We start from the raw sequence: 288,358 nt of genomic DNA on the forward strand, positions 1-288,358 counted from the left end.
TGAAGCCCAAGCCTCTAGTTCATCATGAACTATTAGTACATGCTGAATTAACTAGTCATATTACCTATTCTGATTTCAGTAGAAATATCTAGTTACTTGATTTTTTTCAACTCTTCGGGTAGAGTTTCTGTTCTTAGCTACTTGGTGTAGGGCAAGGTCAAAGAAGGAAATACTTGAGACTCTTTGAAGGTTGGAGAGTGGGACCTAGAACTTAAAAGAACATAGCCAGGACTGGAATCTAAGAGAAGACGGTAGAGAATAATGCTTTTTATTCTTAAAAACTATGGCTTTGGGCCTTGACATGAATACTATACAGTCCTTATAATGGGGGAATGCACTGCTATCTTCAAGCTTCCTAGGTGGGAATTTTGTGTTGCTCCGATTAAAACAAGAAATAGGTGGGTTTTGTTTCAGAGCAGGGTCAAAGTACTAGTCAACCAAATGGCCTTCAGAGTTGAGATTCAGTGAATGGGAACCTATTTACCACACGGGCACTTCTGATACCCTGTGTCAGCAGGCCACAACCTGGTTAGTGTCATGACTTTTTGAAAAGGAAGCAAAATGGGGACAACACAGAGTCCTTCCTTCACAGCTATATGCCCGACTGGCACATGCCCCCCACCCCCAAAACCCAAACCATGACTATTCTTTCACTTTCATCCATTTGACCAAAATCACAACAGGGTATCTGTGAAACAATATGGTGGAAGCAACTTCCTCTAAGATCATTGGTCTCCACCTGAACCACAAGCAAGGTGTCAACTGCCTTGCTTACATTCCACATCCAAGCAGAATAGGAGTCACCCACCCAACCATTTAGTTACTCAGAAGATCTCTTCATCCTTTTGATCCTGCAAGGGTCAGTGAGTCCCAAGAGGAGTCACATCTACAGCAGAATCCCTGTCCCCTCTCGTTGAAATTAAAACATCTTCCCAGGGTTCCAAATCTCATGTCTTCTCTTGTTTGCTCACATCCCGAGATTTTAGGGAAAGGCAGTAATGGCCAATCTGATGGAAAACTTATTTAAAGACCTGTGTTCCTATTTCTTCTGCCCAGATTTCTTATCTGTTCTTCATACTAAGAGTTTCAGACATTGTCCCCAGAAGGATCGTATGCCAGCCAGACTGAAAAATGGGAAGCTACTACAGATTTTCCATGATATTTCCATTTCTATGAAATTTCCATTGTCCTGGAGCTACATATAGTGACAGAACATGGAAAACAGAGACTTAGGAATGAAGAAGCAGAATTGTTAGGAATCTTAGCATAGGTTTCTAGGTCAGGAAACAAATGAGTCAGAAAAGGAACTTGCCTCTAAATTCCTCCTAGAGGAATTCTAGGTACAGGCTAAGCTAGCTTCTTTAACCAAAAATAAATATTTCAGGAGTGAATATTAAATGGTACTTTGTTCTTTTAGTACTTGGTTCTAAGAGAAACTAGCCAATTTATAGGCCTAGTTATGCAACATCAAGGTCTGTATTATCTAGCTCATATACTTGATCTGTATTATCTAGCTCATATATTTAGAATGCTTGCTACTACTCAGGCCATCGACAAAAGTTTATCCTGGAGGAATAGGCAGAAACCATGGTTAAGCTGCTTGGTTTAATTGTTTTAGCACTTGAAAAAGAAATGTACAGTAGTTTGAACACTCAGTCTTTACTAACCTCCACGGAGGTCAAAGATTTCATTCATACGTACAAAATTAGTTTACAAATTTTTTGGCAATTTCATCTTAGTAACCCGTTTTATCCTATTGCCATTGTCCCAACCATTGAAAAAGTTTACAATAATTTACATAGAAATATTTTCAAAGTGCTTAAGAATAGTGATTGTTCTCTGGGATATTTACAGATGGCCTATACAGTGTCTGTACAGATGGTGTACACCTATAGCACAAGGGTCATTGCTGGACTATGGCTTTCTAGGGAAAGTGCATATTTGGCCAGATGTGGCAATACTGTCTAGAAACTCAAGGTTAGATACTTGGTAACCATATCCAAAGCTGAAGTAGAATGTGGACAGGAATATTTACAAAAGTAATATAAAAATGGTCAAGTATACAAGCTTGATCCACGTAAAGACATCTTGATGTTCTTCCAGAATGGAGGAAGAAAGACTTCAGGTGCTGGCTCGGTTACCATTTCGAAGTGGAGGGTTATTGGTTTTAGACCTCAGAGGTCAAGACTCGTCTCTGAAGTCAAGCTAGGTCATCATCTGTGCTTACAACTGATATCTGTGGAAGAGAAAAAGTACAGGATGAGCTTGGTGACCATTCATTGGTAATGATAACTCCAGTCTCCCAAATGGACCTTGCTTTTGAGTTGGTCAACCAAAGACCAAAGAGACATGGAAGGGAAGTCAGATCTAAAGCAGTACTGAGTTGTGTCACTGAGGCATTTTCACTTGAATTCAATGGTATCTACTTGGGGGAGAGAGAAAATCGTGGAGCTGATGCTGCCATTCCACTGAATGATCTTAAATCCTGGGGAAAAGACACATGCAGGCCATGAATTTTTCAGACTGTTCCCTAAATGAAGGCCAAATACTCTAGTCGGGTTTCAACTGAAGAACAAGGGACTAACTCTCCTGCCGAAAGGAGGCGAGCTACAGTAGGCAGGATAGGCCACTTTCAAGCGTTTGGTAATGATGGCTAACGGAATCTTGCTCAATACACTGACTTGAAGCCAACTCCCCTGTATAGGAGGATATGCAAACTTTTAAGTGTCCAGGAGAAAGCTGACTTGACAGTCCAAGTAGGAGCCACTTGGTTCATCCTATTATTCACACATAGTTTCTATAACCAAAAATATCTCCAACAGTATAGTGATGACCTTAGGTTGACTTACTTGTCATTCTGCGACAGATGCTTATCTACTGGCTGACAATTCATCCCAACAGGCTAGACTGTCTAATCTCCAGAGGTAGTAGATTTATTTGGTGACTCTGTGATCCTAATGGCTCCTCCTAGCCCAAGAAGCCGTAGCTTGAATTAGCAGTCTCCTTTCCAGAAAGTCCTACTGCAAGCCAGAGTGTATCAAGACCCGAAGCTGACTTACTGCTGGGTACGTGTGTCCAACAGAAGCACTGTGTCTCCCAATGTCTATTGACAGGTCCTCTTCAGTAGTCTTCAAGTACACAGGATTGTCAAAGTTCATGCTTTTCATGTTCTTGTGCTGCCAATTTCGCCACATCAAGTAGCCACCTACTGCTGCCATTGCCAAGAGCACTGAGAAAAAGTGAGAAGGTGACTAAGCAAGGGTCTAGTCTCAAAACATACAAAATGAGGTCATGGTCAGGAATCCATGAGACTTGACATCAATAAATATTTCATGTTGTAGGAAGCCAGCATAACTAGGTGTTAAACTATAAATGGGCCAGAAGCTTAAAACAAGTTCAGACCTGTGGTCAAGTATTATTCTGTGGCCTGGTGCTAAGCTCAACAAAGTCCATTTGGACGAGTGTAGATAGAGTCCTGGGCCCCAGTGCAGGACAACTGAATGAAAATTTCAGAAGTTTCTGGAGAGCTTTTCAAATTGCCCCCACCCTCTCCCCCACCCCCAGCATATTAGTGAAGCTTGGACTCCAGTCTTCCAGGACAAAGTGGCCATTATAGCACAAGGCCTTAGAATTCCCATGCCCAGTAACTGCTCTAGAGGTTCTGTCCCCTGAGTTTGAGGATTCTTTCCTATTTTTAATTTACCCTCTGCAAGTCCTATAACTCCTCAAGAAAGCATTGAAGCATTTGCGTGTCTCTGTATGAAGCATTCTACACCGTTCTAAGGGGAAGAAAAGAGTGCTCTTTACCTAAAGGAATGTACTGAGTCAGACTGATCGCCCTGACCTAGAGTGTAGTCGGCACCTTTCATGTAATATGTGAGAGTTTATCACTGCCCCTCACAGTGCCAAGGATGCCACCAAAGAGCAAGGTCTGGACTCAACTCTGTGCCAGGCTAGGGAGGGAGAGAGCATAATCAGGGTCACGGACTCTGTGACCGTGGGAGCAGTGTCTCTAGATAGATTCGAAATGCCTATCTGCTGGGCATCTCACAAGTCTATCCAGATATGTGGGGAGGTACTTACAGAGAGGAAGGATGGCCCAGGCAGCAGAAGTGCCTCTCGGGGGGACAGTGGCCTCAGATACCGCTGTGGTCACATTGATCCCTACAGGAGAATGAAAGAAATCTATGTAGACGGATATGAATTCAGACTTAGAAACGGACCCATCCGGACAAGCACCTCCTGCCCCTGGCACCCATGACTGCGGATCAGTGCCTACTGCTTTGCCCACCAGGCACAGCCAGTCCAGAAGGATTGGAGAGTCACATGCTTGAACAGCTGTTTCTAGTAGAAACCTTCGTTAAGTCGGGTCAGATGAAGAATGTCAGACTTTCGGACTTTGGAGCTGAGGTTAGGTTACTAGCTAGGGGCAGAGCTAGTGGTTACAGGGCTGCATGAATTACTGAAGCAATAAATACAAAAAGTGTGGCTGTTAGTTGAGATTCACAGTGTGCAGTACTGGGCCTAGTACTTCCAGGAACTAGTCCACTAGTTGGTGAAATTTCTGTTGTGTGGATACCTTCTGTCTCACTGTTAAGTCACAGGAGTTGCAGAACATGAATTATAGAGACTGAGAACCTGGTTAAGGCCAAGGCTCCAAGGCGGCTAGCTGTTTCATCCAGAGAAACCACTCGACAGGTTATGTCAACCCCACGGCAAATAGACAGATCACTGCTGAGCTAAGTTGCGTGGTCAGAGCCGAAAAGAAGTCTTCACGCAAAACCAGAGACACACGAGATGTGGGACCGAACAGTGAGCATGTGGAATCTGACAATTCAAACAGGTGCACAGCGATGCCTACCCCTCCTGGCACCGTCCTGGAAGTTACCAGAAATGCTCTTGACAATTGAGTATCAGACAAATTAGTCTTACTGTCAGATGGTCTTAGCAATTACCTTCTCAGTAAACCGAGCTCATCCCTGCAGGGATGCTGCATTAAGCTAATAAAAACCTCACAGAGGAGCTCCTTGCCCACAACAGGGGTGTTTAATTGGCCACTCAATCAAAAGCTAAGAACGGAAGATGAAAATCAAGGTGGGTTTAAGTGTGAGTTTAGGATGGTGTCGCCCACGAGGGCCATAAGGTTTCCTGTACCCGTGGCTTCTCTCGCTCTGGAGGAGAACATTAAGACTTCAATGATCTGCAAGTTGGCCAGCTCAGGGCTGTTGCGGGACTAACCGGGATGCATCAGGCTGGTCCCGTTCACACCGTGGTCCCCTACCAACTCCCCAGTGCTGCAGTGAGTGAGAGGTAGTTGGGAGGGAATGATGCCAACAGCCCGGCTGGCAGTGACGGCAGGTGTGCTCTCAAGTCTATTCCAAGCATCGGTGAAAGCAGAATTCTTAACATCTGGGCTATTTTTTTTTTTTTTTTTTTATTCGTTAGTGCCTTACTCTCCTGCCCGTCGTTAGGCCCTGCTTGTGGCTGAAAAGTAAAAAGCCTTACTGTGGCACTCCCGGCCGTTCTCCTCCAGACTGTATCCGTTGGGACAGGAACAGGTGTACTTCGGAGAGTGATCGTTAATCTGTGGGGCAGGCAGGCACAGGTATTCACAGCCTCCGTTGGGCATGTCTTCTTCACACCAGTTTTTACCTGTTTGGAGATAAAAGTCCTTTAAAAGAGGGATTCTGGTGCCTACTGTACATAAATCCCTCTTCCAGAGGCCGGAGACACGAGTCTTTGTCCCCAGGGAGATGATGCTTGTCTCCTCTGTCCAACCTTCAAGTTCAGTACAATGAAGAAATACAGGAACAGGCAACATGCCCTCCGGATACCGCAGATCCAGAGAAATTTCTGGAAAGCGGCATCGGGATTATGCCTGGAACAGGGGTGTGGTGAGGAGGCAGGAGGCACCCATTAAGGACCCACAGCTTAGAGTGAAGACTCAGGGGAAGGAGAAGAGCATGTCCTCCTCGGTCTTCGCTTGGCCTTGCAGAACCCAGCCAAAGGGAGGCTGACGGGTTTCCTTTAGAAAGAACCAGTCAGGTAGTTCGAGCAGGAGCTGGTGTGACCAGATAGATGGGTTTGGGGATCTACACAGATGTGTCATCAGCGGGAGGTAGGGAAAGCTTGTGGCATCAAAGCTCCTTGGGAGGATAGTGCAAGAGTCTGCGTACAAGGGAATGAAGTCCAGGAGGTATGGAAGAGCCTGGAATAAAAGATTGCCTGCCGGGGATGGGGAGAGCTGAAGTTCTGAAAGCTCTTTCACTGGGAAGTCAGAAATGCAAACAAAACACCATGTTTGATGTGTTTGAGGTAGGGGACTGGACGGGAGAGTCCTGTTGAAGGGCAGGATGACATATTAAGGAGCTCCTGGTAGCCCGGCAGGTACTAGGCCGTGCTGCTGTCCCTACAGCGGCCTTATGGACGGAGGCTGTGCTTGTCCCCATTACCTGACGGCTGCACGAGTTCGTGATACACAATGATGTCTTGGGCATCATTAAGGTTGTTGACCAGAGTGGCCAGCTCTGACCCAGTGAATTTATTGGCACCGTAGACTGCTTCATTTTCTCCATCTATCCAGTAGACACGATCCTAAAACAGAACCCCCAGATTAGCGGGATTAACACAAGTCCGGATCTAAGGTCATCCTTACTGTCTGGCAATGTAATGGCGCAAACTTATTGCACATCAGTCTGGGAAGTTGGATGTCACTTGGAGATGCAAGTTCAGGCTTCTTCGAGTGAGCATCGACTTTATCCCATGTCTGAAGTGGAAGCAGTTTCTCGGGTCACGTTCCTCTGCCCATCCCTCCTTGTCCCACACCTGTCCTGTCCTGTTCTCCCCTGAGGCACCCTAGTAACCCAGAGGTAGATGCTTGGAGCTGACGCACACATCTCACCTCAAATATGGTCAGCGCGAGAGGGTGAGCTAGGAACTCCAGAGACTTGAGGACAATCCTGCGATCTTGGCCATTTAAGTCCACACTGGACAACATGTGCAACTTGGAGTCAAGCCAGTAGAGACGACTCTTTATAAGGTCTGTGGAGGAAAGGAATGGTCAGCGCACGGGACACCATCACCGCCCTGGCTTCCACTGAACATACCCAGGGAATCCAATATTCTATTCTCATGGTTCCTTCTCCAGCATGGGTTCCTAAAGCGGTGCGGGAAGTGGTTCCACAAACCTTGTGAGGCAGCATGCGGGGTCTGGACCCACACTTCTTCTAGGGGATTAAAGGAGCACCTGAGATTCTCCAAGGAGCTGACTTAAGAAATGGTGCTCACGTTAGAGAAGTGTTAAGAGAGGTGAGTGTGCTGTTCTTCCCGATGGATGAGAGTTCTTAAGACCCAAGACCTGTTGAATTTATGTCCCGTATTAGGCCCAAGTGGACAGAAAAGCTAGTAATGATAGAGCGTCTAATTTGTGAAAGCCCGAGCATTCGATCTGCACTGCTCAGGTCCTCTCATTCCAAATTCCTGCTATCGAGGAACCCCGGGAGCTGTCACCGGCTGTAGTCCAGAGTAGACTATGGAGGGAAGCAAAAGCGTGGAGACCGTGGGCCAAGGTGGTGGCCACCTTGGTGGTGGCCAAGGAAGGAAGGACAGACTTACCGAGTGTAATTCCATTAGGCCACTGGATGTCCACTGTCACCAGGGGCCGCCTATCAAATCCATTCATTCCTGCTTTTTCTATTTTAGCTGGTTCTCCCCAGTCTGACCAGTACACAAAGCTAGGAAGAATTAAATGAGAAAGAAGCCTCAGTGGTTTAGAAGGAATAAATTTGTAGTTTGAGATACATATTTATTTATTTATTTATTTTTTATAAATTTTATTTATTTGACATACAGAGACCACAAATAGGCAGAGAGGCAGGCAGAGAGAGAGAGAGAGGAGGAAGCAGGCTCCCTGCTGAGCAGAGAGCCCGATGTGGGACTCGATCCCAGAACCCTGAGATCATGACCCGAGCTGAAGGCAGAGGCTTAACCCACTGAGCCACCCAGGTGCCCTGAGATACATATTTAAACGACGACAGGAAAGCTCTGGAGACCGACAGTAACAGGTAACGGTCTAAATTATATTCCAGATAAACAAAAGGTAACACGAAGAATCCACAAGCTCATTATGAACACTATTAATCTATGGAAGTGTGAGAATTATATTTCAGCCTCAAGTCACAGGTTATATATTTCCTTTCTAAAAGGCAAATTCTTTCAGAGGACTGAAAGTTGACTATATGTTAAGCCTTATCGAGGGGCTTGGCTGACTGTTCTCGCGAGGATTCTGGGGGTCAGGTGTCATTGCTAGAGCCTCCGTCAACTTCCTAAGCTGCTTTTCTATAGCCTTTAGCACCCACATAGGGGAGCCTCTTGGTGAAATGTTGCTAGAGAGATCCATTTACTTCAACTGGACTTTCAGACGACTTGGACATTTAGATGAAAGCGTTGAGGTAATAGAGCTACTAAAATCCTCACAACGCGTGCTAGTCCTTAGGTTTGGCAAAGCATTTGGACAAACATTAAAAATCACTTGCAGAGAAGCTAGTGGCCATAAGGGTTCAGACACCGCTTCTGCGTGTATGTCAAGTCAGACGTGTTTCCTTAATGTCAGTCAGTGCTCATCCTGCCGGGGGTCTGGAAGAGAGTGGACTTACTTGACCGTGACAGCGCTGACATATTGAACTGGGTAATTCTTTGTTGTGGGGAGCTGTAAGTCTTGGGGTTTCAGTACTATTTCAGCCAGGAGGAACAGCAACCGAAAGGCTATAAAAAACAGACTACACACCCAGACAGTGGGTCTAGAGCAAGGGAGGCGGGCTCCCGCAAGTCCGAGTTAAACAGGAACTTCCTCTTGGTTCCATCCAGGGTAGCTACTGAAATAGTCTTAGAAGCCACATCAGTCCAGTAGATGGTTTTGTACACCCAATCAACAGCGATGGCTGCAGGATTATAGACATTGTCGATCATTTTAACATGTCTGCCAACCTTGTCATCAATGGAGGCACTGAAACAGAACAGGTCACAGGACATTTAAGAGTTCGACACCATTGGAGCCTGGAGAATGGACTTGCTGTTTACAAAATGGTCAACAACTTTGTGCAGAAGAAACTCGAGTCACACCATAGCTCACCCCTCACACCATTTAATGATGCTTCTTACTGATACTAAATAACAGTGTTCATTATTGAGTTGCTGGGAGGTACTCGATAAGCAGGACTGACACATTGCTAAGTGAGATGTCCTTTCTTATGCTCCTACAGCCACGGACACCTTGTACTCCATACACCATTGTTAGTCTCTAATGAGGAACTGAGAGTAAGTTAATAGTTGAGGAATCAATCAGTGTCCAGATTTAAGAGTCCCAGCTAATTAGATGCTAGCGTGGAGCTAGAAATTCCTCCAAGCCTTCACAAAGACCAAGGCTTAGGCTGAGACGCTAAGCAGAGAACTGAAGTTACCTGAAGATGGCCTTCTGACTTAGATCAGCCCAGAACAGTTTCTGAGCAGCAATGTCTGCATCAAGCGCTACAGTGTTTCTTAGCTGTTCCACTAGTTGGATATATTCCTTCCTCTCCAAGCCAATCTTCCGGATGTCTCTTCGATTCGTAAAGATCAGACTTGGCTCTTTGCCTGCAAGACAGGAGTCAGGTTTGTTTAGTGTCACTGTAAGAAGGCAAGGTCCTTCTAAGTCAGGAGGAAGCACTTAAAAAGGAAAGGCACGGCCCAACACCTGAGGAGATGGCTAGCTGCAGTGTGAGATGGCTAGCCCGGGGCACTGTAAGCACCTCCCACTGTTCAAGAAGGCAGTCCTGGGGTCACAGCACTCAAAAGTAGGGTGGCTGATCAGCCGGGAACAGTCTCTGAGCAGCTGTTGCCTAAGTTTCTTCCTGGGATTGCATTCAAGTTTTGGAAGCAGGAAGCAAGTGAACCTGGTAGACATTCATGGTATCATACGCAAAAGAAACTGACCAAGGCAGGTGTCTCGGGAAATGCTTTTTTTGTGATACTGCACTGGGAGGTAAGTAGCACTGATCTCAAGAACAGACAGTCCCAGACTTGGGATGATTCGATTTAGGATTTTTCAACTTTATGATGGTACAAAAGCAGTTTGCGTTCGTAAGAAGCACACTTTGAATTCAGAGTTGGGATCTTTGCTCAGGCCAGGGATACGTGCTACCATCCTCTCTTGTGATCTTCTCTCATGATGCTGGGCGGTAGCAGAGAGCCGAAACTCCCTGCAGCCCCCACGATCACGGAGACGTGAGTCCCGATGCGCTGACACGCATCGGTACCCATACAGCCGTTCCGCTTCTCCCTTTCAGTGTGGTACTCGGTAAGTGACATGAGACATTCCATACTTCCTGGGCTTTGTGTTAGATGACATTGCCCAGCTAGAAGCTGATGTAAGAGTTCTGAGTGTATTGACTAAACCGTGGTATTTGGTAGGTTGGGTATATTGAATACATTTTTGACTTGGGATATTTTCAACTTACCATGGGTTTATTGGGTTCTGACCCCATCCGAAGTCAGGGGGAGCTGTACTATTTTAATTCTGTAATTGAGCTGACTCTTGGGGTCAGTGACCGTATGCTTCGTAAGTGCTTACTCCTAAAGGGACCAGAGCAACACCAGTCCAAGTCCACTTACCTACTGCCTTGCACACACCAGTGGCAAGGTCCATCTGATAGCCCCGACTACATTCACACTTGTAACCGCCTTTTAAGTTGATGCAAATCTGGCTGCAGATTCCCGGGTTTTGGCATTCATCAATATCTAGGAGGGAAATTAGGATTAGTCTTTTGTGCCTAGATGACCTACAGCAAGATACCGTCTTTTCCAGGCTTCTCCCCCAACGCCCCCCACCCAGGGCTGAGGCTCCCTTCCGGACTCACCTCCGCAGATTTTCTTATCTATCAGTTCAAACCCAGCAGCGCAATCACATTCGTAGCCTATCACGAGGTCTTTGCAGATGTGAGAACAGCCGCCATTATTAACCAAGCATTCGTTTACATCTGGGAGAAAAAGGGACCAGAGTTACCCCGTACCATATTTTAAATCGATTTTTGCCCCTGTTAACATTTAAACTCTGGGCTTTTTGCAATAACTTATCTAGATAGTCCGGTCAAACCCGTGACTTTCCTAAGGTCTAACAATTTGCTTTTAAGATACGCATCTGGGAGTGTTTGAGGGGGAGAGTAAACCCGGTCTGCTTGGCAGGTTACCAGCTGGCTGAGTCGTAGGAGTCCAGTGTCCTACAGCTGATCAGTTATCTTTAAGGAGGTGACGCTACGAAGGGAGCTTGTGACTGCTTCAACTTTGAAGGCATAACAGCGCCACTCTGAAGCCCAACCACGGAACTCGGTTCCTTAGAAGGGGTGTGCCAGGCCCTGCGCGAGGTCCGCACGGCATTAGCTAGGGGCGATGCGGTGAACCTTCCCCGCTGGGTGCCCAGGCAAGCCCTCCACTTACGACATTCTTTCAGGGGTTCGTCACTCCAGTCCCTGCAGTCCTGCTCCTGGTTACATACTTGACTGATATCTATGCACTCCCCACTTCTGCACTTGAACTTGCCGGGGCCCAAGCACTGATTGACTACAACGAGAAACACAGAAGCGAAGAGTCCGTTGGTGGGGCTGCCCCAGCAGTCCTCTGACTCCCCCCCGCCCCCCTGCCCCAGGAGGAGCCCCTCACCGTTTTTGCAGTTGACCTCGTCCGAGCCGTCTACGCAGTCCCGGATGCCGTTGCACTGCCGGCTGCCGTGGATGCAGCTCCCGTCCTCGCACTCGAACTGGTCCGGGCGGCAGGTGCGCGAAGCTGCGGTGGGTGCGGGGGGGGGGGGAGGAAGCAGGAGGGTCAGCCGCACGGTCCCGGCGGACCCCCCGCAGCAGGCACGGAGCGGACCGCTGAGAAGACTACTTACGACAGTTGACCTCGTCACTGCCGTCTTTGCAGTCGGGGTCCCCGTCGCAGCGCCACTTCTTGTGGATGCACTCGCCGGAGCCGCACTGGGTCTCGCTGGCCGGGCACTTGGCGTGCATCACGGGCTGGCGGCCGCACTGCTCCAGCGACTCGTCGGACTGGTCGGAGCAGTCGGCGTCGTCGTCGCACAGCCAGCTGCGGGGGATGCAGGCCGAGGTGCCGCACCGGAACTCGTGCGCGCCGCACGTCGGGGGCGCGCACGCCTGCTCGTCGCTGCCGTCGCTGCAGTCGTCCTGGCCGTTGCAGACGAAATTCCTGGAGATGCAGCGGCCGCTGGAGCAGGTGAACTCGTCGGGGCTGCACGTGATGTTGCCTGCAGCGCGGAGAGGGCAGAGCCCGCTGAGCGCGCGGGACTGGTCCCGGCTTCCCGAGCCTCGCCGCACGGCGCAGTGCGCGGGGTCTCATCACGCCCCCTGGCCGGCCCTCCCAGCTTCACTTAAAAGCTAAGGTGGCATCCGAGTTCCTGGGGTACTCGCGTGCAGTCTCGGTATGCACAAGATGCAGGGGCTCTCAAGTAAGAAGGGGAAGAAAGGACCAAGAGAACAGCTGAAGGCTTAGAAGTTCATTTGAAGTGAGAACCACAACAGATTCCTAAAGGGATAGCGATTGGCCATGGCAATGGCAAAGACCGAGCGACCTCTAAATGGACAGACAGCTCGTCCGTCCAGGTTATCCGCTGAGAACACCACGTATGGGGCATGCAGGCAAGTGTGGACTCATTAGAAGCATTAGGATACGATTAACGCACACCAGCCATTGTGTTCTGCTACCATACGTGGTTCCTTCTCTGTTGGTCCCTCAAACCAGGATCAGGAATAACAGATCTTAAATATTTTCAAGTGTTAGAAAGTCACTGCTTGGGCTGGAATCTATCTCTGTCCTCACCGCCCAATCCGCTAAATGATGATAAACCAGGCCGACTAGCCAGTTTGTACTTGGACTCAAATTCCTGCCGAATGAATCAAGGTCACAATTTGCTGGTAATTCGGGGAGAGACCACGACTCTCTTGGGAAGCAAAGTCTAGTTTTAGGAGGGAGATACTTGGCAGCTCTGGGGCTTACCAATACATGAAGCTCAATTCTGGGATTGAACCGAAACTCATTGGACTAGGTGCAGTGGTACTGACGTCGGAAGTCGACTTCTCCACACGAGACTGGTGTTTGGAGTACAAGCATGGTCAGCTCACTAGTACTCTGCGGCCGTGGGAGGCCTGTGCTTGTCAGCCCTGGGAGCTGTCGCTCTGGGAGCCCTATAAAAGGGCGGTAGCTTGAAAGAGTGCTCACAGCAATGTTTGTTCAACCCAGATAATTCCCAGGGCCTTGCCTGGAACGCACGGCACTTTATTACACATTTCCCAGGAACAGAAACATGAAAGCCTGTGAAACAGAGCTCGTATTTACAGGCAGGAACTATAAGAAGAGACAAATCAAGGACCATCGGCTGGGCAGGGTTTTCTCTGGGTCTCCGCTGGCAAGATGAGAGCTAACGCTTCTGGGCCAGGTAAACCTTTGGAAAGGCTCAAAGAGAATCTAGCTTGGAGGCAAGCCCAAGTTCCTCGTAGGCTACTCAGGTCATGTATTCCAAGAAGCAGACCCACTTGAGACCTCGGCGTGAGCTTGTGGCCCTAGTCCCCTTCCGGCTGTGCTGAGCCCACGTGAGGAAGGCCCGGGTCCCCCTGTCCTAATAGACACAGACGCCACACCGCTGTGGCTTCACTGACCTATTCTGGGTGGCAGTGCCCTGAACGACTTACCGTCTCCCGTCTATCTGCCTAGGAGGAACACCAGAGCAAGCAGTGGCCAGTCACCGGGGGACTCCTGCCAGAGTTTTAGGGCAGTAACGAAGGCCAAGCAGCTGAGCGCACAGCGAAGTCACTGAAAAGCGAGTCACCGGAACCGCATCTTCACACTCGAGGGAGCGTCTCCCCCTGCCCACCCTTCTCTTTGAGCAAAAGGGTCTCGGGGATAAGCCACTCGACAGCAGTCTTCTTACCACAGTTCTCTTCATCTTCGCCACTGTCACAATCATTTTCACCATCACACCGCCAGGACACGGGGACACACTGAGTGGACCGGGCGCCACAGCTGATTTCATTTATGCGGCATGTTCTCATATCTGTTGATGATATACAGTCTCAAAAGAGCCTCCCCCACGCCTCCGTGCCACACAGCTGGTCCCGCGCTGCCTGCCCGGGCTCACACCTGTCCCTCGGTGGCCTGGCGAAGGGGTGAGATGCGACCTACTAGTGGAAGCCACGCCAGCCGGTGTCGCCCGGTGGGACCCCGGAGAGCCTCAACCGCGTTCCTCCTCAAGGTTCCGTGGCGTGCTCAGCTCTGGCTTCCGTTTTATTTGGCACAGTTAGGTTTATTGGCCGGCCTGCTCCTTGACCTTTTTTTGTTTGTTTGTGATCTGTCAGATACCACATAAGGTCACCTAATGGCCACTTCCCAAAAGGCTAGATGACCTAACACCTGGGGAGCCTCCTGACTGGATTCCTTTAAAGGTTCTTCATGACCTACAGGAGCTTTGCCAAAACAGGGACCTCCTCCTAGTTCCTGACCTCACTGGGTCACCCTCAGCTAAAACTCAGGGCCGTGTTTCTGGGCAACCACGCTTTCCTGGAGGGGATCTGACCTGCCGTGACCAATGTTCTTATCGCTCCCCTGACTCCTTTGCCTCGAAAACTGAAATTGATGCATTTATCTTCTTTTCTGCTCCACTGAGTTTTGTCACCCTTATTCCATACCTAAACCTGGTTCCCAGGAGATGGGCACTTTTCGTGTTTCAACAGCTTTCGACTGCTTCGAAATGAATTCCAAGACTTTCTTCACCATGACATTCAAAGGATCCTAATTTACCTGTCCCAAATCCTCATCCCCTGTGATGTCACAGACCTTTTCCTGGCTATCTGCCTAAGAACACAGATACACAGTGTCATACCTATGACATTTTTCTTATTTAAGAATAAGCTGTAAGCTTTACCCTACTTTGATAACCTGAGGTAAGAGGTTTGTTAAAAAATCACGATGTCACCCTATTTCTAGCCACCTTACCCCTTCAGTAATGGACTATATATATATATATGTCTCTGTGTGTGTGTGTATAAACATATATGTGTGCATACATATGTGTGTACATATATATGTACATATATACACATGCATATATGTATGTGTATGATGTACAGCTTATGTTATATATAGCATATAATGTTATATGTTATATGTGTATGTACAACATATATGTTATAACATATATGTAATATATAACGCACATATGTTAATATAACATATACTGTTATATGTTATATATAACATAAGCTATACATCTAAAAGCTTATCCTGGGCCCAAAGTGGGGAACCTCCTACCTCAACTTAGCTTCCAGGACCAGAGTACCATCTGCTTGGAGTCATGATTACCAAATATTTGAAATCTATGCACCTAGTCAAGGAGTTCTTAATCAAATCGGCTGGCTTCGGTCTTCAACATTCAATAGCAAAGCTACCCAAGAGAATGTCAGTCTTGTTAGACTAGGGACAATATCCTTTAATAGACACTCGTCAACTTGTTAATGACTTGACTGACCTGGGAGTCCACTGGCCCACACATCAAGGCAGGCCAAGGGAAATTACAACCAAGTTTTGGATGAAATAAGACTTAGAGCTACAAAACACGAAACAGCCTGGGAGAGTTATGGTCCAAAGCAAATCACTCACGGCACTGTTCTGGGTTTTCATCAGAGCCGTCTTCACAGTCGGGATCCCCGTCACACTGCCACCGGCTGGGGACACACTGGCCATTGTTGCACACAAAGTCTGACTCGGCACACGTCTTCTTCACTATAAAAGTTGATCGGCGGGGTTAAAGTCATAGGCACCCAAGGGCTGATATTCCCGCTGGGGGTGAAACTGCCTGTTGACACCTTTTACTCCAACAACAGAATGGAGCCTGCTAGTGCTAAACTGCCAATATCCAGGCAAACACTAGAAAAATCTTTTTTTTTTTTTTTTTTTTTTGGTTTTTGTGTTTTTCTCCAGAGGAGCAAGATGGTCATTTGAGAGAGTTGGGGGATATGGAAGTCATGGTAAGACAGGGGTTGCTCCTTACCTTACAACCCAGGGAGAATGTTTAAGCCCGGGTATAAACGATGTCACATTTAGAATCCAAGAGTTGGACTAACATCAGCTAAAAGTCACAGAAGATGCTGTGGGGGCTGCCAGCGTCCCCCCATGAGGGCTAGAGTGACAAATCACCTGAGAAAGGTATCCATTGTGCTACTAATTCCAACAAGGGCAGGCCTTTTCTCCTGTGATTCTGGTGACCATGCAACTTGTCCAAAAATGGGACAATCAGCAGAGTGGGGACACTGAGAAGTATGCCAGGAAGACAGGCATAAATCTGGACTCTCCTAAACCAACTGGGTGGCTTGGTCACTTGCCCACCAAGTAGTCAGAGACGGCAGGGAGGGTCTCCGTAAGCAGCCACATAGGGTGTTCTAGGCTTCTCCTTCCCAAGGTGCATTCTTCCTTGCTCACGTGCCTAAATTTCCAGTTTTCACTCTTCTTCCCTAATGAATATTCTATAATGGTAAATCAGCTAAAAGCTGACAGTTCGCTAAGAACTAGAAAGGGATTGCTTCAAGTCTGGGGTCTGAGCTAGGGACAGCTTGCAGAGGGAAACCCCCCTCTCCCTCGCCTCAGACACAGCGCAACAAGGAAATAGAGTGATTATAGCCCATTCTGACAACTCGAAAGACGTGGTGACAAATCCTGATGATCCAAAAGGGATACTTCTTCCCCATGAAATGTGTAGCCAAGGAAACAAGAAAGGCCACCTTAGCTCTTAGATTCACACCTGTTTCTAAAAATCACGGAAACGCTCAAACCCCAGTATTAATGGTGAAAGCGACATCTAGACTCGCACACCCCTGAGCCTGTAGGAAGGTGCGGGAGCATCTGCGGAGCTAGTTTGCGGCAGTTCAGCCTGTGGTGGTCCTTGGAAGAGGATGGGGGGAGTCATTGTAAAGAGACCACGTGGTTTGAGGATGTATAAGATGTTACAGGAGTAGGCAAGACGGCTGTCCTACCAAGTGCTAATGCTAATGATAAACAGGGATAGAAACTTGCCAGAGATCCTCCCTCTCTGTTCTGAACACAGACTGGAAGGTTCAAGAAAGGCTGTTTGAATTGGGCCTTAAGAGATGGATAGAAACGTAGGTGTGTCACAGGGGAAGAGGTCTACCAGTTACCGGCTCAGAGGGTCTACGTTACTCATTAATCCGGTGAGCCTCTCGCTTCTAACAGATTTGAGTTGGGCAGGGGGGTGCTGATGGGAACACATGACTTGTGGATTCCAAGCGGCAGTTGACTAAAAATGCTGGTTGACATGCCTGAAAGAAACAGCTCTACTGAAACTATAGCCCAGTTCAATATCGAGACAGCGGACAGGAAAAATACTAAGCGGTTTTATATGCGTTTTAAGCAACTGGGCCCCCTTTTCCCTTCCAGGGAGGAACATCTCAAAATAAACATGCAGAGCTTCCCTGAGCAACGTTCCCTCTCTCCTTCTCTACCTGCATACCCAGGAGGCAGAGACCGGTGCTGGCCAACGACATATTTAATTTTTCCCATTTCATGGGATTTCGAGTACATCTATTTATCCTCTTACCTCTTCCAAACCCTCCTGTCATGTGTGTAGAAGTTATTTATGTGGAGACTATTTTAGGAAGAGCCAGCGGTGATCCCTAAGATGACCCAGGTTAGCTGCTACTAAGGTAGTCAGTGGCCAAAGCAGGCTTCTGAAACATGAGAATAATTACTCTCTAAGAACAATGGGTTTTCCCATGTTGTTGCTCCGCATGAGACAAGTGCCATGATGCCTTAGTGCCGCCATATTTGTAATGACGCATGAAGAAGCAGGGGAGGACACAACGAGATGGCACCTGAAGCTCCCTGCATTACCTTCTATTTTTCTTCTGTATTTCTAGTTTATAGAGTGGACATCTTTATATAACGTCCTTTAGAAGGCAAATGACCATGTTGTCACCGACATCCATACAGTCTTGTTTCAGGATTTTTACACCATAGAACCAAAGGATAAAAAATCACCTTCAGCATGTGTTCAAGGTAACCTAAAGGCCATGTTGACATGTAGCTGTCAGCTGTTGTGGCTCAACGTGAGGCATGTCTCACCATGATCTATGATCAGTGTGGGTATGTGCGTACCAGTGGGCATGAGGGTCTACTCCAGTTCTCTTGGGGAAACATTGTCTTCCGCCCTGCCTAAAAGCTTTAGAATTAGCATCTGTTGTAGGCAGAGGCTTTTTAAAAATCCTTATCTGATCTGTGATCTGCCCTGGCCTGGAGTTTCTATGTCAGGAGTTTAGGAACCTGCTGAAACCCAAGGGGATTTCTTACTATTCATGACTTAAAAAGTCTCTGCCTACAATAGATGCTTTCTTTTGGCGGGGGGTGGGGGGGAGTCAGGGCTATTTGAGAATTATAAAAATAGAAAGTCTGTTCTAAGTAAGCTTCTGTCTCTACTTCTCGTCGTCCTATCCCTATCCTAGCTTCCCATACTGAACGTCTGCCTGACCTACGATAAACCAGGTCCTGCCATTTCCAAGGACCTGCGCTCGATCGTCAACATTCCGTGCTCAGGCTGGTAGTCCCGTGTCAAACACTGAACCAGACTGCTCTAGACCAGGATGTATAGACTCTTGGGACCCTGGGGTTCATGGCAGTTCTTACGAACGGCCCCTTATTTTCAGAATCGCGATCCATTTGAGAAGCTAAGATAAGAGCATCACGTTCCGTGACGTGCGCGCACCCTCGTGAGGTGGCCCAGGACAGTCGGGCTCCTTACTCACCACAGTTCTTTTCATCACTGCCGTCAGCGCAGTCTTCGTCTCCGTCGCATTTCCACAGCAACGTAATACAGCGGCCGTTTGTGCACTGGAATTGGGAGGGTTCACATTTGGCTTTTCTTCCTAAAATCAAGAGGGAGCACTTAGCTAAGCTGGGATGCAAGCGTGGAAAGTTAGAGATGCAAGTTACCCAAAACCCGTGGATACGGTCCCTCTTGGAGGGACCGCTGCAGACTCAGCAGGGTAGAACATTCTAGTCACCAGGGCTGGGCAGGCACAGGGGCAGTGATGGACGGTTATTGAGTTCTTAGTGGGGCAAACGCCATCTGGAGAAGACTAGATTTCCCAGCCTCTCTTGGAATCAGGCATGAGGCTAAGGTCTGGCTAGTGGAATATAAGTAGGAATGGTAAGATAGACCTTCTGGGAAATATTGTCAAAGGGATGGGGGCCCATTTTCCTTCCTTCCTTTCTGACTCCTGAAAACTGCACGTGGTGGCTGGAGTAGTGATTCTGGGCCAATGGAGCCAGACCAAGAGAGAAGGAACCTCAATGGCCCAGAGGCCGTGGGGAGTTGGGTGGGACTCCCCTACCCGGGGTGTCATTTCCTCATTGGTTGAACTCACGAGTGTAGCTCGAATACAGCCAAATCTGAATCCTTTCATAGCATTTCTTGGCCACATTCTATACCATTCATGGATAATGTTCCCATTACAGGCAAACTGAGGGAGATTTACAAGAGGCCACAAGGAGGGGGCAGAACAGAGGTAAAATGCTTGGCTCCTTGTCTTCAAATTTGAGGTCTAATTAGAAAAAGATATGCTTACAAAACGCCTTGGGGATAAAAATCAAGAAGGGACAGTTGAGAGGTCAAGGGAGGTCCTTCTTAGCGACGGAAGGGAACGAAAGCACGGGAGAGCCCCAGACCGGATTCTGTTCCTCCAACTCTCTGCGTTCCTGTGCTCGACGTGTGGATGTTTCATTCACAGGGTGGCATGAATGAATCCTTGTAAGCGGAGCATGTAGTTTTGTTTTTTGTCCTTGCCTGTCACGGGACAGCTACCGTTCGGGTGTTTCCCATCCAGACGTGGGCCCGTCTGGAGGGGGTGATTTCTTTGAGCGACAAGGCAAGGGTCTAGCTGCTTCACAGACATAGACTGCAACTATTCGGGTGCCCCAGAGCTCCTGCAGATGACAGAGGGAGTCCTTCCCAGCAGAAAGCCTTCCGACTTCCTGCCGTCTCCCGGCATCAGCAGCTGGTTTAAGAAAAGACGCGCCGGTGACAAGCACGGGCTGGAACTCTTGTGCTGGGCACACAACACTCCCGTTGGCCTCCCGACTGTCAGCTACTCCCGGCTCTCTGGGGGCAGCCTGTGCTTTGTGGCTAACTCCCAGGGAGATGAGAATGCCGTCCAAGTCAGGGTTGCCATACGGGGGTGGTGGTATTCTCGGGAACGCAGTGTTTTCGTAAACCGTGTGCGCCACTCTGCTCCTAGGAGTCCAGTGAAGCTGGGACCCAGATAGAAAGTAGTAGATTTCGGTGGCATTTCTTACCTCTGTTTCATACCATCTGTTCGTTCCACAAGTATCTTACTGGGATTAAGATATTAGGGATTGAGGAGGGTAGAGGTTGGCAGGAAATGTCAGCGGCTGGCTTTAATCCTGTTCAACTGAATAGGAGAAGCGGCTACCTCTCCCCACCCATCACTGTAATCCCAAGAGCTTGTCCGTGTTCTCTGTGCTGGCGCGAGCTGCACAGGGCCCCGGCTTCAGTTCTCTGTCCCCCGACCTTTGAGGGCTGTGCTAAGAACCTACTTAGAGCACTTCATGTAAAAGGAAGCAAGTGTGCGACTTGTCGTCGGACAACATCAATGGAAATCTAGTTGGAGAGAACAGTCAGGCTGCGGTTAGGAGGCTCCGGATTTTTTTTTTTTTTTACTGTGTTAGGTTAGTCACCATCATCAGTACATCATCAGTTTTTGATGCAGGGCTCCATGATTCGTTGTCTGCGTGTAACACCCAGGGCTCCATGCAACCCGTGCCCTCCTTAATACACATCACCGGGCTCACCCCTCCCCCACCTCCCTCCCCTCTGAAACCCTCAGTTTGTTTCCCGGAGTCCATAGTCTCTCATGGTTCATTTCCGCTTCTGATTTCCCCCAATTCACTTTTTCCTTCCTTCTCCTAATGTCCTCTGTGCTATTCCTTATGCTCCACATATAAGTGAAACCATATAATACTGGACTCTCTCTGCTTGACTTACTTCACTCAGCATCATCTCCTCTAAGCCCATCCACGTTGACTCAAAAGTTGGGTATTCCTCCTTTCTGATGGAGGCCTAATAGTCCATCGTGTATATGGACCACATCTTCCTTATCCACTCATCTGTTGAAGGGCATCGCTACTCTCTTCCACGGTTTGGCAACTGTGGCCATTGCTGCCATGATCATTGGGGTGCACGTGGCCCTTCTTTTCACTACATCTTTGGCCCTGAATTATTTTTAAAGGTTTTCAGTACCAAAGTTTGCTCAGTGAAAAAGAGACAAAAATTCAGACACTGATATCAACACACTCAAAAAGGTAGGCACAGGGGCACCTGGGTGGCTCTGTGAGTTAAGCCTCTGCCTTCAGCTCAGGTCATGATCTCAGAGTGCTGGGATCAAGCCCTGCACTGGGCTCTCTGCTCAGCAGGGAGCCTGCTTCCTCCTCTCTCTCTGCCTGCCTCTCTGCCTACCTGTGATCTCTGTCTGTCAAATAAATAAATAAAATCTTAAAAAAAAAAAAAAGGTAGGCATATAATCAGGCTTCAACAGGGGTGTAAAACTAGGTGTCAAATGATGGTTTTCCCCTTCAGGGTTAGGCACTGAAGATCTTAAAATTGACTTCAGAAGCTACAGATATTCCTAGACACTCAAGCCAGCCTGCGATCAAATACAGGCACCCAGGTAAAATAAGGCTGGCGTTCAGCTCACCAGCATCTCCAAGAGGGTCTCTGAACCTAGTTGTAGCAAACTAATTGTGTGCAATAATAAATGATATTAAAATCCCAGAAGCAGTGCTTCCAAGTCAATACTGAAGAGATTCAGGACAGAGAGACAAGCATGCTTTTGGTGTTTATTCCAATACGGTAAAACAAAAAGGAGTTTCATTTCTACCTTTGCATATCTGAGATACTGCCACTTTGGCCCGATTTTCCTAAACCTTCTGCCCAGTTATCTTAAAGCGGTGTTTTCGCCAGGACACACGCGGGGCTCTGCATTACCAGGGAGAACGGTGCGCGGGAGAAGGGAAGGATACTGCATGTTGCTTCTCCTTGACTAGATGAGCGGGGCGTGGGTCACAGGGGCTAAGTCTGGCCGGCTGCCTTTCTAAAGGACCCTCTCTTTAAAGAGAAGTGAGTAAAGATGATAGGCCTGACGGCTGTGCCTCAAGTTTCTTGTTATCTCAGTACTCTGTTATGACAGACTGCTCCTGGGCAGAAAGCGCTCCTGGTTCGGTTGAACTCCCCACCTTGCATAGTGGCCAGAGCCCCCCCACCCCCACCCCGCCCCCACCCCGCCCCGGTACTAGGACCTCAGCCAGACTGCAGGGCTGTTTGTCTTCTGTCCAAGGTTCAAGAAGATTCTCCCTCACACCTCGGGGGCTCACTGGGAATGCCGTTTCACAGAGCCTCCAGGAGGACCGACAGCACCCGACAAGTTAAGAAGCTTTGGGTTTCCAGAGCTTTGGGGGGGATTACAGGGTTGTGGACCCAAAGTCTATTTTCATCCCTGACAGTTAGGTCTCGGGTTCAGCATTCTCCTTTCATAAAGGGAACAGGCTGAGCTTGAAATCATCTCCGCCTGAGGTGCTTTTGTGGATTTTTTCCCCCCAAGACTTACTTATTTTAGAGAGAGAGCAGGAGTGGGGGGACAGGGGGAGAGGCCGGGGAGAGAGTTCTAAGCAGACTCTGCACTGAGCCTGAAGCCCGACGTGGGGCTTGATCTCATGACCCTGAGATCACGACCTGGGCCGAAACCAAGAGTGGGACGCTCAGCTGACTGGTCACCCAGACACCTGCCCCACCCCCGCCCCGGTGCTTTTAATTCTTAGACTAAACTAAAACCACCAATGCCTCAAAAAATGACCCTAGAAGTAGAAGCTCTAGGCAGCCTGTATCCCCAGACCTATCTGCTCAGAAAGGTGAACAGTTGGGGGACAAGGTGGTTTTTAGCAGGTTCCTCAAAGCCACAGGGTTTCACAGGAATGCTTTAGCACCAAAAGTATGGTTAAAGTTGGGGAGGAAAGGCTGTGACTGTGGGGAACCCTGTGTGTTTTGCCTGTTTCCACCAGGAAGGCTTTCTGTTCCACTACTAGGGTTTCGTGTAAGCATTTGGAAAGTGTTCTTTCTATTGCTTTGAGAAATCGAACTGTTGGCCTCCACCTGGGTTTTCTTTCAGCTCGAATACTTAGAACGAATATCCCTGCCCCTCTGGGTTGGTGGAGGGGTGGTTTGGAAGTCGCTGGCACCTCATCACCTATGTACGTCATCACAACTTTTGGCATTTGTAATGAATGAAGGCCCAGGAGTGTCAGAGGCTCACTTGCTAATTCTGTCCCTCGCACGGGGAGAATCCGATGCTGCAAACTTTTGACATCAAGGTGCCTTGTCCCAGGAGCCTTGCTTACCTAAGGAGTGAGTGCTGCTACCCAGCCATGTTGGCAGGTCACCGGCTCCAAGAAACTCGGGGGTTTACATGCATAGAGAAGTCAGCCTGCTGCTGTCTGACTGTCCCTGCAAGGGTTAACGGGGAAGAGCAACAGGGAAGCTTCAGTGGAGAACTACATAGACCTTCTAGTAAACACCCAGCCTTCAGCGTGGGCCACACATTTCCCTAGAGGGCTCCCCGCTGCCCAGACTACAGGGAGGTTCTGGGTATCAGGCGCAGACCTGAACTTGAACTTGCACCGAGAGGCTCCGGCTGCCGCAGGCCCAAGGAGTCGGACGGCTCTCCCTCTCCTTGCCGGAGCACAAGGCTGTTATCTAGAGGAATTTCTTCAGTCCACTTGGTTCGCCACTTCGGGGCCGCCAAGGGCATTTATTCTTAGTGAGGCTCACTACTGCTGCTGCTTTCATGCCAGTCTTTCTATTCATAGGCTAAAACTCATTTTAGGACAAGCAGACCTGCGAGTCAGCAGAGTGGTTTTCTCTCTGGAGAGGTTAGTGAGTTGATAGGGAGGAAGGAAGACGGCTCCTGCCGTCAGGCACGAAGGCTGTGCTCTGGCCCTCCCGTCAGCCTCTAAAGCACTTGGAAGAACCAGCTAGAAGCTGTTCAACCCTTGGAAGAACCAGCTAGAAGCTGTTCAACCCTTGGGGTCATCCTTCTGATTCACTGAAAGAAGTGAATCTTACTGTTCACGTGTCAGTTTCTCCACGGACATGGGTGAGATGATCTTAAGAACCCTGGGTAAACACGTTCTTAAAATTGTTGGCCAAACACGCCTCTAAGACTTCAATTCACACCTAAATTCTAACTTCTACGCGCTGAGCGCGACTCTTCCCCCTTTTATGTATCAGGAAAGAGGAGTATGGACAGGGGTAGCGCAGCTCTTGCCCCAGACCAGCCTGTGCAGAAAGCAAAATTGAACCCTGGGCAGTCCGGCTCCAGAAGCCTCGGCACGGAGCACGCACGCAGCCTAGAGCACCTCGAACTCAGGACAGCTTCCTGCTGGAATATTCTGTCGCTTTTGCTTTTGGTAATTTGGGTAGTAGAGTCTGTTTAAATCGATCCAGAATTAGGCAGTTTCATCTGCCAAGATGATACTATCCTAACACAGTCTTACTATTGAAAGACAAGGCTGTGTTCCCTCCCTGCCCCATTTTCATAAGGAAAAAAAAAAAAAAAGCCACTCGAGTGTCCTCAGCAGGGTTTTTCCTAGAAGGTCGCCAGGGCTTGGCTTTCTAGTCTAGGGAACATTGGTCAAGTAGGAGCATATTGGCAAGTTATTCGTTCCTGTGGGTCGTAGACGGCTAGTGCTGGGTCGGGGGCGCTCCTGTTCTCATTTGTACCTGAGTCCCCACAGGGCTTGTTAGAACCTGTGCTGGGCCCCTCCTCCCAGATTTTCAGGTTCAGCAGGAGCAGAGTGGGGCCCAAGCTTGCCTTTCTGTATTCCCAGATGGTACTGACCTCCGACCATACTTTGAAACCACTGCCCAAAGGTGAGGAGGCTACGATCCAGCCCACCATGGAAGTGACTGGGTCAATTTCAGGGTTGGAATATGTAGTTCTGGCGCCATAAGCCACATGCCCATCGCCACAATAGACATTATGGTGACAGTATGAGATGGAACGTCTGTACCCATTAGGTAGGTAAAATCTAGATGCCTTAACAGGTATGCATGGTGAAGAGGTTCTTCTAAAATCTGTCTTGTCTTTGCCAGAAGCCCCTATCCTTGAGGGTCTGTATCACTTCCTCTAAACCCTTGGTCCCATAGAGACCCTGGGTTCTTCTCCCCTGGCATTTTGCCACCAAGCCCTGGCCCTGTCCAGGCTCACATCCCTCACTTGACCTAAATGTCTTCTGTTCTTCTGCCTCCTGGCCGCCACATTCTCTATCCATATCAAGATGGCAATTCAAGCAACCTAGAACGGCTTGAAGGGCCAAGGATGGGATCACGTCTAGGCTTCTCAACGTCTGGCCCCAGGGCTGAGTCTAGTTCCCCACCGACTTCCCCCAACTTTTCCCAGTTGGTGCCCACCAGCTATCTGCTCAGAGTATACCCAGGGATCCCCAGGCCTGTGCGCTCACTCTTGCTTGGTCTTGTTTGCTCCTGTCCCTGCTGTGTACTTCTCCACTGGAGTGGGCACCCATGTCTCCCCTTGAGGGAGGCCCTCCAGTCCTTTCTTGACCCACCAGGTGTGGTCTGGCTTCTTCCCGCTGGTCACACAGTGGCCATGTCCAGAGATGCTTGCCCTATCTGCATGCTTCTGTTTCTACACATGGGGATCCCCCTAAGGAAGGGCCTAGAATTTATCTTTGTAGCTTGGGACTAGGTTCCTGATGTCTCAAGAGTCTTTGGGCACTCGTGAGTGTTCCTGGATGGCTCAGCGGATTTAGTAATTCAGTAATAAAGCTGGTTTGAATTTTAGACTGTTCCTGAAGCATTCTTTCCAGCTTTTCTGAACCTGAAGCGTGTGACCAGTTGTCTGACCAACTAGAATACTCTGGAAGACTCTGCTTTACAGAGTCCAGTTCTCTGTGCCCACGGGAGTGCACTATCCTTATGGCACTTGGTCGTTTAAAACCCGTGTGCTTTCCCATATCTCTCTGTCAGAGCAAGTGTGTGAGTGTGGGCATGCCAGCCTCATTTTTCTGTGAGGACCGAGCTTCTGGGACGCAGGGAACAGTAGTGGCAGCTAACTGGCGGTGTCATAAATTTGATATGTGGGAACTGGATTTCACTTGGGACATGCTTTCATGCTCTTTGGGAATGTTGGCCACAACCTGTTGCTGCTCAGATCCGATCACTTTCGTAAGGTCATCTGAGGAGATGGAATAGTATCTAGCTTTGTCGCATTAGAGTCTATGTTCTTGGTGACAACTGGGAAGCATCGTATTGTGTAACAGAGGTAGCAGGTGGGAACTCCGGCAACCTTCGACTGCTATCTTTGCTGCCTCTTCTGTGATTTTATGATTAAGGCTTCAGTGTTGGGTCTGCCCACTCCTCTCCAGAACTTCTACGCCAGGCTGTAGTTGGAGCACTGATTTCCTGATTTGACTTCCCCACTAGACCGAATGCCATGGAAGAAAGGACCAACTCCCTAGTCACTGTGCCCACACCCACCACCATGCCTGCTGGTGCTGAATGGCACAGGGTAGGTGCTCCGTAGATGGATGTCAAGTGTTTGAAGCCGAAGTATGAGGAATGTCGGCATCAACCTACCACCTATTTCATGAACCTACAGATCAGTTAATAACTCGGATCTTGGGAAGGCGTCTTTGGAAAAGGAGAGATTAGGGGCAGTCTACAAAATAGGAACTGTGTTAACTCAGGGTTTGGCGGGAAAAGAACTGAGATCTAACACGTGAAGTAGTTTGCAAATGTTGTCTATCAACTAAGGTTTTATCATCTCTCTTGCTTGGCAAATTGCAAGCCCCACCCCTCCAGTCCCCCAAACCACATCTATATACATAAAGGCTCCTAGCCAGTAGGGCCAACCCAGAACCCAAGTTGGTGGCAAGATCAACCACTCTGGCCGGTGGTCCCAACTTAAAGTTTCTGCCTCCGAAGTTACTTCTTAATGCAAGAGCGTGCATACCCTTCCCCTTCTCCACCGGCTCTGGAGCATTTCTAAAATTTAAAGTCATCAAAGGCTCTCCAAGCAAACATTAAGGACCCCCCCACCTTTTTTTTTTTTTTTTTTGCATAATCTCTGTCCTTAATATCATGGCACCTGGGAGGCATGCATGTTCTTGCTTAACTTAGAGCCCCTGAATAACCAGCAGGCCCAAGCTTTCCTAGGACACATCACACGAAGGAAGAAGTACGCTACCTTTACGGTATCACCTGCCATCTGCTTTAGTTCCTGCAGCATGGCTAGTGTGTCTAACCAGGTGGTATTAACCAGACTTAGAGTTTTTATTGCTAAGCCAACAGAAGAGCTTAGCAAAGAGACACAGATTCCAGCTGAAAAATGCAGAGTGAAATTATCAAGCAGGATTCTGATAGAGGTAAGTCACACTGAGCCTGAAAGCTAACAAGCTGTCAGTCCTCAAATCTGCTAGCTAAAAATTCTTTAGCTGGGCACAAAAAAATTGTCCCTGGTTGCTTCTGCTCAACAGGTACATCCCGCCCATCACCTGTACTTCCTTTGTCTTGGAAGTACTGTCCATGTTGTGCCCTAAGAATTCTTCTGAGGTGGACGTAGAGGAGAAGGGAACATAATAAGCAATTTTGAGTCTATCAATTAACCATCTGGAGAGCATCCCACCCTGAGAGGCTCTCCTAAGGCAGGTACATTTATCATAAACATCATTGCAGACCTTATCATAGCCCTTGGAGGCATTTGATTTCTCGTAGGATAGAATGGGAAGGTAGCTTTCCAAAGTAAATTTAACTGTGACTGAAGGTCAAAGAGGTAACTGCCTATCCTTGATCATCCGTCCTTCTACCAAAAAGGACAGCATCATTCACATTCTGTAAGAAATAGAGAACAGTCTAGGTATTTAACATGAGTTATCCGTACATGTATGCTGTGCTCCGAGTCTTTCGGCCTTTGGATGGAAACCCAACACCATATATCTGGGAGCTCCCTGTTCCCTTGATTATGGCCATGTTCTACTCTGGGAGTTCTTGTGAAGTCTCACCAGGTTGATAATTCTGGAATCGAAGGGGCTTGGAGCTACTTTTCATTGCTTCTAAAATGGTAGTTAAACTGCTCAAGTGAAATAGAATTTATGGTTATTCAACTTTATGAAAGGCAGAAACACTTAAATCAGGACCTCACTGCTTTGAAGCATGGAGACTGCCGTAATTAACCTTGCTAGAAATGCTAAGTGCTTCAGTATGCAATTGATCACGGCACAGTCACAACACTGGGCTGCCTGGCTGATCCTGGCCTTTATACACACACAAGGAATCTGGGGACACAAGCAGCAAAAGCCGAGAATCAAAACAACACAGGACGGACATTCTAGCTAAATGTCATGTGAAGGGAGCAACAGGCCCATTCACGGGAGGGAGGGAGGGGCTCAGACTTCAGGAAGCTGTCACTTGCCAGATGATCCTCCTTTAAAGAATCTTGCCTCCCAAGCTTGTTCTATGGTTGAATGAGGATTAGGATCACTGTCACAGTTTCCCTTGCTCCAAGGGGATGAGAGTTAAGTTTATTTTCTCTTCTCTCTGGGTTAAGCTAGCTAGTCCTACTAGCTTCATGAACCTTTCTCCACAGTCAGAGAAGTTTCTGTCTCCTCTTCTGCTCGTTGCTAGCCATTTTTGAACAGCCCTCCTAAAATCTTTGTTCTTCTAGGGTCTGGCTTTAATGAATATGTGGTACCCCACATCCTAATCTTAACTACCTTAGGCTGGAGGAAATGTACTAGAAATGTACTAGAATTCCCAAGGACTTGCAATCAGGAGTGCAACTCCACTCCTGAATTTCAACTTCTCTTGTTAGCCTGGTTGAAGTTTTCGGTCAGGATCTGAGAACATTCCTGCCCTGTCCTAGAGTATTTTAGACCAGTACCATGAGTGTATTTGGCGTGGGGTGGGGGGGTGGGGTGTTGAAGGTGGTTGAGAAGAAGGGATGTATACAAAACCAGGACCAAAAGGTCAACTCACACACCCTGGGGCTTTGAACTTCAGAGAGGAGTCAGTCTGGGTTGGCGTAAGATCAGTACCTCTTCAGCCAATCCCAGATTCTATCTGGTGGAAAAAACGATGTGCCCCCTTTCCTTTGAAAATGTATGTCTTGCGTGGGCTTTTGTTTTTCACTATTCATGGCATGTCACATATTTCACATGTGACACAGGGAGTCAAAGGGACCCTCACCTACCTCATACAAGGCCAACTAACTCCTTTCAGCAGTTTAGGGGCATTTGCAGCGTTCTACAGAATAACGTTAACCTCCAAGGGAAAGTTTTACATGTTACATTAAAAGAAAACATGCAGCAAAAAACCCTTTCCAGGAAGGTTGGTTATCAAGAGTTTCTGGTATACCTTAGTCTTTTGAAATGTCACGAAAAGTATAATACAAGTCATGGTACTATTCCGAGAAATCATTTAATAAGTTAGTATTGCTCATCCATTAATGATTAATGTTCCAGTCTGAAAATTCTTGTAGGCAGGCCTTCTCCAGGCCCTGAAGTTTGTTACCCGTCAGAGGCTGTCTCCACGACCCGCCTTTTTCTGGGAGTCCAGGTCGGGGAAAGCTTTTGGGAGGACAGTGCGAGGGAGCCTGTCTGGTGCTATGCGTTCCCTCACAGATCCCACTTCTTGGGCTGCTCTATGCTGAGTTCGCGGAGCCATGTGACCAACCCAAACGTGATCGGGCGGCCAGCCAATCGCAGAGGGCAGAAAAGCCCGTCCCAGCTTCACACGCTCGCTCGGGACAGTCCGAGCCAAAGGGCAGGGGGGGCACTGGGAGGCTTCGAACCCCCCAGGTATGGCCCGAGAGGGCTTGACCGCACACTTTCAAGTTGGCTCACTTCGGGAGCCACGTGACTGCAGGCAGGCGGGCCTCCTGAGCCGCGGGCGGTAGGAGCCAGGACTCTGGCATGGGTGCTCGGATCGGGGCAGCTTCTGTCCACTTCCCCGGAGCTGGCCAGCGGGGCCCGCCGCGTCCAGTCAAGATCACTTCAGGGGCGCGCCGGGACTCGGACCGAATTTGTGGAAGGGCTTCCTGTCCTCTGCCCAGGAAAGTTGTGCGGCTGCCACGGGGAGAGTGGCCGAGGACGGGGCTCCCGGGCCCAGTGCGGCAGACCCGGGGCCCTCGGCAGTAGTCCCCAGCGCCACACACCAGCTCTCTCGCGCTACTCCCTTTGATCTATTGTTTGGAATGAAGGCTAATTGCACAGTCACTAGATTAGGACTCAATTCCTCTCAAGGAAATCTCACCGGGAACGAAGATCAGCAAACTAACCTGATTAAGTCTTCCTTGCGCTCCCCCCCCGCCCCCCCGCCCCCCCGCCCAGCTACACTGGAGACCCGAGAGGTTTACAAACACGGCGCGAGGGGGGAGCGGGGAGAAGGGGTGAAACACCCAGCGGGGAGTCCTGGCTGAGACCGCGCTCGTCCTCTAACCCCTACTCCAGAGAGACCACCGGCGCCCGGGGAGTCGCAGTCCGGGTGCGCAGGCTGCGCACTTCAAGTGGCTCCCTGGAGCCTCCCGGCTGCCGCCCATCGAACGTGCGCCCGCTCACCGTCACCGGGGACTCGCTGCCGGGACCCGCACCCGGCGCCCCGCGTCCCCGGGGGCGCCCACCCTCGACCACCGAACACTCCCACCCTCCCTCAAGTGCCAGGAGCGTGCCCCGGGCTCCCGCGCCCCGCTCGGCCCGACCCGGCCCTCTGCCTCCTTCCGAACACTCCGCCTGGCAGAGCAGACAGAACCATTGTTCAGAGGCTCCGAAGCCCACATTCCCGAGCCCCGGCCAAGCGGGCTGAAAAACAGGGCAAAATTTAGCGGCTTTGGGGGACAGAGTGTAAGGGAATGAAGACTAGTTCAGGCGAGGCTTTAGGACACCCCAAATCCCGCTGTCCCCCAAGCCCGGCTCCCCGTGGCCGCGGCGCTGACAGTCAGCTCAGAGGCGCCACCAGGGTTGGGAGGGAAAGCAGGCGAGCAGAGCGGAGAGGCGCCTCCTAGGAGGGGGGTGGGCAAAAGGAGACCCGCGCCTCGGGGCCCCCTGGCGCCCCGGCGGGGTCCGGACAGCCGGCGGAGGGGCGCGTCCTCACTCACCCGCTCCGGTGGCGCGGCTTTCCCGGGGCGCCCAGCACAGCGCGAGCAGCAGCCAGAGCGCCCAGCGCGCGGACGTGCCCATGGTGCCCGCCTGGATGGTGCCGCCGCCGCCGCCGCCGCCGCTCGCTAGCTCCGCACAAGTTACCAGCCCTTCGCAAAGGAGGAAGGAGGTGGGGGCGGGGAGGGGGGGAGGGGGAGGAGGACAGGGAAGGAGTTAGAAAGGGGGAAAGGGAGCAGGGAAGAAGAGGGCACCCCCTCCCCTACAACTTGCACAATCTCCTCCCCACCAGCCAACCCACCCACCCACCCACCCACCTCCCCGGGCCGCAGCAGCCGTGCAAGCGGAGCCTGCCGGCAGAAAATAATGCAGGCGCTGCAGAGGAGGGGAGGGTAGGGGAAGAGAGGGGAAGGGGGGGGGAGGGAGAGGGGGTGGGGAGCCGAGAGCGGAGGAGAAGGCAGAAGAGAGCGGAGCCGGCCGCGGAGCACCCACACTGGCGGCTGCCGGGGCGCGGGGTGAGCGGCGAGGAGGGGGCAGGAGGGGGAGTGGTCAGCGACGGGAGGGGGGCGGTGGGGGGAGCGGCGGCCTCAGCCCTCCTTCCCCCCCACCAACAACGCGCTGCTCTCGGGAGCTCCGGGCAGCCAGGTGCCCGCGCGGAGCTGCGGGAGGGCGTGTGTGCGGGCGTGAGTGGCCGCGGCCGCCGCTGCCACCCGGGCTGCTCCTGGGGCCCGGCGGCTCCGCGCGTCCGCCCGGGGCTCACGGGGGCCCGGGGCGGCCGCTGGTTGGCTCGCGCGCCGCCCTCGCCTCCAATCCCCGGTGCCTGCCCTAATTTCCTGATCTCGGGAACCTGCCGCCGCAGCCGCCGTGCGCTGCCTACAGTCCCTACTGTACCCTCCCGGCCGAGGCGCGGCGGCAGCGGGGAGCGCTGATGCAACTCGCGCTGCTCTTGCCACCGCCCGCCCGCTAACGGGGCCGGCGGCCGGGGGGGACCCGCGGCTTCCCGAGCCTGCGAGGCTCTCCCTCTCTCCCTCTCTCCCTCCCTGCCACCCTCTCCGGCGCCCCCAAAGGCAGGCCGGTCCTGTGAGGCTGGTAGGTAGCGGCTTCCTCAGGCCTCCTAGCTCCACCTGAAAGTGATGGAGCGGACGGGCTCGACACCTTTGGGCTGCTCCGAGGTGGGGTTCGGGGTGCCTGTCTCAGTCGCACGCCGGGATGCCATTTTCGCTAAAAATTGAATGTGTTTTTCAATGAGAGAGAGAGTGAGTGAGTGAGTGAGTGAGTGAGTGTGTGTGTGTGTGTGGCTTGTTCTCTGGGATAGAACGGGACTGAAATAACCCAGGCTAGGAGGAGGGAGATTGCCAGCGCAGCCCTGCATTCACTCATCAACGATTAGAGTTAATTGCTAATTGCACAAAATGATAGTTTGAGGGCCTGTAATTAAAAGCTTAACCTTTTCTTGTTGGGGGGGAGGGGGAACCTAGGTTTATTCTTCTGGATACACTTTGTAACATTTAATTATAAGGCTTAAGAAAAAAAAAAGGAAGTAGGGCAAGATTCCGATTAAGGACTGATTCTTGTTTTGTGCACTGCAGGACCTGAGCCTGTAATTTGTTTTGTGTGTGTGTTTACTTTAGTTTTCTAGCACACTCTCTCCTGGCTGAGGTGCACTGTCTCGGGTGGTTTATTAAGCACTTAACGAGAGTTGGAGCGCACAAGGAGCCATTTCTCCATCTTAAATAAAGGGTTTACATATTTTCTTATTCTTTTCCTTTTTCTTTTTTTTTTTTTTTAAGTTATTTTCAGGTGGAAAATAACCCAAACTTTGCCAGATTCAATAGGACCATGTTCTAGAGGTGTTCTTTTGATGGGAATGTGGTGGGAACGGCTTATCTATATTCTCTTTGCCCTGGTGCTGCTAGGCTTCTGTCAAGGCTAGCCATCAGAGGGGATGTTTATGAGGAACTTACTGTATCCAGGAGATGGCAAGAAAAGGAAAATTGCAGAGGAGGAAAATTGCAGGATACATTTTAGTGGGGACAGGGGACATCAGGATGGCTAACTGATAAACATTAAGGGGCTTAACTCTGTGTCTGTGGAGGGTTACACTATCACTCATTCCCAACGCTGTTTTGCCCACTCCGTGATTGTACATTTAGTTCCAACTGCAGAGCCGTGCACATATTGCATGTGAAACTGAATTCGGATTTGTCTTACGCCGTTGGGTAGTGAAAATGCGTGTAGGTGTTGTTCTAACAGGCATTAAGGTGTGATGGTAAAACCTTTGGGGCACATTGCCTTCAATATTCTCAGGGTTCTGAAAGATCTGCAGATGAGGAAAGGTGGTAGAGAGGTGAGTGGAATCCATATGGAAAAGCACGTGGTTAATAAACAGTCCGTGTGGCTTGCGTTTAGTCTTTTTCTCAGAGATCAATGCATGGGTACTACAAGCTAAACCCTGATATGGTACAATAGACTTACAGTTGACGAACATGTATTTTGCTTTCTGCTCCTCCAAGGGGATATAAATAAACTGTCGGGGAACTTAGCTGAGGCTATGTGTTCAATCTGGTAGCTTTGTTGAACCAAACCATAACTTTTAGCTGGACCTCTCATTGGCTGTGTAACTTAGGAAAATCACTGTGCCTCTCTGTGCCTGCCTTCTGACCTGTAAGCCGAGAGCAAAACTAAGCCACATAAAGTCAGAGCTCTCTGTGGCCTCAAGGACCAGCTCTCTGCAAAGCAGTGATAGGAGAAAACAATTATAAGAAGAAATGAACTTAATACAGAAAATAACTGTGTAACCAAAACAAATTGATCATGAGAGGAGATGGGTGTGGTTGAACCAACTGGTCTCAGGACGGTGGACAGTGCTAGATTCAGACACCTTCAGGTAAACGCAGAGGCAAGCATTCACTCCCACAGTCCATCACATTTATTTTTTTGTGGAGGCAACAGGCTCCGGGCATCCCTGGGAGGTAGGCCTGTGCTTTGCAGTGGGCATAGGGAGATGCCAACTGGAGGAAGTTCAGGATCTGGTGGGGATAGCAGAGAAAGAGCACAGCCCAGGGATGCTCAAAGTTCTGTGAGATTATAGGGGAGGGTAGCTCATCTGGCTGGGGAACTAGAGTGCCAGAAAAGGCTTCCCAGGGCAGTTGACTCAGAGCTGAGTAGAGTCATCATTTTGACCAAGTCATGGTCACTTGGTAGGGTTGTACTTTCTGGCCCCACTATGGTCGAAATGCCCCACTGAAGGGCGAATTTGGGGCAAGTATTTGTGAGAAGTCACAGGGTGTCATTTACAGAGTGGGGCATTTCATTGCTTGAATGAGACCCTTGCTTTTTGTCTGCTGTCTAATGATAAGAATTGTGCAAGATACAACTGTCTCATGGACCCAGTGTGAATGACTTCATGAGTAATTCTGCTGCCTGCATGTATCTGGCAATAGTCATAAAGAGTAGAGGTCAGCAAACGGCCAGTGGCCTGTTTTTGGACGGCCTATGAGTATAAGAATGGTTTGTATGTTTTTTAAAAGATTGTACCAAAAAACCCACAACCACCCAAAAAGCAACAAATGAACTAAACAAAGAAGAAAAATATGCAACAAAGATCATATGTTGCTCACAAAGCCTAAAATATTTACTTCCTGGGTCTTCAGAGGAGAAACGTGAAGCCTTTTCACATAGAGTGAAAGCAAAATAAATCTGTGTTGCGTTCACCTCCTGGGATTTTGTTAGCTTAGCCTTACCTGGCATTAACCTGGCCGATGTGTTGGGTCAATGGGGAAGGAAGACTGGGGCGAGCAGAGGGAGCAGAGGCCAAAGAGTATTCCAGGAAAATGCAAGAGATGCAGAAATCTTCAAGGGTGAGTGTCAAGTGGACGAATGGTGGGGAAGAAGGCTAAGAAGTAGAAGTGGGACTGGCTTATGCGGAGACCTGTACGATGTCACGAGAACACTTTCCCTTCATCCTGTAGGCCGTGGTGAGGACTGGAGATGGCCTTTCCTTTACATTTTGAAATATTTATTAAGTCATGTGATTCACAAAGGAGTAATTATAAAATGCAGAGAAAAAGAAATTATAAAGATTTTATTTCTTTATTAGAGAGCACAAACAGGGAGTGTCAGGCAGAGAGAGAAGCAGGCTCTCTGCTGAGCAAGGAGCCTGATGTGGGGCTTGATCCCAGGACCCTGAGATCATGACCTGAGCTGAAGGCAGATGCTTATTAACCAACTGAGCCACCCAGGTGTCTCGAAAAAGAATTTTTATTTTTTATTTTTTTTTAAGGTTTTTATTTATTTATTTGAGAGAGAGATCACAAGCAGGCAGAGAGGCAGGTGGAGAGAGAGGGGAAGCAGGCTCCCCACTGAGCAGAGAGCCCCATGCGAGGCTGGACCCCAGGACCCTGAGATCATGACCTGAATCAAAGGCAGAGGCTTAACCCACTGAGCCACCCAGGTGCCCCCCGTTGAAAAAGAATTTTTAAAAGCATACTCTGAATACCCAGAGATATTGACATATTCTGTTTCTTTACTTTAAAAAAAAATGTATTTAATTTTATTCTCAGGGCACAGAATTGTATTGACATTACTATAATTGGTACAGTTATGTCTCTCTTTGCTAATTTACTTTTGTAAATAATATATATATATACATATATATATACATATATGTGTATATATATGCCCACTGCTGCCTCCAGGTAATATAATATTGGCAGTAACACCTAGCTAAGTCCTTCCCTGGGAACACATCTAGCTCTCTTCCCTGGAGGAAACCATGGTTGTGATGGGTTTTGATTGGAGCTCTGATAACCAGTGCATTCGAGAACATTCACTCTGGCAGTGGTATGAAGAATGATGGAGTTGGGAAACAGGTTGGTCTAGAGGAAGAACAATTAGGAGGCTCTGGTAGTGAGGGGACACGAAGAAACTGTTATTTGCACTCAGAAATGTTCATAGAATTCCTTTGTGAGATGTTTCTCCCTAGCCCTTTGGACATATCTCTTAGAATAGTGTTTTCGAGAAACCCGCATCATCCATAAGGCTTCCTGGCCGTGTTTGCGGAACGTGCAGGTTCTCAGCTCCTCTCTTGGAGGTCGTAACCCAGTGGGTATCATGTCTGTCCCAAGGGGCTGCGTATGTAATCTTCCTCCGGCTGATTCCCAGGATGAGCCATGACTAAGAAACTTTGATAGAGAATGCCTTCTTCGAGACAGTTTGAACAGCCAACTAGCTTTACTTTTCTCAAATATGCATTCGTGTATTTGTCCAATTTCTCGGGTGAGTGGGGTAGGGCGCACAAAAAAATGCACACGTGATGTTGGGTGTTGCTTTGCCTCAAGCCCCAATTGCCAGCCAGGAAGGGAAGCAGGAGTTATCATCCGGTCAGTTGCTAGTTTGAATTTCTGCTTACCCTATGGCGGTGCCACAGGAAAATGTGAAATGAACTTTCCCCTTTTGAAGGATTTTGTAACTTCTGAGGCCTCCACTGTATCCTTTTCTGTCTGTGTGACAGCCCCGTGAAGTGCGTGAAATTCACCCCACTCCAGACTTTGTGGGGAAGGCTTGATGGTCTAAACCGGCTATAGCTGGTCACAAACCTCAGCTTCCATGGGAATCGCCTGGAGGCCTTATTCAAACAAGGATGGCTGGGCCCCACCCTGTAGTGGCTGACTCAGCACGTCTGGGGTGGGTGGTGGAAATCTCTATTTACAAGTCCCCAGACCGTGCTGAAGCCGCTGGTCAGGGAACACACTTTGAGAACCACAGTTCTAAAGTCCCCAGCATAAGCTCCTTCAGCCTCTGTGATTGATTCGAGGGTCTCAACCCATCAGCCCCTGGCCTTGTCCTGGCCCCATGGGTGGGACACCTCAGCCACAAGCATATTAATTCAAATCTGTGCAGCTACAAGGACGCTCAGGACTTCTGCTTCATTAGAAAGGCACAATCTTGGAAGCAATATGTATGGACCTTGGACCAGAACTTGAATGGTGATTGTACCATGACCACAGAAGCCAGTTTGAAGGCCAGGGGACTCCTGGAGAAGAGGCTGAGAGATTCAGAGAGATGGCACCCAAACTTGACCTTCAGCCCAGTTGGAGGTCAGCTTCTCCTGCCAGCGCTGATTCTGTAGGACTTCTCACTTACCTGAGCCAGTAAATTCTCTTTGTTGCCTATGTCCGTTTGGACCAAGTTTTCTGTTCGTAACAAGTAACTGACTTAGAGAGGTGGCCTCTTGAGGGAGGTAGGGTGCGTCCTGTAAGTCATTAGGCAAAACTGCAGGTATGACCATCCGGTGGAAGTTACATGGCCGTCGCCTCCCTCCTGGAGGCCATTCACAAAAGGAATGCAGGTACCAGGAAGGCTGTTCTAACAGCTGCTTTCTTGTGAGTCATGGCCAAGTCAGCTCCCCACCCCTACCTCATCTGAAATCAAATGCTTGTTATGGACTCAGTACAAAGGAACCCCTACAGAGGGTTACATTCTAAGAAAACCGCCTAGAAATCCCAAGGCCAAGGCCGGTTTTTGCAGGTTTGCTTTTGAACAATTTCAGAAAGGGGGAAAAATGTGACCCAACACAGGAAAGTGTTTACAGCTGGAGTGAAACTCCAAAAGGGGTTGAGCATGAGGCCTGACCTGTGGTTCCTACTGGGAGTGATGCGGCCCTTGGGGAACATTTGGCAATGTCTGGAGAAGTTTTTCAGTTGTGCTGCCTGGGGCGTGGTGGGGGGAATGACCCAGGTCCTGCTGACTTACAGGGGGTAGAGCCCAGGGCTGCTGTAAAACAAACAGCTTACAGAACACAGGACAGCCCCTACAACAAAGAATCATCTGTCCGGTTCAAAATGTCAGTGGTATCACAGTGGAAACATCCTGAGCTAGACTGAGAGAGAAGTCAGGGGATTCTGTAATGTGTACTAGTACATGACGAGTAGGGTCAGGGGACATGATTTGGAACTTAGGTAGCCCAACAGAAAGATGTTCTCTCTCTGAACAAAGAAGGCACAAGCTGGGTCTCGCCCCGTAGAAAAACAGATGTGAATGCAGGCTCAGAGGGCGGTGGGGAGATGTACAGACCTGGAAAAAGGAGAGCAAACCGCAAGTGGTTTACATTTCAGTTGTAGTAGACCTCTGTTGGACGTCCACCGTCCAGTTGCACTGTGCGCTCGTGGGAATCCTATACTTTGCAAAGTGTTGGGTTTTGGTTTACCTGTTTTTTAGGAATGAAAAAAGGAATGAAAGAAGGAATGAAATTCTGGACCAGTTTCACTTTATTTTCCAGGAACTCGTGATCACTAATTCCTAAGAGTCTGCCCCCAATTTGGATCATTCTGATTCACTGTAACTGCAATTCACAGGAGGTTTTGGGATGCAGTACTACAGCATTTAAAACACTCTTACAGTAGGGGTTGCTAAGGAAGTGAGGGCTTTGTGGCACTACTGAGCCAACAGAATGGAAACGCTCGTTAGAATGTGAGAATTTTAATCTGTAAGTTGTGAGTAATGCAGCAGGGTCTGTAAGTATGTATCGTTTCATCACGATCATTTCATTTTTTAAGCTTTAAGTTTTGTGAAGGTGAGAGTTGGTGTAGCTTATGTTTTCTTGTTGTGGATCTGGTGTACGTTCATGTTAGACCCTTGAAAGGCTGAGTTTCTAAATGATGACGCTTCCTTCCAACCCTGATCTTGGGGGAGGTTTTGTCTTAGCATCTCTAAATTGTTTCAGAAACACACTCACGAGGAGTGGGAATGCCGATAACAACCATATCCGCAGCGTGGAGGGGGCAGTCCTTGTTCTCAAGCCTATTGTTAGGGTCCTATGGTGGGAAGGAACTGTGTCATTTGGAATTGTTGGAGGGTAGAGTGGCTGACGGTGGGAGGAGATACCAGAAGGTTCGCCCAGTGCAGTCGAGGAAGGTGTTTGTATATTGCTTGGATTTGTATCCTGTGAACAGTTAGTAAGCCATCAAAGGTTTCTGGTTGGGGTAGTGGGAGCAGATGTGTGTATTCAGAAATACGGTTCTCTGAGTAGATGATTATGTCCATACAGGATCCCAGGGCCCCTCTGTGATTGCTGAAAGCCTTTGTGCTTGGAATATGGAGAGGCAGCATAGGTGAATGGTTAAGAGAGAAAAGGTGCTGGAGCCAGTCTTCCTGGGTTCAAAGCCTGCCTCTATCACCGACTAGCTCTGAAGTTCCAGGCAAATTGTTTAACCTCTTCCTATGCCTCAGTGTTTTCACCTGAAACATAAGAATGATAAATGCACCCACTTCTTATGAGAATTCAGGGCATTCCTATGAGTAAAGCTCTTGGAGCAGTGCCTGGCAGAGAAAAAAGGCCAGGAATTGCCAGGTACTATTGTCAGAAGCCACCTTTGTTGTTGCTCTTGTCTTCAGCGCCCCCTGTAAAAGGCAGAGGGATTGCAGGGTGGGCGGAGGGTTGGAATGAAGGCAGGCCGTGGGCCTGCACGTGCAGATCCCCTGGAGAGCTTTCCAGAATATCCACACTGAAATTCTACTCTAGACCAATCTGATAACCAATTTGGACATGGGGCCCGGGCGTGAACTTCCGAGGTGACTCTCATTCTAATTGCGGGTCACTCGGTGTCCAGCGTGAAGCTCCGGCCTGGCCCAGGGTAGCAGAGAAGGCAGGCGGTGCAATCAGGTTGGAAGAGGCCTCCCCCTGGGGAGTCAGGGAAGTTGGGGTGGCCGCGGCAGAGGAAAGAGCAAATCCCCTGCTAGTGTTCCAGAATGGCCTTCCTGGCCTCTCTGCGCCTCCTGCTGCCGGCTGACATCTCTGATCCCAGCTCGATGTGTGAGCTGTAAGAGAGCCAAAGACCACGGGAGGTCAGCCGCTCCGCAGAGCCAGACGGTCAGGCACCCAGCTGACGTCCACCTATCAGTGATGGATTACGTATCGCCGTTCTCCAGCCTCTCTGAGTCAGTCGACCAACAAGGACCTGCTGTGGGGCCAGCCACTTGCCAGGGGACTGGAGGGCAGGGGCCAGATAGCGATGTGGCTGCTGTTGGGGGTGAGCTGTTACTGTTTTGTTTGCTTTTTCTCTGGGAGCCAAAATTCAGGCTTGTTAAGTGGTAATTGACAGTGCTTTCTTCTAAGGAAGTTTCTCCCGGATTTGCTGCCAATAGGAAGTGCATTATCCCTCAGAGCACTATAGCGTTCATTTATCGAGTGCCCACTCAATTATGAGGCATGACAGAGTTTGCCGTCTAAGAGAGGAAAGACCACTTAATGATTCCTGGAGTCAGAAGTCGGGAATGAATGGACAGACAGATCAAAAAGTTAAGGGGAGTCCATTGTCCTTGGAGAAGCACTTCCAACAGAAGCTGGGTCTTCCACTGCCATCTTAAAGGAACCCTTGAATAAATTGTGTGGGAGAGAAAGTGTGTTTTTTGAACATAAATGAATTGTGATTTCAGCTGATCTGATAGGATCACAAAGCACAGCTGCGGTTGTGCCCACCACCGTGGGACTAGAATTAGCACCTCCTAGAGATTAGAATTCTATTTTGAGATCTTAAGAACGGTTTGCCCTGATCCAGGAGACATGGAGCTCTCTCGGAAGGTGTGTTTATTACAGCAGATTTCTGGGCTGGATCTAATGATTTTTCTGGACGGACAATTCTTGCATGTGAAGGAGATACAAAGCTTCACCCTTTGGAGGGACTTTCTTCTAGAGATGGGGCGGGGGGACCTCTTGCTTACTGACCCAAATGGAAGGATGATTGATGGCTAATGACCCCAATCAGAGCTTGTTCGTAAATTGACTTGGATTTGCTTTGGGGAGAGGATAATGGAAGACCATTTGGAAGCACAGATCAGAGGTCTTTTAGAGGTAGAGATGGAGAGGGTGATAATCCAGGAATTGGGATAATGGGGTTTGGGAGAAGATTTGCCCTAGATCTAATGTTTACCTTTCACCTTCTTAACACGAACACCCCAATATCACCAACATCCTTCTCTGCAATCAAAATGTATTCCTTTCCTGCCATCAGAAGTAAGCACCTAGAAGGGTAAGAATTATGGTTTAAATACTTAGGAGGCCTGCCATGTTTATGCATTGAATTGGAATGACTATACAAACAGATCTTTTAATTCATTTCTTGTGGTTCTCTTGGGGAATTTCAGAGGCAACTTTCTGGGAAGAAGTGACTGTAGGGTGGGTGGAGGGTGGTTTAGTTTTGTCTCTTTGCATTTCTTCCTTGCTCTCTTGGCTTTGCCAAAGATGCCAAGAAAGAACAAAAAGCTGAGGGAGAGAGGGCTGGTTGGCATAAAGACTATTCAGAACATTCAAGAGAAAGTCTGCGAAGGTCACGGAAGATCTTCTCTCTCTTTTATAGCGTAGCCTGGCTAGAGGGGCAGTGTTGTAAGTATGAAACAGAAAAAACGAAGGCTCTGTCTTACATAGTGTGTGAAGAATGTCTTGACTTTGCACACACACTGCTTTTCTTCTGAGAAGGTTCAAAGCACTCTGCAAACATGACATCATTACTCCCCGGAGGAGACGGGGGACCCACGCTCGGGAGAATAATCCCCGTGTGGCAGTTTGGAGGAACTCACGCATAGATCAACTTTCAGGGTTAAAGCCAGTGTCCTCGGATTGTTTGAGTTAAAAATCTCACATACGGAGAGATGGGCATCGATGCTAAAGGTGGCAAGATGCCGTCACGTACCTGAGTCTCTTGATGAACTCTATGTCACAGGCTTTAAAAAGGCACACTGAACATTTTTATAGTTTCTCCTTCTTTTCTCCCAAATGGGCATTCTTAGAGTTGACGTTCATCTAGCACTTTTTTTTTTTTTTTTTTCTGGAGCCAGACAAAAGCGAAATGACAGAACAAAACAAGAGATACCAAGTAGGATCCGTGTTATCATTGGCTCCTCTTAGGCAAAACCCCTGAGTCGTAGACGGGGAGTCACTAAAAAGAGAAACAAAAACATCCCATTTCCCTGTGTTGTTTTGATTAGGGGCTTATGGCAGAGTACAGAAGAAATTCTCTTAATAACTTGAAAAAAGGAAAAAAACAGGAGTTATCATTTTTGGCAGGTAAAGTCCTATTTTCTGTCTTTGCCAGGGAATTTTAGTCACATCAATCCGGTTGCTTCTTTTCCCTTTTTTTTCACTCCGCCCGCCGGATCTGATCTGGGCCCTGCCTCCTGGCTCACTCTCTCCAGACATCTCAGTGGGTTCTGCCCATGGGAGAGAATACACAGACTATGAAGATAGATGGAACTCTGCCTTGTGGCTCTCTTAGCATTTCCTGAAATCAAGTCTGCTTCAGGGGAAGATCCGCCGGAGGAATTATTGGAAATATTATAACACGGATTATTTGGAAATTGAAGGAGAAAGCAGGAACTTTTGACCAATCAGGTCAATCCTCTTCCGGTTTCCTTGGACTCAGATGTGAAAAGGCTGTAATCCGCTGATTTCCACTCACAGGTCTGTTCCCTGTCACGTGGAGTTTCTGCTCCGGCAGAATCTTCGTTTTCTTAATCACTGAGGTGTCTCCGGAAGGCGGTGTTACTGGCCATTTAAACCCGTCTCGGCTGTAGATACCTGTCCTGCATCTAGACTTGGCACGCGTGTGTGTTGGGTTTACAACCCCAGCAGCGAGCCGACTGCGCCTTTTCATGTGGTTATCTGGGCTTTTGAAGGGCTCTTTGTGGTTTTCTCCCCAAATACTCCCTTGTTTAATTTAAAAAAAAAAAAAAAATCTTCTTGAGGGTATGTTGGGAGTCTGATTTATTTGCATTGGCTTGTGGCATTTATTTGTGATCGGATGGCCAAGTTCATCTTCTCGGCTTTCCCTGTTGGACGCATTACATTTGCTAAGAAATCACCAGAGTCTTTCCTTCCCAAGGCTAACCCCTTTAGGCGGGGGACACTTGGAGCCTCCTGCCCCCCACCTGTCTCCGTGAGCTCATCACCCCCTCTTCCGACTCAGAACCCGCTGCTGCAGTCACGCGTTATCTCACAGCTTATCGTTGACCTTGGTTGTTAGTATCACGTGGGAAGGGGCACATGAAATTATTGCCGTTATGTACATGTTGTTATGCCCGAAAAGGCTGAGGGTCATAAAACATTACTTTGTGGTCACCCTGTAGCTTGGCCTTCCTTCTGGTCTTCTTAAACTTTCAGGACTCTGTCCAGTCTCTTCAGCTGTATCGACATTCCTGTAATTTTGGGGGTCACAACCCTGGAGCCCACACAACTAGGAGTCTGCAACATGCACACATTTAAAGGGCCTTAAGTGGTTAATGAGGATAATCTGCACCCTGGGAATACTTCCTATGACCTCCTGAAATCCCCGCCGGGATCCAAACTCAGACCCAACATGTCTGAGGCCTTCATAAAGTTCTGGCCTTATGGAACACATAGCATGGGCCTCTCCTACACGTGACACTTTATACTGGAATCCCTGTGTAACTTGGCAGCGCAGAGTCTGGAACCGGACACAGACAGACCTGTATGGCACTGAAATGGCTTCATGGAAAGAAGTTAACAGTAGGCTTCCGCCGTGTGTCGTTGTAACCACTGAATGCGATCCGTGGTGCTCGCTCAGTGATCTAGATGACATGGACCATACGCCGTTCGTAAGGTCTGAGCTCTGCTGAGTGGGCACTGGGGGAGCACGTCTGTCCCCTGCCTGCAGCCTGGAGATGCTCCAGTTCATGGCCTGAGCACCTGCGTCCAGCACCTGGAAGCCCACAGCCATTCCCGCTCACGGAGCTGCCTGCGCTGACGGATCTGAGAACAGGAGAGACCTTCGGCCAGAACCCGGCCAGCCCTCCGGGAGTGCAGAGATGCCTCATGCAGAGAGATGGCGAGGTGCCCATGCTCCGTGCGGGAAAGGGAGAATGGCCCTCGCCAGAGCAATGTGGGATTTCGGAGCGGAGAGCTCTCCTGCTCTGGTGGGGAATAACACTAAAAAGTGGCCCTCTTAAAACTTTCTCTTCTTCCCCAGGCTCCATAGGACCTCTGAGTTCAGGAATGTGGCAGACAGTAAGCAGCCATGCTTGATAACTCCATGATAGCAGCCATGCTTGATAACTCCATGATAGCAGCCATGCTTGATAACTCCATGATAGCAGCCATGCTTGATAACTCCATGATAGCAGCCATGTTTGATAACTCCATGATAGCAGCCATGCTTGATAACTCCATGATAGCAGACATGCTTGATAACATGAGATTTGCAACCCCTTGATAAAACTTTAAATTACCTGGACACGGTCCACTGATAAGCAACTGAGTGAGTAACCGGTAGGAGATTGTGTCAGTGTGTGGGTGTGTGTGTGTGTGTATTTCTGGACGCTACTGGTGGTAAGATACACCCCAAATGTAAATAATGCCCCCTCTGCTTGTCTAGAGGATGACTGTTGCCTTGTTTAAGAAACAAAGGATACATTTTCCAAGGAGTGTTGTGGAAGGGACTTTTTTTGACCCTGGGATGGCTTTGCAACATTTTCCATTTTTATCTCTCTAATGTGATGTGATGAGGGCTGGCATTTGGATTCAGAAACTGGGGTTTGCATCTGGGCCCTGTGACTCCTGAGCGTGGCGTCCTTGAACCTCACTTAGTTTGGCTGGTGTAAGGAGAGAGTTTTCACCTTACTTATCTCCTACAGCCTTTCATCTGGCTCCAAAGAGAGAAGGCGCATGTGAGTGATGGTCACTGGTTTTCATGCAGGATCCAGTGAGACATTGGCTCTGACAGTGTTTTGATAGTCAGAACTTAAAGTTATAAGGGAAGGGGAGGGATGAGACCATCGGCATAAAGGCCTTAGTGACCCTCCTGGTAGGGGGAAAGGGAACCAAAATCTCAACACCCTCCCGTATTGTATGTCAGCCTTGTGGGTGGGCTGGGCGATCATACACCACTGACGTATAAAAAGGCCTCTATTAAAAGCACTAGGGGTACACAGATATACTGGAGCCTTGTTTCCAAAAGCAAGGGTTCTGGCCTTCAGTGAATGGCTTGAGTGGATGAATTCAGCAAGAGGGCGGTCGGGGTCCCGAGAAGCTTGTTGCATGGGGCTCCCTTGCCTGGGACAATACTGAGTAGGAGGCCCCCCCCGCTGCCCTCCTCCTGAAGATCCCCGTGGCCCAGACAGGAGTCTGCACTGTGTTTGATGAGAGAGGGGAGTGGTTCTCAACTCTCAGTTGCTGAATCTTGAAATGCCCCTTCCCTATCCTGCAGTAGAAATCATAGATTAGGGCGCCTGGGTGGCTCAGTGGGTTGGGCCACTGCCTTCGGCTCAGGTCATGATCTCGGGGTCCTGGGATCGAGTCCCGCATCGGGCTCTCTGCTCAGCAGGGAGCCTGCTTCCTCCTCTCTCTCTCTCTGCCTGCGTCTCTGCCTACTTGTGATCTCTCTCTGTCAAATAAATAAATGGAATCTTTAAAAAAAAAAAAAAAGAAATCATAGATTATATCATAGGTGTGCATATAACCCCAAAATATAATTGGAGTAACGTCCTAAGAGTAGCATAAAGGAAAAAGGAATCAAAAGCAATTTGTAATAAAGCCATATGACCCAACTGCAGCAGACACAATGTGGCAGTCCGATGTTGCACACGCACAATCTTCATGAGCATGTCTGCCGACCGTTACAGGAATCGTGAGTTGGAGACTCCCATCCCAAGGGGCATAGCTCTTAGTGATGTGATATTTGGGAATGATGCGCCACAATTAGTAATGTTCTAAACCAAATAAACAGTCTTCCTTGTACTGTACGTGATAGCTGCGTTCCTAGAAATTGCAGTGTTAAATTTAAAGATTTATCTATTTATTTATTTATTTATTTATTTATGTGACAGAGATCACAAGTGGGCAGAGAGGCAGAGAGAGAGAGAGGGGAAGCAGGCTCCCCGCTGAGCAGAGAGCCCTATGAGGGGCTCGATCCCAGGACCCTGAGATCATGACCTGAGCTGAAGGCAGAGGCTTTAACCCACTGAGCCACCCAGGTGCCCCAAAATTACAGTGTATTTTAAAACCACCCAGATACGTTGTGCTTTTATATAAAATAGAACCAGGATCTAGGCTCAGATCACTACAAACAGGGAAGAAGTCCTTGGTGCCTGGTGGAATATTTTTGGCTCTTGGGATCGTGTGAGCCATTTTTCTAGATGTCTAGTATGTGTCACCTGCGTTGCTTTGTCTAGAATTCCTGGTCCTTCCCACTAAAGGCCAGCAGCACACCTCCAGTCACTGTGTCAACCAAAACGTGCTCTTAGAGACCCAAACACCCTCTTAGAGGTAGGTTATCCGTGTTTGTGCAGATGGCATGATCTCTTTCTTCTTTATGGCTGAGTAATATTCCCGTGTGTGTGTGTGTGTGTGTGTGTGTGTGTATGTACCGCCTCTTCTTTATCCATTCATCTACTGATGGACACTGGGTTGTTTCCATAATCTGGCTGCTGGGACAATTGCCATATGACCATATGGCAATATGCCATATAAACATAAGTGTGTCCATATATATATTTTTTGAGTTAGTGTTTTTGTTTTACTTTGGGTAAATACTCAATAGCAAAGTTATTAGATCATATGCTATTTCTATTTTTATTTTTTTGAGGAATCACTAGGCTGTTTTCCCCAGTGGCCGCACCAATTTACATTCCTGCCAACAGTGCACAAATCTTCCTTTGTCTACCTGTCCTCTCCAAACTAGCTATTTCTTGCCTTTTTGGTTCTAACCATTCTGACAGATAGAAGGTGATACCTTGTTGTGGTTTTGATTTGCATTTCCCAGATGATGAGTGATGTTGAGCATCTTTTCACGTGTTTGTATGTCTTCTATATGTCATCTCTATGTCTTCTGTGGAAATGTGTCTCTTCAGATCCTCTGCCTGTTCTTAATCAGCTTATTTGTCTTTTGGTGTTGAGTTGCAGAAGTTCTTTTTACATTTTGCATACAAGCCCTTATCAGATACATCATTTGCAGATATCTTCTCCACTCAGTAGTGCCTTTCTGTTTTGTTGATGGTTCCCCTTGGTGTGCCAAAGCTTTTTATTTTGGTGCAGTCCCAATAGTTCATTTTGTTTTTCTTTCTCTTGCCTGAGGAGGCATACCTAGAAAAATGTTGGTAAGGCCGGTGTCAAGAAGATGACTGCCTTTGTTTTATTTTGGGAGTTTTATGGTCCCAAGTCCCACAGTTAGGTTTTTAATCCATTTTAAGGAATTTTTTTGGTATGGTATATAAAGTGGTTCAGATTCATTTTTTGCATGTAGCTGTCCGGTTTTCCCAGCACCGTTTGTTGAAGAGACTGTCTTTTCCTCATTGTCTCTTCTTGTCTCCTTTGTTGTAGATTAATTGACCCAATAATAGTGGCTTTACTTCTGGGCTCTTTATCCCGTTCCATTGATCTATGTGTCTGTTTTTGTGCCAGTACCATACTGTTTTGATACTAGAGCTTTGTAGTGTATCTTAAGATCTGGAATTATAGTAGTTCTAGGTTTGGTTATCTTACTGAAGATTGCTTTGGCTCTTTGGAGTTTTTTTTTTTTTTTTTAAGATTTTATTTATTTATTTACAGACAGAGATCACAAGTACAGAGAGGCAGGCAGAGGGTGGGGGAAGCAGGCTCCCCGCTGAGCAGAGAGCCCAATATGGGACTCGATCCTAGGACCCTGAGACCATGACCTGAGCTGAAGGCAGAGGCTTTAACCCACTGAGCCACCCAGGCACCCCTCTTTGGAGTCTTTTATGGTTCCTACAAATCTTAGTATTCTTTGTTTGAATACTTGTGTGAATTGTGTGAAAAACACTGTTGATATTTTGATAGGGGTTGCACCAAATCTGTAGGTTGCTTATAAGGGTTCCATTTTCTTCACATTCTCACCACCATTTAGATTTGCTGTGCTTCCCGACAAGCAGAATCTGATCAAGTGTATATTGGGACTTAGATCTGGGCTCAAAATCTGTTTCTGTCCTCTGGTAGACTCTGGACAAGTTACTAGTGGTCTCAGCCTCAACATGAAAATGGTGGTCTTCAACATGAAAGAAAGACCACCTTTGAAGGTTGGTGGTGAGGAGTTGTGAGGTGTAGGGTTTCAAACATATGGTGAGAATGTATTCCATTTCACTGTGTTGGTTAGGTAATACAGACATCCTTGAGGTCTTCTTTTTGTGGAGGAGGGCACTGGTCACCACAGAGGCTACATAGAACAGCTTTGTGACAAGGTGCAATTGTAGTCAGCAAAAAGAGATGGGAGTTTTTCTAGAAAGCATTTCAGGAGGAAAACGTGCAAGCTCTGGTTCGTATTGCATGAAATGTTTTAAACATGAAAGCAGGCATCTTTAGATCTGTCTAGCCCTGAACACGTCAGGGTGTTCTTTCTTCTTACTTCATACTGAGTCCCAGGGGACCTCTGAGTAACTGAGGCACTGACAGCCACACAGTAACCTTTATTCAGCTGGAGGTGGCCTTGAATGTACAGGTTTGTCACCTTTTATTGACTTATCCACAGCCAAGCCCTGTTAAGACCTGTTACTGCTCTGCGTGGGAGGGACCTGGAACAAAAATTCATCTAATTCTCCCTTACCCACACTCTTTTCCTACAAAGTGCATATTAATGCATGCTTACGGTGATAGAAAGCAGGCAGCCAGGCACTCTCCTGCGCACACGTTTTCCTGGGACAAACCATGGAGACGAGCTGTTGGAAGGTATTTAATGAAGACATTTTGCTAGCTCAGAACTTCTTAAAGGGATCCAGCTTTCTGACAGAAAGCAGCCCAGGATTCTTAGAGAAAATACTGAAGGTCGAAGAAATATCTTTCATTTCTTTTGTCAGCATTCTTTTTACCAAAGAAGATGTTGGCTTTTTCTTTTTTTTTTTTTACTGAAGAGTCCAAGGAAATTCTGATCATACGCTTCCCTCATTTCCTGGGCCCTGGCCAAGTTTGTGTTCCTTTGTAACATTATAGCGAAGTGCCTTTCTCACAGTTGTCCTGTTTTAGAAAGATTTCAAGACAATTTGGAAAATAAGGATGTGAAATATAATAAGGACTAAGGGGACAGAAAAATAGCCTTAAGTTAGGCTTAGAAAATATATGCCTGTGGAAGGGATATTTTTGCTCTGAGCTTCCCAGTGGCCAGGGCAAAGAGGAAAATGTCTTGTCATTCCGTGATTTTTAAAAATGAAGTTTCTGGGGTGCCTGGGTGACTCGGTTAAACTTCTGGCTCTTGATTTTGGCTCAGATCATGATCTCAGGGTCCTGGGATTGAGCCCCCCATGGGGCTCCCTGCTCAGCAGAGAGTCTACTTAAGATTCTCTCTCTCCCTCTGCCCCTCCCCCACCACTAGCGTGTGTGTGCACGTGTGCACGCGCACACGCATGCACATGTGCACACTGCCTCTCAAATTTCTTTTTAAGGCAATTTCTGTTGCCTGCTTAAAAAAAAGAAAATTCAGTTTCTTAGGAAGAGCTCCCTTGTCCCTTGTCCCTGGCTCTGGGAACAGAATTAAGTATTCTCGAAGGTACTCAAAAAGAGGCTATTCTGAGCTCTGATGATGAATTTCCTCAAATGCCCCACAGTGACTACCACTGAATTATATAGGACTGCTTTATTGAACATCCCTCATTGTTGGCATTTTGCCCGTGTTTAATTCTATAAAGGAAAAGAAAGAACCTCCAGGCAATTCTCCATCTGAACTTTCTGCACACTATTGAGCAGCAAAGAGTTGGAGGTCATCTCTCGTAAGTTCCTGGAATGTGATTCTTCTCTGCAGATGGTGGGTGCAGAGCTCAAGCCTTGAAACGGGTCAATAAGCTGAGGCAGAGATGATGATTCTCTACAGATAGAAAAAGGAAATCCAAAGCTACAGGGGCCAGAAGAGAAGGTTGAATGGTAGAGGTGCACGTGCATCAGAGAAGATCTAGAAAATTTGCGGGGATGGGGGAGAAAAAAATGAATAATGTTATTACTGTAAGATGACCGCTCTTGACACTTTCGTAAGTTTCCTTCCTTTTTCTTTTTTTCATCATGGGTCATGTTAGTAAAATCAGAATTTGCATGTAATTCTGTGTCACTTTTCGTTGAACTAAGTAGCACAGAATAAGCTATTATATTTTATATGATTGGGACATGTGTGGTGCTGTGATAAAATTCCCACCATGGTTTCAGACCTCCCATAAAAATGTGATATGTACCAACATGCCAGGAGTAAACAACGCTGCGGGAAAATTAGAAGAAGCTGTTTAAATGGACAGGGGATGAGTAGAGGGACCAGAGGGGTGGGTGGTGTGGGGAGGCATTCAGCAGAAACTGAGAATCAGCAGGAGATATGACTGTGAAATTATAAGCCCCCTAGAGGACTTAACAACCCCCGGAGGCCCCCCACCGAATGTGAGGTTGGGGGTCTGATTTCACGTGTATCTTAAGATGGGACACGTGCATCTCCTATAGTATTTAAAAAAGTATATAATCATGCCTTTTCATAAAAGGAGATAAAAATAGAACATTACATGGATCAAGTAACATGATAGTCTGGGGTAATAGTTGGCAAGTTTTTCCTCTTTTAAAGAAGCTTGTCAAGGTGTCCTTTTTTTCATGGTCAAGAGTTTTTCTTTCTGGTAGGGGGAAGGGGCGAAAAGTCATCTATTGATTACAGAGAAGAGTGTCTCCTCTGTCTCCACTACATCAAGGTCACATTCAAACTAGGCAAACATATATGCAGATACTTCCTGGTGATCTGCCACTCACCTTGTTCAAATCTGCATTTCTCCCTCCCAGAAATAAAACATTTCTGATGCCTGAACACGACCACCAATTTGCTAAAGTCCTGCCTTGAATGACCTCTAGGTTCTGACATTCACTCATCAACCTCGTGTAGATTTCTTATTGTATTTCTTATTTGAATTACCTTCTGTTCCAGGAAGGGATTTGTAAACACATTTTCTCAAATCGTGGTTAGTTTTGTGCAGGCCAGATGCTGTGATACAATTCCACCTTCTCCAGGGACTGAAGTGTGAGTGTCAAGCCAAGAGGCTAACCTTTTCTTCTTTTTATCATGTGTGGCTTACAGAAATCAGCCCCGCTGTGAATGATGGCTTTGTTCTCTGACAGCCTTAAAAAGTACAGGGAGGGAATCTGTCAGTAGATTGTCTCAGACAATCTCTTTTGTAGTAAAAGACTATTTCTTCTGAGGAGATTCAGCCAGATGTGACTTTAGCCATCTAAAATCTCCCGGTCGTAATAAATGCATGCAAGTATTTGAAAAGACACAATAAAATTAGAACCTTGGACTTGATTTAATTAAGCAGCTGGGATTAATGAGAGGCTGTAGTTCGCCTGCAGTTTTGAACCCTCCTCCATTACCAGTATTCAGTTAATGACAGGAAACAATCAATACATGTTTGGAATGGTTTCTTCTCTCCAACACTGAATAATTTTTAAGCTGTTAGTTTTACCAGTGGTTGTTAAAGTCTTAGAGGGAAAAGAAAACACACACCACCCAGCTTCTTTCATTTACCAAAAGGGAATAGATTTTTGTGCGTCTAGCAAAACAGGTAGGCTGTCACCAGGTGGCATGTTTACTGCCCATACTTCTGTTTCAGAAATGTAAATGCAGGGTAGGTCCTCCATCATAGAAAAGGCCAATTTCCTGACAAATTGGCCCAGGATATAGCTGTCAAGTGAATTCTGCTCTCTTACTGGCTTCTCAAGTGAGAGAAACGCGGCCATGCTGCATCCTAGGAATGAATTGAGAGTGGCCGTTGGGAGTTCAGATGGTCCCCGCTACTCTGTGAATGTCCGTGGATTTTATCCGTGGACGCTCAGTCTCTTCCGTTCTTCAGGACCACGAGTAGCTCTGTTCCTAGAAGGACTTCTCTGGGTCTTTCCCTGGATTCTACGAATGTCTGTCTGTATTCAGGGCTTGTAGAACGTCTTCATTCTTCCTTTAGTTTGGGTGCTTGTAAGCATCTCTATGGAACTGGGTTTCCGTGTCCGCGTACCACGGGGTTCGCTAGCCTCCCAGAGTCCTTGACCACGAATGTGTCTCCCCTTCCTCTTCCGTTCCTACAGAGCCCCACTGTCTCCCCATCCCCCCCCTAGTCCTACCCCCTCTCTTCTGTCCCCGTCGCCTTCCCTCCCTCTCATCTGGTTTTGAGGGGGATTCTCCTTTTTAGTTTGAGACATTAAAAAACATAGAAAAGCATAACAATTTATGTCTGCCACGCAAAATCTAAAATTAAGCTTTTAAGCTCCCAATTTTAGGGTTTTAAATTTTTTATGTTTTCCTATGTTCCGTAGCCAGCATATAGTATGTCATAAGTTTCCGATGTAGTGTTCGACGATTCGTTAGTTCCGCATCACCCAGTGCTCCTCACAACACGTTTGCATAAAACATTACGGATAGGAATGAAAGTACCTTTTGATGCTGGGTCCCCTAGTCTTCCCTGCGAGTCCTAGAGGTAGCCCTTATCATGTGGGGTGTCTTTCATTAGACCAAACACTCCCCCAGAGGCCCTTCTTGGTCTGCACGATGATGTCACCTGGGGCGTCACAGCAGGCTGTCCTCTTCGGGTCACTGGCTTATTACACGTCAGTTGGGGCCGCGCACTAGATAGGGCTCTGGGTATTCCAGCAGTAAATTTAACACATGTCCACTTTCCCCCAAATTGTGTGGGAAAACCAGCAGGTGGAATGGGCAGACTCATGAGGGAGAATCAGGTGTAGGAGACTGTAGGAGGGAGAATCAGGTGTAGGAGACTGTAGGAGGGAGAATCAGGTGTAGGAGACTGTAGCATTAGCAGCCCAGGAGCCGGTTCGGGAGCTCCGTCTCCCTAGCCTCCTATCTCTATCCCTGGCTAGATCCTTCGTAAAGCCTCCTAACTCCTTTCCATCCCCGGAACCTACTTCTTGTTCTCTTGGCTTCCTCTTGATTCAGATGTCCACCTTTCTAGCCCTGGATTCATGGCTATTTCCTGACCCACTGGTTGTGTAATGCTTTGGCTTTGATGGTCTTAAATGTACACTTGTCCCCAGGCTCTGCTTCACGGAGTTGAAGAAACCCAGCTCTGATTCAAGCTCCCCACCTAACCCACCACAGCGTGCTGGGAGGGAGCGAGGGGCTGGTAATCCACGAGGCTAAGATGTGGCGTTTCCCCTGGGTCTGCACAGCCTTGCCGCATGACTGCCAACTCGCCAGTCCCCAGGGGTAAGAGGGGACCCAGGAAGTAAGGCCCAGCTGTTCAGTAGCGTCAGCGACCCTGGGGCCTAGAGCCCGAGCTTCCCCATCACCAGGTACCTGCCGCGTATCAGTGCAGATCTCCGAGGGAGGGAGTGCTTGTTGAAATTGGCCCTGGTCCCAAGGTTCTCTTCTGGGTGTCCTCGTGGGGTTGAGCCTGGCACCCGCCACCTGTGCTTCCCAGAGCCGCTGGGGTGGTTGGCGGTGCCGTGGAGCCCGAGACTGATAAGGCTGGGCCGGTGCTGTGTGTACGCCGGGAGCTTGCCCACTAGCTTTGCCAGCTTCATGCTCGTCGTGCTCAGTTCAAAAGCTGCTTCACGAGCTGCTTGATGCTGTGCCGCTTCTAAGCCGCCTTCTTTCTGCTTTTTTCTATTAATTTTTTCCTTCTCATTTTGCCTTGACGTATGGGCCTGTTTGGCTTTCTCTCTCGTGCTGTATCCAGCTAACTGACCCACTCAGCTGGTGAATTGTAGCACTACATAACCTGGAGAATAGAAAATATTGATCAGCCTTGTATAAAGCCTGCCAGATTTTTCATCATCCCTCACTTTTATCAAATGCCAGGGAAATAATATGGTGGGTAATAGGCTCCCACTGGCCTCTGAGATTCAAAACTCATGCTGTAGATTGTGTTTGCATTGGGAAAAAATAATTTTCTACTTAGAATCTTTGAAAAGATAACCTTACTAAGGAACAACTCTGGCTTTGCATAGAGCATTCTTATGTTTTTTGATTCCGTATCTCCCCAGTGACTAAGCTTGTGGTTCATGAAGAAGAGTAATTCATCCACTTTCTTCTCTGTGCTGCCGTGGCATCTCTTTTTAGGGATAAATTATCATGTTCGAGGACCCTCTCTGTGGTCCCCTGTTCATGCCTTTTTCAGGGAAGCAAACCAAATACAATGAAACATCACATGATGCAAAATGAAACATTCCTCATCCTCCTAGAAAATAGAACTCGCTGAAGAATCCCAGCCCCGGCCAGACCTCTCGGCGAGCCTCTTCCTTGTACCGGAAAGATTTGAGGCTCCGGTGACACTGGGCATCTGGCTGGCTGGCTTCTTCGCTAGCTGGGGGACCAGAGACAAATCATCTGACCCCTTCGTTTTTGTATTTTATTTGTTTATCATGGTAGAGAGAGGAGACTCCTGCAAGTGGGGGCAGGCAGAGGGAGCGCGAGAGGATCTTAAGGCTGCTCCCCACGGAGCACGGAGCCCCATGTGCACTGGGAGGTCACGACCTGAGCCGAAACCAAGAGTTGGATGCCTCACCGCCTGCCTGTCTACTTGGCACCCCACATCTAACCCCTTTGAACCTTAGTTTGCTCGTGTGTAAAATGGGAGTAGATGAAACACGCATGTGTTTGGATGTTGTGACAAACAGAGGTAGTGTGTGACAGCTGCTAGGCACAGAGGTGGACAGAGAATCAGCACTCAGGTGTGGTGGACCCACGATTACTCTTCTTCCTCTGCCTCCTCTGCCTTCCCTTCCTCCTCCTCTAGCGAGTGGTTCAAACACAGCTCCGCCAGGGGGCTGCCTGGAGTTGACCTTGGATCCACCTGTTATTACGTGTCAGCTGGGATGAAACCTTCCCCTTTCGTGAGCTTGTTTCTGTGTCTGGTGATGATGATGATGGCGATGGTGTGACCCAAGTTCATCTCAAGTGGTTTTTTTTTTTTGTTTTTTTTTTTTACGATTTTATTTATTTATTTGTCACAGAGAGAGAAATCACAAGTAGACAGGCAGGCAGAGAGAGAGAGAGGAGGAAGCAGGCTCCTCACTGAGGAGAGAGCCCGAAGCGGGGCTCGATCCCAGGACCCTGAGATCATGACCTGAGCCGAAGGCAGACGCTTAACCCACTGAGCCACCCAGGCGCCCCCATTTCGAGTTTTTAACATGGAACATAGTGAATGTTCAATAATTGTTCGTTATTCTAACATGGTTAATAGTCTCTCAGTGATCAAAGTCGTAGATCCCTGCCGAATTTGAAGGGTGCTGGCAGAGTTGAGATGGGGCTGGGGTAAACTGTTTATGGAGTTGAGATGAGTGACTTTTCACAGAAGACCTATGGCCTTGATTTGTTCGTTGAAACGTAAGTCTCCAGTGATCTCCGGGGTCCCTTTAGCTCTCTCTGTTACAGCCCCTGCATCACCCCAACCACTAGGATGAGGACAGAGGAATGGGGATGCCTTGGGTTCCCTTCACAGAAGCAGCTGCTGAGGGCCTAGAAGGAGGGGGTCACTAGTCTTGCAAGGCAGCAAGTGGGGTCTGCTTTCCAGGCTTCTCCACATCCTGTCACCTCTCCCTCCACCATGTGAGTGTGACCCTGAGGGGGTCCTCCCTTGGGGTGTTGCCAGTCAGCCCACCCCTTTGCTGTTTCAGAGTTAGTGGGAGTCAACCGGCAAGCGTTTGAAAGCAGAGACAGGACCGGAGGTGGGTCCCGGGGAACAAGGTCAGCGCCAGAGTGTAGAGCAGAGAAGAAGTTCCCACAGACCAACAGCCTGTTTTATAGGATTTCCTGAGCTCATTTCCTGCTTAGGATATGATGTACAACTCGTTGTCTTCTCCCTCAACAAATGCAGACTCTCTAATCATTAATGGGCTCCCTATTTATCTGTTGTCTATCTGTCTAGAGATCTATTTATTTATTTGTATGTTTTTGAAAGATTTTATTTATTTGAGAGAGAGAGAACATGAGCAGGGCGTGGGGCAGAGGCAGAGGGAGAAGCAGACTCCCCACTGAGCAGGGAGCCTGATGCAGGACTCGATCCCAGGACCCTCAGCTCCCGGGACCATGACCTGAGCCGAAGGCAGATGCTTAACCCGCTGAGCTACCCGAGCACCCCTGTTACTGGCCTCTTAAGGTCGGCTTGTTTCTTGCGTGCGCTCGTTCGGCTGCACCCTATCTTATACACTAAGATCCCACTGTGTGTCCCGTGATAACTACATGCTCCTTCCCTCTGGCATGTTCAAGTCTCATGGCTTTCAGTGGAGCTCAAATCTGGCTGTCCCAGACCCCTGAGAAGGCTCCCTGTTCTGGAAGGTTGCCAGGCAAGCAGCAGCCGTCCTCGCCCTGTAAGGCCAGCTTTGCTTTCTACTGGGTCAGCCAGCGTGGCTCTGGCTGTCTCTCCGTGCAGCGTAGTGACTCAGACTGGACCCCTGTCCCCACCCAGCAGAGCTGGTGCCCGTTTTCTGAAGTGGTTTCACGGAGGGGGTGATGTAAGTCATTACCCCAAGTCATCAAAATAGCGATTAACTTTATATCCATGACATGAAGCCAGCTGTCTCCCTGGGGAAACGTGAAATTGGAAACCAGTGCCGCAGTGTGCTTGGTGCAGCCCGGAGCTTCCGTGATACAAAACTGAGTATTAAAAATACTGCAGGTAGGAGTACCATCAAGACGCCAGCAGGAGGGGCAAGGGACTGCCTCTCTTTTTTGGGGGGGAAGGGTCATGACAACAAAAAGAAATGTTAAGAAGGAAAGCAGGGGTGCCTGGGTGGCTCAGTGGGTTAAAGCCTCTGCCTTTGGCTCAGGTCATGATCCCAGGGTCCTGGGATCGAGTCCCGCATTGGGCTCTCTGCTCAGCAGGGTGCCTGCTTCCTCCTCTCTCTCTCTGCCTGCCTCTTTGCCTGCTTGTGATCCCTCTCTGTCAAATAAATAAATAAAATCTTTTATTTAAAAAGAAGAAGAAGAAGGAAAGCAAAAAGATAAGAGTGCCCAGGTCTGGGAGATCACCTTTATAAAAGAATGGCCACAGCAGCTTTCCTGTTATTTATCGGATTGAGGATTAGCTACACATATTTGACATATTAAGAAGCAGTTGCGGTTAAATTTCTCCCAGGAGGTTAATATCTTTGGCAACAGCGAGATAGAAAATTGGACTAATCTCATTATACATACTGACTGTATAGAGTTTTATTCCTTCAAAATTATATTTTTGAAGATTAAGTTATACTTTTCATAAAATAGAAGAGCTAATTTTATACACGAGCTATGGAAACTTTTTTTTTAAGAAGTATTTTGAGTATCTCCTTGCCCACTTATTTGATCGTTTAATGGTGAAGACCAAGGTTTTTCTTCAAAGTAAAAGCTCCTGTACTCAGTAAATATGGCAGCAGTCAGACTTGGATATTCTAAGCAAATGGGCATCCCACAAATACTACAACCAAACGCTTTGGCAAGAAATGCTTTCCCCCCCACGTTGTAAAATTATCATGTGTCCATAGATTGTTTGAAAAAATACAGAAAAGTATAAAAAAAGTGCTACTAATGTAATCTCATCGTGAGACTGTTAAGACCCTCTGTTAATTTGTGTACTTACTTTGTGGGGATTTTCTGTGTGCGAATGTGTTTTTCATATAATCACACATTTTCATATAATGTGATATGTATAATATACAATATATTAATATATATTATATATTAACATTAATTATATTATTATATAAAACATATATTATATATAATATAACATATATTATATATATATAGTTTTCACACATTTTCATATAATCACACATAATATATGCTCTTTTATTCTACCTTTATATCCATCCCATTAGTGGGGTCTTAGCTTTGAAGTTTTTCGTCAAAAAAGCTTTAACACAAATGTGCCTTGTACCTATTATTGGATACTATCAATAACTAATGTTGCCTTGAACATTTCAGTATATCAGCCTTTGATTCTCTGCCCATTTCTTTAGGATATGTTTTTAGAAAGGGAATTGATTTGTTTGGGCATCTGACATCTTGCCAAATTGTATTTTAGACAGATGATACTAATTTTCCACTCAAGGGTGTTCATCTACACTCTGACTTAACTATACCCTTAATGCCATTGAGTATTATTTTTTGATCCAATTTTTCTTAACTCTGGCTTCACTTTGGACTCAACACAGGAGGCTTAAACAAACAAACAAAACAGGCCTATGTCTGAAATCTACCCCAGATCAATTAAATCAGAATTTCTGAGGACTTGGGGGCCAAGGTATCTGTAACTTCAGAAGACCTTGGATGAGTCTAGTTGATGCAAGGAGTTCAGAACTTTGCTAATTGTGTCAGTGAAAAATATTTGACTTTGAAGCTCTTTGTTATCAAAGCCATTAAAACCTAAGCAGTACTTCCTTTCACTGAGGTGCTTTTCGAAGTGGTAAATTTCAATGGTCTTGCCTTTCCATCTTTATTCACGTTTTTATTTATTTTGGCATTTTTGATAGCAGGAATTGTCAGTGTGAGGGTTTTTGCTCTGTCTTAGTGATACATTTATTTCCCTATCTTATTTGTTGTTTGGTAGATAAAATATACTAAAGAAGACTCTAAGTAGCCTGATAAAAATATTTTAAAAACACTGTGAATAGTTTGGCCCATTGAGTTTGATGACGCTCCGGGCATTTCTGGGCTCTGCTTTTGGTTGTGTTAATGCGGGGAAACCTTTATGCTCACCCTGTGAGGATCCGCTGATGTGAAATATTCTGCTCTTTGCTGAACTAATTTCCCTTGTGTCAGAAATCAGAGAAGGGAATGTTTCCTTCTCACCTCTAGGGAACCTACCTCAAAGTCTGATAATCTCCTTAAAGTCTCTGATTTTTTTTTGTTTCTATCTTGGCCCTGGCCTCACTCTTTCCTCTTCTCTGAGAAGGAAATTTCCTTTCACACTTCCCAAATACTCATTTTCCCATAGACTTGCAGCCAAAAGGGCCTGTGTGACACAATTTTATCCAATTACATGTAAGCAAAACCTTGCCAGTGGCCTTGGGGAGGAGTTTCATTTTCTGAATGAAGGCACAGTGATAGTAGAAACCCTTTCCCTTACTGCTAGCCTGGAATTCTGATGTGATGCCTGGATTCTGGTGGCCATCTTGCAACCATGAGGTACCAGACCCTAAAAGAGTAGCAGAGACACAGGTTCTGCTATATTTGAGCTGGAACCCTATTCTAATTGAGTCAGTGTTAGATGGGTTTCCTCTTACTGTCTGCTGAAAGCATTCCTAGCTATTATTCCTTCCTAAATATTGGCGAAGCTCACTTTTAGCCGCTAACTGTAGCTTGCTGTTTCCTAGTTCATACATGTAAGAGGTGGATTATAAAGGTCAAGACCATTCCTAAATGAGATAAATACTTACTATCTTGTTACCTCCCTTTTATTCTCTTCTCCCTGGGTAATGGTGAGGTTTGGGTCGGTTCTTGGACTGAGAACTGGGGAAAGTCACCGCTTTGTTGTCTGTCTCTGATTATGTTTCTGCCTGCTCTGGGAGGTCAGCTGGCTTCAGGCTAAAACTATGTAGGCTAATTCAAATAGAAAGAAGGTGTGTGTGGGGGAGATTCTTCTCTATACTGACTTCTCCAAGCTTTTCCCTTTGATTTGGGGCCCAACAAAACACACGTGGTAGTTGTCTGCTTCCTGTTAGCTATTGTTTCTTGTGGATTCCTGTCTTCTGCTGTCCTGGCAGAGTGAGGAGGTTGACCTCTAAGGCCATATAGCAGTTCCTCTTGCTCTGACTATCCTCCGTGGCACTCCCATTCTGACACAGTTTCCCTCATCCTTAACGATTGAAACCGTTCTGGTAATGGATGTAATTTGAAGTTACATCTATTTATTCTGTTCTGCCAAGTGCCTTAATTGGTTTTGTTAGAGTGAGCTTGAAGCGCTGGGTATATAAAACAATTAAAATCTTTTGGCGTTTGGCATTAATCACGGAAGCACCATAAATTCTTGAGCGGCTGTGCGACGTTCGTGTTTACCAAACACAAGTAGACACGATGCATGTGCGTTCAGCTAGGGGGTGGCCGGGAAAATACAAGTGTGTTTGAGGTTAAAGAAAAATATATCAAATGTTCCATCATTGCTACAACAGCCAAGAGTTGAATTAAATGGGGGGAATAACGGTAAATCAAACCTCTTTCCTCTGTATAATCATTACAAACCTTACCTATTTCAAATCTTTGGCTAAGTGATTCTTTTAGACAGGTTTTGCATTGTTTTCTAGCTATTCACTGTATGCTTCTATTAAATGTGTGGGCATTTACAGACCTGGCCAGTATTTTGCCTCTACACTTAAGTCATCATAAATCTGTAAAAGTGTAACAACAACAACAACAACAAAAATAGGTATTTACAATCCTGGGCTTGAACTAAAATTCCAAAGCAAAGACACTGGTTTATTTGTAACCAAGAATCATCAAGTTGATCTTCTTTTTCAGATGTGACATTACTAGACCACGAAAGCAGCTGTGAAAAAGAGCTTTCTTGGGAGCCGGGTTCATATTACCCGCTCAGTGGAGCAACCTTTCACATAGCCTTGTCACTCTGGTCCTGACTGCATCTCACTAGAACAGACCGGTCATGGGAAGAGGCCAGCCCATGTAGAATGTTACTTCCTTCGCAGAGTAGCTAGGAAGAGGTTGCAGAGGAAAACCCAGGCAGGTCCTTTGCAGACTGACGCGTGAGATTCTGTAGTGACCTTTTCCAGAGAAGGCTCTTACTAATGAGAATCTTTACGTTTAATTTACTGATTCATGTCCAGCTTCCTTTGCAGCCAGATAACTAGGTGCCAACTGCTGTCTGACATCTTAATTTTAAATATACAGAAGGGACCTCCATGGTCTACCCTGTGTGCCGGGCTTACTGGTTTCATCTCTGTGTATTTCTAGGTGAGAGCTGGCTCTGCTCTCCTGGCAGGATGTGGGTGAAAGAGAATGTCCCTTTTTGATGCTTCATGTCTTTCTAGAGATGTTCTGACTCCGTATCATTCGGAGGTGGAACCAAAGAGATCAGCATTTATTCCAGAAATCAGCTGTCAAACCTTGAAATCCCCCAGGGTCAGGCTGGGAGTGGGGCGGGGGTGGTGGGCATGCTCAGTTGCAAAGGGGCTGCTGTATTCTTCCTGCCAACACAGTAGCCGCTAATAGGTCTTCATATTCTCAGGAAGTAGGCATGTAATGTTATCTAACATTTTTATAGAAGGAGAGGCAGGAGAATGAAATCTCCTCACTTTGGTGGTTCTCCTGGAGACCCAACTCTGTGTTCTCATCTGGGCTCTTGGTCTTTGCTCTGTTCTGGCTTGCCTTGGAGGAAACCAGCCAAAAGCCATCCCTGTGAGCTCTGCCCCTCTTTTCCTAGTTTCTCCTTGTTAATTGTCAACACAGACAACTGCTAGGGTGGGAAAACTCCATAAAATCCTCGCAGGCCTCAAGTGATGAAGCTAAGGACCAAAAAAAAAAAAAAAAAAAAAAAAAAAAAAAAGAAAGAAAAGAAAAATCCTACCATGGAAGCTAATTGTGTGTTTTTTTAAATTAATTGCTCCAATTAGTCCCTCTCTTTTCAGTTATGCTACCCTATAACAATGTCAGCTGGGATGCTTCTGGAAGTGGAACTCGCTGTAGTGGTCACGTACTCCTCAATTAAAACTCTAACTATGTACAATTAGCTCTCTTCATGCTTTCATGGTGAGCCCTCGGGAGTGTGACAGCAGCGTGGATACAGCCTGGCCGCCAGACTGTCACTAGAGTAAATGACATCAGTCCATTTCCAGTCCTCTCGTGTTGATGGCATACAGATGAGATAGAGGAAAGTCAGTCATCTAGGATAGTACAATGAATGACGGGTTAATTTTCAAAGACCTGGTCTGTCCCTCTTGCTTATTAAATTTATTGAAATCTCGACAACTAATAAAAAGCAGTGGATAAGGGGAAGGAAAATGGCTTTTAAAGATAAATACTTCAGAAGCCTCCTTTATATATTGTTGATGGGAATATTTGTGATTAGCAGATGTATGAGTCCATTAAAGCCAGGCTTCTTTGGCATCACAAATGGGAAGAAGGAGATGAGTCACATACGTGGGATTCGTAAAACTCAAATATTTAGCCTTTTCCTTCTGTAGCCTAAAGTTTTACTGTACAATACAGTTCGCTTATGCAGAAAGCCAGTGCACGGGGCACTTATTCTAGGACTATTTAATACTCAGAAAGAATTCTTTGTACCACAATCTTTCCTTGAAAGGGATTGTGAACTTCTAGAGAGCATGCGGGAAAATGCTGACGACATGGAAATACATAGCATGATGCTTGATCACAGAGCAAATTTCCACGCGAGCACGCCCAGGTCAAGAAGTACAAGAGTGACAGCAGCCCAGAAGTCCCCCTCCCGTCTCCTCCCGGTCCCTCCTTCCTTCCCCCAAAAATGCAACTTGGAATAAATCATTCCATTGACATTTGGCTTTCATTTTTATGTTTGAGAAGATAAACATGTTGATCTCGTTGGTCCTTCCAAAGCAACTTTTTTTCATTATTAACTCCAGCTGCCTTAATTTTTTTTTTTTTCCTTTCTGTTTGGTTTTCTGCAGTTTTACTAAGATTTCCCTACATGAAAATGTCTTCATTTATCCTACTTGGCATTCAGGGGACTTCTTGATCACGCAGTTGGTTGTTTCTCATCATTTTGGAGAATTCTCAGACACTACTACTTTTTTTTTCTTTTTTGAGAGTGCGTGTGAGTGGGTAGGTGGGGCAGAGGAAGAGGAAGGGAGAGACTCCTTTTTTTTCTTAAAGATTTTATTTATTTATTTGACAGAGAGAAATCACAAGTAGGCAGAGAGGCAGGCAGAGAGAGAGAGGAGGAAGCAGGCTCCCTGCTGAGCAGAGAGCCCAATGCGGGGCTTGATCCCAGGACCCTGGAATCATGACCTGAGCTGAAGGCAGCGGCTTAACCCACTGAGTCACTCACCCAGGTGCCCCGGGAGAGACTCTTATGGAGGCTTGTGCTCAGCATGGGGCCCCAGGTGGGGCTTGATTTCACGGCCCTGAGTTCATGACCTGAGCTAAAATCAAGAGCTGTACATTTAACTGACTGAGCCACCCAGGCACCCCAACTTCTGTTTTTCTACCCTCTTAACATCTTTAAAAAGTCTTTTTCAACTTTTGTCCCTGTGTGCTTTAATCTGAGTATTTTTTTTTCTTACCTTGCACATGAGTCCTAGTTCGTGAAGTCTCTTCAGCTCTCTACTGGTTATTCTAAACTGATCACTGAGCTCTTAATTTTGGTTATTTTATTTTTCAAGTCTCGAATTTCTACTTATTTTTTTTTTTAGGTTAGAATGGTAATTTTTTTAAATAGATGATTTTATTTATTTATTTGAGAGAGAGCACAAGTGAGTATGAGGGGCAGAGGGAGAAGCAGGCTCCCCAGTGAGCAGGAAACCTGATGTGGACCAGATACCAGGACACTGGGAGCATGACCTCAGGTGAAGCCAGACACTTAACCAACAGAGCCTCCCACATGCTCTTAGTTATTTTTCAGTCTGATATATCCTTTAAAAATAATTTCTCCTCTTTGCTGAATTCACAACTTCATCTTTGATTTTCTTGAAAGGGTAAGCAGTTTTGTTTTTATGTTTTTTCTGTTTCATTGCTGTTCATGACATACCAACTTGGATGAATGTCACAGAGATGTTGTAATGTTCCCCAGACAGTGGTATTTAGTGTGTTTTTGCTGTGGTGGTGACCACAGAGGCAACTAAGATCCTCTTTGCATTGGTTAAGAGTCTTTATAATTTTTACTATGAAAAATTCACAATACAGACTAAAGTACAAGGAAAAGTGTATGCACCTACAAGTGTCCATCACACAGTTTTCATAAATATCAACATTTAGCAACCACGGTTATCTGAAAGTGCATGCCTGAGAAGCTTTCTGTTTCTCGATCCGCTGTAGGTCTACTTCCGTTGTCTGTTTGTTCTGCTGAGTCTTGCTGTTATCTGGTCTTGCAATTATTCTGTTATGTTTTAGAAATTGTACTGAAAAATCATTTGTGGAAATAATTTGGTGTCTAGGATATTTTGTTCTGCAAGGAAGATTGATGCTTTCTTCTACTATGTGTCTGGCAGCTATGTGTCTGGAATCCCTTTAAGCCAGTTTAGAGATAAAGATGACTCACAGCTGAGCTGAAGTTACTGCAAGACCCAGCCTCCTTTGGTTCACCCCACTGAGGTTATCTAGACTCTCTTACCAAGTCCCAAACCAACATTTATTACTTTATACCCATGAGACTGCCGAAAGTGCTACATAGACTTTTGGCCGCCTCTTCCTGAATTGGATCTTTACTCTCCTGTACTGGTTCTCCAGCATAAATGATATGTGTGTACGAGTGTCTGTATACCTTAATTAAAGTCAGGAGGAGGACTGGTCTACCATCACTGGAAGCAAATCCTATTCTACCCATTTCTTAAACAGTCTTTCAGTCTTTTAATATTCATCATTTTAAAAGGGAAAAGTGGATTATAATATACAGTGATTACATATGATTTAATTGATTTCTGTATCTACCAGGAGGAATTTGTGGATCACTGTTTCTGCACACTGCTTGTTTACTGTCTGACCCAGCCCTTCTGCCTTTGCCCCTTTTTCTATCACAGCTACAGGCTCTCTCACTCTTTGGCTTCCAAGGAGGTGTGACCAAAAAGAGGCTCTGGTGAAAAATAGGGGGGCAAGAATAGTGAAGAGGAGTCAGGTCTTCTCACCTGTCTTTTTGCTTCTTTTGGTGTCTCTGACTATGGCTGTGCCTCCTACGTGGTTCTAGCTCCTCCTGGAAGCTCCTGGCTTCTGGGCTGTGGTACACAACTTCTCTCATTGTCTCCTGGACCCCAAAGAGAGTAGAGACTGCCTACTCTTGCTGACTTGTGCTTTGCTCTATTTGGCTTCTCAACCGTTCTAATCACTGCGTTTCCTCTAAATTCCCACCATGTTCATAATTCCCAGTATCTTTTAAAAAGCCACTACAGTTAGTGTATCTGCCTACAGAGTTTTGCTCCACTATGAAGTGCAGACTACGTAGTCCTTATTTTCAAGGAAGGTATAATTTTGACAAGGAACAAAAGACATCTCTAGGAGAAGCAATGACAGATGACCTTGTGCTATCTGTCAGCCTTCATGATTGACACGATAAGGCCAACTAACTCAGGGAAAGCAGAAACCCCTGGAATCCTCATGACCTTTTGGTCGAGGTTAAGTCAGACTCCCTGGGACGTGTGGTAGAATAGAATCGAAAACGCTGCAGGTGGCAGATGAGATCAAAGAACTGAAGTAAGAAATTCTGGAAAACAAAATCCTGTTCAAAATCTTCATGGGAAAGTGGCTTTTGAAATTAATTTCCACTCAAGCTCATGTCATCTATGAGAAACTCAGTGATTCTTGTCAGTATTTAAAAAAAAAAAAAACCTTTAAATGTTGAAAAACCTTTAAAACAGTGTGATGGGATGACATTTTTCCATCTCACTTTATCCATTTGGTCTTGCTGGTCCGTAAACTTGAGCTTCCCTGGAAATTACCCTGTCATTCCCTGCAAACAAGCTCTGACATTTCAGATGCTACCATTAGACAGCTGGTTAAAAGCTGAGCGGTGAGTGATAGGCAGAAAGCTTTTGAGCAAATACATGCATATTTTGCAGTGATGGTTCACAATGGACATATGATCAGATGTTCCAAGGGAGGCTGTCCCTGTCCTGGGTGGACGGAGGTATCTGAAATAAGGTAGGAAATAGAAGGAATGGTGCGAAACCAGTGTCTGGGAGGTGGGTTGTTATTCTGTTGCTGGTTTTACTCTTTTCCAGGCCACGCTGGAGCCCAGCACTGGGCATCACCAAGCCTCTCTGCTCAGTAGATGTCTTCCTAGAGTAGGAGAGGGGAGCATTCACCGTGGAGTTAGATCTGAGTTAGAAACCTCTCTTTGATTCTTGGCTAAAGAATTTAACTTGATGAGTTTTGCCTTGCACATCTATAAATTAGGAAGAATAATGCAATGTCTTAGGAGGCTGTTGGGATAAATCAGGCAAACCTGCTTAGCCAACTGTCTCACAGATGTAGCTGTTTCTTGCACACACATCTGTTAGCTGCCCTAGTATGTCTGAGCTGCTATGCCTGGCCAGGTTATGCAGTTTGCTGAAGGACAGAGTAGACACCTCTCTGCACTTCTGCGTCGGACCTTGTGCTCATCGGACAGACGAGAGAGAATCCCAGCCTTTTCTTTCTTGCCTTTTTTTTTTTTTTTTCCATTTTTCAATCGCCACTCCTCAAATTCTGGCACCTGGCCCACAGAATGTTTGCATTCGTCATACGTATTACCCACATGACACTCTTGGCTCTGCTCCAGAGGTGCAAGATGAAATAAGTGAATGGTCTATTTGCTTTCTAACTAAGCCTCATTTCCTTTCCTCTCTTACATCCTGGAGCCCTCATCCTGCCTACATGGCACAAAATGCACACGAAATAACAAGTCATTCCTTGCAAAGTACATCTTCTTTCCCCTTCAAGGTCTTATTAGCAACTGATAATCTTAAAAAATTCATCTCCTAAGAAGGTTCCTCATCAGGTTTTTCTTGGCCCCATTCTTTTTTTTTTTTTTCCCCCGAAGATTCTCTTCATTCATTTGACAGACAGAGATCACAAGTAGGCAGAGAGGCAGGCAGAGAGAGAGGAGGAAGCAGGCTCCCTGCCGAGCAAAGAACCCGATGTGGGGCTCGATCCCAGGACAGCGGGATCATGACCTGAGCCGAAGGCAGAGGCTTTAACTCACTGAGCCACCCAGGCGCCCCCTTGACCCCATTCTGTTGAGTGTCCTGGCCCTACATGGGTAAGCCATCTGCTAAACATCTTAGAAAAAAACAGCTCAGGGGACCCCCTGCAAGCTTCTAGCTCCCACTACTCAGCACAAATGTGAAAACTGGCCAGAAGTCACATTACTTCCTCTGAAAATAATAGTGTTTTGCAGTTTATGCTTCTCCTATCCTGCGGCCACAGTAATAATATGTTTGACCTGAGCTGCTTGCTGGTCACTTTTACTATTTCAGACATTTCATTAGCAACAGTCCTCCCTGGTCCCCCAAGATGCCCCAACTCCGAAACATCTAAAAATACCATCTTAACTCTATGTTTGGAGACAAAATAAAAGCTAGCATACACATTTTCTATTCCCGCCACCCTCCCCACCCTCCCCTCATCCCTGCCAAATCTTTCAACCATTTATACCAGAAAAGCTGAAATTCCGAAAGAAGCTCATCATGGTTTCTCAGAGGAATTCTCATCTCTTTGAATTTAAGAGCTTTAAAAATCTCCCCTAACTCAGGCATGAGGGACAATTAGACACTTTTTTCCCCTGCTTTCCTTAAATGAAAAAACAAAACACGCCAAATCATGGCCTGTGTTTTTAATTTTGTAAACCAATTTTCAGCTATTAGCAGCCTTGGAAACAAATGTAAATACTGAACTTCCGAGTGCCAAAACTTAACTGGGAATTTGAAAGTAGATAATGAAGACACCTGAGCAGTCAAAATAAATGAAATAGCACCCATGGATCACATTCAAACTTTTATTTTAAGCAAAAATTGATCAAGCAGTTCCTGGCAGATTGGAAGCAATGAACCCAAAGTGGAAACGTGCTTCTCCCCGTGGCACAGTCAGCTCGGCCACCGTGACAAAATGCCATGGACTGGTTGGCTTACACAACAGACGTTTGTTTCTCATGGTTCCGGAGCCTGGGAAGTCCAAGATCAAGGCTGGTTGACTTGGTTCCTGGCGTGCAGCCTCCTATCTTCTCGGTCCTCTGTGTGCGCGTGGGAGGGGTGAGAGAGGCAGGGAGAGAGAAAGCAGAGTGAGCACGAGCTCTCCAGCGTCTTGTCTTATAACAGCACTAATTCCATCCCAAGAGCCCCATCCTCCTGTCCGCATCGAAACCTCATGATCTATCTCCCAAAGGCCCCGCTTCCACATACCTGTCCATTGGTGGTTAGGATTTCAACATATGAATTGTGCAGGGACAATGTTCAGTCCATACACCCGCTACAGTTTAATACACCAGCAGCAGCCAGGCAAAGCATATAAGTTAATCCCTTTGATAGGGAGTGATTAAAAAAAGCAAACCTATTTCAGCATTTTAGTTTAAAAAGACCATAGTTCAGGAGCATGTCACTCTGCGGTCAGTGGCTCCTGGGGGCATCATGATTACTGATGTTCTTGGTAATGAGTCTGATTCATTAAGAAGGATGTAGGATCTTCAGTGTATTCTGTGTAAGAGAAAGCGTGTACAGTACTCTATTTTAGAATTATTTTTGTCAATGTATTTTAAATCTCGGTGTGTACACAGGTTGCAGTCAGTCACATGAAATACCACTTACATGCAGCGGCTTTTCACTGACGTATGATTGACATACGGAATTGTGTTCGTTTCAGGTACACAACGTAAATTCAATATTTATATATTATGAAATGACTATCATACGTCTAATGACCATCTGTCACCATAGCAAAGTTTTACATTATTACTGACGATCTTCCCTGTACTCTACCTTACGTCCCCATGGCATCTTTAGTTTTATGACTGGAAGAAGGTACGTCTCAATCCCCTTCACCTACTTTGTCCAGCCACCTCCCTTCTCATGACCATCAGTTCGTTCTCTGTACCCATGGGTCTGTTTCCATTTTGTTTTGTTTGTTCATTTGTTTTGCGCTTTAGATTCCACACATAAGTGCAATCATATGGTATCTGTCTTCCTGTATCTGACTTAACGTCAGTTAGCATACTACCCTCCAGGTCTTTCTATGTCGTCACAAATGGTTAAAAGTCCATTCTTTTTCATGGCTGAGTAGTATTCCAGTATATACGTACATCCCTTAGGTATCCATCCGTCTATTGATGGACACGTAGGTTACTTCCACATCAAGGCTGTTGTGAATAACGCTGCAGTGAACATGAGGGTGCATGTATTGTCACAAATCCGTGTCTTTGTTTTCTTTAGATAAATGCCTAGAAGTGCGATTGCTGGATCATAGTGCAATTGTATTTTTAACTGTTCCAAGGAAGCTCTATTCTGTTCTCCACAGGGGCTGCACCAGCTTACATTCCCATCAGCAGTGCACGACAACTCCCTTTTCTCCACATCCTCGCCAGTGTGTGGTATTTCTTGTCTTTTTGATACTAGCCATTCTGACCCATAGAGGTGACACCTCATTATGGTTTTGATTTTCATTTCCCTGATGATTGGCAATGTTGAGGATCTTTTCATGTGACTCTTGACCATCTGTGTGTCTTCTTTGGAAAAAAATGTCTATTAAGGTCCTCTGCTTAGCTTTTAATTGGATTTTTTTCTTCTTTATATTAAGTTGTCTGAGTTCTCTATTATTTTGGATGTTAACCTCTTATCAGGTCAGTCATTTACAAATATCTTTTCCCAATCACTAGGTTGCCTTTTCATTTCATTGATGGTTTCATTTACTATGCAAATGTTTTTTAGTTTGATGTAGTCCCATTCATTTGTATTTGCTTGTCCTTGCCTGAGGGGAGGGAGCCAAAAAAATATTGCCAAGACCTATGTCAAAGAGCATATCAATATATTTTCCTTTAGGAGTTTTATGATCTTAAGTCTTTTATGATCTTAAGTCTTTAATTCATTCTGAGTTTATTTTTATACATGGTCTAAGAAGGTGGTCCTGTTTTATTCTTTTGTATGTAGCTTTCCAATTGTCCCAATACCATTTGGTGAAGAGAGTGTCTTTTCCTCATTGTACATTCTTGCCTCCTAGGTCGTACATGAATTGACTGTAGGAGTATGAGTTTATCCCTGGTCTCTTTATTCTGTTCCATTGATCTATGTGCCTGTTTTTGTGCCAGTACCATACACTTTTGATTACCATAGCTTGGTGGTATAATTTGAAATCTGGGAGCATAGTACCTCCAGATTTGTTTCTCTTTCTCAAGATTGCTTTGGCTATTTCAGATTTTTTGTGGCTCTCTGCCAAGTTTAGGAATCTTTGTTCTAGGTCTGTAAAAAGTGTCATTGGTATTTTGATAGGGATGGAATGGTTTGTTCTCCAAAACCTGATCTCATATCTTAATAAATCCTTCTAAAAAGTATGTTTCAGGGTCAGGCAGTGGCATGCCATTTTTGAGGAACACTTTCTTTTAAACTGAATTATGCAAGAGCTAACAAAATTTAGTGTTGCTTTTTCAGTCATTGAAAACAATCCATCAGGCTCTCTTTCACACCAACCTTGTACCGTGGTTCAAAGAAATTTATCACAGTGCTTTCTTATCCAAGCATGTCTGTGCATGACAAGTCTTATTACCCTTTAATTTAAAGGTGCTAGTACAAATCAGGGGTTAAGTAGAAGAGAGGACTTCCCTCTAACCACAATTCTCTCACCCGGGCCAAGGAACAATGATTTCCCGATTTGTCTGCCCTTTGTCTTAGTGCTTTCTCTCCGGATAGCAGCCATTTCCTGGACTCGATCGCCAAAGTTCCCTTCTTACTGCCTGTCATACTTACCACGCAATCAACATTCATCGCCACAATGAGGCTAATCTGGCCAAAAGTCCAGGATACTCCAAGTCAGTTGGCCACAGTTCCTTGTATCAATCCCTACAGTACATCTCTTGGCCAATGGGAACATCATAATTTACATCCTTTGGCAAAGGCTCCCCATTGTCTGGACAATGTTTATGAAAACACAGGTAGCTTCTGACTCTCTAATTCTCTTTTTATATATGATTTCATTTTGAGAAACATTTGGCTGACACATCTCTTCGTTAGCCGTATTTAGAAGTTCCGACGTCTGGGCTCATCTTGCTGGCAGTGATACTGGATTGTCTTGGGAAGGTGATGCTGCGGATCTTGGTTGTGAGGCCTTCTGCTCTGATTTGAGAGTTAATGCCTAGATGTAATCTTACTCTCTTCCTGTTGAGGAGACTTCCCTGTAGCACTCCCCAATCAGCGTGCCTGAATAATACCGCATACCACACACTTTATCTCATATCCACATCTAACCTATTAGCCAATCCCAGTGGCTCCACCTGAAAAACGTATCCTCTACCCCCGTCACTCTAGCCCAGTTCTCTGCTCTTCTTCGCCTACACACTGCCATAGTTCCCTGCCGTGGTCTCCCTGATTCTAGTTTCATCGACTAGTCTCTTTGAACACAGCAGCCAGGGTGGTCCTTAGAACACAGACGTACTCGTATCGCCGTCCTGCTCAAATCTGCTTCCTCTGACAGAATGATATCCAAATGCTCACTCACTGGATACAAGGCCCTACCTGATATATGGGCCACCTTTTTGACCTTATCTTCTACCATTTCCCCCTTGCTCATTCTGCTTCACCTACACTGGCCTCTGTGTGCCGCTTCCAACACACCAAGCTTATCCCTGCCTCAGGGCTCTTGCACTTGCTGTACCCTCTGCTATGTGCATGTCTCAGTCCTATACCTGGTTCTGAGCTTTGTGCATATGTCCTCTCATTGGAGAAGCTCCATCTGACCATCTTATCTGAAATCAGAGCCTCTAAACTATATTACTAGTTTTCTCTCCTTGTCCTACCCGTGTATGTGAGCATTAGTTTTTGTCTGTCTCCCTCCCTGTTAAAATACAAGCCCACCAGGATTTGTTTATAGGAATATCCTAAGGTCCTACAATGATGCCTGGCACCTAGTATGCCCCAACTAAATACTCGTTGACTGAATGATTGACTGATTCCTTATCTTATTGGATCCTTACAACACTTAGGTGTTAGGTGCTGGTATTCTGATTTCGTAAATAGACTGCAAAGGCAAGCTTGGTATGTTGCTTAAAGAATGTGGTCACTGTGGAGCTCAGTTTTTGCATTTGATCCTTTCTGACTCCTGGTTCAGTGTTTATTGTATCATACTTTGAGCCCCATGTAGTGACGTGGAGCCCTGTGACAGTACCAGCAAGTGCTGGGCAGTGGCATTCCAGGACTTGCCATGAATGTTCATTGGCAGAGCAGAGTCGTTAGGTTACCAGTGGTTTGAGAGAGGATGATGACATTTCTCAAGGAGCTCAGCCATAGCCCATCCACACATCTACCAGTCAGCACCCTTCAGTCTCATTATGGAGATTATGGAGGCTAGTTTTATGTTTCTGTGACCATTCTATTCTGAATTAACAGGGAGGAAACTTGCTGATTCGTCTTTGTGTTCTAGTGGCTGTTACTGATTTCCTCACCCATCCTAGATGCATCACCAGGTCATAAAATGAACTAGAATGCATTGAGTCTGGGTCTCCAGCCAGAAGACAGATCAGAGTCATTCATTCAGGGGTCCAAGTCAAAAAGCCACTGGCAGGTCCAGTCCTAGATACAGAATGTTAGATGTTCTATTTTCAGCCACAGGGTATTTTTATCGCTGGATTACTGGCCTATCAGTTGAATGCCCAGCTAGTGTTAGACAAGGAGGGGCCCTGCAGATTAGCTAAGTGGCCCCCTTTTCCTCTTGATGATGCCACCTGGGCCAAGGCAAAGGCAAAGTCATGAGTCAAGATGACCCCAGCAGGTATGTGTCCCTTGAATACACTGCCTCAGTGATGGAAAGTCAAGAGGACACGCATGGCTGCTTGTGTCTGCCTCAGTGGGGTTGGGGTCTAAACGGACAACACTGACTGTCTTGTGGGTTGATGCCATTGGTTTTTGTTTATGTGTAAGTTAAATTCTGAAGACTTTAGCTTGTATTTTAATGTAGACAACGGTCAACATGAGTCTGTTAAACTCCAGGAAATGAGTCGTTATACATAAATGTGGTTTTAAAAAAGTAAGGATACAATGGGCTCAACATGAGTCAGCATAATGGGAGTATTGCTTAGGGGGAAATGTGATTCTGGAACTTGAAAACAGGAACCGAGCATGAGGTTCTTTTTTCCTGTATTCACCATTTTAACCATGTATTTTTCGAACATCTACTACATGCCCTGGAATGCGTTCTGTGCTGGCAACACACAGACACAACAGTGTGTTCTCAAAGGGGCTTAGGTTCTAGTGACCTCTCAGTGGGCCACAGCTAGTCTCTTGTGTTCCTGTGTCTTTGAGCTTTCAAGAATTCTGAAAGGAGAAATAAAAACTTGAGATAAATGAAAAAGAAATTGATGAGTTAGTCTGAAGGTGATTTAATTACCTGTTAGAGCAGAGATAAAGCATAGCCTTAGTTTGCCTCCTGTACATAGTGAGGAGGGTTTACAGTGAGAGAGATGATCTCTCTCACTGAAGATAGATGTGAAGACTTTCCCTTCTTGACATTAAAATAATGAAAATATGTGGATGTGTATTATGTATGTATGTTATGTGTGTGTACATATATTTCTTTGTGTCGCCCCCATTCGTATGTTGAAGACCCCCAGTATCTCAGAACATTACTATATTTAGGGATAGGACCTTTAAAAAGGTAATTGAGTTAAATGAGGTCATTGGGCTGGGCCCTAATCCAATATGATTGGTGTCATCGTTAAAAAGGGAAATTAGAGCACAGGCAGGCACGGAAGGGAGACCATGTGAGGGCCCAGGGAGAACAGACAAGCCAAAAAGAGGCCTCAGTAGAAATCTACCCCGTTGATATTTTGATTCTCTGTCAGCTTCCTAGCCACCAGGACGGTGAGGAAATGTGTTTCTATTGTTTCAACATTCCCTGTCCCCACCCCCACTCCCACGGTGCTTCGTGATGGCAGCCTTAGTGAAATACTAGATACGCATACATCATTAGAAGACCCCAGTCCGAAAGATGAGTTAAGAACTCAAAAGCTGCACGTATATGTCAGGACAAGTTTAGAAAGAAATACTCTCGGGCGCTGGGTCACGGGCTTGCTAAAGTTCAATGGTCAGAGTAGAAAGAATGCTGACTGGGTACTCGAGCTATGAGGATGCTAAGTGCTTTGTGTGTCTCTACTAGTGCTTTCTCTCAGTGAACATTCTCTAAGTTCCTGCTTCGTACCAGGCATTGACCCAGGTACAGGAAATGCAAGAATGTTGGGTACAAGAATCTGTCCTCAAGGAACTCGTTCTGGATGGCCATTGCTACAGTGCGAGAAGTCTTCAGACAAGACATGAACAGGGCATCTGACCTAGGAAGTTGCTAGTTCCAGCTCTGAATTCCCACAGCCACTGGACTATACATGGTCTTTTACTTACTATTGTAAAGTCATCTTTCTTGCCGGCCTTCTCCAGTCTCTTCGTGCTTTTGTTTACTTGGTTTTGGGGTTTTATTTTGTTTAGTTTTTTCCCTAAATGATTAAGTATTGGATATCAACACGGGCTTTGTAGTCGTTCATTTACGCTCCCAGGAAATCATTCAGAGAAGATGATGCAGTAAATCAAGCTTCGCGTTAACCCTGACCCTGGAGTGTTATCGTCTGTCTGACTCAATTCCACAAGAGAGAACCACCTCCTGTGACCTCTTCCCCCATATTTCAGGCCATAAATAGGGGCTGGGACCCTGCCAAGTTGGGTCACTATGGCTCAGAAGGGACTGTGAGTTCCTCACAGACATTACACAGCTACAAAATTACTATGCCACCCAAGGTGACTCATAAAAACGGCCCCTCTTAAAAAGAATTTTAGAAATGTCACCTCCAGACTATCACTGCATAATGCAGCTAAGCTCTCCTCTCAGCTGACTGCCCAGAAGAGTCCTCAGAGGAACAAATGGGAAATGTAGCATTTTGATCTACCCAGGACAAGTATTAGGATGCAGCAAGAGTAGGTCTTTTAGGGGATATTTTTAATCTAGGATAGGGATCAATTGCAAAGGATGTTTGATATCTACTTGTATTTATGGAGAAATAGACCAAGAGTGTGTGTGTGTGCACATGTGTGTCTGAGTGTGTAAGGAGAGAGAGAGAGAGAGAGAGACAAGGACTCTGATTGGCTGAGACCACAGGGTGGAGACACATCTGCTTTACTTAACGTCTGCTGATTGTAAATATCAATCACATCTGCAAAATTCCTTCCTAGCAATGTTTAGGCTAGTGTTTGACCAAACAACTGGGCACCATAACCAGCCAAGTCGACACATAAAATTTACCATTCTACTACTTTACACAGAAAGAGGTAATCTCAGTTTTTCATCATGTTATTGAATAAGAATATCAATGAAAGTAACTAGCTGTCACACACAAAAAAAGTCTCAAAACCTCATGTTTCTCTCTCTTTGGATGCTTTCAGACTTGGGGGTTAGAGCCATTGCTTGCCAAGGCAGGCGAGTCTGTCTTCGAATGACCCTTAAAGTTGACAAGTCTTTGCTTGACTTCATGGAGTCTCTGTGAAGTCTGTCTGTGTAACTCTCTTGCTTTAAGTGCTGTTCTCCCCTCTGGAACATCATGGAAGCAAGATGAAGACAAAGTTGCCTTAAATGTCTAAAATATGTTTCACGGGATAGTCATTTTGTGTGATGCTCAGCATGGGGGCGAGGGGCAGAGAAGTTTCCATGCTCAAATAAGTTTGGAAACGCTGCTTACAAGATTTTCCATGCCTCATATTAGAGGCTTCTGCAGCAAAGAAACAGCTAAGCTGAACTTTTACCTAGCATTTCCCAGACATCTGACTTTGGAAAATCCCCCTTTTCTTTTCACTGCCATCCTGTAGAATGTAAATTGAAAAGTACTGCCAGGGTCTCTGACACTATCAGTATTGGCCTTCTGTTTAGATGCTCTGTCCCCCTGGTCACTGTGCACCACAGTTGTATCAGTTGGCCATGTTGTAGAACATACCAGCCTGGTCCTTAGGGGGCTTAAAATAATAACCATTTGTTATTTCTCCAAAGTCTGCAGATCACTGGGTGACCTAGATGGTCTAGACCAGCGTTGTCTGGAATGGCTTGGCTTCCTTCCATGTGCCTCTCTTATCATGCCAGCAGACCAGCCTGGGATGTCCTCCTTGCAGTGGCAGAGACTGAGGGAAGAAGGGGAAACACTTTTCCAAGCCTTTGCTTACATCAAATTTGCTAAAATTCTGTTGGTCAAAGAGTGACACTTGGGTGATCTCAGAGTGGCAGGGTGCTACAGAGTCATAAGCAAAGGGCAAGGATTTGGGTGGCCATTAATGGAGGCCATTGGTTATAGTCATCGGGTACAATGGTCAAATGCAAATCTGAGAAATGGGGTCAAGATAGCTGGACCAGATCACTGGTAGCGGGGTGTAGGGAGTGCAGTGACATCATGATTTCTCAGAGTCTACCCCTCAGAGATGCTCTGAGTGGGGTTAGGTGCCCATAGTCTTAGATGATGAGCCAGGGTTGAAACCCCCCATCTAGACCCCTTTTTCAACAAAATCAGTTATGTCCTTACAATGATAAATTTCAGAAGAGATATAGAAAGAATTTTATTTTTTTAATACTTATTTATTAATTTTTAAAGATTTTATTTATTTATTTGACAGAGAGACACAACAAGAGAGGGAACACAAGCAGGGGGAGTAGGAGAGGGAGAAGCAGGCTTCCCACTGAGCAGGTGCCTGATATCGGACTCGATCCAGGACCCTGGGATCATGACCTGAGCTGAAGACAGATGCGTAATGACTGAGCCACCCGGGCACCCTGGGATAAAAAAGAATTTTGAGTTGAAGATGTTGGTTCTTCCCACTAAGCTTTCAGTCTCAGGCAAATAAGACTGATGTATGATTAGTTACAGGGCAGAAGGTCAGCGTTCAGTCCCACTGCTGCCATGACCCTTCCCTGGCCTTAGATCTGTGCTGGCTCTTGGATTCTTGCAATTAGATCATTTTCTTAAACTGTATCTGGTATATTTTATTCCATGTGTGCCACACCCTCAGTCATGGGGCAGCTGGGGGAAAGGGACCAAACCCAGGGTAGTGCAAATTTAGCCAGACTTAAAAGGGACTATAAATAGATGATTTTCTTCTGGAAGACCAAGGATGCCAGGGTGGTCAACAGGGAGTTACTGTTGTAAAGTGTTTGACATTTTGAAGACAAAACATATTTCCCCCAGAGATATTTACATACTGTTATGAATAGTAACATAGGGGTATCTCTGAAGTCATCATATCCATTTATTTGTGGGTATATATGTATTTATAATCTCAATCAAGAGATAGTGAATATACAGCTGATGTCTTGCTGAAGTTCGTAAAATAGTTACCGTTGGGAACTATGAGTCAGCTCAGGCTGCTATAACAAAGAACCCCAGACTGGCTTAAACCACACACATTTATTTTCTCACAGTTCTGGAGGCTGGAAGTCCTTGGCCAGTAGGGGTGGTTTCTGATAAGTTCCTTCTTTGTGGTTGCCGATGGCTGTCTTCTTGCTGTGTCCTCACATGGACTCTTCTGTGTGTGTACCGAGAAAGAGAGCGAGAAAAGCTCTGGTGACCCTTCCTCTTCTTGTAAGCACATCAGGCCAATCAGATCAGGACCCCACCATTACGACCTCATGTAACCTTATTTAATACATAAAGTTTCTTTTTTTTTTTTTTCAATGTTATGTTAGTCTCCATAAAGTACATCATTAGTTTTTGATGTAGTGCATACAGGTTCTATCTCCAAATGCAGTCTACATGGGGAGCTTAGGCTTCAACATATGAATTTGGGAGAAACACAGTTCAGTTTATAACAGGAACCACTGTGTGAGACTGTTGCTGAAAATGATAAAATGTCTTCATTCCTTAACTGCTGCCCTTTGAGATCTCTTTCCAGACATAATGGGGCCTCAGAAGCTTCCCTTGGTCCTATAGAGTGGGACCCTCTCAAAAGTTTTTTGGGGTGGCTCAGTGGGTTAAGCCTCTGCCTTTGGCTCGGGTCATGATCTCAGGGTCCTGGGATCAAGCCCTGCATCGGGCTCTCTGCTCCGCAGGGAGCCTGCTTCCCCCCATCTCTCTTCCTGCCCCTCTCTCCCTACTTGTGATCTCTGTCTAACGGATAAAATCTTAAAACAACAAAAAAAGTTTTTTGGACTATAGCCATCCTAGGTAACACCAAAGATCCCTTGGCCGCCCTACTTCATGTAGTCCAACTAGATTATATAAAGCAATGGGACCCCAAATATGTGGACTGTATACGTACTTTAAAATCAATTGACAAGCTTATGTATAGATTTTACATCGTAGAATATTGCAATATGAGTTTAAATAATCAATTTATTCTCACTTTGATCCGATGTTGCAAATTAAAAAAACAAAAATAATGAGTATACTGCTGTACAGACATATATTTTACATCTTTATCGGTAAGGACACAGGTGATAAGTACCTGAATTGCGATGCCTTCCTGTCCCATAGAGCTGTTAGAATGTTTTGGTCTCCGAATCCGCATACGTGCTCCACTAGAAGTTAAGAGGGTAAATGTTAATGACCCAGAGGTTAACAGCGAGGGTTCTAAAGCGAGAGTCCGTTTAACTACGGCCCATAAACCAAATTGTGTGTGATGCCCATTTTTGTAAATAAAGTTTTATTGGGACACAGCCATGCCTCTTTGTTGACTTAGCATCCATGGCTGCTTTCAGGCTCCAGTAGCACCGTGGAGTAGAAAATGGCTGATGAAGCCTAAAATATTTACCATCTGGCCCTTTCTGGGAAAAGGTTAGCTGACCCTCAATCTAAAGTAAAGATCGTTGAGTTCAGATTTCTAAATATGCAGTGTGACCTCAGGCGAATTTTCTAACCCCTCTGTGTAAGTTCCTGAGGCTCCTCATTGTAAAGTGAGGACAAGAATATTCCTGCCTCAGAGGGGTATTAAAGGCAATAAGTGAGCCTATAAATGTCTTAGCACTGGGTCTGGACTAAAGTAAACTCTCATACTCCAGTTGTTTACTGAGCAGTCCACAACCAACTCAATTCATAATGAAGATGCTAAACTAAGAGCAATTAATCATTAAAAAAGGAAAATTAACAGTAATTAAAAACCTGACCACCTCAGATCAATAGTGGGGAGGCTCCTCCCTAAAGATCCTTTCTAAAAATTTACAGGAATCCGGTTTCTATGTGGGGCCTGCCCAGTGGGAGCTTTTGAACATTGGCAAGCGTTGCTGGGCACGACGCCACGGTAGAAGGATATAGAATAAATCCTTAGTAAACTCTGGCGATACACTAAGTGTAGTTTACTAAGAACATTGAATAACCCTTAATGATTCACTTCATAATTTACCGGTAAATAGTCTGTAGCCATTCATAAAAATAGAAGTCAGTGGAACTAAATTGCGTTTGTGGTTCTGTTTGCGACCCTCCACATAGCTCATCCCTCACATCTGTCTCCCCCGACTCTCCCCGGACTGGATGCGCAGCCATCTGGTTCCTGGAGTAAATGAAACCAAGCCATGGAGCCCATCCCCGGCAATTCTGCCGATCTGACTTTCTCCCACGGCCACAGGATGTACCTTTTACCACGGTGGTAGCTGACTCTTCAAGAAGACTGTGTGGCGGTATGACGTGTGGTTGCATAGGAATAGATACCTTAGTCCCCCCCACCCCAGAGCATACACCCCTGTGATGAGCAGTAGGTAAGGAGGTAGCATCATATTTTGTTTAAAACATTCACCGTCTAAGAGCGTTGTGGAGGTTGCTATGTAGTGTCCCCTGGGGGCTTACGTGAGGTTTTGGCCATTCTTTCCACGGAGTGTGAGTTTTGCAGTTGTATAGGTAACGCCAAGAATAGTAGAGAGTAGAAAGTGGGAACAGAAAGTCTCTTATCGAGGGCGCCTGGGTGGCTCAGTGGGTTAAGCGGCTGCCTTCGGCTCAGGTCATGATCTCAGGGTCCTGGGATCGAGGCCCGCCTCGGGCTCTCTGCTCAGCAGGGAGCCTGCTTCCCCCCCTCTCTCTCTCTGCCTGCTTCTCTATCTACTTGTGATTTCTCTCTGTCAAATAAATAAATAAAATCTTTAAAAAAAAAAAAAAAAAAGAAAGTCTCTTATCGAATCCGTTGGTTGTGTGGATCCTTATTGCTGTCAGAAGTCTCTTCACAACTTTTCTGAATGAGGTAGAGATAATGATGAACTTGTGGGCAGGACTGGGAAAAAACCATTGAGAACGGTGACCGAGTGGCGTGGCAAGAGCCATTCACCACAGTAAACTCTAATTATAGGTTCTTTTTCAGATATTGAGTCGATGTAAAAAATTGCCATGGCAAGTTCCTGACGTCGCGCTCCACACTCAATATCCGGTCCTTTCTCCTCCTGCTTTGTTGGCAACCTCCCTGGTCCGCGAGAGCTTCAGCCGTGCCTCTTCTCTCCGTTCTTTCTCTCCTGCGTCTCTCTCTCCAAGTTCTGCCACTGCCTGGACGTCTCCCTCCTATGCTCCCCACCTTCCCCTGTGCTCGGATCATTTCTCATTTCCGTTCTCGAAGACTCCTTGCGAGTCCAGCGTAACTTGGGTCAAGCGACTCTGAGCTGTCCGTACCCCTCCTTTCTTCCCAGGTCAGGAATCACTAGATAACCAGTTATGGAAAACAAAGGACGGAAAGGAATATAGATGCGAATTTACAGTTCTTACTTTGTTTTTTAAAACAACCTGTTTCTTGATTATAGAATACGTGTCCATTTTAGGAAATCTAGCCAAAACAAAGAATACTGATAAAGGAAAAGATAATCACCGTCAATCCTACCACGCAGGGCCAACACCTCCTACTCCGCGGTGTTTCTTTGATGTCTTCATCGTAGTCTGTGTTTATGGAGTCCTTACTACGTGCTCGATACTGCGCTAAACATTTTGTGTATTTTATTTCATTTAATCTTCTCAACAGCTCTATGCAGCATGATTTACATTGTTTCCATGTTAAAGATGCGGAACTAGGGCCCAGAGAATGAAATTGCTTGACCAGGTAAATGAGGAAGAAAACAAGCTGATGGCAGCCCAGGATATTAATGGTGTGATATTAATGCTGTGATATTAGTGCTAATTAATAGCATGATAGTGATGCTATTCTGGTTACCGTTCTGCTTTGTTGATATTAGAGCTCATTATTTACATTGAATTGATTGAGGTGCTTGGGTCAGTCGGTTAAGCATCCAACTCTTTTTTTTTTTTTTTTAAGATTTTATTTATTTATTTGACAGAGATCACAGTTAGGCAGAGAGGCGGGGGTGGGGGGGAAGCAGGCTCCCCCCTGAGCAGAGAGTCCGATGCAGGGCTCGAACCCGGGACTTTGGGTTCATGACTGAGCCGAAGGCAGAGGCTTTAACCCACTAAGCCACCCAGGCTCCCCAAAGCATCCAGCTCTTGATTTTGACTTAGGTCATGATCTCGGGGTGGTGAGATCAAGCCCACCTCAGGCTCTGTACTGAGTGTGGAGCCTGCTTAAGCTCGTCTCTCTCCCTGCTTCTACCCCTCTCCTCTACCCTCCCCTGCTCACCTGTGCTCTCTTTCTCTTAAAAAAAAAAAAAAAAAAGAATATATGAGTGATCAAAGGATCGACTTGTAAAAACCTGGTGAGTTTTCTTTCAAAAAGTAATTAAATGTGTATTAATGATGGTTCAAAATACATACATTTTAATTTCTTAACCAAGTACCATTTTGCCTTCTATACAATGGGGTGAGGACTATTACCTGTACAAAGTGCAGTGAACTGAACTCCCTTCTTGTCATTTTCCTCATTTCTCACTGTTCTGAACCAACTGATGAGTTTATCAGGTGAGGAAAGGAAGAAAGGAGCTTATTTCCTGAACCCACAGAGGATTCACGTTCAACCTGTCCACTCACGCCTTCGGTCCCTCTGGCAGAGCGACCAGCACCATGGATACCAGACTCACGGCTTTCTCTCTCATTTCGCTCTCCTGGTATTTCCCCAGTGGTATTAACCATGAAACGGGCAGGAGTTGAAGTTCCCAGCCGACTTAGCGACATCTGACAGAATTATGATTTCCTTCATTGTAGAGGGTGGATTCAATGCATATGAAATTCGGCTGTTCTGTGGTATTTTATCAGTATAGAAGGTGCATTTTTCTTCTATCAGTGATTTATGTCCTCTGAAATAATACTGTACCAGAGTATAATTAGGAGTTCTACCTCATCTCCATCTAAAAATGTTTGTGTGGAAAATGTTATCTGAAGTCATTATACATGTGCAAATTTTATAAATCTGCTTTTCCTCATAATGGTGAGAGACTTACACATTTTAAAGGGCTGCACAGTCCTGATTCTTTAGATGTATTTATATTGTTTGTGAGCCCATCAAGTATCTATTTTCTAAATGAGCTTCAGGGGGCAGTGCTGCAGAATTCCTAAAAACTACTGTCATTTGATTCCTGGATTTCTTATGAAATGTCAGCACTACTGTCAGTTATTAAGAAAGCAGAATAAATAAGCATCCTAAAGGGTATTTTTGCACTACCTGATTTCAGGTGCTAATAACAAGGTTAATTTAGAACAGTAGTTGTGCTGTAACATATATGAGCTAGAAAGTAAGATGATTCATTTCAGCCTCTTCCTTTTACGGATGAGAAAACTGAGTTTATGGTTTGTCCAAAGTCAACAGCTGAAAGGGAAGCCCCCTGCCTGGGCATAGCCAAAGCTTCTACAATCTTAAAGTAGAAGATGTTTATTTATTCGCTGTTCCCCAAAGGTGTTGGATTCAGAAAACCCTGGAAGAATGAACACTGCCCAACATCCACAGTATTTACAGTGGAGTCGCCTCTCCTTTCCCACAACTTCCGCATCCAGGGGTATGCCCGACCATTCGGTGGTCACAATTTTGAATTGCTTTTAGACTTACAGAAAAATTGCAAGAATAGTACAGAGAATTTCTGTATGTCCCTGTCCTGGTATGCCTTATTATTAACATTTTGTATACTCTAACATAGTTATCATAACCAGGAAATTAACACTGGTATAGCGCCATGAACTAAAGACGCCACTTGAACTTCACTTGGAAATTTCCAACTCCCGTCCCTTCGCTGGGGCAGGAGCTGGAATCCGTATCGCATTTAGCTGCCCTTTCTCTCTGATCTCCGGTACTCTGCAACAGTTCCTCAGTCTTTCCTTGACTTTGGTAAGCTTGACGGCTGCAAAGAATACAGATTAATGTCGTTTACTCCACGCTGCTCCTTTCAGGCCTGTCTGGAATCTTATGACCAGACGGAAGTCACGCACCCCATCAAGAACAGCACAGAAATGGCTCCTCATCCTTCTCAGTGCATCAGGTCAAAGCACGTGTGATGTCAGTGTGTATTGTTGTTGGTGATGGTGGTACTGGCCAGCTGGTCAGGATGGCCACTGCACTTTTCCACTATAAAGTTACTATCCCAGTGACCAAGGAGGAACAATTTGAGCACCAAATAGATTAGGTTGATAGTAGATTATAACCCGGAAAATAATATCCATGAGTTAAGAATGACACGAATAATCAAACAGACACAGTCAAGTCTCATTATTCTCACTAGTTACATTCCATAAAAGCAGCCTCTGAACTTGAATTACCGAGCCATCGCTCTTATGGGAAATGTAGGTTTGGGTTCCTGCAAGCCTTGGGTCCAAACCTTTTTATCAGTTGATCCACACATAACCTGCTTTTATTTTAATTTCTGTTTAAAGACTCTCTTTAGTTTGTTGATTCATTAACACTGAGCTCACAGCCAACAGCGCCATCACTCCTGCCGGAATTGACACACACGTTTTCTCCGTAAGGCACATCGTACTCTCCCAGTTTAGGACATTGGACAGCATGTCAGCACTATGCTGGAGGGACATTTTAAACAGGGAAATCACCAACCAAAAGCACAAAAATGTGAAAAGTGGGGCACGAAATCGATAAAGCGAAGGACACCTGTTTACGGCAGGAGAGCTGACCGGAGGAGGCAGAGTGTCACCTTGCTGGACCTCAGCAGGGGAGCACGCCTTTCAGGTTTGTCCCGGCTCTGCCTCTGTCCACAAGGGACCAAGAAAGTGCTGTGAGTATAAATTGTAGCCTGAAGGTGAATTCTCAGATTCATAATCTGTGAATAACGAGGGTGGACCATGTGTGGAGGAGAAGTGACAGCTCTCGTTTGCAGTAGAACTCCAATAAGTGTGCTAAGAATGAAGGACAGAGAGAATCCCCACCCCCACAGGGAACCCCCACAGGGATCACTGTTGCAGATGGACCACCAGCGGATACTAGAACTGTAGGCAAAGCTAGAGGAAGAAAGGGATTTGCATAGTTTCAAAGGATTTCCCCCAAGACCTTAATTGACCATGGGGGAGCAGTGGGGTAGGGGAGGTAAATTTATATTCTTTCAAATTTAATATTGCATGACTTCTTGATTTTTCTAATATTACATAGCATTAGCAGATGTTGACTGCGAATGTATGTAAATGGGTGGTATGTTCTCACATTCTTGATAAGGGGATCTCCACATTTTTATTCTATTTTCACATCTGGATAATCGGCTAGTTTCAGTAAAAGCTGTTCATTTATGTAACTGGAGCAAAGTCAAGAAGACGTCCCTTCACGGGTAGCTCTGGGGGATGTAAGGTGGAAATCATCCCAGGGAGAGGCGAGCAATTACTCTTCAGGGTCCCCACTATGTCCTGTTTGGATAGACTAGAAATATCTATTTTACGCTATAGATGTGTGCACTTGTCTCTTGAACAGGCTGTTTGCTAAATACAGTGGCTGCCCCCTCCACTTTTCTATCTCCAGCGGCAAGCACAGGCTCTCACACACACACTGGGTGCTCAGTAAACATTAACTGGACATGGGATGGCAAGAGATGGGACATGGTGGGATCCAAGACGAAGACCTCAGGTCTGCAGGTCTGTGGGGCTTCCACCATCCATATTTTTTCACAGGTGAATTTTTGTCCTTGCCATATTTTCAGATGCTAATGTTTATCTCCTGCCTAGGGTGAAAACAAGTGTGACCCTTGTAGTAGTAAAAGGCATATAGAAATGGAGACCTTTGTAAGCCCATTTGGTTCATGGGAAGGTTTTTGTTTCACCTATCTTACGTATCTTACGTATCACGTATCTTAGTTCAGATGTGATCTTAGGAGTATTATTCATATACCCACCTTTGTCCTAATAAAGTAGTACTGTTGTCTCTAGAGGCAAAACATTAATGGCAGTATCAGGGATTTTGTGAAGCAGCTTCTCTGAAAAAGGTTTTATTCTGGAAAATTGTGTCGTGGTTGGTTCTGAGCACTTGGGTGGTTTCAGGTTGACTCAAATGCGTTAGTCAGGGTAGCTAACAAATGTAACAGCGCCCCAGTGCCAGAAACTTAACATAGTATACTTTTTCTTGCTCATTAACAGTGCAATGCAGTGTTCCTAGTTGGACAGTTGTGCCTCAGCCAGTGTTTCAAGGACTCCGGCTTCTTCTCTCTCATAGCTCTGCCCACGTCCAGGGCTTCAGAATCTGCTCCCCTCCGCTGCAGGGTTTGTGGCCCAGTCTAGGAGTGGTTTTCTCTCCTCCTCCCACATTGTCTTGGGAGTGAATCAATCATATTTCCACCCTTAAATGTGAGGCATGCTGGGAAATGTCTAACTTGTGTGCCCAGGGAAAAAAAGGAGCAATTGTTTGGTGAACAACCAGCTCGTCGGCCTCTCTAGCTCAGCCTGGCATCTCTCTCTCTCTCAACTCTCATGTCACTTGCCTTCCTTCTTCTTCTTCAGCTACTTAACACTTGGCTCATCGGACTCATTCATTCATTCTGAAACCCACTGGTACCGTAAGGGCCTTCTGCAACATGGCAGTTGATGGTTTTTAAAGAAAAATCAGAGGCAGGACCCACCCTGGAATTCAATCTAGTTCAGCACCATTTAGCGGTCAGAGTATTTGGAAGTCATGAAAAAAACATGAGTGTGATTACCTGTCTCACCAAGTGTAAGTACTTTCAGCTACTCAGTACCTGAATTTCGCCTCAAATATTTATTGGCTGTCCATTCATTTATTCCTATGTTATCTTTTTATAGTCTAACTGAGAACAAGAAGAAGCAGTTATTTAAGATTCAGGGGAAAATATAAAGGCAAAGAACTTTAAATTCTGTCTCTGAATTTGATTATCCTTGAAAATTTGGAAAAGATTGTTAGTCGGTCTTAAAGAATGACTTTTGAGTACCACTGGTCTTGTCTCCTATTATCTGCGGACATGGTATTCCTTTTTTATTAGTCTGTAAGCAGTTTGAATTTAGGGACCGCATGTAACATAAATTTTTTTCTACCCCTTAAACCCTTACCTTTATACACTCAACTGATCTCTTTTTTTAAGATTTCATATATATATATATATAAAATCTTTTTATATAATATTTTAAAGATTATACACACACACACACACACACACACACACACAAGAGAGTGCACATGCAAGTGGGGGAAGGAACAGAGGAGGGAGAGGGAGAAAGGGAACCCCCAGCTTGGCATAGAGTCTGATGACACCGAAGTCACACAGTTAGGAAGTAGTTTCTGATGATCAATTAGTATGTCTGGAAAAAAAGTTAATACCGTTCAATTCACCTGGTGTTTGTGGAGATCAAATGGAAGTCTGTATTTAACTCTTCTGTAAACTCTATACTATGCAAGTATAGGTTAGTTCTAAATCATATTCCTCAACTTTAAAAAACTCGTTATCATTATTTTCTTACTAAAGTGTCTTTTTAGACACTTTTTTTTAACCTAATTACCTCCTCCCACCATGACATTTTAATACTACAGGTATGCTGTGTAGCCATGAAGTCCAATAGGATTGAGGGGTTGCAGGCCACACCCACTGTGATATCCAAGAATTTTTTTGTCCCCTGAGAACCAATTTCATCTGTCTGGGGCAATATCCCCACCATTGGGAATGCAGATTTCAAATAATAAAGGAAGGAATTCTGAAAATAAGAAGTATTTTTTATGATGCTTTGATTACTTATTAAAATGAAAGTAGCTTAATATCACCTGTACATCGTTGCACATTTGGCATCATACTGAGACAGCAAGAGGAAACTCAAAAACAATACCGTTGATTTTAAATGCCTGTAGTCTAGATAAAGCGAACATGCCTCCAGCATTTTAAATGGACAGCGATGCTCATACAAATGAATGGAGATTTAGTAAAATCTGAAAATGCAAAAATAAAATCTGGCAGAGGACGAAGATAAGAGAAATTGAAGAGATGGAAGCTTTCTAGAACGGCCGCTAATTGAGTTTAAGCTCGCCATAAAAAGGAAACATAAGAAGAGGGTTCGTGAGGCAATAGGACGGAAGGAAAAGTGTGCTGGATAAGGAAGCTGAACGAAATCACATTCCCTTTTCTTTTTGTAGGCGACAGTTAATACAATACAATAGCTAGGTAGCTGCTTCTTTCTGATTTGTTTGGAAAGGAAAGATGATGCACAGCTAAGTCTGCAAGGGTAGGCCATGCTCACGTTGGGGAATGCAGGAAGCTTACAGCCTACAGGTCTCCCTAACATCTTCCTTTTCGTTCCCGCTCCTGGACGCGGACACTGGGAGGTAGGTGTGAACCTCACTTTACGGGTGCACAGCCCTCCCCAGATCACATAGCTGGTGTACATGTGCCCAGCTTGCAGGTCTCCATCTCCGGTCAGCTGTGCTGCCTACTCCTGCTGCCTGGGCCTCTCTGGTAACGTGGTGGACATGCTGTCGATCTTCAGTGAGCATTTTTCTACTGAAGAACGTACAGATAGATATCGTGTACTCTGAAGATGGATGAACGATGGAAAATAGAGCTGCCACTGTTATCTGCATTATAATTTTTATGGTTTTTTCCTGCTCATTTGTTGCCATGTGTCAGCAAGTGGAAACAAAATTCTGAATCTCTGCTTCCTTGTCTGCAAATGTGTTATTATGGTGCAAGATGAGCGCCAAATGTTGACTCCACGGTGTGAGTACCATCTGTGTGAGCTCTACGTAGTATATCTTGAATTTTTAGGGATGTGCGATAGGTCGTTGACCGCAGATCAGTAGAGGCTAAGGTGTTCACAGGCAGTGCTGGGCGTTACGCTGCCGAAAGGTGGAATTCAGTGCACTTGTTTTTGTATCCGTGGGCCTAGACGGACCATGGGACCTAGTTGGAGCTTAATACATGTTTATTGAAGCAAAAGAGCTATTGTTTCCCTCCTCTACGTGGGGTATCTGCCAAGTCCCTAACAATTCTCCCTTCTCTGGGAACCCAGAAGTGGCACTGGCTGTTTCTTTCCTGAATTCCTGCACACACCCACGCACCCCCAGCCCTGGTTCACCTGACCATGGCGGGCTAAATTTCCATCCTTGAGATTTGGAATTGAAACACTGTGGGACTGAGGGTCAGTGTCAGTGGCTACACCCAACGTATATAAATACAGGGGCTGCCGCAGAGCCGTCGTCCAGACGGGAGTCGGGAGAAAGCTAGACTTGCAAACTCAAAGACTGAAGCCACCCTACAGAGAAGAGCAGACAGAACATGGAGAGAAATTCTGGAAGGAGTTAGCCTGCCTATAACCTTGGTTGCGTTTCCCATTCAGTTCCTTGAGACACCCTTGTGCTATTCTAGTAAATCCCGTTTTTGTATTGAAGTTGGTTTGGGTCGGTTTCAATTATTCGTGGCTGAAAGTCTTCCGCTACTCTATCAAAGTTTCAGGTTTCTCATTTCATTTTCCTTGTGGAAAAACTGGAGAAGGAGGAGAAACCAAACTTAGTTTAAGAATTGTAAACTGACGGGCGCCTGGGTGGTTCAGTGGGTTGAGCCGCTGCCTTCGGCTCAGGTCATGATCTCAGGGTCCTGGAATCGAGTCCCGCATCGGGCTCTCTGCTCAGCAGGGAGCCTGCTTTCTCCCCTCTCTCTCTCTGCCTGCCTCTCTGCCTACTTGTGATCTCTCTCTGTCAAATAAATAAATAAAATCTTTTAATAAAAAAAAAAAAAGAATTGTAAACTCACGCCCGCCCAAAAAACTGTAAATGAAAATTATCACACATTGTATGTATTCAGAATAATCCGAGGGGCTTGGCAGAATCATGCTGGGGGCCTTTGTGCATCGTTGGTTTTGAAGTAGTGGGGGATTTTCCCTTCGGGGTGAAGCAAGAGCGCAGAGGGAGTAAAATCGTCGACACAAGTCGACGATAAACCAAATCATTCAAAAAAGATGCGTAAGGAATCCAGCCGTCCCTCCGCGCCGCCTCAGTTTCCACCCTCCTGTCCAGCCCACGGCCAAATCCTGTCTGTGGCGCCTCTGTCCACTCGGAGCGGTCATTCATTCATTCTCATGAGGTGTCCTGCAGTGACCTTCTCTAAGTGGACTGTGGGAAGCCACTCTTGCCACGCGTTTCTCTGCACTGGGACCAGGGTGGTCTTCTAGAAGTGCCCACTGTGTCACCTCTTCCAGGAAAGACTTGCGGAGGCTTTCTTTCACTCTGGCCCATAAATCCTGTCCGGCCCAGCCGCCGTCCCATGTCCAGTGTCATCTGCGCCCATCCTCTCCCCGTCCGTGCTTCTGGGTGACCTTCTTCTCATTCCCTCACCCCTCCAAGCTTCCTCTGCTGCTGGGCCTTTGCACATACCGTGTGTGTGCACACACACTGGAACCTTTACTGGAAGGTACTGGAACCTTCTACCTCTACTGGAACCTTCATTTCTGCCACTTTAGCCGGCTCTCCTTGGCTTCTCTGACTAGACCAGTTAATCCTAGCAGAGCACTGTACGCCCATCCTTTCTACCGCCTGGCCTAGGTACACAGTTTTCCTTTCCTTTTTCTCCGTATTTGGTTGCCTTTATACTCTTCGGGGCTGTAAGCTCCACAGGGACCGGAAACGTCTGCCTCAGACTGTTGTTTGACTCCCAGCCCCTAAGAGGATGATCAACAAATATTTAATGAATGAATAACTATGTGAAAAGGTGAATGAAAGAAAAAGCAAACAATCTACCTCCCCCCCAAAAAAAGCAGCCTCCATTTTCTTTTTTTTTTTTTAATAGTTTGCATTTTAAAGATTTTATGTATTTATTTGACAGAGAGAAATCACAAGTAGGCAGAGAGGCAGGCAGAGAGAGGGGAGAAAGCAGGCTCCCTGCTGAGCAGAGAGCCTGATGCGGGACTCAATCCCAGGACCCTGAGATCATGACCTGAGCCGAAGGCAGCGTCTTAACCCACTGAGCCACCCAGGTGCCCCAGCCTCCAATTTTCTTAATACTCCTTTTCAAAGATTGGTTTTATAATTCATTTGTTTGTAGCTTGCAGTTTTTCTTAGATACCAGGTTCATGAGGAATAATATTATTAATGATGCTAAAATCCCTTTACAAGTACGAGTCTGAGGTTATCAGTGGATAAAATATCCTAGGACTCCTAGGGCAGCCCACAGAGGCCTGTTTAACCCATAGTGTCTCTAAAACAGTTTTAAGTCCCCAAATCTAAGTGTCTTGTGTCCTGTGGGGACACGGGTAGGATGAAGGAGAGGGTTCCACTTACTAGTGAAGCAGACATACTCTGAGATGTGCTGACCAGTTGGTTGTTCTGGTGGTAAGCACGGGACAGGAATAGAGGGCAGCCTTGGGGACCATTCAAGGAAGTGAGTTGCTCGTTAGCCATTTGGTAGGACGAGCTAGGAGAGGTCCCCTTTCCTTTCCCTTTGCATATGTATCTTTGAAACTGCGTGGACTTAATCAGAAGACACAACCTACCCTGCTGGACAAAGACCTTTCGTTGCTCTAGAACACAGAAGTAGTCGTCCTTTGGCAGGGCACCTGGTGGCTTAGTCAGCAGAGCATGCGACTCTTGATCTCAGGGTTGTGAGTTCAAGCCCCATGTTGGGTGTAGAGCCCACTTAAAAAAGCGGGGGGGGGGGCACCTGGGTGGCTCAGTGGGTTCAGCCTCTGCCTTCAGCTTAGGTCATGTTCCCGGGGTCCTGGGATCGAGCTCCACATCGGGCTCTCTACTCAGCAGGGAGCCTGCTTCCCCCTCTCTCTCTGCCTGACTCTCTGCCTGCTTGTCATCTCTGTCTGTCAAATAAATAAATAAAATCTTAAAAAAAAAAAAAAAAGAAATGATTGTACTTTGGGCTGGAATTTCTGCATGAGCATTCTATCCTAAGAGGAAGAAAGGGAAAGGAGTTTCCAAAGGCAGAAAGATGGTTACAGAAGCCCTCAGAGAGCCAGAGAGTGAAGTCCGTTTGTGGAAGTGGTACTGGATATTGATGGCTGAAGAGGAAGGTCGATGGCGCTCAGGGAATGGGAAAGTGAGTACGGAATAAAAAGAAAACACAGCCTCCTGGTCCGAGAGTAAGGGACACAGACATTCTGCTACTGCAAGGACCTGGTTTTCTGACCAATATCCCCAGAGCTCACGGCTGCACAGAAGGGCGAGTTACTTCACGTAAATCTTTCTAGAGAATATCAGTTTTATTTTAGAAAGAATAGTTTGGCTGCAATGTTAAGAAAAACCTAAAATCCAGAAAATATGGAGTTATCTAAACAGCTACATGGTGCGAGCTGTTTTCATGAAATGAAATAGAGTACTCCGCAAAAGCTTTTTTTTGTTAAAATCCCATCAAAGAGGATTGCCTGAAATTAAACCCAGTGTTCTTTCCAAAGAGTTTTGCAAATACCATCCGTGCAGTAGGGAAGCACAGGAATTCTGATGAGAACACATTTTTCCAGGGCTCCTAACCCCCTTCTCTTTCACTCGCGAGGTGGCCTCTTATTCATGCTTGTCGGATGGAACCGGTGAACCAAATACTTGAAACCAATTTGCTGGTTTGAGAACAGGTTATTGATTGCCCCAGCGGGTGTATACTGGGAAAATTGCATTGTTTAACTCTCCATGTGGATGAGTCTCGTCTCATACTCCTTTAAGTCAGGCCGACTGAGTGAGGTACATGGATTCTTGTTGCTTCTTCAGAGGAGTTGAAAAAATGTCCAAGAGGTCTGACTGTTACCTTGAGTTAAAAAACTGCATGTGCTTTTTGGAAACTGTCTGCTCAGTTGAGGGAATTTTTTTTTTTTTTTCCAAGAATGTGCTTTATCTGTGAGGTGGACCTTGGGAGAGAAATTTTCCTTGTATGTTGCCCAGTACCAAGAAGACAATGGAGGTGATTGGCCAACAACCAAAATAAATAAATATATTTCCGGATCTTATTTAAAATGATCACTGCTTCAGCTCACGGTGATTTATTGTTTTCAGAACTGCAAAGCCCAGTCAATGCATATTATATGCGTCGTATTAGCATTTATTGATTATATGACCTAAATTTGTGTTCTTGAAATAGAAGGAAGCTTCCTCCGTCACTGATGGGAAGGAATGACGGAGAGGATATGGTGTTGAGCACGCACATACTTCCCGAATAATGTAGTGAATTGGTGTTATTTCACTCAATAATAAAAGCTCACTTGAATCGTCGATATTTAACTCTTTGGGTAAAGGTGAACAAAAACTCAAAGCCCGTCAGGTCAATATTTCTTCTGCGTATTGTTTAAGAATATGTATAAGGTAATGAAGCCACATGCTGCTGAATATTTCCTTTAAATCCTAGAAACATGGCTTCTCTCCCATTCCAAACCTTCCCCTTACACTCTTTGCCCAGATGCATTATCGGCTCAGGGGAGGTTCGCTTCAACAGGAGGTTAGCCATTTTGAACCAATCTGAGCAGCCTTTGTAGCGGGAGGAAATGATTTATTGTTCCCAATCACCATTAATAAGAAGACCGTTGTGAGCAAGTCTACGGATAAATCTACAGCCACAGGGGAGGATTTTAATTTGTGACAGGGAAAACTTCTCCCTGCTTAATGGGGAGAGACATCTCTGACCCTTACCTGAATGGGTTTATGGTGAGAGATAGGCCCTCTGGGTATTTATTGATGTGAAACCAGGAGCATTTCTGATACAGAGTTATGTTTTAGAAATAAAACTCCCAAGGTCCTCATTTGGGGTGGGCAGTTGGTGGAGAAAAAAATCAAGTTATATTTTGTATTTTCCTCAAACATCTGCATTTTTGGCTTCAGTTTTTTTTTTTTTTTTTTTTTAACTGACAAGTTATTTTTCCTTTAGGCCTCATGGTTGATATAGAAGACTGTCAAATGGACCAGACAGAGAACTAAAACCGAAGAAAGGATCTCAATGAAGGCATGCCACAGGGATGCGAACTGAAAGTTTCAGAAACGGGACAAGAGCCAAAGTGCACAGGGACAGGTAGCCGTGGGGGAAATACTGAATTCCCTGTGGTGGTTATTGGCACAGGAAACCCGTGAAGCACGTGGCCCCACGGTAAGGGTCTCGTGTTGTAATTGTTCAGAAAATACACAGCAGGTCCACCAGCCATACAATTAACATACAGACGTCGTTACATTTCTAAATCGTTGTACACTTTGATGATTAGCAGCTTGGGGTTCTGTCTGCTGTGTTTCCTGAGAAAAACCCCCAGAGACTCAGCGGTAACTAAGACCGAGGCAGTTCTCAAGGTGTGAGATTCATCTTCTTTTGGAATTAGGGTCACCTTGGGATTCAACCTCTAGTTGAGAGCAGGTCACGTGGAAGCAAAATTCTTCGGAGACCCAAGCGCAGGAAGTAAGTCTTTCCCTTTTTGCTCAAGGGATGGACCAAATTTAAAGGTGGTGATAAGAACACTGACAGAATGTTATTTTTTATTTATTTATTTATTTATTTTAAGATTTTATTTATTTATTTGACAGAGAGAGATCACAAGCAGGCAGAGAGGCAGGCAGAGAGAAAGGGGGAAGCAGGCTCCCTGCTGAGCAAAGAGCCTGCGGGGCTCGATCCCAGGACCCTGAGATCATGACCCGAACCAAGGGCAGAGGCTTAACCCACTGAGCCACAGAGGCCCCCCAGAATTTTTTTGTAAATATAAACCGCTTTTTCCGCTCTCAGTTCCTGTTGCCTCTGCCCCCTTCCCTCCCCAGCCCATCCCAGCCCCATTTAGGCATCATTTACTCCATCAGGGGGAAAAGGAGTTTTACCAAAAAAAAAAAAAAAAAAAAAATAGGGTGGAAAAGGGCTTTTAATTTTCAAAAGCCACGACCCTAAAAGCACTTGGCATAGTCATTATAAGATGGGCTGGAGCTAAGCTTCTAGCCTCTGGTAGGAGGTCCGGTAGGGAGGTGGGGAGAGGTGTCTGTCGAGCCAGCGGGCGGGGCAGGGGATCTCAGCTGTGGGTGGGGAGGTGAGCAGGAGGGAAGGAAGATAGTGGGGCAGAGGAAAAGTGGAGAAAGCCCTTGGACGCGGATAGCCTCTCTCTTCTTCTCTGGGAAGAGGCTTTGTGTCGAGCCCCTGGAGAAAGCAGTAGGTACATCACTTTCCTGTGGGGCTCAAGGAGACTGCCAGCCCCCAGAACAGAAATGGCTCAGTGGTGTCCAAGACACAGATAGTCCGAAGGAGTCTCTAGAACGTGAATGTGTCAGCCCAGCACGCAAGTCTTAGAATGAGTCCCTGGTGCTCACAAGAGCCACCGGCGTGATAACAAAGAACACACCACCTTCCGCTGGCCCCTGAAGCAAGGGCAGTCTTGGGAGACTGAGCCCTTAGCCTGTGGGTTCTGACTAACTCCAGATAGTGTCTGAAGCGCAAGGACTTGCAGGATACATAGGTGGTTCTAGAGACTTGGTTGGTGTGTTTGTGTGGATGAGGTTGGGGGGAGAACCCACATGTTTGGGGTCGGAAGTGTTTTGACTAAACCCAGTTCGGACCGCTTGACTTCTTCCCTGTTTTTTCCAAGGCATCATTCGAATTGCTTCTGTTCCCAGGCACCTTTCCAGACCTCTCCGTCCTTGGGTTCCCCCGGCACTTCCCACCTGGACCACAGCCAGAACCAGCTTCGGATCGCAGGTTGGGTTAGCGTCGGCTGCTGCGTGTGAACCCGGAAGGGCTCCGTCTCGTGTGCTCACAGCACCGACCGTGAGTGTAGCCTCCCAGGCCTGGTCCAGGTGTGTTGGCGCCTGGGACATCATGGGGCTTCAGTACACACTTGTCAAACTAAATGTAAAATTCTAAAACACAGAATTATAGAGACGTGAGACAGATCCTTGGAAGAATGTTGGATTGACACGACTTTGATCCTCTCACTGCTTTTCTATGTCACCCCAACACTTTGTTTTCAAACCTTCTCAAACAAGTAAAATAGCACAAGTCGCCACATAATGACTCCCTAGCTCATATGATAGACTCGATTATATTCATGTGTCTGTGTGTATTTAGGTATTTATGACATATTTCTTGATCTATCCATCTACCCATCCATCGGTTCCATATTATTTTTTCCTCACCGCCTTTCCAACACAACCAGTGTCTGAGAGACCTTCATCTTTGGAGTAGGATCTGACTTTGGCCCTTATTATGTTGCTTAACCTGACTCTGTTTCTGTCATGGGGGTGGACAGTGCAGCCTACTTCATAGGTGGTGGTGAGGAGTAAATGGGGTAATAAAGTGTGTTCAGTACATGGTAGCAGAAGCAGAAGCATTAAGAACAGTGTGAATGTATATTCCAGCCATCAGCACTGATCAGTAATGGTTGGCGCCTCTTGCATTCTTGCTTTCAGCCCCGGCTTTAGACCCAGAAAGAATTGAAGTTCACAGGAGACACCGACTCTCGGACTCTTCCTTGGATATAACCAAGAGGTCCCCGGATCTAAGAGGTGAGAGGGAATCTGGGCTTTGGTGTGAAAATGGTATTCTGAAACTGCAGAGTTTAAAGGCCAGAAGTTAAAACTGCAGGATTAAAGGAAACTGGCACCAGAGTAGAATCAGCAGTGATTTACTTACCCTAGGCGAGATGGGGGATGGGGTCCTTGATGCTCACCTAAAATTCTGAAGAACATTGGCTAAGAAGGAGGTGATTAAGGAGAGCGAGTCAGGGCTCTCGCATGGCCACTGAAACCTCTTCCGAGTCCTCTGGTGCAGGGATTTGCACATTTTCTGAGAGGCAGGTCCCCATGAGCACAGCCTTCCACTCTAAGGCTACAGACGATCCCCAAATCGCGGAACCAGCGTAGTTGCCCAAATCGTTTTGCTCCTGAAAGGGTCCTGCAAAGTTGTGGCCAGAGAGTGGAGGGTGGGGCGAGCTCCGCTGTAGCCTCAGACCAGCCAGCATCTGGGACAGGGGGAAGCTGGAGGAAGAAAATCTCGTCCTTTGTTTCCTGCCGTGCTCTTGCCATGGCCATCCCGTGCCCGGTCGTGGCCATATCCTTCCTACCCTGTGGTTTAGTCACCTTGAGTACAGAATGGTGTGACCGTGACAGCTTGGATAAAATCGGGGCCCGCTCGCAGAAATTGTTTTCTGCAGCACAGAGCTGCACGTTTGCTTTCGTGTGTGTCAGGAGAATTGTCCCGCGTGAACTGGAAAATGCCCGGTGTCGTCCTCCTCCTAAAGGGTGACAGCCTCTGTGACATTACGCAACAACCTATGGAACTCTTTTAAAAATACAGGTGCCTGCTTTCCCTCGATTTGTCCCCACCCCTGAGAGTCTGAGTCCGTGGGTCTTGGGGTCATCCACTGGGATCTACAGTTTAAAAAAATCTTTACAAAGTATTTTGCTTCACAGCCAGAGCTAAGAACCACCTCTGTGCGGTCCAGTCACAGAGCTCTCCTTCATAAAGACAGAGATGGGGATGCCTGGGTGGCTCAGTCAGTTGAGCCTCTGCCTTTGGCTCAGGTCATGATCCCGGCATTGTGGGATCAAGTCCCACATCAGGCTGCTTGCTCAGTGGGAAGCCTGCTTCTCCCTCTGCCTGTTCGCCTGCAGCTCCCCCTGCTTCTGCTCTCTCTTTCTGACAGATTTTTAAAAAAAATCTTTAAAACAGAAAAAAAGAGATGAAGCATGCCTTCTTTCGTGATGCAAAATCTGGGTTGACCCTCCCATTTTTGCTTTGTCTCCCACCATCTAGGAAAGCTAGCCGAAATGAAAAGATTAGGAAGACTTCCAAAGTAGAAAAGTTGGGCATAAAGGAGAGATACGGACAGCTTCTCCTTTTGAGGAGACTCTTAAGTGGCACAAAGAAGAACTAGGAGAAGTTATCACTCAGCTACCCTAGGGCAGGTAAAGGATATAACCCAAGCCAGAAGGCAGATTGAATCACTGTATTTTACTCTCCAACACCCAGACTTCACATTCTAATATCCCAAGCATCTGTTGGCCAGGTGCCATTTGGGATTTTTATTGTTCATTTTCTATGCAGAACAGATTTTGTTATTCCTGGTGGCATTACTGGACAGTGTCCCTTGGAGTTTCAGTCAGCAGACAATTTAAGGACTATTTGAAGAAAGAATCCAATCCTTGTTGTTGTCCAAAAACCTACATTGGCTGCTTAGATCAGAAAAGTTAAGAACATCAAACCTTCAGATCGAGTGTTACTTGGTCGGAAGAAAATTCTAGAAAAAAATAGTGGAGTGTTTTTTAAAGAAATACTGCATTCTTGATGCTCTTGATGGCACAGACACAAATAACATGTTGGAAATGGGAACAACAGGCCAATTTGGAGTTGAAAAGTGACCCAGAACAGTCAGATGTGAAGGAGACTGGGGTCTAACTGAATTGGTGGCATCTTTTCCTCTTCCTTAATGGCAGGTAATAGCAATGCATCTTAAAACCATTGGTGTCTTCTAGTCAGTGTAATGTGGTATCTGTGTTGGTCTGTATAAAGAATGCCGGAGAGAATTCTTCTCTCCGTCGCCTCCTGAAAAACGTACGTAAAACATAAAACTCCAGCGGGGGCCCAGGGAATCACAGATCGATGTGTGTCCAACTTCCCTAAAATAAGTTCTCTCCGAAAAGAGAAAGAACCAGCACCATGTATTTACACGACACTAACTCTCCTAAAGAAAGTAGTTGGTGTCACTAAGACCAACTGGGAGTTCTGGGAGAACTCTGTAGGCGTGTGAACCGGAGACTGATGGGCAGAGCCCGGTGTGCTGTCAACAAGTCTCTCCTGTTGGAGGTACCGTGGCTCTCCGGAGTAGACCCCGCAGGACCTGTAGCCCCCGGGTCCTCCCTGTCGTCCACGTGCTGCCCTTGTGGTCGCCCTCCTATCAACCTCCTTTGCTCTTCTCCAGACTAACCATCTCTTTCTTCAAAGATTTACCTGTTTTTTCATCTGTTTTCGAGGTGTCCCCATCCCCGAGCCTCTCCTCTGAAATACGCTTCGGTATGTCCACGTCCCTTCTCGGTGACATAGATCCCAGGTAGCCACTTCACGACTGAGGACAGATGGCTGCATCAGTGATGTGCGGCGCACACCACACCGTTGCCTTGTGTCAAGCTTGGGGCTGATCTCGGTCAAGCCTTTTCCACCAAGCCGCGTCTCCGCTGTGTGGTGCTGCTGCGCATGGTTCTGTGGCGTTTCTTCCTGCTCAAGTTCACGGTGTTAGAATTCGGCCCATTGTCAAGCACTTTGTCATCCGAAGGCATCCACGCTGCCGTATTCCTTCCAACTTCCTGCTGTCAGAAGGTAGAGTCTTGCCTTTCTGTGTCATTCTCCACGTTCTGATTCAAGACACGGCATAGGACAGTTTGCTGCGTGTCACCTCAGTTCAGTGTGACCCCGTTCACATTACGGGAGTCACTGCACATCCCAAACTGCCCCGCTCCTGCGTGATTACATCTTGGGAGACCTCAGCAAATGCCTATCGAAACTTCACGCGTTTCATGTCGAGTCTGTTTTCTTACTCAGTGCATCTAGATCTTGGACTGAAAAAAAAAAGAGGGGGAAGAAAACAGAGTTAAGTTCAATGTGACTTCTTAGTGAGTGCCCTTCTTTGGCTCCCATGGGGCCTTGGAAATGGGATGACTGACACAGACTAGGTCAGTGCTCAATGAATATTTGTTGATCTGAGCATGACTTTGTATTGTAAAACAAGCGGAAGAGCTTGCTCATGGCTCTTGCTGCGGAAAAAAAAAAAAAAAAAAAAAACCCATTTCTCTACACCTGTCCAGGACATCTGCTTAGGGAGGTCCCACCCCCAGCTTAGGTCCACGCCGGAGTATGAATCGACTATTTGCTCATCATGTAAATATTATTGCTGAAACGAAAACATGATTGAAGCCAGAAGTGTGAACCGAATGTAAGAAGTGCCAGCTCTTTAATGTAAGCAATTAATTAGGCATCATCTTTACGTCTGGTGATAGGTCCCAGGGTGTTAATCGAATCAAATATCACCAGCTGCTGAGACAACAGGCTCGTTCAGGAAGGATTCTTTGCACTGAAGGGGAGAGGGACGTGGCACCGAAATGACTTCCTGAGCCTTCAGGAGCTGAGGACCCCTCTGGGGGACTTGTGGGGCACGTGCGGACCCGGTCTTGAGTCAGCTGATGTAGAAAGGGCTAGACAGAGCTGGGCTCACCTCCTGGTTCTGCTTCCTTCCAGCCTCGGAAAAGCACAAGATGTACCTGAGTCTTCGTTTCTTCAACCGGTGGCATCTTTTCCTCTTCCTCAATGGCAGACCCCCCTACCTTATGGGGCTTTCGTGAAGGTAAGAGACCCTGCAGATGGCCCGCGGGGGCACTGCCCAGCCTGCAGGAAGGACTCAGCGAGGCAGTCGGGGTGGTAGCGATGGAGGCCGCGAGCAGTTGAATGGGTTCCAAGCCCCACGGTGCTGCCTACAGGTCTTCTTTGACCTTGGACATGCCCTTCCCATTCAGAGCTTGCTCTTCTGTCTCTGAAAAGGCAGGACTGGACCAGAAGGCGTGCCAGGGCGAAGTGCCCATCATTCCATGACGGGATAGGAATTGAGACACTTCGCTGGTAAGTGGGACGAGACAGGGGCAGACTCCCTGATAGGGGGGAGGGGTGCCTCACCACCAAGGGAGACGCTTCCCAGAGCGTTCACGTTCCTTATTCCGACCCCCCCCCGCCCCCTCCCGTCCCGCCTGCCGGGCTGTCCTCGCAGGTGGGGGCTCACCGCGGAGCCATCCGTGCGGTGTACGGACACGCTCGGCACCACGACAGGGGCACCTGAAGTCAATTTTGGGAGGGACGGAGGGCCTGTATTGAACGTCTGCGAAACTTGAAATGACACTTCTTTTTCCTTGTTTTTCTTGTGGCAATTTAGTACACGGTGGGTGAGGAGAGTTAGGAACACACAGAAGGTTCAAACTACCGCCATTAGCGTCCTATGGATGTCCTTCCAGTCACTTCCATATAAAACGAAAATGACTGAACATGGCCGTCCTAACTCAGAAGATCCTTTTCTCGGCGTTTCCCCCTTTCTTCCTCTCGGCCGTTTTAACTTTGGCCGATTTCTGTTAATAGCGATGCCTTGGTTGTTTAGCAGAGGCCCCTGAAGTAAGATGCTGGCCTCTCAGGCGTCCGTACACAAAGCAGTCAGGGAACAGGAAGAAGATTCTAGAATTTCCGATTTTTTTTTTTAAGATTTTATTTATTTATTTATTTGAGAGAGAGAGAGGAGCGAGAGCGAGCACAAGCAGACAGAGTGGTAGGCAGAGGCAGAGGGAGAAGCAGGCTCCCGGCTGAGCAAGGAGCCCGATGCGGGACTCGATCCCAGGACGCTGGGATCATGACCTGAGCCGAAGGCAGCCGCTTAACCAGCTGAGCCACCCAGGCGTCCCTCCGTTTATATTTTTACCTCTTTTTAAAATTGTGTGTGTGTGTGCGTGTGTGTGTTTATTTCATATCATGTAGAAATACGTCTGGAGGTTGACTCTCCCCAGCTGGGGTGGGGGTGCGGAGACACTGTTAGAGACTTAAAACGTTGTCACCTCCTGCCCTCCTTTTTTTTTTTTTTTAAAGATTTTATTTATTCATTTACCAGAGAGAGAGAGGGAGAACACAAGCAGGGAGAGAGGCAGGCAGAGGGAGAAGCAGACTCCCAGCAGGGAGCCTGACGTGGGACTCGGTCCTAGGATGCTGGGATCATGGCCTGAGTCGAAGGCAGCTGCTTCACTAACTGAGCCACCCCGGTGCCCCGACTTCCTGCCCTTCTACCTCAGGTACGGGCCTTCATGCCCAGGCTGGCAGCCTCGCGTGCGCCTGCTGGCTGCTTCCGTCTGTGATTTACGTTACAGTCCAGGCAGAAATCAGAGGAAAGAATGAGGAGCAAAGGGTTTTCTCCTAGTGACACTTTGCTTTTCATTCAGGAAAGGGCATTTTCCTGCTCACGGATCAAAACAAAGAAAGTTGGCAAGTGGAAAACTTCCAGGTTCTCAGCTTCTGTGCCAAAGGGTCAGGGACATAGGGAATTGGGAATTGTTGTGGGTCCAGATTATCTGTAGGGTCGACTGCAGTCCTCCCTCCAGGAAAACACATACATGTGTACACACACACACACACGTATACACATGCATGCGCACACACACACGTATACACATGCATGCGCGCGCACACACACGTACACACATGCATGCACACACACACACACAGCTTTGCCAGGTGATTTCAGGGGATGGCAGGAGACCTGCTCTGCAGTGTCAACCTGGGACCGAATGGATGCTCTGCTCAGCCCAAAGCCAGGGAGCATGAGCGAAGCAGCAGGAAAAGGAGCTGGAAAAGAGAAGACAAGGTGAACCTCTATGAACGGGAGCAGCAGACAGGGAAAGCAGAGTGGCTCTGGAGGTTATAAGCAGCAGGCAGGATAATAACAGTGAAAAAGAAATATAATGGCCAGGAGAAATACGAAGGAAAAAGCAGTCCTACAATGGGGAACAGGTAAACAGTCCTTTAGGTGTCTGAAGATTAAGACTGTGCACCCCCCCGCAGGACAGAAGTCAGCTCTGCAGTGCGGGTGGGGATGGCGGAGGTGGTGGTGGAGGAGGAGGCCGTTTAGTAGAAGTTGGGCCAAGTTCTAGTAACTTCTGTAGAAACACAAGACGTGCACTAGGACTTCAAAGGAGTTCTGCAGAAGGTTTGGTAACTTAGAGATTTGAAGTCTGATATCCAGGAATATCCATCAGGATCGGCTCCGTTCTGTAGAGCGCTGCCACGTGGCATTACGTTAGCTGTTGCAAATCATTCCTACTGCAGTTTACACGTTGGCAGGAACTGATCACAGTGTTCGCATGAGACGCGTTCCTGATAACCTACAACTAAGCAGCACCGTAGCTAGCGGTATCCCTGAAATGATTCTATAGGACCTATGACAGGACACATCACAGACCCAAAGTCCAGTTTCTTTGGACATTGTAAGTTGCAGGAGGCAAAAGTGTTTGAGAACAACACAGGTGTTTGAGCCACATGTAGTTCCTCTAAGAAACTTGGTACCAGGGGCACCTGGGTGGCTTAGTGGGTTAAAGCCTCTGTTTTCTATTCAGATCATGATCCTGGGGTCCTGGGATCGAGCCCCACATCAGGCTCTCTGCTCAGTGGGGAGCCTGCTTCCTGCCCCCCTCTCTGCCTGCCTCTCTGCCTACTTGTGATCTCAATCTCTCTGTCAAGTAAATAAATTTTAAAAATCCTTTAAAAGGAAAGAAAGAAAGAAAGAAACGATACCAGACAAGGGTATTACTCTAGAAAATAAGTTAAAAAAAAAAAAAAGAAAAGAAAAAGGAAATCATGAAGATGAAGAATTCACTGATTTTTCCCCCCCAGAGGAAGAAATACCTGATTTCTGAAAACAGCCTATATCCCGAACAGTTTCCTGGAAATGACACTGCTGGTTAAATTTTATAAAGCATTCCAAGTGTTGATCAGCAAGTTTTGATGCTTCCAAGTGCCCAAAGAGGTAAGCCATTTAAATGAGTTTAATATTTTTATCTGTATCTGACTTGGAGGCCCACCTAACGTAAACTTTTCTGTGTGTGCCACTGACTTGATGTCTCTCTCTCATTATAAGGACACGAGCCTTAGGGGGGTTAGGATCCCACACTTCTGACTTCATTTAAAGCCACATCTTAAATATGGTGAAGGTTAGGACTCCAGTATATGAATTTTTTTGGAGGGGGAGGCACCGCTTAGTCCACTACAATTCGTTTATATCTCTCCAGCTGCATGTTTCATAGCATCTCGTAACCCTAGCAGTCCCTATACTCATCATCATGTGACCCTACTTCTGCAAGGAAGGACGGTGGGGCTGCTTATGCAGTTTAAGAAGGCAGATGTGTGCTCGTGTTAGAAAAGGTACCATCTTCTGCAAAGCAGCAAGACAAATACCTCCATGGAAAATGGGCAAAGAAGGGAGATTGAAATTCACAGAAAGGAAAAAAAAAAAAAACAACCAAAAACCTAAAAACACAAAAACAAAAAGCTAACAGGAACATGAAAAGATACTCAAACTCATTGGCTGATGGAAAGATGCAAGTTAACCACATGGTATCCCTTTACATGTACTAGACTGGCAAAATCAGGATTCTGCCGAATGTTGGAGACACGGGGGCATGGGGGCCCTCACGCACTGCTGATGGGAGCGTAAAGTGGTCGAGAAATCCTGCAGGGGACTCTGGGGGTAACAGCAGCTTAGGTCCGTTATACTTCCTGACCCTGCAAGTCCACTCTTTCATGCCTATCAAGAAGGGATTTGCCCACAGTTCATAAGGGTCCTCTATGAGGAAGGTGACAAGGCGTGTCAGCTCGCCTGGGACAGCTGCAGTGCACAGCTGCCAGAGCTAATGGCATTGCTAATAGCGCCGTTTTCACTCTCAAAACTGTTCATCCTGGGTGTAAGGGTTGTGCTCCCAGCATACGTGTGGTGGTGCTGGGAGCAGGCCGGGAGGGTGTCCGAAGCAGTCTGCGGAGTGGAGAGGCCAGATGTGTTGGGTTCGTGGTCTTCCGCAGAGAGAAGCAAGAGAGTAGATGTACCCTTAGAAAAATATATGGGTCTTTAAAACACGGGCTGAATGAAAAAGAAACAGATGGAGGTTTCTAACTATAGTTGCACACCATTAGGATTGATGCCTATAAAACTATATGTTGTATAAGAACACAGTAGCGAAGGGGGTTGCATTAAGCACATTGAAATGGTTGCCTTGGGACAGATGAGGCAGAGCAGTGAAATAAAAAGGAAGAAAGAAAGAAAATGAGAAGGGTCCTCTTAGATGATGCTGAACCATTGAGAAGTGTGGTTAACTCAGGCCATAGTATCTGAAATCGAAAAGAAAGAATCCCATCAAGATAGAAAAAAGCAAAGAATTTTTAAGCATTCCAAAAAATTAAACTATAGCTTTCTTTTTTTAAGATTTTATTTATTTATTGGACAGAGAGAGATCACAAGTAGGCAGAAAGGCAGGCAGAGAGGGGTGGGGGGAAGCAGACTCCCTGCTGAGCAGAGCCTGATGCAGGGCTCGATCCTAGAACCCTGAGATCATGAGTTGAGCCGAAGGCAGAGGCTTAATCCACTGAGCCACCCAGGTGCCCCAAACTATAGCTTTCTTGAGAAATTGGTGTTTGTTTATTGGTTTGCTTCTTTAGACTCTTAGGCTCTAAAAGACCATTAAATCTGCTTAGTAAGTATCTTAAATAGGGGCCCCTGGGGAGCCCAGTCAGCTAAGCATCTGACCCTTGATCTCAGCTCAGGTCTTGATCTCAGGGTTGTGAGTTCAATCCCTGTGTTGGGCTCCATGCTGTGGTGAAGACTACTTAGGAAAAAAATTTAAGAAGTGTCTTAAATAAGAAAAAAAATTAACATGAGAATCACTGAGTAAAGAAGGCAGAATACAGAGTATATAGAACTAGAAAAGATAAAACAAAATCTGATGTGAAGTTATCTAAAATTCACACCAAAAGATCCTATAGATTTTCCAGAACTATTCCAAGTGCTAAGAAGCAGCCCAGTTGTTCCCCCATTCTGAGATCAGAGAGAAAATTCTCCCTTGGGCTCTCATAAGGAGGGCATTGTGTAATGAAACAGTAACCTAGAAAACTCATCGTTACAGAAAAACTCATTCCAAAGCCATGTTGAATACCTAAATGCTAATTTACTCTAACAGGGTTTGGGCTTCTTGGATTTCTGCCAGATAACTAGGTTTCAGTTCCGGGATACTTGAGGAAATGTTCCTGTGAATGCAGTAAACCTTTGTGGCCCACAGACATTTGGGCTTTTCTACTTGGTTATGAAACACAGGGCTATAAATTTCTGGTCATTATGGTATCTGCTAAAGAAAGGGGGAAAAAAAAAAAAGGAATGTGTTTTTCTTCCAGATTCCACAAGCGCCATTTTGCCTTTCTGCCCCTGAGAAGGGGGCAGGAGATGAAGAGAAAATGTTTTCCTCTATATCTTCCTGAAGCAACTTTCACAGCAATTAAATTTTTATTGACTAAAAACCAAACGTAGTAGTTACTATAGTGGCTACAGGAAGTTAAGTCTATTATGTGGAAACAGGTGCCACCAGCAGATTGAGGCCAGTGAGAAGCAGTGCGTCATGGAAGGGTTTAGGGGCAGGTGTCTGCAGAAAGAGTCCACTCGGAGAGGTGACCTCCCCATGGACCTTTAGGGTGTGTGGGAGAGAGTGTGTGGGTAGGGGAGCCCAAGAGACAAGCTGGTGTTTGGTGCACTGTGGGTTTGGAGCAAGTAGAGTTCATCAGATTCTTTGGGAGCGTGATTGAAATAACCCCTGAGCACTGTCCAGTTGTATTGGATTTTATTTTTATCAAGTGAACTCTGCTTATTAATTCAGTTTTTAAGAGCCCGAGAGAGGGAGGGATGGAAGGTTGATGCCAAAATAGCGGTAATTACTACCTTTCCTGTACCCTGTATGTGACTTGGGAACTCATCTTGTCAATACCTAGAGACTCTTTCTTAACCTCTGAATATAGGCCTGTAGGCTGGCTTGTGACTTGTGCCCACAGAATGTGCTGGAAGCCATGACGTGCCATTTCTAAGCATAGGTTCTCAAGAGGCTTTAAATACTTCTTTCTCTCACCTTCTCTGTCTGTCTGTCTGAACATTGCACAGCTACGATGGAAACACATCCAGGCCAACTTGTTCAATGATGAGAAACAAGGCCCGTTTACTCTTAGCGCTCGGGCTGATTGTCGGACTATGCTAGCCTTGTGTTAGATCAGCCGGCACGTGTGGCCCAAGCACCAGGGGAGCACAACGGCTGGAGGAAGTCCAGGAGAGAGCAGCTGAGCCTCTCCCAGGGCAGCAGAAGTGCCCTGCTACCCTAGATCTGTGAGCAAAACCCCATGCTAATTGTCTGAAGTCTTTGAGTTTGGACATGGTTGTTAGGCAGCAATAGCTAACTGATACAGGATGGTTCCCGCCAACCGTATTATAATTAATAGGAAAAAAACTTTTCCTATGGCCATAAATAAAAGAATACAAATGCAAATATTACAAAGAAAAACAATAACCACACCTTGACATTCTGGTATGTGTTTTAGGGTCTTCTAAACCAGTGAGCATGGACTCCCCTGAGAGCCTGAGTCGCTGTGAGGAAGTAGACAAACTGTAGTTCCTAGACTTGCAAAACGGAGCATCAGACCCTAGACAACTGGTTTTTAAAACACTCCCGCCTGGGATTCCCAGCATGACTGTGAGGAGACGGCCAGATGTCTGTCTTAGGAATAAAGTCTCTGAAATTTAAGCCCCATTTTCCCCATCTCCTTCTACTTTACATGACAGAGGGTTGTTTTTCTCTTCAAATATCTTTAATTACTCTTAAATTGCATTGCACCTGCTCCTGTGAATTCTCCAGCAGCTCCTTTCTTGGGGCAGTGTTTTCCACTCCGCTGGTTCATGTCTCATCGCCTCTCCTCAGGGAAAGGAAGCGGGGATGTGCACAGAAACATTTGTCACAAGCGAAGCTGGAAAACAGCAACTTTTAATTGGGTTCTACGGTGGTTTCTGTGGCCACTTCTGACCCCTGACATTTTCTTTTCTTTGAGTTTTGTCATCAGTTGTATTGTGAGCAGTTTGGTTGGGCTTCATGTTTGCAGCAGGAAGGAGAGGCACAGGGAGACTGGCCCCTCTCTCCTGTGAAGCCCCAGCATCTGTTACACGGTGGCTGAGTCTCATTATTGCTGCCGCTGCTGGGCTGCCAGGTCTTTCGAGAGCCGGCGGGAGGGCTCTGGGATTCACTAATGACTCCTGGAGAGGTGCCTGAGGAGGGTTACCATCCTGGGGAGGCCATTGTGAAAACGTGCCTGTCTGTGTCCTGCAGGAAATGAAAGAATCCTTTCCTTTCAGCACGGCTAAAGGAGGCAGTACCAGAAGTCTTAGGACCTCTGTACAAGAAAATTAGGTTTCAGTTTATAAAATACCTAGGAACTTTGGAGATCTTCACACTCTTTCTCCTTTTCAGAAATTAAAGAATTAGAGCAGTGTGGTATGATGATGTTTGAGATGGGGCTGGAGTGCTGGTTTCAACGTCTACTTGGGTTTCCTGGCTCTGCTGTGTGAACTGTATGCTTCGTGCCCTGTTACTTTAGTTCTCGGAGACTTCACTTCCTACCTATGAAGTGAGAGTGATATTAAATTTGTCATAAATATTAAATGTGTATAATGCCTAGCAAGCTTGGAGCATAAATGTAGTTGGTAAATGTAGTTCATTTGTGCTTCCTCTCTTCCCACGTCTCCTGAGTTTTAGCTTTTGGTCTCCTTGTTTTCTTGCTTGTGTGTGTGTGTGTGTGTATGTGTGTGTGTATGTATAAATATAAATATGTGTGTGTGTGTGTAAACTTTTTTTTCGAAAAAGGATGTGTTTTTGGAAAACAAGGCTTTGATACAAAAATCATGAAACTGTACTTTTTACCTAATAATCTCACTTATGTAAATGTGTACTGAGACAATGGACCCGATTTTTTGAAGTACAAAGGTATATAGTCATAAAGAGATCCTATTTTTGCTTCAAAAATATGTCCTTCCTGGTCATTTTCCTGTTTACCGTATTCTTAAAAAAGGCACCGTCTTCACACTCTTTTTTTTTTTTTTAAGTCATTTGTGCTATTCATTACTTATTCTCATTATTGTTTCATGCAGTCAGTAAATTCCTATCCCTTCCCCAAATCATTAAAAAAGAGACTAGAACTAATCCCCCATGGGCTCAACATGAATCACTTCCTTCTAAAAAAAGATTGTCAAATAGACCTATTTCTTTAGTCTAAGCAGCTAGTTTCCAGGTGAAGCAAAACTCTGGATTATAACCCATCTTACATGTTTATGCATCTACTGGGAAATATTTCATAATAATAAACTATGTCAGTTCCTCATAATATTTGGATTTAAATGGTCTAAAAGTACTAAGAAAACAGTCCAGGGGCGCCTGGGTGGCTCAGTGGATTGGGCTGCCGCCTTCGGCTCGGGTCATGATCTCAGTGTCCTGGGATCAAGCCCCGCATCAGGCTCTTTGCTCAGTGGGGAACCTACTCCTCTCTCTCTCTCTGCCTGACTCTCTGCCTACTTGTGATCTCTCTCTCTCTGTCAAATAAATAAATAAAATCTTAAAAAAAAAAAAACAGTCCAGAAAGCATTCAAAATAAAGAAAAGGGAATTCATCTTGACTAGTCACTTGCTGCTTGCTCATTCCAATGCTGGGGTTTTCTAAGAAATTGCTTTGATAAAAACAAACAACAAAAACCCCTGCCGGTAAGCATTTTAATTCCCCATTTCCTGAAAAGGAAATTCAGCTCCAGAATTTCAAAGGGCTTGCCTACAGACCAAGAATTTGAAAGAAGAGTTGCTGGACTTTAAAATCCATGTTCTTCCTTCTATTCCCACCTGCCTTCAAGGCAGTTGATTCTTACATTGGCTATACATTGTACTCATTTGGAAAGCTTAAAAAAAAAAAAAAGAAGAAGAAGAAGAAGACCCAACACAATACTGAAAAAAAAAAACCAAAACAAGATTGGAAGACTCATACTACCAAATTTCAAGACTCAAGTCATCAAGACTTTAGTAATCAAGACTGTGTTCATTGGTGAGACAGAAGACACACAGATCAGTGGAACAGAATAGAGAACCCAGAAAAGACCCAGACAAATACAGTCAACTGATCTTTGACAAAAGAGCAAAGGCAATGCCATGGAGAAAGCTTTTCAACAAGTCGTGCCAGAACAATCGGAGTCCTTACATAAAATAAAAATGTTAAAAATGAACCTAGTCCCGGACCTTACACTTCTAAAAAAATGAACTCAAAATGGATCATAGACCTGAATGTAATATACAAAACACTTAAACTGTTAGACTAAGACATAGGAGAAAAGCTATGTGACCTTGAGTTTGAGGATGAGTTTGTAAGTATATGAGACAAATCATGATTTATTAAAGAAAAATTGAGAATTCAGACATTGTTAAAATTAAAAACTTCTGTTGTCTAAACCCTGGAAAGAGAACCAAGGGACAAGCCACAGACTGGGAGAAAATATTTCCAAAACACATATCCAATAATCGAAAATATAAAAACAACTCCTAAAACTTAATAAGAAAACAATCAGATTTTTGAATGAGCAAAAGATCTGAACAGATGCTTCACCAAAATGCTTCAACAAAGAAGATATACAGATGGAAAATTGTGGCATGTAAAGAGATACTCAACAGCATTTGTCATTAGGGAATTACAAGTTAAAACAGTAATTGATCAAGTTTTAGAATATAGGTGAGGTTCGTTGGGGTGGAGGCTGGAGTCGATGACCAAGAAAGAATTCTTGAGACATCTTTGGTGCAAAATGGTGGTTTATTAAAGCACAGGGACAGGACCTGTGGGCAGAAAGAGCTGCTGCCCCAGGGTTGTGAGGGGTGGTAGGTTCTGTGTGATGAGGTTGGGGAGGTAAGGCAAGGGAGGTTTCAATAGAACTTTCATATGCTTAAGAGGACCTTTAAGATATTGGATACCAATGACCTTGCCATTGTCAAGGTCTTTTTTTCTCTTCTTAGCAAGGTATTGACATTAAGATAGGTGGGAGATTCCTAAAGAATGTCACATATGTCCCACCCAGGAGTGGGGGTGGGGGAAGGTTGCAGGGTGTCAGCTTTTGTCCTCAGCCAGCCTTCTGTTCCCTCATCAGTAATGAAATAACACTACATGTCTATTATCGTGGCTAAAATTTAAAAACTGGCATCAGTTAGCTAAAGCTATGGAGCAACAAAGTAGTCTCGCTCATTGCTGGTAGGAATGCCAAATAGTGTAGACACTTTGAAAGATACTTTGGTACTTTCTTACAAAGATAGGTGTAGTCTTACTATATCATTCAGTTATTGAACAGTTATTGAACTACTACATATTTACTGTTTTGGAAACTTATATTCATACAAAAAAAAAAACCCTACATAGGAATGTTTATAGCAACAATATTTATGATTTCCCAAACTAGAAGCAACCAAGAGGTCCTTCAATAGGTGTATAGATAAGTAAGCTCTGGTACACATCTATATAATGGGAGATATTAAGTTGTTAAGTGAAAGAACCCAGTAGGAAAAGGTTATGTATTTTATGACTCAGATTACATGATGTTCATGAAAAGGCAAAACTACAGAAATGTAGAAAGATCAGTGGTTTCCAGGGGCTCAGGGAAAGGGTTGATTAAGTGAAGCACAGAAAATTATTTAAGACAGTAGAACTATTCTGTATGATAACTATAATGGCAGATATATTATGCATTTGTCAAAACCTATAGAACTTTACAGGACAAAGAGAAAACTTGATGCAAATTTTTTTAAACATTTTATTTTATTCGACAGAGAGATCACAAGTAGGCAGAGAGGCAGGCGTGGGGGGGGGGCGGGAAGCAGGCTCCCTGCCATGCAGAGAGCCCCATGCAGGACTCGATCCCACAACCCTGAGATCATGACCTGAACTGTAGGCAGAGGCTCAACCCACTGAGCCACCCAGGTGCCCCAAACTTGACACAGATTTAAAAAGTTATTTAGTAGGTCAGGATCCCAGGATGAAATGCAGAATCGTGACAAAACAATGTAACTGTATTGCAAATGTATTGAACAACCTCACTGAAGGTATGGAGGAGAAAATGTACTGACCTAAGTAACCTTGGAAATGAGTGGGGTCTGTAAGACTAGAGGCAGAAAGAACTGTACATAAGCATGCTGTAGTTGATAAACTTGTTTCCCGTGAGGGTACAGGTTAATAATTATGATACCACTATGCATGCATACTGTAAGTCACAGTTAAGTAAATGTATAGACAATGGTGGGAGCCAAGTTTCTCACTGTTGGAGTGGGATGTTATAGAAAAGAAGAGAGGCTAGAAACATCCAAGTGATAATTGGATTAGAGTTGGAGATGTCAATATGGACTCATATTAGCATAATATAGATACAAATAGTTACATACAGAAGTGCTTACAGGTATGTGTCTATGCATAGGTTAGTATGCACACATATAATTTCCTTGTTCTGTTGACAGAAAGACCCTAGAAGCAATGTCACCCCTGTAGCAGTGAGCACACCTAGCACCCAGATCTTGGTTTCTAATATCCTTCTCCAACCGAAGGAACCAGAACTTGGATAAATGACTGATTCTAGGACTAGGGCAGGAAATACTTAAGATGAGCATGGAGCATCTTATGAGGCCCAGAAGTAAGAAGGTGCTCAAAAAAACACCACCACTACCAAAAAGAGACACAGGGCCAACTAAAAGAACTCCTAATAGCCAGAGCTGGAATGCTGAAACAGCACGAATAAATTAGTAGTAGATTGAAACTCAAAGTAGAAAATAAATGTATCTATATGATATAAATAATTGGAGGAAAATAGACACATTTTCTGTATCGAAGAATTCTAAAAATTTCATGTAGATCCTAAGCCCCAAGGAAATGGAATATAACCCTGCATTCCTTAAGTGTGGGTTGTGCAAGGTGACTTCCTTCGGAAGAGTCCAGTGAGATCAAAAGGAAAAAAGCCTAACATTGTCCTGGAGAAACCTGACAAACACTGTCTTAGCCAAATGATTAGGGTCAACTTCACTACTGTCAAGTCATGTTAACATATGTGTCCTTGATCTGACGTGATAAGAATGGCTTCCTCTTATGGTCTTCTTCCCAAAAGCACATAACCCCAGTCTGATCATGAAAAAACATCCGATCAATCCCAGCTGAGGGGCAGACTACAAAATATGTGGCCAGTACTCCCCAAAGCCATTAAGGTAATCAAAACCAAGGAAAGTCTATGAAACGCTTGCAGCCCAGAAGAGCCTCGGAAGACGGGGATCCTGGATACAGAAAGCAAATTAGGGGAACACTGAGGAAATATGAATGAAGTATGGATTTTCATTAATCAATATTAGCTCCTTAGGGCCGCCCCTGGTCTGCTTAGTCGGTTAGGCATCCGACTCTTGACTTTGGCTCAGGTCATGATCTCTGGGTCGTGGGATCGTGCCCTGGGGCCCGTTGTGTGCTCTACAGGTCTCTGCTGAAGAGTATCTCTTCCTCTGCCTCTCACCCCACTCATGTACACGATCTCGATCTCTCTCTCTCTCCCTCTCTCTTTCTCAAATAAATAAATCTTTAAGAAATATGAGCGTATTCATTGAAACAAATGTACCATACTCCTATAAGATGTTCATAATAGGGGGAAAGGGGTGTGGGGTATATGGGGAACGTCTATAGTCTCTCTGCAGTTTTTTCCATAAACCTCAAGAGCTTCTAAAATCAAACATTTATTTAAAAGTATTTGTAATGCCTGGTGCTACCCTCAGATTCTGATTTCCTCTGGGTTGTGGCCCAACCCCAAAGACCTTAGAGAGCCGCCTCGGTGATTCCCATGTGCCTCCTGCAAAGGACCCTAAAGGAAGGGCAGATGTTCCCTTTTCCTCTCTTGTCTAATTACAACCAATGCTCCGACCTTGTCCTTGGTTAAACAGCAGCGTGACCTAAAGGTTTTGGTGGTTTGACTGCAGCAGCTCTTTAAACGTACAGCCAGAGCTGCGGAATTTGGAAAGTGATATTTTTCATTAAATAAAAATTCTTCTCGGGGCGCCTGGGTGGCTCAGTGGGTTGGGCCTCTACCTTAGGCTCAGGTCATGATCCCAGGGGCCTGGGATCGAGTCCCGCATGGGGCTCTCTGCTCAGCAGGGAGCCTGCTTCTCCTCATCTCTCTGTCTCTCTGCCTATTTGTGATCTCTCTCTCTGTCAAATAAATAAATAAAATCTTTGGAAAAAAAAAAATTCTTCTCCAGGAGGCTTCAAGGACCGTAAACAGCCGAGGAAAGAATGAAGGGCAGACGTGCTCAGGGCCTCGTGTACATGGAAGTGAAACATCCCTGAGGTTTTCGGTGCAGCGGGTTTGGCGGTGCTGGGGTGGTAGGCGCATTCTCCAGGGTCTGCTTGAGACCCATGATGTAAAAGCACCACGAGGTGGGGAGGGCCGGTTCAAGGCTCAGGAGCGGTGAACTGCAGCCAGCCTTGTGTTTTTCTCTTGCAGGAAATCCGGCAGCAGAGGTTCCTGGGGGGATCCCATCAGATGCAGGAGCTCACCGGCTCCCCCAGTCAGGGACTTGATGCTCTTGGCCTTGGCGCTCTTGACCCCAGACCAGCCTCTGTGAAGAGACAGAGCCCGTTTTGCGACCTGTCCTCATACACAGACAATCGTGGTGCCTATTGGACATAGCGAGGCTGTATTTTCTAGACTTGCTCTGTTTGCTGAAAACCCGAAGAAGCCAGGAAATTGCTTCCTGTGCCTGAAGGTATGAGGAAGGGTAATTCCTCCCCCATCATTTTCTTTCTCAGAAGACAGAAATAGTCATTAGTCGAAATTTCTGCTTTTTTAAAAACCTGTAAATATTTATTTTTAATTTTTATAGTTGATTTTATTATTTATTATATTTTCTACATGACCATATTAATGTATATTAATGATATATCAGATAATGTAGACTATTATATATTAATATATAATTAATATTTAATCTTCTATAATACACTAATGATATAATTAATACATAATTAATTATATAAATAAGTATATATAATTATTTTAATAAGTAATTAATTTAAAACCTGTAAAATATTAAGCAACCAGAAAATATTTATTGTTCTTACACATAGTTCCTACACCGTGGTAGGCACTGAGGGGGGCATCTGTAAAGCTAAAAATTCATCATAGCCTTTTATTCTTTCATCTAAGTAATGTGTGAGTGTCTATCGAGTAACACACATCTGGGCACTAGAGATGAAAACTCAGATCGGCTTCCTTTCTTAGGTAGGGTGTAGTTCAAGAACTTATGGTCTAGGATGGGGTTCCCAGTTGGAGGTGATTTTCTCCCCAGGGGACACGGGACAGCTGGAGGACAGCTGGTCGGCACTGCTGGGATGGTTGGGAGGTGCTCCTGACATTGAAGGAGTAGAGACCAGGGATCCTAGGGAACATCTTCCAAAGCACAGGACAGCCTCCAACAACACAGAATTATAGGCCCCAGAATGTCCCTAGTGCCAAGGTTGACAGTCCATGCAAACCCAGTGGGCCCTTCCTTAAACTGGGAGCCCACTCTCCAGATGTCAGTTAACAAAGCAAACCGCAAAGCCACCTCCTGCCCTTTCTTGGCCAGGAGGGGCTGGAACAGGGCGGGACCCCAGCTGAAGAGAGAGGACATGTTACCACCTGCCACCCATGCAGGGTACAGTGGCGCTGGTCGGAGGACAGTCGGCGTTCTTCTTTTGGTTCCCAGAATGGTAACTAGGATATCCCAGGACAGAGGGCACGTCCAGTTAACTCAGGCTGCTCCACAGATGACCTGAGCCTTCTCCTTTTTATTAAGAGCAGCCGAGTCTCTACAGTCAGCTGCTGATACACAGGTGTCTCAGCAAATACAGCTGATCTTTGAACTGCAGGGGTCGGAACGGCGCAGGTTCACTTGCACGTGGGTGTTTTTCAACAACTACAGTTAAATACTGTGAATGTATTTTCTCTTCCTTTGGATTTTCTTAAGGGCATGCTCTTTTCTCTAGCTTTATTGTAAGAATGCAGTATATAAGATGTATGACATACAAAATGTGTGTTAATTGACTTTCTGTGATCACTAAGGCTCTGTTTACTAGTAAAGTTTTGGGAAACTCAGAAGTCGTTCAAGGACTTTTGACAGTGTGAAGCTCAGCCCTCCTAACGTCTGAGTTGGTCAAGGGTCGACTGTGATATTATTGAAAGTCAATGGCACTTTTAAAATTTAAACATTGCATTTGCTCCTCGGTTGAAACTACTATAAAACTTTTGTATTGTCTTATCATATGTATGACTTACAAGTTTAAATTTTTACAAGTGGCCTTGCAACCATGCTGCTCAATATAGCCCCTGGCCACATGTGGCTTTTTAAACTTAAATTAGTTGAGTTGAAAGAAAATTTAAAATGTATTGCACCACCACATCGATCACATGGAAAGTGCTCGCTAGCCGCACGTGCCTATTGGCTGCTGAACTGGACAGCGTGAACATGTTTTTTTCTTTTTTTTTTTTTTAAGATTTTATTTTATTTACTTATTTGACAGAAGGAAAGAGATCACAAGTAGGCAGAGCAGCAGGCAGAGAGAGGGGGAAGCAGGCTCTTCTAAGAGCTAAGCAGAGAGCCCGATGTAGGGCTCGATTCCAGGACCCTGAGACCATGACCTGGGCTGAAGGCAGAGGCTTTAACCCAGTGAGCCACCCAGGCGCCCCCAGCATGAACATATCTATCATCACAGAGAGTTCTATTGGACAACACTGCCTTACAAGCCATTTCTAAGGAGGCTTGCCAGCATGTGCGGTTATTGCTAGAACAGGCTTGTTTTCTAGCCGCTGAGACCCCAGGGCAAGCACTTTGCATCATGTCGTTATCATTGTCTGTTGGAAAGACCCGTTTTGCTGGGAGGGACCATCTTTTGTCAGACCTGCAGTTCTGTGAAGGGTTTAGGTCCTGGATGTTGTGTAATATATCAGATGATTGAAACTGATTTTCCAGGAGGTGTAACAGTGTAAAATTCGAGTAGCTAACCTCTATAAGGCATTTCTGATCTAAGTCAAGTGTGCATTGTTAAATATTAATTCCATTAAGGTATGTCAGCAGGGAATTAAGATATGTGACCCAAATAGATTTCTTTCTAGTAATTGAGTATGATAGAGAACTGGTGCTCCGTGGATCTTAACCGGGGAGAAGTCAGGAAGAAGGGAAGAGGGAGGAACAGAACGAGCGGGGAGCTCCTGCACAATGCGTGGGTTACTCCCACGGTGGGGCAGGCGGGTGGGTACGGAAGGGCTTGCCCATGTCTGTTTTGAAAATATTTCCCCCGTAAGTCTGCTGTACCCAGTCCAGGGGAGTATTGTTTAGAGATAGTGAAAGAAAATGATTAATGTGCCTCTTTTCCACTGTATTTGGGTGTGGGTAACCTTAAAGACATCTGGGCTCCTCCTCTAGGTAGAATTCCGTGCTCTTTGGGTGGGCCCAGATTTCACTGTTCCCTCTTTCAGAACACCCACTGGTCGTTTCCAGCAAACCCTCCCCCTAGGTCGCTTAGGATCAGCTGGTTTAGAACCACTGCCGCAGGTACTTCCTTCCAGTATCTGTGTCTGTCTCCAGCGAGCTTGCGCAGGCTATCACAACCCCTTCTTGGATGTATTTTCTTATCAGTGCCTGAAGTGATGATGTGGTCTGCTGCTGATCAAACAGGGGTCACATGTCCCTGGGACATGGTGGCCAGAGAGGACACCCAGGTAAGGAAACTGAGGAGCCCCATTTGTAGTTTGTGCTCAGGTTACAGGGTGTACTTTGAGGGGAAGGGGGGCCATGGGTGTCTGAGCAGGGCTAGAAGTCCTCTCTAAGAGGCCTTCATCAAGCCCTTGGGCAACTGTTTTGGTTGAGATTTCAGTCTGGCCCTGGAGTTTGGGTCGTGCTTGTTAAGATCAGAAGGCTGTTCCTAACTGGAGAGATGCCTAGCCATCCATCAGATGGAGAGCCCGCTCTGCTGGTGGATAGAACACTTCAACACCCTTATCCCAACCCTCGTTCAGTCTGGAAGTTCACACCATGTTGTCAAGGCATATTGGGCCTGAATGGACCTGTCTGTTTTTCACTTTTGTTTTTTCTGTTAATGTTTTTAACATAGCTCTAGTCCATTCCACATTCTCTTTATCCTTGGTTTCAGGTTTTTCCTTGGCAGAAATTCTGTTTTCCCTACGATATGTAAAATGCTGATCACTTGGGATCTTAAAAGCATAAGGTGGGACTCATATCATTGGGAAACTCTCCAGAATATAAAGTCCTTTCAGTGGCATGTTGCACAACATATGACATAAGCAAAAAATGTTCTAGCATCCCCAGCAAATGTCCAACCCTAGCTTCCCGCGCCTCTTCAGGGCAGCAGAATATGTTGGTTGTGAAGGTAAAAAAAAAAAAAAAAAAAAAAAGGTATGAAAACAAGGAGACTGGAACAGATTATAAATCAGTGGGTTTGATTCCGTCTCTGAGAAGACTTGGTGAATGTTTCTCCATGGGGTCTCCCAGGACTTGGGATGTCATGGGTGTGAAATGGCCTAAGATTCTGGAGACCTGTCTGGGTTTGTCTTTCCTAGGGAACCCAAAAAAGGAGAAGGAGAATCTTAAAGCCATGTTTAGTTTTGGCTTAAAAAATTCAGTAATCCCAAGGAAGCGAAGAAGGAAGATCCCAAGGGATCTTCCCAAGGGATTTTCCCAAGATCCCCAAGATCCCAAGGGATCTTCCCAAGGGAGCGAGGGAAGGTAAGGGGTCAGAGGGAGGAGGGGGGAGGGGAGGGAAGACTGACTCTAGAACGGCTTGCTGGGACTGCGTCATTCATTAGCAAATATAACTATCTGTCCTGCGCCGGACACTGTGGTAAGATGTGGCTACGTGACACAATAAAATATATATTTGGTCTTTGTCCCCAGTCCTGGCTGGCACAGAGCTCCTAAAATCCTTGCGATTTTAAGAGTATTAAGAATATCTTTTGTACACTAATGAGGTGACTGAACACAGGTCCTCAGATCGCTTCAGGACAGGGTGGTTGACAAGGAACCAATCATGGGAGAGGGCTAGACCAATCGGCCTGGCCTTCAACAGCCAGGGAGGAGAGAGGAGCCGGAGATTTAATTCAATCATCAGCGGCCAGTGATTCAGTAATGGTTTAGGCATGAAGCTTCCAGAATGCTCTGAAACAATGAGGCTAATGGAGCTTTCAGCTTGGTCAAGACGTTGATGTGCTGAGAGGGCGACACACTCAGCGGGTTAGAAGTTGTGGATATCACCCCCGATCCATCCCTCCGTACACTGCCCTGGGAACCTCTTCCATTTGGCTGTTGCTGAGTTGTAGCCTGTCTGTTGAAACTGTAACAGAGACTAGAGTGCTTTCATGAGTGGTTCTAGCGAGTTACTGAACCTGAGTGGGAGTCACAGGGGCCTCCAAGTCTGTGGTCAGTTGGACAGATGGTTAGGTTTCCTGGGGACCCCATTTGTGGCTGATGTCTAAAGTGGAGCCTCTTGTGGGACTGAGCCCTTAATTTGTGGGGTCTGTGCTAACATTTGAGTAGTGTCAGCACTGGATTGAATTATTGGATACCGGTTAGTGTCAGAGCATTGGAAAATTGATCGGTATTGGAGGGACGTAGCTGGGGATAAGATGGTGATCAAGAGCGGACATGTTTCTGTTCTGTAAACCTTACAAATACCTTAATGCATCTATTGGGTTATTTTGCGCTATGCTAAATTTCACCTACCTCCAGATCCTCTCACCCCAGTCTTTGGAGACTGACCATATGGACCACATCCATGGGCACCCTGCCCTTTGTCTCTGGTTGGACTTGACCAAATGGGGAGCCCTGGTGGGAATCTGAAGGAAGGGAGAGACCGAGGTCACTCAGGATACTTAACTCTCCTAACTTCCTCCTCGGGAAGATGTCTTGCGCTCTCTCCTGAGACAGAATCCTACTACTCCTTTCAGGACAGCCTTCTCTCTATGGCTTCCTCCTCCTTCCAGATTCTGTTAACCACTGCTCCTCTGTCTCCTTGTGCCAAGGGGGTGGGAACAGTGCTTTGGCTCCTAATCCTGGATTATCGCCCCCACAATTCCTTTTTTTTTTTTTTTAATAATACCCTGGTTATACCTTTGTAAAATTAAAAAGAAAAGTTATTTATACAGAATAAATAAACCTCATTTGAATGATTCTGGTAGGGACGAGCCATCTAATTGGGACCCTAACTAATACAAGCACTGTTCATTTAAATGCCAGACTTGTGGCCAAATATGTTGATTTTTGTTTTAACATCGTGGATGCTAAACCAGCCATTTAGTTGTGCTTAAGAAGGCCACCCTCATTAGCAGCGATACAATCACTTCACAGAATGCTTATCTTGGTACATCCTTTGGCCTGAGAGCATACGTTCAGTGAGGGAAAGGGAAGGGGAACTAGGCCATCAGTTCTGTTTAATAGCATTTGCAATTGCAATTTCAGTTGCCAGAATGTTCTTCTTACCCATTATGGGTCTGGCATTCGTGCTATATTCCAGGCTTGGGACATACAGCAATAGCCCAGGATTTATGCCAGCACAATACATTCTGATGAGAGGCTGATAAATGTTGTAGAAAGCGATTGTTATTAGCTGTTTTATTGGTGAAATAAAACAGGGTAGTAGCACTCAGAAGCTCAGTAATTGTGCCTAGGACATGTTTCCTTCCATGCCAAGCATTACGTTTATTACCGGTCTTTTCGTGTGAACCTCCCCCCCGCCTCCCCCAACAGCTCCTCTAGAATTTCTCAAAACCTGCTTTTTCCAAATGATGCGTGTCTGGTAAAAAGATTCCCGTTTATAAGTTTGCCTTTCATTGGAGTTACTTTGAGCCTCCTTTTGTCCTTACTTTGCTTTCCAAAGCTATGACTGAAATAAAAAGTTGGGATGGCCAGACCGGATGATGAGAGATGGCTTCAGCCTTGTGTAACAGTCCATCGATCTGTAGGTGAGAGGGAAAGCTTTTCTCCCCAGACGGTATATGATTACATTTCAGGAGAGCTGGCGGGAGGGGCTCTCTCTTATCCTTGAAAAAAACACTTTCACGGGATTTGCCCCCTAATGCTCTAGCTGAGGAAACCGAGACCCAGAGATACCAGGCGGGAGACCTACCTGAGAACACGGCTCCTGTTAGTGTATTGGGGCTGCTGGGACAGAGGGCCCCACACTGAGTGGCATCAATGACAGAAATGTATTGTCTCTGAGTTCTGGAGGCTAGAGTCCAAAATCCAGGTGTTGGCAGGATCGATTTCTTCTGAGGACAGGGAGGGACGAATCTGTTCCCAGTGTCCTCCTGGACTTGTCCATGGCTGTCTTCTCCCCACGTTCATTCGCATCATCTTCCCACTAGGTGTATCTGTGTCTGAATGTTCCCTTCTTACAAGTACACCGCCATATTGGATTAATCCTAATGACCTCATTTTAACTTGATTACCTCCCTAAAAACCCTATTTCCAAAGTGAAATCACATTCTAAGGTACCAGTGTTAGGACTCCAATGTGCGAATTTGGGGGGGGATTACAAGACAGCCCATCACAAGAGCTGCCCAAATACTGCCTAGAACCTTGGTCTTCCAATGCACTTGCTTATGTTTTTCCTTCCTGCACCATGTGCCTTTTAACATCCATACTCTCATCACTGCAGAGAAGATGTTCTTTTTCGTGGACATGGGGTACAGAGGTGGGTCAGAACCTCCAATTTCTCAGACATTTCAAATCAGTTTAGAAGAATATCCAGTCTAGGTAAGTTCAGGAGTAAGGATTCTTATTAACATAGCCTGAAAGTAAAATCAGCTTGGAGGTAAGCAACACATTTTTTATTATTATGTGGCCGGTAATGTTGAAACTTTTGAGTGAGAGATGAATTTCTCCCGGACTTGTCTCATAAGCTGCGGCTGATACTATCACACTGTGATGAGAAACGTGTTTGTCCAATTGTTTTCCTCTTGGATGTGGAGCTCTCTGTCCCCAGGGCAAAGACTTCCACGGAAGCAAGGGTCCTTCTAGATGTTCTGCGATGAGGCTTTGGCAGAACCAGTGCCCAAATCCTGCATTTTAGATTTAATTCTAAAAATCATTTTGTCAGTGTAGAGATGTTTAAAACATCTAAAGGTTATGAGGCGGCCACAATGGTGTGAGATATCTGAGGGAAATGTTTGCACATTTGTAGGAAGATATTTTTGTCATGTTATTCCAAGTGATCTTTTAGAGAAGGCATATCTAAATAAGATAAATTAAAAAAAAAAAAGGCTTAGAGTTGTTAGTTCATGTGCCATGTCACCAAGGTCAAGGTGGCTTGTTCACCAATGCATTAATGAGAATCGCTTTCATTAAAAGTTGGAACAGAAGACAAATAACAGAGAGTTGGACTTTTTGGTAAGGATCTCGTGCTCCCTGTTCTGGTGGAGCCCACCATGCTCATTTTGAAGGTGGAAAACCTGAGGATCAGAGAAAAAAACATCAAAACATCATCCACTCAAGTACGCTCTTTCCAAGACCAACGTGCCTCTTACCCGGGGCAGCAACTGGGGTGTAGACACAGTGGACTCAAGGGCCATCCCAACCACCCAGCACACTCACTGGCGGTCCACGTAGGTCTGGACGAAGCCAACTTAACTAAGTCACAGGAAATGCCTCTTGGCACTGAAAAGAGGTAGTGCCCCCCCAAATCTAGGATGTGCCCCCTGGATCCCTCTGCTTCTTAGCATTTCCCGAGGCATCACCAGCCGTTCAATGTGTGCCAAGGAAAAAACGTTCAGTGGTAAAACGAATTTGGAAGATGCCACACAGTCCATCTCTCTTTAGCTACTCATCGTGCAGGCTGCAATATTAAAGCCTCGCACCATGTCCTGCCATGACGAAGCCATCTGACTTTCTTTAATCAGGTGCTCGTCAAGTCATCTGAGCGTGGACCCATTTATTTCTGTAAAACCTGTAAGTGGCAGGCAACACATTTTGAGAAGTGCTGTCTAAAATCTGCATAAGTTGAAGAGAGATATGGAAGAACAATGTGTATACTGGAAAAGAAATGAGATCAAGTTCATAGATGGCTGAGCCCCAGCTCTGCAGAGATATCCCTATGGACACTTGTGTGACCGTCCTTAGAATCACTCACAAAAGATTCCTTGTGGCCACCAGCAGGGAGGGAACAGTATGCTGGGCTGGCCAGGCTTTTTGCTCATGAGGTTCTTTATTAATTGTGAGGGTGTTGATGACTCTGTGTGTGTGTGTATGTGTGTGTGTGTCCTGGATAATCAGATGGCTTCTGAAAGAAAAGAAGTATTGGGACAAGGTGAAAAGGCAGGAAGTGGCTTTGGCCTTCATCGTGGATTTGTGATGTGACATCTCTGCTCCTCCATGGGTGAGAGTGGGTGGTACTGCATAGCTCTGGATCCCTCTGCCATCAGGCGGCCCCTAAGGAACCAGGAGGTCTCCCTGGACACTTGGGACCGCAGCAGATGCTGTCTGAAGGTGGAGAGGGGGAGGAGGAGGTTGTCAGGCTGATGACATAATGTCTAAGTGTTTGGGTCACCTCGGGAGCTGAGTGTTGGGTGCAAAGGGCCATGTCACTGCTGAGGAAGATGCAAATGGACTGTCAGACTCCCAGCAGCAGCCTGAACAGCTTTGCATGAGGCTGTAGTCACAGGTTCCTTGAACAAAGACCTTCTGGTTTTATGACAGGAACCATCTTGAGCTAGCTGAAGAAAAAAAAGATACTTTGGGTAGATGTTTGAGCATGCAGTGGAATTTAAACAATGGGAACAGCCAAGTCTTAAGAAAGTTCAGAAGATGACAGTTCGAGGGATCTGTCTGTAAGTCTGTCTTTGTGAGTCTCCGCTCTTGTTTGGGGTAAGGGTCCACTCTCGTCCATTTAGATAGGACACATGTGTTTGTTCAGGAGAGAGTGGCAGTACCTTGATCTCAAGGAAAGCTGGACCTCTCTTCAGCCCCCCGGGATGAATTGTGACTGAACTGGTCACAGTAACCCAATTTCCCGTTGTCAGTAACTGGTCTCAGAGCGGCCATGTGACCCCGGATTAACGCAGAAGCTAGAAATAGAAGGAGGCGGAGTACAGATGCTAGGAAAGCTGTTGTCTTCCCAATAAAAAGGAATGACAGAGTCGTGGGACATGGCTCTTTCTTCCTTTGCTTTGCCCCTTCTCTGGCGTTCAGACGTGATGCCCGGTGACACAGCAGCCATGTTGGGACTGTGGCATGACAGGCACCTGTAGAAAGCTTTGTGCAAGTAACAGAAGGTGCACAGGAGAATGAGCAAGGTCCTTCTTTGGTTGAGTGGCCACCCCAACCCTGGACCAAACACCTCCTGACTTGTACTTATTTGAGAAGAATGAGACCCTGGTAGTTGAAATCACCCAAAATCATTTCTGGGTGAAAAGTTATGTAGTGTAAGAGTAGATGGCAGGAGCCAGCCCTGATGATGAGAGAGGGAGTGTCAGATCTTTAATGTGGAGGTATCCAGAAGTGTCTATGAAGGCCAGCTCGGAGCCTTGGGAGCTCACCAAACCGTCTCTGTGCCGGTACACACCTGTTCTGGGTAGAGTTAACTCTTTAATGAACTAATTGTACTAACTGTATGGATCCCTTATTAGCTGCTGGATATTTTTGTTTTTTTTCTGGTGCTGGGGATAGACTGGGGAAGACAGAGAAGATGCCGGCTCTCACTTCCCTACAGGGACTGGAGACAAGGAACAATAATAAATGAAGGGGATAATCGGAGATGGTGAGAAGTTCCGTATGCGACAGGAAGGGAGCGTTGTGATGGAGAGTTCTGGGAGGTGTGTAGGTGGCCTGAGATCGTGACAGTTGACATGAGCCTTGAGTTGCAGAAGGGAACCAGGTGCGAGAGATGAGGCCCAGGCCTCCCGGGAGGGACGGTGGCGCAGAGCCCCAGGCAGGGAGTCTTCTGCTAGAGACACAGAATGAATCATTAATGGGCGTCCATGGCAAGGGGCTGGGGGCGGGCGCCCGTGCTCATCTTGTGACCGTTCCGGCCACTTGGCTCATGGTGATGTAGCTCGAGGTGCTGAGCAGGCTTCCTGCCGCACAGGGGATGTTTCCTGTCCTCTCCTTCAGGCTGTGAGGGCCCTGGGAGTGGGACGGCTGGGGCGGGTAGTCACGGGGACAGACCCCGCTTCCCTTCGAGGATTGACCCGTCATGCTCAGCCACAGCACAGAGGCCCCCCAGGGTCCCGGCTTCCCTTGCAACGGTGTCAAGCCCATTCTGGAAAGATGAGCAGAGCCTCCTGCTGTCTCAGCGCCACGCCCCAGTCACCCGCGGGACTCACAGTCCCCACACGTGACCTGCTTTCCTGTGGCGGGGCCAATGCAGAGAGGCAGGAAGGCCGGCCGGGCGCGTGGCTGTGGCTCCCAGCCTGTCATGACTGGTCGTATCTGACATCATCTCAAGTGATAGTGATCAGTGAAGCGGTCACAAGAGGTCACAGGGCTAGAAACTCCCCAGAAGTCCTCCTGCCCTGCGTTCCCTCATGTACCTGGCGTTACCCAGAACAAAAGTGTTAGGCCCCACCCGACTTCCAGCTGGCTGCCTGCCGAAGCAGGTGCTCACCTAGTCCCAGCAGAGCATCCAGCTCTCTTGTCTCTAAGTCTTGAACTTGGGGCGGGGGGGTGGCACGGGGGGGTTGCAGTTAGAAGCACTGGCATTATATCCTATCCCTGGGCGGGGAGACTGCCTCTCGGGTCCTGTGTCATGAATGGGACCCTGGATGGGTGTTCACCATAGGAGAGCAAGCCGGCCTGGAAATACCCAAACTGCCCTTGTGAAAGCCTGGTTCACTTCTCCTGGATCTGGGACCAAACCAAACACAAAATTTCAAAATCGGGAGACACTCCGGTGATTAATACGCCTCCTCTTATAGATGGGGCGGGGAGGGAGGAATGAGCTGGCCAAGGTTTGTCCTCATGCTACAGAGCCACGCTCTTTGGGAGGCACATGGAGCTTTCTCGGATGTTGACCGCGTTCTGCTGTGACGTGCTGCCTTGACTTATGGAGCAAAGAAAAAAACTCACAGGTCACCGATGTGTATAAAGTTCTTTGTTGCTCCGTCCAGGTTGAATCACTGTTCCTCTGTGAGAGGCATTCACTGTTATCATTTCAGACAAGGGAAGTGAAAGACATGAATCCGTTTAGTAAGTGGCAAAACTGAACTCAAGCTCAGGCCTCCCGGTTTTTAACCGAGAGCATGCCCAAGTCCGTCTCCACTTTTGTCCTCTGGGGATTTAGGGGCAGAGCAGAAGTTAGCTGTAACTTAGGCAGGGTAGGATCCACAGCAGGTGTCCTCGGGTGCTAGGAGCAGTGCCCTCAGGTGCTAGAAGCAGGGTCCTTGGGTGCTAGGAGCCGTGTCCTTGGTTGCTAGGAGCAGGTGTCCTCGGGTACTAGGGCCTCTAGGGGAAAGGATTCTGATTTTTATCGAACACTCTTGCCTTGGCATGTGAATACTTCCCTCTTAGAGCCCCTGTATCTGAGGCAGAGTTCCCATAGAGCCTATCGTAACTGGGGCTGCCATCTACTTATTTTAATTGCCACCTCTGGGACACAATGGCACAGAAAAGTCCAGGCCATTAGAACCAACTGGCTCTGTCCAACTCCTGGCTCCAGCACGGACTCTGAGTGACCTGAGACCTCGATCTCTGAACCTTGTGCTGTCTTAGTGTTCTTATCTGTAAAATGGGGCTAGCTGTAGTACCTTCCTGGGACGGTGGCTGCAGACTAGAAGAGGTAAAGCTCTTAGAAGAGGAAGCAGTCAACAAATGTCAGCGGCTGCTTTGTTGGCTCTCCACGCAACGGAAGGAATCCAGTCACAGAAGTGAGTTTTCTCCGGCGGTGCAGAGAAGATCCGTTCACTGCTCCTGATGACGGGTAGGCATCCCAGAGGGAGGAGTATACACAGATAAACTCATGAGCAGTTCACAGCTTGACTCCGGAGACTGAGCTCTCGCAGACCCTCTACTACAAGGGCATATTCTTCTCTGTCACCGTCTCCCCTCCAACAGCAGAAGGCTTTGGCTGGCCCACCCGAGAGGCTACATCTTGCCTGCAAGTTATGCCTACAGAAAAAAGAGAAGTAAGAGCCTCTTATGTAACTTGAAGAGTACAAAAGATCCGGTGATAAAAGCCACTGCCCTGAACTTTTCCAAAGCACAGTAAATCTCTGCCTCCCGTCCTGTAGTCCATAGCAAGGCATCCTTCGTCCGGCTTTCGTAGACTAGGAAAAAAGTTAATGAACCCACTCCCATTAGGTTGTGTATTTTGTATTTGTGCTTAAAGGCTACAGAAAGGCTACGAATTCAGTGGGGTCTTGTTGTCTAAAATACACCCAACGTTTGCTTTATGGTTTCTTGGTGATATTCTGACTTTAACTTGATTGCTTCCTGAGAATGGGTGTAGTCCCTGGAGAAAGCGGATTCTCTCTCTCTCTCTCCTTCTTTCCCAGCCTCTACTTTTTTGTTTAGATCATCTCTCTCCTGACCTTTCAGCGGCTCAGCACTTTATTTTTTTCCTTCTTTTTTGCAGTGCACGAGCAAGGCTGGAAAACAGAGCCAAGACACAAACTGTGAAGCAACAGCTCAACCTCCGAGAGCGAGTGGGCTTCGCGCTATTTCTGGCCAGAGCAGATGTGGCCTCGGGGGGCTGTGGGGAACAGTATCCCTCAGGTAAAAATAAACTCGTACCATTAGGACCCAAAGGATGCCGATTCCTCATTCCCAAGCAGATCGTGAACTGGGAGCCCTGTGGGAAGACGACTGGTTTGGGAATCCGACAGGGTTCTGCCCTGGATTTCTTCCAGATTGCGCTACCAATCGGCCATCTGGTCTCGGTGAGTGCATATGACTTACACATACATTTTTTTTAAATCAACAACACAAAAAATAAGGCAAACGCGGTAACACAACTGAGTGCCGGCATGGAGTGCGTTCTAGGCAACAATCCTAACGTTTCGACCAGCAACCTGCAGAGTAGCGGAGGACTTGGCAGACAACTCCTGGATCCTGTTTCCCGGCCTCCCAGCCCAGAGACAAACAGTGCCCGAACCTTCCTGCTTTCTCTGGACACCCGCATCTTTAAGCCATGGGTGCTGCCATTCTGTTTTAAAACTTCAAAATTTTAGAACTTGAAAGTAAATGAAAACACTTTTTATGTTCTGCCACTTGCTGTTTTGTGTGTATGTGTTTTGTTTTTTTGAGGTTTTTTTTTTTTTTCCCATTGAGCTTAGATTTCAGCAACATTGCTCTGGTCCATTCGTTTTAACTGCTCTGTGACATCATGCTGCATGGACAGCCTGCCGTGTGCTTTGTCGATCCTCTTGTTGATGAACAATTCGGCTGCTTCTTATTTTGTACTACGATAAACAAGGCTTCAGTGAATGTTCTTATATATTTCCTATACTAATGTGCCAACGTTTCTCTTAGATGGCATTTTTTCAGACTGTTTTGTCTATACCCACCATGAAAGATATACCTTTCATGGTCGCCCAGCCCATGGGTTACACTGTGTGTGTGTGTGTGTGTGTGTACATATATGGGGAAGGTTCTCAAAATAGTGCCCATCTTTTCTATTCAGTTATGATCCAGTTTCGTGTGGCCTAAAAGAAAATGTATTGGTTACAGCGTACTGAAGGGATCCTCTGAGCCATCTCTGTGAGGCGTTGGGTAAACACTGTTCTGGGACACATGCAATCACTGGGTCATAGGTTATACCCAGTTTCAAATTGAGGCATTCTTTGTGAGTCTTCGTGAGGTCATGTTAAGCATGGACATGGATAGTTCCCTTTAGTTAGCATTCTAGCTAAGAAAGGAGGCTCTTAGGTCATTTCGCATGCCCTGTAGCTGGAAATGAAAGTCCTCTTTTGAGTTTCTGGGCTTTAATTTTTCATCTGTCACAAGATACCAAAACAAAAATACTAGACTCCAGTATTTTGCAGACTGCTTTCTCATCAGCCCTCGGGGTCCTGGGAAAGATTTCAGGGTCGACCACAAAGTGTGGAAGTTGGGGGTGGGGGGGGTAGGGCAGGGAAGGGGACAGAAGGAGGAGATGGAATCCTGGGCTTCCCCCCGCAGTTCCTTCCGAAGGATTCCATGGTAATATTTCTCCACTGTATTTCCATTACATTTATTTCGCCAAAGGACAAAAAAAAAAAAAGGTGTGCAGGTTGAAAATATTCTTAAACTATGGGTTTAGATGCTCTCCAAGGCTCTTTCCAGATCTAAACTTGAATGAAAATAATTTTGGAGGCTCGGGGCCATTTAAACTTGTAGCCAGAACCAAAGAATGTGGCAGTTGAGGGGTGAGGGCTCGGGCAAGCAGGGCTGGCCACCTGCGAGTCGGTCTGCCCCTCTGCCGCCGTGGGAGCTGACATGGACAGGGGGCTCTCGGTGAGGTCCGGACACTGTGCAGCTGGGGTGGCCACCGTGGGGACGGCCATGTCTGTCCTGTCCTATGGGCTCCTTCCACCTGAGGCTGCTCTAAAAAATTCTGTTTTCATCGTGCTTGTTTATTCTGTGAGTAAGGACTTAATGGACGTTTTTTCTGGGCATCATTTCTGCCCCCACAGACGGTTCCCCGTGTTCACAGCGAAGCCCGTTTGCTCAGCGGGGTACACTCACAGTTAAACCATTCTGTCCACAGAGATGAAATTTTATGATCAGTTTAATGAAACTGTTCAGCTCCTCTCCGGTTTATTTTTGCCTTCCCAAATATAATAAGGTCATAAAAAGAAGGAAAGAAAAAAAAATGGTAGTGAGCTGGTCGTAAAGTGACTTCGGGGTGGGCAGATGTTAATTTCTGCGGGACCGTGGATTCCTTCCGGAATAGGCTGGTTTTCTGTCTTGCTCCCGGCACCTCCCGGGCTGGATGCCTGCCTCCTCTCCGATGGCAGCCCTTGCCCTGCATTTGTCCTGCTCGCATTTCATCTTCCTTAATCACTGTTTTCATCACATCACTCCCAGGCTCAGAAACCCTCCAGGGATCTTCATTTCCCACCACGTGAAGTCCAAATGATGCTGCCTGTTTCCGAGGCTTCTCCTAATCTAGGCTTTCCTTACCTCTCCAGCTTTATTTCCTTTGCCAGATGTGGTTCGGGTTCCTGTGGCTTCGAGATAATGGAATTTTTGTACACCTCACCACCCATCCGTCCCCCCCATCACCCCAGATTTGAAATCTGCATCTTTTTTTTTTTTTTTTTAAGATTTTATTTATTTACTTGGAGAGTGAGAGAGAGCATGAGGCACGAGGGCCAGAGGAAGGAACAGGCTCCCTGTGCTGAGCAGAGAGCCTGATGTGGGGCTGGATCCCAGGACCCTGAGATCATGACCTGAGCTGAAGGCAGATCCTTGACCGACTGAGCCACCCAGGCGCCCCTGCATTGTTTTTCTTAAGGAAGTTCAGCCTAGTTGCCTTTAACACAACAAAGCAGCGAGGATTGCTTCCCTCGCCACAGGCTACGGTAGCGTGGCTGCAGGACTTTCTGGGGACAGCAGGGGAAAGGAAGCAATTTATGCCCCTCTGTCCCTCCGTATCCCAGGAGAAGATGAGGCACTGAAAGAGGTAACTCTGTTCACTAAAGTCCTTGCTGAAAAGCTCTGCCGGTTTGACAAGACAGGCAGAATGCACACAACTCCGAAGACAAATGTGGAAGATATTCAATTCCAAGACAGGATGGGCTGGTTCAAAGCCTTTGGAGAAAGGTCTGCCCTGGCTCAGGCCACAGTCAGCAGGTGACTGAGCCCCAGAAAAGATGCTTGGGGGCTGGTAGAGGAGAGTCCGGAGAAGGCTAACCTACCAGGGCAGGCTTAGCACATCCACAATTACAGTTACTTTTCAACTTCGTATTTAGTGCCTGTGTGTGTGTGTGTGTGTGTGGGGACGTTGTCCTTTTGTTTTTCTAGAACGATTTCCATAAGTCTTCATTCGTCCACTTAGCAGCTGTATGATTGGGGGCAAGTTTCTTTACGCAGAGAGTGGAAGCCATAACGGTACATCGCTCGTGGCGGCGTCGTGGGGACCGAGGGAGGGAACGCCCGGAAGAGCACGGCACGTGGTCCAAGACCAAGATATTAGCTATTATTACTATCACAGTTATCAGAAGTACAGGTCAGCGGCTCTTCGTCTGAGCAAAGCTGCCAGAATTCCACCTCCTCTCACAATACCCTCAGGTACGTGAGGTGAGTGAGCATTCACTTAGCGCTCAGAACCTGCCGTGCACTGAGGGGACTCGGAGGAGTCTGACATGTTGACCTTGCCCTTGGGTAGCCTGCCTTCTAGCAGGGAAGGCAAACCTGTGAGTAGATGATGTCAGGTTTTTATTTTTATCTGTTGATTTTTTTTGGAGATAGAGCATGCGTGCGAGGGGGAGGGACAGAGGGAGAGAGAATCTTAAAATCTTAAGCAGGCTCCACACCCAGCGCTGAACCTCATGAGGGGCTCGACTTCACAGCCCTGAGATGACCTGAGCCACAACCAGTGTCAGATGTTCAACTGCCAGAGCCACCCAAGTGCCCCACATTCTTCTAGTTGAAGGCTGGGCTGGCAGGACCAACCAGCTGGTCACCGCTAGCCACGTATAGCTCCTACGACTAAGTTGAGATGTGTTCTCTATGTAAAATACACATTGGATATTTAAGAAAACATAAAATATCTAATAATAGCCAGCATGGCATTGATTACCTGTTGAAATGATGACATTCTGGGTATACTGGGTTAAATACAGCATAATAATTGTTTTTTACTTGAGATGTGGTTGGCACATGATGTTGCATTTGTTTCAGGTACACGACATAGTGATTCAGCAAGTCTGTGTGTTACGCCGTGCTCACCCCACATGCAGCTTCTGTCCGTCCCTGTAGGACACACTCACAATACCACTGACTCTGTTCCCTGTGCTGCACCTTTATCCCTGTGACATATGCACTCTGTAACCAGAAGCCTGAGCCTCCCACTACCCTGCACCCATTCTGCCCATCCCCCTCCCACCCTGCCCTCTGGAAACCATCCATTTGTTCTATTTATGGGTCTGTTTCTGTTCTTCGTTCCCTTTTTTGTGGATTCCACATACAACTGAAATCATGGTATTTCTCTCTCTCTGGCTTATTTCACTTAGGATAATACCCTTTTGGACCATCCATATTATTGCTACACACACACACACACACACACACACTACATTTTCTTCAGCCGTTAATCAGCAGACACTTGGATTGCTTCCTTCTCTTGGCTATTGTAAATTATGCTGCGGTAAACATACATCCTTTCAATTCAGTGTTTTCTTTTTTTCTGGGTAAATACTCAGGAGTGGAATTATGGGATCATATGGTGCTTTTAAGTTTTGGAGGAATCTCCATATTGTTTTCCCCAGTGGCTGCACCAGTTTATATCCCCAACCACAGGGCACAAGTGTTCCTTTTTCTACCTGTCCTCACCAGCACTTGGTGTTTCCTGCCATTTTTAATTCTAGCCATTCTGACAGATAGAAGGTGATACCTTGTGGTTTTGATTTGCATTTCCCTGATGATGAGTGATATTGAGCATCTTTTCATGCCTCTGGTGATCATCTGTATGTCCTCTATGGAACCACGTCTCTTCATATCTTCTGTCCATTTTTAATCAGATTATTTGCTTTTTTTGGTGCTGAGTTGTATAAATTCTTATATTTTGGATATTAACCCTTACCAGATATATCATTTGCAAATAACTTCACCCTTTGAGTAGTTAGTCTTTCTGTTTTGTTAATGGTCTCCCTTACTCTACAAAAGCTTTTTATTTTGGTGTAGTCCCAATAGTTCATCTTTGTTTTTCTTTCTCTTGCCTGAGGAGACATATCTAGAAAAATGTTGCTAAGGCCAGTGTCAAAAAGATGACCACCTTTGTTTTCTTCTAGGAGGTTTATTGTCTTAAGTCTCACATTTAGGTCTTTAATACATTTTCAGGTTTGTGGGGTTTTTTTGTGTGGGTGTATAAGAAAGTGATCTAGTTTCATTTTTTGCATGTAGCTGTCCAGTTTTCCAAGCACCATTTATTGAAGAGACTGTCTTTTCCTCATTGTCTATTCTTTCCTCCTTTGTTGTAGATTAATTGACCCTATAATAGTGGGTCTATTTCTGGGCTCTTTATTCTGTTCCATTGATCTATGTGTCTATGTGTCTGTTTTTGTGCCAGTACCATACTGTATTGATACCAGAGCTTTGTAGTGTATCTTGAAACCTGGGATTGCGGTACCTCTAGATTTGTTCTTTTTAAGATTTGTTTGGCTATTTGGGGTCTTTTTTGTTCCATACAAATCTTAGTATTATTTGCTCTAGTTGTGTGAAAAATGCTATTGGTATTTTGTTAGGGATTTCCCTGAATCTGTAAATTATTTTGGGAAGTATGGACTACCCAAACCCATTGGAGGTCCCTAATAGCTAAACGTGCGAATGCCGTCGTATATACTCTCCTTGGACCCAATGAATGAGAACATATCAAAAGCTCTCACCTTCCTCTAGGATTCTCATTCATTAGGTCTGTGTGGTAGTGAGCAATTGTAGGCTGCTATCTGCTCCCTAGGACTATGTGCAGAAGGGAATATTGGTTCTTCCCATCCATGAGCATGGAATAGCCACTTGTTTGTGTCATCCTACATTTTGTCATCAGTGTTTTATAACTTTCAGAGTATAGGTCTTTCATCTCCTTGGTTAAATTTATTCCTAGGTATTCTATCTTGGTGTTGCAATTGTAAATGGGATTGTTTTCTTAATTTCACTCTGCTACTTCCTTATTAATGTACAGAAATGCAACTGATTTCTAGGTATTTGTATCCTACAACTTTATAGAGTTATTTTAGTAGTTTCTTAGTGGCATCTTTAGGGTTTTCTGTGTAAAGTGTCATGCCACCTAGAAATAGTTACCATTCAGCTTCTTCCTTACTTTCCTTACCCCCCCCCAAAATATATATATTCACCTGTTCCCTTTAATTTTTAAAAACTGCACCACTCGAAAATGTAAATTTATGTGGCTCCTGTTCTATTTCTATTAGACAGCAGTGGTCTCCGGTGATGCAGGAGTGGTCTCTGTTGATGCATGGTGCTGTGGGGACCAGCAGGGCAGCATGTCATCCAGTCTGGGGTGCAGGAATGCTGCCTGGAGGAGCGGATGCGCCCGAGCGGAGTCTCAGCGGTGGAGCAGAGGTCATCCAGGTAAGGACACATCTTGAGGATATTCTGGATTGAGGCAGGAAAGCAAGGAAAAGTGTGGTGTTGGGGAGGAGCCCTGGAAGGCAGCCGGTCATTCCCCAGCCTAAGGCATTAAGAGTTGGGGACTGGACGATGGTGAAGCTGCCTGAGAGGTGAGGCCTGGTGTCCTGCCACTTAACATCCGGTTGTCATTAAATGCCCTGGTCTTATATGGGAGTGATGGTTAGCTCTCCACTCTTTGTTTGAAGATTTGGGCTATCAGATGTTACCAGCTGGAAGTTTATGTCTCTACAAGAATAAGACCACCCTGGAAGATAGGACTAATGCATGTACATATGCTGCGGGGAAGGCAGGATGCCATTTTCCCTTCTGCACATAGTCCTAGAGAGGGGGTATAGTCTGAAATTGCTCCCTAGAGTGTAGACCTAATGAATGAGAGTCCTAGAGGAAGGTGAGAGCTTTTGATATTTCTCATTCATTGGGTCCGAGAAGAGTATACGTGACTGCGTTCACCCCCGTTGATCACTGACCTCCAGTGGGACTATTTCCCACCCCCAAATTCTCACCAATAAGGAATACAGTTGACCTTTGAACAACACAGGTTTGAACTGCACTAGCCCACTTATATGCAGTTCTTTTTCAGACAGGACAGCACTGTAAATGTATTTGCTTTTAATATAAAACATATAACATATAAAATCTGTGTTGACTCTATGATCAGTCAGGATTCCAGTCAGCAGGCTATCAGTGAAGTTTGGGGGAGTCGGAAGTTGTATGTGAATTTTTGACTGTTGAGAATTGGTGCCCTCCACCTCGGTGTTGTTCAAGGGCCAATGGCATAATCATTTATCTGATGATGTTAATTTGGAAGCTCATTATAGCCGTTCTATCCCAAATCACCCTCAGGTCTTCTGCCGTCAGTAACGAATGATTAAAAGGATATTTAGTAGGTCATGCAAGGTGAAAGAAGACTGGCAAAAGGAGACGGTGCAAACCCAAGTGGATGGAGAAGCTGGAGAGTGAGAAGACATCTTCCAGGTTTGCTTCCCACTCTCTGCATGTGACTCATGCAGGGATCTTCTGAAGATGCCAGTTCTAATCCCTTAAGTCTAGGGGGTGGGAGCAACAATCTGTATTTTTATCCAGCTTCCGGGTGATGTCAGTGCCGCTGGTCCATGGACCTCGCGTTGAGTTGCAAGGTCTACAGGGTCCGTTCAGTGCAGTTCTTTACCATGGCTGGACTTTGCAGTGCCACAGCCGTGGGGGAGTCCTTGGAAGCGTCGGAGGAAAGACCTAGAGCCTTCTTTGTGCTTCGCGTCCTCCTCCTCTGTGGAGTGAGTCTAATTGTTGGAACAGTTTTTCTTGTCCCTAGATGCTCTCTGGGAAATCTCTGTGCATTGGTCCTCATTCTATTTTTGGGAACCCTGAGATACGGAACCTGATCTCTCTCTCTTGACAGCCAGGTGGAACTCTGAAGAGCACTTTTGTATCGCCCTTCATTCTTTCCGTAGAGTAAATCTCCTCATCTCCTTTAACTGTTCATGATGGCACGCTCTGGACTACCCCAGGAATCTGTGCTTTTAGTGTGCCTTTCCTAACCGCGCATAGCATTCCAAGCTTTGTCTGAATATCAGAGAATAAAATGGGCCCATCTCCGACGTGGCTGTTGATTCTCCACTCCGGCCAGAGTCCCCCCGTGGTCCTGGCATGTTGATACTCTTGGGGATCAGTGCTTCCGAGCCCTTTAGTGGAGTGAGCTAGAGAAACGTGTGTATGCTTTTGTGTACAATTATGGTCCATGTGATTCTCGTATTTGTCCGCGCACCCATCCATCTGTGGAAAACCCGGAGTCTACAGTGACACTTTACTCCAGGTTGGCTGCAGGTTATTCTAATGCTTTCCCTTTTCCACATTCTTAACTCCCTTCCTAGGAGTAAAAAACCCGCTCTCTGATTATCTTGAAGACCATTACCCGTGTGATCGAACCCTCGGGTGAAACCAGTCCTTGGTCCACCTCCACCGCCCTCTCCCCACGTGAGGCATGTTCATGCCACTCAAGTTCCAACACATTCCCACTTCCTTTGGGATCCAGCTAATGGCTTCCGGGAAGGGATGGGAGAAGAGGCCAGAACGAGGAGGAGGAAAAAGTTGATTTTCTCTTTTGACTTCTAATTTAGTGAATTCTACTAAGAGGTTTTCTAATACTGACTCATCATTGGACTTCCACATTGTGCCCTGCTTTGATTTTTCTACTCTTTTATTTAAGATTTCTTGGCAAGTTAATTTATTTTGCTGATGTGAAAAGGCTTTGTAATGCTAGACATTTTCTTAGACATCTCCTTAGATTCATCCTTTTGGATTTCTACAGGGGGAAACAAAGCTTTTCCTGACTTCCGTGGATTTCTACAGAGCCTTGGCTTTTGGAAATTCTACCAGAATGACGGCTGCATTTTTAGTGGTGAAAATTACTGATAAGTCTCAAAAGCAATCAGAGAATATCCATTTTCCAGAGGTAATGTATGACTTCCACCAAAGCCACACCAGTATTTCTAATACCTTAATGAGGTTTTTTTTTTTTTTTTCCGTAAGAACAGAGCTAAGATTCCTATCATTTCCTGGAATCTCAAAAGAAAAAAAAAAAAAAGGAAAGAAGAAAGAATTCAAGTAGATACCCATTTGTTAGCCCAACATTAGAAGGGATCAGCCTTTGATTGGTGAGCAAATCAATACCAATACCACTGTCCTTCATCTCTTCATATCCAGCCTGCCCCCAAAGATCTTCTTGGAACCCACAAGAAGGTTAATTGAAAAGATAAATCTGCTTTGGAAAGCATGTGCCTTTTAAACAGAGATGGAGTTTGGGGAAGTGCCATGTAGACATTTATCATTCTTCAAATCATAATTATTGTCCGTGACCCGAAACCTGGAGCAGGTTATGATGGTTAAATAATGTCCGTAGTCTTGCTGTTTGGGGTGATCATTACCACACTGCCTTGGGTCTTTTAGGCTGAAAGTGCGTGTGTTGCTTCTATGTATCTGAGAAGTTAATTTTGGAGGCAACCATGTTACAGATCTGATCTCCATCCTCCGACAGATAAGGCCTGGATTGCTCTCCTTTTTATACTTCATTATTCACACTTTCTTCCCCATCTCCCACCAGCCCTCCCACCATTTCTATTTAAGGAAGATATTTATTATATATGTAGATTTCTCCCAAAAGATCTACCTATGCCACACGCACATGCACACATACCCACAATCCATGTGCACATCTCTGTATGTTCTTTTTTTTTTTTCTTGACTAGGTCACTGCTGAAAAAAAAATCTGAGTATGACAGAAGCTGGTAACAGAGATGAGAAGGATGGCACTTTTTGGTTGCTGAGGTTTAGAATTAATTTTCGCCATAATAGGTTGACTGTTGGGGAACTGTGCCTCGCTGTGAATTGCACACTTCAGCTGTGTCCCTGGCTCTGGTCACCCACAGAGAGAGTAATTATCCAAATAAGGAAATGCCTGAAAACAAAGAATAATTAGAAGTAGCCTTTCAGAAGCATCCTCGTGTGTGAAACTGGTGGGTCACATTCGTTTTAGAAGCACATCAGCTGGGATATGGTCTGAGCCTGTGATTAGAGCACTCGTTCATTCAACCAGCAAACATTTACTGAGAGCCGGCTGCATTCTGGACACTGGCCTAGGTGCTGGCGAGGTACTCATAAGCAAAGAGAAATATGAGCCCTGATGGTAAATTTAAGAACTGGTTTTCCCCCAAACAGAAGCTCTGATTTTTCATTTTTGCTAGTGTAAATATAAAAATTCAGAGTGTCAATACTCCCACCATAGCCGGTTTCAAGCTACCCGTGTTCCTCATTGCCTGCACATAGAAACCGGCAGCCATCATTACAGTCCTATCTTGATCCTAATTAGTGTCGCTGGGCTTGCTGTAACAACTCATGACCTACAGGGGAAGTCTAAGATGTACTCAGGGGTGTGTGTGGAGAAGGGTCTGAATGCACACTGGGTTTGGTTACAGTCACCTCAGAAAGAGATAGGGCATTCCTCTTTCCTTTTTACTGAAAATCTGTAAGATGCAGTTTTCATTAGGATGCATTTCGTAAGTTTTAAAGAAAGAATTTATAGTGTCCAAGTGCAACAAGCATCGCTTTCCCATGATCTGGGCCCAAGAGGGACCAAATGGCGAGGGGATGCGAGCCAGTTGTTAGGAGACAGCCCTGTATCCCCGATTTGTGAATCAATGACTGTTCAGTTGTTTTCCTGGTGAGAAGCGACTTAAAACTATTGGCAGAAGATAAGTATCCCCCTTGCTGTGGGAAGAAAACCACCCCCACACTAGCTTAAGCAGGTGATTGTGTTTATTTCGCTCACAGGTTTGCAGTTTGGGTGGAGCATGGGGGGCGAACATTGTGTCCCTTCTACTGAAGCCAGTGTACCTGGCTTCAGGTGGACTGAAGAGGTAGAAGACAGTGGATGCTGGGTGTGGGTGGGGGCTGCCGTGGGGCTGTGGCTGCAGTACCTCCCTGTGGCCCCTCCAGGTGGCGGCTTGTCTCCCGAAGGTGAGTGTCCCAGGTCCAAGCTCTATCAACTTTTATGCCCTAACCTTAGAAGTCCCACAACATCTTCTCTCCACATTCTCTTAGGGTGGTCACAAAGCATCACCCAGGCCAAGAAACAGAAAATGAGACTCTACCTCTCTTGGTTGGCAAGAGTGCGTGGAACTGGGATACTGAGGGGGCCATTTTCGGAAAAGACAACCTGCTCCAAGAACTTCTCTCCTTTTCGATGTCATCAGCACCCCCAGCTGCAGAGAAAACATGGAAGTTAGGCAGACGGTCTCCATTGCCCAGTGGAATGTGAGTACTGCACCTTAACACCAAAAGGAATGCTTTGTAAAAGATGTAAATTCTTACGTGGGAAACCCAGCAGATGTTAGCATTGTGTTCCCCATGCCTAGCGCGGCCATGGTTTTTAAATTAATTTCCATGTCAACTGTCAGATTTGTCTTAACTGCAAAGCAGATGAACTCCTTACAGAGATGGTGGGACTCTACCTTTGTTGGGTTGGACTCCGAGTCTGTATTTTTGTCTCTAAGCTTACTTCTCAAATGCAAACTACACAGAAAGGAGATTCATGAAAATGAATGTTTTTCAAAGAAATCTTAGCTATTCCTCTTAATGCATCTAGGTGTCCTCATTTCATGCTGGCCACAGGATCTGCCAGGCCATGGTGAACTTAAGATGGTGCTCAGAAGTCCAGTGCTTTCCTCCTAAACTTATTAGGGTTTGAGTCTGTTCATTCATTTGTATCCACAATGTCCCTTGGTTCCCACTGGAGCATGCATAAATAGAACATAGCAACAGAAAAATACCAAAGATGCATGGATTACCTATAGAGTAGCACTTAGAGAACTGTCAGAAAATACCCAATTAAGGCAGTCTACTAGATTTGAGTCTTTCTTTATGGTATGAATTGGTCTACCCAAACCAGTTGTAAATTAGATGTTCAGGGATTCTCATTTGTAGAGATGATATCGCTGGAAGTTTGTACTTCTTTGAACATATCCAAGTTCTTGCCTTATTTCAGAAGATGAGGTCACTGTGTAGCAGAAGTCTCAAAAGCCAAGCTCTTTCGGCAATTGACTCTCCATGGCTGGATAAATCAAACTGAATTTGAACAAAGTTCTGTCCCCAAATACCTTCTTGTTCAGGCTGAAGACAACCGTGGGACATTTAAGACAATATTTTGGTTCTCAGAAATTTGTTAAAATTTTGAGCAGTCCTTTTCCTCCCATAATGGTGGTGCCAAAAGAGCAAAATGAGTAAACTGACTGCCAATATTGTCCCTGCTTCAGTGGAATTCAAATATTGTGTCTCCAGATATTTCTGTTCCTTGACATATCCTTGTAAGGAATATTTGCTGATAATCCTGAGCTCAGACAGTCTGTCTGGTGGTTCTTCACTTCGACAGCTTTTATACAGCTCATTCTTGGGGCTCACTTCTGCTTCCCAAAGATGCAGGCCAACAGGAGCCCAAGGAATATAGACTCTTTAGGGGTTCCCCTTCGGATCCTGGGAATCAGCCCAGCCTTGGGAACGATTAACCTAGAACATTTGCTAACTCCTGAAATTTTTGTGAAGTTTGCCTTGAATAGAGGTTCCTGTGGCTCGGGGCAAAACAGTGTTACGATTCCATTTCTATCCTTGGTAAACATTTTACAGTAGAAACTCAGGAATACACTGCAATTTTATATATTGACTCACTTTGTAGTAGAAGCTACAGCTTTGAAAAAGAGATGGGGAAAGGCATTCTAGTTCATAAATCTCATCCTTTCCCCCTTGAGCTTTGTGTTTGGGCTGAATTTTTTTTTTTTTTATTTAAATATTCAGTGTAATGCTGGTAATGATTGTCATTACTTTCTAGATTTTTTTTAGATTTCCCAGGCCCCTCCAGCTGGAACTCATGAAATAAACAATTACAAACTAAAGTGGCAATTACTGGATAGAGCCACAAAGAATAAATAAGGTTTCCAGGGCGCCTGGGTGACTCGGTTGGTTGGGCATCTGCCTCGGCTCAGGTCATGATCCTGGGGTCCTGGGATTCAGCCCCGCGCCAGGATCCCTGCTCAGCGGTAAGTCTGCTTCTCCCTCTGCCGCTCCCCTGACTTGGACTTGCTCACTCACATGTAAATAAATGAAATCTTTTTAAAAAGGTTTCCACCAGTAGAAGAGTAGATAAAAGATATCTCCAGGTAGAAGGAACATAAGAAAGGCACAAATGCCTTAGCTGTTGGCACACTCACGGATGGGAATAGATTGGTGTAACCAGGATCAGATCCAATATCCATGGGAGGTATTGGTGGCTTGAAATATTCAGTCCTCGGCGATGGAGGCAAAGAACTCTATCTTATGTTCTGTCTCCTATTGTCTGGAGTGGCTTTTTGGAGAAATGCGTTAAGATAGATTCTGAGGTTGCATCTGGCTCTGAGACTGATTAGGGCTCAGAAGATGGGACCACAGTATCAGCCACATATTTTCTCTTTTATACCCTCTTTTTTTTTTTTTTAAGATTTTATTTATTTGACAGAGATCACAATTAGGCAGAGAGGCAGGCAAAGAGAGAGGGCGAAGCAGGCTCCCCGCTGAGCAGAGAGCCCGATGCGGGGCTCGATCCCAGGACCCTGGGATCTTGACCTGAGCCGAAAGCAGAGGCTTTAACCCACTGAGCCACCCAGGCACCCTCTTTCATACCCTCTCTTAATTTGTCTTGCACTTGATTCTCGCTGGGCTATCTTTGACAAGGGGGTTTTGCTTCTGGATGCCATTGGAACCCCGTTGGTGAACTGAGGCAGTATGAACTGGTGAGAACCGGGTGAAATACAACCCAGTGTTCACCTCGGAGCTTCTGAATGAGTGATCCAGCCCAAGGAATGACTGATTAACTATTCATCTGGTTAGTTGTTTGGATGTCCATTTAAAAGCTGTGGGGCACAGGCATATTCTGTTTTTTTTTGTGTTTTTGTTTTTTTTTTTCAGAAGAAAAAGAGATAAAGTAGAAATTAGATCCTAGTTCAGTGTTTACCGAGGAAGTGCACATTATCAAAGCAAAGCACCCGATGATACATGTCATCTTTATTGGTGACTAGTTTTTCAATTTAGTAGATTTTCAGAAACCAATCCAAATACTTTCCCATGCTTCTAAGGAATGTAAACATGTACTTACCGACTCTGAGTTGTAATTTGTGTGAAGCCTCTTTTTGTTGTTCGCGATTATATTTACGCCTGATAATCTCATTGGGACACAATGTATATAGGCTTTTCATTAGTATCACTTGAAGATTTCATATCTCATTGGCATGTTCTTTTCAACTCTAGGACTTTCTTGGGGGCCACACCTTCGCACGCTAAAATCAGGATGTGTACATCGTAATATCTGAAAACCTCTCCCGTAGCATTTCCCGTCCGTTCTAACTCTCACCTCCCACTCCTTCCCCTGCTACTAGTTACTAGTTCTGTGCGGTTTCTGGGCCATTTTAGAATTACGGAAACAGGGAGAGGGCGCGCCCGACGGATGGAGAACCCTTAATGATGTTGCAAAAACGGGAGAATAAGAACATGACAGCTAAGACAGAAGACGTGTCCCCCCTTCCTCTTTGTTTTGAACGCGGCTCTGGGAATGACCGACAGCTGGAAGTTTGACAGGACTCTCCCACCGCGTCTTAAGGTACTGGATAGATCTTTCATGTTCCTTCAAAGACTTCATTTCTAACATTTTAAAATTATTTTGGTTTAGTAAGATAATAAGGTAAATTGGTTACTGGTGCTGGAGCGAACAATTTTACTTCTACCTAGAGAATAAGTTCCAAAACTTACAATGTCCATCCACAGGGAATGGGAAAGGTTTTCCCGTTCAGCCCAGGCTTTGAGAATGGGGCCTAGTCCTCTAAGAACATTCTCCTTGCTTTAAGAGTCCTGTTGGGCTCAGTCATCCCCCATGGTGATGCTTATGGCAAGCTCTTAAACATTTCCTGCCCAATGATTTGGACCTTAAAATAGCAGTCTTCCAGCCAACTTAAATCTTCTAGTTGCCACAGACAGGTAAGTTGTGGAAGGCTCAGCAAAGCACGAGAGATAGATACTAGGGGGTCAGACCGCAGTTCAAGCCTCGGTATTACCAGCTTTTAGATTCGGGACCTGTCTGGTCACTCCACGGCTCTAAGCCTTAGTCACTGACTCAAGCCATGCAGAAAATAATCAGTGTCAATGAGGTTTACACATTTGGAACGTGTCAGCAGCAGCCTCAGTGCTGGGCATCCAGCACTAAACAGACTTCGCTCCGACTCCTAATGAATGCTGCTCAGGAGAATGGACAAGGAAGAGTTGCCCGAGGGAGAGCCCAGGCTTGGCAATGGGGTGCCCTGGGTAGGTGAACCTTTAGGAGAAAATCCTTCAAGGCTGAGACAGGAGTCGTTATGAGCGCCTACACTTTCTTCCCTGCAAAATGGGGACACACCTGCCTTGGGTTATAATGAGGAAATGAACATAACATCCCAAAGCTGTGCCCAACAGTTCGCTATTGGGTCAGAAAACATACCTTGAATAGTGACCATCCTCAGCAGTGGGGATTAAAAAATGAGTAGGGGGGGCTGTCCCCATCCTCCTGGGTCGCAGAGGCCGGTAGTCGAGGCCTGGCTCGCTGGGCTGCCCTCACCCCACGTGCCTGTTCACGTGTCTCAACACCACCTGCTAACGGAGGCCAGGAACACTTCTCTCTAGTTCACTAGTGCACATTCATGGCTTAGCAGTTCCTAGTGGACCTTTGCTACTGGCCCTATGCCCTAGAGCAGGTGCAGCTCGCTCCCTGCCTTATCCTCTCTCCCTTACGTCCAACTTCCAACAGCCAAACCCTGCACTTACCTGCCTGCTGGTCTTCTCTGGCTAGCACGGGCCACTCAGGCCACACCAGAGGGAGGGAGCTGCCGAGTGCGGGGGAACTAAGTCCTCCCCCACCGCCCCCGCCGTGGCTCGTCATCCTCTGCCCTCTGAGGAATGAGTTCTAGTTACCCCATGAAGAAAACTCGATTGATAATTTACCCTACAATGGCTGACTTGCCTTCTCTTACTTGCCCCACTTCCTTACCAGTGATTGCAGGGCCCCCCCCCACCTTTTCCCAAATAAACCACTTCCATTGGGATCATTGCCTAAATGGCTATCCAGACTGAAATGTGCACGGAGCATCCAAATCCTTATCTTATATTTGAATGATCCTGCTGCCTGTAAAGTGCCCATCGCTCCTGATGGGAACCGAAAAGGTCATGTACACTTGGAGCCACCAGTGGGGACGTGACCTGTGCTAATTAGACACATCCAATCTGCTCCCTTAAATGGGAAGCCCGTTTCATGAAGGAGGAAATGCCCAGACTGGATTCTGGGGACAGACAGTAGTAGTGAGTGGGAGTTTTTAGCATCCAGCATTGGTGGCACACGTGGTGCCTCCCTCCCCGCCACGGTCCCCCCCCCCCCCCCCGCCATGCGTAGAGCACGGCTTCACTGAGCAGTTCCCTGGGATGTTTCTGAGCACTGCTCTTTCCCTTATATTCTCAGAACCTCTCCTCCTTTTGTACTTTCAGAAATTCTTTGATCTCTCCGGTATCTTTTATGACAAAGGCCTTTCCTGCCAACATGTCAGGTTTGTTCCAGAAGATAAAGCCAGGAACACAGTCCTCTACCTCTGGCCAGCAGATGGGATTTAGTACAGAAGCAACCAGGAAAGCTGGAAAGCCAAGCAGGGAGCAATGAGGTAACCCACAGATCACTGACACCTGGAGGCTGTCGTCACCCCTGGGGCTGGAGGGACCGTGGACGGAGGGGGGGCACCGTCTGGCAGGAGCTAGAACCACACGGACGGGGCTGCCGGGCGAGGTCACCGGTTGGGGTCCAGGACCCGAAGCTCCATAGGAAAGTGGCACAGACAGAATGGAAAAAGCATCTGGTTTTTCTTCCTTTCTCTCCTTCCAGTTTTACACCATTCCACCCAAAAGTTGAAAGTAACCAGACGCTAGAGGGCAAGGGAACCTAGAATACAGAACAGAACAGGGCAAGAGCCAGAACTGGACCAGAATGCCAACAGGCAGCTGACTTGCACAAGTAACGGGAGTTCCCCTACTTTTTGGCTTAATGAACAACGAGAATAACCAAGGAGAGGGCTGGGACCAGAACCCCGTGTTACACCGACTCTTAAAGGATGGGGGAATGAGACGATTGCCTCTAAAGAGAAGCAGTCAGAGAGCTAGGAGGAAAGTGAGGCAGGAATAGTGTCCCAGATGCCACAGCTCCGAAGCCATCCTATCTGCCAGACTCCTAACTGGATTTCCACCAAACAGACCTCTGAATTATTCATTGAGTCTAGACAGGAGACTCAGAGTGCTTATCCGTGAGCTTTGGGTATCACCGTTTCTAATCCAGGCTATTCCCTGGGTAACTGGAGTTATTAAGTGAGGATAACAGTGCCGGCCAACTTTCCCTGGGCAAGGTGAGAAGCAATGCATAATGGAGATCTTTAAATACTTGGCAAGATAGAGAAACATGTCGCAGCAGGAACCTTAATTGATAAAGTAGAGACAAGTGCATTCACTCCCACAGTTGGAAATGACGGGACTGTCTTACAGGACCTCCGTGAATCGATGGATTGCAACATCCTTGTTAGCAGCAGTTGCAGAAGAGAAAACAAAGCTCTGTGTTTGGGATTTATGAGAAGGAACGTGGTCTAACAGAAAGAGCATCCATTTCAGATTCAGGAGAGCCTCATTCTAATCTCACCTTCACTGCTTGTTAGCCTTGTGATCTGAGACATATGTTCAACTAAGCTTCAGTCTCTTCATGTTTAAAATTGCTTCTGTGCTGGGCATTGTGCGGGAATACTAACCTGCCCACATGATGGCCACGTCCTAAATATTTGGTCCCATATTCAATCTCCTTTTCTTTTTTACCATAGCACTAGCGCAGGAATGGAAAGGGAAGAAAGTAAACGAAAATTCTTTCTACAAAAAATGGCTGTAATGCATCGGGTTTACTGGGGAAAGGCTTAAAGGAATTAAAAAACCCAATCTCAGCCCTCCTGCTTATTGTTGAAAGCACCAAAATCCATGGTATTATTTATCCAAGGCCACTGACTCAGCACTTCAGATGGTCTTAAAAAAAAAAATTATCCGTCTGGATTTTGCTTCTTAAAAAAAATCGTCATCTCACATGGCTGCTGTAAAATGTGTGTTCACATATTTTGAGTGGGATTTCATTTTTAGGGGGTGCCTTGGTAGGTCTGTGACCTAAGCAAGGGGTTCTCAAGCCTTTATCCCATGGCTTCTTCTTGACACAGCTGGAAATATGATTGCCTCAAGGCCCATCACAACGAAGCAGGGCCTCTGCTGTGGGCCAGCAGCACCAAGAAGTGTTGCCAAGATACAGTACAAAACACCAGACCCCCAGGTCTCCCTCTGGGGTTCTGGAACAGCGGTCTTTGGCTCAGCTGTGGAAATTTCAGTTTGTTCATTGAAATCCAAACACACCTGTCCCCTGGACAGGAAGAGGCCTAATAAAGGGACTTCCTTCTTGCTGGCTAATCTTGGGGTTTTACTCAGCCCTTAAAGGCAGTGTGGGGGCTGAGTACCACAACGCAGCCCAGCCGGGGATGGAAGCAAGCCCCAGAGATGGTCACTGAGATTGGAAAGTACCAGCCAGCATAGATACTTAGGGGACCGCAATGAGGGCACTCAGAGCTTGCCTTACCTTTGAAACATCAGATGGAACTCAGACAAAATCAGGGCGCCTTTAAATTCCATCCTTGTGTGGACAACCTGTATGCCTTCTCTCTCATTCTGCAGCCTGGTCTTTGGCACAATGCCTTTGATCTATTTAATTTCAGAACATGACAGGGATGTTTATCCCTATGTCAGTCATAGGCCTTTAAATCTCATACTTGTCATGACTTTTAGAAAATAGGATTTCTAACCAAAATTTATTATTATTAAAGGAATGGCTGTAGTATCAAGCCAAACTTAACCCATGTCCTGGGTGGTGGACATCAAAAAGAAAGGTTCTCCCCCATTATTTTTTTAAGGCTAAGTTGCCCCAGCAGGCCCCTTTCCAGATAGAAAAAAAAAAAAAAGTTTTTCCAGGGTAAGGGAGACTCATGTCCCGGGACTGTGGAATGAAATGCTCACAGAGGATAGCTTTTCTCTCGGATTGTTCCCCAGCCATGCAAACTCAGTGTATAGGCCCACGGAACCTAACCTTGAGGCCCCTGTCAGAAGTCAGAGCTCTGGAATGACTATAAAAGCACCTGATGCTCCACTGCCTTTTAAAATTTTTTTAAAACTTTATTCATTATTTGTCACCACTGGCCAAGTTAACCATATCCTGTTCTTTGAGGAGCCATGTAAACATATTTAGCCCTTCATTTTAAAATTTATTTCCATATTCTAAATAGAACGCTACCTCTGCTCATGTTCTGTTATGGTAGATAATGTCTCCTCTATTTACCGTCCTTCTGATTCGTCACATGACGATCGCAACATCTGTATCATCTGACAGGGGAGTGGTCACTGTGGAGCCAAGGAGCCTATTACCATGTTTCCCTTCTTGTCCAGTTATTCTTTTCCCTAGAGCTGAGAATTTGGCCATTTTTTAAAAAAAATGCCTAGATTTCTCCATACGTGCTAAGTCTTTCCAGTGCCTCCAATAGCGTAATACTCAAAAGCATTGTTTTTTTTGTTGTTGTTTTCAGCCCATTAAGTATAATAACTGACTTAATTTTCACAGGGGCTCGGTGAGGTAGGTACCTTATGGATCCATTTCATCACGGGGAAGTGTGCAGCACAGAGGGTAGCCTGGTGAGACCCTCCATGGCAGGCAGGACTGGTAGCGGGACCGTTGCGCCTCCTGCAGCCCCCCTCCCAAGCTCAAGAAACACCACCCTTGGTGTAACTTTCTACACCGGAAAATCCACCAGGTAGTCAGTTGGAAACATTTTGGAAGGCTCTCTCTGCTGTGCATCCTGTCACGCATGCTGTCCACCCCTCCACCCACTGGTCCTACTCATCCGGGGTATTTCCTTCTCTCTCTCCTGGATGGATTCCTGATTTTCTGGGTAGCATTCCTTCTTTCTTGGTTTACCTTAGAGCTTTGAGGGGAGCCATCCTTTAAAAGGCTTCTCCGACTTTTTAGGTCTTAAAAAAAAAAAAAAAAAAAAGTTTGCATTCTGCCTAGAGAGCCCTGGGTACAGTGTTCATAGCTATTCTTACTCTCAATCCTTTAGATGTGACCCGTATTTTTTCTGTTATTGGAACTTAAAATGATGGTGGGTCTTCTCCTGTGCATTGTGCTGGGTGCTCCGCTGTCCTTCGGGTCCAGAAAAGTTCCTTGACTTTTCTCTTCCAAACCCTCTTGGTTGGATGTTGGGCCCCCTGGTTTGGCCTTCTGGTTTCCTCTATTTTTTCTGAATTTTTTACGTAATTTTAGCTCTCCTATTTAAATTTCTAAGAACGCTTTCTTATCTTAATAATAATCTCAGCCTACTAGCCTCCTGACCTTGTTTGGGGAATAACTAACTTACCTCTGTGAGGTCCTTAAGTACAGCCTAATTAGACTTTCCTTCTGAGTTTCCTCTCTTGTTTTGAGGTCCCTTGCTTTTATGTTGGAGGCTTTCTTCAAATGTCAAGTAATTCTCAGCTTTCTCTTAAGATTTTAACAGTCAAACACATAAATGCTGACTGCAAGGTCTGTGTAGTTGGACATGGCTTGCCAACTGCCCAGTAATTGGATAAAGATTTTTTTCCTTTGTGGACATTATATTGAATTTCAGTGTTAGATGTGGGGTTTCCTAAAACCCATCCTGCTTTTTCTGCAACGTGGACTCTATATCCCTGCCCCTGTCGCTTAGCCACTGTGTCTTCTCCTTTTCTGGCCCCACGGCTAAATTCTTAGACATGTTAATGGCGAGCAGTTTGGTTCCTGATGACCCCTGTCCTCAGGGCTCTCCTCTTTCTACCCTTAATCAGCATCACAGTGTTCCTAAATGAAGATAGTTCTAGCAAAAAGAATTACTGTTCAATCTGTGCCACAAACCCAAACATCAACTATGGAGTGGAAAACTCTAATACTTCTGTGATAGCTAAGGATAAACTCGACTTCTGGACTGATGCCAACTTACATGTAATTCTTGTTTCCTTACAACGTGTAATTATTGCATTTAGATCCATTCCACTTATTAAGATTATTACATTTATCTTGAAGTAGATTAATCTCCTTGTTGCAGTGACTCTGCTAAGACTGCGTGTTTATTTATCTTCCTGATGAGCGTGCTTCAGATTTTCTATGTATGAGAAGTCCTGTCTATCGACTTTTGATGGAACTCTCTAGACATCTTGGCAAACTTATTGTTAAGGGCTCCTTCCCAAGCCCTTAAGTGCTATAGAAACACAATGGTTGTGGATATACCTGAACCTTATCCATGATTTCCTTTACATGGAATCCAACTCTTGATTTCCTGGCCTTACACTGGGTTGTTTCCTGCTTCTTGAAGCTTCCCTAGATGCTACTTCCTTCTCTGGTCCCTGTACTCAACTTGACCTCTGATGGAAGACTGCTTTGGGATCCTGAACTCCCCCCTTCTCTTCTCTACCAAGTCTTTCCAGGGAATGCCATCCAGCCCAGAGTTTTGTGCACATCACTCCCAGATTCTTACCACTCACTGTGTTATATCCCTTGGACCCTGACTCTAGTTTCCGGCTTAACAGTGTCACTTGTTTGGCATGACCAGTACCGAACTTTTGAGGTAACGCCATCGGCACACACACTAACTGTCCCTTATACACCTCTTTCTTCCCATTTTGGAAAATGATGCCAACATCCAACCAGTTGTTCAAGCCACAAATCTGACAGTTCTTGATTCTTCTCTTTCACTCAACTCACAAAAGCCATTTATAGGCACGGTATTGCTCCTACTCCAACAAACACCTTGAATCTGTCCACTTCTTTGCATTTCTAGGACTCTCGCCTTAGACAAAGACATTCTGTTTCTCCTGGACTACTACACAGGCTTCTTACCTGGTATTTTTGTGTCCAGTCTTGCCCACAACAATGATAGTAAGCTTTTTCTCAGATCATAAATTGGTTTAAAATCTTCCAAAATCTCTGTGTCTAAATCACCGTCCATCTTCTTGCTGGTTTCTCACAACCCCAAGCACATTCCCTCTCTGGAGTCTTTATACTAGCTCTTCTGCCTAGAATGAGTTCTGGTCATTCATATATGGCTTAGTCTTCCTTGTGTTCTCATCCAAAATGTTACCTCCTCAGAGCATCTTTCCCCAGCCTCCCCCCAATCTTGGGTACCCAATCATCATCTTTCCCCTCAGCCTATTTTAATTCTGTGGATAACACTTACCACTATCTGGTACATTTTTATGTGTTTATTGTCTGTTCATTGCGCCGGCCAGAATGTAAATTCCTTAAGAGCAATGACCTTATCGCTCAACTTAGGTGGATTAAAGGCACTTTAGAAGTGAGAAAACCAGAGAGAAAGGCAACTTGCCAGAGATCATGTAGATAACAGGCGATCTGGCCTATCGCTTCAAATGTGTTCATTGTCTTAATGACCCCTACTACAGCCCATAGCTACTATTTTTAATTACACTGTTGGTTCCATCACTTTGAGCAGTTTATTTTCTTATTCTAGGGTTTTACCTTGTCAGCATTATCCCACTTGAGGCTTCTGTGACCAGAAGCCAACGATGCGTTCTGTCATTGGTCATTGGTCATCTTTATCCTTGGTTTATCAACTTTGAGAACTTTCTTTTAGGCCCTTCTTTCCTGTTGACCCACTAGAAACCCACCTTCTTGCCAAACCGCAGACTTAATAGTGTTCATGCATAGGATGGAATTGTAAATCCACAGGGTGATTATGGTTTGGTGGAAAGAGCTTTGTCTGGGGAAACTGGGCTTTTCATCGGTTTCTGTTAACCAGGAGCTCTCTGCTCCCACTTCAATTTTGTTGCCTGTCCAGCTGTGCCATGAGCAGAGGAGCATTAGAACCACCACCATTCTCACTGTCTAACTCCCATCTGTTTGGAATAATACATAGGAACATGCACTTCCCAGGGATTAAGTGAATTCATAAATAATCCAGTTAGTTGGATTAAATGAACTCATGAATATAAAAATATTTTGCTGAGTATAAGATGTACTACAGATGTGGGGGATTAAATATAAGGGACTGCCCGCAGGAATCCGTTCCTAATGCATTCAGTATATGGCCCTCAGTAAGCATGAATGTTTCAAGTCCCCGTTAGAAGCCAGACTTTCAGAACAACTGTCTTCCTATCTCGTGCACTTTTGAATAATGCTTTTTCTTAATGAAAGTGTTGTATACACAGTAACCAGTCCAAGTGGTAGAAAATGAAAACTGAAAGTTCGCTCTCACCTCAAACCCAGGTATAATGCCCAGACCCAAACAGGTATACTTAACCTTATAATAGCTCAGAACTTGACAATGAGTCTGCCATTGTTACAAGCTCTTCACAGATGAACTCCGTTGGACACTCTCAACAACCCTATGGCTCAGGGATTCCTGTGACCCTGGTTGTCTGTATGAGCAAACTGAGTCACAGCGTCAAGAAGCTGTTTGCGCAGGGTCACACAGCCACACACAGTCACGGGCGCTCACACAGCCTGGCTTCCAAGTTCATACTCCGAGGCACCTTTCCAAACAAGTATATGGAATACCTATGGTACATTCCATTGTATAATGTATCCTGCTAAGATTTTTACAATCTCCTAAATTTTTCAGTGTTCAAAATGAAGTATAAAACATAGGAAAACCTGGACAACCTAGTGCTCTGGTGTTTGTCTACAGCTTACATTTCTGTAAGTGGAAAGCGGAAACAAAGGATGTGTATACTGAATGTCTCGGGCGATAACCATCAGGCTGCCGTCCACGCTGAAGAGCAATGATCACCGGGGGTCTGCAGACCCCCAGAGTCACGGAGAGGACGTGTGAGTTTTATGTGCCTCTGTTTTTTTCTCTAATTACTTTTTAAATCTGAGTGCTCTGTTGTTTGACAAGGGATTTTTACCACGCAGTAAACACAACTCTCTGGGAAAAGCTTCTCCTATTCCTGTGGGTGGGCTGATGTCTCTGCTCCTGGGCAGGGGGGTGAGCGGGCATCGGCGACCTCTCTGCTTCTGCTGCCTAGTACCCTGAGGCTCTGGAAAAATTACTGTGAGGCTATTCACCTTAGCTCAGCCTGAGATCTACTCTGACGGATTTATTGGCTCTTAAACCTTTACTCAAGCAGAACCTCTAAACCAATATACGGTTTCACTCACTTGCACTCCAGGGAGAGAGAGTGTGGCGAGAAGGGGGAGCAAAGTCCACCCCTCTCTGACCCCCTTGCAAACTTCTTAGGAAATGGAATTCATCATTTCTTTCCAGTTTGGGTTCCTTTTTTTAACCAGAGTTTTTCCTCAGTCCATTGGTATGTGGAAATTCATTGGTGAAAGGAAGAGTAGTAAGATCATTCAGTCAACCACCACCATTAGCTGTTTTTAAAGGAAAGCATTTAATGAGAAACTTGCAGTCTTCCCCAGCTTTTGTAGGAATGGAGGATGGAGGAAATGGCAACCATTGAAACACGAGAGAATTTAGAGCGTAAAGGAAGACCATGGAAGGAAGATCACCAGTAGTGCTATCCCTATTTTCCTACTAAAGCTCAGAGAGGATTTAAATGACTCAGCCCAATTTACTCAGAAAGGGGTGAAGCCATAGTTCCAACTCTGGTTCCTGTTTCCAAGTCCTATATCCTCTACTGCACTCATTGGTGGTCTCCAAACCAAATGCTTTCCAATTCCATGTACTAAACACGGCTTTCCTAACTTCTGTGTGCTACAGACACAGGAGCATGCTGGGTGAAATCTAATGAAACTGTTTTACATATTGGCAGGGAAGAAAGGGAAGGAGAGAGAGAGACCAAGAAATGGAGACACAGATCTCTTATGTGCTAAAAACCAAGAAGAACCTCATAACCGATGTGGTAAGTACAGAGGTCGAGGCCAGAAGAGAGGCTGTAAGACATGACCACAGAACCTAACAGCTATGGGCTGGGGTTTTTTACACATGGCCCTTGGGCGTAAGGAAAGTAAAGAGTTGGAACTGAAATTGACACATAAAACTACAACCAAGGAAGACCTGCCCCCACTCCATTAAGGGACCGGAAAGTATTGTTCACTTACTAAAGCTACTGGCAAATTTCTCACTGATCAGATATCTGGGTGGGGAAAATTTGCCACAATAAATGGCAATTTAAAAAAATCTCTTCTATGCATAGGTGTAGCATGCAAATTTTAGACCCTCCTCAAGCAGGGGCACCCCAAATGAAGATATTAATGTAGAGACCATAAATATTTCTCACCAGTAAAACTCCTAGATGTCACCGAAGAATCAAATGTAAGACTTCTCTGAAGGATTACTGCCACTTCTTAAAGTACCCAAGCATTCCACAGGGAGGCTATATCCTAACTGAAAAAACGCTCACCAAGACCAAATCAAGGAAGTGGTCCACAAAACGGGAGAATCGACAGATACATGTGGGAAGAACAGCACCACAAGAATATGAGATAACCTAACAGTCTAAAGCTAACTATAAATCTAAGTACATTTACAATCATGAAGGAGATAAAGGGAGAAATAAAAAGCCCTCCTGGAAAAAAAAAAAAAAAAACAACAGGAAAAGAATTGGCAGTTATGACAATCCAGTAGAACAATTCAAAATGAAACACTGTGAATAACATTCAGCAATGACCACCTTTGAGGGTGGATAGGCACAGTTAAAGAGAAAAGTGATGATATGGAAGATACATCTGAGGAAATTACCCAGAGTGTGGCAGAGAAAGACAAACAACTATGAAATCAAAATGACAGGTTTAGAGATAGAAAGGATTAAAGTAGAAGTTTGAATTTAGCTTCTGAAATAGGATTTCAGAAACAAAAGTGCAAACAGAGCAATGCTTTCCGTGAAACAGCTTTGAATTGTTCAGAAGTAAGAAAAGTCCTGAGACCTCACACAGAAGCAGCCCACTGAATCTGGCACATAATCTGGTAGATTCCTCGTAGGAAAAGCAGAACACTGAAGCAAACACTAACTGAAGAGCCAGTAGAGACAACAGATAACACAGAACAGAATAATCATTAGAGAAGGGAACACATCGGCAAATGGAGACCAGAAAACTAATCTGTCTGAGCATCAGAATCCCCTGAGAAGTACATGAAAATAGTCTTTTGGTTTTACCCAGATGCTTCGGCTGGTGGTCAAGAGTGAGTATGTGTTAAACAAAACAAAACACCAAGATTTCTGGAATGATCAAGTAGGTTTAAAACCCTCTTATTCCTGAGCACCAAATACCTACACTCGTATATATACATTCACATTTTCACTACACTGATCTCAGGTGTGTGTTAGTGAAATTTTCCCCCACCCCTAAAAACCATGGAGACATTTGATCAAAAACCAAGGATAATTTCTAAAAATTTCCCCCCCAATCTCTTGGAGTTTCATGCTAAATGGTGCCAGAAGATGATCCCCAAAGAACAAGGCAAGGGAGTTAACACAAGCATCTCTGACCTCACGATTCCTCAACGTTCCTACTTCTGTTTCCTCTAGTATATGTATGCCTGAGCATCAGAGGACACGGCATTCAGCCTCAGACCTCCAGAATCCTGTGTGCGTGTTTGAGAAGGATAAATAGCCTGCATTTGAGAGCATGTGGTGAGACATGATTCCTAGCTTACTTTGTATTTCGTATTAAATACAAAAAGACTCCTTAATACACTAACAGCAGAAATTCAGTCTATTTTGCCTTTATGGACATCTGTTCTCAGACTACTGGTTGTTTACCTAATTGCTATAATAAAGGCTAATTTCTACATTAAAGTAATACTTGGTATCATTGGAATATTTTATAAGTAGCCCAACACAGAAAACGTGGAAGTTTCCAGAAGGGATGGAGGGCAGTGAGATTTTGCCGCATTGTTGTACACCCATGAAGTAATCTGTCTGCTCTTTGGCTTGGACTCCTTATACTGGGCTTTTCCCTTTTTGATAGAGAATGCTTCCATAAATAATAACATACCCACATGACAGAACTATGCCAGTAGAAAAATGAGGTTTTGAATGGATAGTTTACAAAAGGAAAAAAAAAAAGTACCACAAATACATAAATATTTAACTTCATTAGCAATAAAGAAAAAAATTTTTTAAGATGACAGTGCCCAATATTGGTGAAGTTATGGGCAAATGAGCACTGCTTTGCTCACTTACTTTCTAGATAGGTATTTGGTAATATGTAGCCGAAGTCTTAAAAAGTGAGATTTTTTTTTTTTGGCTCAGCAATTCCATGCAAAGAGTGTATATTCTTTAAAATTGCATAAGTGCAGCACTGTTTATATTTTTAAAAAATTTGGAAACAACTTAGGAGTCATTCCAATAAATTCTGGTGCTATTCAGTGGAACACAGTTAGGAAAGATATTCCTAATACATAGGTAATAATTTAAAAGTTGCAAAATTGAAGTTAATATAAAGCAATAATTTTACTAAATTTAAATTATAGACAAGAGCACAATGCCAAGACAGAGACCAAGAATTAAGAATGGGTGGTAGGAACTTGGGGATTTTTTTTCCCCCTTTTTTACAGGGTATTTTCTGTAGGTTTTGCAATTAAATTTTATTTTTTTAGTAAAGGGAAAATTGTGGTCATCAAATTTTTAAGCGATCGGAGATAATGCCATAGATGGCAAAAATGAAGGGAACCTTCTGATTACAAGTCTATAGAAATGTGTGCGTGAAAGCAAGGGAGGCAGGGAGCAGTAAAAATCAACTGTGCTTTTCTTTGGTCAGTGGAATATGAGGCTAATGTTTTCTGCTTTTATGAATTTTTCCTATTTCCTAGTACAGTATCAATTGTATACTAGAAGGAAGGATTTTCCCATGATGTTTCATTCTGTACATCTCTCGTGCCACGTCAAGTACCCATTCAGAGTCCCAACACCGAATTTCTGGGCTCCATCCCGGCCACTGTATTCGCTAAGTTTGCATAAAATATAACTACTGAATTTATGATTTCAATCAGAGGAGCTAGGAGACTTTTCTAGACTCCTCTCTCTGAGTCTGTCAGGAAGCCGGGCGAGATAGGGACGTGTCTGTCTCCACTCCGCATTCCGTCTGGGTCTGCAGAGGGGGCGGAGAGCTAGGAGACATGGGCACTGCTGTGGCGGACCCACGCTGTACTGCTCTCGCTTTCTGGCGTGGATTCCTCACACATATGCTTTGCCTCCCCACTCACAAGCAGAGGGCTCCTTGCCTACACCAGCCTGGGTGTCAGCAGGGGGCCTCCTGGCCCCAAAAGCTTTCCGTTTCAATTACTGTGTGTGGTTTCTGCACATTGAAACTTGGCACCCACACACAGCCCTCCCCCTGCACAACCTCCATCCATGTTCCATTAGAAGCCATCGAGATTCTTGGTCTGGCTAGTGGCCAAAACCAGACTTCAAAAAATCACCTAGCTTCCGTCTGCTAAGATGCCACACTCCCTTCCCCTTTTCAGCTTCCAGGCCCTTCTCCAGTCCTGTCTCCACACGGCCACCTGAATGAACTGATCTTGCCCCACCACATCCCTAGAATCCTCTGTAGCTTCTCATCACATGCAGGAGAATGTATATATTCCATAGATGGAAAGAAAGCAAGGTCCTTGGTGCCCCCAACTTGTCTAGTTGGCCTTGACCTTCACCAAACATTTCTGACCTTCCTCTATTGCTCTAACACACCATCTCTGGACTTGACCTACTTCCACACTTGTCTCTTTTTCCACATGTGCTTCTCTTGCCTTCTCCACTTTGTCCCTCCTTTGATACCTTTTCATGCTTCCGAAGTCACTTTGAGTGTCATTCCCTTTGGGAAGGCTTCCTGACTCCCACCTCACCGGTCTCCCCCTCCATCCCAGGTGCTCTGGCCCATGCCCCCTACCAACATCCTAGACTGTGTGCCAGTTCAGGTCTGTCCTTCACTGGATGGTGAGGTCCTTGCAAACAAGGACTGGGTTCTTCCGTGGTTTCATTCCAGTGTCTAGCCTCCATTCACACTTTCCAATGAAGGACCAACACTCAAATAAGCTCCCAGCACTTTCGCTCCTGGTATAATCCCAACACACAGAAGACATCCACAGGAATGTTCACATCGGCATTAAATGAGTTAGTCCCAAACCGGAAAGAACCCAACAGCCTGTTCACCGCAGAAGTTGGTCAATGACCGCGTTTTCAATACATAAATCCTATGCAGCTATGAGAAGGAACGAATGAAGTTTGTGAATGAAGCCACAAAACATGTTGAGTGTAAGAGTTTACAAAAGAGTAAACGATGAATGAGGCTGTTTGTGTTAGCTCAAAAGCAGTCCTCTGCGGGGTTAGAAATCTTGGGAGTAGTTACCCTCAAAGGTACAGGGTAACAGATGCCTCTGGGAGCCCAGGAATGTTCTGCCTCTTGATCTGAAGGCTGACTGCACAGACACTTTCACACCGTGAAAATCCATCCAGCTGTGTGTTTCTGATTTGGGCATCTGTCTGTATCTTGTACCCCAATCAACATTTTAATGTAGAGAAGTTCCCTCCGTGAAACGCGTCTCTATGTGGTGCGGAGAACAGTGACAGAAATGGAGAATGATTCAAGTGCATTGCATTGATTCATGCTCTCTTCCCCACTTGGGACGGTGTCTCACGGCAGAAAAGAAATTTTTTTTTTTAAATGAAAAAACTTCTGTAGAGGGTCTAGCTTTTGCTTTAAGAAATGTGAAGTTCAGGGCGCCTGGGTGGCTCAGTGGGTTAAGCCGCTGCCTTCGGCTCAGGTCATGATCTCAGGGTCCTGGGATCGAGTCCCGTATCGGGCTCTCTGCTCAGCGGGGAGCCTGCTTCTCTCTCTCTCTGCCTGCCTCTCCGTCTACTTGTGATTTCTCTCTGTCAAGTAAATAAATAAAATCTTTAAAAAAAAAAAAAAAAAAAGAAATGTGAAGTTCAATGGTGTCAGAGAGTTGGGCTTCTCAACTTGAATTTCAGCAGGCTCAAGTCCTTCTGGAATGCGTCAGGGTATAAATAAACAAATAACGCTAAGTGCGATGTCACCCTTACTCTGTACCCTCATTCTTCAGTTTGTGCGGCTTCTGTCCCCAGAGGGGGGTTTATGGGTTTGTGGTCCCCCCGCATCAATCACACCTTCCCTCGGCTCTCCTGATGCACGTTTCACTGCTGCGGCTCAACACCGCATTTCTTCTTGGTACAAAGATAAATTATCTAAATGAATCTTTCAGCTTTCCCCCTCTAAAACTGTAAGAGTCTAGAAATACCAGACTAGAGGACGCGTTTAAAATTAGATTTTCTTCTCTTGAAACAGACCATGGAGGAGTGGAGGCTGGCGACGCCGGTCTCGGAGAGGGCCACAGCCATCTTGGGTGCTTTCTGGGTGCCCCACGCCGGAGCCCGTCCAGCCACCCATGCAGGGACTCACCGAGTTTCTCTCTCACATTCTGTAATAAAAGCCTTTCTGTGTCTGCACAGATGGGAAGGCTGCTGCCACCTTCTCATTTCACATTATCCTGCACTTTTCTTCCTAAGCGCTTGACTGCCCGAAATAGAATCGTGGTTTTTGGAGTCCGCGTGTAGGAATGTAGTGGGGTGGGGTGGGGTGGGGGAGTGGGGGGGTGGTCAGGGTTTCTGTAATCCCCTCTAATAACCACACCCTGAGGGAATTTTCCTATTGGCTACAAGATGGATGAAAGATTCAGAGGCGTGCGCAAAGTGTCTTTCGGAGAAGAGCCTCGATTTTCCTTCCGGGGGTGGTTAGGGAAGGCTGACTGTAAGCCAGGACATTAGCGCCCCACGAGGGCACAAGAGGGCCCTTTGCATGCTTATCCCCAGTAGCCCCCATCCCTGATTCTCTGCTTTCCTGGGGTCTCTTCCTCACTGGATCACGCCCCCCACCACCCGCCTCTTTAAACGGAGCTCCCCAAACAATCCACCTCCTTGCTCCTCTCTGCCTAGGTGAATTCCCTCCATCCAACCAAGTCTAATTCAAATCCCACCTCTTCTGGGAAGCCTTCCTGGATGACTTCAGCTGGCAGGGATTTCCCTCTTGTCTGAATTTTCAAAGCCGCTGTTAACAGTCATGGAGCACGTCCGTGCCGGGCAGCATTCGTAGCAGTTTACATAGACAAAGTCACAGTCCTTACAATGACTCCACAAAGTCAGTTTTGTTATTATCCCCATTTTACAGATGAGGATCCTGAGCCCTCCAGGGTTCTCCTAGCTCCCTAATTAGATTAGAAACTCCATTTACGGGGTGCCTGGGTGGCTCAGTGGGTAAAGCCGCTGCCTTCGGCTCAGGTCATGATCTCAGGGTCCTGGGATCGAGTCCCGCATCGGGCTCTCTGCTCAGCAGGGAGCCTGCTTCCCCCTCTCTCTCTCTGCCTGCCTCTCCATCTACTTGTGATTTCTCTCTGTCAAATAAATAAATAAAATTAAAAAAAAAAAAAAAGAAACTCCATTTACCATTCTTTTTGACGTACTGCTCCTCCCTCTGCCAGCACAAGATGGGAGACTTGCAATTGCTTATTATTCAACGTGTACTTTTCTACCTCTCTGTGCGCTTCATGGGATTTAAGATGGTGACCCAAAATTTTGGAAATCATTTCTATCCATTATATATGCTAGCTTTCCGTTTCTGTCAAAGCTACTGTACAATGGAGGAGATAGGATTGATTAAAACCACAGTAAGAAAAAGCCCTTGTTTGGGCTGTGGTATGCCAAGCACAGTGCTCAGTGGTGTGCACTGATCTCTCTCCCAATCCAGCTCTTCTTCCCGAGAAGATCGGAGAGAGCTTACACAAACTGGCAGTAGGACCAAAGAAGTAGAGGAAGCAAAGGGAATACAAGCAGAAGTTTAAAAAAAAAAAAAAATCCCGAGTTCAGTTATTACCCAAGAACGCATACCCTAAGGGCCCTCCTTTTCAGGGGAGCCACAAATGTGGTCTATGTGTCCTAGTGTTTGTGACAAAGAAGGACACGTAATCAATTCCAACACTCCCATCGCCTCTGAGATCAAGACAATGCCTCTTTTCAGAGGAAGCACGGCAATGTCTCATCAGACCATTTCCTATCACAATCCTCAGTGCGGGTCCATCTCGTCTCACAGGAAAACACGCTAGTAATATCTGTCAGGGGAGGCGGCAGAACTGTTTGGCCCAGGTATGCTGTTTAATTTGGTTTAACCTCATTTGTCTGAGAGATGGATGGCGTGTGTGTCTCAGGAAGGTCCTACCCGTGCTCTCTCTCACAACAGGGCCCTGTTCTATCTGCTCCAGACGCCGCCTTTCCACCTCTAACTAAAAGCCGAATAGGTATTCTGGGAGAAGCCCTCTGAACGTCCAAGAGAACTCACACGCCCCCCAAAAGCCTCTGGGGAAACCCAGTCTTCCAGGCCACCTGGAACTTTAAAAAATGGAATTTTCAGAGGGGAAAATGAAATTCAAACTCTTTTGTATGATTTATGATGCTTTTCACAACCCAACCTCAATCTGCTTCTCTAGACCTGATTTATTGCTCTCCCTTACGTATCCTCCTGCTTCATCCAAACTAAGCCACGCCAAGCTCCACGAAGACACTCCGCGCCCTCACTCCACGCCACCCCATACGCGCTTCCTAACCCCCCTCTCCTGTCTCCCCTGGCCTCTCTGCCTGCTGGGTCTTGAGGACGCCACCTTTTCTGGGAATCCTCCCCCGACTCATCTTACCCTTTGCTAGATCCCCATGACACTTTGCTACCAGCGTATTTTATTATCCCCTTTTGTTAGCTTCTTGGATTTTTTTTTTTCTTCCTGCTCCATTGTGAACGCCTCCCGGGTAGACATGTGTCTTAGTCATCTTTGCATCCCAGCATCAGGGACACTGTCTGGCCTGGATTTATTTCACCCGATTTTTTTTTTTAAGATTTTATTTATTTATTTGACAGAGAGAGATCACAAGTAGGCAGAGAGGCAGGCAGAGTGAGAGGGGGGAAGCAGGCTTGCTGCTGAGCAGAGAGCCCGATGCGGGGCTCGATCCCAGGACGCCGGGATCACGACCTTTGCCGAAGGCAGAGGCTCTAACCCACCGAGCCACTCAGGTGCCCCTCACCCGATTTTTATTGAGTGTTTCCTGTTTGGACCAAGAAAGCTGGGACAATTCCCATCCTGCGATGCTATGTTAGAGAACAACCCATGAGTTACCCCGCAGGTGACCTAAATATGTTTCCATTATCTGAAACCTCCTAGATCTCCAGAGACGGATTACTCAGTATGTCTGATGGAGAAAAGGAAGGCCCAGTGCAGAGTTACGTGGAACCGCAAACGAATTCGACTGAAAGCCGTTTCTTAACTCAGGTTTTCCCAGATTTGAAAAGTGGCTAAAGCAGCTGCCATTTATTCCAAGTGTCTTGCCTTGTTTGTGCGACCTTGGCCAAGCCCAGGGACTTTGCAAAATTATATTCAGCATGCAAATATATCACTTTATCCACCAATCAAACCTGCATCCCTTACAAGGTAAACAGGGCCACTGTTCCCGGGGAGCCTGACCATTTTACAGCAGAGGTCAGAGGAAAAGGTCAGGAAAAAAAGAAAAATGTATCTGCTCTCCGTGATTTTCTGACCTAAATAGAGACTTTAAGAACAAAGTTACCAGATTGCATTGTCCTTAAAAGGACCTATTTAAGGTGGAGGCTCCAGTAAGTATTGTGTGTCTGACCTCAGTTCGGGTCTTTGAGGGTTTTTCATCAGCCATCCATCACGAAAAGCCATCTGACGGACGTTCAGAGCCCCAGGAGCACTGCAGAAAGCTAAGAGCATTTCCATAACTGCAGTTCCCCAAGTGGGTTGAGCATGGAAAGCACTCTGAATGCAGAAATTGGAAATTGGTATTTGAAAAGTTACTTCATGCCGTATTGTTTATGGCTGTACACTAATCAGCCTAAACCAAAAAAAAAAAATTCTTTTTGTTTTGCTTTTTTGTGTCTATCTGCCAAGGCAAAATGATACCAGTAACTCTGGTTAGGAAATAAGTTATTTCACTTGGCAGAAGAGTTTCCAGGACTTTATAAACTTGCCCTAATTTTTCTATGATTCTATTCAAAATACACAACTATCAGACTTGTATCAGGTCTGATAATTGTGTGCCAGCCTCTGTAGTTGGCACTAGAGAAAGAAAGATCACTAAAATTTTTATCCACATGTATCACACAGTATCACAGGGAAGGCAGACTGGCCTAAGATAGGATTTCAATATATTATGATGTAAATTCTTGGATATAGATGTTCATAAAACTCAGAGGAAAAGCACAGACAAGAGACCACCGGAAGGCTTCCTGAAATTGCTGAGTCTTCTTGGAAGATGCAAATGGGGAGCGCCATACATCAGATGGAGAACACAGGGCCTTTCCCTACGATGACATGAGAGCCGCAGGGACCAAGGACAGGATATGGAATATTCCACAAACTGAGGGGGATGTGGAGGAAGGAGAGATTTGAAGGGAATCAAGAAGTGATGAGAAAGGCAGCCGTGGAACCAGCAGAGAACAGTGCCACAGTGTCTTGTGGTAAAGCAAAAGGTTACAGACAGCAACTGAAGGAGGGTGTAACAGTCCCCGATAGAGAGAAGAGAGGATGGGAGCATTGTCCTAAAGCCAACGGGGGCAGCCAGAATATGGACGGAGAAGATGCATCCTCCATGGCAGTCGGGAAAGATCCCAGAGTGGGAGCAGGGTTAGGTAAATCTTTGGGTGGGCGCACCGGGACTTAAGGTAGTTCAGACCCAGATGGCTTCAGTTTTTTGTTCAAAGTAGACAACAAAATCATCTGCTGATGGTGGTGACTTAGGAACTGGAGGGAAATGACAGCCTGGGGACGTCAGAGAAGGAAGCAGGAGAGAAGAATCTTTCTAAGCACAGGGGAGAGCACTAGGCTTGAGATGCCTGATTCAGAGGGCTGTGGTTTTTCCACCTGAAAACGGAAGCCCAAGGATTAGAAACAGGGAATCGTAAATGTTTTCTAAGCATTTGCTCTATATCGGACACTAATTTTAGTGTCCTTTTATTTTATAGTAGGCTGAATAACTCTCTCTCCAAAACGCCTAATCCTGATCCCCGAAACCTGTGAACTTGCTATGTTATGTGGCAAAGAGGAATTACGGTTGCAGAGGGAATGAAGGTTGCTGGTTAGCTCACTTTAAATTTTTTATTTTTATAAACATATATTTTTATCCCCAGGGGTACAGGTCTGTGAATCACCAGGTTTACACACTTCACAGCACTCATCAAATCACATACCCTCCCCAATGTCCATAATCCCACCCCCTTCTCCCAAACCCCCTCCCCCCGGCAACCCTCAGTTTGTTTTGTGAGATTAAGAGTCACTTATGGTTTGTCTCCCTCCCAATCCCATCTTGTTTCATTTATTCTTCTACCCACTTAAGGCTCCATGTTGCATCACCACTTCCTCATATCAGGGAGATCATATGATAGTTGTCTTTCTCTGCTTGACTTATTTCGCTAAGCATGATACGCTCTAGTTCCATCCATGTTGTCGCAAATGGCAAGATTTCATTTCTTTTGATGGCTGCATAGTATTCCATTATGTATATATACCACATCTTCTTGATCTATAAAGAACTTAGCAAGCTCACTTTAGAATAGGGAGCGTATGCTGGCTTACTGGTGTGGGTCCAGCACAGTAAGAGTCCTAACAGGTAGAAGAGGGAGGCACGAGAGAAGATCACAGGAGCGTGACGGGAGAAGGACCACTGCTGGTGTGGACGGCGGGAGACAGAACCGTGAGCCAAACAGCGCAGGGGGTCACTAGGAGCTGGAAAAAAAACAAGGAAACGGGTGCTGTCCCAGAGCCTCCAGGGAGGATGCAGCCCTGCCGACACTTCGATTTTAACCTCATGAGACTGTCCCAGGACTTCCAACCTGCAGAAATGCCAGATAATAAATTTGTTTCCCTTAAATTTGCAAATGTGTGGTAACTTGTTACAACAGCCACATAAAACTACAACACTCCTGTGTCTTATTTTATGTCTCGCAACAGTATTTTACGGGTTGGGAAGCTCTGTGAGTTGATCCTAGCTGTTGCCCAAGATGTCCTCAAGAGAGTAGGGGACAAATCCGGAGGAAGGAAAGCTAATCATTTCATAAGGCATCTGCCTCAAGGAAATATCGGTAATATTTTTTGAAGGCAAGAAATAATGGGCCACTTCTGAAGGCATGGAGAATTCAAAAGGGATTTTCGACAATGTGGGGGTCTCCATTTCTTCCATCGAGAGGTCCGTAGCCCATTCGTTCCCTGTCGGTTCCCTGCGTTAGTACCTGAGATTTAGTGAGGTTTGCAGATCGAGCCTTCTTGCAGTCTGACTCACAGTGAGGTCCCTGGTTTTCAGCCCCATCTGCCTTCTGTTAACCATAGTGGAGGGGCTCTTTAAGGCCACAAGGGAAGGTAGGGGTTGCACTGTATGCCCTTAACTAGTGGTTGGTCATGAGCTTGCCAGTCGGACAGCCCTTATCTCTACCACTGGTACTACCTCTTGCCAGTGCTACTAAGTCTGCAAATACCAGTGTCCCACCCCCTCTGACCCCAGTTAAGATTCTCAGTAGCGCTGATGTTAAGCAAGTCAGGGGATAACACTATGCTTCTCCCCTTCAGGGGTAGTCTTTTCCAGTTAGAACGATACCCAGTTCCAGAAGCATCTGCTATGTCTCAAAATTATGATTTTACTTCAAAACTGAGACAAAACACTACAGAATACAGAAACCTGAACTCCTGGGTATGACAATGCCTTGTGTTTTCCCAACAAAATGATACATGTAGGAACTAAAAGGTCCCCAACAAGGGCGCCTGGGGCGCTCAGTTGGTTAAGCGTCCCACTCTCGATTTCAGCTCAGGTCTTGATCGCACTTCAAGCTCAAGGCTGGGCTCCACCCATGCTCAGTATGGAACCTACTATCTATCTACCTAACTAACTAGGTCCCCAGCAGATCCAGCAGTCAATGAGCTTGAGGAAGATCAACCAGCATTACTAGTACAATTTTATGTTCTACCTTTTCAAAGAATACTAACTTCTACTTTCATTTGCCGTATTTTTTTCCCTCATTCTTACTGTACTAGAACTTTGTCAGGACTCATGGATCAATTCATTGGTAAGAAAGCATAAAGTGAATCCATGCCTGCCATGACTACAAAACACCCAATGACTTTGGCATCCTTGGTCCATCTTTTCCCTCATCTCCCTATACTTAGAAAAGCAGAACAGGCGTGGGGTTTGCAACTAGAAAGCCGAGAAGTCATGCCCTGGCTTGTCATGTGCTGCTTCTCTCTGCCCCAGCAGTTGCTCCCTGAGCCCATCTTCTTCACATCTTCACTAGGAATCACCAGAAAACCCACTTGGTGTCCTTCGACTCCCCTTGCTCATGCTTCTCCACTCACACCATGTTTCCAGAACCTTCTAAACTCCCTTGCGGGGATTTCGTACTTACTCTCCTCTGCCTAATACACCTTTCCTGCTACACTCTGAACAGGTGGCTTCTCATTCTAGGCCTCACTTCAATATCCCTGTACGTAAATCCTATGGCATACTTCCTTGACTTTTCAATCTGAAGGCGATCACCTCACAAAATTTGCCATCCCTGCAGATTAGTTCCTTGATAACACAAATAACAGTCTGTAATTATTTTATGCATATAATTTATGGGTATAAAATTTGTTGTCTCTACATTTGCCTAGAATGATACCCCTTTTTTTTTAAAAAGAGTTTTATTTATTTATTTGACAGAAAGAGAGAGGTTGCCAGCAGGCAGAGAGGCAGGCAGAGAGAGAAGGGGGGAAGCAGGCTCCCTGCTGACAGAGAGCCCGATGTGGGACTTGATCCCAGGAGCCTGAGCCGAAGGCAGAGGCTTAACCCCACTGAGTCACCCAGGCAGCCCTATAAAGATACCCTTTAAAATCCTAGTTCAAGGGGCACCCGGTGGTTCAGTTGGTGAAGCGTCTGACTCTTGGTGTCAGCTCAGGTCATGAGCTCGAGGTCCTGGAATCAAGCCCCACATCTGCTCCACGCTCAGCACGTAGAGTCTGCTTGAGGTTCTCCCTCTCCCTCTACCCCTCCCCTGGCTCATGCTTGCCATCTCTGTCTAAAATACATAAAATCTTCCAAATGCTAGTTCAAGGCTTCACGCAAAATAGACCCTTAAATGTCCGTTAAACATGTGAATCTACTTCATTGGCCCTGAGCATATTAAAGATGCAGTATATGTGGGCAAAGCTTCAATTATAAAGCATTTTTATCTGTGCCCAACACTAGATGCAAATAAGTTTAGGATGTTCAAAACGGTTCCTTATTAGATCAATGATCTGATGCTACACCAAAAACAGTGTATTATTAGCTTTATGGATTTTTACTGTATAAGACTTTAAATGCTCACATCCATAATTCTTGCAGTATTTTCTTAAAGTGTGTCCGTTATTTTATCCTAAAGTAAAAGGATTATGTGCAAAATTTGAGATGTAAAGGAATGACACATCCTGGGGGCTCTAAATGTCCAAATGATTACATGTAAAATGAGGAATTAGCTTCCCTTTGGCTCACCAGCCTCATTGTTCAAATTCCTTTGATGTGAGATTTAAGGGAGAAAGGAAATAAACACACCTCCGAAATGCCAGCCACAGAAGTGCCCATCAGCTCTGAGTCCTGCCTTAATTGAACATTGGATATGCATGAGAGCGAGCTACTTGCCAATGTCACATGATTTATGTCCATAATCAGAAAAATATGAGGCTTAAAGTTCAGGTGCAGACTACCAGTCTCCAGCCCGCATGAAGCAGATCATGACCTTTCAAAGCCATGAGCAATCACTTAATGTCCATTTCGTCCCAGCCACCTGGAACATCAAATCAAAAAGCGTCTCTGGAAAGCTAAGATTTTGAATTGCAAAGTGATACCCAAAGCACCCAGCTATGAACCGCAGATCCGGGCAAGGAGAAATTAATCAAGCAGTGGGTTTGTAAAAGAGAAGTGAGGCTTCCATCTTTTATACATAAGGCGAAGCGAACATGTTGAAAACTTTTTCCAGAAACAGAATCTTTTGTGACTCTGATCCTTTGAACAGTTTGATGGTGGTGAGTCCTGGAGTGAACATTAGAAAGACACCGGACAGGCATGCTGGTCCCCGAACACAGGACATTTCTAGGATCAGTTGCCAAGTCCGCATGCGTATAACAGCGTGAAGGTTATCAGAGTCATGGGATCTGCCTCCAGTCCTCTATTTAATAGCGTTCCCAAACTAGTGCCTCCCAGATTATTTCCATAGGAATGTAAAAAGCAGGATAGAATTCAAGGACTCGGTAAATGGCTAGACCTTCATCTCACATGGATCCAGACAGAAAAGAGTACTATGACCACATTTGGAGTACCAGCAACAGAACAGGCTCTGTTAAATATCTTATCTCATCCAGCCCTCTCTCCAACATCCTGATAGGAATTTTTGTAATGTTACATACCAGGAAACTGAAACAAAATCATCAAGGAGCACAAACTAGCAAGTACCAGAGCTACAGACACACCCGCCTGTCTCGGACGGGCTCCAAGGCTCTTGCTCTTTCTACTGCACTACCTGTCCTTCACTTGACCTTCACTGGGAGTCAACCTATTCTTCCATCAGTGCCAAGATCAGTGTCCGCTAGGAGGGCAGACGGAGTCATCACTGGCCCCCAAAGAATGTTCCCTGTTTTTGAATTTAACTCCCTGGAGAGCTTCCTCTCAGCAGCTCAGAGAGGTATTTACTGACCTTGCCAGTCAAGGTAGCAGTGTCTTTAGGAAAAGCCTGACTGAATTTGCTCCCATCAGTGCTCATTGTTAGGAGTTGAAGTTGTTCCCCTTGAACTCTATGCCCGGGAGCTTTCCGTAGCAGGAGCTCTCAGAAGCAGCACTTGTCCTCGGAAACCATTGTTTCCATAGACTACTGTTCTCAATAGAAGCTCCAAGTTGCCTCCTTGCCATCTCTTGCCTTCAACCACAGCAATGAGACCCCTCAAATGCCAACAGCCGATAACCCTTCTAACCGCCCCTGACAATCAGCACGGTCCTTCATGGTCTTCCAGGCTCACACAGCGTTGGCTGCCAAGAGGTGATTATGAATAAAGCCACACAGATACTAGGAGAAGATTTTTACGACTCCTATGCAAATTTCCACTCGGCACCATATTTTATCTGTCCCACCCCGGCCCTGTTTTACTTTGCTTGAGCCCAGGAAGTACCCACCCTTCTCTTCATCTGCAAAGAAGACTATTATCCAAGGAGCTAGGAAGTACCTAGATTCAGGTTATCTAAAGACGTCATGTTACAAAAATGCTTCAAAAATCTCAGACTGTCCTGGAGTGCCTGGGTGGCTCAGTGGGTTAAGCCTCTGCCTTACGCTCAGGTCATGATCTCAGCATCCTGGGATCGACCCTACATCAGGCTTTCTGCTCAGCAGGGAGCCTGCTTCTCTCTCTCTCTCTCTCTCTCTCTCTCTCTCTGCCTACTTGTGATCTCTGTCAAATAAATAAATAAAATCTTAAAAAAAAAAAATCGCAGACTGTCCATTCCTGGGTCACAGGAGCACCTAAACAAGACCCTAAGAGAATCCAAGAAATTCCTTAGTAATTCCAGGTACATTATTCAAACGCAATACGATTACAAACCAAATCTAAGACAAGCCACATGCAGAGCACTTTTCTTTTCTTTTTCTTTCTCTTCTGCTTCCTATGATAATTTGATCTCTCTTAACTTGAAAGACTGAATGGACTTTATTGATTGAAAGGTCTCTCTGGCTACCAACCAATTTCTCTCCTGCCTTCACAGTTTGCTTTCTGGGTTAGAAGATGAACCTCCTGCACTCTGCCCCTATCCTCATCTTTTTGCAATGTGGTTCCTTCCACCAAAACTCTAACATTTTTGGATTTGGGGTAGGTAATTCCCGTGACCTTTGAAAGTCCTCATTTTCCTTGCCCTTGTTCTAGAACTTTCCCGGAGAGAAACCAAGAGCTCCAGTGGAGCGGCTCACCCAAAGCCAGTACCAATTGACTAGTCACATGAGGGAGCCATCCTGGAAGCAAGTCCACCCGTCCTCAGTTAATCAGCAGCAACCACTGACTTCTCGCAAGCTAATACTTCATGGAGCAGAGTCAAGGCTTACCCTATGGAGCCCTCCCCCAACTGACCTATCAGAAAAAGGAAAAGATGTATATTGCTATTTTAAGTCCCTGTTTTAACTAAAACATAGAACTTTCACCCTAACGTGCCAGACCCTCCTCTGAACACCTCTGTACTATTCACATATCTTCGAACTATACTGTCTTATGCCACAAGTTATTTTTTCATGTGTTTAGAGACTATTACCTGAGTGATGATTATCCTCTTGGACACAAGTATCTTGTATGTTTGTTGAGTTATCTGTGTCTCCTCACACAGTGACTTTCCAGGCAGTGGATACTCCATAAGTCTTTCTTGGTTAATTAAATCAAAGACCATGCGTTCCATAAGAAAAAGAAGTTCTTATTGTGTCAGTTCTGCAAACACGAGAGATGGAGCAAAGAAGACAGGCTGAAATCCATCCAGACTCTGAGTAGATAACCACACTGACATTTAAGATAATGAAATATCTCCATCAGAGCGAACACATACAACCACCCATTCTTCAATCTTCTAGAGTGGTTATTTAATGTTCTATTGGAATTTGGCATCCAAATCTTGGAACTTATTTAGGAAGTCAAATGGCAGTAGAGTTTTATCACTCAGCATGTAATTTTTTTGATTGAGTTACAATGGAAAAGAATCAAGCTTTCAGTTAACGAGCTACAAATAATCCATCTGTAAATAATAATTACCACTAATAGCCAAATTAGTTGGACTTCAGGTTTGTTCTTATTTTTATACTACTTTGTTTTCTTTACCCTAATAAGTTTCATCTAAAGATAGTTAGAGAGATAGGACTTCAGGAATGGCAGAGTGAGGAGCCTTGCAGACTCATTCCCTAATAAAACAACTTCACCTTGTAAAAATTATTTTAAAATGCCAACAGCAATTTAAAGTCTTTATAAATTGCCTAAGGTAACACAATAGATCAAGAAAATCTAATAAATCTTGGTAAGAACAGAGAGAGCCTCTATCAACTGAGTCATGATCTGCTCCTTCCCTTGCCCCTTCGCTCCCACCACAGCTTGCTGGAAGTTCCATTACAAAGAGGATTCCCTCTCCCCCAAGCTACCGGTCAAGTGCTCTATCTCCCTGGGATAAACAAGTGCCAACATTTCTCATCCTCTCCTAGCTGCCTGCTTCAGAGGCTAATTTATAAGCAAGGGTGACCAAGATGTCAGGGGTGCCCTTCCTCCCTGTAACCCCACTCTTAGCCCCACAGGTTCTACTCTAGGTCAAGATGGCTTGTAACACTGGAGCCAGTTACCATCACCACAGTTTGCTCATACAGAGGATATTCCACACTGGAAGAGACAAGCTGGGAAGACCAGAAGCTACCACTCCAGCCCAGTGCCCCGCTCATTAGAGCAAAAATGGTACTCTGAAAGAAGTGGGTCTTTGTCCTCGCTCCCACATCCAAAACACTGACTCTGAGATTTTTGCATAAGGAGAGGCAGAGCAAAAGAATAAAAGCTGTAGAAACTCTTTCCAGACAAACTTCATTTATTTGGAATAGAATGTAGGCAAGTTTAATCCTAAGGGATTCTCAGAGAACAATGGAGATTTTGGTGTAGACAATTAAGTGAAGTTTGATGACTCTATGAAATTAAGAAAAAATTAGAGGCAAGCTAGACTACCAGAGACAACTAGGTAAATAAGTAACTACTAAGATGTGCTTCCCTGAAGTGTGGAAAAAATCTTAAAGACTAGCTCTATACAAGGGTACAGATGTAATTGGATCAGACTATGGAACACTTTATGTATTAGGGCATTATCAAAAACCATAGAGTATTCAGCCAATTAGAGTATTCCACTCCAAATCAGTGGAGCCTAACAGATGGTTGTGATTCCAACAGACACAAAAGGTTTAGCAGAGATATCAGGAAAATAGACAGCCAAAGACAGCCCTGCTAAACCCAGTCATCCAAGGGAGACTGTGCCCATGGCCAAGGTTGCACTTTCTCAAGAATGACATCAGAGACTTCGTGCTACAGAGGAAACAGATTTCACGAAAGCACTCCAGTCAAGTTACTAAACAAATAAACAAGCAAATAACAATAACAAACCTGGGAGAAGAAAAACCAGTATCACTACAATATACTATCACAAATGTTTGGTTTTCAACAACAAAATTATTAGACATGCCAAGAAGCAGGACAGCATGACCAAGACAGGGAGTGGGGACAAACAGGCAACAAAAGTACCCTCTGGGAGGGCTGAGATGTCAAACTTAAGTTCACAGAAGCCACCATAATATGTTCAAAGAACTAATGGAAACTATGCTTTAGAAGTAAAGGAAGGTAAGAGGACAATATCTTATCAAATCAGGAATAATAATGGAGATGAAAATAAAGCAAATGAAATGTAGCTATGCAAGTGCACCTGAGACATTCCCCATGACAGACCATATAGTAGGCAGTAAAACAAGAGGACTGAAATCATAGAACTGATCATCTCCACAATGGAATTAACTTAGAAGTCGATAGCAGAAAGAAATTTAGAGAATTCAGAAATACATTGATATGAAACAACACACTCTCAAATAAGCCAAAGAAGAAACCACAAAAGAAATTACATAATACTTTGAAATGAATAGAAATTAACATACAATATAGAAAAACCTATGGGATGCAGTTAAAGCAGTACTGAGAGGGAAATTTATAGCCTATGTTTTAAAAAAATCTCTAATCAATAAACTAACCTTCCACATTAAAACACTGGAAAAAGAAGACACATTAACTTTAAAGCAAGCCCTAAATAAATAAATAAATAAATAAATAAATAAAGATTACAGTACAGTTAATGAAATAGAGAATAGAAAAATAGAAAAAAGGTCAACAAATCCAAAAGCTTGTTTGAAAAAAAAATCAATAAAACCTTTAGCTAGACTAACAAAAAAGAAGACTGACATTACTAAAATCAGGATCAAAGAGGGAACAAAACTGATTACTAAAATTAAAAAAAAAAATACAAGGATAAACTATGGGCAAATGTATCCCAACAAAACAGATAATCCAGATAAACTGGAGGAATTCCTAGAGAGATACAAGCTACTAAAAAGTGATTTAAGAGGCAATAGAAAATATGAATAGATCTATAACAAGAGATTGGCAATAATTTTTTTTTAAACTTAACACAAAGAAAAGTCCAGGACCAGATAGCTTCTGTAAAGAATTCTACAAAACATTTAAAAAGAATCAGTACTAATACTTCACAAACTCTTCAAAAGTAGAAGGAATACTTCTCAACTCATCTTATGAGGTCAGTATTACCTTGATACCAAAACCAAAGATCACAAGAAAGCTATAGATCAGTATCTCTTATTTATAGAGGTATAAAAGTCATTAAATACTAACAAACCAAAATCAAGCAACATATTAAACATTATAAATCATGATCAAGATATAAAAAGGGTTATACATCATAACCAAGTGGGATTTTCCCCAAGAATATAAGATTGGTTCAAACGCAAAAATGATGAATGCATGTATTAATAAAAATAAATGACACAAACACATGATCATCTCAATAGTTGCTGAAAAAAGCATTTAACAAAAATAAAAGATTCCCTTCATGACAGAAACAACTAACTAATATGGGCTATAAAGGAACATCCTCAATCTGAAAAAGAAAACCTATGAAAAACCCAGAGTGATAGGAAATGAACAGGAAAATCCTGCCAGCTGTTAAGTAAGCCTATTCCAACTATGCATTCTTTTACTGGAAAAATCACCCCAGGAGGTTCGCAATCCACTGAGAGATGGGCCTGAGCTAAAACCATTGATCAGTTGACCTCCATCAACCCCTCCACGGCATGTTGGGCCACATTCACAGATGTTGGGTCTCTGGGACTTAGTTCCGAGCCAGTGTCCAGCAATCCCCAAAGGGTTTTATTATTTCCTTTTCCCCAATATACAGTTACTCTGGTAAAAGACTGTAGATCCCATTAGGAAAACTAGGAGAAAGATGAACAGTATAAAGTTCTGGAAGTGTACTGAGGTCTTTCCTTAAAGGGACACAGTCCTCCTTCCCCCATGTAACGAGCTATGGCTCTATAAGTTGGTTCAAGTCCGGGAACTGACTGAGGGGCCATGACTCTGTTTTTAAGATTCAGGTAAAACTCTGTTGTTCATTTGATTTAAAAATTTTCTGCTCATACTAGATAAGAATTTAGTAGGCTTCCTATATAATTTTACTTCTAGTTCATTATGACTGTTTCGCCATGATGGCTTCTTCGACTTGGCTGTTCATTATGATACCCATCCCACGTGGCCTTTGGTGGGCGAGCCCCTGCCACCTGGGATCCAGCTGTCCCCACTGCATGTTGGTTTCTCCAGTCGGTGACCAGAGTGTCCACTGTGAGGTCAGGCGTACAGAGAACAGTGATCACTCGGCTCCCCTCACACATTTACTCCTCACGATACTGGGGAAAGGTCTAGCTTACGGGCCCTCCCAGTGAGGCTGAGTAAGTCTTACACGAAATCCGTTCTAGCATTCCAGTCTCTCAAAGTCCTGGAATCCCTTCTTCTGCATTAAACCAAGGCATGTCTAGCATTTCCAATTCATTCATGGTGAGCCAAACATAGTCCATGTTTCATCATCCTTAAAAGAAAAAATCTGAATGCTTCCCCACTAATAGCAGGAAGAAGACAAGGACAAGTGCGCATACCACTTCAACGTAATAGTGTCAGGAAATAAGTTAAATTCTAGCTAGGACAATTAGACAATAAAATGAGAAAAAAAGTGATCAGATTGTAAATGAAGAAGCAAAGCTACCTCTGTTTACAGAGGACATCATCGTGTATATTGAAAATCCTAAGGAAGCAACTAAAAACTCTTAGAACTAGTAAATGTGTTCAGCGAGGTTGTAGGCTCTAAGATCAATACACAAAAATCAATTGTGTTTCTATAAAGAGTAAGGAATAAATCCAAAAATGCAATTAAGAAAATAGTTTCACTTACAATAGCATCAAAATGAATAAAATACTTAGGAGTAAGTTTCACAAAATAACTCCAAAAATTGTACCCTGAAATCTACAAAATACTGCTGAAAGAAATTAAAATATCGTGTGTTCATGCAGCAGAAGACTCAATATTATTAATGTAATAACGATACTCCTCAAACGGAATATAGATTCAACACAATCCCTGTCAAATTCAAACTGGCTTTTTTATAGAAATTGACAAGCTGTTCCTAAAATTTAAGGGACCTTTGAAAAGCCAAAACAACCCTGACGAGAAATAAACCTGGAGGACTTCTACTTTCCAACTTTCAAATTAACTACAAAGTTAAAAGAATCAAGACAGTGTGACCCCAGTATATAGATAAACTTACAGAGCAAGTGAATAGAATTGAGAATTGAGATTTTACTCTCACACCTATGGTCAGTTATTTCAACAAGGGTAGTAAGACATTCAGTGGAAGAAAGAATCGTCTTTTCAACAAATGTTTCTGGGACAATTGGATATTCATAAGCTGATGAATGAAGTTGGACCCTCTAAACTCACTATATATATAGATAGATAGATATCTATCTATCTAGATATATAAATTAATTCACACCAAATGTAACAACATAAATGAAACACATAAAAGTAGAAAACACTTAGAAAAAAATCATAGGCAGATATTTTTATGATCTTGGATTAGTCAATGGTTATCCATAGCTAAAAGACCAAGCAACAACAAAAACGGATAAATCAGATTTCACCAAAATTTAAAGATTTGTGCTATACCATGAAGACTACCATTAAGAGAGTTAGAAGACAATCCATAGAGAAAATATTTTCAAGGTGTATATTTGATAAGTGATAAAGAGCCTTAGAACTCAGTAATTTCTTAAAAAAGAGTTGAAGACTACACAAAGGATTTGAATAGACATTTCCCCTAAGAAGTTGGGCAAGTGACCACTAAGTGCATGAGAATATACTTGACATCCTTAGTCATCAGGGAAATGAAAATCAAAACTACAATGAGACACTGCTTAATACCCACAAGGATGGCTGTTATAAAAATTGTGGATGAAATTAGAACCTTCATATGTTGCTCAGGGGAACGTAGCACGGTACAGTCCTTTTGGAAAATAGTGTGGCCCTTTGTAGACATGTTAAAAAGTTGTGGTATTGCCCAGAAATTTGATTCCTATGTATATGCCATCAAGAAAAATGAAAGCACGTGTTCATACAATAACTTGCACATGAATGTTCATGGCAGTGTCATTCCTAATATCCCAAAAGTGGAATGATTCTAAATGTCCATAAACTGATGAATGAATGAATGAATGAATGAAAGGAAGAAATGTGGTATCACCGCACCATGGAATACTATTCAGCCACAAACAAGAATGGCGTACTATACATACTACACCATGAAGAACCTTGAAAACATTTTGCCAAATGAAAGAAGCCAGTCACAAAAGACCACATATTGTGTGATTCTCTTTATACAAAATGTCCAGTTCAGGCAAATCTGGAGTCACAGAAAGTACTTTTGTGGTTGCTGCAGGTTGGGGAGTTGGGGGTAAACAGGAAGACTGCTAATGGGTATGGAGTTTCTTTTATACATGATAAGAATGTTCTTGGGGCACCTGGGTGGCTCAGTCGGTTAAACATCAGCCTTTGGCTCAGATCATGGTCCCGGGCGTCTTGGGACTGAGTCCCACAGTGAGCTCCTTGCTCAGCAGGGAGCCTGTTTCTCCCTCTGCCTGCCACTCCCCCTCCTTGTGCTTGCTCTTTCTCTTTCTCTGACAAATAAATACATAAAATCTTTAAAAAAATAGAATAGAAATGTTCTAAAACTGACTATGGGGGTGCCTGGCCAGCTCAGTCAGCAGAGTATGTAACTCTTAGCTCAGGATCCTGAGTTTGAGCCCCACAGTGGTCCTGGAGCCTACTTAGAAAAAATAAAATTGATTATGATTATACAACTTGGTGAATATACTAAAAATCATTGAATTCTGTACTTTATAGAGAGGTGAGTCATATGGTTAAATGAATTATAGCTCAATAAAGCTGTTAGATATAAAAGATAATTTGAACATGTTTAACTTGTATAAAATATGTTCATTCCTATTTTAAGGTATTAAAAGGTCCAAGAAACCAGCTCACAATTCCCCAATGCTTTGGTCTTCTCTGGAAAAAAAAAAAAAAAAAGGTTCAGGACGTAGAGACCATTTTTAGCCTTGAACCAAAATACTTCTTTAGATGTAGAGGTAAAGTCAGAATGTGGTAAAAATGCCCCCCACCCTTCTCTGTCTTTCTGGTAAAATGAGGACTCACCCAGGACTTGGTGACTGCAAGTGGTCAAATAAGTGACCATTGAATTTTAGAGCAGCCAGCTAAGGTGCATCCCATGAAAAGGTTTTGGTTTTTTTCTTACTACAGAGTCCCTCCAAAGGAAATTCTGAGATACGAGCTTGGGTTCAGGTAGTTTACCTGACTAGTAATTCCAGCAAGAACACAAGGGACTAACTGGAGAAAGACACAAAAGGAAGAAAACCAATAGAAGGAATAATGAAACACAGGTTGCCTAAGATGGGCAACGGGGGCCCGATCTCAGGAGCATGCTCAGCAGAGACATGTATGGTATGCCTCAAAATTGACCCACAGAAGGATAGGGAGACTGAGGCATGAATGCGCCAGCTCACATGTCCTTTTAGTCGGGGACTGCTCTGGAGGAGTCAACTCTCCTACACTTGCGGGCAGCATCTGCCTGCTACAGAACCAGCTTCTGCTGAAGAAATCCTTCAGCCTTAGAAAAAGAGAAACACAGATGTTTGAGAGGAAAGCCATCAGCTTTCTGGAACCAGTTCTACAGCTCCAGGCGAGTTAAAGTGGGTTGTAGAGTGAAGAGGTGGAGAGACAAATCACCCAGTCTCCCGTGACTCAAGACAGGGGGGGGGGATGGCATTTCCACCAGCGCCCTGGCTCCAGAAGGGATTTCCAGCTCACCGTTCTTGCCCCGTCTTGATTAGGAGGCTAATTTCCCTGCAGAATCATCATCACCCCACACGTGGCAAAGACCTTTTTTGATCTGCGGGGCTTCGGAGCATCGAGGACCTTCACTATAGGTTTAGAGGAGAGGGGTCCACGTGGAAGAGTGGAGGAGTCTGGGCAGAGGCTCACGGGCAGCACCAAATCTCATTCTATCCAGGAGCTCCACTGCCCAGGCGTTGGTTTCTGGGAATTTGTAGGACATCTACCATGACAGAAAAGGGACATTTGGGCATGGTGCAGAGTCCATTTCCTCATAGATTCTTGACACATGAAAGGTACCTGCCTTCTAAGCACAGTTGCCAACTTCTTCTTTTTACCTTGTGGAGGCTTAGTTACTGAGAGAGCTCATTCTGCTGACTTCAGTCCAAGCCTCTCGGTGCTACAGGCCCACTGATGAGTGGTACAATGTTAAGTGGAGAAATTAACACCTGGATATGAAAATTCCACATCTCAAAGTTAGGAAACATCAACGTACAGAGGTTCCTTAGCACAGGACTTCCCAGACCTTTCAATATGTCCATGAGCCGTGTCTATCCTCCAGGAAAGTTTCCAAGTTCACAGGATTTCTCAAACCTTTTGGACCAGTAAAGTTTTTTCCCCAGAGAACTTCATGGAACTAAAGTTCTACAGAACAAACTTTGAGCGACACAGGTCTAGCCCAGTCCATGTGTTTTCGTGATGAGAAAACGGAGGTCTAGAGAGGCTAAGTGCCTTGCCCAAGTCATGCTTTAAGTTACCCATGCAGCCAGAACTTGAACCCAGACCTTCCATCTCTGTTAGGTGCCCTTTGCTCAGTGACAACACAACGGTCATGGCTTGACCTGTGATGGAAAGCTCATGAGCCATTGTTTCCCTTTTGTTTGTATCTTACAGGGGTGTCCCCCTCCATCAGTGTCTAGACCAGAACAATGAAATATCTGTATCATCCCCATGATCGGCAACTGTCAACCAGTAGAAGCTAAATGTGACCAGTTTTCACTATAGACACAAAAATTACAGTTTTAAGCAGCAAGGTTACTTTCTCCACTCTCTCTTGCCTCCTCTACTAGATGGATGCTAAGGACACTGGGATCCTAGGGAATGGCAAAGCCACGCAATGGAAGGAGGTCTGTTTTCTGAACCCGCATGTGGAGGAAAGCCACTGGCTCGCCTGCAAAGAATCCCACGGGACAAGAAGGAAACTCCTATTTGGATGAGCCACTGGAAGTCCTGGGGTTTGACACAGAGGCTCACACTGCCCCATTTAATATGCAGAAAGATGGAAAAAAACATGGGGCAAAAGAAGAGATGAGGGATGCCAGGAAGCATGAGATGTGGATTCAGAAGTCTGGAGACACAAAGCCAGTTCATCTCAACCAGAAACAACCTACCCCAGAACAGATCAGCCCTCATTGTCAGGGACTAAGGGACCGCCGCGCAACACACACAGCAACCCGGAGGCCATGCCCTGCGTCACCACACCTTCCTTGAACCTCATTGTCACAACACCTCACTAAACGTTCTTTGCAGCATCTTGTTCTACCTGTCCCCACTGCCAGAACTCCAGGCTGAGTCATCTTCATCTTCTAGCTAAATTATTCCAAATAAATTCTGAAGGGCTGTATCTTCTGTAAGCTGCCCTCATCCTTTGCCCCTTACTAAACCACTCTCCAGGGATGCCGGGGGGGGGGGTGGGGCTCAGGTGTTAAGCGTCCACCTTCAGCTAGCTCAGGTCAAGATCCCAGGATCGTGGGCTCGAGCCCCACATCGGGCTCCCTACTTGGCGGGAAGCCTGCTTCTCCCTCTCCCACTCCCCCTGCTTGTGCTCCCTCTCTCGCTGTCTCTGTCGAACAAAGCATTCTCCAGGCTGTGTTCAGATTCACCTTCCGAACACACAAATCACATTCTGACCCACATCCCCCCCGCCCCCCCGGCAACCCCACAGCTTGAATCGCTTCTCTGTGACTACAGGGAAGTTCAAACCAAGGATATATGGTCTTCCTTTTCGGGTCTCACCTCCCGGTCTTTGGACCCTGTTCCTCAGCCATCCTGAATGTCCTTTGGCTCCTTGATGGGGTCTTACCTCTCTGGCCTCCCAGCCATCTTCCAGACACTTCCACGTGGGCTGCGCCTTCCCTCCTTCCCGGCCAACATCTCATCTCCTCCTTCCTAGCAGTTCGACTCTAACTCCACTTAGCTGTCACCCTTTCTGGGAAGGCTTCCCTGATCATCGCAGACCGTGGTAGCTTTGTATCTTCTGTCTGTCCTTAGTACCCTGCCCTTGTCCCATCACAGGAAATCGTTGTCACAGTTCTAATTTATACTTCTCGATATCTTCCTCTGGAATGGTCCTGGAGAGCACAGACCCCCTCATTCACCACTGGCTCCGTCCACTGCTTGGGGGCTTAGAACAAAACAGGTGCTTGTGAACTATTTCTTGAAGGGATGAGGGGGGAACGTAGATGGCTGGCTGGATGCTCAAGCCTGAGAAAGAGCTTTACTAACGTCAGTAAGCAATGGTCTAACTACCCGTGAACACAGGAGTACATTTTTCTCCTATTAATTCTGCTCCATAAAATGTCTTTTAACGTGTGATAGTCTAAAGTTGCTGTGTTTGCCTGTTTTAAAGGATTTGATTAACTGGTTTTGTGCACTTATTAATGTCAGTGGAGAGCACATCTCTCAGTTTCTGCAAGCCAGGACTACAGAGAAATCTGGCTGGTTGGTCACGAGGGATGAAACACGCACGGGTTAAGATTTTGGCTCTGAAGTCAGGATGTCTGTGTTGGGCCCTGCCACAAGATTTACCACAACCATATGACCTCGGGCAATGAAATAATGTTTCCACAGTCCTTAACAGAGGGTCTGGTACATGTGAAGAGTTTAACAGCTGGTAACAATAGTTATTAATGTTGTATTTGCTGTAGAAACTAATATTAATTTTATCATTATTCTGCCCTAATATTGTCCTCAGATCATGACACAGACGTCTCTGGGGGGTTGTACACTGTGTGCAGGAAAAGTAACCAACCAAGACCGGCCCTATGAGAACACCAGGGAAGACCTAATTCTGGTCATTGCACAGACAAGTAAAGCCACAGTCAGCGGGGTAAGGAGACCTGCTCCTAGTCACGTAGCTGGTCAGGGCAGAACCGAAAATCAAACAACTCCTGACTCCAAAGCCAGTTCTCTTTCCACTACAGTGCATAGCCTCTGGGCATTAGCACTTCCAGATCCTACTGGCCTCCAAGTTTCTAAGATCAAATAGGACTTAGGATTGCAAATAAATGCACTAGGACTAACTGTTCCCCTCTCTCTATTACAGATGCTTGAGACTGGGGGCTCCCGGAGCACTCTGCCCAGGCTGCGGCCCTCATGGGCCTTCTCCCCAGGCTCCCCTCTGCCAAGAGGTCACACTGGCTCCCACAGAGATCAGAGCGTCCTTTGATAAAGTGGCTGCTGCAAATTCCCCAGGACTAGGCTCAGAATGCCAGCCACCCCCGTCCTCCAAGAGTCGGAGATGCTGGGTAGATGTGTACCACTGAGACTGAATACACTCGCCACTTGAGTGAACATTAGGGTGTGCTGAGCCTCTGAAGTCTACTTCTGCATGCAAACTGCCAAAGCAGGAAATACACAAAGTCCTTGGGAAGCCATAGATTGTCCAAGCTTGACAGAACCCGAGGCCTTATCTTCGTCTGAACTATTTATTTAGTGGAGAAGATGTGAGCATAGACAAGGGCAGGAACAAATATCCAGGCTTTGGTGGTGGTGGTCTGTGTCTGGGGTGGGGTTCAATTTCATTGCACTGTCCTTTCCATCAAACTAGTATACATTTTTTTCTGGAACATCATTGGAAGTGGATAGCCCTTACAGAGAAGGACTGCCTCAGATGTGGAAACATGCTTAGGGCTTTTACCATCGCCATGGTGAGCCATTTTTGACATAGATCATCTTCTGTGATCTGGAACAGCTCCAGGTGGTTTGGGAAAGGTGGAGTGAGTGTCTTATTCTGGGAACTTAGTGTAACAGGAACCCTAAAGGGTCCATATAAAGTTGTGGACAATTCTAGAGCCGTCAAGAATAATGGTTGTTGGTTTTTCAGTATACAGAGAAATGCTCGGAAAGATGAGACACTCATCAGGATTTGTGAGTCAAGCCAAAAGGCAAGATCAGGGAAGTGGCTCTCAGCCATCCAGTTGCAGTGGGTAGTTCCTGAATGGGATTAGGGAATCCGCAGGCATGCATCTTCCCCATAGCCCAGTGCCCTCCACATGTGGGAGGGAAATTTTTAAAGGGACCAACCTGTGTTTATTGGTTTCTGGAAACTGAGGTCTTCAAGATCCTACGGAAACTCATAGGAGGTCCCTGAACCAGGATTTGCTCTAATCAGACAGAGAGACATCATATCTAATGTCCTCTGTTCTTCACGTTGTCCCAATCATAAATCAGGGACAGGCAACTCCCTACAGTAGGGCAGTGTCATGCCAGAGGATGGAGGAAGTCTGTCCATAGCAGACATCCATGCCCAGTAATGGAGAGCTGGAAGTAGATCTCAAGGGGAAAGTCCCCATCTCTCAATTCCATCCCATCTAAATTAGGAGGCTGCACGTTTGTTTGTTTGTTTGTTTCTGGTTTTGTTTGTTTCTTAAGTCTTAAACATTCATTATCCTTTTTGGTAGGGGTGCCTGGAGGAGTTGAAATAAACATCAGGCAGATGACTAGATGAATGAATGAATGAATGAATGAAGTGAGTGCTTGAGTTAATGAGTAAATGCACAGACCATCTAGGGAGAGAATGACTGTGGAGACACACACATACATTTGCATGATTTCTGTGCTGAAAAAAGTTTATCTGTTTATTTAATTCTGATCAGTACAGCATTTCCTCTTCTGTTCTTGACTCTCCTGAACTGTGTATAACAAGAAACCTTTAACTATTTTGTTCTCTGAACATTTGGGCAGAATGAAAATAACTTTTAGGTGTTATTTCTTTTATTTCTCTAGCCAGCCGAACATTTGTTCCCCATCCAGAGCCCAAATGAGCTATTTTTCACTTAAACTCTCTCAATCTTGTCTGTTGCCACCACCTGGCCTTGTCACCATAACATTCCTTCACACCCGGTAGGAAAGAGGCAAACTGGAGGCAGAAGACAGTGAAGTAGCAGAAGGAGGAGGAGGGCTCTGGAAGCAGACAGCCCTGGGCCGCGGAGTCCTGAGTCCAGGATCTCATGAAGTGGCTTTGGGCACGTTACCAACCTCTGGGTCATAATGGAACACGCACACCGTGAATATGATTTTAAGTAGTCATGCAGGGAAAGTACATTGTATCATGTCTATTACACAATGAGTGCTCAATCAACTTGAGTTACTGTTATTATATTATACTGCTTTGCTTTGCTGGATCACACTGTATTACATTACATCATATTACATGTCCTACTGGATTGCGTGGTGTTGTAGGACTAGTAAATCTACGCTGCCTCGCAGAACCAAGGCCTATGGATGTGTTGGCCAAAGTCACACCCTTCAAAAATCTCTCTTATAATCACTTAACTTTCTTCCCCAAACTTAAGACCACTCCTTAGTTCTCTGTTACATACATGTAGAAAACAGAACACGGCGCTCTTGGAGGAGAAAACCTACTCATCTTTCCTGTCAGACTTGGAGCTCCATCTGTAGCCAGGCTAATCCCGGCGGTCTCTCAGTGCTTTCCCCTCCTTCCCACTCAGAAGTCACTGGAGTTCAGAGTCCTGAAGGGAGCTCTGTGTCTGTGGAAGAAAATGCACTTCAATCTCCTTTGTTGACCCGACTTTCACCCTTCCCCTCCAGCATTCCAAGCTCCCACTCCCATCAACAAGCTGCCTTTTTAAAAAGTTGGTAGAGATTATGAAAGCTTAAGGTTAGGCGAACTCAAGGACTGGGCCAAAGCGCAGTCTGCCAGCATATTTTACTCCCTCCACTGGTGTGGTCAGACCCAGGGAGTGTTGATGAAAGGCCATGGTTTTCTAGTAGCCTTGAACTGTTGGCCTTACTCTAGGGAAGGGATTCAGAGCTGCAGACAGGTCACCCAATCAGAGAAAATAGGTATGCTGACCTATCACAGCTCTATCCTGAGAATTGGTTACCTTCTCTTTTATCTTCCTCACATTATAGAATCCCCACTTCTAAGGGGTGGTGACATGCTCACAGGAGATGGAACCCTTCCCTTAGCCTAAGAGAGTGAAACATAATTGGCTTGTGCCAAACATGGCGATCTCATTCCTTTCTCTACGTGACTGACTTGGGAGTGGGCATGTGACCCAATTCTGACCAATGAAACTAAAGGGACTATGGGTGGATTCTTCTCAAAGATTTGTGTTTTCTACAAAGAGTAACAGCAAGTTCCTTCCTGCTTTACTTGGATGTAATTGCATGGAAACAGGATACTTGGGGCTACAGCAACCATTTCGTGATCACGAGACAACAGGCCAAAGGCACAGGATAAAAGTGAAGAGATGGAACATCAGGTTTTAGATTAGATCATTAAAGTGTTGAACCAATTTGGAACCAGTGTCTTCTTGACTTTTATAATTTGTGAGGTGATTAAAATTTTCTATTATTTTAGCCACTATTTCTTTTCTGCTTCTTGCAACCAATCACATTTTATGTGATATAAACACTGGTCAACTCATGTTGCAATTTTTGTATTCCATATCTGTGGATGCTTTCTCTAACTTTTGTGCTTTTAACATTGAATATGATCCTGGCCCTTGGTAAGGGTCAACAAGTGTTGAAAAGGTGTTTAGGTGATAAAAACATCTAAAGTACGTGTGCGTGCCCACACATGCCCACTCGCATGCACACACAACGGAATATTGCACAGCCATAAAAAAAAAGATCTTGCCCATTGTGACAGCACACATGGACCTAGAGGGCATTACGCTAAGTGAGATAAATCGGAGAGAAAGGCAAATATCATAGGATTTCAAACCAAAACAATGAACAAATAAAAAGCACAAGTAGACCCCTAAATGCAGAGAATAAACTGATGGGTTGCCAGAGGGGAGTTGGATAAAGAGGCAGACAAAATGCGTCAGGTTGGGGGAGTCGGAGGAGACATAGGCTTCCAGTTATGGAATGTGTAAGTCATGGGGATGAAATGCAGAGCATAGGAAATAAAGCCAGTGGTACTATAATTGGGTTGTATGGTGACAGGTGGCAGCCATACTTGTGGGGAGCACAGCACGAGACAAACATGTTGATTCGCTATGTTGTACACCTGAAACTAATGTAGCATTGCCTGTCAACTATACTCAAATAAAAAATGAAAAAACTTCTGAAGTTGGTCAAGCATGAAGTTCAAGTTCAATTTTAGGTTTAATAAGACTCTTGCTTCCCTGCCAGGGACTCCTTCGTTTGTCTCTGATTCTTCACTGGAGCCAAAGAGAGAAGCTCTTTGTTGAGAAGAACTACAAAACACTACTGGTCTTGTGGCTACTAATGAAAACATTTCCTGAGAATTCGGCAGTTCCCTTCAGCCATGGTTGGACTTGGTTCTAGGGGCAATCAAGGTTCCTGAGCTTGAATCAGCAGACACCATCAACAGAGTATTTAAACTGGCATTGTCCTAGGAAATGTAGGACACGTGTTTCATAATCTGGAAGTACCATCGCTCACCTGCCAGGCACTTTATGCTGGGCTGGGATGTAGAGATGAAAGACTACAGAACCCCTGTCCTTGAAAACCGGAGCAGTGAGAAGACAGCACGTTACAGCCTAACTACAAGTATTGACAAAGTAGCATATCCAGGGCTGAGTTTAGCATGGAGTATGCGAGCCCCCCCTCAGGGTTACCCCTGAATTAAGAAAATCAAATTCCTAAGTACGTGCCTTTGACAAAATGGTGTCCACAAAACCTTCCCAACTTGGTCTTCCCCAGCTGAGTTCCTCTGGGGAGGGGACTCTGCTGTCATCATCCAAAGTTCTCAATATTTACCATCTACGCTCCAGAGGTGCCCCCTTGCCCAGAACACACCCTCTGCATGGTTCAGGCAGAACGGTTATTTCACAGGGGAAACAAGTCTGATAACTGGGTCAAGATCGGGGGGGGGGGGTGCAGGGTGCTTTTCTAGGTAAAGGGGAATAGAAGTAGTGCCCAGCTTCCCTATGAATCAACAAATGCAGAGAAAATACAAATCGGACCCCACTCTCCCACTCAGCTGTGATTTCCGACCAAGGTCAGAGCTCTTGTGCTCAGCATCTCGGGTCCATTAGCCCTCAAGGGCACCTTTTAGTTCTACATGGACCCTAAGTGCACACACACAGACTTACTAATTTCCCTGCTGGTCTACCCTTTGTAGACACTGCCAGGAACTAGTTTTTCTATTGCTCTTTCCTAACCTGGGAGCCTCCCTAGCCTCCCTTGCATAACCTTCCCAGCCCTGTCTCCTATTGTCTAGTCACTGAACTTTTAGGGAGGCCCCGGCCTGCTGCTAGTGGCTCAGGGATATTTTTCCTTCCTGGAGAGGCACTCCTTCCAGAGCCTGACTGCCTGGGAACAAATCTCAGCTTCTCCAGTTAGCAGCCATGGGGATTCAAGTTACGCTTATTCCCTTCAGCTCAGTGACTGCTTCTATAAAGGGAGACCCACCTTCCCTCCCAGAGATATCATCAATGGTTTCCCATTCGCCAGCTTGGCCCACTGACTCCCTCTTAGCTCATCTTCTCCCCCACGCATTTGCCATCCAGAGTCATGGCTGGGAAGCGACAAGCAGGATCATCACTGTATTTGAGCCTCATTCTGCAGCTGAGTTTATACTCTTTGTGAAAAGTCAAGCTGTGAACTTCTTATCTGCATAGTTTTTCTGTCCATCTATTGCATTTCAATAAGCTGTTTACTTCCTATGTTTGCATTTGTGTTAAATCTGCTTAGCCAGGCAGCGCCTCCTTCCTCACTCGGCTCTTTCTCTCTGGCTCTTTCTCTCTCTTACTTTCTCTGATTCCAAAGGATGGCTCACAAATACGTAGTTATTTTGGAAAAATAGTGTGAAATACAACAGCAACGGAATGAAAATTAAAACCCATCCACTATCATTCCCAGCACCCAAGAACAACTCTGCCTACTTGAGAAGGCGTGTATCATTCTCATAAGGAAAGAAAATACGTTCATACTCTTTTCTAGCCTTTTCCCTGTGATCGACCATTTGAATTCCAGGATAGTATTTTGAAAGGCTGTATTATACTCTGTTTATAGGTATAGCACAAATATTTAACCCAACCCTACTATGGGCCATTTCAGATGTACGGATGTTTCCACAATTTAGCAGTGTTGCTCTGCACAGCTTTGGGGCTATATCACTGCCCTGCACTGGGGTTTCATTCAGATTGCATTTCAATTATTCATGCCATCATTCCAGTTTAGATCCCGTGGTCTGCGCAAGCATTCCGAATTGCTTTATTATGTCTTCTGGGCTCTCCTTCTGAAAGATCTGTGCTTCCCGGAAACGAATCATGAGCTTGGTGGTGCTGTTTTCAGAGGTGCGATGGCGAGGGACAGAGGCACTTTGGGTCACACAGCCCTTTGCCAGTGTGGGCGAGAACAGGGGGCATTACCCTCTCAGACCACCCCCCCCCCCCCGCCCCGACGACTCCCTGGGAACTGAAGGCTGCTCAGAAGCCCTGTTCCAGCTCAGAGTGGTATTTGCATCCTGAGTGTTGTTTGCAACCTTTCCACTGGTGCTAATGACTACAAATTGCTAATGGTTGTGAAAAGCTAATTGTCGTGCAAGGTGTTTCTGCTCTGCCCCACCCCCCAAGTGCCAGGAGAGCTCACAGCCACAGTTAAACAGAGATCTCATTAGCTGACACAGTCCTCAAGGGGAGTCCTCTCTGCAGCCTCCTGGCAAATAAACAAGCCTCCTCTGCACACCCAGAGCCCAGAGGCTTTGTGCCTGGCCAGCAACAACCAAACAAGGGGGCAGAGACGTAGGAAGCATTTCCCATGAGGAAACAGGAAATGGGACCGCGCTACTGCAATTCAGGAGCAAACCCCGAGAAATGCAAGGGACATGAGCAAGTCTCCCCAAAATAATGACGCGGTAGCTGGCTGGGCCAGGCACCTGCCGAGGACCTCCTGGCTTCTTCTCTTTCCATCATCCCCACTTTTCAGAGGAGCACACAGAGGCTCCAAGACTGAATAATTTCTCCCAAATCCTTTAGCAGATTACAAATCTGGGACTTGCTTCTCAGCTTTTTACTCTAGAGACCAGATTCTTAACCACAGCCTACTGGTACTGCTTGAAAACCACCGGGCGAGCTTCAGGCCACCCTGGAGCGTGTGTGTGCGTGCGCATTAAGAATGTGAACACTGCATTTAATTCATTATAATCCGTGATTACTTATGGAAGGTGGTTCGTGTACGGTTTTCGGACGAAATAAACACACCAGGCGAAGTGGGTGTAAGGCCAGGTTTATTAAAGGTTCTCTCGGGCGAAGTTTCAGGGCCCAGGTGAAGGGGAGCCGAGAAAGTTGCACCCGGAGGAGGTGGGCACCCTCGGGCGAGGTTCCGCAACTCTGGAAAGCAGAGTGGGGGAAGTCGTGCCCAAGGCAGGGAGGAGGGGGCTTTTAAGGGGTCTTGGGGAAAGCTCAGGGGTCTTTTGGCAAGTTTCCCTTATTTGGGTATCCCGCCTGCTCATCGGGATCCCATTGGTCCACAGGAGCCCAGGGTGGGGGTCTCAGATTTCTGCTTGGTCCTTTGTTCTCTTGTCTGAGCTCAGGTCTTGTGGCAGGGACTTTCGCCATCTTTAGTAGCCCTTCCTGCCAGCCCAACAGTCCGGTTAAAGCCAACGGCAAGCTCACATGGCTAATGACTGTTTCTTCTTAGAATCAAAACGGGGTCTCCCGCTGTTTCCATCAAGTCCTGTGTCCAACTCTCTCCATTAAAAAAAAAACAAAACAACAACAAAAAAACTATCCTGTGGATTATTCCCCTATTACTGTTACTTATTATTTCCCTGTCCTTCAACTTGAGTTTAACAATCTAGTAAGGCACACCGAGGCACAAGAATGCTTATTTGAATTCATGATGCTGCAGGTTAGCAAAGCCTTTCTCTGTTTCTCAAGGGATCCAGTTATTCAGTTGGAAATCGCAATCTCAGCACCACCTCCCCCCAGCCCCAAATTTTAACAATGTCTCCTCCAACAAGCCACCTTCCTTTTCCGGGGCCCGATGGCAATGTGCTGGTTTGGGCTAGTAATTTCTCGTGCAAAACCGTGCTTTCATTTGTGAAAACAGAACAAAACCAAACCAAAAAAAAAAAAAAAAAAAAAAAAAAAACCCACAAAAACAATAACAACAACAACAACAAAACCCACCAGCAGTAGAAATGGAAAGAGAGGCCAGGTCTTGAATTGCCACAATGACAACGGTTTGTTCAAGTTCATTCTACACACTCTTTGAGAGAATAAAGGGGAGAGGCCAGCGGATTTATGAACACAGGACGGAGGGAAGAATGTTGAAAAGCAAGACACTGCCATTTACAGTTGTGGGAGAAGTTGCCCAGGCAACGCAGACACTCCAGGGATGAAGGACGGGCCGCACCTGCCAGCCCATGCTTTCCCCTGCCTCATTAGCTTAACAGAGATAGCACGGCCTTCATTGCCCGGACCGTGAACAGGGCCAAGAGCTGGCATTCAAGTTAATGCTAAACTCGCAACCAACTCAATTCCATAATAAGGTTCCAAGTGAGCCAAAGAAATTAACAATGACCCAGGAGTCCTTAGGATTGCTCCTGCCTCGGGAAGGGACACAGGCTGATGGCAGCTGATACGTGACTCAATAATTCCAGGCAGAGGTGGCAGTGCAGGAAGTGGACGGGGTGTCCACGATGGGCTCGGCAAGTTCAGAGAGCGGGTGAGGCGAAGGATGCTGAAAGGTAAGAAAACGGACCCACGAGAAGGTCTGTGTCCACCCCCACCCCCACTGCCCAGTGTGATCAGGCCTCAGTCCAGGATGGGTCACTGGAGCTCCGGCTGAGTACGGAACAGCCCTACCATTTCTGGGGGTCACCATGGGCTGGAGCAAAATGAGAACAGCCTCTTTCCCCATGTGGCGGAGCTGACAGTTGCCAACAGCTGTCACCCCCGGTGGGAAGGCTGGGACCGTCCTAGAGAAGGTCCCTCTCCTGCTCGTAGCTGGGAAATGGGGGGCCTTCCTCTGGCCACTGAGCTCACAGCCTGGGTAGGAGCGGCGGTTTGCAAATGACTTCCCTTAGCTGGATACATCCTTGTGGTTTCTTTTTGCTGGAGTTTGGGACCAGGCCAAACACATTCATGATGCCCAGAAGAAAACCCTCTCCCCCTCTGTGTAAATGAGAACCATTTAGGAGAGAATTCAAAGCAAACTCCTCCCCGAAATCTGTTCTCCTGAATTTCTTTTCTTCCTGAAAGGCTCTACACCCCATCATTTGCCTAAGCCAGCAACCCAGCAAACGTGTCTCTCCGACACCTCCCTTCCGTCACCGCAGTTTTCAATTTCCCAGGCCAGCAGTTTCCACCTCCTTAATATTCCCCACATCTCTCTCCTGCACGCTCACGTGTCCTGCCCTGGTTCAGGAGGCCGGATTTTTCTTGCTTCAATTACTCACTGCAACAGTGACCCAAAGGTCTCCCTGATCCCCAGGCTTGTCACCTTCTAAGCTGTAGCATTATTTTTTAAATCATTTTTAATCCAAATCTGATCATGTCCCTTCTCTGTTAAAAAATATTTGGCAATTCTGCCAAGCTCTGAGGCTAAAATTCAGACGAGATCGGGCGCGTTCAGGGTGGTATGGCCGTAGACTAAAATTCAGACCCTTTAGATGACTATGGGCAACAGAGAGAAAGAACACATTTTAGCTACCTTGTTTCAGGAGGGCAGAGGAGGCCTGAACACGCAGAGGTCGAGGACTGGTCTCTGTGGAAGCAGAAGGAAGGTTCCTGGGGTGTCAGCTAAGTGGTTAGACAGAAGGACTGGGTTCTACAGGGCCGAAGCGCAGAGCGAGAAGCTTCTTTCCTAGCAGGGCTACCAAACCGAATAGAAGACAACCAAGTACATTTGAATTTCAGGAAAACAATGAATTGTTTCATTTTGTTTTTAGTTTACGTATGTTCTAGGCAGTATTTGATTATCCGTAGTTCAAATTCAACTGGACATCCTGTATTTTTATTTGCTAAGTCAGACACCACCGCCCCACAGCACTGGGTGTGGGTGGAAAAAAAAGGGTGAGCGCGACCTATCCAGACAGTCAGGAGGAGAAATGTTGAGTGTCCCCGACAGGACAAGGGCGGTCAGTTACATGCCACATTACAAGTCTAGCTCAACTCTATCCAGGAAAGTCCCCCCAGTGATAGTAAGAGAAAAAGGAAGAAAGTCCCTAAAGTATGAAGGAAAAGAGAACAGGGCATGACAGCCGTGGACAGATTTTGAAAAACTGCAGGAGACAGTAAAAGCAACTGGTAACAGTGACTGCGTCACCCAGAAAACCTGCGGGGGGAGAAACTGATTGAAGCTGCAAAAATCTGGAAAGGCCAGGACTTAGAGGCACCCGGGGGTCTCAGAAGACACTGGGGTTGGGAGCGTTCAGTCTGCTTAGAAGCAAGCAGCACCCAGACACCTTCCCCGCCCCTAACTCAGAGCTGCTGGCAGACTTGCGGGAGGACAGGAACAGGAGACGCTCTGCACTGGAACACATCAGGCACAGAAAACAGTAGAAGATCTGCTGAAAACATAGCACTTCACTAGACCACACAGTGAATGGGAAGATTCCCACATCCTTTCCTTCTGCTATCTCAGACTGCGGATACCCTAGCTTAAGGGAAAATGTCCACTGATATTTGCAAGCAATTCACCAGGAAAGTTACTGGATCCCTAACTGGATGCTTTACCGTACTAGCCGCCATCCGCCAGCCCACCCGTGCGGACAGATCACCCATTCTTCTCCCTCTCACCGTATTCGTGGCCACAGATGGACCATATTTAGGGCAACTTCTGAAAATGGGAGAGTGACCCCCAACTAAACCAAAGAAAGGGCCTACAAGAAACGTTCAGGAAAATGTTAACGAGTCTTCTCAGAGAAATCCATGAGAGACCGGTTTGAAGGAAGGAAACAATGAGATGCTATTTAGGAAAAGAAAACATTCAAAGCAAGAGGCAAGAAGTAGAAAATCAGAGAAGAGGTAACAGAAAGCCTCCAGGAAGATGATCGAAGACAAAGTTAAAGAAACCTCAGCAAGTAGGACACATGAGCAGAGAGACAGGAGGAAAACGGGAAGGGAGGGGTGGAAAACTAGAGAAGCGGCTCCAGTCGGACCGCTAGCGGACGCCAATTCCAGAAAGAGAAGGGAAAAAATGGAGGGGAAAGTTCTTCAAAAAACAGAACAAAATAAGAACACGAATCTCAATTCTGAAGGCCTTTTTTTTTTTTTTTTAAAGATTTTATTTATTTGACAGAGAAAGAGTAGGCAGAGAGGCAGGCAGAGAGAGAGAGGAGGAAGCAGGCTCCCTGCTGAGCAGAGAGCCCGATGTGGGGCTCGATCCCAGGACGCTGGGATCATGACCCAAGCCAAAGGCAGAGGTTTTAATCCACTGAGCCACCCACGTGCCCCCCCACCTCTTTTTTTTTTTTTTTAAGAGTTTATTTATTTGTCAGAGAGAGAGAGAGTGAGAGGGCACAGGAAGACAGAGTGGGAAAGGGAAGCAGGTTCCCTGTGGAGCAAGGAGCCTGACGCGGGACTCGATCCCAGGACGCTGGGATCATGACCTGAGCCGAAGGCAGCCGCTGAACCAACGGAGCCACCCAGGCGTCTCCACCCGGGTGCCCCTTTAATTTTTTTTTTCCTATTAAGTATTTTTTAAAAATCAAAATTTTAATTGATTTAAAGTCATGACTTAAAAACAATAAAATGTGTCAAAGTACACTGCCGTGGATACCAGAGACAGAGAGAGGATCCTAAAAACTAGAGCCAATGGGGGGAGGTAAAGGACACATGTAAAAATAGGAAAGATCGGAAACGGTAACCACTCTACACACACTGAGAGCTACAAATGCCTGCCGGGGCTTTAAGAACTCTGAAGGAAACGTCCTTTCCATCAAGAACTCTTAACCTACCTCCTACCAAGGTATCAATGAAATCATCTGCAAACTGTGGAGTAAAGATATGTTCCAATACTCAAGGTCACAAGGCAATCAGGTTAAGGCTGCCAAAAGGGGGCACCACGGACTACAATAATTGACCAATGTTGAGGGCTCCTCACTTGGATCTAAGAACTGTGCGGTGTGGAGTTACATTGGGCTCCCTAAGCTCTAGACTACTCTACTCCTTTGCTTGCACTTACGTGCTGGTCCTTTCCATTTAGACTTCAGCTCTGGGGCTGTATTCATTTCGGAGGAATGAAGAAGTGGTTCGCAGTAAACTCCCAAGTAAATATTTGATGGATGGATGAATGGGTATACGCCCTTCAGGGAAATACGTCATCACTCAGTTAGTAGTCACAGGGAAGGGAGACTCTTCATATTCAACCCAGGGACTTTAATTAAAAAAAAAAAAAAAAAAAAAAGTTTCATCCTGAATCTCCCCTAAGAGACAAAATGCGTACATTTTCCATTCATTCACTCAATAAATATTTACTGAGTATAGTGTCTTACCCTTCACTACAGCTTATATGGAATGTTAGATAATGTCTTCTACTATTTGATGCCTTGAGCATCAAATAGTTGAGTAGAAAAGACAGTATGTGTCTTTTCTACTCAACTCGGTAACAGAAGAGCTACAGAACAACATGAGAGGTGTCACAATGCAGGATAAAACCAAGTGTCAAAGTAGAATTCCAAACCGTGGGTCCAGAATGGGGAGAGCACCAGAGGCTGGAGTCATCAAAGAAGGCTTCATGGAAGAGGTGTGATGTAAGCTGATCGTGGACAGATGAGATTCAGGATTAGTAGAGAGGAGTGGAGCATTCCAATGGGGGAATCAGGGGATAAACTGAGAACACAGTTTGAGCTGACAAGCTGGACAAGCTGAGCCCAGTAAAGGGGTTGTGTCAGCATCATGAGTAGTGAAACTGGACTAGTGCAGACACACTGACTGAGTGTGTTTGTGTCCCCTCAAAATGCATACATTGAAAGGTTACTGTCTGAGATGATGGTTTTAGAAGGCGGGGCCTCTGGGGCAGACGAGTGTACTCCTACAAGACACCTTGTGAGAACACAGGGAAAAGAGCAGTCTATGAACCAGGAAGCCCTTATCAACAACCAAACCTACTGGTGCCAGGATCCTGAACGCCCCAGCCTACAGATCTATGAGAAATAAATTTCTGTTGTTTGTAAGAACAATAGAATCTATAGTGATTGTTCTACCATGTAGTCTAGGGTATTTGCATATGGTACTGTTACGGCAGCTGGGGCTGAAAAACACGTACATATTGGAGACCCCAATAGACCACACCAAAAGGGTTGGGGTCTCTAAGGGGGAGCCAGAGGTGAAGGCTTCTCCAAACTTCAATTCCTCCATAATTAAGCATACAGAATTAGTCACTCCCTCCTCCATATTCCCACAACGTCTTGTACACATTTCCAGTAGCACACCCACGGCCGTGGAGGAGGATGGTCTGCTTATGTAGCTGCCTTCCCCAGAGACTGGGAGATGCTGAAAGCCAAGGCTGCCATTTTTGCTGTTAGCGCTGCACTGCTTGGCACAGTGCCATGAGCTGAATGGTGGCCCAGGACAGATGTGTGGACAGAAGAGAGGAGATGGTAGGGGTGGAGGCCAACTCAGCACAGGGAGAGATGTCGGACACCCCTCCTGTGCCATCTCCTTCGGCCACCACCTCCCACGGTCACTGAGACGCTTCCCTACCCCTTAGTGCTAGGAAATCTCTAGCCCTGGGAAGAAATACAGATGTTTAATGCTTCTACCCCACTCAGATGTCAGCCGAGAATTAGAACCCAAAGTAATAACCCTGCGAGTCTCGGCGCCCATGCTATCCTTGGTAGACCTCACCTCGGATCGTGAGAACTGCCCTGTCCTCTCACATTTTGCAAAACAGCTTCAGAAGGCTCTTGTATGTTTTACCCACCACTTCTTGGCCCAAAATAGGGAGCTCTCTCTTTTGCCTAAATATATATGACCTCTCACTAGTTCAAGCTTCAGCCTCAACTCCTGGCTTGGAGAATTCTGCTCAGTTAACATTGGGAAGTTCACAATGTTAACTCACAAAGGCCATTTAGCATTAGGAGCCACGTATCTGCCTTATGCATCCAAAGCCCTTTACTCGGACCTGCTCAGAGTTCTGTCTACTTCTGGGAAGGGACAGGACCTAATAAAAATGCCTGCTGTGCTGGGAGAGTTGACCAGATGACTTTTCTGCATCTCCAGCTTCTGTAATTACTACTTGGAGAATGCACTCAGTTTTATACCTAGAAGCTATACCACAAAAGTCTTTTAAAAATCCCTCAAAGATTACTGTGATACTTTGTTTTCCCTTAAGGAATAAACACAGCTTCTAGAAGGTACAGCCTTGTGAGCTCCATCTTTAAATGGCACCACAGCCAACTGTAATTAAAATGAAGGAACTGTGTTCTGTTTCTCCCTCATCCCCAGCTCAGAATCACTCTATATTTCTTCCCTTATGAACCAGGAAACAGCTGGCAAACTAGTTCATCCTTTTTATTTCTTTTAGCTCATGTTCAAGCTGGGAAGGCCTTCTAAGCATAATCTGTTCCTAAATAAATAGTTCTCTGGGTTCACACTTGAAATAATTTACTGAGGAGTTACTTTAAGACCAAAAAAAAGTTTTTCTTAGAAAGAGAAAATGACATGTGTTGGGTTATATTCTGGTTTTTGTGGGGGTTTTTTGCCCTTGAGCAGCCCATGGGGGAAAGCAGACATAACTGGGGAATTAGAATGTAATGTTTTAGGTGCCATGCCCAAGTGTCTACACTGCATGGGGGAAAACCAGTTGCCAAAGACTCACTATATCTAGTGTATGTTAGAGAAGCCTTTCCAGAGGAAGTGACATTTAATCTTGGTCTTGAAGTAAGGGAATGCTGGGCAAGAGTGGACTTTTCATACCAGCCAAATAGTTTGTACAAATGTATCAAAGACCTCACCGGGACTATATGTTAAAAAACTCAATGATAACCAAGCTAATGGAAAAATGTTACCCGTTTCAGAGGTATCAAGGGATGAAATTTCCTTCCCTTGGCTCTTCAGTCCCTCAGCCAGTTGGCTCCTTATGGAACAAAGCACTGAATGCTTTGATTCTATGCTACGAAATTTGCTTTTGTGAAGGTTGTGATTTGTAAGGTGTTCACACCATTTATCCAGGCAAATATCAGCTTATGCTAGCTGTCCTGGTGTAATTGATAATGGTGCCCTCTCTTGCTCTCAAGTGTCTCTATATCTGGAAATAAATAATGCAGCTTTTTCACCTTAAAAAAAAAAAAAAAAACAAACCATGAAATACCTGTATGACCAAGAGAATAGGACTTTCTTCTGGTAAATCCAGTCATCTTACTTCATAGAACAAGAATGGCCTCATATTCTCTGAAAATAAAACACTCTTTCTGAGATAGATTACTTGTGGGGAATAGAATGGAGTGAACGAATGCCCAAGTGTTTCCCAAGGACATAATTGAACAGTCAGAGAGGCCTCCTAATCCTTTCGAGCTAAAAAACCAAAAAGAAAAAACTTGCCTCTTCTCTTACCTAGCATCATTCCTCCTAGGCCAACAGAATATCTAGTGTATAGTAGCAGGTTACCCACCAAAGAAGAAAAAAAAAAAAAAAAGACTTTTTGCATTGCTTTTCCCAATGGGCTTTGTACCAAACAAAAGGATTTTCATTTATGACCCAGTCAAATATATTTCTCCCTCTCTTCAACTGGAAAGATGGATGGAACACATTGGGGATTCCAACCAAATCTCATGGAAACTCAAGAGAGACCCCCTCTTTACACTGTCACCACAAGGTTTAGAGAGTTCTAGTTCTAAAATCTGACTCAACAATTTACACTTAACGTGCCAGGTCTTGTGCTAGGCTGTGTAAAAAGTTAGTGAAAAATAAGCTACGCCATTTAGTCTTGAATCAATCAGGAAAAGCTATGTTATGCTGCAGTACCAAAGACAAAGAAAAAATATTTAACATAATCAAGCAGAGAATGTAGTAATAAACGTGAAAACGTTACTAAACACCAACCACAACAAAGTGAAAGTAACAAGTAACAAATTAATAAATAGTAAATATCTGAAATGATTTGGGAAATAATTGCACCCTGGAATTCTAAAAAAAAAAAAAAAAAAAAAAGACCTTCAAGGACTAAACAGCTAAATTAGATTTACAAGGTAAAAGTGGAACTTTTCTCACTGGTAACACATTTGGCTTGGGATCTGGGTTAATGCTTTGAATGTTGACAACTAAAATGAATGCTAATATATAGAAAATATACTTTCTGAAAATAAACGAAGAGGGAAAAAATGGAAAAAAGAGATTTTATCAGTACTAAATGTAAGTTAAGGTTGGAACTTGTAGATTCAAGAGGAACACGCAAATTGCTCTGCCTTGAGGTGGTTCATCAGATCTCATAAACACAGGACTAAGTATTCATGGGATCATATGGATACGGGGTAGAAGATACAGCCCAGACTTTCCCAAGGTAGCAAGTCCAAGAGCAACTCCCCGAAGGCTGGACCACCCCGACACGGCTACACTTCCAATGGAAGAGCAGCGGCAAATGAACCACCTCGTGTGAATTTGCAACCCCCAAATCACCAAGAGAACCCAAAATCATCACCGACCACTAGTCTTTCAAAAATACTATTAAGGGAACCCTAAACTGGTTGTACTTGTGCGTTTATGGCCAAGGAAAAGCAAATTTGGTCCAGAGGATTGTAACTTTACCACAATTCTCAAAGAATTCCCAGAAACAATCATTCCAAGGAAAATATACAACAAAGAGAAAAGTTTTTTTTTTTTTTTAAGATTTTATTTATTTGAGAGAGAGGCAGTGAGAGAGAGCATGAGCGAGGAGAAGGTCAGAGGGAGAAACAGACTCTCCGTAGAGCTGGGAGCCCAATGCGGGACTCAATCCCGGGACTCTGGGATCATGACCCGAGCCAAAAGCAGTTGTCCAACCAACTGAGCCACCCAGGTGTCCCGAGAAAAGAGTTTTAAGCACACAGGGAAATAAGTTTTCAGGAATAAATACATCGGCAGCCAAAGAATTCAAGTATTTCAGATACTGGCATTATTACAAATAGAATTTTTGTAATTAGGCCTACTATTTTTACATCATAAAAGACAAAGTTTAAAATATCTATAGGAAACAAGAAACTGAGGAATATAAAAAAGCAGATCTTGTTTTCAAACCACAGTGATTCTAAAAATGAAAAATAGAATCATTTAAATTTAAAAAGTCAAGTTTATAGAAAATTAATTTGGCTACAGTTAATGAACTTGAATTCTCAAAAAATATATATACTATGCAACACCGAATATAAAATGGAAAAATCAAAGTGAATTAAAGGACTTAAAGAGCAGAATAACAAGTTCTAAAATATATATTTATAATTTGGGCACTTGGGTGGCTCAGTTGGTTAAGTGTCAACTCTTGATTTCATCTTAGCTCATGATCTCAGGGTCATGAGACTGAGCCCCACATCTGGCTCCCTGCTCAGCAGAGAGTCCTCCTCTCTCTGTCTCTCTTCTCTTCCCCCCCTCTTTGCCCCTCCCCCTACACACATGTGCATACACACTCTCTAATAAAGCTTTAAAATATTTTTATAAATATATATTTAACATACATATTGTATAAATACATACATATAATTAGATTTCATGGAGGTAAGGAAAAAGAGCTTGGTAGTGGCAATATTTAAAGGTTTAACAAATAGAACACTTTCCACAAGTGATACAGTTTTGTTTTGTTTTTCCCATGAAGCCCAATGAATCCCAAGAAGGATACACAAAAAGAAATCTATACAAAGACACAGAATAGAAAATCTGTAAAACGGTAAAGACAAAGGGAAAAAATCTAACAGCTGCCACAGAAAAATTATATGGTAACAGACCAACAGGTGATATCTCAACAGTAAAAATGAATGCTAGAATATACTGGAGTGATGCCTTGAAGGTGTTGAGAAAGACTCAAGTTCAACCTAGAATTCTCTACCAATCCAAATATGTTCCAATCATGAGACTATGCACTATTTCAAGAAATAAGGACGCAAAGCATGCCACTACCAGATCTTCACTAAAGGGTATTTTAAAGGACGGTCATTAGGTTTAAAAGAAAGTGATCTGATACTTACCTGGCAGGGGAGATACCATGCTCATAAAGAAAGTGATCTGAACTAGAATGTTGAAGGTTCAAGGAGGGAAGAAGTAGTAATATGTGGGAAATCTAAACAAATACTGACTATAAATGACATTTCAGTCAGAGTGTTGTAGTAGTTAATAGAGTTCAAAAACTCTAAGAACATGTAAGGGAGGTTGTAATGGTATTGACGAAAGATAGCTTTGAGAAGCTCAATCTGTATGTTATTTGTAGGTTAACCATTAAATGAATAGACAGAGTGTATAACTTGTAAACAAATAGAGGGACAAAGAGAATAAGAAAAAAATACTTAAAGCAAAAGAAAAAGGAGATAGAGACAAAAATAAAATGGCAGAGACAACGCAAAATATGACAATATCCAAACACATGAATAATTGTATCATAAATGAACCAAGTATTCTAGTTAAAAGATAACATACTACAGGGGCACCTGGGTGGCTCAGGTCATGTTCTCAGGGTCCTGGGATTAAGATCCACATCGGGCTCTCTGCTCAGCAGGGAACCTGCTTCCCCCTCTCTCTATCTACCTCTCTGCTTGCTTGTGATCTCTCTGTCAAGTAAACTAAAAAAAAAAAAAAAAGACAACACACTACATTTGTAAAACAAAAATCTAAGCACCTTTTTTAAAATAAGATACCCAAATAAAAGGATAAAGGTTAAAAAGTAAAAGAATAAAGATCTATCATGCTACCAGGAATCAGAAGAGAAAAGTATATGTATATTAAGATGAGGCAAAATAAACTCAGAAACCAAAATAAGACAAAAAGAATTACTGTAGTTAGGAATCTCTGCATAACACAAGTTCAATCTTCCAAGAGGATATAACATTTTAGAACATACATGTACATAGTAATGTAGCATCAAAATATTAAAAACCAAAATTAAAAACCAAAAGACTTCTGAGGAGAAATAAGCAAATCCACAATTATACTAGGAGATATTAACACGCCTCTATCAGGAACTAATGGGACACAGAAACAAACAAACAAAACACAAACAAACAACAACAAAAAAACCAAAGCTATAAGTATACAGAATATTTGAACACCACAATGAACAAATTTGACTTGAGGGATACTTACACAATGTTGTGCTAGGAATTGCAGAATATACATTTATTCTAAGCAAGCATGGAATATTCACAACAATTAGTCATATTCTGGACACCTCTTCACTAATTTCAAGAGATCAAAACCGTATCTGCTAACCATAGTACAATAAAGCTGGTGGTAACAAAAAGATACTTAGAAATTTTTCTACGTGTTGGGAAATTTAAAAATACCTCTTCTCAATAGCCCAGAGGTCAACATAGAAATCTTAACGGATATTAGAAACATTTTCAACTTAACTATAACAAAATAGTCAAGCCATATGGGATGCAATTTCAGCGGCACTTAGAAATTTATAGCTTTAAACACTCCTAGTAGAAAAGAAGGTAGGTTAAAAATTAATGAGCAAAGCATCTCTCTCAAGACATGAGAAAAAAGAACCATAAAGTAAACTTAGAGAACATAGAGGGAAATCAAAGATCAGGCAGAATTTAATGAACTAGAAACAAGACAAAATAGAGAGGATTAACAAAGCCAAATACTTGTTTATTGAAAAGTTTATTGAGAAACCTCTAGCATGACCAGACTAGACAAAAAAAGAAATATGGCACAAACTACTGGTATCAAGAATGAACATGTCTATCACTGTAGATGATGCAGATATTAAAAAGGTAAGTCATTCTAAACGTTGCATGAATAATTTTGATGGAATTCAGAGAAATACATAATTTGCCAAAACTATCTCTGACCTGAGAGACAAGATCAGACAAAGACACTCTCAAGCCAGATCTCAATTCCCTGAGGAGAGAATTGAATCACTCCACTCTAGTCCAGCGACCACACCAGACACAATTAAAACCAGAGTGTTGGGTTAAGTTGCAAAACACACCTGCCAGGGATCAATATTGAGAGGAGAGAAAAAGGAGAATTCTCAGAGAAATGGGGTCATTGCAGAGGGCAGACATTCCAAAGGAAATGTACAAGTGTTGAGGACTAATCGAACGTCTCTATCTACATATTATCAATTTTTACCTACTGGTTTCCCCTCTTAGACTTCCTCAAGGCAGTTCTTAGTAGAGCATCTAGAATACGGTTGGGTTCAGGCCACTTTCATTGAATGAATGCTTCAGTGAATGAATTTAATCTTTGACTTGGAGATTTTTGTATCTAAAATAGAAGTAACAGGGGCACCTAGGTGGCTCAGTGGTTAAAGCCTCTGCCTTCAGCTAAGGTCATGATCTCAGGGTCCTGAGATCGAGCACGCATTGGGTTCTCTGCTCAGCGGGGAGCCTGCTTCCTCCTCTCGCTCTGGCTGCCTCTCTGCCTACTTGTGAACTCTGTCAAATAAATAAATAAAATCTTAAAAAAAAACAAACCCAGAAGTAACAATACTTTATGCCTGAAAGCAAGAACATGGACCCAATAATACTGAGATGCTTTTCTTAGATCTATGATCCCATCTGAAACTTTCATATCTATACAGATTGATAGATATGGATATATGTAGGTATAAAACAAAGATTTATTTTTGGAGGAGAAGGGAGTTGGGTGAAATCGGAGGGGGAGATGAACCATGAGAGACTGTGGACTCTGAGAAACAGACTGAGGGTTTTGGAGCGGAGGGAGGTGGGGGGTTGGGTGAGCCTGGTGGTGGGTATTCAGGAGGGCACAGAGTGCATGGAGCACTGGGTGTGATGCATAAACAATGAATCTTGTAACACTGAAAAAATAAAATAAAATAAAGAAATCTGAACATTAAAAAACCCCTTATTTTTAATTTTGTTTTTCTAGCTCTATGGAACTATAACTGACAAATATATATATATATATATATATATATATATATATATATATATTTAGGGCATTGAATGTGATGATTTCCTATAGATATACATTGTGAAATGATTACCACGATCATGTTAATGTCCAACACCTCCCCATACCTTTCGATTTTGTTTTTGTTTTCAGATATTGACAGGTAATGCCAATATCTGAATACACTCAAGGTCTACTCTCTTAGCAACTTTCCAGAATACAATACAGTATTAGTCACTAGAGTTACCACATTGTGCATTAGATACCAGAACTTATTCATCCTTTTACTGAGAGCTTGAACATTGTGACCAACAGTTCACAATGCATTTTACTGGATGCACAAAACTTGAAGGTTAAAATGAATTGCGCTGCAGGACGGTGGCATTTTCTGAGCTGCTGAGGGCACGCCCAGGGCTGGCCTCCATCTCTGATCTCTTGCTCCTGGGCACAGTCTTTAGGATGTGCTTGCTCTACCAGAGAAGGGTGGACTTTTCTAGAAGAAGAATGTTTTGTTTTCTTTGTGCACCTTCTGTTCCTTTGTCCCTTTTTTGCTAGTTCATGGAAAAATCGGATTCTCCAATTGCAATAAAGTTCACAGATATTAGATCAATTCTCTCGAACATTATCCTTCCATCATGCAAGGCTCGTGAGGTTATTTTCCTTCTTAAAACCCTTTGTGGTTTTATTCCATAAATGTTACTTCACAGACTTGGGTGGTTTGAGAAATATCACATTTTAAAAAATCTAATTAAATCCAATTCTAAGCCCCTATTGTTACAGCTGGCAGGAAATTCAGAGTACTTCATGGAGGTTCTTTTTCCCTAGAGTAGTCCCAGAAGCCAACAACAGAGAAGTCCAGGCTGTATCACCTTCCCGGCCAGAGGGGACTCTCTCCCTCCCCACCCAGGATCCTGAGCACAATCTCATCCAAGACATGAGTTTATACATACAAAAGTAAGAATGCTGTTCTTCCAGCAGCTTCTCCTTCCAGCCCTGCCAACGCCCCAGGGTAAGGAAAGAGAAAAGCTCAGGCTAACTTGGGGAAAGAAAAGTGGGGTGTGGTGAGTAGTTATAAAAGGAAAATGCAAGTTAATCATAATAAATTATCCTGCTATACCCTCAAATACTCTATTTTTTTCTTACACAATAGAGTTCCAAATTTTTAACCAGATTTCTAAGGCCCCCATAACCTGGATTCTGTCTGCTTTTCCAGTCTTTCTTTCTTTCTCAAACCCTACAGAACTACTTATAATCCCATACTCTTCTAAGCCAGTTTCATGTTTAAGTAATTATATTTAAGTTTCTCTCTCTGTGCCTCCTGTCTCCCTAGGAAATACCATTCACTCATCTACAAAGATTCAACTCAAGAATTATCCCTTTGGGGAGACCTGCTCAGATGTCCCCCAGGCAGGAATGACTACCCTCTTCTGCAGACCCCACTACTCCCTGTAACATTCCAGTACACTTTTTTTTTTTTTTTTTTGGATACAGATACCTGTCTTTCTCTACTGCCCTGTAAGTCCTTGAGGAGAGCAATCATGTCTGTTTGCTTCTCCAGCCCAATATGTGGTTCATGCTTGGTTCATACTGGTCCTCCATAAATGAACAGAAATGGAGAGCCAAGAACAAACAAAATAGAGAACCAGGACCAGTGAACCTACAACATGGTCCTAGACACCTTGACCTCAGTAGTGGTGTGTGTCTGCATCCATGTTGTGTCAACACCATCCATATAGGGTCATTTTAGATGCAGAGACACATCCTTCCAACTATGTTTATGCCAAGATCTATTTTCTCTGTTACTACATTTGGACTGAAAATACTTGTCATTTGTGATCTGAGGTTTTAGCCAGTGTTCCCTGGAACTGCTGTAGGAGGTTACCCAGGGGCTAAGACAGAGATCTCCAACCAGTAAAGTAATCACTGAAATACAAGGAGCCACCAAGATTGTGGTTGTGGTTGTTGTTTTTTAATCTGGGTTTGAATGTTCTTCACATGGTCACATCTACTGCTCAACACTTGAAGGCACAGACGTCTGCATCCCCTAACCAGAGCCAGCTTTCCACAGGAGCCAGTCTCTGAATTCTTTCCCCACTTAAGCAGAGAGTTAGTCATGGAGTCAGGTGACTATTCCTGTGCGGGCATGTCCATGTCCATGGATGCATGTGTGCTCAGATGGGAGATGGCACAGGGAGCAGAGGGCGAGAGCCAGACCAGACTCGAGAGAAGCACAAGGAAATGGAAGCTCTTAGTTCTGCTTCCAGCTGGTGGCCAGCCCTGCTCAACTCCAGAGCGGGTTTCCTTCGCGCCAACAGGTTGCCTGTCCACATGGACGTCTGCCCACGTCGGCAGAGTCGTCCGACTTCCATCCCACTTAAGTGGCTTTTAGCCACCCACATCCAGTACGGCTTTAATACATCCAATCCTGTTCATTTTAACAAGGAATTATTTTGAACTTACGCTGTGTTAGGCTATGTCCAAGACCACAGGGATGATACAGACAGCATCTGTGCCCTCAGAGCACAGTTTACTGAGGACTGACATGAGGACTGAGCACTATGAAATAAGAGAACGATGCAGAGAGAGGGTCGTGGGGGAATTTACAGGAGAGGCGCTTGGCCCCATAGGGCAATTCAGGGGAGACTTTGCAGAGGAGGTGCTATTCACGGCAGGAAAAGAAGGGCAGCCAGGGTGCGTGCTGGGGGTGGGAGCTGCCTGGGAGAACAGGCTAACAAGTGGATTATAAAGGATAGAACACGCCAAGAATCTAAACGTTAATCCAGAGCCAATGGGGATCCCTAGAAGATTTAAGTAGGGAAATAAAGTAATTAAACTTGAATCTTAAAAAGTTAGTCCGTTTCTCTAAATAGATACCTTACTTAAACTATACTAAGACAACTTAATAAGTGCAAGATTAAATGTTTGCATAGTCTTCTCCGTCAGTGTTTGTGTACATATACGTGCACGCGTGCTGTCAGAAAATTTGAAATGGTCTTTTTCTTCCCTTATTTTGTTTGCTTCCAGATGCTGAGATTAAGTCACAAGGCCAAAGACAATCAAAAGCTTCCCAAAGAAAAATAAAACCTAAGGCACCCAACTTCCAAGTTGGCAAGTCAGGAGGGCGTGTGGAAACTTACCAGATCCTACATGAAATGTGGTCTAGCTAATTCTTTCTGCGCTCTGTTCTCACGCCAATTCTGCTCCAAATTTTAAAAAAAGATTTAGAGTCTATCGTTGTGTTTTTGTCGCCATAGTAAAAGTACCTTTATAGATTTTTATAATGAACACCAATCCTTGCAAATTGATTCCGCATCTGCTTTCCATTAAGGTTTACGTGAGTGATTAACAAACAGGATCTCAATGAGGAGAGATTATGGGACTTATTTACAAGGATGTCACATTTCCCCTTATCTCCAAGCTGTGGTTTTTACCTCCACTGCTTAGATTTCTGAGTTCGAGAACATTCTGGATTTCACAAAGCCCGAAATTCACGGAGCTAAATATGGCTTGAAGGATAATTTCCCACTGGGTTACCTTCCGTAAACCTGAAAGTCAATCCATATGAGGACACGCATGTGCAAGCCAGGATCTTTCTCTGCAGTGGGACACTAGGGAAAGGGACCTCATTTCATCTTTGCTTCCTGAATCCCAAATGGGACAAGGTATAGGATTTGTTCCTTCCGTAGTTACAGGCTCTCTTACTATTGTTCTCCGGGTTGGATGCCTTTTTCTTTGAGAATATAACTGGCAGATAAGGGACGTTTGGCCTCTAAGCTTTCCGACCCTTCACTTCGGTCCTCCCAGGAACCATGCTTTACTCCCCGGTGGCCCCAAACTACTCCCACATCTGTCCCAAGCAACCCTCGATGATCCAAAGCAGATGTTGCCTCCTTTTCCTGTCCTGGTTCAAATTTCGAAGATCGTTGGAAAATTGATTCCCACTAACCTATTAATAGCTAGAGGTGTTTTTATATTATTCCTCCTAGAGATATTCATATGTTTTACTAGGACTGGATTGCCCTCTTTCAAGGAAATAAATCTGCAAAGATTGTGGCCAAACTCATTTACTCTCTGAAGCAATTTACTTTTGTTCCTTCATTTGACAAATAGCTCCAGTATTAAGTTACTAGTGTGCAAAGGCCCTTTCCTAGGAGCTGCTGGAACAGCCCTGAGATGGAACAGATGCTGATCTTGTTTTTAAGGCGCTTACAGCTGGATAAGCAGCGCAGCCTTTCAGACTGAGGGCACCAGGCTAGTCGGGGTCTTGGGAACTGTGGCAGCTCAGCATCTGAACCGAAGGCTGAACTTTGTAGGTGCTCAGGAAAATCTGTTGAGGCATGAAGTAGATAAAAGATGAGAAGTCTCATCTCTCTTTTATCAGCTCCTGAGAAATCAGGCCAAGTCTGGCTCCCGATCATTCCGTGACCTTGCAGGAAGAGGGGGAGAGTCCCTTTTAGAACTGGGAGTTCAATGGGACCCCTGTAAAGGCAAAAAACCCTTTGCTTAGCTAGTAAAAGGAGGAAGGAAACAGTACACAGAAGACAAAAATGAAATATCATTTTCGTAGCTGGGAGTCTGTGCCTGGGAGATGGAAGGGAACGTCTACTGAAGTCTTTGAAATCTTAACGGGAAACTCCAGAGTCTTAGCTAATAGCTAAGATGCGTTCCCTCAAACAGCTAAATCAAGTTCATCCAGATGGGAATACACTGATGAAAGAAATGCTAATGTTTAGGGTTGGGGTTTCTGAATGCATTTTAAAGTTTCTATTGAGGGGTGCCTGGGTGGCTCAGTGGGTTAAGCCACTGCCTTCGGCTCAGGTCATGATCTCAGGGTCCTGGGAGCGAGTCCCGCATCGGGCTCTCTGCTCAGCAGGGAGCCTGCTTCCCTCTCTCTCTCTCTCTGGCTGCCTCTCTGTCTACTTGTGATTTCTCTCTGTCAAATTAATAAATAAAATCTTAAAAAAAAAAAAAAGTTTCTATTGAAATGGGAGCATTCCCCATACAGGACAAAAAACTATATAGCAATGGATAGCACGTATGCATTATGACAAAAAAGTGTCTACGTGCATAGAATCCTGTAGGATATACCAAAATATTAACAATGGTTATCCCTAGCAAGTAGGATTATGGGTGATTTCTATTAAAAATAATGAGTGTTTAAATAAGGGGTTTTAAAATTCATTTTAAGTAATAAATTATTTCATAATCTTTAAATAATTAATATTTTTTAAAACAACATTTTTCTGGCAATAAACATGAATTATTTAATGTAGCTTAAACACTTTAGTGGCAGGGCCTATGAGGATGTGTGGGTGCATGTGAAATGAGGTATGGAAAATTCAAGATAATTCTGGGTGTGTGAAAAGAGGCTTGAAAAGACATCTGCTTCTGAAATGTCACTAAAAACCAACACCTTGCTTTCCAGCAAGAAATTCTACTTCTGATCTACCTGGACGTGTAACTACATACTCTTTGCTTTCATCTGATGAAAAGACAGACCAACAAAATACCTAAACAAGTCTAAGAGATGAAAAGGTGGCAAATGCCCCATTCTCTGAAAGGCTCTTGGATTCAGGGAGGCCAGCGATGGTCGCGGAAGGATTGGAGGAATGGGAAGAAGGGGTTGGTCCCAAAGTCCTCACTGGGATCACGGTCAGTTTGAAAGTTACCCCTTTTTCTCAAGAATAAGGGGCACATCTAGAGATCTTAAAAAAGGAGCCCAAGCCACGCTGAGGTTTAACAGATCTATCAAGATTTGTGGGTGATAGAGGTACCTGGCTGATAGCAGTCAAGGGGACCAACATTAAAACAAACCAAACATATGTGACTAGAGAAAGACTGCTGGAAAGTATACCCAGTGTTCCTACTAGCTGTCCTTGGCACATACAATAAGTGAGTAAGTTTCTACTCCTTTCTATTCTAGCTGTTGTTCAGACTTTCTGAAATGGGCATGGGAAAACAACTCACATAGCATGATCTCTCTTTGTACAAAGTAGAATTGCATAACTATATGATATGTAGTTTTTTTGCAGGAAAATATCTAGAAGTCTTACTAGCTTCTTGGTAGGTGCTCTTTCTTGTGCATTTTGTATATGACCTACAGAGAAAGTCTCTCCAGCTCTATAGTTCCACTATTCCAGCTCTGGCTCTCAGCTTTCTAACCCTTTAAACAATTTCAAATGCATGTTAAAAATAAATATGCTTTTCCTATGGAATTTCCCCCACGTTCGTCATGTGTTTGAACGTTGGTGAGCCAGGAAGCAGTAATTTGAAATCTGAGATTTCTCTTCAATTTATCTAGCTGTCATATCGGAGGTGATGGGACCTATTAATATTGAAGAGCTGTCAGTCTGGGTTATACTTTCACTTGTGAAAACTAGACTGGTGCAAGAATGGCACCATTTATCCCATTTAGCTGTGTTTCCTTGTGTCCTACATGCAGAACAGAACCCAAATCTCTAGAGGTCAAAAGCTTTACAACCCAAGTCCTAGAAAATTCTTCATAACATTTTCATTATTGGCTTTTTAAAATGAGAATTCTGTCCCTTAAGCCACTAGGAAATGGAGTTCGCACTACTTAATAGAGTTCCAAGTTCCCAAGGGGACGCCAGGCTCTACACTATACCATGGCTGGACCTGGGTTACCAGCAGCCCCAAATGTCAGTGGTTCGCCAGGGGTTACCAAGCACCTGGATGGCACAGCTGGTAAGGAAATCACTCTTTCTTCATTATTTCACCCATTTGTCTTGCTCATTTTTCAGTCTCTTTCCCCATCGAGTGCCTCTTCCCCTTCTTCCTTTCTCCTAGTCACAATTGTTGAACTGTGTCCACCACACCACTCACACCCACAAAGAAGATACACTGACTACATAACCCCCAGTGCCTCGGAATGTGACCTTATTCGAAGATAGGGTCTATGAGAGGTAATGAAGTGAAAATCGGGTCACTAGGGTGGACCTTAATTTAATAGACCTAGTGTCTTCATAAAAGCAGAAACTTGGATACAAGAAAGAACACCATCTTCTTGTGTCAAGGAATGCCTGAGGCTACCAGAAGCTAGGAGAGGGACATGGAAGAGAACCTTCCTTCACAGCTCTCTGAGGAAACCTACCCTGCTGACATCTTGATTTCAGACTTCCAGCCTCCCAAACCACGAGACTATACATTTCTGTTGTTCAAGCTTTCAAGCTTGTGGTACTTTGATTCAGCAGTTCTAGGAAATGAGTATATCCCACCCCTATCCTAAGCTCTAAATTTCTCATACTCCATGCCTTTCTTTTTTCTTTTTTTCTTTCTTTTTTTAAAATTTTTCCCACTTCTTTTCTCAGACCTTTCTTGCCTCAGGACCATCTTTATTTCAGTCCTCTGCTTTGGTTGCACTGGCTGGTCAAACATGTGGTCAGCATATTGACTGAACAACCCAGACTATAACCAACCTTCAGAGAAGATAACACCTTGTTAAACCTTATATTGGTCATTGTGGTTTTGGATAATTTATATTTCAGGCATTAGGAGAACCAGCGTGTCTCCTTTGTTTCTAGAATTTTGAGTCCATGAAGTATCAAGTCCCCATCCAAACTCGCACCTGGACAAGTAGAACAAGTACCTACAGAACACTACTTTCATCAAAAAGAATGAAATTCTGTACTGTGTATGAATTATCAGTTATTAGTCCTTGAGTAAGATAATCAAGCACCTCTGTGCTGTTTTACTTTCTGCCCATTTAATAATTAAATAGACTTTTTCATGATGACAGGAATTGATTTTTATCTTGGCAGTCAGAATTGCATAGGAGATCACTTTGATGTAGAAACCTGTCGAGACCGTAGATGAAAGAAATCCAAAGCAGCACATCAGACAAACTAGAAAGCAGTACTTTCCAAGAACTACTCTGTCCTGAGTTATTTCCCAGCTGGGATTAGGCTGAATTGCTCCAGGGACCCAAACAACAAACTTAACTTTGTTTTTCTTAGGCGGACGAGTAGGAGAAACATCAGGAGGCTATTTTCTCTGAAAATGATATATAGTGTCCTGAGGTCCTGTGATTTGTTCAGTCTTCATTTTGAAGGTCGCTTATGCTCAAACCCCAAAGGTTTTGGAGGAATTTTAGCCATGGGAGGCCAGCTAAGCCTACACATGACACTTGCCCATGTCGTATGTCTCTCTATGGGCTGTCACAGGGGACCACCTCAGAACTTCTGGCCAAGTGCCAGCCAACTGAGGGCATCCGTCTCATTCTTGTCCTAAGGAATTATTCATCATAAAACCTGGCAGTCAGGGTTCACATCCTGATTGCTGGTATATGAACTAACTTTAAGTGCATTCCTGGGTTATCTTTGTGAATTCTCCCTACAAAGCCTGCCTCAAACCACTGAACAGATTATTCTTGATCCTGAGGGAGGCTCTGTTGCTTGCTTCCTTCGGACTACCGCTTACACAGGCAAGGGCTTCCCAATCAGACAGACCTTGGTTCTGGTCATAGTCTCCTGATCATTGTTACTTAACCTCCCTGAGCCTCCAATTCCAATTCTGTGTAACTGAGGAGGATGGAGAATATTATACAGAATGACACGACTTTCTAAAGTGGGCCAAGGAGGTAAAGGAAACACATTCATCTCAGGGCTTCTGTAGGCCCTTCATCCTGCTACAGAAATCAATGACTCTTTGGTTTGGATTTTTTTTTTTTTTAATATGTAGTGGTTCTAAAAGTATTGTTCCCAGACCAGTGACAGCCTCACCACCTGGGAACTGGGGATATGTAAGAAATGCAGTTCTCATCCATGTCTACAGACTCCAGGTCCAACAAGTTATATCATGATAAGATCCTGGGGGACTTTGATCCTTGCTCACATTTGGAAACCACTAGTGTAGGTCCAGGAAGGCCTGGAGGTGAATGTCAATGTAGAAGCTCACAGGAATTAAATGACTGTCTATAGAACAGAGTGAGAGAAATCTGGAGTTCCTTGCAACGATCTAGGAAGGGGAGTATATGATGACTGGAGTCAGCAGGACGGTGAGAGGAAAAGTGGTTGCATAAGGACAGACCCTCAGTGGTATCGTGGCTGAAAGGATTTAATAGGGCTGTGTTATATGTAATTGAGCTCATCTGCTATGCAATGTGATTTTACGCCCTCTCCCCAGACCTACAAATACTTAGTAAAATTTCTCCTATATGCCATAACTTCTCACTAGTGGGACCTTGGACATTTGGATATATATCCCAAGGTAGAATTAAGAAACCAATGGATAAAGAACAGAGCAAAAGATACCAATGAAAGTAGGAAACCAGAGTCAGAGACAATTATACTCAAGGGCAGGGCTTTTTAACCTCAGCACCGCTGACATTCTAAACTGGATAATTATTTGGGGGGCAGGGACTGTACTTGTAGGCTCTGTAGCAATATTTCTGGCCTCTAGCCACTAGATGCCAATAATATCCCTACTCCAAATTGTGACCACAATCATGTTTTCAGTCACTTCCAAATGGGGTGAGGGAGAAATCACTTCCTTTTAGAGCCACGGCTCTGCAGTCTTCTGGGGACGTTGAATTTTCTTAAGGACATGTAGTGAGAGAGGCATTTGGGATGTGGGGAGTGAATTTTATCTGAATCATAAGCAACTAAGTTATCCCATCTGACATGTGGATGGCCAGTAAGATGGTGGTCAGTCTCTCACAGAACGTTGTGAAAACTCAACTAGCATCTGTAAAGTACCAGCAGAGTAGTTAGTATCTGACAGATATGGTGTCCCTTTTCCATTCCTATTATAAATATACTTAGTAGATCCTGACCCATAGTGATCATAGAGATCTGTATGTTATTGTTTACTACTTGTCAGTAGCTGTGAAGGTCTGAGACTTGACCTTATTTGTAATCCAGCAAGTTAACCCATTTTGGTTTCATCAATGCCAAGAAAACACAAAGAGACAAAGGACCAGAGACAAAGGGTCAGAGACAAAGGACCACTGATTACTCACAGACATAGCAGCAGGCAGACCACCCACATTTCGTAGAGCAGGTTTTCGAGTCCCAGGCCTCAGCGGGCAACACGAAGTGGGCCCCATGATCCTTTCACCCACAGTGGGTTGCCTTTTAATAGAGGAACCATGGGCTTAGAAAACCTTGAATCTTTGTATACTGGATTCTAAGCCTGTCTGCCCTGGAGCCATGCTCTGGGTGTAGACCTTCTGTCTTCTGACACTATTCACCACACAGACAGATTTTCTTTACACAAAGTCTTGACCAAAAACAACTCATGCCCCTGCTCACAAGACACGCAGAAACACGGGTGACTGTCTCCAACACTACTGCTCTGTAAGCTCTTTGGGGACTGAGGACGTATCAATTCATCTTTGTAACCCCAGGACGTCACTAAGTTAGAGCTCTTTAATTAAATAATAACAGTGAGTAACGAAGATGCATGGAAGGACTTTAAGGAGTGGCCTTTGGTTCACTCAGATCCTCTATCCACGTGACACTTGCACTAATGTTCCAAGGGCTGTTCTAGCAAATTACACAAACTTTGCTGTTTCAACCAATACAAGTTTTTAGATTTAGAGTTCTGGAGGTTGGAGGTCTGCAATGGGTTCTCCAGGCTAAAGTTCCAGGGAGGCAGATCTGTCTTTCTTTAAGGTCTAGTGGAGAATCCACTTCTTGCCTTGGCCTTTTCCAGCATCTCAAGGCCTACATTCCTTGGCTTGTGACCCCACTAGATGTCTTTAAAGTCAGAGCATTGCAACTTCCAATCTTACTTACATGCCTGCCTCCTTCTTTCTCGTTTAAGGACTCTAAGGATGCTTTTGTTATAGTAAGAACACTGGATAATGCACGAAAATCTCCCCATCTCAAAACCCTTAGCTTAATTCCAGTTGCATAGTCTCTTTGGTCATGCAGGATAACTTACCCAGTTTCTAGAACTTAGAATGTGAAAATCTCCATCTACCCTTTTACAGACAAAATCAGGTTTTCATCCCTTCATTAAGACTTCCTTGAAGTATAAAGCGCAGCCATTCTAGTCTAGGAATCTGGAATGAACTCTTTCCTTCACACTATTTTTTTCTTCTTATAATTTACATTTGGAACACATTTAAAAATAATCTTTTACGAGTCCTCTGTTGAGCACCCAAAGTGTGCTGAGGGAAAGTGCTTTCCAAGATATAGTAGGCAGCATACTATTTTTACTTGGGATGTTTACTTGTGATTTCCATACTATGTATAGAGAAGATTATGTACAGTTCCTATTCTTTCATAAATTCCTTCCCTAGGAGATAATTTTTGAAAATAGTAATGAGAACTTCTTTAAAGTCTTGGTAATCACGGCTAATGCTTTAATGATCGTGAAAGAGAAATTACTGAGCACCCACTGTATGCTGGCAACTCTTCTAGACCCCTAACCTCACCATCTCAGCTACTCAAACACATCATGTAGTTATTACCATGACCCTAGTCTCACAGGCGTACATTATTGGATACGCTGTCCAAGGTCCAATACATTGTCAGCGGGTAAGCCTTTCTGGATCCACAGCCCTAAAGCTGAACTCCTGAGCCAAACATCTCTCTTGGGTCTGAATCCTTCTTTTTGTGAAATAGGACATACATACCAATCAATCAATCAATACATAAATACATAAACAGAGTGGAACAGGGAAATGTATAGCAAACATCTGTGAAACTACCTTCTAGAACAAGGGTTGGCAAATAGAACCCACTGACCAAATCTAACCTGCCTTTTATTTTTTACAAATACATTTTTTATAATGAAGTTCAGTTGGCCAACAAATAAAGCTTTATTAGAACTCTTCTAGGCCCGATTTATCAGATACCGTCCGCATCTACTTGCAGGTTCTAATGGTGGAGTGAAGTAGTTGTGACAGAAGGCATTTGGCCTATAAATCCTTAAATAATCACTATCTACCCCTTTACAGATCAAGTCCGCTAACCCCTAAGTCAAGGAAAAGGGCATTGCCAGGACTCGGGAAGACTCCTCTACACCTCTCCCACTCACAGCCCTATTAGTAACCACTACCCTGCCTTTTGGGATCGTGATTTTTTTTTTAAAATCTAATAATTTTAGAACCTTAATACTGATGAAGTATATAATTCATTGATGCCTGGTTTGAACTTCATAAGAATAGAATCATACTACAAGATGTTTCTTGTGCTCTTTTGCTCAACATTGATCTGCAAGACTAATTCGTGTTGTTGCATTTAGCTGTAGTTTGTTCATTATCGAATTATACTCCCAGTATATGGACAGAACACAATTTATTCCTTCAACGGCTTATGAAAAATTGACTTACTTTAATGTAGTGAGTCATGGTATGATGGACATTCCCATCCACACCTCCTGAGTTACTGTTGGTGTATGTGGAGCAGATGTGCTGAATCCTAACACATGTTATTTTCAATTCATCATAAAGACCATTCCAAAGTACTTTCCAAAGGGTTTGTGCCAGTTCACACTCCAGCCAATTGGTCCACGTTACTTACAGAAGAACAAGGTGGGAACACTGGTTTTCACAACCTATTTTATAATGAAGACTTAATATCAGATGTGAAGATATACAGACATGCCAATGGGACTAGAGAGATAACCTAGAAAACACATCCATGTGTATATGACCACTATGTACATGAAAGATGGTCCTGTGGAAAAACAGAAATTGTCTTCAAGTACTATAGGCCTGAGATCATGCCCTGCGTGTAAGGCTGACATTTAACTGACTGAGCCACTCAGACACCCCTGTTCCTTTTCTTTCTTTCTTTTCTTTTTTTTTTTTAAGATTTTAATTATTTGACAGAGAGAGAGAGATCACAAGTAGGCAGAGAGGCAGGCAGAGAGGGGGAAGCAGGCTCCCACTTCCCCCGCTGAACAGAGAGGCCGATGCAGAGCTCGATCCCAGGACCCTGAAATCATGACCTGAGCTGAAGGCAGAGGTTTTACCCCCTGAGCCACCCAGGCACCCCTGTTCCTTCTTTTTCTATTCTCCCAAAGAACTTGTGTAAAATTAGAATTGTTTTTCCTTAGATTTGTGGGAGAACTCACCAATGGTTTTATTTGGAGGAAGATTTATGACTTCTGATTCCATTTAATTAATGGTTGTAGGACTGTTCAGATTTTCTCTCTCCTTAAGTCTGCTGTGATAAATTTTTAAAGGATTTCATCCCTTTATCAAAATTTTCCAGTTTATTCAAGTTAATTACAGTATTCCCTTATTACATTTTCAAATGTTTGCAAAACCTGTAGAATATCAATTTTATTTCTTGTGGTATTCACATCTTTTTCTTAATCTTGCCTGAAGTCTCTCAATTTTATTAATCTGTAGAAAAATCCGTGTTCAACTGTGTAAAGTCTCCATTTTGCATGTTTTCTAAGTTACTTTATGATCTAGCTTGATTCCTGTCTTGAGTATTTAGCTCTTATTCTGAAGTTTTTCACATAAGGGCTTATCTCATTAATTTGAAGCCTTAATTTTTTTCTAAGTGTTTACATTATAAATTTTTTACATTATAAATTTCCAACGCTGCTAGGTCTACCCCCTTACAGATACAAAATAAAGCCATTATTGTTGTTCAATTAGAACTGTTTCTCATTTTTTATGATTTGATTATTTGGAAGGAGAATTCTTAATTTATAAATTAATAAGGATTTAATTATCTTCTTCCTATGAATTTCTAAATTAGTTACTATGTGTCATAGAACATGGTGTGTATAATTTTATCCTTAAAAAATGTGTTGAGAATTCCCTTGTCCAGGACATGGTCAAGTTTTGTGTAAAATCCATGTGTACTCCATGGGATGCTGGTAGCTCAGTCAGTTAAGCATCTGCCTCCAGCTCAGGTCATGATCTCTGGGTCCTCAGATTGATCCCGGCATGGGACTCCCTCTTTGGTGGGGATTTTGCTTCTCTCTATTCCTTTGCCCCTCCCCCTGCTCCTGCGCTCTCTCTTGCTCACACTCTTGTTCCCTCTCAAATAAATAAATAAGATCTTTAAAAAAAAAAAAAAGTGAACTTCAAAAAGAATTTTATTTTTCATGTATTGGCTATAGGGTTATGTGGAAGTTTAGTAAATCAAGTTTAGTAAATCAAACTTGTTAATCATCTTATTTAAATCTTTTATAACATCACAAAGGTTTTGGTCTGCTTTTCCTTTAGTTCTTAAAAGAGATGTAATAAAAAAAACTCTCACTATGATTATTGTTACTTCTTCTTGTAATTCTGTCACCTTTTGCTTTACATATTTTGAAGATAAATTATTATGTAAAGACACATTTAAAACAATAGAGAATAGCCTTCTGGTGATTTGACCCCTTTGAAAGAACTTATCTCTATGAGTATCTTTTGTCTTGAAATTTAACACAGAAGAAACCAAGTCAACTACACTGGTTAGTATTTGTATATTCTTTAATTTCCTCTGTTTATTTTATGTATGCGGCTTATAAACATATGGTTACATTTTATTGTTATTTCATTTTCTATCCAGCCCACCATCTTTGTCTACTAACTGGAGAATTTGGTTCACTTACATTAATGTAATTACTTATGCCCTTGTTTTAAGTCTTCCATTTTATTTTGTGGTTTATTTTATTTTGGCCTATTCTGTAGTTAGTTTTTAATCTCACAGCCTTTATTCCTTTTTTCTCATTCTCCTTATTTTTCCATTTGCTAGAATGGCAGTTTTATGTTCTGCTTCTCCACTTTATGTGATTATTGCAAATATTAAACGGTAACATTAACGATTGAGGTTAACACCACTATTCCACTCACAAAATCTGTGAAGAACTTACACTATTTAAATCCTATTTTTTTTTCACTCTTCCTGCATATGCTATTGTTGCTTATATTTTACTTGTACCTGTTTTTTTTCTTAATTTTAAAGACACAGTCTTGTTCTTTTATCTAATCTGTGTTCCTTTACGTTCTATCATATATTTTACCATTTCTTTGCTCTGCGTTATCTTTTTATTTCTTGCATTTTACACTTCAAATGTTATATCGATTTCCTTCTATCATAAGTTTAACTTTTGCGCAGGATGGAGAGGACTAGGAAATCCCAATGTCTGTCTCCCCCACACACAAAAAAATGGAAACAATAAATCTACTAGAAACTGAAAGAAATAGCTCAGGAATATCTCTGGACTACAAGAAAGGATCAGCAAAAACCACGTGGAGATCAAAGATGGAGGATAACCAACATGAAAAATATAGGAAGCCTATTACCTGGGTCACTCCATCCCCCAGCCAAGGGTAGCTGGGAAGCAGGAGGGTACTCCTCAGAGGAATTTACCCCATGCGGAAAAGCAGAGCAAGAGAACACGGTAAGCCTCACCACTGTGGATGTTTGCATCATTTATTACAGAAGTTTACAATGACCCCAGCTGATGGAGTTACCCTGGAGTCCTACCAGCTACACACACTCCTGAGGCTATAACTATAGTTGTCATGAGATCTGCCCTCAAGGACCTCACTTGCTCCCATGATCTGCCCTTCACTATCAGGACACCAGTGCACCTCACCATTCATGGGACCAAAAATGCTAGTGCTCTGAGCCTCATCCATGGTCCCAGGTTGGGACTAGTCCCACAATTACCAGGGCAGCCCCTGCTGCTCTGAGTCCCACCCCCAGAGACCCAGGTTGTGGCCCTGACCCATCCTTGCTGGGGGTCAAGAGAAATAGAAAATCTGAAAAGAACAATTATAAATAAGCAAATTGAATTAGTAACCAAGAACCTCCCAAAAAGTCCAGGACCAGATGGCTTCACTGGGGTATTCTACCAAACACTTAAGGAAAAATGAATACCAATTCCCCTCAAACTCTTCCAAAAAATCTTAAGATGATAAAACACTCCAAAACTAATTTTTTAAGGCCAACATTATCCTATTATCAAAGCCAGAGAAGGGCACTGCAAAAAAAGAAAATTACATGCCAATATTTCTAACATGGATGCTAAAATTCTCAGGAAAACAGTAAATTGTATTTAACAACACAATAAAAGGATCATTCATTCACCGTGATGGAGATTTATCCCTAGGATGCAAGGATGGTTCAATGTACACAAGTCAACAAATGTGATACGTCACATCGATAGATATGATGAACGATAAAAAGCATGTGGATCATCACAACAGATGCATAAAAACATTTGACAAAATACAACATCCTTCCATGATAAAAACACTCAACAAATTGGGTATAGAAGGAATGTTCCACAGTATAATAAAGACCATATATGACAAGCCCACAGCTAACATCATACTCAATGGTGAAAAGGTAAAATCCTTTCTCAGAGATCAGAAACAAGACAGGATGCCCCCTCTTGCCATTTCTACTGCCCACAGTACTAGAGGTCTTAGCCAGAACAATTATTAGAGGTCTTAGCCAGAAATAAAAGGCATCTCTATCAGAAAGGATGATGTGGAATTATCTGTTTGCAAATGACATAATCTTATATATAGAAAACTCTAAATTCTCCACTGAAAAAATTGTTAGAACAAAGTAAAATTGCAGGATATAGAAATCAACATATACAAATTGGTTGCTTTTCTACACAGCAACAAGGAACAATTTGAAAGAGAAATTAAGAAAACAACTCCATTTACAAAAGAATTAAAATCAATAAAATACTTTAGTTAAGTTTGTTCCTAAGAGGTTTAAGACCTGTATACTAAACACCAGAGGATATTGATGGAAGACATTGAAGAAGATACATATAATTGGAAAGGTATCACATGGTCTTCGGCTGAAAAAAAAAATAGTATTGTGAAAATATCCTCATTACCAAAAGTGATCTACAGAGTCAATGCAATCCCAATCAAAGTCCTAATGGTAGTTTTATAAAAATAGAAAAAATCTTAAACTTTTTTTTTGGAACCCCAAGAGACCCCAATAGCCAAAAACGATCCGAAGGGGAGAAAAATGAACCTGAAGACTACCTGATTTCAAGCTATATTACAAAACTACAGTAATCAAAACAGTATTTGTCCTGGCATCACCATACGCATCAGACCAGTGGAACAAAATAGCCCAAACATAAACCCATGCATATCCAGTCAACTGATTTTTGACAAAGTTGCCAGAACACACCATGCGGAAAGGATGGTCTCTTCAATAAATGGTGTTGGGAAAATTAAATGCCTACAATGAAAAGAATAAAAATGACTCCTGTCTTACATTATTCACAAAAACTTTGAAAGAGATCAACGAATGCAATGTAAAACCTGAAACCACAGAACTCCAAGAAGAAAATGTAAAGAAAAATATCCTGACATTCGCCTCGGCAATGATTTATTTCTTGTGTAAGACACCAAGGAGAGGCAAGAAAAAGACAAATAAAGGGGACTACATTAAACTAAAGAACTTCTGTGTGACAATGAAAACAACAAATTGAAAAGCAATGCACAGAAGGGGAGGAAAATAATCACAAAACGTATAAGACATTAGTATCTAAATATATAAAGAACACATACAATCCAATAGCAAAAAGCAAATAATCTTCTTTAAAAATAGGCAAAGGACATGAATAAATATCTTCCAGAAGAAGACATACTAATGGCCAGTAAGCATGTTTGAAGAACGTGGGGGGAAAAAGAAGTATGTGAAAGATGCTCAATATCACTGATTATCAGGAAAACCTAAACCAAAACCACATGGAGACAATGTTTCACACTTCTTAGTAAAGCTATTATCAAAAAGGCAAGATAAATGTTGGTGAGATTGTGGTACAAGAGAACCTTTATACATTTTGGATGAAATGTAAATGGTACAACTCTCTCCACTTTTACACAAAATGGTACTGATGTCCTAGCCACAGCTCTAGGAAAGGAGAAAGAAATGAAAGGCATCCAAATGGGTAAGGAAGAACTTAAACTGTCACTATTTGCAGATGACATGATACCACACATTGAAAAAAAAAAAATCCGAAGAGTTCCCTAAGATAGGATTAGAATAAATGAATTAATGCAGTTGCTGGATATGAAATTAATACACAGAAATCTGTTTCTGTATACTAATAGCAAAGTAGCAAAGAGAGAAATTAACAATCCCATTTACAGTTGCACCAAGAAGAATAAAATTCCTAGAAATAAACTTAACCAAGGAGGTGAAAGATCTATGCTCTGAAAACTTTAAAACATTGATGAAAGAAATTAAAAATGACATAAACTAATGGAAATATTTTCCATGTTCATGAAGTGGGATAATTACTGTTGTTTAAAAAGTCCATATTACCCAAGGTGATCTAGAGATCTAATGAAATCTCAATCAAAATAACAACAACATTTTTTTTTCACAGAACTGGAACAAATACTAAAAGACCACAAAAGACCCTGAATGGTGAAAGCAATCTTGAGAGAGAGCAAAGCTGAAGGTATCACAATCCCATATTTCAAGACGACATTACAAAGCTATATTGTACAAACCACCTGACACATAGATCAGTGGAACAGAATAGAGAGCACAGAATAAACTGATGTTTATATGGTCAATTAACCTGCCACTAAAGAGGCAGGAATATACAATGGGGAAAAGACAGTCTGTTCAATAAATGATGCTGGGGAAATGGCAGCTTCATACAAAAGAATGAGACTGTAGGATTTTTACATAAACTCAAAAGTAGATTTTAGAGACCTACACATGAGACTAAAACCATGAAACTTCTAGAAGAAAATACATGCAATCATCTCTTTCACATTTGCATTAGCAACCAATTTTCTAGATAGGTCTCCCCAGGGAAAGACACCAAAAGCAAACAAACTGTTGGGGAACATCACAACAAAAAGCTTCTGCACAGCAAAAGAGAAAAAAATCAACAAAATAAAAAAGCCACCTACTGAATGGAAGAAGATATTTGCAAATGATGTATCTGATAAGGGATTAATATCCAATATATATAAAGAACCTATACAACACCACCAAAAACTAATTTGATTAAAAAATAGAGGACCAGAATAGATGTTCTTCCAAAAAAAGACATACAGATGGCCAACAAACACATGAAAAGATGTTCGACATCACTAATGACAGAGAAATACAAATCAAAACCACAAGGAGATGTCACCTTACACCTGTCAGAATGGCCAGACTCGAGAAGAGAAAAAATAACAAGGTTAGCAAGGATGTGGAGAAAAAGGAATCCTCCACTACTATTGGTGGGAATGCAAAATGGTGCAGCCACTGTGGAAAAGAGTATAGAGGTTCCTCAAAAATTAGAAAATAGAAGCACCATCTAGTCCAGTAATTCCACTATTCACCCGTAGAAAACAAAAACACTAATTTGAAAAGATAAGGCACCCCCCCATTTACGGCAGCACTATTTCCAACAGCCAAGATGTGGGAGCAGCCTAAGTGTCCACAAATGCATAAATGGGCAAAGAAGATGTGGTACATGTACATATCCATACAGAAACAGAATATTACTCGGCCATAAAAAAGACTGCGATCTTGCCATCTGTGACACCAGAGATGGACCTCGCGGGAGTTATGCTAAGGGAAATAAGTCAGACAAAGGAACACAAATACTGGATAATATTACTTAGATGTGCAAAAAAAAAAACAACCAAAAAACAGCAAAAAGCAGATACAGGCCTAAAAAGGCAGAGAACAAACTGGCGATTGACCGGGGGGGGGGGGGTGATGGGCAAAATAGGTAAAGGGGAGGGGCAGGTACAGACTTACAGTTACGGAATTAGTTACGGAAATAATCAATTACAGTTACAGAATTAATAAATCACGGAAATGAAAGGTGCAGCATAGGAAAGAGTCAACAGTATTCTAACAGTGTTGTATATGACAGAGGATAGCTATGTTTGCAGTGAACACAGCATAAAGTATAGCATTGTCAAATCAGTATGTTGTATACCTGAAACTAATGAAACACTGTGTCACCTAGTCTTCAATAAAAATAAAATTCAAAATAAAAAGGTATAGCCATTATGAAAAACAAGGTAGTCCCCTAAAAAAAAATTAAACATGAACTACCATGTGACCCAGCAATCTCACTCCCGGCTGTGTGTGTGTGTGTGTGTGTGTGTATACACACAAATATATATATAAAGAAACTGAAGTTGGTATCTTAAAGAGTTACCGGTATACCCATGTTCATTGCAGCATTATTAATAATAGCCAAGACACAGAAACACGTGTCAAACAGCAAATGAACAGTTAAGAAGATGCGGTATTTATACAAACACCGATAGAGTATTATGCAATCACGAGAAAGAATATACTCCCATTTGCAACAACACAGATGGAAACTGCGAACATTATGGCAAGTGGAATACGACAAAGAAAGATGAGTAATGTTTGATGTTTCACATGCGAAACCTCTACGAAGCTAAATTCACAAAAACAAAGAATCAAATGGTGATTACCAGAGGCTGGAAGTGGGAGAATTAGGGAGTTGTGAAGGGCACAAACTTAACAGCGGGGGATACGTCCGCTCTGGAGATCGCACGCACAGCGTAAGGAACACAGTCAACACTGTATATTAAACTTCAAAGTTGCCAGGAGACTCGATCCTTAAATGCTCTTCCCATGAAAAAAGACACGGTAATGATGTGACAAGACCAAGTCGTTAGCCAAGGCTATGGAGGTAACCAAGTTGCAACATAAAAGTTTATCAACCCAACACACTGAGCACCTTAAACGCACACATTCTAGGTCAACCACACCTCATTAAAAATAAACAATTTTAAAATTTCCCCTGCTGAGAGTCCTTGAAGGGCAAACTACCTCAGTTTCATTTGCTTAAAAGTACTTCTACTACTCTTCTTCTTCAAAGATTCATTTGTTGGGGCGCCTGGGTGGCTCAGTGGGTTAAAGCCTCTACCTTCGGCTCAGGTCATGATCCCAGGGTCCTGGATCGAGCCCCGTGTCGGGCTCTCTGCTCAGTGGGGAGCCTGCTTCCTCCTCTCTCTCTCTGCCTGCCTCTCTGCCTACTTGTGATCTCTGTCAAATAAATAAATAAAATCTTAAAAAAAAAAAAAGATTCATTTGTTGTTTATTGTTGCAGGTTGGAGAGATGCTCTCTTCATTAAAGGTACTGCGCTGACCTTCAACTTCATTATTGCCCTTAAATGTCGCTCCTTTGAAGAGGATTTATTCCCACCCGCTCTGGTTGATTTAAGAGCTTCTCTTTGTCTTTGGATTTCTGCAGTTTCTATAGGACATATTAAGTAGAGCATTCTTTTACGCTCATTCTTGGATTTGTCAGGCCGTGCAAAACTGCAGAGTAGTGTCACCATTTAAGGAAATTATCCAGTTAGGTCTAAGAGTTGACTGACCACACTATATCCCTTTTCTCCTAGCAGGGATGAAGCATAGGTTAAATTTTCTCACTTTGTCCTTCATGTTTTTTTTTAACTTGGTTTCATAATTTCCTCCCCCCCCACCCCCACTGCATTCTGGGTAACTTCTTCACAGCTATTTTTTTCAGCTCTGATTTTTCACCCATCAATTAAGGGTTTATTTTTTGTTCACTCTATCAATACGTCTTTGTAAAAGGTCTATTTGTGTGGTATTTTTTTTTCTTAACATAATAGGTCTCTTTTTGTAGCTCAGAATTCTTTACAGTAATTTCTACAAATTTATCTTTCGATATATACAGGGTTTTTGTTGTTGTTTTTTTTTAAGATTTTATTTATTTATTTGACAGACAATATCACCAGTAAGCAGAGAGACAGGCAGAGAGAGAGGGGGAAGCAGGCTCCCTGCTGAGTAGAGAGCCCAATAAGGGGCTCGATCCCAGGACCCTGAGATCATGACCCTGAGCGGAAGGCAGAGGCTTTAACCCACTGAGCCACCCAGGCGCCCCTGTTGTTGTTTTTGAGAGAGCAAATGCACACTAGTGGAGGGGTGAGAGGCAGAGGGGGAGAGTGAGAACCTTAGGCAGGCCCTCCGCTCAGCATGGAGCTGAACACAGGACTCAAACTCAAGACCCTGAGATAGTGACCTGAGCCCAAATCAAGAGTCAAACACTTAACTGAGTCACCCAGGTGCCCCTAATTTATGCATCGTTATCATAGTCCTTTTATAATCGGTATTTTAAAATTGAAATATTTAAAATGACAGTCTCAATTTCAGTATCATTTGGGATCTGTTTCATTTTCTGTGTTTCCTGATTGTCGCTTACAGAGCCTTAGTCCCCAATTTTTGAGTATTTCTGATTGTGTAATGTTAATTGCCTTTAGGTTTATGGAGAATTTTTTGAGGCCTAGAAGGACAGTGCTTGCTTTTAAAGTGTTTTTTTTTTTTCACTTTTATCAGTCATCAATCATGTTAAACCAAGTTCATGACTTGAGGTCCTATGGATTTACCTGGCGGTGTAAGCCCAAGAAGCAGATCTGTGCATGGGTGGCTATGGCCACAAAGTCGTGGACACGGTCTCCCCTTTCTCCTGATGTCTAGCATCAAGGCATTAGGACCTCCAATCCTCTGGTAGGTACTCCTGGTTCACACGTACCTGGGAGTTTTCCTTTTGGGGTCCAACAGAGATGTAGCCTTAAATTCTGACCCCTTTGATGTGAGGGAAGCTTTTATAAATGACCAGAAAATAAGAGTGGTTTCAAGTCTCAGGCTCTCAGTTTTTAAAGTTTCATTTCCTTTAGATCTTATGAGCTGTTTAATGCTTCAAAGATTTTTAAAAATATGGTTTTGCCTGAAGTTTTGGTTCAAACCACTTAATTTCCCATTCTCAGAATCAGAAACCTAGGTGTGTGTATATGCATGTTGTAGAGATGTCCCGTACAATATGGTTAGGGGAGGGTCTTTGAAATGCTGCATCCTATGATGGACAGAGGGCATGATCTGGGGAACACTTTGTCAGACCTGAAATCCATATGGTCACCTTTACCCCCAAATGCTGCATTTCTCTCAGAACGTGGCTTAGTGAGAAATCCTACTCTGTCCCTTTCTGCTGATAGCCCTCGTCAACAGTCTGCAGAGAAAATGATTACCTGGTGAAGTCCAACTTTATTGAAGGAATCTGGCTTCCCTGCATTTATCCTGGGGCTTCAAGCCTCTGCTACATGTGACTTACATTTTCATGAAACTTCTAAGTTTATGCAACACTTTCACCTGATCTTCCTACCTGATCCTCACCATGTCCTGGTGAGCTAAACAGGATAGGAAGAGGTGCTGCTTCCGCAGAGAATTAGCAGATGGGAGCAAGAGCCGAGAGTCAGGACCTCATTCTCCTAAGTCAGTGCTCTTTATCCACAGTGCTCGCTGCCATCAAACCCTTGACATGGCAGCATCTCAAGGTGAAATGCGATTGGCTAGACGTCCTAATACATGTTGCAACATTGCTAACTGACACGTAGGAATGAATGTGTGCCAACACTACCAGCCCAACAGCATACAAGCCACAGAGTCACCCATTTTGAAAATAAGCACCATGACTTTTCCTGCTGTTGTCCTCACCAGATTCTACAGAAGATGATGATTTTTAAGAGTTTGTCTTATTTCTTTCCCTTTCACTGCCCCCATCCCTTCCTCTTTCAGTCCTTCATTTTTTCCCTCTATGGGCAACCTTTGGATGAAGTTGAGCAGGGAAATTTAGAAGGGAAGAAGAGGGGAGGTTAATTTCACCCGAGTTGGATGTCCAGGCTCAGAATCTGGTGTTTGGACAAAACCTGAATCTCAGCTGAAACCTGTTATGAACTTAGCATAACCCAAATATCCCACCGGCTTATGAACAGAGGAATGAACAGTTAAATCTGAAGGTTCCTTATTCCAATACTCGGACCCGTATTTCCATTTCCATGAAGAGAACCCGACCGCCCCGGACTTGGAAGAGCATCCAGGCTTATTCACCATCCATCACTTGACATCACCCTCCTTTCCATCCTTCCAAGCTCCATCATGCTGCCTTGTCTGGCTGCCACCCCTGGCTCCTCACCCGTCCTGGCCGCCATTAGGTCATCAACAATTCAGTCAACAATGACTTAAAAATAACAGTAAGGAGAAATACCTTCCTCCCTCCATGGTACAGTCCACGGGAGCTCCCAGCACAGCTGCTTGTGTCTAGACATGATATGCAGGTTAATAACAGTGACTTGATTTTGTATACAAACACCTCTTCATCTCCAGGGTGGACAAGCCCACAGAGGGAATGGTCAGAGAGGATCTCACCTGCAGCTGCCAAACATCAGTCAGTCGAACTCACCTCACAGTCAGACTGGAAGATTCCATCCTCTTAGTGCAGTTTCACAGGAGGTTAACCATTTTCTGAGATGCTTCTGAAGTCCTCCACACCTAACCCTGCCCCGACCAGTGGGCATGCCAGGTGGTTTGGGTCTGAAGCTCAGCTGTAGACATGGTAGGAAGTATTCCCAGGAGTCTCCGTGGTGCCTAAGATAATCCAAGATGCAAATGGACTGTGGTCAGTCAGGACGAAGGCACAACGTCAAGGCTGCTGTATCCAAATCTTAAGTTAAGGCTGACTGGGACCTCTGGCATATTCTGCTGGTTACATTCCAGGAGTCCGTCTTCCTTTCTTTGAAGATGAAATTTAAGTTTTATTCAAAGAGACAAGATACCCTGCTTCAAGCTTGTATACTCCCTAGTACACTTCAGTGCGCATCTATGACTAAGTTCCCGCCAACGACACATTTGCTTCCTGGAATTAGATACAATGGTAGAGGTCCGAAAAATATTTCTGTACCATGAAGCGAACTTCATGGACTAAAGATAGGCACAAAACAAGGATGGCGGCACACAAGTTCCAAAGGAATCCTGTCCCTGGTGATGGGGCATGGTTATACCAACCCTTGAATGGCTACTTCAAGCCTTTTATCACCAGAGAGGGATTTTTAAAAATTTTAAAGAAAGAAAGAAAAGAAATCTGTATGTTCTACCTCTTGTTTTCAATTTTCTTTTCTTTTCTTTATTTATTTGACAGACAGAGATCACAAGTAGGTAGAGAAGCAGGCAGAGAAAGAGGGGGAAGCAGGTTCCCCGCCAAGCAGAGAGCCCGGTGCAGAGCTCAATCCCAGGGGTCATGACCTGAGCTGAAGGCAGAGGCTTTAACCCACTGAGCCACCCAGGTGTCCCTCAATTTTCTGTTAATACACAACGCTTTCTAGTTCCAGCTGATGAAGCCCTCTGGTTGTTAGGTTTGGAGCAACTTTTCCTGGGGTCCCAGGCCTGCTCCCCCAGGCTTATCTCTATGTCCTTGAACAGTTCAAGCTTTTTGTGCCTGCTTCATTTCAAGTAAGAAATGGATAATTAAAGAACCCATCTCATGGTAATTAAGAGGATCAGGCAAGATAATACGGTGAGTCTCTCCGAAGAGCAGGCTTCATTCAGTATTACGTGACCCGTGGGGGAGTGATTTGTCCGCATGTTGACAAGGTCTCAAGTTATTCTATGCATGCAGGTTATTCGAAAGGCCAGTGTCACTCCTCCTGGCTTCCAGACAAGGCAGGACCTCCCAGCTGGTGGCTTTACTTCCCTCTCACATGTACAGAGGTGAGGGGTGAGAGGTGTGTCTTTATATACACAGACTTTCTCCTCCATTGCTGACCTCATTTTAATGCAAATTATACACCAAGGACTTGGTGTTCAAGCTCAAGGGCCAGGCCACCTCTGACAAGCCCAGAGCATCTGCATTTGGATTCTGAACTGTCCTGTAAACTTCCCGCCAGCCACCTGCACTCAGCATTAAAATACAGCTGTCTCTGCCACACAGGGCCGAAGGGACATAGGTCGCCATTCGGCAAAGCGACAGAAGAGGCCCGCTGCAGTTCCAAGGGCAGAAAACACCAAGCGGAAACCAGCCCAGATGCCCCGCTCAAGCGTCCCTCGGACATAAAAAGAGGAATGGCTGAAAGTGAAAATGACGTGGGAAGAATGAGGCACTATTTGGGGGAGACACACACGCGAAGACGAAGCCCGGGAATGCTATTTGTTCCCACTCCATTATTCAGCATCTGCTTTGGCGCCTTTGTCAGTTGCATCCTTTGTGTGGGGCCACCCTGGAGAGCTCCCGTTTTCAGACACAGAGGATGAGTTCCAAACCCACTCTGAATAGGGCCATTTGCTGACCTATTGTTTCTGCAGCAAGGGTGAATGCCGGGGCCTTGTACGCCGGGGATGACTGCACGCTGCCTTGCTCCTGCCTCGTTGAGGCGGAGGTTTCGAGATAATGGCCAGCCCTCGGGGGCAGCCCCATCGGGCTCCCCAGCCAGGTGTGCAGGCTGGAGGCAGCGGCTGCCAGTGCATTTTCAGAAGGTGCTGGTTCAGATTTTTCCTGACCTTGCTTCTCTGAGCAGGGTGGAAACAGAACCAAGAAAAATGATGGAGAAGAAATAAATCCATGGAAAACAGGATATTTACCATTCTACCTAAGGGTCCTGGAGATTACAGTGGCATCAGCCTGGCTAGGCAGGTAATGCTGGCCAGAGCTCAAAGGCGGGAACTCCTCAGGCCCAGGCAGCCAGAATGCAGAAGGCACCCGGTCCCGCCCCCAATGCTCAATTTTACAGTTTGAATCGCCTGGCGGCTTAGGCTGGGGGAAAAAATCCAATCAATCCATCTATCTCCTAAGCCTGCAAAACCCCAGGAAGCTCCTTTGTGCTCAGGGAGGTTGGTACCTTAAAAAAAAAAATGAGCTGCCCTAGTCCATCTGATATGCAGAGGTCAACGGAAAGCATGATTTAATAGAGGGCGAGGAAGGGAAAAATTCAAAACGGCAATTATGTTTCCCTGCCAGATTCCGTGTGCTCTTCCGAGGCTCGCCCTTGCTGTCTTCCTGATGCTTTTGATAATTATTTAATTGGTCTCCAATCTGAGTAGATGCTGTTTGAACTGCCTTTTGGGTTTATAGAAAGAATTACTGATTACATGACTCTCAGATGAATAAATACACATCACTTTTTTCCTCTGCGCGGATCATAGCAAAGCAGTACTTTGGATTCCTTGACGGACACGCAGTAGAGAGATCAGGCAATTTCCTGTGTAATTTTCAATATGCAAATGCTCTTTTGGGGGAATAGGGTATGTAATGACAAAGAAGCAGCTTTGTAAATAACACCTGGTTTTAGAACAGCTTCGGGTAGGAGAAAGGTGCGCTTTTCACATGTTTTGAGTAGTACAGGAGGAAAAGAATGAAGTCTCTTAGATGTGAAATTAATTATGTATTCCAGGTAAGCTCTCTTTATCCTGGATTTGGTGATTCAGTAATAGCTGGGGAGTTCCTAGGAGGACTTTGGACGTGGGCCCTTGAAGGCTTGATGAAAAGAACAGAACACATTCCCTTTCTAAAACCGGATCTCTAGGTTGCTATCAAATGAGAAATTCTGAAAAGACTGTATCAAAAGTACAAGGCTGTTTTGGTTTCTTATTATAAGCCAACTCCATAATGGTCACACGGCTAGCCATGTGTAAGCCTGAAGGAGCAATATATAAATGCCATGAAAAACAGGACTTCCTATCAGCGTCTCCGGAACCCAGAAGAGCTTGGTAAAAACCAACCACTCCAGAGACCAAATGGACCACAACATTCGTTGGGTGCTGGAATGGTCTTAATGAGACTTCTAGATTATGCGGTAGGGTCCTCACTCGGCTCTCTTTCTATCTGAGTGATAACCTATGTCCCTCAGGCAATCCCAGCGTTATTTAAATGCAAGAGAAAGCCATAATCTCAGGGTCCAACATTTTGAATCAAAAGCCCAAATGGGAGATGTGGATTGCCCCCTGGAGAAAGAAAGGCCCTTTAAGGTCCCCCCTGAGGCTTCCCCAAACAGACCGAGCAGAACAAGTAGAGCTGGACAGGAGTCCCCTCTCACTGGTATCCACCATCTCATGTGGCACCCATTTTACAGATGACCCTGACCCACCAGGCTCCGGCAGGCAGTTGAATTTGCCACCCTAATTGGGTTAGGCCACCTTGAAATCCTTCCTTTTATTAGGATATTAAACAGAGTAAGGCACTAAAGCCCAAGGTCACTTATCTGGTTCGTGCTGCTGTAGAAAGCCTTCTAAAATGGTGCCCAATGGTTCCTACCATCCTGCTGTCCACTCCTTGTATAATCTATGTTCTTCGTGTGGCAGCTCGACCTAGGGACTTCCTTCTAAGACACAGAAAGCTGGAAAAATGACGGGCTCTCACTTCCCAGACTAGGTTATACGAGACTGACTTTAGTCGACCTCACACTCTCACTCTTGCTGGCCTGTCATCCTCTTGACTTCTTGGCTTATTCACTTTTAACCAAGCTGCCAAGGTAAAGAGTTGAATGTAGCAAGCATTGGAGGGTGATATCTGACCACCAGCCAGCAAGAAACTCAAGTCCTCAGCCCAACAACTTATGAGAAACGGAGTCCTGCCAACAACCACTGAATGAACTTGGAAATGGATCCTGAGGCCCTCAGTCAAGCCTTGTTGTGGCCCAACCCAAACCTAGATCATAACCTCCTATAAGATCCTGGGCTAACCCCTTGATTGCAGCTGTGGAGAAACCCAGGAGCGGAAGACCCACGCTAAGCCACACTCGGATTCCTGACCCACAGAAACTATGAAGTAATCGGAGTTGTTGTTTTGAGTCACTAAGTTTGTAGTATTCAGTTATGCCGTGAAAAAGGTTCTGGTACCAAATCTAGTGAGTATTCCCCACACCAACAAGCAATTCTCTGAGGGCGGCTTCCCCACACAGCACCAACTATCCAGGACTCAATTCTGACACTCTTGACCCAGAGACACCATCAGATTCCACAAGAAAGTGCTTAGTCCGGCCACAGTGCCCCAGCCCCTACACCTACTTCATAAGCCAAGGTTTTATCCGTGCTTCTAGCTAACCTACTTTCGATTGGAGGTTCCCATGACCCCCCCACTCCAACCAATCCCACGTCCATGACGTTACCTGTATCTCCAACTGGACGGGCTATATGCCAGAGGTTCCCATGACCCCTTCCTAGTTTGCTAGAATGGCTCACTGAACTCAGAAATGGTTTCAGTTACTGAATCAAAAGTTTATTGGAAAAAGATAAAAATCAAGAACCGCCAGGTAGAAGAGACGCAGAGAGCAAGGTGTAGGAGGAAGAGTTCACAGCTTCCCTGCCCTCTGCTACTCTCTCAGCACCTCGTCCCACGCAACCTCACCCAACATGGAAGATGTCCAAAACTCGGTTCTTCTGGGTTTTTCACAGAGGCTCGATTACATAGGCACGACTGGTTAATTCACTGGCCATTGGCTATTGACTCAACCTCTAGCTGCTCACACCTCCCTGGGCTGGAGTTAGGATTACAAGCTCCAGCCCTTTCATCACATGGTTGGGACTTCCAGACACCCATCTCCCTTCCCAGGTGGACACCCAAAGTCGGCCCCTTCCACCTTACAAAAACCCATTTTTCTTATTACTCAGGAAATTCCAAAGGTTTTTTAGAGCTTTATGCCAGAAACGGAGATGAAGACCCAACGTGTATTTCTTCGTGTAAATCGTAGTATCCCAGCCACCGTCGATAACGAATGTGATGGCCGAGTAATAAGTGGAACCTCGACCCCCTTCCTTCCATTTACCCCTCCACAGGTGCAGGCGCCGGCAGCCTTGAACCCCTTTGATCCGCCAGCAGACATCCACGCTATCAAGCTCAGAATAAAAAGAGTTGTCCTCCTTTTTTGGCTAGACGAAGAACTTCACAGGCATTAAAATAGCTGTCATTGATCAAAAATTAAACGGAGCAAGACAGAATATAAAAAGGAACGCAAGTCACTAGAGTGTTACGCTTGCAATTATCTCTGTATTTAGGGAGGGAAGTTTGGTTCCTTAAACTTACTTCCAGAGGAAGTTTGTCCACATTGGAGACAAAGAAAAAAAAAAAAAAATTCCGGTCTCCCTGACCCCACTGGGCCTAGCAGAGCAGGAGCCTTTCCCAACTGGGGGGTGGTTGTGGGGGCTCTAGGAGGGAAACATCCATGGGGAGCCAGCCAGATGACCATCTGACATTGCCAGATGCCATGTCCTTTGGACATGAAATGGAAGTGTGGGGTCCTGGTTCGCACATCAGGAGCACCTTCTGGTCTCCAGCCCCCATCATCCATCAGGACTCCTTGCATGGCCTTGGCTTGGGGCCAGCCCTTCTGTCCCGCCATCTTCTGAGACTAGGAACAATTCCCTCCCTTCATTTATATTGCTTCTGTGAAGTATAACTTCATCACGTTTCTCCAGAGTCGTCTTTTTCTAGGTTATATAAATTTAGCTCTTCACACTCCTTCACAGCTTGCCCTCCAATCCTCTTGCCAGTTGATTAATTTTTCTTCATGTCTTACACATCTGCACGGGTATACACCCTTCTGCAGGGAGAAGGGCCACGGGAAACAAGACCAAAGACATCGTGGAAAAGCTGAAATTCACCGGGAGAAGGAAGGAAAATAAGAAGTTTCTTTAGTCTCATCATAAATGCATGGAAACTTGTTTGGGGAGAGCCCATGAAAAGAAGGTCATTCGGAAAAGGTTATGGTTTTTGGAAATCGTATTCAGGTGCTTCCTCAAGATACAGAGTTCTAATTAAGATCAGCCTGTAAGATGATTTCGCCATGTGCCAGAGGGCTAGGGTGGAGATGTAGCTTCCTCTTGGCTCCTTACTCTCCCTACATACTTTGATCTCTCCCTGAGGCTCTCTCCCTGCACCCATGTTCACCTCCACCAACCCAAACAAGCTCCAAGGCCAGGAAAGAAACAGGAGCCTTCTTCCCTAGGGGTAAAGCAAGGGCAAGGGTGCTAACACTAACACCTGCCCCTCCCTGGGTAACTCTTTGTCTACTTGCAAAGTCCTTCAGGGGACATATACCCTCCTCATCCCACCTGTGGGCTTCCTATCCTCCAGCTGCCTACACTTGGCGGGCACACCTTGGTTATTATTATTATTATTATTATTATTTTAGATTTTGAGAGAGAGAGAGAGAGCATGTTTGTGCATGGTTGGGGGATGAAACATTTTGTGGAGGGGAGCAGGACAGGCAGACTCCACACTGAGCGCAGAGCCTGATGCAAGGCTCAATCTCATGCCGAGATCTTGACCTGAGCCGAAACCAAGCATTGGACACTTACCTGATGGAGCCACCCAGGTGCCCACATCTAGGTTATATAAATTTAGCTCTTCATGCTCCTAGGTTGTTGTTCTTTACATCTAGATTGTTTTAACTGCACTATGGAAATTACCTGAGACACATCCCTCTATGCCTTGGTTCGGTTTTTCTAGAAACTCTCTTGAAGCCCAAGTTCTTTTCCTTTATGATTTTAAGAACTTTGTTTCATTTCCCTCACTTTCTCCTTGCTCCTTCATCAGTTTCAAGGAGTTGGAAATGAAAATACTTCTGTTGTCCAGGATTGAAGTGTGGTCATTTCTGGCGTCAGAAGCTGAGGGGAAGGACCATCTTCTTTCCAGACTTTTGCCTCTTATAGTATCAAGCATTCAGTGCTTCCCAGGATGTGATCTGACACAGCATGAAATCTAGGGCAGAGCACTGAGTGTTTTGTGTGTGTGTGTGTGTGTGTGTGTGTTTTTAACAGTTTCATGGTTACACATTTACTTCAGAATCCAACAACTTCCAGAGTTTTCCTTAATGTTGTCCACATGGGGTTACCCCAAAATGGCCTCCTGATGAAGCTACCCTACGGGAGGTGTAGTATTGGGAACGCCCACCATTATTCCATTACGCATCTTTCAACTCTTATGCTATCAACGTGTCTTGTGGCTTTTCTACTTGAAGAAAATGATGTTTATCTTTGTAGGAACCAAAATGTATTCTAAGACATGCCCAATTGCATTAATCTATGCCCTCAGTGGCTTAGCCCAATGAACATGTTCTCTGGCTTTGTCTAATTATGGACTGAACTGTGTCCCCCTAAAATCCAGATGTTGAAGTTGTAACTCCCAATCATTCCGAGTGTCACTGCATTTGGAGAGAAGGCCTTTTTCAAGAAGTCATTAAGTTAAAATGAGGTCTTTAGGTTGGGATCTACTTCAGTACGGACTAGCACCCCTCTAAGAGGAGACAAGCACATACAAAGAGAGATACCAGGGGTGCACAAATACAGAGCAAAGTGTTCATGTCTCACGATGTGACACACTGAGAAAGGAGCCATCCATGAGCCAAGAAGAGAGATCTAAGGAGACACCAAACCGGTCAACACCTTGATCTTGGACTTTGAGCGCCCAGCACTGTAAGAAAACAAACTGTTGTTGTTTATACCCCCAGTCTGTGCTGTCTTATTACAGCAACTCTATCAGACTAATATAATGTCAAGGTGAGGAAAAAGAGAAGAGAGTGAACACACCAACCTACTGGGTGAGATAGACCAGGAATCGCAACATCGGAAGATAATCAGACCCAGCCTGGAAGACACACCTGATCTAAGGCAGATGGTTCATTCCCCAGACCATTTCCTCCAACTCTTCAGCTTACAGAGCTGGCTCTTTGGAGACACACCCAGAGAACATGATGAGCAAAACGACCAAGTCTAATGTAGGCTTTGCCCATCTCATGTATAACAAAAGGGATTCTGTCTTTGCTCTATGAGAAGGGGGCTTATTTAGAACAACATGCTTAGGGAAGCAGAAATGGTAGATGAACAAATCAGGTCCCCTCCAGCATCAGGATGAATCTGCACAGATCAGGAAATGGATGCACTGGTGCTACAGGTTCCGTAAGTGGCATCTGTCCCAGGCAGAGCAATGCACCCCTCTAGAGATGTCCAAGTCCCAATCTCCCATGCCTGTGATTCAGGTACTTTGTATGGCAATGAGACTTTATATATGTGATTAAAGGGATGAACCCTGAAATGGTCAGATTATCCTGGATTATTGGGGCAGGCCCAATGGACCATAAATATCCTTAGATGGATAGACATAAAACCTTATACAGAGGCCATAGAGGCATGGAAGGTGATGTGTCCATGCTACTGAAGGTTGGAGCAATGCACCTGAACAGGGAGGCAGAAGGTCACAAGCTGGAGAATGCAGGCAGCTTCTAGAAGCTGGGAAAGATAAGTGCACAGTTCCTCCTCCAGAGTCTCCAGAAGGAAGCAGTCCTGCCCATCCCTTACTTTAGCTGGCTGAGATGGATTTTGGAATTCTGACCCCAGAACTTCAGGGGAGTGCCATATGGTCCTGTGAGTCTGTAAATTCTCACACTGGTCACAACTCCAAAGGCTGCCCCTGGCCCAAGAGTCCAAGGGCTGAGCAGCAGCGACACTGTCCTCTACCCCTGTCCTGCCAGCCTAGACAACTTCAAAGCATACAGAGAAAAGACTGGGCTTGGGCCTTAGCTTCAATGACCCTTCAGGAAAATCCCAGAACCTTGCTATGGGCTCTGGAGGCCATGGGCTCTAACCTTATAACTGCATCAGGGACGACTATTCCCATTTCTGAGATGAAAAAAGGGACACCTCAGAGGGACAAAACAGAGACCACCCTGTCTAAGGTCATAGAAACCTAAGGCCCATCTAATGTCCCAAGCCGCACAAGGACAAATGCTTGCGGGGTCAGGATTCTCTTCCATGAGGCTTCTGATGCCGGCATATCATCCACTAGACGAAAGAGCGGGAATCTCGTGACAGGCACTGTAATTTTACAGGATCTGCTTTAGATTGTTCTGGTGTGTGCGGCAGTCTGGCTTAATGAGATTTGGAGTCAGAGAGCCCTCACTGAATACCAGCTCTAGCTCTGAGATCTTGAGCAGATAGCAGAGTGGCTATTAAAATAAAATTATATGTAACCTTCAGCTCCGCACTCCCATCCCTGGGAATATCGTCTTTAGAAATTAAAGGGCCCCTCACTTGAAACTATACTTACAAGGATGATTACTGTCTGTTTGTTTACAGTGAAGTGAAAGTGGACGCCTGCCATAGAGGACTGGCTGAATAAGTGGGAAATATCCAAACCACAGAAGATTATGCACCAATTAAAACTGGGAGCTTGATCCACAGCAGGGTAACTTGGGAAGAATTCTACAAAGTATCGTATAGTGAGAAAGACAAACTACATTTAAGTGTATATGACAAAAATCCCATTTTTTAAAAGTCCGTGACAAAACCCCCATGCTCGAGATTATAGAAGGAAATCAAAGTATTAAGTGAAACCAGACAAAATTTGATATCCATTCTTAATTTTTAAAAATTGCAATCACAATAGTGTTAGATAAATAACTCTAACAAGATAAAAAAATCCTCCTACCATAATTCCAAAGCTAGCATTCTGCTTAGTGGGAAGCACTAGAAACATCACCATCAGAGTTGGAAATAGCATTTGATGTTGTGCGAGAAAGTAATGGCCAATAAAACTAGGTAACAGAAAGTTATTATCCTAATTCTACAAATTGGAAAGTAGCATGAAAAATTATTTGCAGTTGGGAGGACTATATATTTGGCAAACCAAAAACAACTGAAAAGCTACCATAACCAGGAAGAGATTCATAAACACTTTAGGGATATAAAATAGATACATTAGTTTTCACATATACTATATCTGTGTGTGTATATATATTATATACATATATAATCTATACTATAGCATAGATTATACTATATATAATCTTTCATATAATTTATAATCTATACTATAGTACAGATTATACTATATTAATACTAATATACACTAATTATATAATATATAATATTAATATATAATATTTACTAATCTATATTAAAATACAGATTATACTATACTATATGGTATATATTATACTATAATCTTTTTATATAATCTAAATTATACTATATAGTATAGATTATACTATAGTATACATTATGTAATATATAATATGTATATATTATATAAAATATAGACACAGATAAATATATCTTTATCTATATCTATATGTATAGTATAAATATACTATAGTATAAATTATGTAATATATAATATGTATGCAACATATATATTATGTATGCAGTACATAATATATAATATATGCAACAACCACATAGATAAAGCTACATGAATATACCAACCAAATCAGGCATTACAAAAATACCATGTAGGAGCCACAGAATAGAAACTTCACTATACTTCTCAAGACTAAAAAACACTTTAAATATGAAAACACACCATGACTGAGAGGTGACTTTTCCAAACCCTCATTTGCAAGTTCAGTATATACCCCAATACCTACAAGCGTAGTTTTAAAAAAGATCAACAATTACATAATGGGATTCGAAACTTCCTATGGAAACAGCAGACGGAATAACCAGGAAGACTCTGAAAAAGAAGTTTGATGTTCAAACATATTTAAAAGTTTCTGTTATTAAAACAGTACGGTAATATGTGAATAAACAGGTGGGTAGAATAGAATAAAAGTAAAAAACAAAAACAAAAAGACCTATACAGACCCACATGTGCAGACTTGAAAGGATGATAGAGGAAGCATCGCAGCCATGAAATGATTCAACGGAAGGACACGGGATTGGTTACTCCCCAGACATCTACCAAGACCAGAGGCTCACTTCAGCCTCCACTCTGGGATTTTTTTTCCAAATCGAGAGAAGACATAATGCAAACCCTGAAGTCACAATTAGACAGAAACAGGGGAGAACTGAAACACCAGGATCTAATCAGAACTCAAAAATTTCCGGAGACTGGTGAATCGGACTCCTGAAAAAGCAATTTCTTAACAAGAAAAACATCATAGCTCAGGTCAAAGGACAAGAGAGAAACCAGGCAAAAGGACTTGCAAGTCCCATCACGGGGCCAACTGTTATGTAGGAAAGAGTACCCGATAGAAAAAAATGGACCCAAGGGAGGCCTAGTTCATCACTAGGAAGGACATGTAAGGACCTTCTAGACAGGAAGACATGCTCAGCTTCGTCTCAGGATGAGCAAATCAAACTAGCCAGACTCGGCAATTTTCGTCTAGCAGAGTGACACAAAATCTGAAAACTTGGTAAGAACCATTGGCGAGGTTATGGGGAAACAGACACCATGCATTCTGCTGGGTTAAGGACAAACCGGCCCCACCCACGGAGGGCAAGTGGGCAGAATCCACCTTGACCTTTGATTGAGCAATCCACCCCAGAGACACATCAGAACCCGGAGATAAGCCGTGGGACACGGGAGGGTCTGTTTATTTCCACACTGTGTGCAAGAGCAAAGAACTGAAAAATCCTCTAATGGAGATCTGGTTAGTTATCGAATTCATTTTTAGAAATAAAGTGGAAACAGTGCAACTCTTTAAAAAAAAAAGGGGGGGGGGAAGAGTCTCGCGCTATGACTTGTAAAGAAGCACTAATTAGGGTTAAGTTGGGAAGGGGGAGCCAGGCCTGAGATCACGAGCACAGGCTGCCTTGAGTGCGAAGAGAAATAGATCGGTACAGGCCTGAAAACCCTTCCAGAGGAGTCACAGGGTAGTAACAGCGATGTCGTGTAACAGTTCTTGCTTTTTTAGGTGAATTAAATATTTCAGAGTATTTCCATGTTGGGTTTTTTTTTTTTTTTTTTTTTGTCATCAGCATACATTACTTATAAAGTCAGAAAAAGGCTTTTCTATTCTGAGCAAAAAAATAAATAAATAAAAACTCTGAAATTAGAGTAAGTGCTTTTAAATTCTGGTCCTACCTCTCAGTAGCTGTGACTTTGGGCAATATGTTTAACCCTTAACACTTGACCTCTGAGATGCATATAATAACACCTCCTGGGTTGTTTCAACAATGTGCTGGGATAATGACCTTTCTTGGGCTGGGCCCAGGGAAAACCCTCAATAGATAACACTTATTATTCCCTCATGGGGTTGCTCCGGAGACGAGGACAGGAAATAAGTAGCTGGAGGTACTGGGGCAGAGCTGGTACTGGATGAACATTCATGCCCTCTCCTGGGCATCTAGGACACCCAGGGCCCACCCCAGGACAGGCCCCCAGGGCTGGCAAGGGTTGCCCAGGTCTCAACCAAGTTCCAGAATCCTCTGTCTTGACCGTGTGCCACCATGAAGACAAGCAAATCTGGAAGGTGGACATGGGGTCCAATTACGCGCAGAGGCCGTTCAGCCTTCTCCCGGGGAACTTCTCTAACAATGGCCGATTGTCAATAGCCACATCAGGTCCTGAGCTGCTTGGAGAGGAAAGGAATTATAAACGCAGCAGAGGAATCTCAGCGATCAAATCCCGATGGACATTCACAGCTCTGCTTAGAAACTTTGCATTTCTGACTTGCTACAATTTAGAAGACGGGCAAAATTACTCAACCTATGCTTTCAGCCTCTCCTTCCCTCCCAACCCCGCCTCAGTGTTAACATTCGAGTTGAGCACTCTTTGATTCAATCGAAGGACAGACCATACTCGGGAGTAGAAGACTGGTCACTAATTTAATATTTATTGAGTACCCGGTAAGTGCAGAGTGTGCTTGGGTCTCTGCCCATGGTATGAAGTGAACAAAAGTTACAGCTTTGCTGGAAAACCGGGGAGTTAAAAGTAAAACCAATTCTTTAGAACAGGAAAATGAAGGGTCCTTTACTGCAGTTGTATTGAAGGTTTGTCTATGAGCAGAGAGTTTTATCAATTATTAACATAAAAGAGGCACGAAAGGTAAACCTACTTGGAGAGGGAGATGTCCACGTTTCTCAAACACCAGTTAGAGATAAATAATGCATGTTGATTTTTAATCATTCTTTTGTGTGCATAAGAACAATGATATTTAAGGATCTCTCCCCTCAAAAACAGGTTACTGCACTTTGCCTCCACCCAGATGGGGCTGAGAGTTGGCTGAGTCAGAGCCCAGCAAGGTCCCCTTGGTGCTGCCCCAGCCATGGGCCCAGCGCCCTGGCATTGGGGTTGAGCCTCAGGGTCAGCCCAAGGTCACCTGCAGGTTGCAGGGCATGAAAGGGAACATGCTGGTCATGCCCTAGACTCTAGGGAACCCATACTTCCAGTCTTCTGAGCTGGTCTTGGCCTCGCTCATGGCCCTCCTGATGTTCCTGGAGAGCAGGGTGGCACCGTCTTGCATGGGGTACTTGTAGGTACTGAGCCCAGTGTTCTGGCCAATGTATTCTTCTGGCATTTTCAGTAGCCTGAGCACCCTGGGACTCAGGGGGGTCACAGATATGCCATCCATGGGCCCGTAACCCATCAGCAAGGTCTTTCCTTTTGGGGTTTTCTGGGACAGAGGGAGAAGGGGTTCTTGAAACAGCAAACCAGCTGCATGCTGGTCCCAGGAACTCCGATGTCCCAGAAATATTCCTCCACCTCCCCTTTGCCCTCAAAGTGGCCCACCACAGCCTCGCAGCCGTCAGCTTCTCGAAGCTGACCCTGCAGTGAAAGGCCCAGGCCCTGCGCCGGATAAGCCAGCAACGTCCCTGGCTGGTCGTCCCGCTCCTGGCTGCCACATCCCCAGTCGTCACTCACGATGGAGGCAGCGCGGACCCCAGTCAGGGCCAGCACAGCAAGCTGGCCTCGTCATCCTGGTCCCCCCTCCCCCTCCATTGCTCTGTGGCCCGGTAGCCTCAGCTCCTTTGCTGCCCTAGTCCCAGAGGCCCATATCACCATGGCAACCCTGAACACCCATCTTCCAGGAGCATCCAGGCCACTGAGCCTCCCTGAGCACTTGTGGCTTCAAACGCCCACCACTGGGTTCTTGTCTGCCATGTCAACTAAAGGGGGAAGGACAGTCCTCGGGGCTGTGTGATGCATGGGGTCAGAGACAGGGACCTGGGATGACCCCACCCATGCACCACGTGGACCCGACGGGCTGCTGGCCGGGGCACATCAGGGCTCTACGACCCCCAGTGCACTCTGCTCCACACCCTCGGACGTGAACCCCATCCCCTGCCCGATCCCCGGAACTTGGCCCCCGGCCCCCTCGCCAGTCTCCCTGCCGGTGGCACCTCCCTACCCCAGGCAGGAAAAAGGAATTTTCATCTTTCTCCTCTGTTCAAAAGGGAGCTCTTCTGCGAGTGTTTACTGTGCAACACTTTAGAGGCAGAGACTGTGTAACACTTTAGAGGCAGAGTCTAATTAACATTTCAAATTATAACTCTCCTTCCAGTAACGGTCTAGTCTCATTGGGAACCTGCAGGGAAAGAGCGTCAGGAGTGAGGAGCGGTGACAGCCTCGGTCAGTCACTCCCACACCACTGCGACGAGGGTCACCATGCTCCTGCTTTACAGATAGCTCCGTGGAGGGGTCAACAGACCAGCAGCCACATCCCAGACCTGCCTGCTGCACAGCACTTGTCTTTTTGTCCCCTTGACCTCGGTGCCTAGTTCCCCTTGGCCTTCATGGGGGCATCAGTGAGAACAAAGGCCAAGGCCAGATACGCTCATGACCGTGGCACAGAGCATCGGGGAGGGCCGGTTCCTTGCCGTGGCCTGCTTTGTGCAGCCGACTGAAACGCGAGCCAGGACTCTAGAGCTCATGCCCTCAGAAAGACAGATTGGCAACTGAGGGGACACAATCCACTTTTCCGGCCTTGGAAAGAGGTCATCAGCAAGAGGTACTTTGGGATTTTGAAGCCCCAGCATTTATGCAATTGCTCTGCATGCCGTGCTCCGGGTTCGGGGTATGCTCAGCCATACCCCCTCTGCCCTCCCCCTCCAACGGCGGGTGCTTCCCCAGCCACCCTTCAGCAACCTCCCGTCCTCTCCCAAGTCCCTTAGTTCTTCAGACAAGGTTCTATCGACTGAATCCTTGTCACAGACTTCAGTTTTGTTTCTGGGCTGATTCTTCACTTAGACACTCATTTTAGAAATTCCAGGGCAATGTCAAGAATTTCCAGGTAGAGGGCGCCTGGGTGGCTCAGTGGGTTAAGGCCTCTGCCTTCGGCTCAGGTCATGATCTCAGGGTCCTGGGATCGAGCCCCACATCAGGCTCTCTGCTCAGCAGGGAGCCTGCTTCTACCCCCTCTCTCTGCCTGCCTCTCTGCCTCCTTGTGATTTCTGTCAAATAAATAAATAATTCTTTTAAAAAAAGAAAATTTCCAGGTAGAACTTCTTAAAACAAGACTGTTTCATACAAAGTCTTTGCAAGGTCATTAACAGCAGAAGACATGAACCATGCACTTCCTACTGGCCGCACGATACAAAGACTTCCCAACCGCGGGTGGCCCCACTCCACAGCTCAGTCAGAGGGTCTGCCCACCAGATCCACCTTTTCAGTAGGTACTTGGGCAGCCTGCAACATGGGCTTCAGTGCCTGGGAGACGCAACAGGAGCCAAAGGCTCCGGGGTTGGCTGTCCTCAAGCGGGGAGGCTGAAGGGGAACTAGCCATAGGCATGGCTTGGATGAACTGGGAGACAGGGGGCGGGCAGGATCAGCGGAGGTTCCCATGAAGAGGCTGGGTGTTTTCGTTGGTCCCAACACTTCTAACACTACTGGGCACTGCACAGGATCTTGGGATTACAGTTAAAGTCTTTACTGCCACCCAGAAATGGTCTACTGGAGAAAAAGAAACATTCCATACAGTGGTTAGTGCTCTCACACAGGTTACACCAAAAAGCCGTGCCTCTCCAGAGCAAGAAATCCAACCACACACGGGATTTTGGCAAAAAGTGTTCCCAGAGGGAACCCTCATGAACTGCATTGCGTGCTGTCAAGTCAAAGTCGACAGTTAGAAAGGAAACTCGAGGGCTCACCTGGTGAGACTTTTACTTCCATCAACCAAGCTTGACCCCAGGGAGGTCAAGCACCGCCCGATACCCCCCACCCTGACACCTACGCGGGTGTTGCTAACCCTTCCCACTCCCAGATGGAAGATCTTCGAGGTCTCGGAGCCTTCGTCAGTCCGATTCCCTGCCCAGAACGCCCCTCTGTGTCAGCCGGGACAGACTCGCTTGTGCTGCCATGCCAACTAGTGAAATTCCATGGCTTTCAAAAGAGATTTACCTCTGCTCCTTGCGGTCATTCAAGAACCTTGACCGAAGGAAGTTTCATCCGAATGTAAGTTTCCCTGGTTTCCTTAGCCGTAAAGGGGGGAAATGACAAGCCATATCCTGGCATTTACAGTTCCGAGCCAGAAGGGACACTCAGCGGTCCGCTTCACCTTCCATCAGCTCGAGCTCAATGTATGGCCACACTCAGATTCAAGGGGATGGGGCAGACTATTGCAGTGGGTGCCCAGAGAGAAAACCCAGCAAGAGCCAACGAACAGTATCCAAAACTCACCTTTTTAAAAGCTTCTTCACCTACTGACTTCCTGCTCCAGCTACCAGATTCGGGTCAGGTTTTATCCATTCAGAGAAGCTCGGCGCTCACTACCCGGACCTCCAGGCTGATTAAGGACACCTGGCAGGTGCCCCCAACACATTCCTTAACCGTTGTTCCGACAACGCCGCATAGACGCGCTCCCTCTGTTTGCCGGTCTCCCACAGCAGGGACTGTCCCCTGTGACACCAGCCATTTCTCTTTAGCCCCGTGTGCTCTGCTCCCAGCCTGGTGACGCCCGCTACATGGACACCCTGTGCCTGTTTGTGGCGCTGAACGGAACTGACACGACAGGACAGAACATAAAACTCGCTTCTTAGCAGAGCCCACTGTGCAGGCGTAAGTGCAGCATTGCACGACGTGATAAGCACTTTCCGATGCCAGTCTCTCCTCTCCTGCTGTTTGTCAAACTAAAGTGACACATGCAGGTGATAAAAAGAACCCTCTTGGGCAGAACCGAAGTATCAACATTCTAGGAAACTTGTCTCTTGCCCTGTTCGGCCAGTTCAGGAAAGTCTACTCAAGTTGTACGGTTTCTTCCCCCCAAGCAGAGTTCGGCGAGGAGGCAGGGCCCGATCAGGAGGAGCTCGTGTCCCCCCATTCTTGGCGAAAACGTAAATCAGGTCATAAGCAAAAGTCATTTGGAAATCTGATTTCTCTGCGGGCTCGACTACTCATCTCTGCCAAAGTGGGTGAACCCATGAGCCCGCCCTGCCTTCTCTGTGCAGTTACGAAGGAGAAGTCCTACTTACCGACTTCCACGAGCCCGGGCTCCGATGACTGGGTCAGAAACACTGTCGCCAAGGCCACGGGGGCGCCGAATGGAGCCAAGGACAGCTTCACCACGAGCCTCCCGAGCGGCAGAGCAGGCCCCACATCTCCGACATTTTACCCAGGGTCTGGCCCTGCAGACCGAGGGGCGGCGCCCAGGCCCTTATACGCGAGCCGTGGTTCTCGGGCCACAGGCGCTGTATCACCTGAGGCCTCGTTGGAGATCCGGAATCCCGGCTCCACACACCGCACCTGCAGACTCCGAGCTCGCGTTTCCAGCAGGATTCCCAGGTGACTCTTGTGTAACTTAAAATCTGAACAGCACTGAGCCGGGCTCTGAACACACTTTCCGGAGGAGTCTGGAAAGTGAGGACAGCTGTGCGCGTCGCTGTCCCCACCTGTCGCTGGGGAGAGGGAAACACTGCTTAACCCGTGCACATAGCACTGTGTTTATTCGTTATTGAGGAGGCAAGACGGGATTGATGGAAGGTGAAGACAGATCCTAGTGTAGCCAAGGATCTCGGGGCCAGGCCTTCTTCTTTGTAGTTATGGGTGGTGGCCGGCCAGGTGGAAAAGAGGGACAGGCAGCTTACCGTGGGGTGACCCAAGAGACCCAGAGATGCCGCACACCGTTCCCAAAGGCCACATGGATTTCCAGCCTCTTACGCTATGGCTACAGCTGGCATTGATTCCCAGCCTTCCCAGTCGCTAGGGGAGCCCAGGATTCGTGAACTGGTCAAAACCCCATGTCATGATTCTCCCGTCACAAGCAGGGACTCTTCTGTCCTGGTTTATCCTCTGCCCCGCCCCCCGACTGTCATTTTCAGCTCTCTCCTGCCTGCCCTTTCTCTCTACCCCCCTCACAGCACTTTGGTTTCCTGGTGACTTGACTGTTCTATGATATGATCGCGTCGAATCCACCATTTTACTCTCTGCTGCTGGGCTATGTGAGTCGATGTCCTCCTGTCGACCTTGAGATGAAGGCATTTCTCAAATGGCTCTGGCTCTGTCGATGTTACTGTGTTGAGCATACAGTGTATTCTTTTACCAAACGACCGACACGGACACACAACGCACAGCTACTCCACAGAGAATCGGGTGCTGGGCCAGGCATGGCTATGAATCTCCCTTCTGGATTATCTCTGTTCTCTCCTGTATTATCTGCCGCCCAACTGGTGGCAGCTCACCTTCAGCCTACAACATGCTCAGATCTCCTCCATCTGCAAACAATTCCCTCCTTGATACTCTTCCCCCTTAAGCACACCACCCCATCTCCACTCTTCCTTAAAAAAATAAAATTGATTCAAGAGAGGTAGAGTGTGCATGTGTGCACTTAAGAACGAGGCATGGGCAGAGGCAGCGCATCTCAAGCAGACTCTACACTTACTGGGAACCTGGCCCGGGACTCGATCTCACAACCCCTGAGATGGCGACCTGAGCCCAAACCAAGAGTCGGATGCTCAACCGAGGCACCCAGATGTCCCTCCGTTTTCCTTTTTCAAAGGTTCCTAGCTTACCTTCTCTGCCTCCACTTTTCCCATTCTCCTGTGCCACTGGCTAGCCAAACTCTCTAAAACATAAGCTGTCCCTGCCCTCCCCGGCTGGGAATCTAGTGATTCCTAGAAATAGAGAACAGGCTTGGCCCTTGCCCTTGGTAAGAGAGACTTAACCTTATTTCAAGTCAGGCCTCACCGGCTTAACTCGTCCACCCACCCACCTGGTGCCTCCTGGTGATTTCTGGCCACAACCATGGTTTTTCTGGTTCCCTCTCTGTGTCCTTATCCATGTCCCGATGTAGATGGCTTTTTCCTGTGAGTACCTGATGAGGTCTGCTTCCCTCCTAAAACCCAGCTCAGGTCACCTTCCTTGGTGGGTCCTAAAGCCTTGCCTCCCGTCTGTGTTCTCATGTGTTAGCCACATGCTGGTCACATCGTGGCCGTGTGAATATTTACATTTCTGCAGGATCGGCTTCTTGGATGCTTAGATTTTTATTCTATTTGGTTTCTAATAGGATGCCTGACATAGAAATATACACAAATGTTCATTAAAGAACATCTCAAATGGACTCCAATTTCTTTTCCTTGTGTTGTATGCTGTTTTTAGACGCACAAGACGCCAACAGTTCAATCTGGACAATCCCGTACAGAGACACAGCTGCCAGGAAGCACACCAGGGACTCAGGGAGGTGTGCGATTCTGGATGGGTTCCAGCCTCCCAAGAGAAAGCAGGTCATGGAGAATCGCCAGGCCTCTGAGCCATGATCTTCCTCTCTGCATCTGCTTTTGATTTGATCTGCTGAAAAAGCAACTTCCCCAGGTTCCTCAGCTGCCAGAGATTACCCTAGCTCATCTGAGTTTCTGGAAAGAGGAAATGCTGGACCCGTCCGCCATTGGCCAGAGAGCCATTGAAAATCGGGCCACGCTGGAGGGGGCAACTGTCCGGGCTCCACAGTTGGGGGAATTTAAATAAAAGGAAAGGAGTCTGGAGAACTGTGTTTGATTTTCTCTTAAAATTTCATGTTTGCTTTAGGAGGGAGAGGGACAGATGCAGGCCCTGTCGGGATCCCCTTACAAAACTCCCCTTCGGTCTTCTCTGAGGATTGCTGAGTCACGGGGTCTCCTAACTTAATCTGTAGAGTTGCCTAATCACATTGACCTTGGCTGTCCGGACAGCCATGCTGGGAGTAGAACTGAGACTCCTCAGGGTGCAGAGCTGATTTGAGTTCTGCTGGCCCGGGCCACTTCTCAGCCGGCATAGAGGCTCCAAGTGGGCCGGTGGGAGAATCATGCCGTGTGTTTTACCTGCAATGGGCCTTTGGGACACTTCATAGGTGCCCCAAGGCCAGCGGCGGCCGTAATGAGCATTCAGCATGTGCCTGAGTCCCAAGTGGGTGCGTTGGAGTTTTCAGTTTGTGACATAATCAAGTCTGTCTTTGAGGCTGGACATCATGGGAACTTTCCTGGTTTCAGAAGAAGATGCCCTCTCTTCCCGTACCTCATGCTGAACCTACAACTTCATGAAATGACTGTGAAATGAATCAGAACTTTACTAAAAACGAGTCGGTGTTTGCGTGTGAGCAAGCGTGTTGTGATCATTGTGTCATCCAGGTAAATACCGGCAGTGCCTGTTTCAGAAGTATTGAAACACTTGTATTTTTCCCGGAGCAATAATATATATATTTAATTCCGAAATATGATGTCTTTACAACGTGAGATATACTGAGAGTTATTTGCTGCGTTAAAGGTTCGAATCCAACAAAGCTCTACTCACTTAGAAAGCGTTCATCTATGCCTCTGTAATCCTCAAGAGGAGAATGAAAACAATCAGGCAAGTCAAGCCTCCACTGCAAAGAACATCACTTACTCTCTAGTTCAAAGGCTTTCTGCGAAAGTGCAAAACAAACATGACTAAACTGAAACTGATGCACGTGATGCACGTGGGTCCGCATCAGATACTCTGCCCACACGTGATGAGACCAGAAGAGCCCAATGCTGTATATTTTTAATGTGAGCTTAACTTTTTAGTAATAATGGTTGATAAAGTTTTTTTTTTAAGTTTTTCTTTTTAGAGGCACCTGAGTGGCTCAGTGGGTTAAGGCCTCTGCCTTCGGCTTGGGTCATGATCCCAGGGGTCCTGGGATCGAGCCCCGCGTCGGGCTCTCTGCTCTGCAGGGAGCCTGCTTCCTCCTCTCTCTCTCTCTGCCTACTTGTGGTCTCTGTCTGTCAAATAAATAAATAAAATCTTTAAAAAAAAATAATAAAGTTTTTCTTTTTATATAGCATTTTTGAGCATTGCGGTATTAATTGTATTGCTAACAAGTGATTTTTGGAATATCTATTTTTTTTTAAAGATTTTTCATTTATTTGACACAAAAAGAGAGAGAGCAAGAGAGGGCATATAAGCAGGGGGAGTGGGAGAAGGAGAAGCAGGCTTCCCACGAAGGGGGAGCCCGACCTGAGCCAAAGACAGACACTTAACAACTGAGCCACCCAGGCGCCCCAGTATCAATGTATTTTTAATATGCATACTTTTAAAATTCATATTTTTACTTGTTCAGAGTATATTTAATTGTTTAATTGTTACATATTAGGTATTTGGTTTTACTTTTTATTTCAAGAACTCTAAATACATTAAAAAATATAAAAATGCCAGGATCAACACTAGTATTTTAATGTTATGCAAAACAAATATCACATTACCGATACTGGAATTTTACTTTGGTATGGTAATCACCAACTAAAACAATAAACCTATAATTACACAACACCCCCCCCCGTACACATAAACAAATAATCATAGAGAGACCATTCGGAGCTTAGGATTTCTGTATTCTTCTTCCTTATGTTTTAGTTTTAACCACTTGATTAAATCAAGTGCTGGAAAAAAGTTCTTACAGCTTATCAAAATTAGGGTTCTCTCTCCAATCTGGGTAAAAGTATAGTTTCTCTTGTGTCGCAATGACATAGAATTTCCCAGGTTCTGGTAGATAAAATTTAGTTGAAAGAGTCACACTGTTTGTTTTGTCTCGTAATAAATGCCGTGCACGCAACATTCAGATGTGACATTTCCTCCGAGGCTTCAGTGTCTTTGAGCAGGATCAGCTCCCTCTGTGGTTCCTTGGGTGCTGACCTCTGAGAGGGTTTCCCCTCCCATAGTCTGCTCTGCAGCAAGACCTAGCCCCATTCCTTCTCCTGTTCCCCCGGGGGGAACCTTGGGGGTGGGAGGGTGGAGGGGTGTGAATATCTAATGAGAAACCTCTCAATGCATTCCGATCAGATTTCTCTTTGTTCTTCAACAATAGCATCAAAGGCAGAAAGTATGGTTTCTAAACAAAGAGAGAACTTTTATAGGGCCTTTGCAAGTATTACAAGTTTCCTCCCCTGGTTTCAGGTTCTCAGCCTATCCTGGGGAGAGGGAACTTGCTCAAAAGTCCATCAGTAAGTGATTCAGCCAAGTTCAAGCCCCAGTGCAGCTGCCCCAGAGCTTGTGTTCCTGCCTGCTCCATCAGTCGTCCCTGGACGGCAGAACCTTCTAGAGAGCTGGGCCCCTGCCCCAGATACATGTGGGAGCCCACTCATTTGTGTTTCTAATAAGATCCCAGGTGAGGCTGGTGCTGCTGGTCCTCACACCACGCTTGGAGACCATGTGCCCCACATCAGTGGTCCCCCAACCTGAGGCAGAGCTTGTTAGGAGAGCCCCCAAGCCCCAACCACTCCCAGATGATTCTGATGTAAGTGGCCCAAAGGTGACACTGCGGTAGCTACCAGGAAGGTACATCATAATTCCAAACAGCATGGGCAAAATAGAGTGCTAAATACAAGTTCAAAAATAATTGGAAGCGAAAGGCAAGGAACAAATCACTTTGAAAGGGCAGTGGTAGAAACCAAAGACACCTTTCGTGCAGAAGAGGCTTCTGAACTAGATCGAGCTACATGATTTGCAGGGTCCAATGCACAGTGAAAATCTGTGGTCCTTTTTACCAAAATTAGGAAAAGGGTGATGCTAATGGTACTAAAATATAAAGCTTTTCCCTTTCTTTCTCAGTCTCTCGACTTGTCATGGTGTTTTTTTTACTTGCTATTTGATGACATTCTAGGTAAAGAAAAATCCCAAAATTAAATTATGCGTATGAATTTTAGCATTCATCTTTATCTTGTGCAATGGCCAGTTTTAAATGCAAGTTTAAGAGCATCTAAATACCATGCAGAACGACCCACGTACACAACTCATATTTTGGAGCTCATACAGGTGAACACTTCCCATTCTTACCAGGACACTGGAAATACTGCACAGAACAGTTAGTTAACTGGACTCTCTTAATTTCACTTCTTTTTGGAAGGATTTACTTATTGGGAGAGAGAGCAGGGGGAGAGACAGAGAGAGAGGGAGAGAAGCCCAAGGAGCCTCCCCACTGAGCATGGAGCCCAATGTGGGGCGGAATCTCAGGATCCCAAGACCACGACCTGAGCTGACATCAAGAGTCTGAGGCTCATTGACTAAGCCCCCAGGCGCCCCTAATTCCGCTTCATGATACGCCCTCATTCTACCTTCAGCTTTTCAATATGCCATAAATCATTTTCAGCTCAACTGGTTGGTTGATACGATACAGGTGGGCACCGTGGCACGGTGGCATGCGTGAGCAAGGGTATGCCAGCATTCCTTCATTGTCCCCATGTTTCAGGACACCACTGCTGTCTTTCTGTGTTGAAATGAGTTCCGGTTAGAGCAGAGTATGTGGCTTCTCCAAGGCTTCTCTCTTGGTCGCAGAGATGGCATCCTGACCTTGACCTCCCCTGGAACTGTCTTACATCCTGGGCCCACCAGAATTCTGTGCTCATGAAACCTCTTGAACACCAGGAGCAACAAGGGAGGGAGACACGCCTGCTGCCTGCCTCACGCGCGTGCTCCACTGTCCCATCAGGCTTCCTGTACAAAACACGAGCCCAACGATACAAGGGTTCAGGACGCCAAGAGCCTGATGGCAAGCACAGAGCACGGAGTGCAGATGACCACAAAGCCGGCTCCACCCTGGGTGTTTGAATGATGGGTCATAAAAGGGGAGGTTATAAGGGAGTCCCAGGCTGAGAGAATCGAGTGGGAGGGACAGACGGAGGTACACACTGGGAACCAGGAAGACGCGAGGACATTGTGCTCTGTCTCAAGAGAGCCTTCCTTCCCGTTGGGCTTCGGTTACTGTAGAAGGGACAGGGTTCTAGCTGGCTGGGTATAGATTTTTCTCTTGAAAAAGGTGTTCCCAATCATAAAGCAAGGCAGTTTTTTTTTTTCTCCTTTCTAATATTAAAAAAAAAAAAAAGTTAAATTCATCCGTAAGAATAAAAATAAATGTGAGGTTTTATTACATCATTATTTTATTTTTTTCTCGAAACCAAGAAACCTTCTCATGAAAGTTATATATGTTATTGATCAGTGTAATAAAAGTATCAGGAGATAATTTTCAGCTTTTGATTGCCTAGAGCACATTTTAGTTTCTCTAATGAAATTATAAAGAAATATTTCCACTTGTTTGTTAGTTTTTTATATGAAACTGTGTTTATTAAATCATATTGTTATTGCTTTTTCTCTCCCCTTGGTTATTACTGTGAAATACTGAGGGACAATGCCCAGTATGTAGGGAATAGTTTAGCAACAGAGCTAATATTTTATGAAAGAATAATATATCTTGGTTTTTAAAATTACTATCATGCGAACTAAAATTAGACCTCATTACTACTTGTGCTATCCAAACTGTAGAAGATTCTTATCAAAGCACCATTATCTGACTTAATATAAAATACATTCACTTTTTGTATTGAGATTAGACATTGCATGTTGCAGATTAAAATAATATTGTGAGAGTTCAGTATTTAATTTTTCAATATAAATTTCAAATGTTACATCAACTACTTAGTAATGTGTAATTTATCTTTTAAGATACACAGTTCACATGCTGAGATTCAAAACCAATTTCTAATATTAGCAATGAAATATTTGAGATAAAGTATATTTTGTAAATCTAAAACTTTTCACATTAAACTGAAATTATACAAATAATATATTAGTACTTTCTATTGTAAAAAAAATTAGTACTTTCTATTGTGTGCATGTATATGTGTGTGAAAAAGTATTTTACAATACTTTTTATTGTAAAAAAATACAAATAAGAAAGCAACTGATTTCTGAGCATTGATTTTGTATCCTGCTACACTACTGAATTATTGTATGAGTTCTAGTAGTTTGGGGATGGAGTTTTTTGGATTTTCCATATAAAGTATCATGTCATCTGTAAAGAGAGAGAGTTTGACTTCTTCTCTTCCAGTTTGGATACCTTTTATTTCTCTTTGTTGTCTGAATGCTGTTGCTAGGACTTCTAATACTATGTTGAACAAGAGTGGTGAGAGTGGGCATCCTTGTCATGTTCCTGATCTCAAAGGGAAGGCTATCAGCTTTTCCCTGTTGAGGATGATATTTGCTGTGGGTTTTTCATAGATAGATTTGATGAAGTTAAGGAATGTTCCCTCTATCCCTATACTTTTAAGCATTTTAATCAGGAATGGATGCTGTATCTGTCATATGCTTTTTCTGCATCAATTGGGAGGACCATATGGTTCTTCTCTCTTCTCTTATTGATTTGTTCTATCCCATTGATTGATTTGTGAATGTTGAACCACCCTTGCATCCCAGGGATAAATCCCACCTGGTCATGGTGGATAATCTTTTTAATGTGCTGTTGGATCCTATTAGCTAGGATCTTGTTGAGAATCTAAGCATCCATATTCATCAGAGATATTGGTCTGAAATTCTCCTTTTTGATGGGGTCTTTGCCTGGTTTGGGGATCAGGGTAATGATGGCTTCATAAAAAGAGTCTGGGAGTTTTCCTTCTGCTTCAGTTTTTTGAAACAGCTTCAGAAGAATAGGTATTATTTCCTCTTTGAATGTTTGGTAGAATCCACCAGGGAAACTGTCAGGTCCTGGACTCTTGTTTTTTGGGAGATTTTTTGATCATTGCTTCAATCTCGTTGCGAGATATTGGCCTATTCAGGTTGTTAATTTCCTCGATTCAGTTTTGGAAGTTTAGAGTTTTCTTATGCACTAATAATGAAAACACAGAAAAGGAAATTAGAGAATTGATTCCATTTACTATAGCACCAAGAACCATAAGATACCTGGGAATAAACCTAACCAAAGAGATAAAGGATCTGTACTCAAGGAGCTACAGAACACTCATCAAAGAAATTGGAGAAAACACAAAAAGATGGAAGACCATTCCATGTTCATGGATTGGAAGAATAAACATTGTTAACATGTCTATACTGCCTAGAGCAATCTATACTTTCAATGCCATTCGGATCAAAATTCCACCGACATTTTTCAAAGAGCTGGAGCAAAAAATCCTAAAATTTGTATGGAATCAGAAGAGACCCTGAATTGCTAAGGAAATGTTGAAAAAGAAAAACAAAACTGGGGGCATCATGTTGTCTGATTTCAAGCCTTTACTACGAAGCTATGATCACCAAGACAACATGGTACTGGCATAAAAACAGACACATAGACTAGTGGAACAGAGTAGAGAGGCCCAGATATGGACCCTCAACTCTATGGGCAAATAATCCTCGACAAAGCAGGAGAAAATACACAGTGGAAAAAAGACAGTCTCTTCAATAAATGGTGCTGGGAAAATTGGACAGCTATGTAGAAGAATGAAACTCGACCATTCTTTTACACCATATACAAAGATAAATTGGAAATGGATAAAAGACCTCAACGTGAGGCAAGAATCCATCAGAATCCTAGAGGAGAACATAGGCAATAACCTCTTTGACATCAGCCACAGGCAACTTCTTTCAAGATATGTCTCCAAAGGCAAAGGAAATGAAAGCAAAAATGAATTTTTGGGACTTCATCAAGATCAAAAGCTTCTGCACAGCAAAGGAAACAGTCAACAAAACAAAGAGGCAACCCAACGAATGAGAGAAGATATTCACAAATGACACTACAGACAAAGGGCTGATATCCAAGATCTATAAAGAACTCCTCAAACTCAACACACATAAAACAGATAATCACATCAAAAAATGGGCAGAAGACATGAACAGACACTTCTCCAACAGACATACAAATGGCTAACAGACACATGAAAAAATGTTCATCGTTAGCCATCGGGGGATGCAAATCAAAACCACATTGAGATACCACCTTATACCAGTTAGAATATCCAAAATTAACAAGACAGTAAACAAAGTGTGTTGGAGAGGATGTGGAGAAAGGGGAACCCTCTTACACTGTTGGTGGGAATGCAAGTTGGTGCAACCATTTTGGAAAACAGTGCGGAGATTCCTTAAGATATTAAAAATAGAGCTTCCCTATGACCCTGCAATTGCACTACTGGGTATTTACCCCAAAGATACAGATGTCGTGAAAAGAAGGGCCATCTGTACCCCAGTGTTCATAGCAGCAATGGCCACGGCGCCAAACTGTCGAAAGAACCAAGATGGCCTTCAACAGACGAATGGATAAGGAAGATGTGGTTCATATACACTGTTGGGTTGGTGGCTCTGGGAATGCAGGAGAAACAATAGAAATGACCGCCAGGCCTCCATCTTCCAGGCCCCCCCTCCCTTTCCTAACCCTTGACTCTCTTGCCATAATGATGTATGCCCAGGTCACATCTCCACAAGTAACCCAATACCTATGCAAGAAACCGGAACATCAGGACTCCCCCAACCCTCCAATCCCCAAATACCGTACCTTATATGGCTGTGAACCTATGCCCTATCTTAACCCATATAAAAGACCCACTCGACCCCCTCCTGGAGCGACTTCCCTGACTCTCCTCTCCGGAGCCACGGAACCTCGCCGGAAGGCACCTTTAATAAATCTTACCTTGTGCCTACCTCGCCTAGTGTAGTGTTTATCTCACCTATAAAACCTTACATACACTATGAAGTATTATGCCTCCATCAGAAAGGATGAATACCCAACTTTTGTATCAACATGGACAGGACTGGAGGAGATTATACTGAGTGAAATAAGTCAAGCAGAGAAAGTTAATTATCATATGGTTTCCCTTATTTTTGGACCATAATAAATAACACGGAGGACATGGGGAGATGGAGAGGAGAAGTGAGTTGGGGGAAATTGGAGGGGGAGATGAGCCATGAGAGACTGTGGACTCTAAGAGAAAAACTGAGGATTTGGGGGATGTGGGGGGGTGAGCCTGGTGGTGGGTATTGTGGAGGGCATGACTGCAAGGAGCACTGGTTGTGGTGCATAAACAATGAATTCTGGAACACTGAAACGAAATTTTAAAAAATTAAAATTAAAAAAATAGGGGTGCCTGGGTGGCTCAGTGGATTAAAGCCTCTACCTTCGGCTCAGGTCATGATCCCAGGGTCGTGGAATCGAGCCCCGAATCGGGCTCTCTGCTCAGCAGGGAGCCTGCTTCCTCCTCTCTCTCTACCTGCCTCTCTGCCTACCTGTGATCTCTGTCTGTCAAATAAATAAATAAAATCTTTTAAAAAATACAAATAATATATTAGTACTTTCCATTAGTACTTCATAATACAAAAATAAGTTGCTAAAAAATACGTCTTTCTATTGCAACCTGTACAGATAAATAGCAATCATTCCTGACACTCTTCCAGTGGTAACCATTATTACCAGTGTGACAGGTATGCCTGAAAGTATTTTCTTTGTGTTTATATCATAATGAACATAGGAAAATTTGTTTTCTTAAATATGAGTGATGTCATTTTGTGCTTGTTCTGAAGCTTGCTTTAATTTTATTTTTATTTCTTAAAAATTTATTTATTTGAGAGAAAGAGAGAGCATGGGTTGGGAGAGGAGCAGACAGAGAGAGAGAAAGATAGAGATCGTCAAGCAGACTCCTTGCTGAGCACAGAGCCTGAGGCGAGGCTCTGCCCCAGGACCCTGAGATCATGATCTGAGCCACTCAACCACATGAGCTACCCAGGTGCCCCACTTACTTGAATTTTAAGCTCCCCAGGTCAGAGGTTTCTAAGCTGGTCCACAAGCACAGACCTAACAGATTCTTTCTGACGACCAGCAGTGTTTCTTAGAGGTTTGGTGGTTCATTTATTCCCCTCCTAGTGGTATTTTGGTCGTTTTCAATTTGTTTTTTGTTTGTTTGTTTGTTTGTTTTTTTGGACAAACAACACTTATTTATTATTATTTTTTAAAGTTTTAAAGTTTATTTTTTAATTTTTTTTATTTTTTATAACCATATAATATATTTTTATCCCCAGGGGTACAGGTCTGCGAATTGCCAGGTTTACACACTTCACAGCACTCACCATAGCACATACCCTCCCCAATGTCCATAACCCCACCCCAATTTTTTACTTTATATACCATGTTATAATGAGCCGCTTTGCACACGCTTCTTTGTTTACATGAAAATGTGCTCTCAGAGATACAAAGGGGGAAAAATGAAACTGACAGGTCAGAAGAGAAATATAAAATTTCTATCGATCCTGTCAAATTGCTCTCTAAAAAGACTTGCCACTTATACCCATGCTCCAATGTCCATGCCAAACCTTGTTATTTTGAATCTTTTTTTTTTTTTTAAGATTTTATTTATTTGACAGAGAGAAAGAACACAAGCAGTGGGAGCAGCAGAGGGAGAGGGAGGAGCAGACTCCCTGCTGAGTAGGCAGCACGACGTGGGACTCGATCCCAGGACTCCGGGATCATGAACTGAGAGGCAGACGCTTAGCCAACTGAGCCACCCAGGTGCCCCTATTTTGAGTCTTTTAAAATATTTGGAAATCTAGTGTGTGAAAACCCTTAGAAATGCCAGGAGAGTCCAATATTCAAAAATATAATAATAAAATCAAACATATCAACAGAGAAGAAAATCGTACACTACATGCTTCAAATGCATTTGATAAAATAGAGTTCCCTCTCTGTGATGGTCAATTTTGTCTGTCAGCTAGGCTATGATAGCCAAATATTTGGGCAAACACTGTGCTGGACATTTCTGTGAATGTATGGGCTTCAAGGGCGAAGGACGGACCTCCCAAGAGAAAGGAGTTGTGCCTACAGCTGCCTTGGGGCTCTAACTGTGACCTCAACACTTTCCCAGTCTCCAGCCTCCAGGCTGCCCTTTTTCTTTCCATACACACATGCACACATCTAGACAAACACGGAGACACACACACTGTCACATTACACCTACAGACAAAACACAGAGACCAAAACAAAAAGCACCACCCCACATACACACACACACTTGCAGGCACAAACACCTCCCCCACACCTTGACTGTGTAAACATCTGTGTACAAGCATGAGAAAGGCATTAGGTTTGGCAGAATACCTGGGTTTCATTTCTGCTTATGCCACTTACCAGTTGCCTGACCTTTGAAAATGATCGTTGAGCTACAGTTTCCTGCTTTCTAATAAGAATAATAAAATAAATAATAGCATCTTATACTGGCTGATCATTTTTCAGCAGTCGCTCCCCGATGCACTTCCACGGGGCACACAGTAAGGGCTTACTTTTTAAGAAATAGATGTCTACACACACACATACACACACACACACCACACTTCACTCACACTGGCCTTTTGGTCTTCCTTATTAAAATTTTATATTCACTGAGAACTCCATGTGTGTTTTTAATGAGACTGTCAGCTATGAGACCATTCTTTGTATATTTTTGAGTTGGTAGGACCAAGCATTAGTGTCCTCAGTCTTGGTTTTCCATCTGTGTCGTATTTTTTTTTTTTTCCCAAGCAAAAATACACCACCATTAGTATAAAAGGTAAAAAAATAAACCATAGATATCTCAGTTCAAGGCAACATCCAGACTCCTACTTGAGGGTACCCTAGTATAATGCCCCAGATTTCCAGAAGTCATGCCCAATGACTTCACAGCTCACAAGGAAACAGCTGATAGATTTGATCACATAAGAAGTCATAACTTCTAAGTGATGAAAGACACCATAAACTAAGTTAAAAAGACAAGCAACAAACAGGGATATTTGTAACACTTATAACAAACAAAAGATGTATATCCAACATCCATAACGAGCTCCTACGATTTGAAAAAGACAAATACCCCGGTTTATGGGCTTGAGATATGAACACACAATTTACAAAAGAAAAGCAAAAATCCAATAAACACATGAAAAGATATTCAGCATTACTGGTATTTAGAGAAATGCAAATTAAAACTATAATGAGCTGTCTTTTTCTATCCCCATCACATTTGCAGAAATTCAAAACCTGACAATATATAGCAACGATGAGGGTTGAGAAAACTGGCAGTCTTGCATACGGTCAATGGGTGGGTAAATGCTGACAAATCTGTTGTGTCTTAAATGTATATATGCCCCTTGACCCCACAATTCTACTTTAGGGTCCCACTCTGCAGAAATACTCTCCTAATTTTCTAACAGGTATCCTTTGCACCATAGTTTGTATACAACAAACTATGTTGTATACAACAAACTATTGTTGTATACAACAATACCACTAAAAAGTTCCTACCAACGAAGGAGAGTCTATGTAAATTTTGAGTCCCTCATTGAGTGGAATATTACGCTGACCCTAAAAAGAATGAGATGGATGTGGAAAGATTTCCCAAGGACATCGATGGTTAAGAAAGACATTTTTGTGCCCATCCATAAATGACACATAGCCTATGTATAGATAATGGTGTCTAAATGCAGAGAACAAAATTAGAAGAACACACTTGACATCATTAGAATGAACAACATGGCGTTATAATAGTTGGCCATTTTCAGCCTACGAATGGCAAGTGATAAAGCTTCAGCTCATATTAAGAATGGTTATATCTGAGGAATGGAGCAGGACATGTGAGGTATAAAGGAGGGAATACTAGTATTATCTACATCTTTACAGTGAGTATGAATACATATATCATGAAGAATCTTTTTTCATTTTTTATGATGAAAGTCAGCTTTAGCATATTCATTATGATTAATAAGGGTGTGCTTTGTGATGTGTGTTTGTAGGATTGATAACTGTGTGCCTGGTGTGGTCCGATGTGGATCTGTATGTGTCTGTGTGATTCAAGAATAATCGTCTTACCAATCTTTCAAAATTTACAATGGGTCAGGACTGTCCTAAGAATTTCACGTATATTAATTAAGTCACTTAATATTCACAATAATCTGAGATGCTATTAGACCCAGTGTCCAGGGGAGGGGAGAGCTATTAAATACCCCTAAGGTCAAGGCCCCATTCTAGCCAGATGAACATGCCCAAGGTCGTAGGACGAGTATACAGTTGGGATTTACACCCGAGCAGTCTAAGCCCAGAACAATGATTATGGCCACTGTGTAGGAGTGTAGGAGTTTAGACCTTCCCTATACTGCGGCCCCAGTTTGAAACAACAGCTTCAATATGGTAACCACATACATCTCCCAATGGCTATGCTGCCACTGAGATCATAAATCATTCTAAGCTTGCCACCAATCAAGACCCTTTTTAACTGTTTCCTTCCCAAGATCCCATGTTTTAAAAGATTCTTCCTCTAATCTGCATGTAATAAATGGTAAATCAATTCCATTTATCTTATTTTCCCCTCTTTTCATTAGCATCCCGAAATAGACAATGCAGTGGAATATTTGGAGATGTTTTTAAATGAAAGGGCTGTTTATAGAAAGAGGCTTAAGGCAGTGGTGTCCAAGGTAGGAATGAATGCATTGCTGGGGATACATGGCACTATCTGGAGCTACTCTTGGTTCTCACAACTAAGGTAGCTGCTACTGGTATCTTGTGGGTAGAGGCTAGGGATGTTGCTAAGCATCCTCTCTACCATGCCCAGGAAAGTCCCCTGATAAGAAGGAATTATCTGGTCCCAAATATCAACAGTGTTGAGGTTGAAAATCCTGGCTTAAGTTAGCGAGGTGCCCAGAACCCAGCAACCAGGAAACCATGAACAATCCTGGGCCTGAAGGCGAGGACAGGACAGTGATGCAGGAGCCCCACTGAGTTTGGAAGCTACGGAACACGATGCTGCCCAACAGAAGTTTTGGTCAGAAAGGGAAGCAGCCATTCCCAGGGCAACGCAAAGAAGGTGACCGAGTGAAAGGAATAGATGCATTGTTTTTCTCCCTCCACCGTCTGCTCTTTTCATTGGCCAAATCAGCTCGAATCCAGAGAGCAAGCAGTCTGCTGGGGTTGGCCTTTCAGGGCAAGAGCAGGACAGAGAAGCGATGGGAACGGAACTCATGGAGCAGGAGATAGGGGAAAAGAGGAAAACCACCATGATTCCACTGATGGTCCCGATTTTCAAGAAGGATCCATAAGGACTTAGTGTGATGGACGGAGTGTTTGCATCCCCCCAAAATAGGTAGGTAGAAACCCTAACTCCCAATGTGAGGGTATTAGGAGGCGGGACCGTTAGGAGGTGACTGGGTTTGGATGAGACCGAGAAGGTGGAGATCCCATAATGGGACTAGTGTCTGGAGAACGGAGGGACGAGCACTACTGCTTTCTCTCTTTCTCTCTTTCTCGTTCTCTCTCCATCACGAGGCCACTGGGCAGACCAGGCAAAGAGCTCTCACCAGGACCTGAGTCTGCTGGTGCCTTGATTTGAGCTTCTCAGCCTCCAGACCACAAGAAATAAAATTCTACTGTTTAAGCTACCCAGTCTGTGATATTTTCTTACAGCAGCTGGAGTAGACTAAGACACTAAGGAAGTAGCAAAATCAGTTAAATCCTGGCCAGGCTATGAGGCTAGTGAAGCAAGGAGTGGATAAGCAAACCAACTCTGAGCCATAGCTACTGTCCTGCCCTTCATCTGGGATGCTGGGCACGTGAGACCCGTCCTGGAAGCATGCTGCTGAAGCACTGTCACTCTCTAACTCTCAATGCCACTGATCCTTTATGTTCCATAAATCCAGTCAAGTGCCAATCAGAGCTTCTGACGTGAACATTAAGGGGGTAGAACTCCGATCAAAAGCATCGGAGAGCCACCAATTACTCATTGCTCCTTCCAGGCTCTAAAAATTTCAAAAATAACTCATCACCACCTTCACGGGCACCCTGGGAGCTTTTGAAACAGCATGAGCATCTCCTCATTCCAGAGTTCCCAGAACTTTCTGTCAGGTGCCACATCAAACTGGAAACGCCACCTCAGTTGTTGGGCGTAAGAGTGTCTTTATCCAAATGTAATGGGGTGGGCTGATTTATAATACCACACCCGTGCTCTGGGTTCAATATTTAGAATGATTTTAACTCTTAAAAACTTGAGCTCCTTCTAGTAGGGAATAGATCTCCTCAGAGGCTTGGTTAGTACCTTAGGGGCTCAAGAGAAAAGGAGAATGAGGAAACTCAGGGCATATAAGAACATTTCTTAAAGGAAATGACCTTCGACAGCATCCTGGTGGACGTGGGGAACTTGTGGGGGACAGGATGTGTTTTGCTTGATAGAAGAGATGTGATCATTCTGGAAGAGCTTCTGTACAGGAGATGTTTGGAGCAACCTGTGCCATCATGAGAGGCAACAGTTAAGAGCACTGGCTCTGGAAACTTCCCAGTCTCAAAGTCTTGCCCTACCACTTACTGGAAGGGGGTTTTAGTGCCTCTGTGCCTCAGTGATCTCATCTGTCTGGGTAGTAACAGTAGCCTACTGCCTTATTTCACAGCTAAGGGGCCCTGAGACCGAGAGAGAATAAGGATCTTCTTCCACTTCCTATAATTGGGAAGCGAGAAGGCCAGACGTCTCCCTGAATGCCACCTGTTTTGGAATTCTGCGGGCTTTCCTCTCTGACCATACACCACCTCTTTCTCCTTTGGGCTGCGACAAAGTACATGTTGCCCCGGATTCCACAGAGAAGGAAGCACAGCTTCATTCTATTTTTTTCCCACCCTCTGGCTGAAACAAGCAATTTCACTGCAGAAAATTGTATTGCTGTTACCCAGCCCGATGTTGATATTGGATATCTCACTCATTCCATAGCAAGCAGGTCTAGATGTGACCGAGGCGCTATTCCTTTCTTCTCTCAAAATGATTTTTCTACCTTAGAGCTGCTTCCATTTCACAAACCTGCCAAATAACAGTCACAACAAAAACAGCTACCACCACTGATTAAACACGCTGTTTGCTAAACACCCTGTGTGCTGAGCACTTTATCTGCATTCTCTCTTTTAACCACCATGCCAAGTTACCATCCCATGTAGAGCCGTCAGATCAGGGACAGAAGGACTATGCCCATTGCCCAAGTTCACACAGCAGTCAGCTCGGGAGTGGCAATGCGATCCAAAGTCTGTCTGAGTCTCCACACTCCTTTTCTTCCGAATTCCTGATGTGCTTCTTAAAACGTTCCGTAAGCTGATTAAGAATGAGGACAGTTGACGTCATCAGCCAGAAAGACCTCAAACTTCATCCTACACTGTGAGATTATTTTGCACAGTAAAATCTGCTCTTCTTATAAGCCAAAGTTGATGTAAGATGGTTGACTTGCTTCTCTGGTTACAGAGGAGGGGCCCAGATTCAAAATGCCCCACTTTCTCCCATAAAACTTTTCATATCCTACCCTTCCTATCTTGGGAAACTGAGGCATGCAGTTTAAAATAAGCAAAATGCGGGACGCCTGGGTGGCTCAGTGGGTAAGGCCTCTGAATTCGGCTCAGGTCATGATCTCAGGGTCCTGGGATTGAGCCCCGCATCGGGCTCGCTGCTCGGCAGGGAGCCTGCTTCCTCCTCTCTCTCTCTCTGCCTGCCTCTCTGCCTACTTGTGATCGCTCTCTGTCAAATAAATGGGTGAAATCTTTAAAAAATAAATAAATAAATAAATAAATAAATAAATAAATAAAATAAAATAAGCAAAATGCTTGGGATGGGATGTGTTCATGTAGACAGAAATAGGATCATTGGTACCCATGTTAGCATTGGTGTGCTGTCATATGATCTCTTGATTGTGATAGAGATAAAAACATATGAAAAGAATTTAATATGGTATCCTCTTGTCAGACTGGAGACCAACCTAGTTAGTTTAAAACACTTTCTCTAAGACGTACAGTCTAGTCTCTCTCAGTCAAGTTGGACTTGGCTACACTATGGGAAGAAAAAGACCCCAGGGGCTTAAATAACCAAAGTTTATTTCTCTCTCATGACCCAACTCTGGGTCATCCTGATTCCAGGACCCAAATGGACAGATCAGCCGTAATCTGGAAGGTCACTAGTTTTCCAGACAAAGGGAAGAAAGCCCCATTTTACAGCACGAGTTGAGTGCCCTGACCTTACAAAGACTTACAATTCCTTAGCTGGAGTGACCCATGACCCTCCCCCTCACCCATCCCAGGGGAGATGGAATGTGACAGACGTGAAGTGCTGGGAAACGCTGTTGACCAGCCCCAGGGACCAGCACAGTTACCGTGTAGGGACCCTGCATTCATCACAGGGTGGCTGGGCTGGTGTTTAGATCCACGAACCCTAAGCTGAACCAACAAAGCACATGTTCCAAAGTGAAACAATCCAACAATGCAGATGTTGGTTGGAAAATGGATCGGATGTAAGAGAAAGCATGAGAGATACTCGTATCCTTGTAGCCTACAGTGCATTTTTAAAAAAGAATTGAAGGGGCGCCTCAGTGGTTAAGCCACTGCCTTCGGCTTGGGTCATGATCCCAGGGTCCTGGGATCGAGTCCCGCATCGGACTCTCTGCTCAGTGGGGAGCCTGCTTCCTCCCCTCTCTCTCTGCCTACTTGTGATCTCTGTCTGTCAAATAAATAAATAAAATCTTTTTTAAAAATAAATAAATAAATAAAAATAAAAAAGAATTGAAGTTGATTGTAAGTATGATTTCTAAAGTATCAGAACATGTTATTGAATAGCATACGGTGATATATATATATGGTGATATATATATATGGTGATACACACACTTCTATAACTGATTTATTTACTGTGATTTATAGGGAAACTGAGGCAATTATCCAGATAATTTAAAAGCAAAGGCATCCTGGGTCCATTATCTACACCTATGAGATGAATAGGATTTTTTTTTTTTTTTTTACATTTTACTTTTTAAGACTTTTTAAAAGAGCAGTTTCAGGTCAACAACAAAACGGAGAGGGAGGTACAGAGATCCCCTGTATATCCCTGCCCGCACAGATACTCAGCCTCCCCCATTACGAGCATCACCTGCCAAGACTGTGCGTTCTTCACCCCAGGTGAACCTACGGGCAGAGCATATGTAATGGGTCACTCTTGGTGTCGTATGTTCTGAGGGTCTGGACAGATGTAATGATGTACCTCTGGCATTATAATATCACAGAGTATCGTCACTGCCCTCAAAATCCTCGGTATCCTGCCTGCTCTCTGCCGGTCCCCTCCACCCCCGGCAGTCACCAAAGTTTCTATCTCTTCCACCATATCAGAGTTGGAATCCTACAGCATGGAGCATTTCCAAATTGGCTTCTTTCACTTAGTAATACGCGGGTAAGGACCCTCCGTGTCTTCCCATGGCGTGATAGCTCATTGTTTCTGGCACTGAGTCATCTATACCCCGTCGTCTGGACGGACCACAGTTTATGGATCGATTCACCCATGTCCTGGTTGCTTCCACATTTTGGCAGCGTGTATCAAGCTGCTACCAACATTCAGAGGCAAGTTTTTGTGGGGACCTAAGTTTTCACCTCCTTTGGGTGGCTACCAAAGAGCACGATGGCTGGGTCGTATGGCAAGAGTATGCTTCGTTGTGTGAGATGGTGCCAAACTGGGTTCCAAACGGGCTCCAAATGAGAATGTCTGATGCTCCACATCTTCTCCAGCATTGGGTGTTGGCAGTGTTCTGGATTTTGGCCATTCTGCTAGGCGTGCAGTGGTATCTTGTCATTTGCATTTCCTTGGTGACATATGATTCGGAGCCACGAACAATTTTTAGAGTCATAAAAACTCAAACAGTTTCCTCAAATGCCTCAAAGTCAGTCTGCGGTGGCAGACACAGCATAGAAGTGATGTCTTGATGTGGGTTGGGGAAGGTGCATGGAGTCTAGAACCTGAGTAAATCGGTAGCTTATGAAACAATACCCTATTCTTGGGACCAGGTCTCCTACAAAAGTAAGATGTCTGGGCAAAACATTCTGATGCCATCAAAGGCCAATTTCCAATTTTAAGGCTTCTGCATGTTAAAGTAAAATAAAAAAATATCATAAGATAACAAAAATGGCAGTCAATATTGTCATTTTAAACATGCAGGTGTCCCTGGGTGGCTGTCGGTTGGACGACTGACTCCTGATCTCAGTGCCCTGGGAATGAGCCCCACGTCACACAAGCTCTCTGTCATCAGGAAAGGAAGCAGAGATGATTCAGGGGACACGCAGGCTTTCGAAAGCACATGGATGAGGCTGCCTTCCTGACCCTGACGGCAGCTAGGGAAGAGCAGAGGGGTAGGCTGGGAGGTGGGGCTGTCTGTGAGCTGGCCTCAGGGCCCTTTCACTGCCCTGGGAGCTGTTTATAGCACGTCCCTCCCAAACCCCCAAGCTCTCAACCTTCCTTTGTCACCTAGAGGGCCCTTTGCCTTGTGGTTGTTACTCTAGCATAACTTACCCATCTCGACCCACACAGAGTCATCCTTACTTCTTAAAGCAAAGAACTGCTTATGCACTTAAAAAACCCCTGCCTGGGTGTGTGGGTGTGTTCTGAGAGAATTTACCATAAGGCACAAGGCACAAGGGTTCAAATCACAACAGGAACTTATTGCTGCTGAATTTCTAGAGAATTAGCTAAGGACTACGGCTAAGCACTATTTCTGGAGTTCCAAAGAGATACTGTCAGTAAGGACCCACCTCATAGAATGGCTTCGAGAATCAAGCGAGAACACCTGTGGGGAAACCATACGGGGATGAGAAGCCGCTACTGCCCATCCAGCATCCTCCAGAGTCAGACTAAAGACAGCCTTAGCCGTTCAGCCCCAGGCGGTCCCTGGGTTTAACTGAAGCCTGGTTGGAACCCACCACTCCACACCGAAGTAGACAGACGAACCCCTCAGAAAGCCCCTTCCAGGCTAAGGTGCCCTCAGGGGCAAGACCCTCGATTCACCCGCCTCCCAGCGGCCAGCCCTGTTTCTGGCTCACGGGGGACAAGGGGCGTCCGGTGAATTAACAAGCGTTGAAGGCATCTGAGGGACAAGGCCCCGCTCTCCCTCAGCGCTCAGAGGAGCGTGAGCCCACGAGGAAGGCCTTTTGGAAGCAAGTCTGCAGTTCCTGGCGTTAACATGAGTCAGAACAGAGTCGGAGCACACCAACGGCTGGCCCGGGGAAGGGATAGGAGGTGAGTGAGAGGCTGAGCCGCTGTGTGCACACATGACCTTGACGTGGAGGTCCCTTAAATGCTGCCTCCCAGGGGTCTCCCTGCCTGAGCTGAGCTGAGCGCCCACCCTGGGCTGCCGTGTACGTGACCAGCTTTAACCCTGAGGCTTCTCAGAGGAGTGACGCCAACTCAAGCCTAGTGGGCCACCTCCCACTTCCCCGGATGGCTGAGCTGCGGAATATTAGCGCTACTGAATACTGATCAGTGCACACGTTTACTTACTTCAGATAAGTGAGCAGATCAGTGATGTGTGTCCCCTGGGCCAGCATTGCCTCACTTTTAAAATGAAGTGTTTCCTGTTTTTTAAAAAAATATATTTTCAGGGGTGCCTGGGTGGCTCAGTCGTTAAGCGTCTGCCCTCGGCTGAAGTCATGATTCCGAGGTCCTGGGATGGAGCCCCGCATCAGGATCCCTGCTCAGTGGGGAGCCTGCTTCTCTCTCTCCCACTCCCCCTGCCTCTGGTCTCTCTCTCACTGTGTCTCTCTGTGTTAAATAAATAAATAAAATCTTTTTTTAAAAAGTGTATTTTCAGATTGGCAGAATGTTTATCAAATCTGGGCGATGGGAATGTGGGAACGCAGTCCGCTATTCTCTTTTATCTGAAGTATGTGCAAAATATTACACAAGGCCTTCAAAAACTAACCTAAGCTTTCTCTAAACAGCCTCTGTTGCTTTAACCTATTTTCCGAGACGCCAAACAGCATAGATGACCTCTGACCCAGATTATCCCAAGGCAGCTCCAAATCGTCAAATTTACGAGACGCACAATAGTACAGAATCTTCTCTGACCACCTTCCCCGCCCTCCGCCCCCCACCCCTGTCATCAGGAAAGGAAGCAGATTTCTTCCTCTCTGATTTCTTCCCTATCATGAACAATACAATAGGTAAGTAAAAATGAAATTGTATGTGAGATTCTCAGACCCTCGGGGAGAGGAACTTCACACGGGAGAGCAGCACTGAGCGCTGGTAATCAGAGAGAAGGACTTCTCCCAGGAAAAACCCACTTCCCTACACGAGGGACTGAAACTTTCGCCTTGTCAAGATGACCCTTGCCTAAGCCAGAGACTTCAGGGCCACCGGTACAGGAATCCACAGTAAGGAGAGAAGGCCAAGTTCAGTCCTGAATTCACATGCGCGCTCCATGTGATGTTCTTTATTTTTCTACCACATCATCTGATTTATTTCGAGTCCCCTTTATGCTAGAAGAGCATAAAGTCCATCATGGTCTATTGGGGGAGTTTCCTTTTCCCCGAGGCCCTGGGGGAGCGGGAGAGAGGGGTGAACGGGATCCCTGGGAAGGAGCGTCGTCTCTGGGCCGACATCTGCTGAGACGTTCGGGTTCCCATCACAGCAGTCACTGGGCCGCCCCTCAGCCCCACAGAACGGCCTCTGGGTGCAGCTCTGTCAGCTATGGCTAAGCTTCCCTGGGGGGCGTCAGCTACAGCTAAGCTTCCCTGGGCGGCAGGGGCCATTCGGGGACCCCAGCACCGGCAAGGCTGTGTAAGACCCCAGGAACCTCAACATAGCACACAGGCGGCCACTTTTCTGGGGCCTGGCCTTTTGCCCTCAGCTGCTACTCAGGGCAGGGAGGGGCAAAGTCTCTTTGTTCTTGAGTTTTCCCAAAGAACTGGAGGTTCTCCCACACCCCCAGGCTAGTGACGGGGCAGCCCAATGCATCCATCTTCCTCCCACCCTCCCCCATAAATTCCAGGAATCAGGAGCTACTCTAGAGGTAAGATGCCTCCCCCTAACTTACCAGGTATTAATTAGCCCAAATCTATTGTTTATGCCTTAAGTCCCCTCAAGGCTAGGCTTTTGGAAATCAAAGCTTTTTTTTTTTTTTTTTTTTCCTCCTGTTTTCGCAGTAACTCTCCATGGCAAGGAACACCTTAAACTTGGCTTGAAACAGAGAACGGCCAAGGCATGGTGGGGGAGCAGACAGCAGCAGGGAAATGAAGATTGCCATTAATATTTTCAAACGTCATTTTGCCTCAGGGGTTCTCTGCCTTCGTGCAACTCAAAATTCCAGGGGCCTTGGCTCACCATCAAAGCGCTTCATCCCTCCACTAGTCGTAGGGGGAGTCCTAAGATGGGTCTCATGGTTGTTCCTTCTCCCACTAACTGCCAGCTCAGGCCATTACAAAGGGTGCCCGAGCCGCTTCCTTCTGCAGCCGGAACCCACAAGCACCCCGGCTGCCCCGTCTGTGAAGGCCTCCCTGTGTTCGGGACGTCCCCAGGATTTTAGCTTGTCCTCACTGGTTAATTTCATTGGCCTTGAGTCCATGGGGCTGGTGCAGGGGGTGATCAGAGTGACAGATGTGGCTCCTGTGCCCCAAAGCCGTTCTACTTCTGATGTTCCGAGCATGCGGCTCCCACAGTTTCCAGCCACCATTGGGCTGAACCTTGTCCAGTGGGCTCCTGGGTTCTGCAGGCAGAGAAGCCCCTGGTGGGTCAGCCCTCCGACCCCGGCCCCCTGGACGTGCTCAGATTCAAATCCTAGGGCAGGGATGGCCAAAGTTCTTAAGCTGAGACCCCAATTCTGCCCCACCCAGGTTGATACTATAAGGACCTATTTAGCCAGAGCGACTCCATCTTGGTTAAAAAGCCATTTGTTGTTTGTGCAGTAAAACTTAAACTGACCCTGCCCCCCCCCCATGAACTTACTTAGAAGCAAGTCTGGGAAACCAGTAAAATATGGTCTGCCAGTTCCTGATAACAGAGCCCAGAATGCAAGGACCAGTCAGGCCAGGTGGAGACCTCCAATCAGGAAAAGTACACATACTGTCTCCCTAACCACCAAAGAATGTAAACTCCACCTTTTGGGCTCCAACCTTGAGCACCAACTCTGACCAGAATAACAAGTGATTTCAAACAGCTACTATAGGGTAAACTGTAATTCAACTGGCCACCTGGGTGGGACCTAACATGACTGCGCAACTTTCTCTGTGTGTTACAGTCTCATTGGCCACCTGTGTGTGGCCAGGCATTTGCTCTCTAAAAGGTAGTCTGTAAGATGCGGAAGGATCGCCCTCTTCGGAGGCAGCCCTGATGGGTCAGTCAGTCAATTTTGAGCCTATAAGCTGGGGGTGGTCGCTCTCTTTGGAGACGGCCCTGGCCGGTCAGTCTGACTTCTAGTGCTTGGCATAGAATAAAGCTTGGCATAACTTAAGCTTTGTTTCAATCTCATTCCCCTGGCCGATCAGTCTAACTTCTAATACTTATCATAAAATAAAGCTTTAAATAATCTCACTTTGTCTCAGTCTCGTTTCGTTTAATAACGGACCTAACAGATCTCCGTGTCTGATCACACCACATAGATACGGACAGCTGGCACTCCCCAACGGCCAGGACTCAGGAATGCGGTCCCTGTGGGCGGACACCGTCTGCTGTTAGCACCTCTGCTCCAAACTCGGAGACTCGGAGGGACAGGTGTGCGAGGACATCCACACCCCAGACGCTAGATCCCTGGTTCCCCTCGTGGGCAGTGCAGGCCTCGTGCACATAGCCCTCCCATTCTCGTCCCAGAGAAATCCCTTAGGAAACATTTTGAAATCTTTATTCTGAAAATACAGAGCCCGGTATGTGGGGACAACGCAATTCTCCTTGTCCCCCAGCGATGGTCGGGGGCTAATCCTCAGAACCTTCTGTGAAAGTGGCAAAAGGCCCGTGGCAGGTGTGGTTCCAGTAAGTACCTTGCACTGGGGAGATGATCCTGGATTACCCCGTCGTCCAGGGGCCACTATGAAAGGACGCGGGACACACCAGAGGCCGGAGGAGGCAATGCGGGGCTGGGAGCCGAGATCGGTGAGATGGGGCCACGAGCTTAGGAACGCTAACAGCCTCCAGAAGTCCAAAGGGAAAGGAATGGATTCCCCTTGGAGATTCCAAAAGGAATGAGTCCCGCGGACACCTTGATTTTAAGACTCACTTTCAGACTTTCGGCTTCCAGAACTTCCACACTTCCCAGACTCTAAGTTTGTGGTAACTTCTTACAGCGGCCGTGGGGAACAAAAACATGCTTCTCACCCGGGATTAACACAGGATTCAGAGCCTGTCACAAGGCAGGAGAATCAGTGGACTCGCGGTGGGGACTTGTGCCTCGTTTTACCGCATAGCGCTGGGGCTGTCGGAGAGAAGCTGGCCGCCGTGTTTCTCTTCGGGGAGATACTGGGCACCAGCTCGCCTATTACTGGTTGTGCACGGAAAGGTAAGCTTCCCACCGCGTGGTGGACAGCGCTCTAAACGTAGACTCTGCAGACAGCCTTGAACCCTGGCTCCCTGGGCCAGCCAAAGGGTTCAGGGCTAGTAATGTCATCTTTATAAAATGGGGGCGCGCGTGAGCTAAAAAGAGAGTGAAAATTCCGTGGGGTAACATAAGATAAAGGATTTAACATCCCATTAAGACCTTTGCACGCAGGAGATAAAAAGATAAAATTAAAGATAAAAAAAAAAGTCTTAAAGATAAAAATACGGCTTTAGCCTTTGTAAAAGATTCTAGTCACTGGCGTTTCTTGGCTGTTTGGATTTCAGAGGAATGGAAGTTTACTGAACTTGGCCTCGGGTTTTCTTTTAAGGAGCTCAGACCTCATGGAAAGCTTTGGACTCCAAGTGGGAGGCCCCTTCCAGCCCCGCCATTCTGGAATTCTGAATGTCAGTCTGAGCGATGCAAAGATAGTACCACTAATTTCTCTCGTGGCAGACAGATAGGGACCAAAAGCCCAGGGAGGAAGCTGGAGTTGCTCAGGTATGAAGGGTGACGTGGGCCAACGTGGGCTTCTGCGTGAGAGTGTTTTATTAGCGCATTCTTTATTCGTGTGTTCATTACACATTTAATCATGGAGCGAACACCGTACAGGCCAGGAGCCGTGCTCGGCCCTGGGAAGGATGGACTAAGAGTGCTTAGGGACGGGAAGAATTATAAAAATGGATGAGACCACGGTTCCTGACCTCAGTGACTTCATAGTCAAGAGCAGGAGACAAAAACGTAACCTACAGCAGCCCCCAAATGTCCCTAAGAGCACTCTCCTGAGGTCTCCAGTGAGGCCACAGTACATTTGTACCTACTCTCATGGATTTTCAAGGATGCACCTATTCACAAGACACTCGACCCCTTGCCAAGTCCCCCAAGAGCTCCCAGGGTCTCCAGGGGTTACTCCTGTGCCCTGGACAGCATTCTGGGCTGCTAGGGGCTGCCACTCCCCACAGCGACTCCACGGGACGCACGCCACGCCTGTGGTCACTAAAGCCGGAGGTGGAGCCCCTCCATACTTCATGGACGTGGCTACCTTTGGAACCGACTTGCACCCCAGGACTTGTGTGGCCATCTGAAGCTTTCCCCCATTTTCTGGAAGTTTCCATGGCTTCCATTTTCCTTACCTGCCTTGCTTACCCTTCAGGCGCCTCCAAGGCCCTCCTCCACGTTCCAGCTGGGGAGCCCGGCTACTTCTCCCGTCTCCAAAGGAATCCAGGCACATGGAGAACACCGTGTCCTCTCTGCCTCCTCCTCTCTTCCTGTCTCCCTCCCTTTCCTTCTGTGGATTCAAGTGTCAGGTTGTGTGATCGGGAAAGGACAGAGTGGCTTTCAGAGGGAGAACACTTGCAGAGAAATGTCCTTCCACTGGACATTGCCTTCCACTCAACACGTGGGCCTTGTCCCTCTCGTCAGCCATCGGGCAAACTGCACCCATCCCTCACCCCCACAGGGCCGTTGCACTCCAACTTGGGTGTGCTGGAGGCTTCATTCCCACTACAGGCATCTATCAAAGTATTTTCCTGATAAAGATTCATGGAATCAAGAGAAGGCACTGAGTCTGACACGTGAAATCCTTGGATATGGAAGAAATCTAGTCCCTAACGGGTTTCCTTTCATTTCCTAAAGCACCAGCATATACTCTTTGGGTTTCCAGGATCAGTCTTGGAAATACAGGAGGAAAGACAGAAGGAGGATGTCAGCCTCCCAAGCCAGCAGCGTGGTGCGCCGAGTTGCCGCTGTGTGTGTCCTTGAGGACGGGGACAGGGCTGGGCAGGTGCACCTGCACCCCATAGCGACAATTCGGACACAGCGGGACCCCCCAGTAGACCCAAAGCAGGGAGCTCTTTCATCTTTAGGATTCTGAGTGTTTCAAAGTATTCGTCATGCACCAGATGTCACTAAAGGAGGCTTTTTTGGAAACAATCTGACTTAAAATAATGAGGCTTCGATTGTTGCTAAGAGCTCAGGGGATAAAAACAGGCGAGGTGGATTTGCCCTGAAGCTAAAGAAGCACAAGCTTCAGGGCCTGTTGCTCGCACAGGTTTTTTGTTTTTTGGGTTTTTTCTTTTCAGGGCACTGTCCCTAATTTTGTATTTGTAATTTTATGTTTATTCCCTTTAAAGAAGATTCCAGAATTATTAAGTTTCGGATTTCATGAAACCAACCACCCCGGGCCGTCACCTGGACCATGGACAGGTGCACACACATGCTCTCACTGGACCAGCCCTTGCAAAATCAGGACACATAAAAGCTGTGTGGCTGACGTCCTGCTGCCCCCTCCCCTTTCAGTGCCCGTGGCCTTGTGTCTTAGAATTCTCAGCTCCCACAGAACAGAAGCCACCTCCCAACTGGGGGCGCTCAGCTGCCTTTCCCATCACCCAATCTAGCTGTCTGCGAGCTGTCCCCTTGGGTCAAATCTGTGCCACCTCCTGTTTTGTTAGAAAAAAACTTCTAGTGGAATCCAGCAACACTCCTTCGGTTCTCGTGTCAGTTATGGCTGCTTCCGTGGGGCAGAACGGAGTAGTTGCCACCAAGACCAAGCCGGCCCTGAGCCTCCAATATTTACCTCTGGCTCTTACACTTGATCTCATCTCCGATAACTTCGTAAGCGAGATCACTAACTATTCCATCCGCTGAAAATCTGCTTAAGAAATAAAGCAGCTTGGGGCGCCTGGGTGGCTCAGGGGGTTAAGCCTCTGCCTTCGGCTCAGGTCATGATCTCAGAGTCCTGGGATCGAGCCCCACATCGGGCTCTCTGCTCAGTGGGGAGCCTGCTTCCCCCCTCTCTCTCTCTCTGCCTGCCTCTCTGCTTACTTGTGATCTCTCTCTCTGTCAAATAAAGAAACAAAATCTTTTTTAAAAAAATAAATAAACAAAGAAACTCATGCCCTCTGCTCTTGTTCCCCGTGATCTTTAAAATGAGATGCTGCTCTTCATGGGGCCACGCAAGGCTTTACGTGGTCAACCTGTGAACCTGATTCCCTGATCAGAATCCCTGTCTTGACCTTGTCACTGTGACCTTCCCATTCTGGAGGCACCCCGGGTGTCCAGACCCTGGGTCTTTGAACGTACTGCTTAGCCTTTCTGGAAGCCTTTCTCTTCCTTTCTTGCAATTCGCACCTCAACACAAACATGGTCTCCCCACAGGGGCCTTCCTTATCAAATACTGACCCCCGGCTTTGGTCACTGCTGGTTACATGCCCTGGTTTCTTTCTTTTATAGCTCTTGCTCGTTGACTGGTTTGCCATCAATTTTCCCAGGAGAATGTGAGCTTCCCTGGACCAGACCCTTGTCTGCCTTACTCCGTGTTAGAAAGGACCCAGAACAGAGAACAGGGACCCAGGAAATACTTGTTGAACAAGTGAATGAACAGAACAGCTCTGCCTTAATGGGGGGATTCCGAAAGCTGAATTTAAGGCTTGTACACACAGCTGCGTGGGCACATGGCAAACGGACCAACCAGAGGGTCAGTCTGACTCAAGTCTAGGAGCCTGGGGAGGCAGGTTTCAGATACAATCTCTGACCGGGAAACCACCCAAAGCTGAGATGGATCGGAGGCAGCCACACCTTTCAGACTTTCACCGAGGGATCCTCGCTCACACTGGGGTTCAGTCCCGTCAGGGAACCTGTTTATCCCCACCAAGTACTGCGATGAACAGCATCTGATCCTGAGTCAGTAAGCAGAGGCCTGGCCTGCATGTCAAAACCATCTCCAACCTGAGGCAGGGCCCTGAAGTTCACCACTGATTTTTTTTTAAAAATCTCTCCCTGGGGGCATCTGGTGGTGCCCGGCTGTTAAGCATATCCCTTGGGCTCTGGTCATGATCCCAAAGTCTCAGGATCGAGCCCCTCATCACGCTCCTGCTCAGCGAGGAGTCTGCTTCTCCCTCTGCCCCTCTCCTCCCCGCACCTGGCGGCGCATGCGCATGCTGTCTCGCAAATAAATAAAATCTTAAAAAAAAAAAAATCTTTCCTTGAAGATGTTTCCACCCACACCGGCCTCACTGCAGTTACTTGGACAAGTTCTGCACGCTCCTCAAAGCCACACTTAAACTACCCCCTCCGGCCCAGAGAGCCCCAGAGTCAGCATACACCTCATCTTGCCCGACACCCCGCTAAGAGACCACCCCCAAACGAGTCCACTTTAAACATTTCATGACTATAGATCAGGAATTGGGAGGGCTCACCTTGACGGTTTTTCTGCCCGCCTCACGGGCTCGGAAGTCATTCGCGGGGGTTCTCCTGCCGAACGAGTGAGTGGTTTGCCAGAGCCCCCTCCACGTTTCCACGTCCGCGGGGATGGTGGGAGGCTGGGCTCAGCGGGGGCTGGCGTCCCCACACCTGCACGGGGCGTCCTGCACGTGGGGTCCTGCACCGGGTGTACAGCACGTGGCATCCAGCACGTGGCGTCCTGCACGTGGGGCCCTGCACAGGGCGTCCTGCACGTGGGGTCCTGCACGGGGCGTCCTGCACGTGGGGTCCTGCACCGGGTGTACAGCACGTGGCATCCAGCACGTGGCGTCCTGCACGTGGGGTCCTGCACGGGGCGTCCTGCACGTCTTCTTTTGCAGACACTCACATGCTGCCAAAGACTGTTCCAGGGGCAAGAGGAGGAAGTTTCTTGGGCTGCAGTTTCTTCTCTGAAAATAAAAGCGTGGCGTGGCGGCGGTGGTCTCTGAGATGGCCTCCGGCCCCGAGAGTCCCGCACTTCAACGCTGTCACCGACGGTGCGCACTGGACGGCTCGTCGCTCCTTCTCTAGGACCGCAGGAGGCTTCGGGAACAGCAGACAATAATTTGAGAGTAGAATATTTTGAGAGTTATTTGTCCGAAGGGCTGGGAGTTAGGAACCAGGCTGGTAGGACAAGCCTGCGACGGCCTCCGGACTTCGCTGCGCCAGCAAACACCAGCAAACACCAGCAAACACCAGCAAACACCAGCAAACAGCAGCAAACGCCAGCAAACGCCAGCAAACACTAGGAAACCGCTTCTCCAAGCGCTGAAGCGGGTTTCTTCAGGATTTCATCTGCTCCTTGCCTAGGCTGCCCTCCAGGCCCTGCTGGACGGTGGGGACGTAGGACAGAGAAAGAGGCAGAATTTAATTTGACAATTAATAGTGTCTCCAAATGAAAACGACCCTTTTGGACAAATATTCACTTAACTTGTATTTAAACTCCTTACACAGCTGTTTCTCCCTTCTTTGCCCTCTTTTTCACGGTGGCTTCTGAGCGCCGGTGAAGCGTGAGGGTAGGCTTAATAGTGGGCCTCGAGAGGCAACGGGCCCAGGGGTGTCCTTCTGTGGAGACTTGGGACCTGTGGCTGTGCCCGTCACATCTCAGCACTGTCTTCTGCGAAGGATGGACCCGTCTGGCCTAAGGCAGGAAATAGTGTCCCCTGAGGCTCCTGGCGGCCTTTGTCATTGAATTTCATGCCCCCGGCAGTTGCCTGTTTCTGCCCCCCCCACCCCTCCCCCCACCCCGGGCTCTGGCTGCTGCTGGTCTAGCCTTCCTCTTAGCATCCCTGTGGCTTCTCACCAGCAAGCATCAAGTTTCAGACCATCTGTCCCATACACCCAAGTTCAGCCAAATCCAGAGAGTTTCCCTTAGGCATCTCTCTAGCCTCTCCCCTTCTCTGCTTCCGCCATGTTTTTCTCTTAGAGACCTGTAGCGCTCACCAGACCATGCTTGGGGCCGGGGGCACGACACTGCACAAGTCCGGGAGGAACTGTTCCTAAACAATGCAGTGGAACCTGTGCCCCTGACCTTGCAAAACACAAGAGGCTCTTCTGTGAGAAGCAGACTGCCTATCTCAATATTGGATTCATTCAAGAATCCGAGAAACCCTAACCACACATTTGTGTTTACATCCTGACCTCCCCACCGACCCCTCACTCCCCAAGACCCCAGATGTCTGCCTGACCATCCACGAAACCAATACTTCCCACAGATTATGTCCAGACTCTTCTCTTCTCAAGCTTCTTTGGAGTTTCTGAGCCAGTCCACCAGGCCTGGCTTCTGTCATGTTAATAGGAGCTCAGAGACGTGAAAATTCATTTCTTCTCACCAAAGCCTGGCTTTGAACTCTATTATCTTGCTAGTGACTGAAAAATCCTATTTGTGACTCAGAGATGAATAACCTTATTGTTATAGTTGGTCTCCACTCTGCCCCTGAAGCTCCTAAATCAATAGTTCCAGTGGCTGGAGAACCCCAGGGCGACAATCATTCTAGGAGTTGGAAATACAACACAAATATATTTTAAATGATTATCCCCATATGCATATATGTTGCAGACCTGGTCTTCACGTTTTATAAATAGTGGCATTACAAGGCTCTTGGGGGTTAAGGAACAGGGTGAAAACTTGTCTTCTTTTGTTATATAGGATTTTTTTTTTCTTTTTACCTTCTTCCTGGGCCTGTTTTCCCAACATTTGGGTTTTTTAACACTCTTCTAACTCTAGAGGATATATTCTCCTCCTAGACTGATTTTTTTTCTATTACGGACTTGTTGCATTTTAGGGAACATGCTTCACTGTGAATTTCTAGGTGAAGCAACCGAAATACTAAGGTTCGTGTGTTTGCCTCTTTCAGGAAAGCACAGTTCCCATGAAAAACATCCCATGTTTTGGTTCTAGCCATGCAATTGAGGAGTCTTTGATCTAACGTGGCCCTTCACCTGGGCAGGCTGCAGGTTCTCTGACTGGGAAGCGAGGGGCATGGAGATCTCACCAGAGCTCTGGCTAAGCCACTTACAGGAGCCTGTGTAGCTGGGCTCATACCATGGGCCACTCATTCTTCCAAATCCCATTCTTGGGCACCTTCTGGACATCGCTCTATCCCTCCAGCTCAGCACTGCTCGGCTCCCAGGCTTGGTGGCCTGAACTTCTTAGTTCCCCGCCTCAAATAATTTCATCTGAATGCATGGCTGTCAGGGGGCTTCTGAGATTCACCAGGGCAGCCCAGCCCAGGTCCCAAGAGGGGTGTATGGTTGCACTTGCCCACACACTCTCCTTCTTCTTCCCCGATCGTCTTCCTCACCATCCTACCCTTCCCCGAGAAGTAATAATATGTTGCTAATCCCTGATAATGTCTTAATAATTAATATTAAGTTATTAGCACAGATAGGTAGTCAATTGCTATTAAGATGGGAACGGGGAGGGAGACAAACCATAAGAGACTCTTTTTTTTTTTTTTTAAGATTTTATTTATTTATTTGACAGAGATCACAAGTAGGCAGAGAGGCAGGCAGAGAGAGAGAGAGAGGGGAGGAAGCAGGCTCCTTGCTGAGCAGAGATCCCAATGCGGGGCTCGATCCCAGGACCCTGGGATCATGACCTGAGCTGAAGGCAGAGGCTTTAACCCACTGAGCCACCCAGGTGCCCCCATAAGAGACTCTTAATCTCAGGAAACAAAGTGAGAGTTGCTGGAGGGCAGGGTCGGGGAGGGATGGGGTGGCTTGGGGATGGACATTGGGGAGTGTTTGTGCTATGGTGAGTGCTGTGAATTGTGAATGATTGTGAATGTCTGTGAATGATTCACAGACCCATACCCCTGAAACAAATAATACATTATATGCTAATAAAAAAATAAAATGATTTAGGGGAAAAAATAATAATCCACGGGCAAATGGATTGATGCATTGGGTAGAAATGCTCATGTTTGTAGTTCCTCTAAATCATTGGTTCTCACGTTGGGGGAGTGGGGTTCAGTGATCCCCCCCCCACTTCCCACCCTCAGGACATTTGGCACTAACTAGAGACACTTTGGTTGTCCCATTTGGGAGGGGGGGGCTCCTGGCATCTAACAGGAAGAAGCCAGGGATGCTGCTGATGACCCACAAGGCACAGGACAGCCCCCCCCGCCCCCCTAAATGTCGGTAGTGATGAGGTTCCACAGCCCTGATCTCATCAAAGCACAGAGGCTGTGGCCTTCTCTGCCTACGGGTGAGCTCAGCCCACTCCCACTTTTGTATTTGCTTCTCGAATAAGGGGACAGATGGTGGGATCCTCCTTCTTAGAAGGGAAATGGGGGCGGGGGGAGGGGAGACAGCCCAGCAAGCAAGGAGGCAGCTGGCCTCCAGCAAGAGGGTAAAGGCAGGGCCCAGGCAGGCTGAGGCCAAGCGCGCCCAGCTGAGCACGCAAGAAGGTGGAAGTGCTGGGTCAGCTCGGGGGTCTGAGGGTGGGAAGGGGGTGTCTGAGAGACACAGGGAGGTCCCGCCTCAGCCCTGCACCGGAACTGCCACGCCCAGCCTCTTGGGCAGCACACTGGACCCCAGCTAAGCCCGTGACTCTAGGGAGCCCGTGTGTTACGCTACTGTGCTTTTCTCTGCTTGGCTAGACTCTCTCCTAAAAAAAAAAAAGTCATCTTATCCTTCATTCTTTGTTCTTGCAATTCTACTTTTCATAATTCTTTTTTCTGAAAAACATTGAGACCCATGGTGCCTTCTTTTATCATTTTTCAGTTTCCTAACTGGGGGCTCCAGAAGGAACAATATTATCTTTTTCATAAACCGAGAGCCTGGCACCTAGCAGATGCTCAAAATATGTTTGTAGGAATAAAGGATTTTCTAAGGCAGCGGAACAAGACACAAGCATGTCATATTTTCTGTGCTTCGCGATCTTTCCTTTTAAAGTCACAGAACCATGTTAATAATTTGTCAACTCTCTTAATTAGGACAATTTACAGTTTTAAGATATGTGTGACACAGGGGGGGACTTGGGTCCACAAATGCTTACTGAGCAGATACCAGTCAGTGTTTTAGGAGCTGTGAGGGATATACAGATAAGTAGATCGTGATTTCTGCATCAGGTAGTTAAGTTCGGGGGAGGGAGGGGTAATTTGCAAAGAGCTAGCTAGTCCGAACAGATTATAACAGATACTAAAATGGGGGTCTACAGGCAAGACTGACCAGTGCCCAGAAGAGAGATAAATTTAGAGGACTCTGATTCCACAAAGAAAGCTTAAAGATAGAGGGGCTTCTGAATTGGGGACTGGAGACCTAGTAGATACTGCCTGGTTCCCTCGTACACCACTACAGCCGAGACCTATCTGGATCCACCTTTTACCCGTAGGCAGATGCCCTTGCCATGATTTCCTATCTTTTTAATGTAAATGTGAGGTATAGACCGAAAAATGCACAATTCATAAATATACGGTTTGATGAACTGTCACGAAATGGGCACACTCATGTCCCTGGCACCCAGGTTACATGATAGAACACTGTTTCCAGGGGCGCCTGGGTGGCTCAGTGGGTTAAAGCCTCTGCCTTCCGCTCAGGTCATGATCCCAGGATCCTGGGATCGAGCCCCACATCAGGCTCACTGCTCCGCAGGGAGCCTACTTCCTCCTCTCTCTGCCTGCCTCTCTGCCTACTTGTGATCTCTGTCTGTTAAATAAATAAATAAAAATCTTAAAAAAAAAAAAAAAAGAACACTGTTTCCAGAAAAGTCTTTGTGCCCCCCCCCACGCTACTCCTCCTGACTCCCTAAACCTCAGAACTCTCATGTTTCTCATGCAACAGAGTCATTGTGCCTGATTTCACAGAAATGCAATTTTGTTAAGTGTTTTCAATTGTGAGTTACTTCTGTGGTCCAAATTATGTTTCGTGGGAATCATCCGTTCTTTCCCCACATAGCTAGAATTTATTCATTTTCACTGCCATATAACATTCCATTGTAGGAATAGACCTTGACTTATTTACCTAATCTGTAGATGATAAGGGGGTTGTTTCATGATTTGGCAAACTTCAGAAATTGCTTTAAAGAAAACCTTTTTTTTTTTTTTAAGATTTTTATTTTATTTATTTGTTTGATGGAGAGAGAGAGATCACAAGTAGGCAGAGAACCAGGCACAGAAAGAGGGAAGCAGGCTCCCCGCTGAGCAGAGAGCCTGATGCGGGGCTCAATCCCAGGACCCTGAGATTATGACCGGAGCCGAAGGCAGAGGCCCAACCCACTGAGCCACCCAGGCGCCCCCAGAAATTGCTATTTTTGTATGTATCTTTGGTGAATACCCCAAGAAGTATGTGTATACTTCCCCACGGGGTATATGCCTTGGACTTAAACTTCTAAACACAACTCAACTCCATGAACCTTTTGCAGAGAAGACTGACTGTGCATGAATATCTCACTTATTCTTAGTTGGCTGGTTGGGAGGACAGGTCGGGGGATCCTTGTGCCGGTCGTGGTCACTGAGGATGGCGGGGGATTCCAGACTGAGCAGAGGGGTGCACAGACGAGATGGACATGGCAGAAACCCAGGCTTGCCCACGTGCTGAGCACAGTCAGAGGGATGCCCTCCTCACAGCACCCCACAGGACGTGGAAATGGGTCTGGAGCTACAGTCACTCTGTCCTCCACCTTTAGCTCTATCTTAACCAGAGACGTTAGCCACGCCGAGCCCACGCGCTCTGGCAAGACTTTCTGTGTAACTGAAATCAGGTTTTATCCCTGATTTATTAGGATTTTCTCAAATTGCTAATACCATTATTCTATCCCCATCCATTTCATCAGTCGCAGTAAACCTCAGTCGCCTTGAATCAGTCCCAAACAGCCCCAAAGGTTTATTTGGCCTTATATTTCTTAACACAATTTATAGCATTCAAATATTGAGTTAGATTTCGGGATGACATTCATCAAGCCTGCTGTAATATGCCCTCCACTTCTTTCTCATCATCCCTGTCATCTATCTTGGCAGTAAATGTGCCGTTGCTTTTACCTCTGTTCCATATGATCAGATAAAATCACTTTCTCTTTCCCGGCCTCGTGTTTCCACAGCGCCCAGAACTCATCTCCATGAACTGCTCAAACGTCACTACTTCCATAGCGCTTTGCAATAAGCTCGCCTCTCCCAATATATTTCCCCTAGGTACACCTCAGATTTATTTGTTTGTTTGTTTGTTTGTACCTTTCCAAAGCAAAGATTAAGAGGCTCCTGGATCTCCAAGGATACGTGCGCTCCCAGAGACAGAGGGTGGAAATATGGAGACTTCTGGGAAAATCCCATTTATAGGGCTCCTTGTCCAGGCTGGGTTACTCCCCAGCACTGCAATCCCCAGGGCTCCAGCCGAAGAGGCAGTGTTCCCAGGACAGAGGAGTCAACGGCTTCCCCTTCCCCAGCCCTTATCGACTCCAGCCGAAGCCAGGGTTGGGTCATTCGGTCCCACCCTGCTTGTTCTGTCGCCTGGGGATCTGAGAGCTCCAGAAACCACAACAAATGGAGCTTACAATCCCCACCAGTTACCAGGGAGAGTCCCGGATGGGCCCTGGGGGTATTTTGACATCAGTCATCCCGAGTGTCCCAGAAGCCCTCATTGTACACTCTCTACGTGGAATAGAGCACAGGCCCTGAGGACAACCTCGAATCTGCGTTAAGAGACTGTACCGCCTTCTGATATTGGGGCAGAGTGTTTTCTTCCCCTATGAATGGGAGTTTACCACTGCCTCCCTAGAAAACCAAGGCACCCACATACCGCAGAAAGCATGGTAGAACTGAGGACATGGGAGCGAAGCTGTCCTTCTGGAGAGCTAGGGAGCGGAATGTGGACACTGGCCACTTGGGCCACTGGGAGCAGGGGGGGTAGGGCAGCCCTAGGATGAGCCAGGAAGCCAGGGAAAGCCTTGAGCTCATCTAGCATATTTCGCTCGGAAGACTGATGGGCTCATCCAGTCCAACGGCTACCTCTCGGACCGGTCAGTTTCCTGGAGTTGTGAAGGTCCTGCCAGTGTCACCCACTAATTGTTCCTCTTCCGCAGAGACGAAGAGCTGAGGAAAACAGGAGAAAGAAGAAAAGATGCTGGCCAGAGCCTGCCCCCTCTTTCAGCGAGAAAACTAGATCCCACTTCAGTGTGCTTGCCTCTCTCCCTGTCCTTTATTTTAGGTCCTTAGGGGGCACGCCTATCTCAGAGTTTGAAGGCTTCTCGAAACACACGTCCTACAGTTCGACCACTTGGGCCATGTGGGAAAACCGTCACCTCTTCCTTGTAACTTTCATATAGCCTTTCTCCTGCTGGGCCCCAACGAATGTTGAATTTCCAGTTTGAAAGCGAGCACACCGCCATGCAGATTTCATACATTCTTGCTAGCAGAACTGGAGAAGTCCTTCTCCAGAAATACACAGCTGCGCTGAAACCCACGATCTTGGTTTATCAGCAGAGAAGAGTAGGGACAAAAAATAAAAAATAAAAAATCCTATATTAAGCTTCAGCGATCCCAAACCTTGACGACGGTTGCCACAGCCAGGCAAGTTAATGCCACCATCTACAACAGCTGGGGTTCCACAAATACCACGGGGCCTCTTACTCATCAGTGGCATTGTGTCTCCAAAGCTAAGTTGGTTTTGCAAGACTGCCTGCTGCTTGGCACTGTTTCAGCGTGCGGATATTTCCATTGAAGATTTCCCCATCTGGCAGCTGCCCAGGAGGTCATGCCCTGGTGTGCTTGGTGGTGTTCTTACAAGGGGATCAGGCCACGGAGAACGTGACACCTGCCTGAGGGCTATGCGGGAAATAGTCAGGCAAAGCAAAATGTCACAGAGCACGGCTGCAAAGAAATAAATCAAATACGTTGCATGCTGTTGATGTAGCCAGGTGACAGGAGCCCATCTGGTTATAATCTAGTCCTTGGAAACAGAGTCAGAGATCCACGAAGTGACAGCTGCACAGATGTAGGAATTTTTGTCCCCCATCAGTAAACCTGTGATGTTTGGATCCTCTGCAGTGCTCCCACTTGAGATGTTCACCCAGCTCATGATAATGTCTTTTCAGTGATCCCACGAACTTGGCCTTTCTAGGTTTGAAAGGCCAGCCAGTTCTCATCACACGCTAGTCTCCAGGAGATGGGTGAGAGGCAAAGTCAGAGCCACTATGTCTTCCTACTGGGGACCTCTCCTGAGTAGCTTAATTAAAATGGGGGAAGGGAAGAAGATAGGAGAAGGTAGAAGTGGGTTTCCATTTTCTTTCCCGGTGAAAACCCATCTCTCATTCCATCTCAACACAAACAGAATCATGATTTATGTCTCCCGGTTTTCAAAGGTGATTTCCTGCGCTTGTGGCATTTTGGATCTATATTAGGCAATTACTCCCCACTCCTCCACCAGGAAGCCGGAGGAGAAAGAAGACTGAGGTGCCCTCCCATGTGCTTTGGGTACGAAGAGAACAGTGCCAAAGCCAATCCTTTGCCTATAATCAATGCTGGCTGGCCTGGATATAAACAAAGAACAAACATATCCGTGGACGGAAGAGGGCAAGCGTTCTGTGGGCATAAGACTCACCTCCCAAAATGCTCCAGCCCCACAGGGTGGAAATTAGGGCTCGGCTGAAGTTGACTGTTCATCAGAGTGCATTGTTGTAAGAGTGATTTCCAGATCCTTTACCCACCCTGTTCAAATCCCTATTAGTGAGAGCTGAATAAGAAGATGTCCAGGCAAAGGGGCCAGTTTGACTATTTACTAGCAGCCTCCCCCTGAGCAAATTACCTCTCCTCTGTAAGCCTCAGTTACTTCATCTGTAAAATGGAAATAGTAAGAGGATCTACCCAGAGTCATGGAAGCATCAGCTCTCACTGGCTTGCGAGAGCTGTTTCTATGCTTCTCTTCCCAACTCTGAGTTCAGCGACATCACGTTGATGGGTTGAAAATAACCAGGTGGGAATATTTACACAATGGAAATTGGCAAACGTCACACACCAGAGCATTTTCTTTTTTGGAGAGCTAACCGTTAAACATTTTGGGGAAATTAATAAGATAATTTTGTTAAAGGGCTTCGCAGTGTCTTGCACATTGAGGATTGTGAATGATTACTGTATTTCATACATGTATTTCATACATGCTAAGACTTTCTGTTTATTTTCACATCTGTAAAATCATTTTTATTTTACTTTGACTTATAATTAATAATGTCTGACAGTTATAATTGTTAGCATTTTTCCTTATTGGCTTACAAAATAATGGTTCATGTGTCCATCAATGGAGTATTAAGAATTGATGGAACACATTACTATTACTATTATTATTATTACCAGCATCATCATTTTTATATTAGGTCCTTTATAACCGTCCACGTATGTGATTCTCAAAATGCGAGGGAAAAAACACCAAAGTCCCACCAAACCTAGAGTAGCATCTGGCTGATTCGAGGGGAGCCTTGGAATTAGACAAAAACCCTCCCTGTCTTCACCCTTGCCTACAACTGGGAGTTCTCCCTCCTCTCCTAAAGCTGTTCTCTCTCCCCACGTCCTCCAGCTAAGCTCCGTGTCAGAATAATGCTACAGGACCCTTGACGTGCGTGAGTCACTTTGGTGAATGTGACCCCTCCCGGACCATTTTGTGCTGAAGGCTGACTGCTCACTAGGCACCGGGAGCTGGTGTCCCCACCGAAGGCACTCCATGTTTCTGGTGACAGGCAGATGAGGGCTGCTCAGGAGGTTTTCTTGACACGAGAATGACCCACACAGATTCCTGCTTGCAATTTGATTCCTATTGCCGAGAACCAGGGGACAATGGCCGAGAACCAGTACCCATTGATTGAATAATCCAATGAATGACTGAGTAAAAATAAAAAAGATCTGCCAAATATGAAGATTTTAATACCTGAGACCACCAAGCATTCTTTAGGCTGTAGTAAATGGTACTCAAGCATCTTGCTACTGAGATGTAAATTACTCTAGCTCTTTTAAGGGACAGTTTGCTGGTGCATATTAAAAATTTAATACGTACCGAGCAGGCTGCCTGCTGCAGAGAAGCAGTCCCTGGAGGCACAACCTAGAGTTCACAGGATGTTCATGGCTGTGCCCTCTCGACTGGCAAAACCCAGAAACAACAGAAATACTAATAAGGGATGGGTTAAATAAATGTTGCTGCCCCCATAGCCATTTTGAGGACAGCAGTTTGGCGGAATGAGGTCAATTTGTACATTGTGACAAGGAAAGAAATATTACAGGGAGAAGAAAGCAATTTACCAAACACCATATATACATAAGAGGATAATGAAACAAAACCATTTTCCTCCTGTATCGTATATGAGCTTTAATGTGTAAGTGAAACTAAGAACGGGTATCTCTGCGAACGCGGGTACGCTGGGTGTGGGGTGGGTGGAGCATATGGTCAAGACCGACGGCAGCCTGATTTTTATGCTTCATTTTAATTTTACACCCGACAGGTATTCCTAGGTTGTTTGTGTCACGAAAAATTGTAAATAAATAAGAGAGAAGCCTGGCCAGAGGAAGCTCGGGCCGAGGCACCTGTGCGTGCAGCAGCTAAGGGAGGTCTCTGCTGCGGAAGGGCTGCCCAGGGGGAACCCGCGCCTGGGCGGGAACACAGCTGTGCACAGCGGCTCACATCTGGCTCGAGCGGAGAGGGCGCGCATGCGCTGATGGGACCGCGGTGGTCGCGGGGCCCTGCCTTTGTTCGGCTCTCCTCTGCTGCGGCCGCATGGGGTGGAGGTAGAGGGTGGGGTGTTGGATGGGAGAGGGTGTTGGACCTCACAGGACCATCGTCTCAGGCACGTGCATGCTTGCTGATGAAACACCCGTAAGGACTGGGAGGCAGAAATGCGGGGGTGCCTGGGTGGCTCAGTGGGTTAAAGCCTCTGCTTTCAGCTCAGGTCATGATCCCAGGGTCCTGGGCTCTCTGCTCAGCAGGGGGCCTGCTTCCCTCTCTCTCTGTGCCTGCCTCTCTGCCTGCTTGTGATCTCTGTCAAATGAATAAATAAAATATGAAAGAAAGAAAGAAAGAAAGAGAAAAGCAGTCCAGGGATTCAGGACCGGACACCAAATTTCTGGCAAAGGGAAGCCTGATGCAGACGATGCCGGCCTTTTTCACTTCCAAACCATGGACAAAGTCTGATGTGCTCCGGGGACATTCGTCCGCATTGAAAATCAGGAGCCAGCTTTGCCCACTGTGTGAACCCTCTAGCTCCGCGGCCACCTTTTGCAATTTTAATTAAAAAATAAAAGAATCTGTTCTGATGGCTCCCCCACACTCAATGAGAGCAGCGGCCAACCCTCAGCTGCTTGACCGCGCGTTGCGTCTCTGGCTCTGCACAGCGCTGGGATGAAAGCGGAGATAAATCACATCGCCTACCTGAGTGCCAGGCAGGCTCGGGCCGCTGGGGGGAAAGTGGCCTGGCGTGGATTTCCGGGGCCCCGGCACTGGTGCGCACACTGCCATGAGGCCAAACGGTGCAGGGGGGTCCTGGACAGGGAACCCAGCGTGCACTCTACTACCCTCGAGGCTCTGAGCCCTGTCCTGGTTCGTGTGTTTGCAAAGGGTTTGTTTGTTCATCAAACATTTGCGGCTGGTCATTTCAGTGAACTATCAACCGACCACACAACAGAAATTCGTTAAGCAGCTACTGTGAGCCTTCAGGGTTGGGACTAAGGATAGAATTGGAGGAAAGGGACAGCCAAGAGCCCGGCTATCAAGAATTCTAGGCAGACTGCTTCCTGATCGGAGGCCATGTGGGAGGGTGGTTAGGACTGGCTTCCAATCCACCCCGTCACTCATCAGCGGGATGACTTCTGCCCCTGGGCCCATTTGTTCTTCTGTAAAATGGGATAAATGCTATTTCCTACTTCAACGATCTGGTTAGGATTAAAAGCGATAAGGATAAAGCACTTAGCTCAAAGAAAATCACCCATTATGACAAGGGCAAAAAGATTTCCAAGCTTCCTTTTATAAGTGAGGCCCAGGAATATTTGCAGAATGGGGCGGGGTGGGGGGAGCAGTGCAACTTCTAGCAAAGCTTCACGAGCAAGCGAATTGTGGGTTCCTTTCATTCTCTTATCAGCTCAGTTCTAGAGGGTTAGAACTTGAATTTTTCAGGCATTCATGTTATGGAAATCAACCTTTACAGAAACCAAATGAAAAAAAAAAATCAGAACCTGAAAAACAGATGCATTCTATTTGGGATGTAAATTAAACCTTTTAAGAGGCTTTTAAGAGGTAGCTTTTCCAGGATAATTGCGCTGGAAGGACTTGAGGCCAATCTGTCTTTAACCCAAATGTCACCTCACCGTGGAAACAAGCCGGGTCACTTCTAAATTGAGGCCATAATTACAGTGCCTCGGAATCCAATAGATGCTCCAGCAAATCTTCAGGCCCCTTGCCCCAGGTTATGGCTGGCAGGCTCCAGGGGGGTTTTCACGGGTCCATGGGGACTGGGAGCGGAGGATTGCCACACACCCCTCTTCCTGTTTAGCTCCCCCGGCCCTCCCCACCTGCTCTAGTGGGTTACCCATAAAGGAAACTCACCAGTGCCCTTGCTATCACCGCTGCTGATCCTGGGATCCCTGTGTCCTTGCCCAATGGTGCTGTCTCCTTTTGGGGAGCCAAGGTAATCATGGGTGACTTCCCAACCCCGGGACCATGCATTGTGCTTTAGGCCCAGCAGCCATTCTGTATGTGGTTCAGAGTCCCACCAAGTCCCTCATGGAATCGATTCTGTCACCTTCTGGCCTTGGTTAGCAATATCACAGAAGCTAAGTGCTTCCCGGACCGGGATGAGAGACCAGACCACACCCTGCAAGGCCCCCTTCTCTATTCTCCTCAGCTGCCCCAGCTCCAAATATACCCCCTTCTCCCCAGGTTCTGAAAAGAGCCCCAGGGCAAGCATGAAACAGACCCTAACGGAGGGAAGTTGCCCAGCCAACAACTTTATCAGCCAAAGACCCTGTTGTTCCCAGGGCTGCTGAAGTCATTTGCTTGACCTTCGTGGTCAATAAACCGAAAATAAGGTTTTCATTAACCTGGTAAACAAACAAACAAACAAACAAAAACAAAAAACGAAAAACAACACCCGCAAAACCTTAAATAGCTCCCTGATTTTGTTCCAAACTTAGATCATAGTTGTTCTTCCCTGTGGGACCTGGTAAAGGTAAGTGAGGCATAAAAATGATCAAAGACATAAAAATACCAAACGGGAAATGCAGAAGATGTTTTCCTACAGGTAAATTAATATTATAAACCTTTCTTATAAGCTGATACAAGTTAGAAAATTATCATAATAACAATTCCTTCAAAGCAGTGGTTGGTGAGGGCTGTGAGTTAAAATTACTATGAACCTTTGTTTATACTTAAAATTAACTTTTTCCACTTCATTGCATTCATCAGGGAGGATTTATCAGAATGAATTCGTTTAGTCCTCACTGCATATTACTGTATTTCTACTCTGTGCCAGGCACGATTTTAGGGGTATTATATGTGACTGACCAAGTAGACCAGACCCTGAGTTCGTGGACTTTCTTTCTGTAATTGGGGGATGGAAAAAACAAACAAGAGAGAAACATAACGAAGTGATAAGGATCGTAAGGATAAAGGCAGGGATCAGAGATGATAGGAATACTTTAAATAGGGTCAGGAGGAGGTGATACCTGAGCCGACCTTGGATTGAAATGGGACAACATGTCATATGGTTTCCTAGAGAGAAGCAAGGTCCCATTGGTAGTGGGGTGGGAGGTGGCAAGTGCAAGGGCCCTGAGGTGCTCCAGGAGTTTGAAGAACACAAAGCTAGGGTGAGAGGACAGTTTGGGGGGTGATGCTCAGAAGCAGTGTCACAGAGTAGGTACGTCTCGGTGAGGGTTTTGATTTTAACTCGGTGTCTTTGATGATGATCTCTAAGTTTTGATTCTGAATCTAAAAATAGTCTGATCACAGCGCCTGGGTGCCTCAGTTGGTTAAGCGTCTGCCCTCAGCTCCTGTCATGATCCTGGAACCCTGGGATCAAGCCCCAACCTCTGGAATCCCTGCTCAGCGGGGCCCCTGCTTCTCCCTCTCCCTCTAGCTCCCCCTGCTTGTAAGCTCTTCCTTTCTCTCTCTGTCAAATAAATAAATAAAGTCTTAAAAAAAAAATTCCGATCATTTTTATAGAGGACGCTATGCTGAACCACCCAATTAGCCCCATCCCGCTACAGGATCAACACAGTCATTTCCCCCAGATGCAGATGCGGGAGGTGCCCGCTTGCTGAAGCCTCAGGCACATCCACCAACTCCAGGCCCTGGGGCTGGAGGGCGGGGCCTCACCGTCGCTTATGCTCCGCCCACAGCAACGGCAGCCAATGGCTGGTCAACGTGGGACTGTGGCGGCTCCGCCCCCTGGCCTCAGTTGGAATAAGAGTTAAGGTTCAGGTTCGCTGCAGAGCCTGTCGTGGGGTGGCTTGAGGTCTCCGCTGCAGTTGTACCTCGGTCCAGCGTCTGCCCTTCTGTCCGGTTCTGCTTGCCGCAAGCGGAGCAGGTGTGGCTCCTGGAAACGCTGCCTGGGATTTCTCCGGGAGGCCAGGCCCGAAACCTCAGGGCTCTCCCCTGGGGAGTCAACCCAAGACAGTTCCGAGTAACAAGCTCCACGACACAGATCCTTAGATGGGGAAGTCGGGGATGACAGCCTCCGTGTTCCGGAAAGTTGACGTCACCGGTGAGTTCATTTTCCATGAGGTTCTTGATGCGGCTGAGGCCTGGGCGTGAGTCGTTTGGTGCTTTTCTCTGAAAAGCAGAAAACCGGTAAGAAAAGGAAGAAGGTGGAGAGTCTTCTCATGAGTTGGAATCCGGTTTTACTCTGTGCTGGTTCTTTGATCAGTGACTTCACTCAAGGATAGGGATTCATGCTATTTAAGGGCGAATAGACAACCAAGGCAGCTCTGAGAAGTTGTTAGTTTATAGACACACTCTTCCGAGTTCTAAAAAGCCTGAAGGTCTCAAAGTAGAGAAGATGGGGCCAGACTTAAAAAAGTCCTGTTCCTCATAGTCTCCTGAGTATATGCCCTCAGCCGGACGGGGTGGTGTCATAATGCCTACAGGTGTTTGAAATTCCTACTGATTGCAAATCAGATTGCAAATTGAAGGCAGATCATCGTTTACCCACCGAGAAAAGCCTTTTGCCCTCCACCATGCCAGCCTCCCAGCAATAATGAAAATGTGCCCAGCCCCTCTGCTTTGCTGATAGAATTCTCCAGTGAGTTACCTACGTCGTGTCTACTGCTCCTTTCCGACAGAATCTAAATATTGTCGCAGTGACCGTGTAGCCAGCTAAAATCTGCCTTTCCCAGTCTTCCTTGTTACTTGGGGTGGGAGGGAGGGAGAATACAGGAGGTTACAGGTGCAGAGAGGAGTAACCAGCAGTCATTTAGTGGGACTTCTGGGAAACCTCTCCTTCAAGACCTGACTCGGGGGCTGGGCACCCTTCTGTCTTCCGTGGTGTCTTGCCCTTTGCATTTTGGATGCAT

General features: G+C 45.3%; 1 protein-coding gene and 1 long non-coding RNA gene across 5 annotated transcripts; one reads left to right on the plus strand and one right to left on the minus strand.

The window, feature by feature from the left end:
- Window positions 1-1,586: 1,586 nt before the first annotated feature.
- On the minus strand, window positions 1,587-31,725 carry VLDLR (very low density lipoprotein receptor). Of its 2 annotated transcripts, XM_045065037.1 has the most exons (19): window positions 31,596-31,725; window positions 31,281-31,430; window positions 18,849-18,968; window positions 15,697-15,819; window positions 13,973-14,095; window positions 11,921-12,292; window positions 11,692-11,814; window positions 11,470-11,592; window positions 10,893-11,012; window positions 10,648-10,773; window positions 9,459-9,630; window positions 8,786-9,004; window positions 7,615-7,733; window positions 6,902-7,041; window positions 6,453-6,594; window positions 5,506-5,652; window positions 4,084-4,164; window positions 3,060-3,229; window positions 1,587-2,236 (listed from the first exon to the last, which is right to left on the minus strand). In XM_045065037.1, exons 2-19 carry the CDS (start codon window positions 31,360-31,362, stop codon window positions 2,201-2,203), a joined length of 2,538 nt encoding a protein of 845 aa, XP_044920972.1. In that variant the 5' UTR covers window positions 31,363-31,430; window positions 31,596-31,725; the 3' UTR covers window positions 1,587-2,200. The 2 variants fall into 2 exon arrangements, with proteins under 2 accessions (XP_044920972.1, XP_044920973.1); XM_045065038.1 differs by lacking the exons at window positions 13,973-14,095; window positions 31,596-31,725 and having other exon boundaries at window positions 31,281-31,414.
- A 417-nt stretch (window positions 31,726-32,142) lies between these two features.
- Window positions 32,143-153,658, plus strand: LOC101678723. 3 transcript variants are annotated; one of them, XR_006601956.1, is made up of 22 exons: window positions 32,143-32,367; window positions 93,183-93,398; window positions 94,892-95,071; window positions 95,684-95,779; window positions 98,246-98,588; window positions 99,504-99,609; window positions 99,804-99,881; window positions 102,681-102,813; window positions 113,400-113,661; window positions 126,512-126,815; window positions 133,005-133,164; window positions 134,068-134,199; window positions 135,530-135,875; window positions 136,467-136,733; window positions 137,548-137,733; window positions 137,818-138,030; window positions 139,598-139,805; window positions 141,211-141,397; window positions 143,305-143,474; window positions 150,582-150,721; window positions 151,669-151,758; window positions 152,053-153,658. It is a non-coding gene; the product is annotated as an uncharacterized LOC101678723 (long non-coding RNA). The 3 variants fall into 3 exon arrangements; XR_006601957.1 differs by lacking the exon at window positions 137,548-137,733 and having other exon boundaries at window positions 152,140-153,658; XR_006601955.1 differs by lacking the exon at window positions 137,548-137,733 and having other exon boundaries at window positions 153,385-153,658.
- Window positions 153,659-288,358: the final 134,700 nt, after the last annotated feature.

Source organism: Mustela putorius, unplaced genomic scaffold, assembly GCF_011764305.1.
Source record: "Mustela putorius furo isolate JIRA1106 unplaced genomic scaffold, ASM1176430v1.1 tig00003854_pilon_pilon_pilon, whole genome shotgun sequence".
Taxonomy (NCBI): domain Eukaryota; kingdom Metazoa; phylum Chordata; class Mammalia; order Carnivora; family Mustelidae; genus Mustela; species Mustela putorius.

Bases quoted from the DNA above. Each gene is read 5' to 3' on its own strand.
- VLDLR (XM_045065037.1), bottom strand. From the start codon at position 31,362: ATGGGCACGTCCGCGCGCTGGGCGCTCTGGCTGCTGCTCGCGCTGTGC. The intron at 14,096-15,696 runs GTGAGTGATTTG...TATCATCAACAG, and splicing joins TGAAAACCCAGAACAGTGCC to ATATGAGAACATGCCGCATA. The intron at 10,774-10,892 runs GTGAGTCCGGAA...TTTCCCTCCTAG, and splicing joins AGATAAGAAAATCTGCGGAG to ATATTGATGAATGCCAAAAC.